General features: G+C 59.7%; 11 protein-coding genes and 1 long non-coding RNA gene across 30 annotated transcripts; 3 read left to right on the forward strand and 9 right to left on the reverse strand.

Moving 5' to 3' along the window:
- The first annotated feature begins 4,837 nt into the window (after positions 1-4,837).
- GALK1 (galactokinase 1) lies at positions 4,838-9,784 on the forward strand. Its single transcript, XM_090290547.1, has 8 exons — positions 4,838-5,042; positions 5,965-6,154; positions 6,591-6,710; positions 6,889-7,024; positions 7,144-7,325; positions 9,116-9,266; positions 9,359-9,521; positions 9,606-9,784. Exons 1-8 carry the CDS (start codon positions 4,878-4,880, stop codon positions 9,675-9,677), a joined length of 1,179 nt encoding a protein of 392 aa, XP_090146673.1. The 5' UTR covers positions 4,838-4,877; the 3' UTR covers positions 9,678-9,784.
- Positions 9,785-9,893: 109 nt separating this feature from the next.
- Positions 9,894-34,589, reverse strand: ITGB4 (integrin subunit beta 4). The gene is made up of 40 exons (XM_090290559.1): positions 34,433-34,589; positions 31,786-31,874; positions 30,820-30,902; positions 30,602-30,703; positions 30,248-30,452; positions 29,739-29,835; positions 29,391-29,562; positions 28,260-28,523; positions 27,846-27,935; positions 27,461-27,583; positions 26,852-27,016; positions 26,597-26,673; positions 25,864-26,066; positions 24,308-24,411; positions 24,090-24,188; positions 23,806-23,935; positions 23,193-23,315; positions 22,983-23,089; positions 22,235-22,268; positions 21,891-22,082; positions 21,515-21,618; positions 21,081-21,244; positions 20,383-20,531; positions 20,105-20,284; positions 19,280-19,428; positions 17,095-17,299; positions 16,380-16,537; positions 15,822-16,002; positions 15,555-15,692; positions 14,787-14,969; positions 14,564-14,695; positions 13,218-13,448; positions 12,564-12,794; positions 12,277-12,435; positions 11,723-11,872; positions 11,089-11,277; positions 10,860-11,015; positions 10,611-10,775; positions 10,415-10,522; positions 9,894-10,313 (listed from the first exon to the last, which is right to left on the reverse strand). The coding sequence occupies exons 2-40, from the start codon at positions 31,862-31,864 to the stop codon at positions 10,174-10,176; spliced, it is 5,721 nt and encodes a 1,906-aa protein (XP_090146685.1). The 5' UTR covers positions 31,865-31,874; positions 34,433-34,589; the 3' UTR covers positions 9,894-10,173.
- Positions 34,590-40,094: 5,505 nt separating this feature from the next.
- SAP30BP (SAP30 binding protein) lies at positions 40,095-71,066 on the reverse strand. Its single transcript, XM_090290549.1, has 11 exons — positions 70,928-71,066; positions 69,707-69,816; positions 67,543-67,590; positions 50,957-50,999; positions 46,134-46,222; positions 44,207-44,298; positions 43,387-43,447; positions 42,881-42,932; positions 41,940-41,998; positions 40,804-40,888; positions 40,095-40,551 (listed from the first exon to the last, which is right to left on the reverse strand). Exons 1-11 carry the CDS (start codon positions 71,031-71,033, stop codon positions 40,370-40,372), a joined length of 927 nt encoding a protein of 308 aa, XP_090146675.1. The 5' UTR covers positions 71,034-71,066; the 3' UTR covers positions 40,095-40,369.
- Positions 71,067-71,212: 146 nt separating this feature from the next.
- RECQL5 (RecQ like helicase 5) lies at positions 71,213-98,339 on the forward strand. The gene is made up of 19 exons (XM_090290560.1): positions 71,213-72,020; positions 72,815-72,936; positions 73,717-74,235; positions 74,704-74,809; positions 75,346-75,457; positions 76,836-76,998; positions 79,025-79,104; positions 94,625-94,843; positions 95,066-95,165; positions 95,290-95,326; positions 95,461-95,519; positions 95,594-95,667; positions 95,981-96,074; positions 96,345-96,464; positions 96,637-97,175; positions 97,320-97,410; positions 97,611-97,835; positions 98,037-98,106; positions 98,196-98,339. The coding sequence occupies exons 1-19, from the start codon at positions 71,894-71,896 to the stop codon at positions 98,294-98,296; spliced, it is 2,958 nt and encodes a 985-aa protein (XP_090146686.1). The 5' UTR covers positions 71,213-71,893; the 3' UTR covers positions 98,297-98,339.
- ERLN (endoregulin) lies at positions 81,340-83,611 on the reverse strand. Of its 2 annotated transcripts, none has more exons than XM_090290556.1 (3): positions 83,461-83,611; positions 82,235-82,365; positions 81,340-81,648 (listed from the first exon to the last, which is right to left on the reverse strand). In XM_090290556.1, the coding sequence occupies exon 3, from the start codon at positions 81,640-81,642 to the stop codon at positions 81,457-81,459; it is 186 nt and encodes a 61-aa protein (XP_090146682.1). In that variant the 5' UTR covers positions 81,643-81,648; positions 82,235-82,365; positions 83,461-83,611; the 3' UTR covers positions 81,340-81,456. The 2 variants fall into 2 exon arrangements, with proteins under 2 accessions (XP_090146682.1, XP_090146683.1); XM_090290557.1 differs by lacking the exon at positions 83,461-83,611 and adding an exon at positions 82,625-82,890.
- SMIM5 (small integral membrane protein 5) lies at positions 87,243-93,454 on the reverse strand. Of its 2 annotated transcripts, none has more exons than XM_090290554.1 (3): positions 92,914-93,454; positions 87,860-87,992; positions 87,243-87,443 (listed from the first exon to the last, which is right to left on the reverse strand). In XM_090290554.1, exons 2-3 carry the CDS (start codon positions 87,978-87,980, stop codon positions 87,337-87,339), a joined length of 228 nt encoding a protein of 75 aa, XP_090146680.1. In that variant the 5' UTR covers positions 87,981-87,992; positions 92,914-93,454; the 3' UTR covers positions 87,243-87,336. The 2 variants fall into 2 exon arrangements, with proteins under 2 accessions (XP_090146680.1, XP_090146681.1); XM_090290555.1 differs by lacking the exon at positions 92,914-93,454 and adding an exon at positions 88,623-88,732.
- A 746-nt stretch (positions 98,340-99,085) lies between the features above and the next one.
- Positions 99,086-131,137, reverse strand: MYO15B (myosin XVB). Its single transcript, XM_090257588.1, is given in 64 exon segments — positions 99,086-99,227; positions 99,386-99,526; positions 99,641-99,774; positions 99,945-100,081; positions 100,379-100,494; positions 100,645-100,790; positions 100,937-101,033; positions 101,137-101,214; positions 101,316-101,410; positions 101,504-101,619; positions 101,703-101,779; positions 103,203-103,279; positions 103,507-103,579; positions 103,670-103,733; positions 103,880-104,031; positions 104,331-104,485; positions 104,594-104,705; positions 104,962-105,103; positions 105,182-105,300; positions 105,484-105,602; positions 105,721-105,796; positions 106,259-106,318; positions 106,563-106,675; positions 107,154-107,373; positions 107,498-107,588; positions 107,665-107,911; positions 107,989-108,093; positions 108,263-108,369; positions 108,573-108,718; positions 108,813-108,934; positions 109,036-109,134; positions 109,326-109,410; positions 109,527-109,603; positions 109,703-109,803; positions 110,010-110,171; positions 110,573-110,645; positions 110,853-111,031; positions 111,117-111,352; positions 111,438-111,533; positions 112,201-112,331; positions 112,559-112,616; positions 112,843-112,899; positions 113,513-113,609; positions 117,949-118,118; positions 118,495-118,612; positions 120,011-120,135; positions 120,274-120,319; positions 120,405-120,520; positions 120,752-120,829; positions 121,823-121,948; positions 124,077-124,208; positions 124,456-124,551; positions 125,566-125,698; positions 125,774-125,832; positions 125,945-126,058; positions 126,585-126,746; positions 126,884-126,997; positions 127,175-127,238; positions 127,345-127,448; positions 127,695-127,817; positions 128,089-128,167; positions 128,329-128,438; positions 128,666-128,729; positions 129,120-131,137. Coding segments are annotated over 64 exon segments (9,099 nt in total). The 3' UTR covers positions 99,086-99,167.
- Positions 131,138-135,661: 4,524 nt separating this feature from the next.
- On the reverse strand, positions 135,662-165,068 carry LLGL2 (LLGL scribble cell polarity complex component 2). 10 transcript variants are annotated; one of them, XM_090257456.1, is made up of 26 exons: positions 164,933-165,067; positions 154,584-154,677; positions 147,862-147,959; positions 146,709-146,790; positions 146,331-146,446; positions 145,792-145,950; positions 143,392-143,554; positions 143,113-143,245; positions 142,745-142,799; positions 142,023-142,177; positions 141,022-141,239; positions 140,876-140,943; positions 140,598-140,751; positions 140,407-140,511; positions 139,937-140,229; positions 139,682-139,832; positions 139,281-139,431; positions 138,551-138,670; positions 138,269-138,435; positions 137,625-137,889; positions 137,232-137,385; positions 136,875-136,903; positions 136,627-136,674; positions 136,417-136,459; positions 136,247-136,308; positions 135,662-136,012 (listed from the first exon to the last, which is right to left on the reverse strand). In XM_090257456.1, the coding sequence occupies exons 2-26, from the start codon at positions 154,656-154,658 to the stop codon at positions 136,005-136,007; spliced, it is 3,072 nt and encodes a 1,023-aa protein (XP_090113582.1). In that variant the 5' UTR covers positions 154,659-154,677; positions 164,933-165,067; the 3' UTR covers positions 135,662-136,004. The 10 variants fall into 10 exon arrangements, with proteins under 10 accessions (XP_090113582.1, XP_090113576.1, XP_090113580.1 ...); XM_090257450.1 differs by having other exon boundaries at positions 135,662-136,097; XM_090257454.1 differs by having other exon boundaries at positions 135,662-136,097; positions 138,551-138,667; positions 164,933-165,066.
- Positions 165,069-166,154: 1,086 nt separating this feature from the next.
- On the reverse strand, positions 166,155-174,778 carry TSEN54 (tRNA splicing endonuclease subunit 54). 5 transcript variants are annotated; one of them, XM_090290671.1, is made up of 11 exons: positions 173,815-174,778; positions 173,532-173,696; positions 173,340-173,403; positions 173,175-173,258; positions 172,705-172,828; positions 171,675-171,727; positions 169,198-169,299; positions 168,339-168,982; positions 167,512-167,572; positions 167,066-167,182; positions 166,155-166,627 (listed from the first exon to the last, which is right to left on the reverse strand). In XM_090290671.1, exons 1-11 carry the CDS (start codon positions 173,903-173,905, stop codon positions 166,477-166,479), a joined length of 1,656 nt encoding a protein of 551 aa, XP_090146797.1. In that variant the 5' UTR covers positions 173,906-174,778; the 3' UTR covers positions 166,155-166,476. The 5 variants fall into 5 exon arrangements, with proteins under 5 accessions (XP_090146797.1, XP_090146796.1, XP_090146800.1 ...); XM_090290670.1 differs by having other exon boundaries at positions 172,705-172,884; positions 173,815-173,903; XM_090290674.1 differs by having other exon boundaries at positions 172,705-172,758; positions 173,815-173,902.
- A 183-nt stretch (positions 174,779-174,961) lies between these two features.
- Positions 174,962-187,576, forward strand: CASKIN2 (CASK interacting protein 2). Its single transcript, XM_090290679.1, has 20 exons — positions 174,962-175,079; positions 176,184-176,683; positions 180,428-180,479; positions 180,974-181,071; positions 181,456-181,601; positions 181,692-181,787; positions 181,874-182,004; positions 182,185-182,293; positions 182,617-182,725; positions 182,927-183,021; positions 183,455-183,716; positions 183,836-183,957; positions 184,058-184,118; positions 184,231-184,322; positions 184,486-184,596; positions 184,674-184,775; positions 184,855-184,993; positions 185,159-186,634; positions 186,722-186,944; positions 187,364-187,576. Exons 2-20 carry the CDS (start codon positions 176,590-176,592, stop codon positions 187,452-187,454), a joined length of 3,609 nt encoding a protein of 1,202 aa, XP_090146805.1. The 5' UTR covers positions 174,962-175,079; positions 176,184-176,589; the 3' UTR covers positions 187,455-187,576.
- A 461-nt stretch (positions 187,577-188,037) lies between these two features.
- On the reverse strand, positions 188,038-211,338 carry TMEM94 (transmembrane protein 94). 4 transcript variants are annotated; one of them, XM_090290675.1, is made up of 31 exons: positions 211,210-211,338; positions 203,044-203,163; positions 202,630-202,757; positions 202,231-202,367; positions 198,660-198,862; positions 198,168-198,319; positions 197,746-197,848; positions 197,457-197,543; positions 197,079-197,195; positions 196,678-196,734; positions 196,345-196,449; positions 196,061-196,225; positions 195,707-195,916; positions 194,921-195,236; positions 194,550-194,723; positions 194,091-194,193; positions 193,757-193,974; positions 192,894-193,075; positions 192,667-192,805; positions 192,301-192,413; positions 192,075-192,174; positions 191,677-191,785; positions 191,278-191,467; positions 190,978-191,055; positions 190,653-190,738; positions 190,346-190,427; positions 189,965-190,113; positions 189,783-189,877; positions 189,586-189,679; positions 189,251-189,421; positions 188,038-189,113 (listed from the first exon to the last, which is right to left on the reverse strand). In XM_090290675.1, the coding sequence occupies exons 1-31, from the start codon at positions 211,231-211,233 to the stop codon at positions 189,041-189,043; spliced, it is 4,080 nt and encodes a 1,359-aa protein (XP_090146801.1). In that variant the 5' UTR covers positions 211,234-211,338; the 3' UTR covers positions 188,038-189,040. The 4 variants fall into 4 exon arrangements, with proteins under 4 accessions (XP_090146801.1, XP_090146804.1, XP_090146803.1 ...); XM_090290678.1 differs by lacking the exon at positions 211,210-211,338 and adding an exon at positions 207,518-207,586 and having other exon boundaries at positions 195,755-195,916; XM_090290677.1 differs by lacking the exon at positions 211,210-211,338 and adding an exon at positions 207,518-207,586 and having other exon boundaries at positions 192,894-193,072.
- Positions 211,339-214,191: 2,853 nt separating this feature from the next.
- On the reverse strand, positions 214,192-215,572 carry LOC149998989 (uncharacterized). The gene is made up of 2 exons (XR_016514058.1): positions 214,952-215,572; positions 214,192-214,783 (listed from the first exon to the last, which is right to left on the reverse strand). It is a non-coding gene; the product is annotated as an uncharacterized LOC149998989 (long non-coding RNA).
- Between the last annotated feature and the right edge of the window lie 25,265 nt (positions 215,573-240,837).

A 240,837-nucleotide genomic window follows, 5' to 3' on the forward strand; every position in this document is an offset into this window, starting at 1 on the left:
GGGGTCCTGACGGGATTCATCTGACTCCCGGGAGATGGGGAGCGAAGCCATCAGTCCTGGGGCGAGGAAGCCCTGGTGCCCGCCGTCCGCGCACTCCCTTTTCCTCTGTCCGGCTGGAACAGTTAATAAGATTGTGAGCTCTCTGGGTCTCTCACCTCTCCCTGCTTCATCCCAGAACTAGAATGTAGACGAGATGATTCAATTCTTAAATTTTAAGGGACAAGTTACATCCCGTTTACAAAACTAAGGTGGTATAAAAAGTGTGGGGAAGCAAGCACTTCAAACCCAGCTTATTTCCTGAGATCTTCCTTAGACAAAAGATGCACGGGGTCCCATTCCACAATCAGCCAAAGGGAGGGACAAACCTGGGAGAGGCCGACAGCCTCCCAGCCACTGCTTTGCCACCAGCCGGGGACCTCTGCTGCCGCCTGAGCCGAGCCAGCTGACCGGGATGGAGACTCTCCCCCTCGTTTCGCAGGGGGCTCACTGGGGCACCCCAGCTGGCTCCTTAGGAGCCCTGCCACTTGCCTGGCACCAGTGCTGCAGCTGGAGAGCAGGCCCCTCTGGGTCACCCCTCAGGTGAAGCAGCAGAGGATGACACGGGCCAGTGGCCGCCTCGGGCTTGCCCTTCAGGTCTCGGCAGGATGGGGCCCGCCTGTGTGGGAGCAACAGCCGAGGGCTGGGGCCAGGGCCCACCCCGCCTGCCACACGGAGGGGGGTGCACGGTTTTCACCAGGGCCTCTGCGGCTGGCATCTCACAGGCAATGGCGTGGCCCCAATGGGCTCGGGACTCTTGAGCCGCCACCCTAGGCATCCGGTCCCCCCCTCATTGCTCATCCCTCGGGTTGGGTGTCCTTAACAGCCACCTCGCTGAGGCAGCCCCCCAGGCATTGGTCCTTATAAGGCCACTGCGGAACTCGCTGCTCCCTGCCTGGGCACCACAGCTGCTTCCCTCTCCCTCATGGCCTCCTGTGCCCCGCGGGCATTCCTCAGGATGTCACAGGCCTGGGCCACTCCAGCTAGCTGGACCTGGCTTCTGGCCAGCAGCACCAGCACGGAGGGCCTTCTGGCTGCCTTCCGGGGGGCATGGCAGGAGGGAGGCAGGAGGGAGGCCCAGGCCCCTGCCCAGGCACCAACCCAAATGCCCCAGCTGGAAATGTTCTCATGGGCCGGGCGGTTGGCCTTCTGGTTTCCTCACCCTTTTGTTGGCAGGTCTGGGAATGAGCTCGGCTGTGGGCCACGGCGGGTGCAGCTGGGGTGGCTGCAATTTATAAACAGAGGCGGTGCTGTGAGGAGGGGCCAGGGGACCCCTGTCTTCCCTCCGGGTGGGGGGGTGACTGCTCCCTGGGGTGTGGCTGACTGCCCGGCAGCCCCTGCAGGCCCTGCAGCGAGGGATTCCACCGGAACTCCTCTGTTGTTCCAAGCGGAGTAGTGGGACTGCTCCTACGTCCTGCGCCTGCGGCTGTCCTGGGGTCCTCATCCGAGCACCGTGCCCAGGGGCGGGCAGGAGCCGGGGCTGCTGGTCGTGCACAACCAGGGAAAGCACTTCTTCGTCTCGTGCCCCAAGCCGAGGACACCCCCACTGCCCTTCCCCGTGGAGGACGCAGAGGTTCTGCAGTCGCCCCCTTACCAGGGAAGCAAGGGGAGGGGGCTTCAGAGAGGCTGCGGCTCCTAGAGGGGCTATAAGGCCACACATGACGTGGAAAGAGACACAGGGGGGCAAAGTCAGTCAGACGCCAGGGTCTGGGGCCCTCTCGCCAGCACTTGTCAGTGCTTGTTCAGGAAGCTGATGTTTGCGAGAACCAGGCTGTGATTGCAACGAAGAAGCCAGAGCTGCATGGAGTGCCTAGACCTTCATCACATGAAGAAAGGCCAAGTCCAACAGGGAGGGCTTGAGGGCTAAGGACTGGGCACAGAGACAGACAGAGCCCCTGGGAGAGAAGAGGCACATCTGAAGTGCCTGTCCCCAGTGGTAGGCCAGGTGTCCCCATGACCTGGATAAAGGTGCCTTGGTGACCTCTAGGCCTGCCTAGACTACCAGGCAGCATGGGTAGTATTCCCACCACTGGTGAATATTACTGGGAATTCTATCATGATGCCTCCATCCTGTGTGACAGCTGGCTCTGGCAGTGCTGATGCAAGGGAATTTTCTTCCTTCTTTCCTTCTCTTTCTTTCCCTCCCTGCTCTCTCTTTCTCTCTCTCTTTTACTCCTTCCGTTCTCTCTCTCTCTCTCTTTCTTTCTTTTCTTAAGATTTTATTATTGAGCCCTGGCTGGTGTGGTTCAGTGAATTGAGCACTGGCCTGTGAACCAAAGGGTCACCAGTTCAATTTCCAGCCAGGGCACTGGCCTGGGTTGCAGGCCAGGTCCCCAGTTGGGAGCGCACAAGAGGCAACCACACATGGATGTTTCTCTCTCTCTCCTTCTCTCTCTCTAAAAATAAATATATAAAATATGTAACAAAACTTTAAAAAGATTTTATTTTTAGAGAGAGGGGAAGAGAGGGAGAGAGACATCCATGATCCATGTGGGAGAGATACATTGATTGGTTGCCTCTTGCACGCCCCCTACTGGGGAACCTGGTCCACAACCCAGGGCTGTGCCCTGACTGGGAATTGAACCAGCGACCTTTTGGTATGGAGGCCGGCATTCAATCCACTGCGCCACACCAGCCAGGGCAGTTTTCTTTTTTTTCTCTTGTACAAGTGAATTTTTTGACCAGTGAAGCAGAAAACAAATCTTGGAGTGCAGTGTCCCCATTAAAGCGCCACCTCCCCCTGCCCCAATCCTGTGACATCTGGCCAGGAAGTGGAAGGAAGGGTTAAAGGTTAAGGCAGACTTCTCAACAAATTTCATGTAACATGGTAGATGGGATTTAAAAACTGATCGTAGAGCCAGGTCTCTGAGCATTAACTCCCCTGTCTCTGAGCGTGGGCCACTTCCTGAAAATAAACCCTTAACTTTCTTTGCTATACAAACGAAACTAAACAAACAAAAAAAACTAAACTGAGTGTAAACACATCTCCCAAATAAAATCAATGTTTCAGAGTCCATCCTGAGCAAACCGAAGCGTTTCCCTCTGAGATCAAATCAGGCTCACCAAGAAAACTGAAACAATACAAAGGACGGTGATGTCCAAATGCCTGTGTTTTCAAGCAAAATGAAACAATAGAAATTAAAAAAAAACAAAACAGTGCGTGGCCTTCCCAGCAGTCAGGATTCCTCCCTTCTCTTCTTTCTCAGAGCGCTTCTCGCATCCGCGTGCCAGTGTCTGTCTCAGCGGCCAGACTGCGTCTGCCTCCCAAGCAGAACGTGAGCGCCTGAGGCTTTTATCTGTCTGGCCAGTTGCATGCAGGAGAGTCCACTGATGTCTGCTGAATTAATGGATGACTGATAATAATAGCAAACATTTACTCTGTGTTTACTAAGTGCTGGGTACTTTTTATAACAATCTGTTAGAGAGGAATCACTAGCCTCATTTTACAGGTGAGGAACTGAGGCTCAGAGAGGTCCACTCACCTGCCTGAGATCACACAGTACCAAGGGAAGAGACGTGGGCTCGGGACCGCTGGATGTCAATGCTGAGATGGGGCCCCAGTCGCTCAGTTGGTCAGAGCGTCATCCTGATACGTCAAGGTTGTGGGTTCAATCCCTGGCAGGGCACATACAGGAAGCAACCAATGAATGCATAACTAAGTGGAACAGCAAATCAGTGTTTCTCTCTAATCAATACAAATAAAAAAATAAAATAAAGCTGAGATGGGGTAAAGGATTCCTGGGGAAGGGGTTGCTTCGCTCATCACTGCCCCCCACTGCCCCCATAGAGTGGTGCCCTGTTGGAAGGCATGGCTTTTGAGTTAAAATCCATTTCTTTTCTTTTTAAAGAGTTTATTTTTTTAGAGAAAGGGGAAAGGAAGGAGAAAGGGAGAGAAACACCAATGGGTGAGAGAAACATCACTCAGTTGCCTCTTACACACCCCCAACTGGAAACCTGGCCCACAACCCAGATGAGTGCCCTGACTGGGAATCGAACCAGCGACCTTTCGGTTTGCAGGCCGGCGCTCAATCCTCTGAACCACACCAGAGTCTGAAATCCATTTCAACCAGTCCCGGCATATACTACACACACTATATAGCTCACCCATCTACAACATACAGTTCAATGGTCTTAGTATGTTCACAGATCGTGCGACCTCCACCACCGACGATCTTAGAGCGTCTTCCTCACCACGGAGGGAACTCAGCACCCCTGGCTATCACCCCGCCCGCCACCCCCACCCCCGCCATTCTCCTCAGACCTCAGCAAACCCTGCTCAGGCCAGCAGCCCCCCCAGGAGGGGCTGTGCCCACTGCTGTCCAGTGCCCCCCTCCTCCAGCCCTTCATGGCCAGGAGCAGCCGCAGGTGTCCACCCTGGAAAAGGAGCCTGTCGCAAACGACTCCCTGGCCACCACCAAACTTGGCTCTGTCGCTGTTTACACCTTGCGCCAGGCCACCCGCCTAGAGACCCACGACCGGGGCTGGTCAGCCCTCTCCGCTGCAGGACTCCGGGGCTTAGGCGATCCCTTTGGAACACCCGGGGTGGCCGGATGGCAGCTGGGTCGCCCTGGCTGTGGCCGGGTGGGTGTGGGCACGGCCAGGGAAGCGCAGCGCAGACCCCCGACCCGGCCCAGACCACGCGGCGCCCCGCGGACCTCCCCGAGGCCCGGAGCGCGCCGCCCCACCCCCGCAGGAGACCCGGGCCCGCTCGGGGGGCGGGGAGGGGCCTGCGCGGCCGGGGGGCGGGGCGGCGAGTGCAGGAATGCACGCCGCCCGCTGCGCCCCGCCCCGAGCATCCCGCGCCGACCGGGCTGCGCCGGCTGAGCTGCAGGGCGGGCGTCATGGCTGCTTCGAGACAACCCCCGGTCGGGGAGCTGCTGGCCGTGGCCCGGAGGGCCTTCCGGGAGGAGTTCGGGGCCGAGGCGGAGCTGGCGGTGTCGGCGCCGGGCCGCGTCAACCTCATCGGGGAGCACACGGACTACAACCAGGGCTTGGTGCTGCCCATGGTGAGGGTGGGAGGGGACCCGAGCCTGCCCTGGGGCCCCGGCCGCCCCGCCGGAAGGGCAGGCCGGAGGGGCGCGGGCGGGCGCCTTGTCCCCGCTTGAACTGTTGGGCGGGCCGCGCCGAACTTGAACTCCGGCCGAGTTTGGGGGACGAGCACGTGGGAGAGCCCCTGGGACGGGGCACGTCTCACGTAGGAAGGGAGGAAGCGGAGCGGGAACCGGCTGGGAGGAGTGTGCAGAAGCCTCCTGGCTCACGCCTGCCCTCTGTGGACTGCTGATCCTTGCCTGCCGGCGACCTGGGAGCCGCCTCAAAATGTGGGGCCCCCGTGTTGCCCATGGAAGGAGGTGCTTCGGACTCTGGCCTCCAGGAGGCCCTGCAGGTCCTGCGGGAACTGGCCCTAAGCCTCCTGGCCCAGGGCGTTCCGTTTATAGACGGGGAAACTGGCCCCGAGGGGGCTAGTGATCTGGGCAAGGTCACACAGCTGGTGCTCCGTGGGGCTCGGGCGGGACTCAGGCCTCCCAGCTCTGCGCCCGGGGTTCTTCCCACCCCGCCGTGCAGCTCGGGATGAGTGGAAGGGCACACCTGAGGCCGCTGCAAAATGGGAAGGCGTCGGGTGGAGCGCTCAGATTGTTTTCCTTTTGAGCTCCCTCTCCCCTGAGCCCCACAGCTGGGGGCCCACGCTCAGGGCAGAGTCCAGGTCTGCGCTCCCGCCCCCGAGGGCGCAGGGGGCAGGGCCTAAGCCCCCAAGGCCAGCTCAGCACTCAGGCTCTGCCTTGAGACACTCCCACTCCTTTCCGGTGGAGCCTAAAGGTCACTCTCCTGCCTGTCCCAGGCCCCACATTCCTGAGCACTTTAGTGCTGGCGGGGGGCTCATTCATCCGTTAGCTGGCAGAAGCTTTGCATCCGTTTCATTTCTCCCGTCAGGCTGTGGAGCTGGTGACGGTGATGGTGGGCAGCCCCCGGGTGGATGGCCTCGTCTCCCTCCTCACCACCTCGGAGGATGCTGATGAGCCCAGGCGGCTGCAGTTCCCCTTGCCCACAGCCCAGCGGGCACTGGAGCCTGGGACCCCTCGATGGGCCAACTACGTCAAGGGAGTGATTCAACACTACCCAGGTATGGGGCAGGTTCCGGCTGCTGCCAAGGGCACCTCTCAGCCCTGAAACCCATCAGCTCACCTAATCCGCCGCGGGGCGGGCTGACAGGGCGGAGCGTCCCATGGTACAGATGAAGAACCTGGTGCTCCGAGAAGGTCCGACCTTGCCCTGGGTCGCCCTTTACGTGATTGGAGGAGCCAGGATTCCAACCCTAACCTGTTGGCCTCCAGAGCCCTAAACCAGGAGAACTGGGAAGACAGTGGCCCAGGAACTTCAGGGTAGAAGGATGGGGGGCCGTGAGCCCCTGGGCCCAGCAGGTGGGCCGCCTTTGCCACATGAGACACATCCCTGGAAGCAGTCACCAGGCAGTTGCCTCCTTTCATACTAAAATCCGTGCCCTTCCTGTGCCCATCCTTCCAGACAGCCCGACTTACCGTCACCATTGTTCCCTGCAGCTGCCCCCCTCCCCGGCTTCAGTGCAGTGGTGGTCAGCTCTGTGCCCTTAGGGGGTGGGCTGTCCAGCTCAGCAGCCCTGGAAGTGGCCACGTACACCTTCCTGCAGCAGCTGTGTCCAGGTACCTCCTCGATCCCAGCTCCCGACCCCGCCTTGCTGAGGTCCGACTTCCTTCTCTTGCTGTGGCCTTCAGAGCGGGGTGGGGACTGTCCCTGGAGTACCTTTGGAACTGCTCCCACCCACCCACCCCTTGGGCCCCCTCCTGGGATTCAGCCCCCTCATCTCACCCTGTGTCACAGACTCGGGGGCCATCGTTGCCCGGGCCCAGGTGTGCCAGCGGGCCGAACACAGCTTTGCAGGGGTGCCCTGTGGCATCATGGACCAGCTCATCGCTCTGCTGGCGCAGAAGGACCACGCACTGCTCATTGACTGCAGGTTAGGGGCTCCCCTGGTGCCCTCTCACTTCTTGGACCTTGTGGGCAGAGCATGCCCCCTGTGGGCCCTGGCAAGCACACACTTGGCCTTGTCATCTCCCCACTCCAACTCTATCCCAGGTCCCTGGAGACAAGCCTGGTGCCACTGTCGGACCCCAAGCTGGCCGTGCTCATCACCAACTCCAACGTCCGCCACGCCCTGGCCTCCAGCGAGTACCCGCTGCGGCGGCGCCAGTGTGAAGAAGTGGCCCGCGCGCTGGGCAAGGAGAGCCTTCGGGACGTGCAGATGGAGGAGCTGGAGGGTGAGAGCTGGGCTGGGTGTGCTCTGTCCCTCCGGTGCCTGAGCGCCCTGCAGGGGCTGCCAGGGCCCCATCCCCAGGGCTTCGGCATGCTCTGCCCACGCCCCCGAACACTGCTAACCCAGCGCTCCGTCCTCAGCAGGGCTGCTTGGAACCTTAATGCCGTTTGTCCTCATGTGAGAAGTGGACAAGTACAAAGAATATAGTAAGCCGTAAGGCCGCTGCTCAGAGATGGCCTCCCTTAGCATTTCACTGGGTTTCCTCCAGTGTTTTCTGCACCTGTATTTTCAGAGTTGCGTACAACATTGTCACCTGCCCCTTTTTAAAAAATGTAACATTATTCTATATATGAAAGGCCCCTCAGTAGGGCTTTTTACTTTTTAAAAAGATTTTATTTATTCGTTTCTAGAGAGGGGGGCAGGGAGGGAGAGAGGGAGAGAAACATTGATATGCGAGAGATACATCGATTGGCTGTCTCTCGTACGCTGCCAACCAGGGACCTGGCCTGCAACCCAGGCATGTGCCCTGACTGGGAATTGAACCGGCGACCTTTTGGTTCGCAGGCCGGTGTCCAACCCAGAGCCACACTGGCCAGGGCAACATGGCGTTTTAGAGCTACATAATACTCCAACATTCAGGTACATGGTAGTTTATGTCACCACTTTGTGATGATCACACCTAACACTGAGATGAACGTTTTATCGGTGAGTCTGTCTCTGCAGTCTCTTGTTCTTAGGGATCAATTCCTAAGAGTAGGGTTCCAGAGTGAGATGATACATGTGTTTTTAAGGTTCCTGATACACATGGCCAGGAAGGTAGTCTGTTTAACAGTTTGAAGGTCATAGAAACATTAACTCCTTTATTTCTCTAACGATTCTGTAGAGCAGATGCTATTATTCTCTCTGTCTCTCCCTCTCTGTCTGTCTCTTGAGGAATCAGCACGTGGCAGTGCTAAGACTTGAACCCAGGCACATTGGCTCCCCATTCTTAACACTGGTGGTGTGCCCCCCTCTGCGGGGGCTGCCCCGGTCTTTGTCCTCAGCGCACAGCACCAGCCACCACTGCCCCACTAAGGACTCGGTCCTGAGCCCGCCACCCCCACCTTCTGCCGGCGCCCTGGAGCCTTTACTTGGCCCACAGTGGAACCCACCGTCTTCTCTCCCCCACAGGCTTCTCCTGACTCCTCTTGTCTGTTACCTCCTGGCCCTCGTCACCCCTGTTTGAGACCTCAGTCACCTCTGGGTCCTCATTATTCCCCCTCCCACCCTTGTGTCTCACCTCTGTCTCCCCCTTTCCGTGCCCCTCATCAGACCCCTCGGTGCTTTCTGTGCAACGGCTGTGGGCCGGGCTCCCGGCACCCACCTCTCCCAGCCTCGGCCCTCTGCCCAAGGTGCTCTCATCTCCGAGGGCTCAGCGCTGTCCCTCCCCTGCTCCCAGACCTCTGTGGCACACGCACGTGGAATTAAGTAGCCAGGCGCCCTGGTGCTCGGGCTGTGGGTTGCCCTCCCCCGTCGCGCTAGCCTGCTGGTTGCCGGTGTCCCCTCGGGCCCCTCTCCCTCCTGCTCTACTGTGGCCTCCTGAAGGCAGTACTGGGTCCCACTTGCCTTGTCACTGAGCACCCACTGCCAGGTGCCCCGAGTGGGGTAGGAGTCCCAGCGTCCGTTCGAGGGTGGGGGGTGCTGGCCCAGCGTGGTCAGAGCCCCGTCTCTGGTGGAGGCTCCCCCGCTGCCCGGAGCCGCCCGCGGGGGTCCAGAGGCAGCATGCGCAGGGCTGCTGACCCCTTTCCTCCCCAGCTGGCAGGCAGCTGGTGAGCAGGGACGGCTTCCGGCGGGCACGGCACGTCGTGGGCGAGATCAGGCGCACGGTGCAGGCAGCGGCTGCCCTCAGCCGGGGAGACTACAGAGCCTTCGGCCGCCTCATGGTGGAAAGTCACCAGTCCCTCAGGTGAGGCCTCCCGGGCCCCCGGCCCTGGGCACAGGCGGGCCCCAGGCCCGGTGGGGCTGGTCCCAGGCCCGCCCGTCCTGTCCGCTCTGCAGGGATGACTACGAGGTGAGCTGCCCGGAGCTGGACCAGCTGGTGGAGGCCGCGCTGTCCGCACCGGGGGTCTACGGCAGCCGCATGACAGGCGGCGGCTTTGGTGGCTGCACGGTGACTCTGCTGGAAGCGTCTGCCGCGTCCCGGGCCATGCAGCACATACAGGTGGGTGGTGCCATAGCCCGGGGGCCGGGGCCGGGGCGGTTGCTGGGGCCCCGCGCAGCTCAGACCCCGCCCGTCTCCCCACAGGCGCAGTACAGGGGTGCTGCCACCTTCTACCTCTCCCAGCCGGCTGACGGTGCCCAGGGCCTGCAGCTGTGAGGTGCCGCCCCCGCAGGGCCCGCGGCCGGCCGGCCGGGAGGCTCTGTGTGTCTGGAGCCCGCTCCCCGCATCTGGGTTGCAATAAACTTGTGCCTCAGACCGCAGGACCCTCCTGCCTCTAGCGCTGGGTGTGTGGTTGGCCATCAGAGAGGGTGGGTGCCAGGGCCACGCCCCTGCGCTGGGCAGGCCCTGGAAGGACGACAGGGCACAGCCAGGCAGTAGCAAAGTCGTGTATTAAGTGCAGAACAAAGCTGGGTCCTTCTCATGCTGGTCCCAGCTCTTTGGTTACAAATGTGCTTGGGTGGGGTGGGTGGATGAGCACAGCCAGAAAGTCCCCTTCACGCCTCCCAGAGGACACCTACCGCCAGAGGCACTGGCCCCGTGATGAGCATGCAGGTGGGTGGGGACCCTGGGGGTCCAAGAACTGTGTAGCTGAGGTGAGGGGGGAGGGCAGTGGGGGCCCAGGTTCGAGGACAGCCGAGCTGGGATGGGGAGCTCAGGTCTGGAAGAACTGTGCATCCATCTGGGCGCTGAGGGTCCCGCTGGTGGTCAGGGTCCGGCTCACAAACTCCTGGGTCACGTGCCGGGTGAGGGAGCCACCTGCTTCCAGGCACTGGGACCCCAGGGCTAGTCCATCTGCAGGGGAAGCGGTGTTCAAGGACTCCGTCTGGGTCCTTGGCCCCCTCCTGTTAGCTCTGCTCCCCCAGGACAGCCAGGAGCCCCACGCCGCAACTCACCCAGGAGGAAGGGCTCGGTGGTGCTGGCGTGGGTGGTGATGCTGCTGAGCTCGCCTGCCAGTGGGTGCTGGTAGAGCCCGGAGTGGCCACCCAGCTGTGGGAACGGGCCTAGAATGGGCAGACGGGCCTCTCAGGTGATGGTGCGAGGCGGTGTGGCCAGAGAGGGGGGGGGCAATGAAGGGACCAGGCGCCCTACCTCCATTCTGGGACTCAATGGTGATGATCCCCTCGCGCTCCGGCCCAAAGCCTTGGGTGGTCTTGGCCTGCACCTTGAACTTGTAGGGCACGTGCTCGCTGAGGCCTGGCACCGTCAGCCTGCTCTCTGGGCTGTCCCCCTCCACCTGGAACGTGGTGGCCGGCTCTGGGCGGGGAAGCTGCCTTTAGCCTCTGTGGCTCCCTCTCCACCCTTCCCCTGGCCGCCCCCTGGCCCTGGGGCGGGCGGCACCTCTTCCGTGGGCCATCTCACAGGTCACCAGGTAGCCCAGGATGTCCCCTTCAGGCCTGCGTGGCCGCTCCCAGCTCAGCTGCAGGGAGTCTGGGCTCAGGGCTGTGAACACCAGTGGGCCCGGGGCGCTGGGTGTGCTCAAGGTGAAGGCGGAGCCTGAGGGCAGCGGAGGGAGCGGGGTCAGTGTGGGTGGGTGGGGGCGGGCCGGGGGTGTGGGGAGGCGACTCACCTGGCAGGGGGCAGAGTGGGCTCTGAGGGTGCACCTGCGACTCAATGGTGATGACCCCCTCGCGCTCCGGGCCCCAGCCTTCCTGGCTCTGGGCCCTCACGCGGAACACGTAGGAGTGGTTGGGCAGCAGGTCTTCCACCACCACTGATGTCTGGCTGGGGCCGGGGATGTCGAGCCGATGCAGCTCACCTGGAGGGGCGGGGGGAGCACAGTGGCAGCTTTGTTCCTGCTCCCCGCCTGCTCCTTCCCGAGGCTTCCGCCAAAGGGCCGGTCATTGCCTGCCCAGGAGGCGCTGTGGTCGGGGGCGCGCTTAGTATGGTACAGGGCAGGCTCTACACTCCATGGATGGGCCAGGCCTGAAACCCCACCGATGTTCCGGCTGGTCATGGGCCGGGTCGTGCTGCCGTGAGCGTCTGCTCAGAGAAGTGCCACTTCCCAGGTCCCGCAAAGGCACCTCCTAGGCCAGCGGAGGCCCTGGGCCCAAGGCCGATGAGGCCTCCTTAGGCAAAACCTAGCCTGGGGAGTAACGTAGGGAGGCAGAGGAGGACCCAGAAGAGAAGGCAGTGTGAGGCATGGCAGTGAGGCCCCCTTAGGAGTGGGGCGCGGGGGGTGCCTGCCCGCAGCCATGCCTTACCGCCGCTCAGCAGCTGGTACTCCACGCTGTAGCCCTGCAGCGCCTGCTCGCACTGCGGCTCTTGCCAGCTCACTTTCAGAGACGTGGGCCCCAGGGCTGAGAACACGAGGCGGGTGGGCGTGTTGGGCACACCGGCAGCCAAGCGGGAGCCTGGAGACCAGAAGCCACGGTCAGCCTGGGCGGGGGAACCCGGGGCAGGAGTCCTGGTCCAACCCCTGACCTCCCTCCGCTGCAGCTCCTACACTGACTGCTGGCCACCCAGCTCAGTCGTCCTGCAACACCCTGTCCAGGCCCCCAGCACCTCCCACAAGTCCTCAGAGTGGGGTGGGCCCTGCCTGTGCCCAGAGAGGGCAAGCCCCATGACTCGGCCACCCCTCAGTGGGCTTGGCCCCTCCTGCCCCTGCCCCGCCCCCTGGGAAGGCAGAGGCTGCCAGGCATCAGCACTGATGTGGATGGAATGGAGGGGAAGGCAGTGCTCATGGGCAATGACTGCAATGGGCCATGGATGACAGATGGAGCAGGGCAGCTGAGACGGGATGGTCACCCTGTACTACCTGGGCCCCAAGAGGGCGCTGCTGGCCGTGCAGCCAGGATTATAGAGTCAGCTGAGTCCCTGGAGGAGGGCCACCCCTTCCTCTGAGCCCGACTCCAGGACCCCAAGGTCCAGGACAGCGGAAGCCTGCTCCTCCCGTCTTCGCAGATGGGAGGGAGGCCTGGGGTGGACAAAACAGGCGTGAGGGACTGGCAGTGTGTGTGCGTTTGAGGGGGATGTGGGGGGGCCCCAGGAGCTGGAAGAGAGGCAGGGTCAGCCGGAGGGGCAGGGCTGGCGGCGGGCACTCACTGTGCGAGGACATAGAGGTGAGTGTGGAGTAGTCCCTGGGCAGCGTGCTGCAGTGGTCCGTGCGGGTCAGCGAGTGGTAGTCCCGCGTGAGGGTGGAAGACGTGCTCAGCACCCGGTGAGGCAGGTGCGGGCTCAGGTGGGTGCCGTAGGCGGCGCTGGCCGTGGTCATCCTGTGCAGGGAGTTGGCACTGCCCAGGAAGGCAAAGTCCATCCGCCCGTTTACCACGTGATCTGCAGGGGAGAACAGGGTCAGATGGACAGGCCGGCACCAGACCTTGCAGCCCTGGGAATCCCAGGGTCACCTACCCTCCAGAGGCCTGGGCATAAATACAACCAGCCTCCCTTGGCCCATGAGGGACAGAGATCTAATGTCCCTGGAGTGCAAGGGGCCACAGAGGCTTGTGCAACCCACATCCTCTGACCAGGCGGACGCCACTATGCACAGTCAGCCTTGCTTTGGGGAGAGCCTGAACGCCTGCCCTGGGGGTCCTCTGGCTCTGGGGCTCTGCCTCCACGCCACTGCTCATCCCCTGGTAGGGCAGGAGGTCTGGCTGGTCAGCCTGGCCACAGCGAGCTCAGGCTGAGCCCTGGAGGCAGCAAACGAGTGAGCCTAGGTGGGTGTGGGGTCGGGGCGCGCCGGGCAGGGCCGGTCACCTCCGGGGGGCCCTGGTGTGGCGCCACGGGCATGGCCGCCGCCCTCCCCCACTGCTCCCCCCGCGCCCCCTTCGGCGCCGTCGTCCGGGGGCCCGTGGGGCGGCTCGGTGGCGACGGAGGAGCGCCCGCTGCTGGCCGACAGGCGCGGGATGAGCTCCGGGGGCAGCTGCCACGTGACGCGCCGCAGGTCCAGCTCCTCCCCGAGCAGGGGCTCGAACTTCCAGCAGGCGCCTTGGGAACAACGAAGGGCGCATTGGCACCGCCGGCGGGCGCGGGAGGCTGCGGGCAGGACCCCGGTAGCGCCGCGACGTGAGCGCTCCTCGGGCTCTTTGGGATCCAGGTGGGGGCGGACGGGCGCACTGCAGGGGCCCGGCACCGGGCGGCAGGGGAGACCGGTGGCCCGCGCGCGTGCGCCCGGAAGAGCCCACCAGGTGAGTCAGTGCAGCCTGGGCGGCAGCTGGTGTGGAAAGACCCCAGGCCAGCCCGGAGCCCAGGGTCGCCCTGGCTTTGTCACCAGCTGTGATGGCTCCCTGCTCTGGGCCTCCCTTTCCTGTCTGTATCCAGACAGTGATCTGCCCCTTGCCAGCCTTCCGGGGACAGTTCCGGAAGCCACAATTTTCACAGGTGGTGTCAGTAACAGCTGAGCTGGTCCCCCTGAGTCACACCAGCGCCTCTGTACCCCAGACCCTGAAACCTCTCAAGATCTGCAGGCTCAGGCTCCTCAAGCCCAAGCCCAGCCCGGTGAGGCCGGGTGTGTGTTCACTGGGGCCTGCGGCATAGGCCAGGGTGGGACCTCACTGCACAGAGCAGAACACTGAGGCACGGAGAGGCCAAGTGACTTATCCGAATTCCCACCGCGGAGTCGGAAGCTGAAACTGAGCCGCCGGGAGGCCCGGCCGAGGGCGCTGTGCTCCACGGTGGGCAAGGAGTCAGGGGGGAAGAGGAACAGGGCGAGGGGCTGCCCCGTGGCTCCTGAGTCCTGCCCCCCTCCTCCCGCCCAGCCCTGTGCTGAGTGGCCTGCCTCCATGACAGCTGGTGAGCCCTTCAGTGGCAAAGCTGTGTTTCCACGCAGCCCCATGGGCGTGAGCCCGTGCACGCTTGCACGAGTCTGTGAGTGCCTGCCCCCCGGCACACGTCCGTCTCCCTGTCCTCATGCACACGACTGCATGTGTGCCACGCCAGCCTCGTCCCCCTGTGCCTGCCAGACTGTCAGCTCTGCAAATATTCGTCTGGGCCTGAGAGAGGATTTTAACCTTTGACCCTCCTGCCCAGTAGGCACTGGACCCTTTGTCCTCTCTGGACACCAGTGACAGCCCCAGCCCCGACGCAGGAGCCAGCCTTCCCACCTGTGTCGTCGGAGACGCTGGGCCTCTGGCTGCCACCCGGGGAGCGCAGCACGTCGTCGCTGTACATGAGGAAGCTTTCGTAGTCCTCGCCGCCCTGGGCGTCCACGATGGGGATGTCGGGGATGATGGGGACTGCGGGGAAGCGGGCGGTGAGCCAGGCCCCACCCTGGCCTCCTGCCCCCGTCTGTCCCCTCTGCCCCCAGCCGCCCCGCCCACCACTCACTGGACATGGGCCGCTTGGGCTGAGTGGCCAGGTTGATGATGGCCTCCCGCTCGGGCCCCCAGCCCGCCCCGTTGCGCGCCTTCACTGTGTAGCGGTATGGCTGGTTCTCCTTCAGGTTCTCGATGAGCAGCATCCGCTTCTTGGGGCCGTCCACCAGCACCTTCTTCATGGGCCCAATAGGTCCTGGGGCAGGGACAGCGCTTCAGAGGGGCCCTCTGGCTCCAGCCTGGTCCCAGCCCCCCTCTGATGGGGCAGGACCCGCGTGGCCTCCAGGAACCACAGCAGTTGGGGAGCAACTGGTGGACTCCTACGGCTGGCCTGCCCAGCCCTGAGAGAGACCCTGCCTGTGACCGGTTTAGAGAAGCGTCACCAGCTCTCCAAAGGGCTCGTTACTAAGGGAAGTGGTAGAGTCAGGACTAGACTCAAGTTGGCCTCATTGTAGCCTGAAAATCTGAAATTCAGGGGGTCCTGTTTTTATTTCCTAAATCTGGCAGTGCTACTCTGGCCTTAAGAGAGCAGCGTAAAAATGAGCCACCCTGGTTACCTGTGCGGGAGGGCGCCCCTACCCGTGACCCCCCTGCACATGTCCAGTCTCAGGCCTTCTGTCCCCTCTGGCCCTGGAGGCTTCTGGGCCTGGCCTTGGAATGCAGCCTGACCACATGCCTGGTGATGCCTCAGACATGAGACCGGAGGGCTCCCTCCTGACCGTTGCCCCCTCCCCTTCCATGGCTGCCAGCCCGTGGGCAGACTGCGGGGTTCGGTCCTTACGGTTGTCCTCATTGACGGGGCCGTAGCAGACCTCGTAGGCCGTGATCTCTCCGTTCGTCTCGGCTGGCTCAGCCCAGCTCAGCTGGGTCACAGTGGAGGAGACCACATTGAAAGCCAGCCGCCCCGGCTCACTGGGAACTGGGTGTGGGGGCAGGAAGAGCGCAGTCAGTGGCAGAGAGAGGGCGGAGTCCTGGGAGGGAGGGGGCAGGCTGGGCACCCAGGCATCAGGGTATCAGGGGTGGCCGGGGGGCCGTGGCCGGGCCTCACCTTCCTGGTGCGTGCGGCAGGACACCGGGGAGCTGTAGGGGCCCTCGCCCTGCGTGCCATAGGCGCACACCTTCATGTCATAGTTGCAGTACGGGTACAGGTTGGTGAGCTCTACCGAGGGCACCTTACTGTCGAGCAGGTGTGCTTCAGACTCGGAGTCCCCCTGGATCCAGTACTTCACCTGCTCCCGGGGAGGCGCCGGTCAGTGGGGGACGGCAAGGGCCCAAGCCACTTTTCCCTCCATTGACCTTCTGCCCTCTCGTCCCCTTTGCACAGAGGAGACAGCAAGGCTCCGGAGGGGCTGAGGGACCTGCCAGGTCCACACAGCAGGGCTGGGCAGAGCGGGGCATGTCTCCCGGTTGGGGGCAGGGGCCACATTCCAGGAAGGAGGCAACCCTGGGCAAAGACGGCCACCCCTCTGTCCACTCATGCTTGACCACTGGGGCCAGGCGTGCCCTCTGCTCTCCCTCAGGGTCCGCTGGCCTTGGGACGCCCCCTCTGCAGTGGTTGGCAGGTCTCAGCACTCACCCCCCTCATATCCCCCACTCCCCACCTTACCCTGTACCCGGTAGGTTTGCCAGAGGGGGGCAGCCAGTTGAAGTGGATCTTCCGGGACCCAGCAGCTTTGGCATTGGGGTTCTGTGGGGCACCTAGGTCACTGTGGAGGTCTGGGAATCTCGACAGGGTCTGGCCCTTGAAGTCCTGGTCCAGGTCATCTGCAGTGGGTGAAGTCAGGGCGGGGCTCAGACGGCCCATCTTTGAGGGGGGGCAGGAACCCACTCTCACCACCAGGGGGTGCAGGAGGCCCAGCAAAACACCCAACTGCCCTCAGCTGAAACCTGCCCTGCCCAGTCTCCTCTTGGGGTGTGCTCACAGGCTGGGGGCTAAGGGCCCATCAGAACTAACCGTGTCACCCCTCTCCTACTGGAAACACCTGCATTTTAACTGAGACTAAGGTAGAAGTCAAAGAGCTCAGTTGGCCTATGGTGGGATTCATGGTGCCCACAGCAGGCCCGCGGCCACCTGACCCCAGCCTCTCTGGTTGAGAGTAGGGGTGCCAGATAAAATGCAGGACATCTAGATAGATTGGAATTTCAAACAAACATCCCAAATATTGCACAGACATACGTATACTGTAAAGGTGCTCGGTGCTTATCTGGGTGGGAATTTAACTGGGCGTCCTGTATTTTTAGTTGCTAAGGCTGGCAGACTTGGTTGAGAGGGGCCCAGCCTCCCCTCCCCTCCTGCTAAAGCTGACCCAGGCTCTGCCCACCTTGGTCTCCGATGGCGACAGTGGCCGAGTGGGGCTGGCCCAGGCGGGCCCCGAACTTGGGGTTGCTGAGTTGGACGTGGAAGCGGCGGGTCTGGCGGCCCCGCAGGAGGGAGTCCATCTCTTGCAGCTCTAGGAGCTTCACTTGCAGCTCCTTCCAGGTCTCCCCAGGCTGGAACAACAGCTCGCCCTCCGTGGGGATGTAGTCCTGGGAGATGGGAGGGGTCAGACCAGGCCAGGTGCTCCACCCCCGCCTCACTGGTAATGAAGACCATCACATGCATCACTTCACAAATATTAGCTCACAGTAGCGTGAGGTAGAGATATTATTGCCCCCATTTTGCAGAGGAGGAGCTGAGGCACCCAGAGGTGAAGAAACGTGCCCAAGTTCACGCAGGTGGTTGTGGTGGGGCCAGGATCTGACCAAGGCATTCAGAGGGACGGGTGGGTGGCACATAGGGAGGTACCCACACAGCCAGGCTCTCGTTCGGGAGGAGCTGGATTTTCAGGTCCTCAACACTGTGCCTCAGAAATCTAGGATCCTGCCAGCCCCCAAGTCCGGCCTTCTAAGCGGGGTGCTTCCGTCAGCTCCGGCTCTCTACCTTCAACACCCCAGAGCTTTCCTGGATGTTCCGCGGGAGCACAGTACATCGATTGAAATGGGGGTGCAAGCCTCACATGACACCACTAGGTGGCGCTCCAAACCAACATGTCAATTCCAAGCACAGCTAGGCAGGTCCGCCGCGCACCCCAGGCAAGTTCAAATGCTACAAAACCCAGAACTTGATACAGCGAGTATAAAAAAAGCGGGGTCACCTGCAAGACCATTGACGCGGGCTGGGGGAGGGGGCACTTCAGAAATGTCAAGGTCATGGAAGACAAAGCTGGGGAATTGCTCTAGATTGAAGAAGCCTAAAGACACCTGGCAGCAAACCGCAATGCCTCGTCAAGGACATGTTGGGACGTGTGAACACAGGGAGACCTGAAGACGGACTAATTATTGGGTATAAGGTGAGGTTTCTTAAGTTTGGACATTATGTGGCAGTTTTGCAGAATGACTTTGCTCTGAGCTGGTACCTGCAGAGTGTGTAAGGTCTACATGAAGCCTACAACTTGGAAGAATTCAGTAAATAGGACTGAATAAGGCAGCTTTCGCTCCCTGTCTCTCTGCAGTCACAGACACAGAGCTACAGAGCTATGGGTGTATGTGTATCCGTATGATGCACGTGACCCTAGAGCTACATAGAAAGAGAGAGAGAGCAAATGCGAACAACAGGCGGATCTCTGTAAAGGGTAAGTATGTGCTAATCCTATTGGTGTTTCCATTTCTTAGTTGGCTTGAAGTGTTTCAAGACAAAAGGCTGGGAAGTAATAAAAACGTTTTTTAAAAAATTGTTAAATACCAAAGCATTTTTTATAAAAGCCTAACAGGAGAGCCAGAATCTCTTGGATATGATGGCCTATTCAGTGAAATTTCTGGACACACAAATTCTTCTTTGGAATTTCTGTTGGGAGCATCGACTCAATAATGAAAACCATTCCGACCAACAGAAAGAAGACGGGGCTGTGGCGAGGCTGCCGGGCCTGCTGAGTGCGTCCTCCCCTGCCCTTGCGCAAGGGGCCTGTGGGCCCCGTAAGACTCGATTTTATTGCTTTTTGAGTTCAGTTTTGATTGGAATATTTTTGGTTTTTAAATGTTGGTCATTGACTCAGAAAAACAAACCAATCTCTAAGCCAAATCAAGCACGTCCACCACGTGGATTCGGCTGCTCCCTGACACGGGCCCAGTGATCAAGGGGACACAGGCCCCCACGTGCCACCCCCTGCCCTGGCCTGGCCACAGAAGGGCCTGCCGGGCAGTGACAGCCCTTGGGGAGTCTGCCCAGGGATGGCGGGCCATGATCTCACTTCAAGAAGCCCAGGACCCCTGCACTGGGGCAGACGGGGAGTCCATTTCTCTATGAAGGGTTTATTGGGAAGAGGACAGTGGTATGGACATATTCCTGGCCTCAGTCGCTGGCAGGGCATCACCGACACTTTTGGCGTGTAAGACCACCCTGCTGCATGGCGGCAGGAGCAGGTGGGCCAGCCAGGGCCAACCCCCAGCATCCAGGGACCCAGGCAGCTGCCGCATCCTGCTCCCACCGGGCCCTCGGAATGTGCCCTCAATGCTGTGGTACAGCCTTACCCGGTTGCCATGCGCTGTGTTGTCCTGTGTGCGGTAGGTGACCTGGGACTTGCCGTTTTCCAGGATGTGCCGGATGACAGGAATGCGGGCCACTTGCTCCCCGCCACTGACCAAGTACTCAGGCTGCTCAAAGGACACTATCCCGGTGGCTGCAAGGGGCCCGGGACAGTCAGAGGCTCCTAGCCTCAGTCGCCTCTCAACTCCTGCCCTTCCTCTGGCCCAACCAAGCCCAGACCCCCGAAACCTGTCTGTCTCCACTGACCCTACCATTCTCTGGGGAGGACAGAGGACGGGATGGAAATTTTTCCCAGAAAAAGTTGAGGTAGCTGGAACAGTATCCATCAGACACGCAGAAGGGTCCAGGCCGAGAAAGGCGGCCAGGTGGGGGCACAACCAGCGACGAGGCCCTGAGTCTGAGCAGCGGGGCGGGGGTAGGGGGGCAGGCGGCTTGGCTGTCAGCGATGCAAAGCTTTGCCCAGCCCCAGACTGACGTAGGCAGAATGAGGCCCCAGTCCCTCTCTGCTCTGGACCCCTGGCACCCTAGGGGGCCCATTCAATTCCCTCGGTCAAAGGCCACAGGGAGAGAGCAGGGGAGGGTGTGGGACGGCACGAGGAGGCCCCAGCAGCCTGCGATCGGGACAGAAGCTCCGTGCAGAGCTGTCCAGCCACACTGCCTAAGAGCCTGAAGCCCACTTCACAGATGGTGAAACCAAGGCTCATGGGGGTCAAGTGACGTGGTAGACCCCACAGCCAGGCCTCTCCTACACTCAAATACAGGGGGCCCTAAGCCCCCTTCTGGCTCCCTGCTCCCCCTCCCTGGCCGACCTTGCTCCTTGATGATGGTGATGTTCACCAGGCGGCGGCCGAGGGTGGCTGTGCCCACGGGCACATTGATGGCCTCCACCACCAGCTGCTTCTCGTCATCGTCCTCGGGCCGGATGAAGAGGGGCACCCGGACATCCACCAGCTCCACGCCCTCCTGGAACTCCACCATGCCCCGGGCATCTGGGAGGGGGGTGAGGAGGTCAGACGTGGACGGGGGCCACACCGGGCTGGGAGGTGACAGCGAGCTGTTGGGGGAGCCCGCCCGACAGCCTGCTTACCCTGGTCCGCAGTGAGGGTGTAGTAACCGGGGGCCACCTTGAGCTCATGGAAGGCCCCCTGGGCCACGTGCTTCTCAGTCAGCTTCAGCAGGGACTGCTTGGCCGAACGCGGCGCCATCAGCACCGTGTCCACAATGGTGTGGTCCTGCCTGGGGACGTGAGCAGGCGGGAAGGCGTCAGGCTGGCACCTGTCCCTGTCCTCTCCCCAGCAAGGGACAAGATATGAGGCAGCCAAAAAAGGGCAGGTTCTCAGGGCCCGACAGTCACAGGCATGTGCTGGCCCCACCACCTTGCTCTGCAGCCTCCCCGGCCTCAGTGAACTCATCTGTGAAATGGGGCCACCCCCGCCCCGGAGACGCAGAGCAGCGAAGAGGCTAAGGGTGTAGGCGCTAGAGGCTGGGCTCAAACCCTGGCCCTATTTCTTAATAGCCAGGAGCCCTTGGGCACGTTATGGAACCTCTCTCAGCTGTGGTTTGCACGGGGCCGCCCTGGGCCTGGCTCTCTGTGGTCCCTTTGGCTCCCTGGGTCCGCCTGTTTGTACAGGGTGGGCTCATCCCATCAGCATTTCTTGAATGAAAGTCCTAGCCCCTGACAGACACCTATGGCCTTCCCTTCCTATGGGATGGAAACGGGGCGGGGTGTGGGGCAGGGGGCAGATGGGGCAGGTGGCTGGCTGTCCCGCCACGTCTTCAACTCACTTCTTCCCGGCATTGGGCTGCTGCCTGTGGGGGACAAAGTGGGGACCGTGAGCCAAAAGGTCCCTGGGGCAGCTCCCCCACCCACCCCAGACGCGCAGGACCCACCGGAACTTGGTCTGCTGGAGCTTGTGCGAGCCCGGGATCTGTCTGTACACCTCGTTCAGCTGCCAGGCAAGGGACGGCCGTGAGGCTGGGGCCCTGGGTTGGTCTCCACCCAGAGCCATCCAGACCCGGGGGACCTCTCAGGGCTGGCTGGGGGCCTCATCCCCTTGAGGGAACACTCAGAGGGAACAGATCCCAGGGCGACCACACCACACACACATCCAAGGAAGCCCCTCTTTCCTGCCCAGGAGAGTCCATGCCCCCGGCCACTCCCCCCGTGACTCTCCTGCCCCCGGGGATCACGCCGCTGGCCAGGGAGGCCGCAGCCTTACGTTCTCTTCCACCTCCTGGCGCATCTGGTCGCACTCGCGAGTGTTGGGCTTCAGCAGGTTCTCAGTGCAGAGGCGGGCAAGGCGCAGTGACAGCCCGTAGGGCACTAGGGGCAGGCAGGGGTGGGGGCTGTTAGCTCCCTGCGTGGTGGGCACCGCAGGGGCCCCTCAGGAGGCACGCTGGGATGGGGGCACCTGGTTGGCTGGGGGCCTGAGGCCTGCAGCGCCATCATGAAGGGGAGCTGGTGACCAGGCCTGTGCCCCCACCCGCCACTGGAGAAAACAGCAGCAGTGTCATCCCAGACTGGGAACAGCAGCGGACACGCCGCAGGCCCCAAGGGCGCTGCCGAGAGCTGCAGCACCCAGCCCCGGCCCTCACCCAGCTCAGTGGGGTTGGTGCTGGCAGCGTGGGTGGCAAAGCCAGGCCGCTGCACATTGTTGGTGACCTTCCAGCGGACCCTGTCAACCCCCTTGAAGTTCCCGCTGCGCAGCATGGGTGTGTCCAGGTGGTCCGAGGCCATAAGGTTTTCCCGCAGCATGTAGTGGTCTTCCTTGAAGCCCACCATGTGACCTTTGGGACAGGGTTTTCGGCATGAGGCCCCTCCCTAGGTGGAACCCCAGGCCCTCCCTCCTCTGTTCTAGGCCTGGCCCCCACTTCCCCTCCACCCACACTGGGGCAGAGTTGCCAGAGCCCTGCCGCCCCTGCCGCTGCGGGGCACATACCTCGGCTGCAGCAAGGGAGAAGCGCCAGGCAGGCCTAGGGGACAAGGATGGCGATGAGGCCTGGGATAGCTGCCCAGCCGCCCGCCCCCACAGCAGGGGGCCAGAGGGGCCTCTGTGCCTCCCCCAGACACCAGGATACCCAGGCAATTGCAGGGATCTAGACGGGGGCATGTAGGGTGGTACAGAGGATTCCCAAAGTTCGAGCCGTGGAACCCCGGCCTTGCGAGGCCCTCTGTCAAGGTTCTGTGACCAAACCCACTTGGGCAGCACTGAAGCCATTCCCCACTGCCCGCTCAGAGTGTCACTACGCATACAAGTCGGTCAAAGGCTCTGAGAAGTCCTGCGGAAGTCCTGAGACATCACACCTATTTGACCACAGACTCTTTCTCTGTGAGACACACTAACAACCCGCCGTGCTGGAGGCTCCTCATGTCGCCTCCGTGCCCGCGACCCAGTGTCCCTGCTGAGCTGTCCTCCAGGCGTGGCTGTCTCCTGTCTGCTCTCTGCAGTGAGACTGTCAGCTCTGGTGGGCAGGGCCCTCCTTCCCTGTCGGCACCCAGGTCCTTCGCCTGTGGCAGACCCAGGGCTGGCACTGCCAGGTATCCGGCTGCTGAGGGTGGGCAGAGGCGAGGGACTGGGGTGGGGAGGGCGCTAGAGCTGGGTCGAGGGTGCGGTTCGCCTGGCCTCTGCCACCTATGAGGACCCTGAGGGTCTGGGGACCTCGGGGGGACCCCGGGGGAGCAGTCACCTTGCAGCAGGCACAGTACTTCCAGCAGAGCAGCAGCAGCAGCGCCAGGAGCAGCAGCAGGAAGATGAGCAGAGGGATGAGCCACCAGAAGGAGCCGGGAGGGCAGTCTGGGGGGCGGCAGGAAGAGGAGGAGGGGGAAGGCGGCGCTCGTTCCGGGTCCGGGGTCGGCCGGGCCACCCGCCTCCGGGCACCACGCAGCCACCGGCTCACCCTTCTTCCTGTGCACCAGGACCGTGCTGTTGGGCCCCGGGGAGCCGTCGCCCTCCACGGTGTAGCTGTAGCTGCAGTCGTCGTCCTCGTCGCGGAAGGAGCAGTGCTCCACCACCTCCGCCGCTGCGCCCGCCGCACACAGTCAGCAGGGCCCGCCCGGACCCGCCCCGCCCACCACGGCACGGTGATGGGGCCCGCCCTGACCAGGGACACATCTGCGAACCTGGGACCCCCACCTCCCCGTCCCAAGCATCACCGAGGAGCTCAGCTTCTAGAAAACGTATCTGACCTAGAGGAGAGGAGGCTCTGTACCCGCGTGTCCTGATAGGTTCCCTGCTGTGTTCATGCCCCTGCCCAGCTGTTTGCCCCGTGCCCTCCCTAGACTCTGGTCCCTAATCAGCTGTGCCTTCGACCCGGGTCTGGGGGCTTCTTGGCTGGATCTCATGACCCCTCCCAGGTCTGGAACGCTTGTCTGGACGGTTTAGCCTCAACTTAGATTACGAGTCCCCCGCCCAGCTCTGTGCTCCTGCCTAGGTAAGCGACACCCCCTGCCGCCCTGGACGCCCCTGTGCCCCGGCTCTCAGCGCCCCGGCCCTCGGCCCCTGCCCCATACCTGTCTTAAGCTCATCCACCATCTTGACCTTGAAGCTGCAGTCCTCACACCTGTGCCCCTTCTTCTCGCCGGTGCCCCAGGCCTGGCACTGCACACAGGAGCGCAGGTCCTCGCAGAGCCCCAGACGGACCTGGTGGGCGAGGCGGGACAGACGGACATGGTGCTGGGCGGGCCCCACCAGGCCCACTCCGCAGCCCTGCACCCTGGTCTGGCTCCTGTGACACCAGGTTCAGCCCGTCCCGGACCGGGGCCCCCTGCCCACGCCCCAGCAGCCCGGGCCTCACCGATGAGTAGTTGATCTCGCAGACAGTGTCTGTGTAGAGGGACTGCTGGTTGCAGTGGCAGCGGCCACACTCGCAGCGGCCACGCCCGTTACAGATGCCCTGACGTAAGAGGAGGCGCCAGTGAGCCAGCGGCACCCCCACCCCTGCCTGAGAGGGTGGGTGGTCCTGCCCAGGGCCCCCCTGCCACTCCACTCTGCCAGCTCCATGCCCATGCCTACCCCATTGCTGTCGATGCAGGTGGCATTGCTGAGAGGACAGTCACAGCTCAGGCCTGTCCAGCCAGGCTCACACACGCACTGGCCCATGGAGCAGCGCCCCCGATCTGCAGAGGGGAGGGAAGGGCGAGGTGAGCCCCTTCACACCCGCAGCCCAGGCTGCCCTCCTGCTGGGGAGGGCCTGTGGGAGCCGAGCCTTGAGAGCTGGGATGTCTCCAACCTCCATCTGTCTCCTTCACCCCACCTTCTACTTCCACTCTGCAGCTAGGATGACCGTCCCAAGACACAAATCCAGTCATGCGGCTCCCTTGTTTAAGAACCTCTAGTGAGCTGTGGCCAATGCAATAAGGTAAGAAAAAATATATATGTAGTATTGGAAAATAAGAAGTAAAACTATCATAACTTGCAGGTATCAGGAACATGTCATAAAATATCAAGAAGCATGTACAGATAAATGATTAGATTTCATAAGTGAGATTAGCAAGGTACCTGGATACAAGTTTAACGAACAAATAGCTAGAAAATGAAATAAAAACCTCAAGTGGCTCTCTTTGGCCCAAAGGATAAAGTCCAATATCCTTCGGCTAGACGAAGGGTTGACCGACTCTGGCCTGCAGGCCAATGTGCCTCAGTACCTGTTTCTGCAGAAGGGCTATTGGAACACAGCTATGCTCATTTGGTGCATTGCCCCCAGCTGCTTTCTGGTACAGTGGTGGAGCTGAGCAGTTGTGACAGAGACCACACGGCCCACAAAGCTGAAAAACATCTATTTTCTGGTCCTTTAGGGAGAAGTTTGGCCTAGACTAGGCCTGGACCTGCCTTGGACTGGAAGTCAGACTCTTTACGCTCTGGCCTTGCCCCCTTTCCCAGCGATGTCTCCGGCCCTCCTCTGCCCCAGCTCTGCCTTTCTCCAGGGGTGCTGGGTTCCCCTTTCCTATCCTGAGCACTCTCTGGGGTAGACGGAGCAGGAATGGACAGAGGGAAGAAAAGCAGGGGCCTGGCCCTCAGCGGCAAGTACACGGTTGGGGCTCAATAAGTATTTGATGAGTGGGTTTTCACTCCTCCTCCTTCATTCAGCCATTCAGTCATTCCATGCGGCACCTGTCTGGGTCCTGTGACCCCACCTGGGTCTGAAGCTTTGGCCAGACTGTGTGCCCATGGCCTTGGCCACACCACATTAGGCCTGTGGGGCTCTAGAGCATGCGTAACCCCAGGTCGTGCCTGCTAGAAACGCAGCATCTCCTGAGAGAGGCAAGACCACCAGGCCACGTACCAGCAGCCATTGAGGGTTGAGCTGTGTGGTACCCATCGTAAGGAGATGGGAGAGGGGAGAAGGGAGGTGGGCATGGACCGGAGGACCACAGGGGAGTTGGGTCTTAAACACATGGGGAGTGTCATTTGTAGACAGGGCAGGAGGTCCCGCCTGGGAGGCTCTCAGGGAGTCTGGGGGGCGGCGGGGTCAGAACTCGGCGATTCTGACTCCTGGCCTGGGTCCTGGTGGAAGGCCCGCCACCAGTAGGCAGGGCAGGGACTGGCGCCCGCCAGGGCTCTGAGCTCACCGTTGCAGAGGACCCCGGAGGTGCGTGGACACTGGAAGTTGTCATACTCGCAGAAGGGACCCTCATAGCGGCCATCCCCGTAGCACACACAGCGGCCGCACTGGCACTCGCCCCGCCCAGAGCACGGCTGGTCCTCTCCCTCCCGCAGACAGGGCTGGGTGTCGCTCAGGGAGCCTGTGGAGCAGCTGCAGGTCTTGCCACTCCTGGGGGGGGCGGGCAGTCAGTGCCCCACAGCCTGGGCCGGGCCGGGGCTTCTGCTGTCCTACTGTATAGGAGAGACAGCCGAGGCCCCGGGAGGCCGCGGGGCTCCCCATGACGCAGACAGCCACGGCGGAGCTGACACAAACCTCAGTCCCCTGAGACCACCCCCCACGTCCCTTCCTCATGAAAGACTTGCTCAGGGACCTGATGTTTTGAAAGGCCTACTGCCCTTGGTTTATGAGCTCATTTATGATTTGGGGGGGCATGCATGTGGCTGAGAACCCTGAAGGTACTGAAGGTACAGAAGGTATGGAGTGAAAAGTCAGGTTCCCTTCCACACCTGTCCCCCGGTGCCCAGACCCCATGCCCTGATGGCCACCACTGTCCCGATTCTTGCATGTTTTTCCATGTAAATCAAAGTTCTCCGACAAGGACCCGCCTAGCCGCTGGGGGGCACCCCACCCCCAGCCAGGCCAGGCACATGCGTGGGCCCAGGGTCAGGGCCCATGGGCACCCTGGGCTGCACACTCACCAGCCCTCGTAGCACACACAGTGTCCACACATGAAGTCTCCGTGGCCGCTGCAGTGAAGCGACCCCACTTCTTTTTGCTACAATGAGAACGTGCTGGGATGTGCGGGGGGAGGGGCCGGGGCCACCAGCCATGTCTGCTGCCCCTGCGCCTCAGGGTACCCGCAAGGCCGCTGTGGCCACGGGAGGCCCTCCTTCCTGACTCAGACTAGGGCGGTGGGCTCAGCTCCTGCCTTCCGCCCCGGGGCCACGTCGTACCAGCTCACAGGAGCACACATCACAGATGATTTCCGCGTCCATCCTGAGGCCATCGGAGAAGGAAGGCTTCAGATGGATGAGGCCCTTCTTGTCGTTTTCTGGCAGCTGGCACACAGGCGTCCCATCCACTTCCTCGACGGCGCGGAGCTGAACTTGGTAGGTGCCCTGCAGGGACCCTACTGTCAGCCAAGGCAAGGCAGGCCAGACATGGGGGTAGGGGCTGGGGCGAGCAGTTGTGTCTGAAGGCCTGCAGCCCTCAAGCTCCTGGAAGCCCCTGGGCCCTGACCCCCAGCTCCCTGCGCTGCTCCCTCAGGGCTGAAAGTGTGCTCACGTAACAACACAGGAGCAAGGCCAGCAGTGACAAGAGCGTCCCGTGGCCCGTTCGCCCACCTGAGCAACGCTCCGAGCTCCGAGCAGCTCAGCGTGCTGTGCAGACTGGGTCACGGACAAGTCTGGGAAGGTGCCCCGCTCACCGAAGGGGCTGACCCAGGCCCTTCAAGCCCAGGCCTCTCTGAGTCTGGAGACCACGCCCTTGACCTCAGCTCAGGCTGAGCCCCTCGCAGGCCTTGTGCCTGCTCGCCCTGCCCCGGGGTCCTCAGGGAAGCGTACCACTTCTCCTCGCCGGATGTGAAAGGACCCAGCCTCCGTCTTCGGGAACATCTTCGAGCTGACCTCTGTCCGCAGGCCGCGGGGGCTGTCCAGGGCCCGGATGTCCAGGTTGGAGCGAATGCGCTGAAGGAGGGCCAGCGCTCAGTGGTCTGGGGGAGCCTGGGCTCACCCACTCGGGTCTGGCTGTGCTCCATTCCCGCCTGCGCGGAGGACTGGGGTGGTGGGGGGTCGAGGTGGCAGAGCCCATGGGAGCCGGGGGCCAGGGACCCTTCCTCAGCGGCCTATCCTGTCTCTCCGCCCAGACTGGAGGCCTCCCTTGCCCATCGGCCATCCCCCCCACCCCCCGCCCCGGAGGACTCTGCTCCGAGCCCACGCGGTGCCTCACGTCGAAGGCCTCCTGCAGCAGCTCCACGATGTTGGACGAGTCCTCCTGCAGCACGCCCAGCGAGGACACGGGGAAGTACGTGTGCAGCTTCTGTGGGGACAGCCAGGCCCGGGCTCAGCCGCGGCAAGGGCCGCCTCACCGGGAACAGCTCGGGGGTGTCCCCACTTGCAGACGGGGTCCCTAAGGCCTGGAACTGCTGGCTAAGAGTCTGCCCTCTAAGCCCCCACCTGCCTGGGAGCGGGGTTGGGGGATGGGCACATGCCCTCCCTGTCCCGCCAGGGCACCTCCCGGAGGTGCTGACAGTCTGGGGAAGGGAGGGAGTAAGGCACGAAGGGAGGGAGGAGGGGAAGGGGGGGATGTCTGAGAAGTTTCCTGGCCCCTGCCCCGCCCCCTCCCCCCAGTGAGGCCCCGCACCTCGTAGTAGCTGTAGGAGTAGTTGGTGACAGCGAAGATGGGGATGATGTTGTGTTTGCCCAGCAGGCGCACCAGGGTGGGCACGGACGGGTAGTCCTGCGTCCCGTACTGGGTGTAGGTGCCGGTGGCATCCAGGTGGCACTGCTCGTCGTTCCGTCTCAAGATGCCAGCCAGCACGTTGGCGCCGTCGGCCTCGTAGTGGAAGGCGGACTCGGTGGAGAACACCAGCAGGTGGGTGCTGTCCGGGCGCCAGCCGATGTCCCTCTGGGGAGAGCAAGGAGGAGGTGCCCATCGAGCAGGCTGCCTGCTGAGGACAGTCATCGCAGTGCCATGTGCGACGGAGGCCACGGGGCGCACAGCACGCCACCATCATGCGTGATGCATGTGACCGGCAGCACATGAGTGGCTGTGCACACAGTGGGCGCCATGCAGGTTCATCCGACTGACCCCTAGGGTTAGCCGCCCTCGGGACTGTTTCAGCTGCATAGGAAAATGTCCCCATGCAACGTTAAGTGACAAAGGCCGGTGAACGTAGGCACAGCAGCACGGGGCACTCTGTTGCATTCTATGTGGGGCGATGTTGAAAACTGTATTTTACAAAAGAGAAAATGCATCGTAAAAAAAAAAGCAAGTTTCAGTTAAACGCACTGACTCCAGCCCTGTAAGACGCGGCAGAGGCAGCCAAAGGCGCTGGCGGGGTGTCATTGGTGACGTTGTGGGCGATTTCTGTTCTTTGTTTTCCAAACTGTCTATTATATGGGTATGGTGTTTTCAAAATGAAAAAAAACCTGATGTGCACAAAAACGAAGTGCCTTCTTCAGCTCCCCAGCCCAGTTGAAGACTGGCATGAGTGAGGAGATCGGTGGGAGGCTGCCCTCGGGTCACGGAAGATTCTAGAACTCCAGGACTCCTGTGTGCCTCGTGGGCAAATGCAAGAGCAGGCTGTGACCGCCCAGGCTGAAGGACCGTGGCTGCTGGCACTTCTGAACCCACATTGTAATTGGGGGCCACCCGGAGCATCTTAGGATGTGGGGTGTCGGCCTGGCACCGCTGCAGGCCCGTGGGCAGCTTGGGCCCTGGGAGGGGAGCACAGCCCCCGTGTGGGCCAGCAGGACCCTCCCGGGTACTCACTGTGCACACGGCCGTCTGCAGGATGGCATCGAAACCACCTTCGGGGGCATCCAGGTTGCCTGAGACCCGCTCCTGCTGCAGTTTCCTGCGAAACTCGACCACATCCTGGGTCAGGCTGATGACGTTCTTGAAGGAGAACGGGGGGTCGCTGTGGGGCCAGGGCTCCTTCAGCCTGGGCAGAGGCGGGAGCGGGGAGAGGGTCAGAGAAGGAAGACCCCACATTCTCCCGCGCCCACCGTCTTCCGGGGAGCCGCCCCCTTGGCTCAGTTCAGCCCAAAGACGTGGGAACCCCTGGGTGGCGGGGAGGCAGGATGCTTGGCCAGGACCCCTGCCCACGCGGCCACTCACTTCTCCGGCCTCATGTCCGTCTGAGGGACGCTGACTTTGTCCACAAACTTGCCGAAGCCGATAGTGTAGTCGCTGGTGAGCTGGCTCAGGACCCGGGCTGGGCGTCAACAGGAAAGAGAGGGCAGCTGAGCCCCAGTACCCCACCTCAGCACAGGGGCCGGGGCTGCTCAGGGAGAGGAGGGGGAGTGACCTCTGGGGACACTGCACGCAGACACAGTTTGTGCTCCCAGTGGCCCTTGTCCCTATTTACAGAGGAGGGAAATGGGACTCAGGGGACCAGAGTCCTGCATGGGGCACATTGGAGAAGGTGGCCTTCTCTGAAGTCCCAAACCCCGAGGACACCCCCCTGAGAACGTGGGGAGCTCTGGGGGCAGTCCCAAGGTCCTGTCCTTCCTTGTAGGGTGGGTGCAGCGGTCCTGAGCCCCAGCCTCCTGAGCAGGTGTGCAGCCAGCTGGGCGAGGCCACCTGTCCACGCCTGCGCCCCAGCCTCTGCGCCGGCCCAGCCGTACCCAGGTGGTCTCCCATCTGTTTGAGGTTGTCCAGATCGTCAGACATGGAGTTGGAGAAGTCCATGAGGATGTACAGGTCCACCGGGCTCTCCAGTGGCTCGAACACCTCTAGCTCGAAGTGCTGCTCCTCGCCGGGCCGCAGGCGGACCCGCAGCGCCTGGGGGGCCATCTGGCTGCGACGCAGGGTGGTGTCGATCTCTGTCTCCTGCGGCCAGGGAAGGGGACAAATGGCTGGAGGGTCCCTCCAGAGAGCTGGTGGGGAGCCTCTCTGCCCAGCCCGGGAGGAGCAGACGCCCCTACACAGCCAGCCTTGAGCATGGAGGGCCCAGCCCGCTGGCCCCCGGCCCCAGGCACCTCTGTGATCTCGAAGCTGCTCTCCATGACCACCACGCTCTCCAGCCGGCAGCCCGCGGCCAGCAGCTCTGCCTGGGTGTTGCAACGCCGCTCCTGGAACGTCTGGCCGGAAGGGAAGGAGATGGGGTCAGGGGGCACAGTGCCTGTCCCAGCCCTGGCTCTGCGGTTGCCCCTGAGTGCCCCGACCCTTGCCTGGACCCCCAGACCCGCCCACCCACCTGGTCGGTGCAGTAGGCGCAGTCCTTGTCCACGCGGATGCACTCCGTGCAGCTGCGCACCTGGGCCTTCTGGCAGCGGTTGGCTGGGTGCGGGAACGGGCGGGCCACTGAGCTGGGCCTCGCCAGCACCAGGCCCGTCCCCACCCACGGCCGCGAGGGAGAGGCGAGGCGTCTCTGTCTGGTTCACAGAGCGGGAAACCAGCCGGGGCTGGCCTGGGAACCGTGCTGCCCAGGAAGCACAGCTAGAAAGGGGCAGCTCCGGGGCTCGGGCCTGGAACTTCCCACACAACTCCGGAAGGAAGGGTGGTGGGGCGGGAACAGAGGTGCTGGTCCACCTGCTGGGGGGACACCCTCGCCATCCCCCTCACCCACTCCTCCAGGACAAAGGGGACTGTCCCCAGGGCCCGGCCCAAGGCCTGGCACACAGTAGGTCGTTGGTAATGAATGAGGTGGGACTCCTGGGATTCCCTTGGGTTCTGTGCAGTTAAAACCACAGTAAGGACCAACGGGGTGCACCCAGTGTGCACAGGGGGCGTCTCTTGGGTCCCAGGCAATGGCAGGCCTGGGGGGCAGGGGAGGCCTGGCCAGCAGCTGTTGTCAGGCCCTGTGCTGGGCCTGTGGCCCCCCGGCCCGCCTCCCCCATCCCCATGGCTTCCACCGGCAGGCCCAACTTCACACTTCATGGGTAGGAGCCGGCGCCGGCCACCAGCTTGGTGCTGGCCCTCAGAGAGTGGGTGATGAGCCCCTGGTTCCCCTCCTAAGAAGCCAAGGCCTCAGCCTCTGCGTGGGCGCCTTCCCCTCTTCCGACCAGGTGCCCCCCTCCTGTTCTCGAGCCACATGGCTCTCAGCCCCCACTGTGTGCAGGGCTCGGTTTGTTGAACAGCTGAGTGAATGTCTGGGGGGCCCTTTGAGAGGAAGGTGTGTCCGCACCAAGAGGGGGCTGCAGGAGCGTGTCGCCGGACTCACCCATGTCTCCGGGGAAGCCGACGCTCAGCAGGGCTGCCAGCAGCAGCCTGGACCACGGGCTGGGACGTGGCCCTGCCATCCTCTTCCTCCTGCACAAACAGCCGCAATTCACACACAGCGCCCCGGCCTCCTGCTCCCTGGGGCCCCATGAGCGCTCGGCAGGGGGCACTGCCGTTCCCCCTGCACGGGTGTGTTCACGGAGGCTCCCAGAGCTTCAGTGATGCTTCCAGGCCACCCAGCCAGGGCGTGGCAGGGCCCAGGGTCCCTGCTCCTCTTTTTCACTGCCCCCTTTCTTGCCATCCCTGCAGTGGCGAGCTGCCCTGCGGGCCTGCCCGCTGCCCAGGGAGGCCCCCACCCTCTGGCCTTTGAGGACTCTGGGCACTGAGTTGATCCTAGAGCCAGAGCTCTGCTGTGGGTCCTTGAGGGCAGGTCTGCTTCTGCCTTGGCTGTTCAGACCCTACAGGCCTGGGTCAGAGATGGGGCCTCCCAATTGGGGGCCACCTACAGAGGGCCTGTCTCTACCTTCCTGCCCGCTCTCTGTCCTTGCCCCCTCCATGCTGGGAAGGCTGGGGAGGGGGTGGGAAGGCATTGCCTTTCTCCCTCCAAGATGTGCAGCCCCCAGGAGACCACAAGCGGCTCCGACACCCCCACAGGCAGAGCCAGCTGGGTGAGGGAGCCCCTGCCTGCCGCAGTGGGGCTCCCCAGGGGAAATGACTTCCCTGCAGCCTCAGGGCGCAGGCACCACACCCACAGGCCACACAATACAGGCTGCAGACTCAGGCCTCCCCGGGGCACCATTATACATGCAGGTGCAGGCACCAGAGGGCCCGGCAGGCTCATAATCATCCTGCCGTGCCCATAGGCTGGGCACACAGCGGGCTCGGGGCCAGCACTTCATGTACCTGGCTGCTCTTTAATCTGTGCAGGAGCCCAGTGGGGGATGTTGCATTATCCCCATTTCCCAGGTGAGGCGACAAGGCACAGGTGGCCGGGCTTCCCCCGCCCCGCAGCGGGCAAGTGGTCAGGAGCCTGGACGGAACTCTTATTTAACCCCCGCGTTAGTGCAGAGGCTATAACATGGCTGGTAGGAGGCCAGTGTTTTCTTTGACTCAATTTATGTTCATAACGTTTTATTTCTAAAAAATTTTAAAAGACTTTCTTTAGTTAGTTTTAGAGAGGGGCGCGGGAGGGAGAGAGAAAGAGAGGGAGAAAAACACTGATGTGCAGCTGCCTCTCGCGCACCCCCAGATGGGGACCTGGCCCACAGCCCAGGTCTGTGTCTGACTAGGAATCGAACCAGCAACCTTTCAGTTCACGGACTGGCACTCAACCCACTGAGCCACACCAAAGTTTTAAAAGTAGTTCTCCATGGTAAAAACAATGAGGTTTCACATGAAAGTTAGCATGCGGGCTTATCGGAAGATGTGGCTACAGTGGGCTGCGTGGGGCGCTCCCCAGGACACCCTGGGCCCCACCAGGCTGCTGGGCCTTTTCATGTACCAGCCGGGTCCCAGGAGAACGTGACGGCCACCCTGAAGGGTGTCGCACTGCAGCACATCCAGACCGTCCACACACAGGGTCGTGGGCATGGACACCTGCTGGGTGCCACAGGGCAGAGGCTCAGAGCTCTCCCCACACACCCCCTCCCACCCCAGGGGACCAGCTGAGCACATGAACACCTGCCCACCACACCTCTGTCCCTCCCACTGTCGCACTTCCTGGTCCCTCCACGAAATCAGGGCCAGGGAGATAGGCACCCCTTCCCTGCTGTCCCTCAAGTGCACTCTTTCCCCCCTCCCCCCAGGATGGGGACCCGCAGCCCAAACGTCCAGCTCTGCTGAGGACAGCAACCACCATGCTGCCTGTATCCAGGCCTCAGGCTGAGGGTGTGGCAAAGCCAGGAGAGAAGGGGGAGCCTGGTCATTGCCTTAGGAAGCCACCTAGAGCCACAGCCAGAGGGCCAGCCCCTGGGCTGTTGGATGAGATCTGGAGAACTTCCTGGAGGAAGGGCGTCCAGAGCCGACTTTGTGGGGAGGGCAGGCATGTGCTTGGCCGAGAGTCAGGGACTCCCCAGACCTCAGCGGGACTGTGCACCACACAGCGGGAATGCTCAGTCCAACAGGAGGGCCTCTGCCTCTCCTAAGGGGCTGTTTCTTCCACCTTCTTTGCAAACCCCTGGAGAAGCCCAGCCCAGGAGGCCTGCTGGTTTCTGCTCACTTCTCCTGCACACCCACCCAACACCCAGGCCTCTCTCCCTGCCGCCCTCCTCTGGTCAGAGGTCCGAGGGCAGAGGCTTCTGCAGCTCCCCTGTCCCTCTGCCCACAGCTGCCCCCGTGAGCACACCCTGGTAGGCTTGGCACCTGCCCTGGGCAGCATGGGGGACTGGAGGCCAATGCCTGCCAGCCTCTAGGAAGGGGAAGAACTGGGAAACAAAAGCCAGCCAGCCGGCCCTCCTAACCCACTCCCCTGTACAGCGGCCCCGGCGGGGGTGGGCACTCCCTTCGCCCTCCCGGGTCCCAGAATGGGCACCAAGCCCTGTCGGCCCGGGGACCTGGAGGGGTGGGCGGGGTCCCGCCAGGCGACCCCCGACTGCCCTTCCGCCCGGCGCCCGTGCCCCCCGCGTCTGCGGGCCGGAGGCTGCACCTACCTCGGCGTGGACTCACGCCCTCACGCCCTCCCTGCACTGGGCTCCGCTAGGCAGCTGGGCGGCAGGCGCGCGGAGAGCCGGACTGTCCCGAGGGCGGGCGGAGGGGAGGGGAGGGACCGCTTTATGGGGCGGCGGCAGGTAGGAAGGAGGCGCTGGTGAGTCAGGCCCGCCGCATTCCTGCACGCGGTGCACACCTGTCGGGGCAGGATCCCGGGCCCGCCCCCGGAAAAGGCTGCGGCTCCCGCAGCGCCCAGCCCAGCCCAGCCCAGCGACCCGACCGTCGGCGGCAGGGGCAGGGGAGGAGCCACTCCTTCCCGCTCCAGTCCTGCCCTGTGCGCCGCGCCTCCCCACCTCTCGGGGCTCCAGACTCGGTCACCGGGCTACCCTGAGTTCGGGGTGGCCTCTTAGCCCCCGCCCCGGACCACTGTCTGCCGTTTTCCAGACCCTGGGCCGCGAGCCTCCGCACTGCCCGACGGCAAATGCTGCGCGCACCACCTCCCTCCCTCCCTCCCGTGCCAGCGCGAAGGATGGGCCCGGAAACTGCCATTCACGGGGTCCCCACTGGCTCCCCACCCACCCAACCCCGACGGGTGTCCAGAGCACGCTCAGAATAAGGACTGAGCCCCTGACAAGCTACTTAACCCTCCTTACCTTTCGAGGAATAACCACCAAGAGGCCAGCACCCACCCAGCGAGGAGCAGACACTTGAACTGTAGTTGTTCGTGACACGGTGGTTCACAAATCTGACCCCCACCCCACGCCCAGTCCTTCCCCTACAATCTCTCAAGTGCTGCTGATAAACGTGTGTTCCAGCGGGGGCCTCTCTAGTTGCTGCAGGACCCCAACTTGACCTATTTCTCTAGCCCCGCCTGCCAACCATGCCACTGAACACCCCATCCCTGGCAGCCCCCCTGCCCAAACACTGCAGCTTCAAGCCACCACATTGGTTTGAAATGATGTTTTGAGGTTTTTCTTCTGCATTGGACTGTGAACCCTGAGGATGGACGCTCTCTAGCACCTTTTTATCCCCAGCGCCTAGTGCAGTACCTGGCACATAGCAGGTGCTCAATAAAGGTGCGGTTGAACCAAATGGGATTGCCAAGTGGCCTCTCTGGCCTCAGGGCTCTCTCCTCTGTCACCGACTTGTGCACCTCCGACTCTCAGAGTGATCGTGGGAGCAGCTGGGACTGGACAGGGAGGAGCCACTGTGTGAGCCACCACTGCCACTCGGCCACCTTGTCCGGTCACCTTTGAGAGCGGCTCTGCATGGGTCAGGTGCTTCGAGAGGCTGGCTCCTGGGTTTGGGAGCACTGTGAAAGAAGCCCCGGTTTGGTTAAGGTATGCAGGTCTGGAAGTGACGGACCCTGGGGAGCCGAAGGAAACCAACCACAAGGCTCCCAGGGCTTCTGAGTCTGGAATCTCATTCCCTGGAGTCTGCATGTGGAGAGTGTGTGTGTGGGGTGGGGGGGTGGGGTGGCCAGTGAGCCACCTGAGATCATGTGCAAAACTCTCGGTGTATGTGATGTAGGAAGGTGGACTGCTGGGAAGGGGGTCCTTGGTTTACACTATATTCCCAGATAGGTTACTGGCCCCCAAAGGGTCAAGAATTATTGTACTCCATATTCATTTTATTAAAAAGTAAAATCTCACGGTCTCATTCTGCAGCCTTAGGGCGAGAGTGAGGCCAGCCTGTAGGGGGGCTTCCCTCTCTACGTTTTGTCAGAGGTGGGGCCCTCAAATGGGATGGAGCAGCCCATGAGCTTTGGACTGCGGCTTCCAATGCCCCAGCACACACCCCGTGGCTCTGGGCAGCCAGACTGGCGCGGTCCTCAGCCCAAGCACTTACACATCTTACAAGGATTTAATGAGCTCCTCCGCCAGGGGCTGGGGAAAGCCAGGGAAGGAAAAACACCACCTGCTTGCTTCAGGGAGCTCCAGAGTGGGCGGCATGTTCTCCAGGGTGTGCCAGATAATCCACTAGTTTTATTTTATTTTTAGAAGTCCTCACCTGAGGATATATTTATGGATTCCAGAGGGGGGTGGCGGGAAGAGAGAGAGAAACGATGTGAGAGAACACTGATCGGTTGCCTCCCCTATGCACCCCAACCAGGGATCAAACCTGCAACCCAGGCATGTACCCTGACTGGGAATCGAACCCACAACCTTTTGGTGTGCGGAATGACACTCCAACCTACTGAAGCACAACAGCCAAGGCGATATCCGCTATTTCTGTGCTTGGCAATGTGCGTTGCTTACTGGTAGAGTGGTACATGTTTAATGACAGGGGTATGTGATCAGAACAGTTTGGTGGCCAGTCCAGAGACCCAGTATCATTCACCCACGTCACTGAGGGCGAGGCTGCTCAGGTGTGCAGTCTCCAGGCCCGCTCTCTTCCCAGGGCCAGTCAGGTGGTTGCCAACAGACCCCCTTTGAAATTGTTTCCCCCCCAACTTCTCGAGTATTTTCAAACATGTAAAATAACTGAAAGAAGAGTGTAAAGATCACCTGTATTTTTACCACCTGGACCCGGCCAAGAGTTAACGTGTCATATTTATTTATGCATCTGTCACGTATTCATGTACCTTTTTACGTGCACGAAAGCTGAAGATAGGACATTCTCTCTCTCAACCCTCCAGGCTGCATCTGGGCCCCCCCACAACGGGGCTACCTGTATCACACCGAAGAAAACAAACAAGAATGTGCTAGCATCTGATTCAATCCAGTTTTCTTAGCTGCCCCCAAACTGTTTCCTTTAGACTTTGAGTGCAGTCCACGTCCCCATGGCATGTTCTCTTCCTTACTCTAAACTGCAACCCCCCCGACCTTTCTAAGGCCGGCTGACCTGCATGCAGAGCGCCCCACCATCTGTGTCTGATGCTTTGTCACGCTGTCCCGGGACTCGTGTTAGCCCCTGCAGACTGGGAGTTGGGTCTGGAAGTCTGACTAGGTCCAGGGGAAACGTTCTGGGCAAGGGCAGTCAGAGGCTGTGCTGTGGGTTTCCACGGGAGGCAGGGCAGCTCCTCATCAGCGTCAGTGATGACGAGGGACATGACCGCCGTCCGTCTCTTGGTGGGAAACACATTTTTCACTTTGTGAGGAAGAAGTAATCTAGAGCGAGGACGGTGCTTTGCCTCAGTGGCTGGTCCCCGACACCCTTTCACTGCAGGGTTTGAGCATCTACTGTTGGTCCTTGCCTGGAGCGATTCTGACATTGAAGAATTGTGATTTTGTTTCCCTACAATTGAATAGAAGGTTGCCTTCCAATTAACAAACAAAAGAAAAAGGTCCTCTTCATTAACAGGGGATGAACTATGTGCCTACAAAAATACAGGGGAGCCCTGGCTGGTGTGGCTCAGTGGATTATATGCCAGCCAGAGAACGAAAAGGTCGCTGGTACGATTCCCAGTCAGGGCACATGCCTGGGTTGTGGGCCAGGTCCCCAGTTGGAGGCGCGTGAGGCCAACTGATCAGTGCATCTCTTACACACTGATGTTTCTCTCCCTTCTCCTCTCTCTAAATATAAATAAATAAAACCTTTAAAAAAGAAAAAACAGGGACTTTGGGCGGCTGTGAGGCTGGGGAGGTGAGATCCTGGTCGGGCCGAGCATGTTGGATCTCGTCCTCCCAGCCCTTGGACCCTCAATAAAATGGTTTGACCCCCTCCCTCCAAATACAGGGGAAATGCTTCTTTTTTTGTTATAAACTTTTTAAAAAGTTACTATTATTGCAAAAGCAGCCGAAGACTTTAAAAAACATAAAAATTGTCTTCTTAATAATTTTAAAGTGTACTGTTCAATAGGGTGAAGTATATTCACATTTTTGGGCAACAGATCTCCAGAACTTTCTCCCCTTGCACGCTGAGATTTTACACTCATCCAACAGCTCCCGGTCCCCTCCCCTGACCCTGGCTACCTGATGTTCCAATCGTCCTCTTAGGAACTGTACCTCTTTGGTGAAGGTACCTCAGGGAAGTGGCGTCATGCAGCGTCTGTCCCTCTGTGACAGGCTCACTTCACATGGTGTGACATCCTCCTGGCGTGTCTAGGCTGTGGCCCGCGTCAGGACTCCCTCCCGCACGCCACATTCTGTTTATGCGTCATCTGTCCAGGGACCCCGGGCTCCTCTCACCTGTTGGACACTGTGACCATGAACAACGTCCCTTGGGACCCCGCCTTCCTTTTGGCTCTACACCCAGCGGTGGAACTGAGGGATCACATGGTGGCGCCATTTTAAATTTTTTGAGGCCTACCAGTGTTTCCCATAGCAGCTGCACCTGTGTACTGCTGTCCCCACTGTCCCCAGCCACCTCCATGTGCCCCTGTTGGAGGCCGCAGGGACCCTGGGACAGAGGGGGCAGCGGCTCCTCTCTCCAGGGTTGCAAAGTCCCATCAGAGGAAGACAGAGAGGGTCCCTGAGCGTGACTTGAGTTTTATTTGGGGGACGGCAGGGGCAGGTTCACCGTAACAACATCAGGTGCATTTTGGGAACACCTTGCTAAGCCTCACGCGCCCCCGGGAAGCAGCTCGGCTCTTCACAGCCCGGCTTCCTCCCCTGACACGCAGCCCTTCCGCTGGAGCAGAGCGGTGCCAAAGAGCAGGCGGGCAAGCATGTCCCCTCTGGGCCGCGGCGGCTGGGAAATCTGTTTTGGCCCTGAGAGGGGCCCAGTGGCCACTGGTGCTGCCCGGGGCTGCTGTGGGGCAGAGATAAGAGGCAGAGGAAGGGCGAGGCGGCAGGGCCCTCCTAGGAGCCCAGCTCTCACGTAAACAATGAACTGCCCCCTCCCAGGGCAGGAGGTGACTCACCACCCCCCCCCTCTGCTGGGCCTGCGGGCCATGCTGGCTGGCACCAAGGGGCCAGGCAGCCTTAGTCAGGCGTCGATGCCTCTCCCTTCCCTGTGTGGGTCGGGGATCAACCTCAGCCCTTCTGGTGACTGACCTACAAAGCCTGGGTGCGTCCAAGTGGTCGGGGAGGCTCAATCACGCCACGGCCGCAGCTCCTGTCTGAGAACTGGCTGGGTTTGGGATCAGGACCGCTGACAGAAGGGACAGGGGGTCTCACCCACTCATTGGACGCCCACTGCCCACGTCAAGTGGCACACACTGGGCATGGCCACCCCTCACCAACCCTGAGTAATGATCCCAACTGAGAAGACAGGACACCTGAGCTCCTGTACTTGCCGGGAAGGACTGTAGAGGCCAATGCATCCGAGATGCCGAGACATTCTGTACAGGCTTCAGCCATTCCTTGTAAGGAATCCCAGTCATGCCCTAAGGGCCCCACTGACTAAGGCCTGAAACAATTTGCACATGTCTGCTGCTAGCATTAAGTAATTGCCTCTCTGAGGCTTTTCTCTTGCAGAAAATCCGGCCTTTTTGCAGAGCTGTCCATCCTGCAGAGAATCTGGCTAAGCAGCTGATAACCCCATAAACCTTGTCCCTGTTGCTGCCAGATGTCACATACACACCTCCTTGCAGCTGCCCCACCCCTATTTCCTGCCAGGGTGGTTTTCGCCGAAGGAAAAGACCCTGTATAAGCCCTGCCCTAAACCCCATTCGGGGTCGGCGCCATTTCGGAGACTTGGTCTCTGCCCGGCCGCTGGTAATAAACCCTTTGCTTTCCTTATCCACTGTCTCCGAGGGGTTTATTCTCGCTGAATCTGCTGTAACAGTAAGAACACAGCACTTTTAATAGGGCACCCCGTGGTGTGAGGACTGTCCACAGCGCCCCTCCTCTGCGGCACTGTCCTTCTTGTGGCTGGAATGCCACACAGAGGCTCCTCTTGGTGCAGCACCTGGGCAGTGGGCCCCGGTACTGAAGTGTGTGACGCAGGACCTTCCTGCGCACCGGTTGCTGGGCTGCAGTCTTTCCAAGTCCTGGAGTGGCCCCTCCCCAGTGGGAAGGAGGATGTCCAAGCCCCCCCCAGGCTGGTCCCTCAGGTCACTGCTTGGCCTTCTTCACGATGGTGCCCACAGCAGAGATGACAGTGGTCTTGGAGCCACTGGCACTCGTGGTGACGGTGACGACAGCTGGCAGAGTCGCCGTGGTGGTGAGGATGGTGGGCTGGGCTATGGTTGTCACCGGGATGGCTGAGTCCCACTTGCTTTTCCTCTTTTGGGCATCTGGGAATATGGCAAGAGAGATGTCAGCACCAGGACATGCCAGCAGTAACTGCCCTCCAGAAGGCCCGAGGCCAGAGCCTGGGGAAGAGAAACTGAAGGCCAGGGGCAGCTGGTGGACCAGGGAGCCCACCCGCCTCTCAGGCTGGCTTGCACACCTGGGCTCAGAAGGCAGCACAGCTAGGTGGAGCTGAGGACCAGGTCTCCATGGGGGCTGCCCCCGCTCCCCACCCCGGGCACCAGACAAGCCTCTACCTGCAACCGCTGTGCTGGCCGTGGTGGTGGTGCTGGCGGTGGCGTTGGTGGTGGTGCCCTTCTTGGTACCTGTTACAAACTCAATCTGGGGGGAAGAGGGGAGAGTAAGGCCCAGGCAAAGCAGCTGGCCCCACCTTGCCAGCCACCTGCCCATGGGGGAAAGGAGTTTGGCGTCACACAAAGGAAGTGCTGAGCATCAGCTCTGCTGTGACTGTCTGTGGCGCCTGAAGGGATTTTTACTGCCCTGAAGAAAGCTTCCCCCAAACAGACATTGGCCCCCTCCCACCATCACCAGGCTTCTGCACGTGCCTGGGGAACCCTGCACGCCAGCACAGGAAGGACAGCTCCAGTCCTCAGATTAAGCCTGGGGTGGGAAGGGGAAGGGAAAGGAGAGACAGGAAACTCAGTCAGGGTTGAGAAGGAGCAACCTGATGGTCCCCAGCAGCAGTGTCCACAGGGCCACCTGCACACCAGATAGCAGCCCCTCTGCCTGGGGGTCAGGCAGTGTCCTGGAGGCCACAGCTGCTGCTGCAGGAGGGCCAGGTCAAGTCAAGGCTGGGAGGGACACCGGCCCCGAGCTTTCTCTCTCGGAGATTTCGGTCCTAAAGTGTCCAGAGGACACGTGGTCTCATAGCTAAATTTCTGTCCCCCAAAGGACCCACACTGCTTAGGAAGCGGTGTTTGGGGTCCTAAAGTGAGTGGTCACCCGGCTGTCAGACAAGGGACCTTGAGGGAGGTACTGAGGAAGCCACCAAGGTCAGCTCTGGAGACCTAGGCAGGCAGAGACCAGAGCGCTCAGAGGAAATGCGTGCCTCCATGCAGGCCAGGGAGGACAGCCATGACCCCAGAGAGAAAACCAGCAGGGCCTGCAGCTGTAAGGGGCGGGGAGGGAGGGAGTAATGCAGCCAAGTAGGAGACCCCAGGAAACCAAGCGGATGCCACAGAGAGGGATTTGAAGCTGAGACCGGCTGGAGGTCCAGCACAGGGCACACCGAAGGCTGCTGGGGACACCCTCAGCCGGGCCGGGTGGGGGCAGGGCTGGCGGGCGGTCTGTAACCCCTCTGGGCTCAGCCGGCAGGACCCACGTGCTCCCAACGCCTGCCCTTTTCAAGTGCTGAACACTGTCCACCACTTACTTTGGTTCGCTCCTTTTTGGCCTTTTCCAGTTTGTCCATTTCAATCTTCTGGGCTTTGGCTACAAAGACAAGAGAAGCTGCTTCAGAAGGAGCCCTGAACAGCTCCCACCGTTCAGGCCAGTGGACCCTAGTCTAGCGCTTGCCATGTCCCCTGCATCTTTCAATGCACTAAGGTGGCCTCCAGACCAGTAGGGCCTCAAACTTCAAGTCCCAGGGTCTGGCGGCTGTGTACCTCCTGTATGGGGGTCAGGGTGAGGGGTGAGGGGTGGGAGTCAGTGGCCCCTGAGCCCCAGACGACTGCTGCCATGTGGGAACTCGGAAGGCCCAGTGACGACAAGAAGTCGGAATTATAGATTTTTGGGTAGAATGTTGTTGGCAACTAGTTCAAATTAAGGCAAGACCGGACCTGTGTGGGCCAAACAAAACACATCCTCGGCCAGATCTGGTCCGTATGCTGCTGGCTTGAGACCTATCACCTGAGGGCTTGGACCCTTTGAAATTCCTCCCTGTTTTCCCCAGTGGGTCCCTTGAGAAAACACTGCAGCACTCCTGCTGACCTCAGGACATACATCCCCCTGCCTGGGACAATGTTTACATCTGCTGGCCTGGCCTCTACGCAACCCCAAACCTCTGCTCGAACAAGGCGTCCTCAGTGTCCACCCCTGGGCCTGGTTAGGGGGCCCTGCTTGTACCCCGCCTCGTCGTAACACAAATTGCTGGGATTCCTCCCTCACTCCTCTGTCTTCTTTGCTGTGTGAGAAGCCTCCTAAGTCGGGGACGGGGCCTATCCCGTTCAGGGCTGTATACCAGCTCCTTGGCATGGTCTAACAAAGAGGGGACCCTGAAACACATGCTGCTGACGACTGACGGACGGCATGGACAGATGGATGGGTAGACAGGGGCGGGTGGGTGCACAAACGGACACATGGATGGCTCTCTACCTAGTGCCTCATAATAGGAGTCCTCAGACCAGCCATGGGGGTCAAACATGTCCTGAAAAAGGAAAAGGGTGAAGCTGCAGTCATTTAGGACCACCACATGACAAATAAACACCCAAGGGCCCGCTCCCCGAGTCCTCCCATGAGCCTTCTGGGCCCGGAGTCTCCTGCCTCCACGGGTCAGGGGCTCAGCTGCTACCCCTGCGCTCCGGCCAGTCGCCCTTAGGAGGTGAGAGCCGTGATGTGCTTGTGCCCAGGCTGTTCTGCGGGTGCAAGCGAGTCCACACTCAGGCCCTGACGTCAGAGGTCTGGGGTTAGGGGTGCGGCCGCATGCTCGTTCCTGAACTATTTCATGCCAACAGGGGCTCAGACAACAGAGGGGGGACTGTGCTCATCGGCCAGCAGTGCCGCCACACGGGCCTTTCTGTGGCTGCAGGCTGAACCCAGTGCAGGGAGCACAGGGCCCTGGGTGCGCCCCCCAGCCCTTGGCCTCTGCGTGCGGGACGTACCTTTGGGTAGTTGGTGCCGAGCTCATCAATTGCACAGAACTGGATCAGCTTCTCATAAATGCTAAAGGAAGAAAACCACCAGGCCCTGAGCAGGCCCGAGGCCTCTGGCCCTGCGTGGCACCCGGTTTTATGTGATCACATCCATCCAGCTTCTGGGCTCAGAGGAAATCTTTAAACTCAGCGGAATTGTTCTAAGCAAGCTTCCTGATAGGAGGGGCATGTCCACTGGCCTGACATTTAAGTCATTTCTGCCCTCCTCTCATGCAGAGACGGACTATTCACCAGGGTAAGTAAGGTGCTGCAGTGGGTGCCGCCTTTTTGGATCTTACACGTGACCCTCAGTTTGTGGCTGGGTTGGCCACCGCACTCAGGCCCACACATGGGCCAGGGCAGGTCCCTGCTGCCATCACACCAGACTCTCCCAGGTGTGCCTCTCTTGCTCAGGCACAGTTCTGTTCCTAAAGCCCATCGCCCACATGAAAGACAAACCCACAATCATGGTCTAGTCCAACCCCCTCATTGCACAGATCAGGAAACTGAGGCCTTGTGAGATCATATGCTTTAGGAGCAGAGCAGGGAGGGAAACCCAGCAGGGCCACCGACTCTAGCACAGACTTCCTGGCTTCCACTCCACTTACAGGTCTATGCTCAGCCCGGATCTGAATTGGTAAGTTCTGGCTGGGAGAGCAGTCTGGGTGGTGCCCCTTTGGGCTCAGGTGGGATCCTGGTTGGGTCTCGCCTTGACACATCCATGGGAGCATATGGGTCCCCAGTCCAACATCAATGACTCCCCTGTCCCTGCAGGCCATGGGAAACTCACCTAGGGTTCCGGAACTCTTTCTTCCTTTGGATAATGTAGTTCATGTCCATTCCTTCCTTTATCTTCCGCTCATAGAGCTTCTGGATCTTGTCCTGTGAAGAGAACAGGACAGTTATGACCCCCACAATCCCAGTCCGTGGTCTGTGTGTGCCGTGTGGACACATGGACACAGGAGATCCAGAGCCATGCGAAGCCCTGCCCCAGCCATCAGCCTTGGGCCAGCGCAGAGCACAGTATGGGCAGCCACAATTGGCCTGCTCACAGGCTGCTCTCTCCTGACTCCCTCTGAGCGGTGGGTAGTGAGGAGTAAAACGCTCAAGGCAGAGGAGCCCCGGAGAAAACCAGAAGACCGGGATGGGTCCCCACCTGGCTCATCAGCTCCTGAATCATCCGAAGAGCTTTAGGCACTAGCGGTGGTGGGCAGGGGCTGAAGGCTGGTTCTACATTTTAATGCAGGTCAAGTCTTCAGGGGGAGCCCTGGAGGGCTGTGCCCTTTGGGAGGAAGGCAGCAGTGTTTTGGCTTTGGTCTCACAAACCTCCTGGAATGTCCTCTGTGGGGAGGCTCATGGAGGGCCATTTCCCACTACTTTAGTAAGAGGCACCGTCCAGGGGTCAAGAGCTCAGCTGTCACTTGAGAGAGGAAGTGGGTGGGGGTGGAAGTCCCGGAGATGCCCTTGGGGAACATCAGGAGAGCTGTCGACCACCTTTGTTAGAAATCCCGGTTTCTGCAGAGACTGGCTGGAGGAAGCACCGAGTCAGAGAGATGGGTCTGTAATGCATTTGCCAGGGAGGAGAGAGGCCAGGAGTGGCCGACCGCAACATGTGGCCAAGGTGCCAGAGCAAGCCCTGACCCAGAGGGTGGTATATGCAGGCAGACCCATCTCTTACAGATGACTCTTCTGTGGTCTCGGGCCATCAGACGGGCCCCCCATCTCAGGTGAATGAACTGGTATGCCAGGTCATGTTTTATACTGTTAGGGTTTAAAAAGGAGACACGTTCTGCACTTGGAGGCTGCCAGTGGGCTGCCTCTGCCTAGTGGAGGGCTGGACTGCCCTCACAGGCTGTGACTCGTGGCCTGGTGTGGGTTACACTAAGCTGTGGGGTGGCAGGCAGAGCCTGATGACTCAGCCAAGGGCGGAGACTTCCGGAAAAGGAAGAGAATCTTCACTGCGCCTGAAGCCCCAGTCCACTGCATTCCACAGCCCCAGGTCCCTCAGGCACCTGTGGTCAGGGTGGTGCCGTGGGCCTGGGTGTGGCCAGAGGCTCCAGGAGAATCTTCGGGATCAAAGGTAGAGCAGGGAGACTGGCTGCCTCTATTGGGCAGCCGCGGGTGTCTGCCCTCTTCTTTACCACAAGGTCCCACTCACAGGGGACCTGCAGAGGGACAAGCAACAATCTCAGCAGCTAAAAGGATACAAATGCCAGCTGTCCCCTGAAGGCTGGCTCCCAAGGAAGTGGCCACACTAAATGCTCCACCTCCTCGGGATTTCAAGACCCGAGGTCAGGTGTGTATGAAGCTGTATCACACAGTCTAGTGAGCTTGTATTTTGGAAATATAAGAATAGAAATTTTATGCATTAAAAAACGTTTGTGTTTTGCATTTCTAAAATTTATTTTACATTCTGAGGGTCCCTCAGTTTTCTTAGCCAAGTTCCTTCTGAGATGTCCCACTGGCTCAGCTGGGTCCCCAGGAAAGGTATATGTCATCTTTCCACCTAGGCCTAGGGCCACACAGGGGACAGGAGGGGTCCTGGCTAGAGTAGCACTGGGGGATGTGGTGGAGGGGGCAGGGGTCCAGAGCACGACCGCAGGCTCCTTCCCGCCTGCACTGCTTCTTTCACAGAAGCCTCTGAAAGTCAGAGCGAAGCAGACACCTGACCCAGGCCCCGCCGTCTGCACGGCCTCCGCAGTCAGGTCCGTGCTTACCTGTAAGTGATTCGAACACCTGCCAGGGGGCTCAGGAGGGATCTTGATTTCATCAGGTGACATGTTCCGGACTCTTTCCGAAAATGAGGCTGTTGAGAGAATAGAGAAAACTTCTGTAGGGAGGTGGGGTTAGGATGGAGGTACGTATGGACAGTAAAAAAAAGCACACGACGTGATTTCAGGGAGGGATTAACGCCACGTAAAGTGTTCCGAGTAGCCCCTCACCTGAGTAGAGGTCACATGACCAGAAGGAGACAGCATGTGCCACTGGGGAAAGTTCAGGCAGAGGGTCCAAGAGCAAAGAGTGCGTGGGAGGGGCCGGCGACTGGGAGGTGGGGGGGGGAACAGCCACGATCTGCAGCATCGGCCAGTGTCCACGCTGTCAATCCCCCCACGACCAATGTCAGGTGACTACGTGAGGTCGCGGAACCCAGGGCCGGGAAGCGGTGCACATGGGCCGATGGTGGAAGCCGGCTCTCCTGACCCCAGCCCTCTACTGGGTGTGTCCCTGACATACCCTCCTGGGGTTCTGTTAACTTAGAGCTGCTTGGGGCCACCCTTCTCATCCCAAGATGGAGGAGAAACGGGGTGCAGGGCTCCCGAGGCTTGGGGGTTCAAAGCATCCAAAGCTGCCTTGTGCATAAATGACATTAAAAAAATTTACCTGTTGGGATTAGTTTAGGGTCTTAAAAAATAAAAACGAAACAAATCAACCTCTTTTGGCTCGCCTCGTTCTTGGGAACAAAAGGCCCGATTCTGATGTGGAGAACCACAGCTCCCAAGGGACACTCCCTTGGAGACCTGCCACTGCCCCCCCACGGCGTCCCCCCCCCCCCCCGCCCACCCCTGCCCTGTGCTCTGGCCGCCCTGGCGACCGCACAGCTGTGCTCTGGATCCCTCAGACAATGCACTGGTTGTGGAAGGGCCTGCCTGTGCTCTTTAAAACATTCCCTCATGAAAAGCACCCCACAATGAGCAAAGAGCGGGCGGAACGGGGTGGGGCAGGAGGAAGGGCAGGAATGAACAAACCAGCACCAACAACACGCAGCAAGTGCTTACTGGGTCCTCCCTGTGCGCCAGGCCCGAGTGGCTGCGGGGACTGCCTGGGGGTGGCTGGGCCCAGCCTTCCCCTTCTCCTTTCCCACGGCTGGGTAATGTTTTCTTAGCAGAGAAGGTGCTTTCGTGCCCGGTATGACTGTAAAGAACTCAGTGCTGAGCAGGCTGAGGCTCCCTGGCTTCGCCCGTCTCCGCTGCGGCAGAACAAGCCCGCACACACTGCCAGCACCGAGGCCGGGCCCAGCCCAGACGACGTGCTGCGCCACGGCCCGTGCCGACTCTCAGTACGCCAGGGAGCCTGCACCAGGTGTGCCTGAGAACAGAGCGCTAGCGCTGCCCTTCCGGGTGAGGACAGGAGGACTGAGACTGGGTGACATATCCTGTGTGGGCCTGAGACACCAGGGCAGCCCTGGAGCGGTTTCCACCAGCAAACTACGTGCTTCTCTTTGCCCAGCACTCTCCTTCTGTCTCCTGATACCCAGATCTGGCTGAAGTTCAAATCTCACTCTGACGTCTTCCTTCCCCCCAGCCCTGGGAGAAAAAGGAGTTAGAAGCCCGAGACTCGAACGGGCTGCAGAGGCGAGCCGAGAGCGGAGCGGGCCGGGGTGAGCTGGGCCGCCGAGGCCATGAGCATCAGCGAGCAAAGCGAGCAGGACCCAGGTGGGGGCGGGGCGCACAGCGGGCAGGGTTACGCTGTGGGGACTGTGCGCGCACCAGGACACAAAGGATGCCCTTTGGCATTTGCCAGGAAAGCCTTTTGGAAAAACAGGGCATGACAGTGTTGCTATAGCAACCCAACCACACTGGGGCTCAAATGGTACACAGTGTGACGGGGCAGGGGAGAGCTCCTCTGGAGCTCCTGGGTTAGAACAAGAGAATCCCTAGGAAGCAGCTAGCAAATGAAGGGATGTACCCAGGAAACCAGATTAAAGTCTCTCCTGTGGATCTCAGGGTGAATGTGAAGTAGGGGACACCAGACCCACATATGTGGCAGTGTGAGCAGCCACGGAGCCTCCACGCACCTTCCCAGGACATACATTGTGAAATGTGCCCAGGCACTGGGGGCAGCTGCATCTGTGGTTCCTCGTGGGCCCCTGTGGGTAGTCTGGGGGGGCAGCCACACTCAGGGTCCGAGAAGCACACCTCCCCCCTGTGCACGGCCAGGTCGGGAGACAGTGATGGCACCCAGAGCTGCCAGGGGCAGCTAGCCCCCTGGGCCTAGGTGGTGACGGGAGTGAAGGGGTGCCCGGTGGTCCTGTGCACTGTGGGCAGGAAGCAGTGGGGTGTCTCTAGCTCACAACAGACACAGAGAACCCAACTGGGCTACTACCCAGGTGCCATGGTGCCAGGCTTGCCTGTGGGGCGCCTGGAAGGACGGACAGAGTGTGGTCTGGTGCTGGGAAAACCTGTCAGCCAGCGCCTCTGCCTTCACCGGGGGTGTCCACACAGAGGAGACGCTTCTCAGCCACCGGGGTGGAGAGTCCTCCAGCCAGTGGCTGATAATCACGGCTCCATGAGAGCAGGTTGCCCTGTTCAGCTGCCATCTCCTCAGTAAGACATGGGAACGGCCATCGAAACTACAAGGCTTAAAGACCTACCTGTGCCCTCTGCAGGTGAATGGGTTAAAGAAAAGGTGGTGTAAGCCTACAATGAAATAATATTTAGCGTTTATTTTATTTTTTTAAAGAGAGGAAACTTTTTAAAACTTATTTTTAGTGAGGGGAAGGGAGGGAGAAAGAGAGGGAGAGAAACATCCACATGTGGTTGATTCTCCTGTGCCCCCAACTGGGGACCTGGCCTGCAACCCAGGCCTGTGCCCTGACTGGGAATCCAACCAGCGACCCTTTGGTTCACAGGCCCGCACTCAATCCACACCAGTCAGGGCAATATCTAGCATTTAAAAGAAAGTTATGAATATGCTCAACAACATGGATGGATCTAAAAAACAAAAACAGAAAAGACAATGATTCCATTTGCATCAATGGCCCAGCTGGGGAGAATTGTGGCCGCCCAAGGGGACGCTTGGCAATGCTGAGACATGTTTTTCATTGTCACATGTGGGCGGAAGGAGGGAGGTGCTACCGACATCTAGCCTCTAGCCGGTAGAAACCAGTGTTGCTGCTAAAACCTGGCCAGTGCACAGGCCAGGCCCCCACAACAAAGAATGACCCAGCCCAGATATGTCAGCAGTGCCGAGGCTGAGAAACCCTGATTTATAGGACGTTCTAAAAAAGGCAAAACTACAGCAAGGAAGGGTCACTGCTTGCTTCAGGCAGAGGGAGGAACGCTCTGCAAGGGGAGGTGCCAGGGACACCGGGTCTGACTGAGACGCTCTCCAGGACGGTGGGCGCAGAATTAACACGCGCACCCCCTGGCAGGACCCCTCAGGGGGCACACTTTCAATGGGCCGGCCTTCCTCTGTGCAAGCCACACCTCAGTCAGGCTATTTTCACAGCGTGGCAAGGACAGAAAAAGGGCAAGCTGGTCGTGGAAGAGGTGGGGAGGGTGCGGCTGAGGCCCGCCCACCCGCACAGGGCGCTGGCAGATGGGAGGACAGCGTGGCCTCGGCCCCCGAGGGGCTGCTCTCTGACCCCCCACCCCCGTTTCTTGGTAGTAAACAGCAAAGAGAGGTGGGGTGGGGAGGCAACAGGAGTCCTGAGGCTCCGGGCCATCCCCACCCTGTGGGTCACCCACCCGGGGAGGCCACGGACATCCCGGCAAGGGGTGCTGCTTCCTTCCTTTGCCCACAAAGAGTGCCATTTTCTGAAGAGCAAACCCTGGTTTCAGGAAAATTCGGGTTTTTACAGGATTGGAAAGACTCACGTTCCACTAATTAAGAAAATTCAGGAGTAAGGCAGAATCCCACTGAGCGTCTGGGCTGCTCAGAGGGGTCCCGTTCCTACCCACTCATTCCTCAGCAGACAAACATAAGGAATGCTTTTCAGTTCTTTCAGTTAGGAAAGCCACAGTGGGTCCCCACCTCCCATCCCCAGTGAGAGGGTCCTGTCCAGAACAAGGACAGGCAGAGGGGCTAAGGAAGCTGCATTTCTAGGCCGAGTCCCGGGCTCCCAGGGCACGAGGGGCCCAGCACCTGGGGAGGAGGACCCTTGCTCTGTGAGGGTTAAGCAGGCAGGGAGAGACCACTGCAGCCCCTACAAAGAGGGAGGGTCGACCCCTCTGTGAGGCCTGGCCAGGCTGGGGGAGAGCAGTTTCAAAGTCCATGGCCACTTGGAAGGAGCTGAGGGGCTTGTGAAGGAATTAAGAGGCTGGGGTTTCACAGCACTGGGAGGCCACTTTCCAGAAATGTAGCTGCCCTGACCTCAAGTCACAAAGGATTCCAGGCTCCAGGACTGTGAGGCATGTCCTCCCCCAGGGACAGACGCAAGTGCCAGCAGGGCCGTCTGCTCCTGGAGCACGGGAATATGCCAGCGGGGGGGGAGGAGGGTTCAGGGACAAAGGACGAGCACAGGGCACAAGGGAACAAGCTCCCAGCTGATGGGGCCCTGAGTGCCTCCTGACGACCCTGGCAGCTGACCAGAATGGCCCAACGCAACACACCGTGACGATGATTTTCAAAGAAGGATTGTTCCCTGGGTGTCTTACGCAGATGTCAGACGTGGTAGGAAATGCCAAAGGCCCCGAGAGAGAGAGGGGGCGAGACAAGGGTCACAGCAAAGTGGCTGTGCTGGCCTCACCGAGAGAAGCCCACATGCCCCCAGGCCCTCAGGCCTGCAGGGCGGGAAGCCAGTTCGCTCCTGGGCACTTACCAACTAATTCCTGTGGATCCCGCTTTTCTACTTCTGGGTTATCCTACAAAAGACAAACAGAAACACAAGGGGGTAAGCCTGGCGCTCTGGACCCAAAGTTGCTTTCTGCAGAGGCCACTCAGGATACTCAAGGGAGGAAAAAAGGTGAAGGCACTACAAGGCACCCTAAGAGTGAGCCAATGCTTTGGGGGCCTTCTGGGATGCTCCAGTGGCCCGCTCCTCTCACCTCCATGCCTCCAGCAGGGACTGATGCCCGCCAAGGCCAAGGAGAGCAAACGCCAGCCACCTGTCCCTCACCTGCACATCAGCACCCAGCCCCATGCGGCCAGCCACCCACAACACCACTGCCCTGACCTGCCACCGAGGAAGCAAGGGGAGGCTGCTTCCTACCATGAAACGACAAAACTAAACACAAGACGGTCTACTCAAAAGAGATTTTTCTTACTTTTAGTTAAATCAAAAAAAGGGACACTTTATCAAGGGGTAGCCCGTGGGACCCTGGAGCAGGTGTGCAACCTGCCTTTGACATAACAGTGAGCACGCCAGGCCCCAGCGAGGCCCCAGGACGGAGGCGGCTCTCTGGCCCTCCTGGGCTCGCCTCTGCTCTGTTGGCTTTACAGTCTCTCCAAAGAAAAGCTCCCTCTGGCCCTAAATGCAAACCACCACCCCCAACAGCCACCTCCACGCGCCCTCCGTTCAGGCAGCACGCAGAAACCGAAGAGCAAAGGTTTCCTGTCAGGCATTTTTCTGGACTTGCTCTGCGTCTCACTGCAGAGCAAAGGCTTTATCTAACCTGGGTCTACGTGGAGGAGGACGCGCCCAGCCTCACCACTAGCCCAGCACGCGGGGAGGGGCCTTCCCCTGCTTCTGCTGTCCCAAATGGACACCGTCAAGAGTGTTGTGTGTCCTCAGCCCCTCGAACAGTCAGATCGGGGGCCTGAAGTGCCTCCACACGCTAATGATCAAAGTGGCGGAAGCTGAGCTCCCAGGGAGGCGCTGGATCTCACTCCTTTCGCCCTGGCCGGAGAGGGAGGAGATGACAGTCACAGCTCTGGGACAAGGCCGGACATGGAAACCGCCACACAGCTCTGCACCCCACTCGCGAGGAAACGTTACGGCAAGGCAAGGTGTCGGAAAGGGAGGTGCAGGAAGGCCACCTAACCCCCTCCCATGAGACGGCTCCATGCTAAGACCAGAGCCCCCTTTCCCCAGAAGTCCCTCCTGATCATGGGACAGGCGAAACCCCTTCATTCCTCTGAACACTGCGCTATTCACTTGACCCGGACCAGCATAATGACCAGGCCAGGCTGCTTAGCAACCCGGCCCCTCCACCACACGCCCCCTGCCAATCAGGTGCGCAGAGAGGAGGCGGGCCTGGAGGCCTGCCACGCCAAATTCAGGCTGGCCATCCACCAGCTGCTCCGCGGACAGCCCGGTCTCCAGGGGCCCTACAGCAGCCCCTTTGCAGCAGGCACTCTGGAGGAGCAAATGCCAAGGAGCATGACAGCACCAACCGGTGAGACCCTAAAAGGCCCTGAAATTTCCCGCCAGGGGACAGCTTTCTGGGTGCTCCTTGTGGGAAAACAGTGGGGCACATCCTACCTCCTCTCCGGGGCCAGTTGGCTGGACACAGGGAGTACTGACCCGTGAACTATGCAAAGGCCCCCGAGGGGCTCCTTCCCAAGGCCCGGAACAGTGCCGGCCCCTCTCCTGGCCCCAAATGCAGAGCTGAGGGAGGAGGCAAGGTATCTGGGTTGGAATTACTGGAATTCTACGTGTCTACTCCCGAGGCCAGGAAGCTATCAAGCCAGCAACTTCTCTGCAAAGGGGACTTGTTTACTGCGGGGCTCCCTGGGGAGGGTAAAAGGGCCTGAGCCTCACGGTGGCCTCCTGTAGCTATTATGTTCATGGCAATGGGAGGGGGGGGCGGGGCGGGCTCTCTGCTTTTCACAAGGTCCTTGCCTGGCTTAGCTGAAGTGACTCAGTCTCACCTTCTTTGGCTTGGTTACCCATTCCCCTCAAAGTAATCATTCTACACATACAAAAAAAAAAAAAAACTTAGTAGTTGGTTTCAGTCTGACCACTAGTCTTTGCTTTTCGTGCTCACAAACTGTGCATGTGTGAACACACACACACGTGCTGCGACCAGAATGCACCCTGAGCCCCATGACGTGACAGACTCTTCATCCCAAACCCAATGTCCCCAGGAACAAGTCCCGCCCCAACCTCTGCGCAATGGAGTCCAGCTCCACAGGCACTCTGAGCAAAGGGCCGACCAGAAGATGCAGACCCGCTCCACGCGTGGCAGGGGCTCCTGCCGTAAGAGAGCCGTGGGCCAAACGTACCCACGAGCCTCCACAGGTGAGCAGCCACACAATTCTGCACAAAGGTCTCCTGGAAAGACTTTGGAATCTGTGGCTGTTTGCATTGCCCGTTGGTGTCACGCACCAGTGGGGCTTCCGGGGATCAAGCAATGGGAACCGTGCCTCCCGGTGGCCACACCGTGTCATGTTTCAGAATGCAGTTCTGCCGTCTGATATGAGCAAGCCGGGTGGTGAGCTCCTGGGCGCGTGTCACTGCACCAAGATGCCCATAAAAAAGAACCACCAGCACCCCAGTTCTTCTGGACCCTAATGCAGCTAACCCCACCCCCTGCCCTGCACATGAAAAGGAAGACGCGAGCCCTGGCCAGCGGCTCAGTTAGTCGCAGCGTCGTCTCGAGCACCAGTCATGCGGGTTCGATCCCCAGTCACGGCACATTCTAGGCTGCGGGTTTGACCCCAGCTGGGGCATTATGGGAGGCAATTGATCGCTGCTTCTCTCACATCAATGTTTCTCTCTCAAAAAAAACCCAAAACCAATACCTATCCTTGGGTGAGGATAAAAAAAAAAAAAAAAAGGAAAAAGGCCAAAAACGAGGGGCCTGAACCCCCCCAGCAACGAGGCAGAAAGCTCAGCCAGGAGGAGAGTCGGGGGTCTGCTGAGGCCAGGGATGGCAGGCTTTGCAGTCCCCAGAGATGCTTTTTAGAACCACATACACGCGACTGTCCTTTGAGGTAAGTTTCATCCAGAGAAAGCAGCCTTGGGGGAGGCCAGGACTTGGGGAGGGGGTGGGTTGTCCACACTCAAGGTGAAGACACAGAGACACCTTCCTCCCAGTCAGTCCTGGTCATGTGCCAGGGGTTCAGAACAAAAAAAAAAAAAACAAACAAGCACCCATGAGAGCCACCTCGGATGCCAGCCATGGGGTCAGAACAAATGTCTGATGAAATGTTTGAAATGACCGCTAAGGAGACAGATGAAACGGTCACATTATCAACCTGCCAGTAGTTCAAGAAACCAGTGTGACCAACGCTGCAGTAGGAAGATTCTCACTGCGCCCTTAGGGAGGCAGGAGGGGCAGCCGGGAGACAGTAAAGAGCAACAGGAAACCGTTCCTCCTTTCTCCCCTCCCCCCCTCCCCAAGGCAGGGCTGCGAAATGCACACGGGCACACCTGTCCTGACGTGTATGCACAGGACACCCGTCCTGACCGGATGGAGCCATTCCCTGGCCTCCAGGTGGATATTCTCAGTTGGCCAAAGTATGGACTCAGCCTGAGGAGTCACTCACCACACAGATGTGTGAGTCAGCCCGGAGGCGGGGGATCCACAGCCCCAAGATCTGGGCAGACCTGGACACAGCACACGCCCTTCAGACCAGGCAGGCGGAGGCCAGGTGACAGCAGAGCATGTGCCCTAGGAGAGCGTCTCATCTAGCAGCTCTAGTTCAAGTCCAACTCAGACACGAGCGAAAACAAAACCAAAACCACAGCTTCCTAAGAAGCCAAGAGAGAAGATGGGGAAGGGAGGAGAGAGATCACTGAGCTGGTCAGAGAAACCAAACTCTGAGGCAAGCCCCCTCTTCCAGCTCTCACAGCCCCGCAGCCGCCCCGGCCTCCAAGATGGAAGCCCCGCCAACCAGGCCACGAGGCGGCTTCCGCAGGCTGGGGACGCCCCTGGAGGAGAGCGACGGGAACCGGCCGAATCCTGGTTCTCATCGGCTGTGCCTGAGGCCTGTAAGAACACGACAGCTAGGTCCAGGGCTTCGTATGCAGGAACCACGGATCTGGGATGCGGGTCGCCCTGCGGAGAATACAGAAGTCCAGCCACTAACGGAAGGGTGACTGAAGCCGCCCTAACCAGTGTGGCTCAGTGGGTTGGGCAAACCGAAAAGTCACTGGTTTGATTCTAGGCAGGGCACGCGCCTGGGTTGCCGGCCAGGTCCTCGTTTGGGGGCGTATGAGAGGCACCCGATTGATGTCTCTCTCCCTCCTTCGTCTCTCTCTAAAGGTAAATCAAGCCTTACAGTGGGAGCAATAAGGCTCCATGAAGCGGACGGACTGGGCTGCCGTCTGAGCTGTGAGGCGCAGCCCTCAGCAGGGAGGTGCCAGCAGAGGGCAGCGAGGTTTGTTTACAGCCAGGGCCTCGCCAGCCCTCCTGGCACCTGCCCCACAAAGCGCGCTCCGAGGTGCAGGGTCCAACTGGAGACGAAGCAGCCCCGCCCCCCGCAGCTCAATTCTGCCAAGTGCAGGCGTCACCCTTTCTCCCGGCTTGGGGAGCATGAGGCTCAGAGGGCAAAGGGCAGCCTCCTGCCCGCCCTCGCCAGGGGAAGGGTGCCTCGGACTGTTTTCCGAGCGACGTAACCCAGAGTCTTAAATGCAGGCGGCGGCGGGAGAGGAAGATGAGTGGAACAACACCTTTCAGGTCTTAGGTGCTCTCAGGCCTGGGCTGTTCAGGCAGATAGAAAGTTCTCGTAATGTCTCACGTGAGCAGAGCGCCTACTTAGAAAGGTCTCCTCGCTGTGGTCCCAGGCCCGGGGGAGACTCAGCCTGCCTCCCCGGCAGGGCGCCCTGACAAAGCCTGCTGCCTGGATCCTCTGCCCTCCCCGCTCCCCAGTAAGCCCCGTTCAGACTCCACACCTGGGCTCAGGGAAGCCTTCCTCACCCACCCGGCGCCCTCCGTCTCACTGGCCGCTGCGTCCCCAGCACCTGCAGCCAGTGCCCTGCCCACGACAGGTGCTCAGACGTGGCTCTCTCTCTCTCTCTCTCTCTCTCTCTCTCTCTCTCTCTCTCTCTCTCACACACACACACACACGCACACACACTCTCTCTCCCCTTTCTAACTGGCCAAGGATCAGTGTTTCCTCAGCTCAGTTTACGATTTCAGAGCCACCTCCAGCTGCTGTGCTTTGACCCCAGACTTTAAACCTGTTCAAGCCCCCAGTGCGTTTCACTGTGTGGACACAGGGTCGGAAAGGGAGGCTGCAGCAGAGGCACTAACGAAGGGGCAGGACTGGCAATACAGTGTCCCTTACCGCGGGCGCTCATGCTAGACCCCCCGTGGTAGGTGAGAGTCTGCAGGGTAGGACCCTTACGTTTATTTTAGTATTTATATGTATTTTAAGGCTTTATAAGCCCTTCCCACACTTATAAACTGTGCCCAGTCCCTTATTAACGCTTCCCACACTTTTATAAACACTACGTATGTTCTTGAACACATTCTACAGTCTTAAACCTACGTCACTTTAACAACACGCGTGTGCAGTACCGCAAAATCCCGTGATATAGCGAAAAACCTGCGATAAATAAATATAATATTTTCTAAAATCCCGCGATACAGTGAGGCCGCGGTAAGTGAACCGCGATACAGAGCGGGACCGCTGTACAGGCTGCCATGGGACCGGCAGAAGGAAGAGGGGCACCACACGGAGCTGAAGCCTTCCATCTAGCATGCTACTCCTAGTCCTAAGATAAAAAGACAGAATTATTATATAGTTAATTCACTTATTTACTCCACGAAGGATTTATTCAGTGTTTATTATGAACCAGGCTATGGCCGAACACTGGGGTGTATTATACACGAATCTCAGTCTAGGGGAATAACTGCAGGCACGATGCTACCACTGCAGCAGAAGACCTCACTAACCCTCACAATAGCCCATGAAGTCGTGGGCAAGACACTGCGGCTGCAGAAGCCACTGGGGATCCTGGGAAGCCCCCCTGAAGGTATCAAACCGACAACAATACCAGGCCTTCTGAGACGCCTGTGTGAGTCACTTCATGTTGCCAAGAAAGCAGCAATTCCGGAACTTCTGTCAAAACCCCTCCCAGCCCCAGAACGAGACTACTGTGGCCTGAGAGCCACGTTTGGGGGCCTGGACTGAGGACTGGCAGTAACCCCAAGGCACTGAGGAAGCCACCGAGCCCAGTGCCGTGGGGCGCAGATGCAGACGTGGGCCGTTCACCCACACCCCCGGGAGAGCTCTGGAGAAAGCCCGTCACCAGCACATTTCCTCCCGCCGTATCCTGTTGGCCAGGATGGGCCCCTGCCATGGCACGCTGCCCGCCTGGGGATGGAAACACTCAATTTAGCAGAAAAATGGGCGGAAGTTGGTGGAGCCACTTTGGATGCGGCGGACTTGCCTTCACTCCCAGCGTCCCGACGGGAAGGCTCAGCTTCCCGAGCTGCGACGGTCTCTACAGGAAAGGGTTAAAGAGGTGTCTGCCAAGACAAACCAAGCCAGCGCTGGAACTGGCCTTGCAGACCCGAGGAAAGGCAGGGAGACAGGAGGAAACAGCCTCTTGATCTGAAAAACCCGTCCACAACGACGCCGACACCGCTCTGCAGGGCGCGGACCACGGGGGACCCAGTGGACTTCGGTGGACACGCAGAGCTCTGGCCGGGGCGTTCCCAAAGGGGAGAGAGACTCTGCTGCCTGGCTGTTCCAAAGCGGATCCCAGATCTGAGTCAACACCCTTGAAGATTTTGAGTTTCTGTAAAGTTGTAGAAGTTGTTCTGAGAAGGCCATTACCTTTTTCTCCCTCTCCCTCTCCCAAGGGCGAGGGTGACAGGGTGGCTATGTCTGGGTATAAAGGTCACCGACACCAGGATGAGTCAAGCCCTCGGTGGTGGGGCCAGGGTGAGCCTTCTCCTTAAAGGTTTCCCACAAAAATGGTCTCTAGGCTTCAAGTTGTATTTGGGGCGGTGGGGGACTTAGAGCCAGAAGAGGACCAAGGAGGCAGCTTTGTAAGGCTGAGGACGGCAAAGTGAAGTCTGAGACACACTTGACATGGCCACCAGATTGCAGAAGCACTTCCTGCCTGAGAGGTCAGCCACCAAGCTGAGGTGTCAGATTAACATCAGGACAAATACGACCAAGATAACAGAAAGCCAGGAGTGTGGAAAAGCAAACTTGTCGTCACCTACACACTGACAGGAAGAGCAATTAAATTATCTATGGGGCCAGAAGGAATGCCAGTATCTCTAGGGCACAGCTTAGGAAAATCTTACCTAACTCCAGTTAGGGACACAAATGAGCAAAATCCCATCAAAGCTAGACATCACCGAGCAGCATTTCAAGGGCCATGGGTTGAAACAAAGAACGGGACTTCCGGTCAATATGGCAGAGCAGGCAGGCCCTGGCCGGCTGCAGGTGCGCAGGGGCCTCCACCTTCGGAGATGGGGTCTCTACAGAGACGTACTGTCGCCACGGAAGGAAGACCATCATCATGCAACTGTAAATTCGTATTCCGTTACAGACCAAGAGCCTACAAAGTACTATGAATACTCCCTAAATAAATCCCCTAATTATTTTGTGGTTTACATAATGTAATTAACTAAATTATGTTCCAAATTTTGTATTAAAAAGCATTAATGTTGTCCAAGATAAGCATTTAAAAATATCCCAAAACAAAAATGAAAAACAGAACAAAGAGGGTTCCCTAAGGACAGACAGTTTGCCTTCTGCATCATATAATTTTGAAAAGATAAATCCCAACTGGGGAAGGAGGAGCCAGCCACGCCTCGGCGAGTAATGTGCGGCATCTGGGCCCAAAGGGAAGCCAGCGAGCCTGGGCTTGCCGGGCGGGCAGGGCGCGCAGCGGCTCCTTCTCAGCGAGCAGGCGGGGCTCCTGGGAGTCTGCGCTCCAGCTGGCTGGGAGCAAGTGTGGTCAGGAAGGCCCTGCAGGCTGTGGGGGAGCCAAGAGGGGGGTGGGAGGGAGAATAATGGTCATTGTGCCCCTTTGCGTGGGATCACAACTTCCAGCCATTACGGAGTTTCTACCAGCAGTGCTCGGCTTAAGATGTAGCCAGGCCTGCCTTGCAAGATGGCAAGACCAAGGACCTTGCATGGATTTCTTTCAGTCTGAACAACAAAAGGACACCCCTGTAGCTGGCCCTATCTCTGTCCTTCCATCTGCTGTTCTGATCAGGCCACACCCAGACAGACGGTAGACCAGCCTGGGGTGGGTGGGCTCTCCCCAGCACGGGAATTCCACGTCTGCCATGTCTGCAGGGCAACCCTAGCCTTGTTAAAGGTGAGTCTAAAGAAGGCCCTTTGGCCACTTACTCTGGTGAGAGAAGGGAAATGCCAAATGTTAAGGAGGCTTGTGCATTCTCAGCAGTTCAAAGGCCACGTGACAGCTTCCAGGGAGAAGTTAGGAGTGATGGTTCCCAAACCAGCAGAGGCTAAGGCCATTTCCTTCTCCATTCCTAGGTGAGTCACACTGCAATTTTTTTTTTTTTATCACCAGCACTTAAATTCCACGAGGCAGCCATTATTATTTTCACTCTACAGATGAGTAATAAGCTGCAAGGAAGCAGCTTCTTGCCTAGTGAACGACCACGCTGCCCTTCACACCTGATGCCCAGTGGCACCACTTTCTGACCTCTCACGCCCTCCCTCTCGACTGGAGGCTGCGAATGGTAACGGTTTCTAGGAAGCCCTTGGTCCAACCACTGGGGAAGCCAACACCAAAGACCAAGGAGGAAAAAGGCATTGTCAGGAATAACTCCATAGCAAAGCAGGTGTCAGACCCTTGACTTACAGGCAAGACGGCCAAGTTCATTACCTTTTAACTGTCACAATCAGGGAAAACAGCTCAGGAGGCCTCAGTGAGTCACGTCTGAATTGACGTGAACGGAAGGGCTGGTCCTGAACACTTAGTCGCGTGAACAGTGGGTGCTGCCACCCCCGTCCTTAGCTCAGAGACTTCCTGGGGGCTGACAGAAAAGATGCTACCCAGTCCTGAGCCCACCTGAGCCCCGCTCCACCTCACTGGGAGAACAATCACATGGACTTCCAATGAACTCAGGCTTGAAAGAATGAGCTCCTCCTTCTGGCAGCGTACAGAGCACAGCACGTTCCCTGTCCGTCGGAGACCCTCGGTGGACAGACCCCGCCTGCACAGCATCCTGCTCTAGAACCACCACACAGCCCCATCAGCCGTGGTTCTGCGGAGGACCGGCTCTGGGGTGCATCCTAGCTGGATGAAAACACGCGGGAAGGACCTGAGGTGAAAAGGCGAGTCGCTAATGACTGCATCAGGACTGAACAAAATTGGGGGATCACAATCTTCTCTTTATCATTCTCTCTTTGGAAGCCTTTAGAAAATTAAGGTACTTCTCTCTTGGCAGTTTTTGTTGAGCTGTAACTCACATACTTAGGTGTCTAGTTTTGATTGGGTCCTCGTTCATCCCTGCCAGGTGTTACAATTACCCAACTGTAGCAACACTGAAGAGCTTTATAACACAAACAGAAACAAGACTGGGTATGAAATACACAGGCAGCTGTTTAGGCAAACACAAAAGGATGGAAGGAGAAAATGGCTGCACTATCAGGATTGCGGAATCGGGTGATTTTTTTCTTCCTTGGCAAAATATTCAATCTTGTTGTAATAATCATTTGACAATAAAATATACATAATATAAAAACAAACCGCACCCCGACAGGACAACCATGAGAAAAAGTGCCATGTGACCCTTTCCATGTGGAGGGCCCCTAAGGACAAGTCCAATTTCAGGCTCTAATGTAACCTCTGCTGCCCCTTCCTGTGGAGTAACCCAGGAAAGCGCTCCCGAGGGAGAGTCCTCCAACAGCCCACGCAGCACAGGCACACAGGGGCCACTTTCAAAGGCTGGAGAGGGACTCCCAGGCACCCTTCAGGGTGGCCGGAGCCCCAGCCGGCACACGTCCTGCTCGGCAGCCACCCTGCAGAGGAGGCCACCTGTCTGGAGCCTCTTTCCTGCTGGCAGGCTCCCGAAAGTTCCTCCTCAAATCAGGAGTCCACAGCCAATTCCTAGGAAACAAGCTCCTTGGGCAATTTTCAGGGTCCAGATCTTTGGTTCTGATACTCTTTGTAAGATCAACAATAATGCTGGGTCAGGAGAAAGGCGCTGGAGAGAGCAGGAAGTGAGGGAATTACTGAGTCAGCTCTGCCCCATACAAATCCTTCACTTAGACTCAGACCACGGCAACGGAGCCACGGGGCCTTCTGAGAGGAAATCCACTGACGGCAGGGACTCGTCCACTCGGCGGGCCAGGCCCCGGGCAGGGTAAGGGAGGACTTGACCAGGCTCCTCCACCATGGAGCGCTAAAGCCAACTGCCCACCGATGCGCCCCAGGATGCCGCAGCAAACTCACAGAGGCGCAGTGGGGACGTTTAAACATCTCGGGGGAAACACAGCATTACTCTCAGACGCTGCACACGTGTTACTTTTTCAAGCAGCTAAGCCGCAAGAACAGTAATGCTGACTGTTAGAGCCAAATACTTAGAGAACTGTTTGAGATTTCTTTTGGCCTAGGAGTTCTGTGGAAAATCCCCGAGGGTGCTGGGAACCGAGAAGTGTGGCAACGTCTGACCCCCAGGATGAGGACATATGATCAGCTTCACGTGGGCTGAAAAGGCTAAACAACACTAACAACTGCATTTTCTGACAGTTTCTCAAACCCGATAAAAACGACGCGTGGCCTGCAGTCTCAAACTGGCAGTAGATACTGAGATCAGACTGTCAACATCACGCTCACGTCCATCTCCGCGTTCCTGTCACGATCACCTGGCAAAGGGGGAGCCGCAGCCCTGACCTCACAGACAGCTAAGTGCGGTTTAAGTCGTGGGCCTGTGGTCCTCAGCGGCAGGGAGGCCGCGCCAGTGCCCCACCAGGCCTCCCGACTCCAGATCCACGGGCCTGGCTCCAAGCTCTAAACTCCACATATCTGGGTGACTTTGGGCCCAAAGAATTTTAAAAATGTTTTCTTTTAACTCAGGTTAAACACGCCTTTTAAAAAACACCGAAACTGCCCTGGCCGGGTGGTTCACTTGGTTGGAGCACCATCCCAGTCAGGTTTGATCCCCAGTCAGGACGTGTATCTAGGTTGTAGGTTCAATCCCTGGTCAGGGTGTGTGCAGGAGGCAGCCGCTTGGTGTTTCTCTCTCACATCGAGTTTCTTTCTCTTTCCTTTCCTCTCCTTCTAAAAATCAATAAAAATGTACCCTTAGGTGAGAATTTTAAAAACAAAAAATAAATTTAAAATGCCGAAACAATTTTTTCCCCACCCAAGGCCACCTCCTTGACCCAAAGACAAGGTTTTGTTTTGACAGATGTTTGCTCCTTGGGTCGGGAGGGTTCTTTCCGTGGGTCACAGCCTGCACACGGCACCTCGCGGAGGCCGGCCTCCCAAGTAGCTGGCGACAGGCCGCTCAGCGTCCTCGGGCCAGGCCATCAATGCCCCTGTTTGTTTCCAAAGGAAGGGTGTGTCAGGGACAGTGAGTGAGTGGAAATACCTCCATCCACTGGAACTATGCAACTGGGGGAAAATAAACAAGGGAAAACGTTCCAGGGCGACCAAGGGGACCCGTGGACAAAGGGGAGCGGCGACAGGGAAGCTGGAGTGCCAAGGGCAGGCAGATGGAGGAAACACTTAAGCCACAGGCACCCTGGCCCTCAGGTGAGGCGCGGGACCGGGGCCGCCCAGTCTCGTCTGACTTTCCCTGGGACAGCAGTGCCACCTTCTGTTGAGTAAGCAGAATATCTGAGCCAGCTGCCTACCAAAGCAGCGAAGACCAGAAAATTGAAGTGAGAGAAAGCGATCTGATGGCTGGAGCGCTGAAGCCTCCTGGTCCCCGGGGACCCCCCAGCCGCCCCCTCCAGCCTCCTTTTCTCCAGTTCAGGGCAAACTCAGCAACCCCAGAGCCACCCCCTCATCCCTATCACCCCAGGCCAGTGGATCAGGACCAAAGGCTCCCCAGAGGTGGGCCTGCAGTCACCACTGTCTCACTGAAACCCTCAAATAAGGAACTTCACACTCACTGGTAACCCCAACATCAGAGATGAAATGAGGGCCGTTCCCAGCCTTCGTACTCTGCGCTGGTGGGCTTTCTGAAGTCACCAGGTAATGAGGCGAGAGGAAGCTCAGCGTGGCTTGTCCACGGTGCCGGGTCTTTCCATGGAGGATTCGCCCACCCACAACTCCCAACTGCCTTTTAGGACTTGCCTGACAAATGGCATCTTAAAACCGGTGTGAAAGAGGCCCAGGAACAGGGAGCCCCCTGCCTCCCACAGCAGCGCAGCCCGTTTGGCCGGAGGGAACAGGAAGCTCATCGTTAGACGAGGATGAAGGCGTGCTCCCGCCAGGTAAGGCTTCGTGCTGCTCCGCGTGACGGTGCCTCCCTCCCCTGCCCAGACCTTGAACGGCAGCCCCAGCTCCGGGCTCTTCCCCAGCCTTCTCCCCCCCAGCCCCTGAACTGTCCTCACGTGACGCGGCTTCCGGTCCCTGGCCTGTCAGATCCCTCTCCGCTGAGTGCACCCCAGTTTAAACGCGGACTTCACTATTCCAGAACCGGCTCAACGCCGCCTGCCCGGGGTGGGCGCAGAGGAGCGCTGGTCGCTGCACCCAACCCCACCGAACAGATGTGCCAGGTGCTCTCAGCCGAGCATTTCCCCACAGTGCACTTAGTTAAGCCCCGCAAACAAGCGAGGCCGACTTTACCACGAGGCCTGCTTCCCAGGTGAAGGACTCCCCGAGGGCAGCTGGAATCCAAACCCAGGTCTCCAACTCCAGGGCTTTAACTTCTCCCCACCAGCTGGCCGTCTCCTCTTCCTCTGGGGGCTCCCTGCCCCCATGGAGCTCAAGGCCCCCCAAGGCTGACAGCTACAGTCTAACGGACACACACAGAGCAGGGGGAGTTATCACAGCTCCTCAATCTTACGCACCAGACTCTTGTTTTTGGAGAACAGTGGTTCTCAAAGTTGATCTGTGGACCCTTGGGGGTCTGCAAGGTCAAAGCTATCTCCATAACACTAAGACATTATTTACCTGTTTCATTGTATTCACATTTAGGTGAGGAATGGGGGGCCAACCTGTCGGCCCTTCAGAATAAGTCAAGGGAGCCGCACCAAATTCTAGCGGGATGTTGTTCTCTGTTTAAAAAAAAGCCAATTTTACTTCCGAGTGTCCTTGACCCTTGAGCACCTCTTAAAGCACTTCGTACGATGACATGGGAGGTGCGCACACTCGACCGTCCCCAGGAAAAGCACTATGTGACGGCTTCGGTCCTGAGCTGAACCAGCGGCTCTCTTCATGGAGCACCGGGAACAACCGACCAACAAATGAATTGCGGTTTTTCTGATTTGGGAGGTGGGCAGGTGTTTTCTCTTGAAGTGACAAAGCCTGTCACTTCAAGGAAATCTGAGAGTATTAATAGGCAATGATATTCAAAAATCAGCATCTGGGAAAACGTGCACCCCCCGCTGCGAGCAAGACAGCTTCCCAGACGTAATGGTTCATCGGGGGAGATCGGTAATGTCACTGACAAATATGATTCAGGGGCTGTAAGAGACCCAGAGGTGTCGCCACCGAGGAGAGCTGCGTAAGTCAGCGAGGCAACACTTTCCAGCTCACGAGGCCCGACGGCGGGGCAGCAGGTGTGGGTGAGGGCCGCTGGGAGCGCAGGAGACGGGGGTCCGTGCCGCCGAGCACGCAGTGCGCGCTAAGCTGTGACCGCCCGTGTGGCCACCACCTAACCTCAGAGAGCTAGCCCGTGTTGAACTTTGATGAAGTATCGAAGGAGAATGTCCAGAAGGCCCCGCAGAGCTATTTCCTCTTTCAAACGGCCTGTCTGTGAAGACAAGAGCTCCTTCAAACACTCCAACCGAAACAGCGCACGGCAACAGGCTGAGCGCGGCGGTTCGGAGCCGAGCCTTTTCCTGAGATGAGCACTAGACATCAAGGAGACTTGCAAAACGGTGACACAATGCCAGCCTGTACTGTTTTTGGAAAGAGTAATTTTGCATAAAAATGTTGTTAATATGTAATAAATTTGTTATTTTAAAATAGGTATTTAAAATTTTTCTCAGTTTTAACTTCTAAGAAAGTAAATGTCAACAGATAAAACCAAAATGAAGAAAAGCTCTTTGGGATCCTAAGTTTTAATTGTGTAAAGGAACCAAAATGTTCTGAGAACTGCCCTAGTAAAAAATTAACAGGAAAAACCAAAACGGGAGGGAGTGCCACCCAGTGGAAAGGACACGTATGCCAGCACTCCATTTGCTCACAAAAGGACACCCTGTTGTTAGCAGTTCGCATACTCCCAGCGGGAATATTCAACGTTAAAGGTTTAGAATACAAAAACAGAGTTAAATATCAACGGGAAAAAAACCTAAATGTGACAGCAAAGTTCCAGGACAGAGGGAGGATCACGAGCAGCTGAGATGGGGGACAGTCTGGGGCTACCTCGGGCTGGAGAGGAAGTCGGGGCCCTGACTAAGGAAAGGGGGGCACAGAAGACTCATTCTGGGGACCGTCTTTAGCCCCTGGAGATGCCATGAGGACTCACTGTCATTATGTCCCCCAGTGGGTCCCTCTAGCTACTAGAGATCGGAGACGAGCTGGTGAGCTCTGTGACCCCCCCAGGCTCACCCTCCAAAAGACCTATATCGAGTTCCTTTGAGGGCTCCCCAACAGGAACAGGAGTTGTTCCCTGAAAACTTTCCATTCCACAGACTTGAACTTCAAATGACTGAATGGCGGGGATGTGAAGTCCAGCACAGGAAATACAGTCAATAATAGTTAGTAACTGTGTGTGACGCACGCCAGGTGGGTGCTCTGTAAGGGACACGACTGCCTAACCCCTGTGCTGTACACCTGAAACCAATACCAGATAATACCGAGTGTAAGCTGTAATTGGAAAATAAAGTTAAAAAGGAATACAGCAAGTGACATCAGTCGAGGAGCAAGTATAAATGACGTGCTTCCAACCATCTTATGGACCAAGAAAAGGCGTGCTGAGCACAAAAGACACAAGAACAAACTCGCCATTTCTGCCCCGCACCCCCCAGGACGCTTCCTCTCTCGTAAAGGCATGTCCTTCCCACGGGATTTGCTGTTTGAATCACTGTATTCCTGAAGGGGTGACAGTTACGGGCACACACCCTACTCTTCAGCCGACCCCCCCCCCCCCCCGAGGCTCCAGCTTCGGGCAAAACCTGACGACTGCACACACGAAAGCTGCTGGCCCCACAAACCTGCCCTTCCTTCCGCCATGAAGCCCCAACACCGATGGCTCCCGAGGCTTATTTTACGCACAGGCTGCAAGGCCTAAGCCCCAAACCCTGAGGCAGAGGCCAGACACTAACACCGCTTCGAGTCCTGGCAGAGCCGTGGCCTCCCTCCCCGGTCACAGGCCTGCCCTCCAGCCAGTGATGCCCGGACGAGTGAGCCTGCGTCGGCTGTTCCTAGGACACGCTGTCTCTCGTGCAGGGTGCCGCTAAAACGTCTCGGTAAAGTGTTTTCTTCTCGGCATCACCCACAGCCTTTCACGGGTACATTTTAGTGCTTGTACACGGTTCTATCCAATCACAGAATGAGTTCCAATCTGAAACAGCTCATGCTGTGTTTTCAAATAAACTGCTACTTTAGATCCTGACTGGGTATCACTTTCCTAAATTCCACCAGTCACCTTGAAGGCCTCTGCTGGTTTTAAGGCAGTTTTCAATCACAACACTTGGTCCCTGTTCCCCAGGTCTAGAGGGATGGAATCAGCCTTTCTCTTGGGAAAAGAAAAGGAAGTCTGCTCCTAGACGACGCTCCCCTGATGGGCACACCCGCACTCACGCCCAGCGCGAGGAGCCTGCCCACCACACGCAGGGCGGCTCTTACCCCTCATCCCCATGGGGTCAGGGGTGTGACAGGAAGCACTGCTCACTCCTCTCGGATGCTACTGTGGGAAAATGTAAGAAACGGCTGTGCCATTCTGAAAAAGGCCATTCTGCACAGTTTCCCCAAGAGTGGAAGGACTCACGCCTGGGAAAGCAACGATTAGGCTCAGCATCCCCAACCGCAGGGGAGGCCTCCTCCTGCCTCACCCTCTCTGACCCTTCCTCACGTCTAGACAACAGGAGGGAACCCAGAGCAGCCCTTAATGCCTCCCGACTCTGTGTTTCAAGAGGGACACCCCCACAGCTAACCCACCTGCAGCAGCAGTGACCCCACAAAGCCCACCCAGATGCAGAGCACAGGCAGGCTGCTGCACGCAGCCAGGCCTCTAGCCTCTCTAGTCTGGAGACCCTGCACTGTCTGCAAAGTTGAAGGGCCAGGCTGCTCAGGACTGACTCACGGGCTTCTCCATGAAACTGACTTCGTCCTGGAGCATTTACACGTGGCTGCACACGGCGTCTGTGGGACAGACCTTGACCGGACACAGGAACTGAGCCCTGATGTCAAAGCGCCCTGTTAGCCCCCAGCCGCCCACCACAGCCAACACCAAATACCTTTGGGTCATCAGCCTCAGGTTTTTCAGTCTCTGAATCGTCATCTTCCTACAAGACAAAGAATTTAGAGGATTAAGCTTGAAGGAGCTGGCCGGGTGTTCCCACATGCATGACTCTGGGCGGGAGCAAACCCACCCAGCCTGCGTCACTCCCGCCCCGACCACGTGACCCAGACCTGGAGAGAGAAGGGGGAAGGGGCCGTCGTGGGGGGGAAAGAACATCAGTGGCTCCGAGGCGTTACTCCAGCAGTACCACCGTCTACACTAGTGAAAATGCCTGAGATTAACCACATGCAGAAAAATGGCCACGATGTGCTTCAGAAAAGAACACGGCCAGGCCCCACGGGACAGAACAAGCACACTGTTCCCAGCAGAACAGCAACGGCTTAAAACCAGACACACTGATCTTTTCCTCCTCTGCTTTTCCTAGATGCAAATACCCCTGACACAGACCTACAATGACACTGTTCACTGCCAGAGCGCCGTGACCCGCACCCAACAGGAACAGAAGGAAGGGAGGCGTCAAGTGACCAGGGCAAGTGACCTGGGAAAGGCCCGAATACGAGGCGAGGTGCGCCCCTCCTGGACCCCAGACGAGTGCGCCACGCCCCATCCAAGCTCTCGCCGTGCTGCCATTACCACTCCATCCAGCCCTGTTCCTTATCCAAATGGCCTGCCTGGCACAAGGCACCGCAGGACCAAGGCGTCCTCTGGAGCGTGCATGGCCCCGCAGGGGCTAGGCCACCCTTCTGCTGAGCGCTACCGGAGGTCAGAGCAGCTCCCCTACTAGGGAGCTGGAGTCACATGTGACCCGCTACCCAGAACACCCCAGTGCACGGGGACCTTTAAGTTTACACCAGGAGAAACTTCAGTTTCATTTGAAACTGTTTTTTTTTTTCTCCCGATCAAGCTACACTGTAAATTAAACAGCATTCCAGACGTTTATGTAAACATCTGAGACGTGAATGAGCTACACCGACGGGTTAGAGATTTAAGTGTCCGGTAAGGCGTGGTGAGCCAAAGGTTCTAAGTCAATCTCCATAATCGCCTTAAAATGAGCCCAATCAGACCAAAGAGCAGAGGTGGGGCTCAGCTGAATGCAATCACATTTTAGAAAGTCTATATTGGGGTTTGGTGAGAGGATTTTCCAAAAACATGAAGTAAAGCTTAAATATGGTGAAAATCCTAAGGAAAGCAAATGTGGAATAACTTCAAGACACACTGTGCAGATTTACTGAAGAAAATAATTATGGATGTTAAGCCAGAATGTGTGCACTTAAAAAAAAAGTCAGGGAAAGAACACGACTTGCAAAGGCTTTCTAACCAATTTCAGTCAATTCTGAATTATTAGCATTAATGGTGGGGCCAAGGGCATGAAAACATTTTCCCAAAGAGCATAAAAGACCAAGTTCGTTTTCTTTAATTTGGAAAGCAGTTTAATGGTAATATTTAAATATCAACGTGTAACAAAGCTTTCAGACAAGTACTAAAAGTACACTGGATGTTTCGATTAAAGCTGTTGCTAACTATCCAGGTTCAACTTTGTGTGTCTTTGTGCTAAGCACCAACTCGAATCCTTGGGTTTGTTTTTTCCCCCAGACTTTTATATTCTGGCTCATGATACTTGGTGACAGTGTATCGAAGGTCTTTCCGATTAAGGCACACGTTCTCTTTCGTTAGGCAGCACAAACGAAACGTCAGGCAAGATTTGCGATGGAGAGCCAAGGGCACCGTGGTGCAAGCGTGAAGGACAAGGTCAGGAGAGAAGCTCAGAGGGATTAAGTCACTCACGCGCAACAGCAGCTTTCCTCGCCAGCCTCTCAGGGACACTAAAGGTGCGAGTGAGCACCAGCCGAGGTTAAAGACAGCGCAGCGCTGCCTGCAGGTATCAGCGGTCCGCCCATTAGAGTGGACGCACTGTTACAGAGAATGCGCGTGATCCAGAGAGGTAGAGCCACCATAAAACACTCACTGACACCCGAGTTAAATAAAACAACCCCCTAGCTTTTCCCCAAAAGTTTAATTCGAAGGTTAACACAGAGTGGTCCGGTGAAACCAAATCTGATTTTCAGACAGAACGGCCAACGCCCAGCCCAGTTTCCGTCACTGACGCGCCCAGTGGGGGAGCGGGGACGGCCTTCGGTGTGGAAGGGGCGGCCGCTTACCGACTGCTTGCTGTTCTCGTCGTCCTCCTCCTCGTACCCGTCTTCGTCGACCCCGACGCGAGAAAAGTCGTCCTCGCCGTAGGCCTCGGACACCAGCCCGGCCTTCTCCTCTAGAACAGCAGCAGGAGGAAAACACATGAACGGAGGCGCGGGCGGGAAGGCCTCCCGCGCGCTGGAGCGGCTCGGACGCCATCTTAGGACACAAAGGGCACCTCAGTCTCACGTGACGCGGCCCTGGGCCCCAGGCCCCGCCGTGCCAGCACCTCCGCTGCCGTCTACCTCGTATGCCAGCCATCGGGGAACCCGCCTTCTGGGCCAGGACGACGCTCTGTCATCCTCGTTTCGGTGCGCGCTCCCCTGGGAGCGGGACCCTGACCACGAGGTACCCCGGGGGTTCCCGATCACGCCTGCCTGGGAAACGACCCTTTCCTGCATCCCACACAAAACCGACCACCCCCACCAAAACCACACACATTACGGGGGAACCGCCAGAGGACCTCCCCGCTGGCAGAACGGAGGGGCGCTCACCTAGTCCAGGCCTCCCCTCCTTTTCCGTGTGAGGAAACGAAGACCCAGCTATGTTAGGGGCCTTCCTGCCTCTCTGCGCCCCCAAATAAATCTGTCCCCACGTTCCCGACACCGCGACTCTCAAACTGAGTAGGCAACAACACCACGGAGGGGCTTCCAACAACTCACAAGGCAATGGCGTCACCGAGGAGCCTTGCAGGGCTCCCCCACGCCCAGGCCCTGCCCCCGATTTACAGAATCAGCCCCTCACAGCGAGGACCAGGCACGGACACCGAAAGCTCTGAGATGCGTCCGCGGCGCGTTACTAGTTAGAAGCCACGGATACAGCAAGGCCCCCCCTTGGTCGCCCGCCAGCGCATTTTACTCATTGCTCTCTTCCATCGAACGTGCTCGGAGCGAACGGGCAGCGTTTCGGTACAGGAGCCCCGGCCCTCCTGCATCCCCCTGCCCAGCCGGAGGCCCGGCACGGAGACTCAGTGAGTTTCGGCGCAATACTCGGGTCGACGGAACGAGACGATGCATTTTTACCACAGAGCGTCCTCCCAGGACCCTGACCGCGCTTCAGGGCTCCGGGGCTCCGGGGCCCGACACTGGGCGCGCAGCGACCATCGCTGGCCCTCCCGCCCTGCAAGGGGAGCAGCATTGCGCGCGAACACCTGCTATTCCCCTTCCACCTCCCGCCTCGGGCCTCACCAGCCGCGCTGCCCGCCGTTTCCACTCCAGCCTCGCCGTCAGACTCGGGCTCTGAATCTTCCGCGTACACTGCCAGAGAAGACAGCACGTTCTTCCTCCCCGCCATCTTCCTCCCTCAGCCTCCGCGGGCTTCACTCCGCCAACTTCCGTGCGGGAAGGCGACTTCTTCCGGATTCCAGGAGAGCCCGCGCTCGTTCCAGACCGGGAGCCAATCAGGACAGCGGTCTCCGAGCCTGGCCCCGCCCCTCGTGCAGCGCTGCGGACGTCATTACTGCGCGACGGCTACGAGGCTGTCTGGGCCGTACCTGGCGGTGAACGTCCGTCCAGCTGTTCGGCGTCTCGGAGTTGGCGGTGGCGACGGGGATCTTCGAGTAGTTCCCGAGCTAGCAGGCGTCCCCCCCAACGAGAGCCCTTCGCTCCGGGCGACCCACGGCCGGCTTTGATGTCTTGGGGTGAAGAGAGGGAGACTTCGACTAGGAAGGAAGAAGAGAGCGAGCTTGGGGCTCCGAGGAGGAAAGCGGGAAAGCTCTCCTCCGGGAGCTGGGAAGAAGGGATCGGGGCCGCGGGGGGAAGACTGCTCGTCGTGGCTATGCTTAGAGAAGGGGCAGAAGATGGGTCTTAGACGAGCAATTGCGCCTTCTCCAAACTCTCCCGAAGACCCTGTGCTTTTCCTCGTGGTCTGATTTCCAGCTCTGCGCTGTAGACCGTGGCCCGGCAGAGTTTCATGTTCTATTTGCACTGACGTAAAAATGGAGATGTTAATTACTCAGGAGCGTATTGCTTGAGGCTGTTCACCTGGAGCTGTATTACTTGAAAGTAATACAGTGCTTGAGTGTAATAAAGCCGATCTATACTCCTGGAGAAAAATAAGCAGTATTTCAATAAAAACGAACCGAGGGCTCTTGCCACAAGCACACGACCGTGAGTCACCTCTGTCTTAACCCCCGGCCACTGTCTGTCGCTAAGATGAGCACCCTCCACTCCTCTCGTTTTGACTCAGAGCACCGAGTGCGGCGCACGTTGAAGAAGGTCTTTGGGTTTGACTCTTTTAAGTCGCCTTTGCAGGAGAGTGCGACCATGGCTGTAGTGAAAGGTAACATTGCCAAACTCCTCGTGTTTCCATTTCTGCCGGCCATACCGAAGCCCTGCGGAGGACACCCTCCCACCGACGCTTCCTCCCTCCCCACCCTCGATCCATCCTTGGTTTTGGAGATCTTGCAGACTTGTCACCCAAAACTTGAAGTTTTGTTGGCAGAACTACCCAGCTTTTCTGTTTCGTACATTTCACAGCCAGAGCTACAGATTGTCTTTGAAAACACTTCGTAGAGTCCCACTAGTTTGTGTGGGGGTGGCAGAAATATCCTACTCCAGTCACTGGCCTAGGCAGTCCCGTTGTCAAAGGCTGAGTGGTCTGGATCCCAAATAGGGAAGGAAGGAGTAATAATACCAGAAGCCTGAGATCTGTTGCCAAATGGAGGTTGTCAAGAGAGGAGCAGCAGTGTGATAGTAATTACACTGTAACATTTATAAACAAAAGACATCTAAGTGGTGTTGCTTCCCTGTGTATGCAGATACGATGGAAGTATTCAGCTTTCATGGCTACTTAGTTCAATCATCTACATCCCAGCAGACGCGTACTTCTTAGCCTTGTAGTTGGGATGATTATCAGAGGTGGTTCATGTGCTTTTCCAAACGTCCCTGTATCCCCTTTCATCGAAAGGATAGGAAGGGGATAAAGATTATATTGAGATGTCCCCACCCCCGCCGCCATGTGCCAGACACTCTGCTAAGGCCTTTTTCTGCATTACCATTTCATTTTCTACAGCCTGGATGGAGGAAAGAGACCAAGGGCAGGAAGCAGTGAGATGTTGTCTTGTGTTTTTGCAGGTGACAAGGATGTCTTTGTATGCATGCCCACAGGGGCAGGAAAGTCCCTTTGCTATCAGCTCCCTGCTCTGTTGGCCAAAGGCATCACCATTGTCATCTCTCCTCTCATTGCTCTGATTCAGGTGAGGCATGGGGGGGATGAGAATGGCACCCCGAAAAGGTTAGGACACGGTTGTTTAGAACTGGAAATTTCGCTTCTGCTTTCTCTGGTCTTCTGCCTCTTACTTTCTTTGATTTGCTTATCTACCTCTCTCTGCTGGGCTTCTGAATTGTCCGTGTGTGGGCTTCTCCACTAGAGCATAGCACTCTGGTGGGCTCTTACGCTCCTTTGTTACTTTTCGTCCAGAGGGATGGGGAACTGTGTCTGTGTACACATGTGCACTCTTGATGGGATAGAAGACTCAGATGGAGAGAGGGCTAAACTGATAAGGGGGAGCCCCGGTGCCCTTCTGTATTCCAGCCAGAGCACAGCTCTGACAGGAAAAACAGATGAGAGGCTCGCTGGGGTGTTGTTAACATCTCTGCACCTCTGACTCTATTTAAGGCCTGCAGATGGGCCGCTAGGATAAAAAATGAGGAAGTGTAGCCATGTAGTTAAGAGCTACTGACCATAAAGACAGAGAGAGACAGGAAAGAACAGTAATGGTGCTCAGTGCTGGTGCGTTAATTTCACCTTTGAGATGTAAAACTTAATTCCTTCAACACCCTGTTAGGCTGTGACTATTCTCATACATCCAGGTCTGCCTGGCTGCAGCGGCGTCCTCTCAGTACGCAAAGAGAAGACGCGTCGGAGGGGCGGGGGAGGGTGTTTTATGGCTGAGAAATACCCCAGGGCGTCACAGACTTTCTGAAACCCTGAGGGCCAGTTATACTCCCTCTGTGCCTCCCCGCTGTGCCCCCAGGACCAAGTGGCCCACCTGCTGGCCCTGAAGGTCCGCGTGAGTTCCCTGAACTCGAAGCTCTCGGCGCAGGAGAAGAAGGAGCTGCTGTGTGACCTGGAGCGAGAAAAGCCCAGGACCAAACTTCTGTACCTCACGCCGGAGATGGCGGCGTCAGCCTCCTTCCAGCCCACACTGAGCTCCCTGGTGTCCCGCCAGCTGCTCTCCTACCTGGTGGTGGATGAAGCTCATTGTATTTCCCAGTGGGGACACGACTTCCGTCCCGACTACTTGCGTCTGGGGGCCCTGCGCGCCCGCCTGGCACGTGCCCCGTGCGTGGCTCTGACCGCCACAGCCACCCCGCAGGTCCAGGAAGATGTGTTTGCCGCTCTGCACCTGAAGCAACCGGTTGCTGCCTTCAAGACCCCCTGCTTCCGGGCCAACCTTTTCTATGACGTACAGTTCAAGGAGCTGCTTTCCGACCCCTATGGGGACCTGCGGGACTTCTGCCTTAAGGCTCTTGGACAGAAGACCGATCAAGGGGTGAGGGCACCGAGGTGGGGAGGCCAGGGTGCCTGTGCAGCCCTGGGGTGCTGTCTGCAGTGGAGAGATGGCTGTTGGTTTCTAGGACCTTTGCTTTAGCTTCCTTAGCCAGAGCTAGCTGTTGCTGCTTAAAGCACAGAGAGGTGACCCTTTGGCTTCCTGGCGTCGCTCCCCACCCTGCCCTCCTTGTCCTGGAAACCTTCAGTGGGAGGCAAGCAGCCAGCCTCTGCCAGGGGCCTCTGCAGACCTATTCAGGGTTTGAGGGGAGGAGGCAGAGGAGTTAGGTTGGTTGGTTCTTGAGCTGCTTTGCTCCTGCTTTGTTAGAAAGTGGCAGAGCCCTGCTGGGGGGCCTGCCCCAGAAGAGACCGTGAGGCTGATGAGGGTCAGGGCACAGAGCTGATTTTAAAGCAGGCTGATTGTTTTCCCCGATGTTTCTTTTCTTCCTGTTGTCCCTGTCTTCCCACTCAGGTGTTTTCCGGCTGCGGCATTGTCTACTGCAGGACCAGAGAGGCTTGTGAACAGCTGGCGATAGAGCTCAGCTCCAGGGGGTTGAATGCCAAGGCCTACCATGCAGGTGAGGGCCCCCAGGCCACGTGGTCCTCTTCACCCTCAGAGGCCTCTGAGCGAGTCTCTTGTTCCTGTGGACCCTGGGAAATCAGGTGGTCTGACATCTTTTCTAAGTACCCAGGAAGCACCAAAGAGATTCGCTTAAATCCACAAAAAGGAGTCTGGACATGAGTGAGGTCTAAAATGAGACTTGTGACTCCTGAATTCTTTTTCTTGCCCGGTGCCCACCCGGCAGCAGGTGATGAGCATTTGTACAAGCCCAGGTGTTAGTGTGGAAAGAGCACAGGCTTTGGAGTCCAACGGACTTGGGTTTGAATCTTGGCTCTAACATTCACTGAGTGCTGTATGCCACACACAGGCTAGGGTCTTTATATTTATTAGAGCAGGCTCAGAGAGGTGACGTGCCTGGCCCGAGGTCACACAGCTGGTAAGTGATGAATCCAGGTGTGTACAGTGCCCAACATCGTGGCAAACCCAAGACAGACCCCAAGGGAAACCCCAGGGAAAGGCGAGCTCCCTTCTGTACTTCTCCCTCCTTTATAGGGCTGAAGGCTTCTGAAAGAACGCTTGTGCAAAACGAGTGGATGGAGGAGAAGGTCCCCGTAATTGTGGCAACCATTAGTTTTGGGATGGGAGTGGACAAAGCCAATGTCAGGTGAGCTCTGGTTCTTGTCTTCCACCCTGATCAGGGCCTGGCTTGGGGTGGGCTGCCGAGTGCTCTGCCAGGAGTACCAGGTTCATGTGCTGCTTGTAGGGCCAGCAGGGAGTGAGACCCCAGGGGAGGGCCCCTGGGACACAGCGCACATGCCAACAGGTTCCGTGCAGCCTGCTTCCGGTGACTGTGCACAGTTCTGCTGTCCCCCAGGAGCTGCGGCAGGACGTGAGCCATCGGGCTCATTCCATGAACCCAGCCCCGTTCACTCACGTCCTAGCAGGTGGGCCCTGTGAGGGGTGGAGTGAACTCTCTTAACCTGCTCCCTGCCAGAAATTAAGGCAGAGAGCTTGTTCCCGGAGTCCCTTGTTACTGCTGATTGACAGGCTGTCGAGGCCCGTGTGCCCCGCCTCCCAGGCCCACCCCGCAGCTGTTGGAAGTGTTTCACCTCCAGCTACGCCTGGCCTTCTGGCGACACTTGGGGCTACAGTCCAAAGCCCTTTGTGCTGATTAACACCAGCAGTAATGCCTTGTGTGATTTCAGGAGCACTTTTGCATCCCTGGTCTGTGAAGACTCACAGTGACCCCGAGTGGTCAGGGTAGGAATTAGTCTGTGTGCTGTTTGAGAGAACACAGACTTTTTATTGAATTTACTGGGTGACATCGGTTAATAAAATGATATGGGTGTTAGGTGTACAATTCTATAAAACATCATCTGTATATTGTATGTCTGATCATCACCAAGGTCAAGGCTCCTTCTGAACATGGACTTTGGAATCAGAGTTTGGATGTTCGGTTGGCCGTGTCCTGTTCGGGGCCGGCTTTGAAGTCAGATGCCCCTGGGCCCAAATCCTAGCACTGCTGTCCCCTTGCCTTGTCACCTTATACAGTTTACCTCCCTAAATCTCCAGTTCATTGTCTCTGAACTGGGGCAGCTTCTCAGGATGGTGACTGTAACAATTAAATGAGACAACACACTGGCTCATAGTAGGGATTTGACAGGTGTGATCCTTTTCCCGCCCCGAAGAGATTACAAAGGACTTTTTCAAGGTTGCGCATCTCATAAGGGGCAGAATTTTGTTTAAGTCCGGTATTTTTTTTTCCACTGGACCTCTGACCGTGGGGGGTTTCCATTTCTCACATGTGTTGGAGTTTCACCCTTTTCTGCTGTGGGCTCCGAACTTGGCTGCTCCCCGGCAGGGAGGCCTGCTGCTGGGCTGCAGGTGTCCTAGCTGCCCTTCACCCCAGTCCTCCCCGGCCACCCACCTGCCCGCCCGCCCGCCCATTCCTGGTCACTGTGGAGAGCCTTCTCCCCACCTCAGCCTCCTCCCCCCAGGTCTCCTGCCACATCTCATGCTGCCTGTCCCTTTGAATCCTACAGGTTTGTCGCCCACTGGAATGTAGCCAAGTCTATGGCTGGGTACTACCAGGAGTCTGGCCGGGCAGGCAGGGACGGGAAGCCTTCCTGGTGCCGTCTGTACTACTCCAGGAACGACCGGGACCAAGTCGGCTTCCTGATCAGGAAGGAAGTAGCAAATCTCCAGGTGAGTCCCGGGCAGCGGGAGCCCTTCCTGTCCCAACCGACCACTCGCCAATTTCACGCAGCTAATTTCTGAACTCAGATGGAGATTCTGTACTCGGGAGGTGCTCCTGAGCTAGACGGTGTGGGGAGGGGGAGTTGTATGTCGGCGCGCGGGCGCTGCAGCAGGCTGGATGAGACATCTCCCTTCGTGTTTAGTTTACCGCAGTGGGCCTTTTGTGTGCATGTTATTTACATGGTCAAGCTCAGTCCCGCCTTGTTTTCATCAGCGTTGCCGCGTAACCAGCTTCCCGTATTGTTTCTGTTTTTAGCCTTTTGAGAGCCTGGAAACAGACCCACGTATGTAAGGGGAATCGGCGTATGACGGGTAGCTTTACAAATGAATAGGAAAGGACGGACTTTTGAGCAGTCAGAGCTGGAAAAAGATAAAATTAGATCCCTGCCTCCCATGCCATACATGTATGCATTACAGATTGATTAAAGACCTCAGAACACTTTAAAATTGGGGACAGAATACTTTATGGCCTTGAGGAAGGGATGAGTATGTTGATATTTTAAAAGAAACCATCAAGGAAATATTATCTATTTGACTAAATCCACACTAAAAATTTCTATATGATGAGAGACATTGTAAACACAGTGAGAAATGAGCCATTGTTGGGGAAAGTATTTGCAATATACACGAGGGGCTAACTGTGTAGAGAACTCTTACAGGTAAGTAAGGGAAAGGCAAACAGCTGCGTAGCCAAGAGCACGACTGTCCCAGAAAAGGGAACCAGGACATCTAATGAATGTACGAGGGGTGCTCACATCACTTAGGAATCAGAGAGACGCAAATTAGATGATGAGCTCTTGTTTTATGCCCACCCAGTTGGCAACAGTGTAAACATCTTTATGGTCACTTGGAGGATGAGGGAGAGGGTAGGTGACGCCGTTGTCAGGAATGTGAAGTCGCAGGAGCACTTAGAAGAGAGACTAGATGCTAACATTAAGTGGGGGGTGCTGGTGCTCGTGACTCAGTAATTCTCCCTCCAGACAGACATGTTGTCATGTGTACAAGGACATATGTGTATAAGGACGTACAGGGATATTTGCTGCAACACCGTAAGAGTGAAATTGGACTCCTCCTCCGTAGAGTGTGGGATGAGTGGATAGTCACTCAGTGGAATGGTCCAGAAATCTTTAAAATGACCCAGTAAATCTACACAAATCAACATGGATAAGTCCCCCAAAGCATAATGTGTGAAGTTGCAAAAGGATACATGTAGACTTTCCCTGCTACGAAAGATTAAATATAAGTACTTATTTCTGATTCCCACCAAAATGACAATATGAAGACACAAAATACACATATAAAGTCACAGGGACAGGGAGAGCAGAAGAGACCTCACCGGGAGGTGAAATGTCAATGAATGTCTGCCTAGAGAGCCCCAGGGTCTACTGGAGACCTACTAGAATTAAAAACAACAAACAAACAAAAAAACTGGTAAGGTGGCTGAATGTAAGAAAAATACTTACAACGTCAGTAGCTTTTTGCTGCATTATTGTAAATATTGTACCTAGGAATGGAAAGGAAAAGTATTTAATTTGCAAGAACAAAGCTTATTAAATACCTACAGTGTAAGTTACAGGCTACTAACAAGAGACTTTGTGTAAAGCTCCCCAGTTGATTTAATGTGCAGCCAGGGATGAGAAACGCTTAGGTGAAGAAAACAAAAATCCCAGAGAAAACAAACAGGCTCTGAGCAGGTACAAAAACTGAGCGGGAAGATTTAAAACTGTCATTTCTCCTCAAAGCTAATATAAATATTTTAGTGAAGTTCCAGCTTCCTCACTGCGACGAAGCGTCAGCAGGGGCTGCGTATAGAGAAGTGTGCGCTTCTGTGATGTTATCTGCAGTTGTACTGTGGTCACCGCCCCAAGTCAAGTCTCCTTCCGTCACCATTTAGCCCCCTTGACCCTCTTCTGCCCCCCCGCCCCCACATCTCCCTCTGGTCATCACCATATAAACCGTCATCTTTTGTCTCCAGGAAAAGAGAGGGAACAAAGCGTCTGATAAAGCTGCTGTCTTGGCCTTTGATGCCTTGGTGACCTTCTGTGAAGAACTGGGGTGAGTGACTTATTTGTGTTTCTGGAACAAAGTATTAGATCTTTTTCTGCTCTAGCCCCCGTGAGTTAGCCAGCCAGCGTGTGGTGACTCCTGGGCCACCAGGGGGCCCTGCCTGCCAAGGTCGTTGCCTGGGGCGCTTCCTGTCAGGCAGCCTCAAGGGCGGCCCCTGCTGCTCTTTCACGGGAGGCCCCGAAACTCGGGCGTGAATATTTTGGGTGGTCATCCACCCGCCCCACTCTTCCCGCTTCTGGAGTGGATGGAGTGAGTGACGCAGTCCTGGGTCCGTGGACCAGTTCTGAGCCATCGGCATGGTGGTCGTCACGGGCCACTGACTGGGCCACCGGCTTCACTCTCATCCTGGACCCGAACCGGGGCGGGTGACCCAGCTTACCTGTTGCCGGGGTACGTAATGTGCTTGCAGAGAAATCCGCTTTTCTCACGTAACGCCAGCCTGCCCACTTGGGACTCGCTTCTCTTTCGTCTGCACCTGCTGGGGCTGGGGCCGAGGAGGAGCCTGGTAGCGGCAGGACAGGCAGGTCGTGGCAGGGTGGCTTCTGGGCACAGCGGCTGTGATGCCCGGCGTGCGGGACGTCCAGGAAGGTTCTGGCTGAGGTGGCCGTCCTGGGTGGCCAGGCCTTTGGTCTGGGAGGCCCTTGGGTTCCTCTGCTCTGCTTGGTCAGGTCTCATCGGACAGCCCTGTGGGCTGAAGTGGTTGCTTCAGCCTGAGATGAAGAGACTGAGGTCTGGAGAGGCCACAGGGACGACGCTCACGGTGGGTGGGTGCCATTGACCCCAGATCTGCCGATTTCAGGACGCGTTTTCATGGACATGCACCGTCTTGGGTTTTGCACAATGAGATTCTTGAACCGTGAAGCTGATGACCGGCGTCTGGCATATGCTTGAGGCTCTCCTCTGGACATCAGGGAGACTCTTACTGGGGCCTTGTGTTTGATTCCCACCGCCCCTCGTCACCGGTGAGCAGGTGGCCCTGGACGGAAGCTCTTCCCTTCTGCAAGCGGCCATCTCTCCCTCGGCCCCTGTGGCAAGGCCCGGCTTTGGGTACATTCTTTTATGCCCAGCAGTTTGGCTACAGTGTCAGGACCACCCTTGCCCACAGCCATTGTGACCAGAGCCCCTTCCAGGCACTTGCCCAGGGAGGTGCGAAGTGAGGCTCCTTGATCAAAGTGCTCACAGTGAAAGGGCCGGGTGTGCCTGCTAATCATCAGGGTCCCCTCTGCCGGAAACCCTGCTGGGATCTTGTCCTGGATGAGCTGGGCTCCGTAGGGCTGTCCGGAGGGTGAGCTGCCGCATCCCAGGAGGCTAGGTCTTCCTCTGGGCCTCTCCCCTTCTCTCTCCTGTCTCATAAACGGGGCCAGGGCCTCTCAGTGTTGGGGTCCCATTGCCCGGCATGCAGCCTCATCTCGTATGTCACAAGGGAGGGTCACAGTTTCCAGGACTTCTAGGCCCTGGGACGGAATTGGCACTGCTGGCGTGGCTGGATTTGAAGCTGCTCTTTGAGTAAAAGGGAACATATCTTTGAAGCATAAATGGGGTATTGCAGGAAGAAAAAGCTCCTTCCTCTCCCGGTGTTTGCCCCTTTTCTGGGCATAGTCTGGGTTGGAGTTGAACCTGAAGCAGCCGTTCACTAAGGGAGAGCACCTGGCAGCGAGAGACAGGCCAGTGCGGTGGCCTTGGCAGAGGCGGGTACATTTCTAAAAAGGCAGCGTTGTAGGGTCTGGGGTGCACGGGGGCTGTGGGGCCCTGTGAGGGATACCTGGGAACCTCTGGGGACAACAGGAAAGACACTGGGACCAGATGAACGTAGCCAGGGTGGGGCCCCAGCCGGCTTCCTCCCTTCTTGCCTGCAGCTGCCTTCTCTGTGCTAAAGCCAGGAGGAACATTTGATTATTCATGGCCGGCTCTTGACCTTCTAGTGTCAAAGGGAACAGTATTCAGTTGGAAGCAACCCCCGCCTACAGGCGTGACAGCCTGTCTGGGATGGAAGACGGCCCTGGGTTTAGGCCGAGACTGAACTGGGCTCTTAGCACCTCTGCCGGGGGAGCCAGCAGCCCTGTGTCTCCCATTTGTTTTGCTCACTCGTCCATTCATTCATTCAACCCACCAACATTGGCTGATACTGTGTTGGGCCCACTGGTCATGGGGAGTGCAGTGGTGACCATAAAGGGACCCTTCCCCTGCTTTTATGTCCAGTGAGGAAGACAGGCACTTGTCAGATAACCACATAAAAAAATGTATAATTCCGGACTGTTGAAAGGGCTTTGAGGAAAAGGTACATGGTGTTTGGAGAGTGTATAACAGGTGGCCCCCCTTCAGGGCCCCCAGTAGGCCAGGTCACGACTCCTCAGGCTGGGCGACCTTCTCAAGCGGAGGGAGCGCACTGAACATTATAGCAAACGACAGGAGGAGCAGGGTCGTGATGACGAACACGCTGATCACAGCCAGGGCGCCCTGGTCCCAGGGGTTCTCCCAGAACTCATCCTTCCAGATGAACCTCTGATATCTTACCAGTGTGTCCATGTGAGCCTGGAAAAGGGGACAGAGGCTCTGGGTGCAGGACCCCTCCGAGGGCCTGTCCCGGGCACGGCTTCCACGCCCACCCCCGCCCCCAGCCCAGCCCCCCGCGGCCATCTCGGAGAACCGCTGGCCCACCCCTGTAGCAGCAGACGCGGAGGTCCTGGCGGTCCTTTGGGCTCGGCGCCTCCAGCCAGCAGTGAGTGGACTTTCCTCCTCTAGAAACCAGAGTAAGGACTGGCACCAACGGAGGGGCCTCCAGGGTCTTCCTGGGGGCTGCCTCTGGACTCCCCAGTCCTTGCCTAGACAGCCCTGACATGAGCAAGGACTTCCTCTCCCATCCCAGAGCCCTCCTCAGCCCAGGCCCACCCTAGATCCTTCCATTTTTCCTGCCTCGATGGCCAAATGTTTGGAAAGCATTTTGAGAGACCAGCGTAGCTGTGAAGGGGCGGGCCGACTCGAGCTGAGAGCCCTGTAGAGCTCCTGGGGGGCAGCTGAACGCGGAAGGGCTGGCTGCGCTTCTGGAAGCCGAGGTTGGCAGGCTGCAGGCCTGTGGGCAGCGGGAGGGGGTGCAGGCCGAGAAGGGAGGAGTCATTACCTGATCCTGCTGTTAACGCGCCTGTGTCCTCAGACAGGGTGGACTGGGTGATCGCTCAGGGCCCACGCTTTGGGGGCCGGGCTGGAGAGGGCGGCAGGTAACCAGAGCTGCGCTCTGGCTCAAAGAAGCGACTGTTGGGAGGAAAAGGTGTTCTCACTGCCCAGTGGCCCTGACCAGCCCTCCGTGCGGTCTCAGGAGCCGAGCTGGGCCTGGGCCTGTCGCCTGGCTCCCCTGGCCCCTTTCTGCCGTTCTCACTGACCCCTCAGCTGCATTCTGCCCTTCTGTGATGTCATTTGGGGGGCTGCTCGAGGCGTCCTCACTAAGAGATGTCAGGCTTGGGGTGGGTAGGGGAAGAGATGGGGACCAGGGCCTTGGCCCCGGGCCACCTACCTGCCGGGCTGGGTCCTGCCTCACCTCTGTCTGGATGGCATGTGGACTGACAGGACCTGCCCCAAGCTCAGGCTGCTCCCTCCTGGGGGGCGGGGCAGAGGGTTCATGGCAGCTCCCGCAGGCCCCCCTGCACCTCATTTCTGATGGAAGTGTTAGCACCACTGAGGCTCTGGGTCCTGCTGCATGTGGTTGGCTCCTACCCACTGGTGTGACAGGGCAGCGAGGAAGTAGGAATGGAGCCAGTGCCTTGGCACGTGAGACCTGCTGGCCACCACTCACTCCTCGACGTGACAGGATTCAGGTGCCAGGGGTGGGCAGAAGCCGCACCAGGCACAAACCACGAGGGGCAGGCCCTGCCCTCCCAGAGCTCCCGTGCTGGTGACTGGCCCTCCGCCCTGCTTGTGGATCATCCGGGAGCTGTTGTAAATGCCTGCGCCCGGCCCCGCCTTGTACCACTGACATGGCTGTCTGGGCACGTCCACGCCCCGCACGCCAGGTGATGCTGACGTGCAGCCAGGGGCGAAGAGGCACGCGGCAGGCAAGTCAGCAAAGCCTCCTTCACGGCCACGGCTGACCTGAGCTTGGCCTGCCCGGAGCTCTGCGTTCCCTTTTGCTGCACCCCCGACTGATGCCGTAGCCTGCTAGACGCTCCCAGCCTGGGGCTGGGCCCCTGGCGCTGCCGCTCTGTGGTCATGTCAGCTGCTTATCAAGAGTCAGCCGTTTGTCCCCAGACCTGCCTGTGGCAGGTGTCACTGTAATTAGATAATGGCACTTAAAGACTACCCCCCAAACTGAAGCAGCCCTGGCTGCTGTGGCTCAGTGGATTGAGTCTTCGCCTGCGTACTGAGAGGTCACTGGTTCAATTCGCAGTCAGGGCACATGCCTGGGTTGCGGGCCGGGTCCTGGTTGGGGGCGTGCGAGAGGCAACTGAGCCACATTTCTTTCACACAGCGACATTTCTCTCCCTCTCTCCTCCCTTCCTGTTTCTCTAAGTAAGTAAACAAAAATCTTAAAAAAACAATTAGGAGTCAGGGTTCCATGGAACGTGGCAGGTCCCAGGGAAAGTGAGGGTGCTGTTTCCAGGGACAGAATTCCTTTGCCCTCGGTTGCTTGTGCTCTGGAACTGGGATTTCCCCCAAGCAAACTTGTCGGTCACTGTGAAGGTTTTATTGTAGATCGCTCTCAGAAGTCAGTGTTTAAGAAAACAGATTTAGGAGAGAACCGGTCGGTGCGATCTCTGCTAAGTCTGCCAATGAGAGTCTTGCAGCAGCGACCTCACGATAGTGTCTGACAAGGCACATCGTACAGACAGCAGGATGCATAGATCTTACGTGCAGAGTGAAACCCTTCTGAGGAAGCGAGAGACCACAGAGGCCAAGGTGGGGGTGGGGGTGGGCATGAAGAGACTGGTGAGAGGATTGTGGAGCCTGGCTTGGACGCTGCTGCCGTGACGGCAGGCACCCGTCCCGCAGGCACCCACCCGCGGCAGCTTGGTCCAGGGGCCGCGGCAGCGGAAGTGGAGAGGTGCTGGGTCTGGGGTCAGCCAGGCACTCTCAGGCCCAAGACCACCTGAAGGCTGCCCCTTCGGTGGCCACCACCCACCCTTGCACCCCCCTGTTTATTCTGTCCCACAATGAGGGTACGGCTGCCTCCCCTCGTTCCCACCTGCCCCAGAGCACCCCATGCCCTGTGCCGGGACTGGGCCAGGCTGCTGTTGTGTGTGCTGGAGCAGATCTGGTTGGCTGAGCTGAGTGGGATTGGAACCTGCCCCAGACGTGGTCCGACTAGCCGTGGGGCTCCGGGTGGGCTCGTTCACCAAGGAACAGGGAGAAGCCAGCCCTCTGAGGGCTGGGGCCGTGTCTTATTTGGACTCAGCAGGTCTCACCTGGCTTGGAGGAGAAGAGGCGAACGAACCAGCCTGTTGGTACCTAGGGCTGCCCGTGCAGTCTCCACCTCTTGGCAGCTGGACCAGGAAGCCGGAATCTTTGCAGGCTCGGCCACCCTCGGGAAGGGACATCCTTGAGGCTGCTGAAAGCTTGCCGAAGGAAGTCGCAGGGGCTGGGCTGATGCACTGTGGGAGCAGCTCCTGAACCAGAGGCTCCCATCCGTCCCTCCCACCTTCCCTGTGATTTCCTTCCGGGAGGGAGACCCAGTTGGGCCCCACCTACTCACAGGGAGGTTATTTTGAGACAGTTCAGGGTGTGGGTGTCTGGGATGTAGGCTTGGTTGATGGAGGGTAATGGAATTGGATCCTGCTTCTCGAGCAGCTGGGAGGCCTCAGGCCTGGGCGTGGCAGGAGGGGGTCTGCAGCCAGGCCGGCTGGGCCCGGAGACTGGCTCTGCCGAGGCCAGCTGGTAGTGCGTGGGTTTTTGACCTGGTGCAGGAACGATTTCACAACACGAGTCCAGGTGACTGTGAGGGTACATTTATTAAAGCTGGGGGCAGTGAAACAGGAGAGGCTTAGCGTAGAGGAAGCAACAGGAGAGCTGGCCAGGCTGCCTGAGCTCCCTGGGAGGTCAGAGAAAGGGGGGCCCTGGGGACACATTCAGGGGGTGAACCTGGGACGAGCTGCGGAGCTGCTGCTGCCTATTTTCCCCTGGGTGCAAGTCTCGGGGTCCCTTCTAGTTTAGGGGTATGTGCCGGTGGGGGGAAAAGAGGGGGAAGAGGAGGCGGAAGGGAACAACTCAGGCTGCTCCCCACTGGGTCCTTTGTCTTGAGGCTTTTAGCTCTCTCTTGAAGGTGGGAAACTTAGGGGAGGTCTCAGCAGAGATCCATTCTCTCTCCAGGTGTGTCCTCTCAGGGTCACGGTCTCCACTGATGGGTCAGCACCAGGGCAGGGAGTCATTAGTCACTGCGCCTGATCCTGGCGTCACCCACCTGGTTTTGCTGCTTTTCTGGGCCTGGGGCTGAAATACAGCTGAGGCCTAGATGTCATCTCCAGGGAGGTGACCTGAATCCCAGCTAATTGCGGGCTGGTTTGTTCAGCCGTCTCTCTGTTGCCCCCATTCCACTTGCCAGGGAATTTTCCTCGATTCTTACTACCCTGCCTCAGTTGAACTTAGGTTGCCTAGTGTCACTAAGGCTCCGTTTCCTCTTCTGAAATGGGGATGTTACCTGCAGCATCAGGGTCGTTGTGATGACTGAGTTTGTCTGCATGAAAATTCTGAAGACCGTGCCTGCACGTGTGTAAGCCCACAGTGACTGTCAGCTGTCTTCATAGCATCGCCAGCCTCGTTGTCATTACTGTTCTGAACCCCGTGCTTTAGTGGTGCTGGTGGGGTAGAGGGTGCTTGAATTTCTTCTATTTTGTATGGAAGCACTTCCTCTGCATCTTCAGCTGAAACCAAACTGACAAGTCCCTGGACACCGGGAAGTGAAACCAGCCAGAGAAAGTTTCTTCCGCTTGCCTGCCAGCTGGAGGGGGGGTGGTGGTGGTGGGGTAGTGGCAGGGCTGGCATCCCCTCCCCACCCCCCATTTTCTGAGTCGCTGGGCTCTGTCCCCAGCAGCCAGAGCCAGATGACAGAGGCATGTGAAAAATGTGGGCCTCTTTATGACTAAGGCCCCAGTGGGCAGGAGGGGGAGGGACTGTGGGAGCCTGTCCCTCCCCTACTGTCATTCCTGAGTTTCTACCTCTACCTGGAATGCTCTCTGGAAGAGAAAGCAGGTTGAAGCGGGAGGCAGGGCCGCGTTGCTGTGGGTCAGCCCCACGTGCAGAGGGGCCACTCACACCAGCAGAGTTCTTAGGGCCTGCCCAGTACTGTGCCCAGGGCGCGGCGCAGGTCACCTCTGCCCCATGAGCTGGCCCCGGGAGGCAGCTACCAGGACTGGCCCTATTGCACAGGGAGAAAACGTGGTCCGGGAAGGTTGGGGCGCTCAGCGGTACTCCCGCAGCTGGCGAGGGGTGGAGGTGAGGATCTGAACCCAGACAGTCTGGCGCCCAAGTGGGGAACGGGTGACGGCACCGGGACGCAGGTGACCTGCCTTCTCTTACTATAGGAGTTTGGGAAAACCCGTGACCTGAGCAGCTGGTACTGTAGGAGTTTCACTGTGCCCCTCACTGGTCCCGTGGCACTCCCTCCTGGGCAGCACCCCGCCTGCCTTCATGGGCCCAGGGAGAGCGGAGGCCCCATAGGACGATCGCTGGTCCCGCCCCTGGAATTCCGGCCTGTGGCCCTGCCGATGCACAGGACACAGCCCAGGGGTCTGGCGCCATGAAACACATAACTGAGCAGCTTTTACTAGGGAAGAAACAGGCGCACACTGGACTAGAACATGGGCACGCCCCCACTCTGGTGGGAAGCGGGGGAACCAGCAGTTATTGCACGAAGCCCCTGGGGTTGGGCTGTTCCTCTTCAGCGTGGTTCAGCAGAACCCCAAGGCCAGCTCCCCACAGGCTGGCAACCCCGCTTCCGTGTTTTGTTAAAAAGTGCAGGTAGGCCAGGAAGCCTGGTGGTTTACTTTGTCCTTGAAATGGTCGGCTCCTCCTTGGCACCGTGTTCACTGGGGGTGGGGGGCGCGGGGAGGCCTTGCGGCCCTAACAGCCCTTGTTTCCTCGATGCGCTTCCACGTATCAGGGTTTGGTTCCCGGGCAGGGCCAGCGCTGTGACAGCAGGTCTTGGTCTCGAGGGGTCGGGGCTGCAGGCCCACGCGACCCCTGGGCCGCGGCCCCAGCAGGCTCCTCTCCAGCGTCTCCTCGGTCAGCCTCCATCCCTCAGGGTGGGGTCACGGGCCGCACCTGGGCCTTCCTGGCCCGCGGCTCAGGGCAGCAGTGGGTGCAGCAGCAGCTACAGGCTACGAGCAGCAGCAGCACCACGGTGGCTGGAGGAGAGGGGGGCAGAGCAGAGGGCACAGGGAGCCCCGAGGTGAGCGGAGGAAGGACGCCTGCCGCCCTCCGAAGAAGCCGCTCTGGAGGTGTGGAGGGCCTGTGCCCCCAGGCCTGGCGCGCGGGTCAGGAGGACCCGAGGGTCTGACAGGACCGGGCCGGCCACCAGAGCCCCGAGCCCTCCCTGCCGCACCTCGTCCGCCTCCCAGAGCCCTGCTCCCCGCCCCCCCCCCGGGCTGGAATGCTGGGCTGCCTCCGTGCCTGCACCCAGGTCACGCAGGCAGCGTGTCACGGGACTGGGGGGCCATCCCTTGTTTCCCCTCAAGGGACACCTGCTTCTCCTCTGGCGCGCACCGCGGGCCGTCCCCCGGATGCCAGGCGGGGCCCGGGAGGGCCGGGGAGCGCCACTGACCTGTGAAGAGGACGAGCACGGAGAAGGCGGCGATCTCCACGGGCTCCGCGTGCGGCAGCCTCTGCAGCTTGAGCAGCAGCCTCTGCCCCACGGCGCTCATCTCCCGCACGAAGTCTGCCATGCCTGCCGCTTCCTGCGCAGAGACAGGACCTGAGTCCCCACTGGGCTGGCTCCCGAGCACCCGCCCTCTCCTCCCCTGCGCCCGCAGAACGGGTTTGTCAGGTCTCAGCCATCACGGCCCTGGCGGCTCAGGTGGGGCCCCTCTGCCCAGGGGTGGCACTGCCCCCCACCTCTCCCAGTTTCTCCGCTCACATGGGGCTCTCCTGTGAGGAGGAAGAGGTGACACTGTCCCTACAGCTCTTCCCCAGGGGCCCTCCTCCTAGTGGGACCGGGCGTCCCAGGGCCGGTCCAGCCAGCCCTGCCTCCCCTGCTGGCTGCACCTGCTTCTCTGCGCGGACCAGGAGGGTCTCCCCCGCTCTCACGCCTGCCCCAGGTGTGGGGCAGCTGGACCCTCCCGGCCTTCCTGCCTGGGGGTGCCGGGCCCAGTGGAAGGTCCTGGGTGAGTGCAAGGCGGGCGTGATGGGGGGCAGAGCCCCCTGCCCTCCGCCTCACCTGTGGGCACAGGGAGCCAGGGCCTTTAGACAGAGGCCAGGGACAGCCGTGCGCCAACCCAGCCTGAGCCTTCCCCCAAGGCAGCTCTAGTCCAGGGCAGGCAACAGGTGGCCAGGGCCTCGTGCCAGCCTTAGGCTGTTGTTACTGTCACCTTGTCCCCGGTCTCAGCCTGGCGGCTCTCCCGCGATGGCTGCGGTCCGTGAGGCCGGTCACTGCCGGAGGCGCCACCGCCTGGCTCCCTGCCGTCCCGCTGGTGTGCGGCCTTTGTTTGAGCGCCTCTAGCTGAGGCGGGAAACCCGCCTGCCACCACAGGCCACCCCGTTCCTTCTCGGGGCAGCGCTGATCGGCGGAAGGTGGGTCTCGCACCAACCGGGGGAGGCCCTCCTTGGCTGCCTCGGACACTTCTGCCCCTCGCCGCCTCGGTCCTCAGGGCCTGGCAGGCCACTGCGCCGCCTTCCCCACAAAGCAGTTTCTCTGGTGGAGTCGTCCACGGCCCGCCGCAGAGCACTGATGCGTCGTCCGTGATTTGAATGTTGCCTCCTTTCCTGCTCTGGTGGCTGGACGGGCACCTTCGTCTCTGAGTCTGTCCCTTCCCTCAGTGCAGGTGGGACGCCCGACTGCATGGGGTCTGGCCGGTGCAGGAGGGTCGAGGCGGCCTCTGGGGGCAGTCACGCCTCCCTGAACACTGGCAGTGACCCTGCCCCAACACCCTGGGGGAGTTTCATCTGGGTCCTTCATTGCAGAATGTTCGTGGTTTGTGAAGTGAAGGATGGGGAGGCAGGCCGGAGATGGGGAGCTGTTTTCGCGGGTGATGGGGTTAGCAGGCGGTGATGGCTCCGTGGAAGTCAGACGGTTTCCTGTCAGAAACCCCCATCTGCTCTCACACCCCGTCCAGGGTCAGCGCGTGCCCACCGAGGAGCGGGAGTCTAGCGTGCAGATGGGCTAAGGCACAGCCTCCTAGAACACCACGGGCCCTGCGCCTGCCTCCGTTCTTTTACAAGCGCGGAGCCAGAGACCTGAGACAGGAAGAGACCGCTCAGAGGTCACACAGCAGGACGGGTCTGGCCAGCCCTCCCCCTGCGGCCCATGCTGTCTCTCAGGAGAGGCCTGTCTTGGGAAGCCGGCTCTTTGACCGGCCAGATAAGTAATCCCTGGACAGCTGGCGGAGGGCGCTGCCCGTGCGCTGGGCCAGCCCGGGAAGCCGGCGGGCTCTGGGAGCGCAGCCCTGCCCCACCCTCGTGCGCCTGGGACGTTGCTTTTGTCAGGCACGTCCCTTACCCGGCCAAGGCCACACCTGCTCTATGGAACCACCAGAGTGACAGATCTTGCATGTCTTCCTGTCTCAGGTTCACCAAATTCCTCCCCAAGCCTCGGGCATCTCTTCTTTGGTCCCACTAAACAGTCTCCCCCACCACTGAGTGGTGGAGCAGCCCCTCCCTTCTTCTGGGGCCTGTGGGCATCCCTGCTGCCCAGGCTCCCTGGTGGCCCACAGCCCCAGGGGAGAGCGCCCAGGGCTGAGGGGCAGAGCTGCTTCCCTCCCTCCCGTTTCATCTGCTTCGGTCTGGCTTCTTCATCCTGAGTGGCCCAGTGCCTGCACTTCCTAATGTAGTGATCGGAGACGCTCCTTAAAAGGCGGATGGAGGGCAGGAGGTGCTTTTCCACTTGTGCTCCCATGCCCAAAGACCCAGGAGGGCTCCCAGAGGGGCGAGATCTCCAGCGCAGGGAGGAGGAAGCTTGCCCAGCCAGGTTGGGCAGGGGCAGGATCGCTGCGCAGGAAAGACAGGGTTTGTTGATCAGAAGCTGCCGCTCTGAAGTTAGCATCCTCCAGGGGTTTGTGACGTCAGAAAGCTGCAGACTCCTGCCCAGAGGACCTGCGCCCCACTCTGGGAAGCCTTGGTCCATACCAGTGTCACGGCTTCGCACCCAGGCCCCTGCAGACCTGAGGTGGCTGCCTTGCCCAGGCCAGGGCGGCTCACTGCGTCCCATCTGCACCGGGAACAGGAGTGGGGCCGCTGGATGGGGCTCTTCTGCCCCAAAGACTGAGGAAGAGCCCCCTTGGCTTGTCAGTTGAGGTTTCGTCACTTGCAGCTTGGGCTGGAGCAGAAGGAGCCCGAGTGGGGACTGCAGAGGGGTGGAGGGGCCGCTCTTCCCTAAGAGGGAGAAGGCACACACCAGCAGGTCTCAGGCGGTCCTCCCAGCGGTCTATTTAAAGCAGGGCAAGAGGGTGTCTGCCGCCTGGCGCCCGATATAGCCAGCAGCCGTCAGGTGACCGTGCGGCTGGTGTCCCAGCTGCTACTCTGTGGGGAGCCCTCCATGTTCCCAGCTATGACCTGGGCAAAGTGGGTGCTCTAGGGCAGGGCTGGCTGCCTCTGCGCCCCATACCTGCCCGGGCTGGAGCAGGCAGGGCAGGGAAGTGCCGTGGGACTATTGAGAGTTCCCTACTTTTCCACTCTTTCTGCCTCAGGTCCACCAAACTCCTTCTCAAACTGTACCTCCTGCCTACGAACCAGGGAAACCAGAGTCCCTCCCAGTCCTGTGCTCGGTATTGCGTCTGCTGGAAACAGCCAGGGCAGGTGGTGGCTTTCCTGGCCCCCGGCGTGGGGAGCCTGCCAGGCCCTGCTTGGAGCCTTCCCAGGGTGCTCCCAGCTGGAGTGGCAGCCAGCGGAGGGGCAAGTGAGCAGGGCAGGGAGGAAGGTCTGCACTGGGCGGGGCTAGGAGACATTCCTGCGTGTGTCAGCTCCTGGAACAGGGAGCCTTGCAACAGAGCAGTGGGGCCTGTAGGCCAGACACCTGCCACTCACACTGCTTCCGGGTTTCCTCCTTGCAAAACTGATACTCCAGCTCCCCAGGGGCAGCAGGCAGGTGCTTTCAGGACTGACAGGTACAGGTGCTGACGGCCCGGGGCCCCCAGGGTTTCTTGCCCCGCCCTATTGCTTGTCAGGGTGGTTTTCAGCCACCCTCTCCCCGAGGGCATTGCCTCGTTAGAGGTACAGCTGGAATGAATAATAAGCTGGGTCTGTGGGAGATCTGTGGAGTCCAGAGGCCTGGCCAGCGAGGCAGAGATGCCCGCTGCATGCAGCCTTCCCAGCAACACCCCTTTCTGTCCCGGTGCTGACTTGCAGTGGGAGGTGGACACGGAGGCCCTGTGTCCCCAGCCCTGTAGCCTTTCAGGATGGGAGGAGGCGCATCTGCTGCTGGCGACTGTCACAAAAACCCAGAAGCTGGGCATCACCCTTCTGTCCCAGCTCAGGACTGTGCCCCTGTCCACCTGTGCACTGTGGGCACAGGGACTCCCATTCCCGCCTGCCTGCCTGGGTGTCTCGGGGGTGAGCACCAGCAGGGGTGGCCGTGGGCTCACCGCTGCCCCTCCCGCACCACCTTCCCCGCTGCCTCTAGCAGAGCGCAGCACCTGCCCCTCCTCTCCACGCTCGCGGCCCTCGCTGCAGGGCTGCCGTCTCCCAGCCACCGCCAGCCCAGGCCAGATCTGCCGTCTCTGCCGAGCCAGGAACTCTGGGACTGATCCCACTTTGACCTAGATCGTGTTTTTTCTCAGTAGCTTGTTTGCTTTGGGGAAGACACCTGGGAGTGGGGGGCGGAGGGCAGGGAGGGAGACTTTAACCCTGGCGGCACGAGGACAGGGAGGCAGGAGGCGGTGGCCGGCAGTGGCTTGCGGGGCCCTGCCCACGCTGCTTGGAGGCCTGTCCTGGGGTCAGGTCAGCCTTGCTGTGGCAGCAGAGGGCCAGAGACAGGATGGACCCTCCCCCAGCCTCAGCTACCCCATGCCCCCCACCCCGCCCCTAGGCTTGGGGTTTGGCCCTCTCATTTCTGGGGCAGCATTAGGGAGATTAGGAGCTCGTGGGCACCTCAGTGGGCCCGGAGGAGCACCTGAGCAGAGCCCTGAGCTGAGAACACCTGGCAGGGAGTGGCCAAGCCCCTCATAAGCGGCAGCAGCTGCTGCTCTCCTCTGGGACATGGATAGGCAGAGCTGCCATGGGTCCTGCTGCACCTGGGGGCCGAGCAGCGGCTGGGCAGACCTGGCTCTGAGCCTCCTGGGCTGGGGGGAGCGGCGCCGGGGAGCGCTGTGCCGTGATCCAGGGACCGGGAGGTTCAGTGGGCAGGTGGTGTTTCTCTCCCGAGCCCCGCAACCAAATCCCTGGTTTAAGCCTCCTGAACAGAAAAGGCTTAAAGTGACTTGCAGAGTAAGCAGGCACCCTGGGCCCCACTGCCTGCTCAGCAAGCAGGGAGGACACCACCCTCGAAGGGGCTGCAGCCGTGGCCTGTGTTCCCCGGTGCTGGGTCACAGCAAAAGCAGGGAGAGCCCAGGTTTGGACAGGAGGCCATCTGGAGACTGAGGAGTGTGTCCCCCATAGTCAGTCCCACCCATGGGGCAGGGGACCCTTGCTGCTCCGTTCCCTTCACCTCCTCTCAGGGCGGTCACTCACCTGGGAGCTCGGGTTGGAGCTGGGGGCGCAGCCACAGGTGCTGGGGGCCAGGCAGTGTCTGCGGGCTCTTCGCTCAGGCCGGCCCTCGGCCTGCTACCACCGTCCCCTCCTGCTCAGATGCCTCCTCTGTGACCCCGGGCTGCTCCCTGGGTGCCTCTGCTGCGATCAGCTGCTGTCTGGGCTTCAGCCTTTTTGTTGTTGGTCGTCAGGGGATCCAGGTGTCAAATTACGCGGGGCGGCCACTGAGGCGGGGAGCCAGTGCCACCGCTGCTGCTGGGGGACAGGCAGCGAGTCCTGCTGGGGACTTGTCCTGCCGCGGGAGGTCTGCACACTGGGCCCAGCTCCCTCTCTTCTGGTTCCTCCTCTTCCTCTCCCTGCTGCTGGGTGCTGCTGGGCCACGTGGGCTGGGCCTCGGCTGGGAGCTGATGAGAGCGGAGGTCGGCCCTGTGTTCCCTGGCAGAGGTGACCCCGGGGAGGTTGCAGCCGAGGTGTGGAGTGGGAAGCGGGTGAGCGGGGAGGCCCCGCAGCTGCCCAGCCCCCTGGCTCCTGCCCGGCCCTAAGGAGGCCTTTGGCTCAACCCCCACCACCCCAGCCTCCACCTCAGGCAGCTCCCTGACTGGTCCCTCCCTCTGGCTTCTCCAGGGAAAGAAAGTAAATAGTGGGGGAGGTGCAGACCACCCAAGAAGCCAGTCCCCTGGGAAGTGTTCTGGGGAAGAGCTTGGGAGTCCCTGAGTGACTGGGGAGTGGCCGTGCCTGGCCTGCGTGCTGGGGGTGTGTCTCAGGTTCCCTGGGCCTCGGGAGGAAGTGCGCCCTGCGGGTCTCCTTGCCAGGGCCAGTGCGCTAGGCCAGCGCTGCACTCTGCGCTCCGCGTCAGGGACGGGCTCTGGGGCCCTGTGGCGGGCGGGGAGTGCCGCCCCAGCCCACCAGCCTGTGCCTGGAGCAGGACAGGAGGCGACCCAGCCTGCACCTCCCAGCTGTCAATGGGGCCCTTTGAGTGTGAGCACAAAACCCCAGTGAGTCAGGGCTTGGGAGAGGGTGGGGGCAAGGAAGCCAGCCTTGTGGCCGCGCCACTTGGATGCCAGAGCCTCCCGAAGGCAGGACAGGCGGCCCCTGTGCCCAGGAACAGCCCTGGCGACAGGGCATTCATTGCGTTGGTTCGAGGAGCATGGGCGACAGTGCCCTCTGGTGGCCGCCTGGGCCGCCTTGCGCCTCGGGGCTGTTCCGAGAGCGTTCTCCACGCGCTGCACAGAGCAGCCCAGCTGGCCTCCCGGGCTGGGTAACAGTCAGCGCTCATTCCGGAGCCTGCTCCTCAGGGGCTCAGCTGCTTGAAGGGTGTCTTGCACCAGCTATTCTTGGCCCTGGATGTGGCACCTGGACAGTTCTGCTCCCCCCCCTCCCCCCCATCACCACCACATTCCTGAGTCTGGGCTGGCCGTTCGTAAGGGACCTGATGGAGCTGGGGCCAGAGGGCAGAGGGGGCAGGGCCAGGCCCCTGACGGGTGAGCGATCCACAGGGAGAGAAGCCAGACAGCAGCGGGGTCTCAGCCCGGCCCCTCTGGATGCCCCACGTGCTGCACGGCTGTGGGAAAGAGCCTTCACCTCACTGTCCTCATCAGTAAAACGGCAGCCACGCTGCCTGTGGGACTCCCGGGAGAGGGGGAGCATGCGCCAGGCCTCTCACCCCTTGCCTTTGCCACACTGCCCACTCCAGGTGCCGCCATGCTGCCATTGCCAAGTACTTCGGGGACGCGCCCCCTGCCTGCACCAAAGGCTGCGACCATTGCCAGAACCCTGCGGCCGTGCGGAAGCAGCTGGACACCTTGGAGCACGTGAGCAGCTGGAGCAAGACCTGTATCCGGCCGTCACAGGAGAATGGCTTTGACCCTGAGCTATATGAGGGAGGCCGCAGGGGCTACGGGGGCTTCAGCAGGTGAGGGGCCATGAGGCCAGGGGCCCCAACCCACTAGAAATAGCCTGGCGTTCTCTCCCTGGTGCCAAGGCCAGACCAGAGACGACACCAGGCCACAGTCCATCCCCCGGTGCCATGGGCCATGCCGGGGCTGCCAGGCATCAAAGACATTGCTGCCCTCCCCCAGAAGTGTGGAGGGGCAAAGCCCAGGCCAGGACTGCTCATGCGCAGCCTGTCCCGTAGCTATAACGAAGGCTCCGGAGGCAGCGGGGACGAGGGCCGAGATGAGGCCCACAAGCGGGAATGGAACCTCTTCTACCAGAAGCAGATGAGCCTGCGCAAGGTGAGGGGGCGGGCTCTGAGGGGTCTCAGGTGGCCTCACACCCTCTCGAGCCTTCCCTGGTGCTCAAGTGGGTGCTGTCCTGCCCCGGAAGGGTGCCTCACAAGCCCTTCATGTCCTCTTCCAGGGCAAAGACCCTAAGAGAGAAGAATTTGTACCTCCAGGTCAGTACAGAAATGTCCCCAGGGGCTTGTGGGCAGTTTCCAGGGCGTGGAGGGAGGATGCCTCCTGGCGGGGGGGGAGCGGAGACTCCAGAGCGCAGAAGGCAGCGTGGAAAAACCCGCCCCTTCTCCCCCAGATGAGCACTGTCCACTGAAAGAGGCGTCCAGCAGGAAGATCCCCAGGCTCACTGTGAAGGTAAGCGGTGGTGGCATCTCACACCCGCCCCCCAACCTAGAGGCCCGTGTGACCAACTTCTCTCCCCTGGGCAGGCCCGTGAGCACTGCCTGCGGCTTCTAGAGGAGGCCCTGAGCAGTAACCGCCAGGCCACAGGCACCGCTGGTGGGTGAGTGTCCTGGGTCGTGGGCGCTGGGGAGGGGTCTCCAAGTCCTGTTCCTCTGGAAACTGTAGGAACACCAGGCTTGTTTGGGAGCCCTCCCCCCTGCTTGTGGCTCAGCCTACTCCCAGGGGACGTGGGGCCCCACAGCCCCACCACGGGGCAGGCTTGGCCACCACTGAGGGGCTGGAGGTTGCCCAAAAGGTCCAGCTTGGAATCCCCGTACCCAAGGCCATTCCCACCAGGCCCTGAACCATGCCAGGGTCCCCAAAGAGAGCCCAACAGCTCAGGCCTGCCTGACACCTCACACTCGCTCCCTCAGACCTGACCTCCAGGCCCTGCCTGTGGAACTGGAGCACGAGATGTTCCGGAATGCCAAGGCAGCCAACCTGTACAAGGCCAGCGTGCTGAAGAAGGTGGGCTGGGCGGGGCAGGCGGTGTGTGCTCACGGTTCGGGTGGGAGAGTTTGCCCTCTGGCCCTGGGCAGCCCAGAGGCCACGTATTCGGGGGGCCTGACTTCCCTCCTTTGCCCGCTGGAGGTATTTCTAGCCCATCGGTGGGGATGCAACTTGTCCAGTGTGCAGGTGCCCATAGCCTTGGGCCGCAGAGCCCACTGTGGAAAGGCCGGGTTGGGGGCGGTCAGGAGCGTGTGGGTGCCACGACAGGCCTGCTCGTCCCTGCCCCAGGTGGCCGAGATCCACAGAGCCTCCAAGGACGGGCAGCTCTACCGCAGGGCAGGCAGCGCCCAGGCCGAGCCCCCGGAGCCCAGTGAGCACGACACCCTGCCGGCCTCTCAGGTGTACTCGGTGAGCGGCGCCCCAGGGCGGGCCCGTGAGCTGCTGTGCTCTGCCCACTGTGACCCAGCAGCCTGACCCCCAGGGCTGTTGTGCCGCTATTTTCGCTGCCCCGCTCCTGAGACCCCGGGACTGACCAGGGGGCCCTCTGTCTGGCAGTCAGAACCCTCTCTCCTCCTCACAGCTCAAACCCAAGCGTGTGGGAGCTGGTTTCCCCAAAAGTACCTGCCTATTCCAAACGGCCACAGAGCTGATGGAGAAGACGCGGACCGAGGCACAAGCCCCCCCACCTGCGCAGGGGCCCCCCAGCCAGTCCTGTGGCCTCTGGGATGAGGAAAGCAGTGAGGCCATCCCTGGGCTCAGAGGAGAGGCCCCCGGAAGCAGTGCTTGTTGTGGGGGGCCCTCCCCTGAGAAGAGGGCGAGAGGCCCCTGTCGGGGCAGCCCTGCTGCCAAGGCCCGCGCCGGCAGGAAGCAGCAGCTCCTGGCCGCTGCCGCGCTCAGGGATTCTCAGAACATCAGCCGCTTCTTATGCCGAAGGCCTGAGAGCCCCCCTCCACCTGCTTCCACCCCAGGGGCAGAAGGTGCCAGTCCCTCCCGTGATGGGGGGCAGGGGCTGGGACCCCTGCCTGCGGCCCCAGAGCAGTGCACAGAGGAGGAGGATGGAGCCCTGGGCTGTCTGGCTGCCCGCCCCCAGATGGAGGGGCACACCAGGACGCAGCCCAGGTAAGGGCACAGGTAGCCCTGGACTCCTCTGGAATCTCCTTTGCCGACTGGGCCTCTGTACTCGGGGCCCTTCCTACAGGGGCTGCCTGGGCCGAGGGCACAGCTGGTACCTGGAACTCTGACGCCTGCTCTGTCCTCGGCCAGCGCCTGCTCATGCAGAGACCTGGGGCCCCCCGAAGGCCAGCCCACCCCTGCAGAGGAGACCCAGAGGGGCAAGCGGCCCAGGCCCCAGCAGGTACTGACAGGGCCACAGCGGGAGGGAAGCGGCTCACAAACCAGGCCACATCCGCTGCGCTCTGGGTTGGGGGCTTGGGGAAAGGCATCTCTTCTCTCCCCATCCCGGGGCAGGTGGGATGGGCTGGGCTGGAAGGAGCCAACAGGTGCTGTGGCCAGTGACAGGGAACCCAAGGGACTCTTCACTGTGGCCCTGCCCAGGAGAACCCAGAGAGCCAGGCTGAGAAGAGACCCCGCCCTTTAGCCACTACCTCCGGCTTAACTGAGACCAAGGACAGCACCTGGACCAGTGACCAGGGCCCCGTGGACCCCGCAGCCCGAGACTCCTGCCAGCCCCCGGCTCCTGGCGTCCCCCTAAAGGTGGCTGCGAACATTGTGGTCAAGTGCCTGACCCCTTTCTACAAAGAGGGCAAGTTTGCATCCAAGGTAGGCAAGGGAGGGAGGGCCTGCCCTCCCCTGGGACTCGGGGGTGGAGGGGGCTGTGCAGGGAGCGCGAGCCACAGCGGAGCAGGCTGGCCCCCAGGCCACCTCCCGCCCTGTCCGCAGGGCCCTGTGGTCGCGGCTGCTGCTTGTTCGGGGGGCAGAGCAGGGCCTGTGCTCTGAGCCCCCTTCACCCTCTGCCTTCAGGAACTGTTCAAGGGCTTCGCCCGCCACCTCTCACACGTGCTAGCTCAGAAGTTCTCTCCCGGAAGGAGCGGTGAGTGGCGGCACCGCCGGGCCTGGGGCGCTTGGGGGCTCTGCCGGGAGGAGACTGGCCCTCACCTCCCCCCACCCCGCATCCTGTAGTGAAGGAAGAGGCCCAGGACCTCATCAAGCAGTTTTTCCATGGCCGGGCCCGGTGCGAGAGTGAAGCTGACTGGAACAGCCTGTGTGACCCTCCGAGGTGACCGGCTGCTGCCCAGCAGGACCCGTGTCCTCCCCGGAGCCGACCACGGGCCTGCCGGGGCCTGGCCCCGGGGTGGGGTGGGGGTGGGGGCAGGCCCACTGCTGCTGCATCTGCTTTCTCAGCCCCACCACCACACCCCCTGCTGTGGGGACCGGAGGCCAGAGGTCAGCCCCTCTCCTGCCCTAATGGCTGGGTTTTCTGAATCGGGTCCCCAGATTAGAAGGGCGTGGGTGTGGCTGCTGCCCTAGGGAACAGAGAAATGGTCCCTCCACCTCTTGTCCTTAAGTTGTAAGCCAGGGCGAGGCCACGTGTGCGAGGCATCAGGGCCTCCTCCGGAAGAGCCCAGCTGACCCCAGCGCGCGCAGAGCTCTGTGGGGAGGGGCAGTGGCCCGGCCTGCTCCCGTCGGCTCCTGGCCAGGGCGGCCAGGCTGGCCCAGGACGCTCGCGGGCGGAATAAAGGCCTGTTGGTTACGGCACATGCACGCTCACACAGCCCTTTTCTCTTCTCTCGGGAGTTTTATTTCCTCGGCGGCTGCTTCTCCCAGGTCTGGGCTCGTGCTGATGCCGAGCTGGGGTCAGATGGGCATCTCCCCCCGCCCGGGCAACATCAGGTGCCCAAACGGAGTTCCTACAGCCCCCCACGTGCCCCGAAGAAGGAACCTTGCGGCTTCTTTCCCAGCTGATGTCACTATAGCAGCCCTGCTGCGTGGCCTCCTTGTGGGCCACCTGGGCTGTGCTGGGTGGGTCCTAGAACGGCCAGACCATGAAGTCCAGATCAAAGTGATCAAGGGAGACCTTCCGGATGAGACTTGGTCCAGGGAGGGGCCCCTCCTCTCTGCCCCTCCACCCTTCCTCTTGGGTGTGGCTGGCCGCTAAAGGGACGAGGTGCCGCTGCCCAGCAGGAAGTCGATGGTGTCCTTCAGCTCCTGGGCCTGCAGGGCATAGGCGGGTGACGACAGGGCTCCCCGGCCAGCCCCTGCCTCCAACCCACTTGAGCAGCAGGTGTCGGCCTGCACCCAGGCTCCAGACATGCCCAGCGTGGGGGAGGCGCCCGCCAGCTTCCCGGGGTGGTGGGGCCCAGGCCACTCACCTGCGGCAGCTCAAACCAAATGCTCCGGGGGCTGTCAGCAGAGCCGTAGTGGAGTTCCAGGCCAGGGGGCGCCCCGTCACGCAGGGGGCTCAGCAGGTGGAACCCATGCAGGCCCCTCAGGGCGATGGAGCAGCGCAGCGTCTGGGGGCAGCAGAGACAGAGCTGGGCCCCTCTCAGGCAAGGGGTCAGTGTGGGTGGTGGGAGAGGAGTGGCCCAAGGGTGCCCGGCCCCCACTGGGGCAGGAGCCTGGCCCACCTGGGAGCTGGGGTCCATGAGGATTAGCTGCTGGCGGTTCAGCCCCAGGAGGCCGGGTCCTGGCAGGGTCAGCTCGCTCACTCGCAGCACCACGTAGACCGTGTAGCCGAAGAGGGGCAGCTGGCTTGCAGCCTCTGGGGTGGCGGGGGGAGACGTGAGGGGGGGTCTGGGCCCTGGGGCCCTGGGCCAGCTGAGAGGGAGGGACGGAAGGGGAGAAGCTTCCTCAGCCCCTCCACCCTCGCCCCTTCCCTCCTGGGCCTCGTGACCCCTGCCCCCTCCCGGCATCCCCGTCACCCCGACCCACCGATGAAGCTGACCCGTGCGTCCTGAGGGCTGCGCCCCTGCAGCTGCTCCAGAGCCTGAGCCGTCAGGCGCCTGACGGCGGCCACATCCACCCGGCACTGCAGCGGCGGCCTCGGCAGGTACGCCAGCAGCTCGTGCCTAGGACACAGCCGGGTCAGCCAGGCCGGCACACGGCCGGTGGGAAGTCAGTGGGCCAGGCGAGACTGAGGACGCAGACACACGACCCGGGCGTCCCTGCCCCCGAGCTCGGAGCGGAGGGACAGGCGTGTCCAGCCTCCACCGATCCGGGCCCCACTGGTCAGGGCCAGGAAGAGGCCTCGACTGACCTTGGAGTGTGGGCTGAAGGAGAGGCCCTCGGGGCGGGTGCTGAGGGACCTCAGCACCATGAGGGACGGGAGGAGGGACAGGAGGTGTGGGGGCCGTGCTGACGCTCACTCTGACGGGGGTGCCTTGTGGGCCCTGCTGAGGTGCTGCAGGGCAGCCAGCTCCGCGACTTGGGCCTCGGCCTGGGCGCTGACCAACAGCTTCCCCTGCAGGTAGTCCCGCTGCACCTGTGGGCAGGGCGGTGAGGGGCCGCTGGGGGCCTTGGGGCCACCATCCCCTCTCCTTGGGAGGGAGGCTTGAGGTCCCCCACCCAGGAAGGGGCTTGCTGGCACTTGAGTGCCAGGGGCCCAGCAGGCCAGGGCCAGTGTGAGGCTGACCTGGCTGTAGTGGGTGTTGATGTAGGTGGGGTCATCGAAGTGCAGTCGGGTCTCCCAGCTGAGCCGCCGGCTGTGCAGGTTCACGTCCTGGTCCCCAGTCACGCTGTTGAGGTACTCGTGAGGCCACAGGGGCCGCACCTGCTTGCCTGCAAGGGGGGCCCAGATTCACAGCCGGCCCAGCCCCCGGGGCCCGCCCACCTCAGCCCTGCCAGCCCCAGCGTGGGAACTGCCTCGCCCGTGGGCACAAAGGTGGGCTCGCCTGGCACCCTTCCGCCACGGCAAGGGGGCTCACCTTTCCCTTTGACGAGGAAGAGGGCAAATTCCTGAACTTCCTCGGGGTCAGTGATGCCCATCTGCCCGCATAGCTCCTCCAGCACCTCTGCTGCCACCTGGCCGTGTGGACAGAGCCATGAGGGGGGGCCAGAGTCCCAGAACTGATGCCCACGGCTTCCCTGCCGCTCCCCAGCCCGTCTCCAGCGGCCCCATGCTCACGGTGAAAGGCCTGATGTTGGTCTTGTAATCCACGCCTCCCGGCATGTGAATCAGAAGCAGGCGGACCATTTTCCCTTTCTGCCAAGGCATGTGGCAGGGTCAGTCCCCGACAGACAAAGGCTCCAGCTCCCCGCCTCCCAGGGAGACCCGGAATGCCCAGTGGTCTGCACCCCCAGTACCAGGATGGCCTGCATTTCCCCCGGGAACGGCAGCCGCGGGCGCCCCCCGTATTTGATTGTTTGCTGCAGGTGCTCCTGGCTGCTCCGGGCCAGCTCTGCAGGGAGGAGCCAGGCTGGGGGTCACAAGCATCTCCAAACCCCTCCCCAAGCAGCTGTACCCCCAACCGGGCAGCCCCTCCCATAAGCACCTTGAGTCCTGCCTGAATCCTGCAGAAACTTGGTCACGTAGGGCATCAGCGTGGTTGAGGGGGAGAAGAAGCCGGCGAGGAGGCTGAGGAAGCTCCAGCCTCGGGCACAGAGGTCTCTGCAGGGCAGAGGGCCGGGCTCAGGCTGCCAGACCGCGGCGGAGGCTGCCCGCTGCCCCTCCCCAGCGGCCCCCCGACTCACGGCTTAGGGTGTCCTGTGACCTGCTTAATGACCTGGCAGTAGATCTCATCCCTGAGGTTCTCCTTCTCCTGGCACAGCTGTGGGGACAGAAGGGGCAAGTGGTCAGGGGAGGCGCGGCAGGGACGGGCAGAGTGCGGTGGGGTGAGGCCCGGTGTGGGACCTGAAGTCGGGGAGAAAGAAATTCTGCTAATGGGTGTGGGCTTGGGGCCGCATCAAGGTGACAGCCCAGTGGCCTCCTCCCTGTCCCCGCCTCACTCCGCCTAACAGTGCCTGCACAGGCGGTCACGCTAAACCACTCCCACCCCACCGGCCGCTGCGGCTCAGTGGGTTGCGTGCCAGCCTGTGAACCAAAGGGTCACTGGCTGGATTCCTGGCCGGGGCACAGGCCGGGGTTGCAGGCCACCCAGTGATGTCTCTCCCTCTCTTTCTCCCTCCCCTCCCCTATCTCTGAAAATAAATAAATGAAATCTTTATAAAAAATAAGCAAACCACGGTCTTCACCTGCTTCCCTGACCCCTGAGGGCTGCGGGGCCCCTCTGCACTGCCCCCCGATGCCCTCAGCTGCTTCCCCCGGCGGATGACCCGGCGCCTGCCTCCAGCCCCGACTCCTCCCGTGAACCCCAGGCCATCCCCTTGGAAGCCTGGAGCCAGACTTCACATTTCTGAAATCCCTCCAGCAGCCCAGACGCGCACCTCACTCCGGCTTCCTTAGCAAAGACGGTTGTTGCTCCGGCCAAGCCCTCTTGGTATCCCGGCCCCGCTCTCACACCCCACGTGCAATTCTTCCAAAGCTGCGCTCGGAGTCCCCTGCCCTCTGTTGGCAGCTGCCGGCCGGCGCCAGCACCACCTGCCCTATGGCCGTGGCAATGGCCCCTGTTGCCCTCACACCCCCAGGAGAGCCAGCAGTGGCTAGGGCGGCCCCGGCCGACGGAAGCCACGTCTCTCCAGAACCCTCCAGTGGTTCTCTCTCTCTTGAAAAAAATCGGAGTCCTGACAATGATCCGCGAGGCCCACCGTGACCTGGGCCCGCTGTCCCTCCTGGGCCGCACCCTCCGCTCTGCCCCGGCCCGCTGGGCTCCAGCCATGCTGGCCTTGCCAGTGCTGGGCCTCTGCCCATCATCAGGACGCCACCCCTGCCCCTCTGTGTCCACATGTGCTGCCTCATGGCTCCCTTCAGCTCCCCGCTTCTGTATCGCCTTGTCCCCAAGCCTTCTGCACCGTAACAGCCCCTGCCCTGCCTTCCCCACGGCACTTCTCGCTCCCTGGTGCCTGCACCTGGCTTTACGGACGGCTCTCTCCCACCAGGTCGTAAGCTCTCCAGGGCCGTAGCCTGCCTGGCTCACTGCCACGCCCCCAGCATACAGTAGGTGCTCAATACATACTTGTGGATGAGTCTAATAGTGGCCAGGTAAAGGGGGGGTCCTGTTCAGGACAGGACCTCACACCCAGGGCTCCTGGTGTTTCCCCCCCCAGCTCCCAGCACACGCAGCTCCTGCTCACCTTCAGCAGCTCATAGAGGAGCTCCACCTCGTCCTTGCCCCGGGGCTTAGACTGGTCCCCCATAAATTGCATCAGAACTACAAGCAGGATGAGAAGCATGGAGAGCTGGACCCACCGCTGGCTTCCAGCCCAGACTCCACACAGCCCACCGCCCCTTGGGCCCTTGGGCAGGACTAGAAGCAAGTGAAGGCTGTGGGTAGAGGAACCCCCCGTGAGCCACCCTGAGCGGGCAAACTGAAGGAGAGAAGGTGACCAGATGGCTGGACCCGAGGCACCACAGACAGGACCCAGGACGGCCACTCACCCTGGAAGCTTTCCACAGCCTGTCTGTTCATGTCCTCGTCACAGAGGCTGGTGAGCGATTCCTGGATGGGAACCTGGAGCCAGAGAGGCTAGGCTGTGGGTCTGGGTCCGTGGGGGCCAGAGGGCAGATCCGCTGGCCCAGCCGCCCCTGCCTGTACCCCTACCTTGCTGTACTGCACCAAGGTGGCCATGGCTTTCCCCTTAGCACCTCGGTCTGTCTGGTCCAGCCTGGGGGGAAGGGCAGAGAAATGCACAGCCTTGCTCATTTGGCCCTTCCGCCCCGTCCCAGGCTGTGGCCTGGTGGCCCTGAACAGGGAAACCCGCTTCTGGGAAACTGAAGACAGACAGGCATGGGGTGGGCCCAGGGCACTCACAAGGCCTGGGGCTTCCGGAAGTATTTCAGGGCAAATTCCTCCATGCTGTAGTTGTGGGAGTCCGTGGACAGAGAGGCAGACAGCACAGAGGACCGCAGGCTGGTGGCCTCTGAGTGGTGGTTGTGTGCCTGGCTCCAGGGGTGACTGGGGCCCTGGGAGCACAAGAGACCTGGTGCCACCTGAGTGCCCACTGGCCTGTCCAGACACCCCGCCCCAGCCCAACCCTAGAGGAGAAGGCTGAGCAGCTGCAGTGAGCGCACCACCAGGAGTCAGGGAAGTCAAGAGCTTTTTATTGAGCACCATCTAGGGCACCACTGACCCAAGCACCACAAAGGACACGGAAGGGCAGGGAGCTCACAGTCCTGCTGGGGAGACAAAGCAAGAAACCGGGAGAGGGCAGCAGGGTGATCCTCATGGCTCGGGACTATGGCGCCTCTCCTGTCTTCCTCACCTCCGACGCCCTCCCCCGCTGGGCCAGGCCTGGCTCTCCGCGTTTGGGCCCCTCGGCCCTCTGCTCCCGCGAGGAGAGGCCTGGAGCAGGAGCGGGCTGCACGAGGTCGTCAGGAAAGAGTCCCGAGCGGCCCCCTGTGGAGCCGAACTGCCAGCCTGGAAGGCACAGGAGGATGGTGTCACCCCCTGGCCCTGCTGCCCCTCAGGGGCCCCCCTATGGGCTCCCCTTCCCGGGCCAGTGCCCTCCTTGGCCCCTAGTGATACCCGGCTCCAGATTGGCCACTGGCAACAGCTTGATGAGGTCCCCGCGGTGGAAGGCGAGGAGGCTGCGGTCGTCAGTGATGTAGCTTCGGATGGCGACGACATAGCCAGAGTCCTGCATGCGGGAGGGTGAGCGACGGAGGAGCAGCCGGCCCGCCTGTGGCCCCTGCCTTGCACCTCCTGACAGGCCTCAAGCTCACCGCAGCACCCCAGAAAGCCAGGGACCCAGCCAGCACTCCTAGTCCCACCCTGGCAGCTGGGAGGAGCTGGGCTGTCTGCCCCAAGGCCAGCCAGCCTAGACAGGGCACCATGAGCAAGAGGTGGAGCCCCCCACCCCAAGGCCGCCCCCGCCCCCCACAGCCCGCGCTTGCCTTCTTGAGCTCACTCAGGAAGAGCTCAACCATGGCCTTGATGGCCCCGGCCTGGGCCGAGCGGAGCACCAGCTGCTCACTCGTCAGCGCCAGCTCCAGGGTGGAGCTGCCCCGGCACTCCACGCCCAGCACCTCAGCAAAGCTGTGCACAGGGTAGGGGCATGAGCTGGGGCCACCGTGTCCCCCCCAGCACCGCCCCCGCCCCACAGCCCAGGCTCACCTGTACGAGCAGAGTGTCTTCAGTTGGTGGGAGTGGATGCTGGGGCCTGGGGTCACCTTGAGCAGCCTCAGCCCCCGATGGGACACGCCCAGCAGCTGGACGTTGCTGCCACTCTCGCCCTGCCCAGGAGGTGGGGTCACAGACAGGCTGCTGGGTTCCCCCCCCACCATCCAAGATGCCTTTATCTTTCCATTGGGGCCCACCCCACCCCCAACCCCCATCCCTGCTGCAGAAGGCCCAAGCCGAACGTGGGGCTCCAGCCTGGGGTGCTGCCATTCCCAGCCCTCCCCCACCTCACTGACCGAGACGGGGAAAATGCGGGAGAAGTAATTGGCCCAGTTGTCCCTAGCGGCCACCACAATGCGCTTCTTGACACTGTCCTCAGTAGTGACAAGTGAGTCCAGGCCCACCTCCAGCTCTCCTGCGGGCGGGAATGGCCCCAGACTGTCCTGAGACTCCTTCACAGGGGGGAACCCCACAGTTGGCTCCCTCCCTCCAGGCAGGCCCAGCTCCCTGACCCCAGGGTCCCTGGACCATACCCAGCAGGTCTTTCATTTTGCGCCGCTCATCCTGGGAGATCCGGGTGCAGGACTCGGAAAAGGTGTCCCTCAGGATCTGGGGTCAGAGCCAGGTGATCACCACCGGGTCCTGAGGCCACAGACCATCACAGAAGCGGCCACGCACAGAGGGAGAGCTGGAGAGCTGCGGGCCCAGGTGCGGCAGGGAGGGACGGGGTCCCAGCCCAGGGCCTCAGCGCCCAGCGCTCCCGCCTGCTCTCGCTTGGTCAGCGGGAATAAGCTTCCCTGAAGAAGCAGAACCTGGGGTGGGGGGGGCTAACAGAGATCTGGGGGCTGGCATGGGCCTGGGTCATCCAGAGGGGGCACAGGAGCAAGCGCCAGTAAGCGCCTACTGTGCCGGGTCTGCGTTCTCTATTTTTAATCTTCGTCGTGGGCCGATAATGGTCCTCACGCGCAGGGACGTTGTGAGGGTTCCGCAGAGGGGCAGGGCGTGAAACCCAGCAAGTGCCCAGGTGGGCGCGGTCGGTCTGCACAGGGTGCAGAGGGGCGGGGCTCTCACCTGCTCGCAGAGGAGCCTGAGGCTGTAGGGATGACTGAAGCTCTCCCGGGGGTAGAATACCTGCGGGCGGGGGGGGGGGGGGGCATGGGAGAGCCAGGGTGGGCATGCCGTCCCCGCCCCGTCCCTTCCCACCACACCTCTGCCTTCCAGGCCAGACAGGAAACCAGCCTGAGAAGGTGGGTCGTGGGGCGGCAGCTCCCTGTGTTTGGGGAGCAGGTGCTGGGGTCCCCGGCTGGGTCCCCCAGAGACCGCCACCCCTGCCCCCCAGCCCAAAGAGACTGGCTGCGGCGGCCCTCAAGCCCACCTCCTTGCGTAGGAACAGCCTCCAGGGCGCGCTGGTGTAGGAGAAGCACACACTGCCGGAGGGCACGAGCAGCTGGGTGCTGACGCCCTGGTCCCCCATGGGCTCCGTCAGGCCTGGCAGCGAGGGGAGCCGAGAGCAGTGGGTGAGGAGCAGCCGGAGGTGGAGTGACAGCGCTCAGGGAGAGAAGACCCTTGGCTCCCAGGGACCCTGCGAGGCCCCCGTGCTCACTGTGTACTGCCTTGTCCCCAGCCCCAGCCCCGCCTCCTGCCTGCACTTCCCGCCTCAGACTTTCCCTGCTGTCCCTGACGTTCGAGGACCCTCCCTGACCACGTCAGCAGGGCCAATAAATTTCTGACAGAGCTGTCACCTCTGTATTGAGGACAACACCCTGTATCTGTGACAGTCCCTCGGTGCCAGACAGGTGCCAGAGGTACCCGGGCTCTGCCCTGGGTGGGAATGCAGAAGCTGGGGCTCCTTGGCTCCAAAGTCCAGCAGCTGGAGCAGGTGACCTCAGCCATGAGTGCCGAGAGGCTCTTGGGAATGCTGGCCCCAGCGAGGGAGCCCCCAGCCCAGCGTCACAGGGCTCCTTACCTCGGGGCTTAGCGGAAGGGGCTCCTGAGCCCCCGGGTGGAGGCGGTGGGGACACCGGTGGAGGTGGTGATGCCTGGGCAGTGAGTGGGTTCTGGCCAAACAGCTCCTGAAGGGGCCCCTGCTTCTTCCTTATGGAGTCGGAGGTCCTGAACCGTGATGGGGTCTTGGGTCGAGGGGCCACAGCTGGTGGGGGGCCCTTCACTGGGGTGGGGGACAGCGTCTGTGGAGCCACAGAGAACACACACAACAGAAGCTATGTCGAGGGAGAAGGCCAAGTTGACCCCACGAGCCTCAGACTCCTGAGCAGAGCAGCTGTGCCCTGGATGGGACGGAACGGGCCTTACCGAGGAGGGTGAGTGATCCCCGGTGATCCCCAGCTTAGCCAGAGCTTCGTCCTTAGGGTTGTGCTTCTTCGGGAAAATTTGGGAGGGCTTCCTGAGAGAAGGAGAAGGTCAGGAGTTCACGGGTGACTTCCGGGGCGCGGGCAGGGCCTGCCGACCCCGGGGCCCACCTGGACGGCTGCACAGGCAGAGGCACGGGGCCTGGGCGGCTCTGGTACATGCGGATGATGTTAGCAATCTCCCTGCTGGGCCGGGGAGGATGGTCCGTGCTCCGCTCTGCAGCCGTGCCCCGTGTCGGCCCGGGCCCACCATCAGGCTCCGCCTCCTGGGCTGGCTCAGCCTCAGCCTTCAGTGTAGCTTTGGCCGCACCTCGTGTTGGCGGCTTCTTCACTACCAGGGGCGGAGGAGGAGATAGCACTGACCGAGGGGAATGGGACACACAGGAGACCCTGTGCACAACCTAAGGGGCAGGCCGTCCCCCGTCTCCCTACCACCTGCCCTGGGCTCCTCCTCTTCCTGCTGCTCCTCCTGCTCCTCCCGACGGGGGATCTGCACCTTGGCTGGAGGCTTCACCATCTTCACCTTGACCTGCTGCTGCCCTGTAAGTGACCAGATGACCCTGTCTGCCACCTTCCACCTGGCCTGCCCGTCCATGCTCCTGGTCAGGCCACATACACCCAGGGAAGTAGAGGGCGCCCCGGTGCCCCCTGGCCAGGCTGGGGCAGTGGCTGAGCTTCTGCATGAGTTTGTCCCCCTGAGTCTCCTCACCCATCTTCTGGAAATAGTTCCGTTTCTGCTGGAAGCTCTTGGGCCTCTCTTTATCCTTTGGGGTCTCCTCTGAGGTGTGCTGGCAAGAAGGGGAAGGGAGGGAACAGCTCTGTCAGCCACGTCATCATGCTTACAGTGGACCCCTCAAATCCCTGGCACTGGGGCCCGATGGCACCTCTTCTGCATCGTCCCGCCCTTGGCTCTGCAGCCCTGGAGCCCTTGCCTCATCCCGGCCCTGCCCTCTGCCTGGCCGCCACTCCTCCCCATCGGGCAGGCACCCACCAGCTCCTGCTCTGGCTCCGGCTCTGACTCTGGCTCTGGCTCCAGCTCCTCCTGGGGTGCTGGGGGCTTCTTGGGCTTGGGGGCAATGACTGGAGCTGCCCGGGCCTGGCGCTGGGGCTGCTGGGGCTGCCGCTCTAGGGACAGGGCCATGGCCTGGGCAGTCATCTGCTGGGCCTGAGGGGAGGAGCGAGAGGCAGGTGAGAGCCGGCCTGGCCCTGGCCCGCAGACCTGCCCCGCCAGGCTCTCCGTGGGCCCTGCCCACCCTCACCAGGATCAGCGCCTGCTGGTTGATGAAATTCTGCTGCTGAGTCACCAGCTGCCTGACGTCCACGCCGGGAAGCAGTGGCTGCGGCTGCGGCAGGGGCTGCGGCTGTGGTGGCACCACCATGGCTGCGTGCGGCAGGTGGGCGGGGCAGGTGAGCTCAAAGCCCTCTGCCCACTGTACGCCTGGGCCCCCAGCAGGACCCTCCCTCCTGCAGTCCCCGCCTTACCTGGCATGGCAGGGACTGCACCCATGGGAGGCATCATGGGCATGGGGGCAGGCATCAGAGCTGGCTGGTATCCGGGCATCTGCACCATCCCTGGGTATGCTGACGGAAGAGGGCCCTCCCACGTTGGTCCTTACCTGGGCCCATGGACCACCTCCCTCCACCCGCAGGCAAAGAATACAGGCCCGGGGTGCTGGCTGGAGCTTGGACCCCCGACCTGGGGGTGCCAGGCAATGCCTGCTTGTGCTGCTGGGCCAGGGAGACCCTGGGTGGGTGTTGGGGCCCACACTCACTCATAGGGTAGCTTCCGGGCTGCATGGGCCCCATGGCGCCCCCTCCCTTCATGCGACTGCTCAGAGCCCTGCCTTGCTCCAGATCCTGAAGGGACAAAGGTCACAAGGTCAGAGCGAGAGCCCTGAGGGCGATGGCAGGGGCAGCGGAGGCCCCAGCATGGCGGGGGCAGGGGTGGGGTGGGGGGTCTGCAGGATGCTCACGCTGGGGCCTGGGGAGAGGACTGGCTCGAAGATGTGGTCCAGGTAGCTGTCCAGGGTCCCGGAGACTCGGGACTCACCTGTGGAGCCAGAGGAGGGTCAGTATCACTAGCCTGGGGCATGGCCTTCCTACAGCCCTGTTCCCGGCGCCCCGATTCCCAGCGCTCTCCCAGCCTCACCTGTGTGGCCCCTGCTGGGGAGCGTTGGGGCTGGACCGGAAGGGGCACTTGGGAACAGTGAGGGGGCCTGGACGGCAGGGGGCGGAGGGATGTCCTTGGCTCTGCAGGGGAGAGAGGGCCCAGCTGGGTGAGCGCCTCGGCTGGGGGCAGGGCCCGGGCTGAGGCGATGTGTAGAGCGGGAGGGGGCTTCAGTGGGGGGCCGGGTCTGTGGCAGCACTGGTGAGCCCCAGGGTGTGATATGGTGGCTGTGGGGGTCAGGAGAGGGACAGGAGCAGGACAGGGGTAGGGGTGCTGGGGTGGCACCTACAAGCTTTGGGGGGCAATGGGGTAGCTGCAGGGACTAGTAGGGTCCCCCACATCCTCGGTCTGGCCGATCAGGTCCAGCACGAAGTCACAGCCAGCCAAGTCCTGCCAGGAGTCCCCGGAATGCAGTGACACGGACCAGCCTCGGGGGCTGCCCTCCAGGCCTCTGAATGGGACAGGGGCATGCATTAGGGGTGTGGTCAGCCTGGCAGAGGAGCGTCTGAGAGGGCCAGGGCCTGAGGGCAGGCCAAGGGGAGGGCCAGGGGACAGGGGCCTGGGTGAGGAGTCCTGTTTGCTCAGACAAGTTTCCTTGTTTGCACCTCACAGCCCGCACACGCACCCATCAGCTCTGATTCACACGCGTATTTGTCTGCCTGTTTCACTGGAACCTGGACCGTCCTGAATCTACTGTGTGGGCCCTGCCCACTCAGCCCCCACACCCCGCGGGGCGCCCGCTTGGGCCCCAGGCCTGCAGGAGCAGCCGCAGCGGGTGCTTGGGGAGAGTGCGCTGGGAGGAGGACGGGACGGGGGGCAGTGCTGGCTGCACTCCCCACCCCAGGCCCCTACCTGCTCTGCAGAATCCACCCGGCAAACTGCTCCCCGGTCGTCCAGGATTCCACCTCTGCTGAGCAGCGCTCCTCTGTGGGGGTGAGGGGCGCGGACCAAGAGTGAGGGACAGTGGGGCTCACCCTGCCGGGAAGGGGCTGCTGTCTCCAAGGGGCTTCCAAAAGCAGCACCGAAGGGAGACCAGAGTCTTGGGGTGACCAGGGAGGGGTCCGCAAGGGGTGGGGGGCAGGGCTGGCTGCACTGTGGGCCTGGGGAGGTGGGAGCTGGGGGCGGGAGTCACCGGTGAAAGTGAGGACATCCAGCACCATGCGGCCCCGCCGCCATCCGGCCGTCCACTCGAGCTGGGTGGGTGGGTGGGCACGTGTGGTCCCAGGGGCCAGCCGCGTCTGCTCCAGGGCCCCCAGCAGCTTGTGCTGGCATAGTGCTGCCATGCCGCTGGGGGCCTGGTCAGACACAAATCTGTGGGGACAGCACAGGGCTGCTGTGGGGGCGGGGCGGCCCGCCGAGCCCCCCCGCCGGGGCCTCCGCCCTCCGGGCCCCTTACTTGAGCAGAGGCTTCTGCAGGGTGGGCGTCGGGGGGAAGGCGCTGAGCAGGACGGCCATGAGGGCCCAGCCGCGCTGGTTCTGCTGCTCGCTGGGGTTCTGCCAAAGCTGGGCCACCAGCTGGCTGAAGAGCTCGTCCCGCAGCCCCGGCCGCCGCTGGCCCTGCCTCACCAGGTACGTGCCCATGGTCTGCTCCTGCCAGGGCAGCAGGGCCTCGTCCCCCAGGAGCCGCAGCATCTGCCGGCACAAAGCATGTGGGCTCCGTGGTCCCAGCCAGCACCGGAGCCAGGCCCACCCTGTCCCCTCCTGAGGCGTCACTCACCACCTTGTTGATGTCCAGGGCATGCTGAGGGGTCTCACCGTGCAGCCGGGTCAGGGGCTTGGCCAGCAGCTGCCCAGGGGTGGGCAGACATGGCTCCTGCAAGGAAGGGGGGTGACACAGTGCCTGAGCAGGGGTGTCACGAGCCTGTGCGGACCTGCCCGAGGCAGCCCCGGGGAGCCCGCGGGAGCATCACCTCGGGAGAGGGAGAAGGAAGGACTGGCGTTAAAAACTGTCCTGAAAATGCAGCCTCTTGTTTGTTCTGATTAGAACGTGGATGGCCGCGCATGAGGAGAACCCAGAAATCATGGGAAAGGGTGGAGGAGAAAAGCCCCCACTAACACCGCACCCACATGGCCAGCTGGTGCTGCGGCCTCTCTCCTCCTGCCCGCTGCACAGACACGGCCGTCACCACCCTGCTGCTGGTTCTAACAAAACCGGGGTCATAGTCTGCAGGCAGTTTTGAATCGCGCGCTGCAGCCCAGACAGTGTCCCTCGCCATCACACGGGCTTCAGCAGCACGACTCTGCCGGCAGGGCGTGGCCACGGGTGAACACAGGTGTGGCCCCACAGAGCTAAATGACACTAGAGGGTGAGTCATTTAGGTCCTGACTACTTTCCCAGTGACGCGGCTGTGTCCGCAGCTCCCGTGACAGGGGAGGGAGGAGGCTGACGCAGAAGGGGAACGGACAGGCTCTGCCCGGCGGGGGCTGACATTGGGGACCTGGGGAGGTCAGCCAGGAGGAGCCGAAGCCCAGCAGCCCACCTGGAAGTCGGTGGAGACGTAGCTGGAGAAGGGGAAGTGGTCGATGTCTGGCGGGAGGGCCAGGCTGGGCCGAGCAGGAACTTCTGGGGGCTTGGCCTCGGTGATGCTCTGCGCCAGAGTGTGCTGGCAGCCTGGGATAGTGGCAGAGGCAGCCCGGAGATGCCCGGGTTAAGCACCTGGCTCTGGTACCACCTCCAGCCCTCACCATCAGCCCCCAGCCCGGGGCCGAGGGAGCGGGGCAGTGCGCTCAGGGTGGCCCGGAGCGTCAGAGGGAGGGACCACAGGGACACACACTCTCTGTATACTTAGAGGGACTTGGGGAGGGGTCATGGGAAGAGCGACACCAGTCTAGACTCACCTTCCGCTGTCCTCAGCATGACAGCCAGCTCAGCTGGGATCTCCAGGCGCCCCAGCTCCTATCAGGAAGTGGGGATTGAGCAGACACCAAGGGACAGCCATAGGCATCCTGTGTCCCTCCCTACCCCAAGACTGTAAACTTCCCCTTCAAAGACCCTGGGCACTCCCCCAAACAGGGCCGCAGGGGAACATGTCCCTTGAGGATGGTACCCATGACGCCCTGGAGCTGCGCCAGGCTCACTGCGTTCATCACCCAGGAACACCCCGTAGCTTCCAGGCCCCTACCATGCTCGGCTCGTTCTTGGAGGACCCGCTGCCGTGCCAGCCGCACCAAAGCCCAAGCTGTAGGGGAGATGCAGGAAGGGCTAATGTCCCCGAGAGGAGCCACCCTGAGCCTCTGAGAGGCTCCTCCTCAGCTCAGCAGTTCAGCAGCCCCTCTGGACCTCCGGAGGCTCCGGCGCAGGCAGAGGAACAAGCGCAGACCCAGCTGCCAGTGCCCGGCCCCCACAGCCCTCGCCAGCCTTTGGACAGTGGGCGTCACTGCCTGTGTGTCAGGGCACTAGGAGGAAGGCAGGAGAGAAGGAATGGACCCAGGGGACAAAGTCCGTCCAGGGAGGGGCCAAGGAAGGGGACAGTATGTGGGCACTGACCTTTGAGCTGCTTTATGGCCCTCAAATTGGAGTCATCAGGTAAAAGAGGGGGGCAGGTCTGGAGGGGTCGGGAAGACCCTTCTGGCAGGGAGGGGACAGTGTGGGCCTGAGGGGTGGACAATCACTTCCTGGAGGCCCCAGCCTACCCTAGCCAGGCAGACAGAATTGGGAGGAGTCCACCAGGAACGGCCTCTGAGGCCTTGACCTCGCTGGGCTAGGAGGGTGGACGCTATCAGGACACAGCCGGCTGGGCCAGCGAGGTGCCTGGCTTCCACCCGGAGCTGCTGGCGCAGCCAGCGTCTCACCTGCAGCCTGTGCCGCCGCCTCCAGAGCAAGAGCCGGGCGGCCAGCAGGATGGTGCTCAGCTGTCCCAGGGCCGCCCGCCGCTGGAGGTACCGCTTCCTGGAGGCCGAGAAGAGGGTGAGGAGGAGTCTGAAATTACACAGGCCCGGTGCCTGAATCCTCCAAGCCCAGACATTGATGTGAAAACTGAGCCCAGACCAGTGAAGCCCCTGCTGCTGAACTGAAACGGCAGGAAAAGGGCGGGGCACTCTGAGAGAAGGGGTCAGCGGAGAGGCTGCCTAGCTGAGGGGATTCTGACCTTGGGCCCTGGAGCTCACCTCCTGGGATCATGGCCCTCCCATTTAGTCACTGTGGGCTTGGATAAGTTACTTTACCTCCTGGGTTTTAGTTTCATCATCTGTAAAAAGGAGAATTTCTATAGACGTAAGTGTTTAGAATAAGAGTCTGGAATAATATTATATATTATTTTAATGGCGAAGAAGTTTATTATAAAAATTCCTTTACAGAACGCTGCATTTTTGCAACCCAAGATAATATTTGGGATTTCTACATTGTGAGGCAAATGATTCTTATGGTAGAAATATCTGACAACCCTCTCATTCTGAAATTAAATAGACTGACAGTATTCGTGTTAACTCATTTGCATGGAGTCTGTAATATTATTATTTAAGAAGCAGAACTTCTAAAAATGACATCATTGAAAATCTAATAGGAGATCCTGGAAGAGACAATGTTCAAATAAAACGTCTGAGAATTTTCCAGATATAAGAAAGACCAGACTCCTCAATGAAGGGGCCCTGAGAAAGACAAACACTTAAAAATAAGCCTGCAGAAGGAAGGACTTCTGGCCAAGATGGAGGCCTAGACAGACACGCTGCGTCTCCCTCCACAACTAAGAAGGAATACAACTACCGCAAAACCAGAAATAACCAGAAGTTCCTGAAAATAAAGCTACATGGAAGTCCAGCAAACAAAGATATAAAGAAGAAATATTCATCCAGACAGGTAGGAGGGTGGAGCCGGGGCAGAGAGGACGCAGTGTGGTGGTGGTGGTGGTGGTGGTGGCAGCAGCAGCAGCAGCAGCAGCAGCGCTAGCGGCAGGCCAGTGGAAAGCGCAGTCGCACATTTTAAAGTCAGGAGGGACACCTGGGGAGCGTTCCCAGCTCCTCACCAGACCACGCAGCTCACGGTCCCAGCACCGGGGAAAATCAGGCCTCATTGCTTCTGACTGTGCAGACCAGTGGGGTTGGGGCGGAGGCAGAAACTGCCGGTCTCTCAGCAGAGTCCGCTTGTTTAAAGGGCCCCCACGGTCCTAGAACATCCGCAGACCCTCCCATTCTGGGAACGATGGCCAGGGCAACAGCTAGAGGGGCGCCAGTCCAGTACGGAAGTGGGAGAGGTGCCTGGAAAAGGGGCAACTGCTGGGCAGGCGGCATTGTTCCCTCTCGGACCCCTCCCCCACATACAGCGCCACAACGTGGTGAAACAGCTCACCCTGTACTGACGAATCCCGAAGGCTCCACCCCTTACAACATAATAGGAGTGACAACTCTACCTAAGACACAGAGGCAAACAAACACAGGAGCCTGTCAGAATGAGGAGACAGAGAAGTATGGCCCAAAAAGGGGAACAGATCAAGGTTCTAGTGGGAGAACTAAATGACGAGGAGATAGCCAGCCTAACAGACACAGAGCTCAAAACACTGGTAATAAAGATGCTCACAGACTTGACAGATATGCCTAATTACAGCAAACGCATAAAAGAAGAAGTGAAGGCTATGCTAAGTGAAACGAAGGAAAACCCACACAAAACCAATGGTGAGGGAAGGAAGCCGGGGTTCAAATCAATGATTTGGAACATAAGGAAGAAAAAAACAGTCAACCAGTGCAGAATGAGGAAGCAAGAATTGAAAAAAATGTGAAAAAATTCCCAAATTTTGCGAAGGAGATGGACATACAGGTCCAGGAAGCACGGAGGGTCCCAGGCGAGCTGGATCCAGAGGGGACCACACCAGGACACATCATGACTGGCATACCAAAGGTGAAAGATAAAGACAGAGTCCTGGGGGCAGCAAGAGAGAGGCGGAGAGTTGCCTGCCGGGGGTGCCTATAGGACTATCAGCTGACTTCTCGGAGGACAATTTGCAGGCAAGAAGGGACAGGCAAGCAGTATTCACTGTGATGAAAAGCAACCTGCAGCCAAGATTACTCTATACAGCAAGGCTATCATTTGGAATGGAAGGGCAGATGAAGTGCTTCCCACAAGATGAAGCTAGAGGAGTTCATCATCGCCAAGCCATTATTATATGAAATGTCAAAGGGACTTACTTAAGAAAAAGAAGATCAAAACTACGAACACTAAAATGACAACAAACTCACAACTATCAACAATTGAATCTAAAAAATAAAAACAGAATCCAACTAAGCAAACCAGAATAGAAACAGAATCATAGGTATGGGGATCATTTGGAGGGTTATCAGCTGGGAGGCGGGAGGGGGAGAAATGGGGAAATGGTGCAGGGACTAAGAAGCATAATCACTTGGTACAAAATAGACAGGGGGAAGTTAAGAATAATATAGGAAAGGGAGAACTTACATGCACGACCCACGGACATGAACTAAGGGGGTTGGGATTGCTGGGGGAAGGGGGGTACTGGGCAGAGGGGAGCAAAGGGAAATAAAATTGGAACTACTGTAACAACGTAATCAATAAAATATACTTAAAAAATAAAAGCCTGCAGGTGTTGGGCATCAAAGGACACTATCGTTTACGAACAGACAACCCACAGAATAGGGGGCAGTTTGCAAGGCACGTATTTGATAAGGGTTTAATATCCAGAATATATAAAGAACTCCCATGGCTCAACAACAAAAAGACAAGTACCCACTTAAAAAGCAGGTAGAGAAGCTATTAAATAGACATTTCTCAAAAAAAGATATACAAATGGTCAAGAAGCACATGAAAAGATGTTCCACATCATTAGCCATCAGGGAAATGCAAATCAAAACCACAATGAGATACCACTGCACACCCACTAGGAGGGCTGTAATTATTTTTAAAAATAAGGAAAGGAAAATAAGCATTGAATAAGAGGGACATTGGAACCCTCATACACTGCTGGTGGGGACAGAAAATGATGTGGCCACTCTGCAGAAACACTTTGGCGGCTCCTCCAGAAGCTAAACCTAGGATGCTGTGGCCCAGCAATTCCACTCCTCACGCAGACTCAAGGGAATTGAAAGCAGAGACGTGAACATGCACCGTACACGCATGTTCACCGCAGCATTATTCACAATAGCCGGAAGGTGGTAACAACCCAGATGTCCCCTGTAGGCTGACTGGATAAACTAGAGGTGGTCTAACCATACAATGGAACATCATTCAGCCTTAAAAAAAAAATGAAGTTCTGATACGTGCAACACCGTGGGCAAACCGTGAAAACGTACTTAGTGCAATAAGCCAGACATAAAAGAAAATACGGTATGAGCTGACTTACACGAAGTATCTAGAACAAATTCATACACAGAAAGTAGACGGAGGGCAGGGAGAGTGGGGATGTTACCTAATGGGTACAGTTTCTGTCAGCGATGAAACATTCTAGAAATAGGTAGTGGTGACGGGTGCCCCCTCCCCAGAGACTGCCCTGGAGTCCCTGTCCTCACATGTTCTCAGCTTTAGCAGTCACCTTGGGGGTGCCTGGCAGCTGGTTTACTATCTGCGTCTGGCTGCCCAGCTAGCCCGGGGGGCACCTTCTCTGCCTTCATCGCTGTGCCACCAGCATCTGGCCCGGGACGGACGGAGACAGTCTCCCAAGAGCTGCGGGATGAGGCGCCGTCCCTCTTGGAAGCGCCCCCACTTTTCCGCCCCGTCTTCTTCCCCCAGGCCCGTGACCTTCGCCTTGCTCCCTGCTAAGCTCCAAGGGCCCTTCTTTGTAACTTGCTTCCTGCGTTCACTTGTTCTATGGCTCACTTACACTACCGCTGGAACCTTCTAAATAAACTTTCTCTTACAATGTGAAAAAAGAGGAAGACCCGTTGGCTGCAGGAACGAGGACAGGCTGTGAAGGGTGACGGTTGAGGAGGCGAGAAGCGGCAGGGGAAGCCCCCGAGGACCAGGAAGTCCCAGGAGCCTGGAATGGTCAAGTCGGGTCTAAATCCGACTTAGGCTTTTCCGAGATCATGCTGGCCGCAGAGTGGGGAACAGATCGGGGGAGAGAACACCCAGGGAGTCGAGGCTGCGGGTCTGGGTGGCCCCCACAGACGACAGCGTCCTGTGGCGGGGGGTCTCCCGGCGGAGACTGCAGGCGTGTGGCCGGGAACGCGGCCAAGGAGAGCCCGGTGCCGGAGGAGGGCGCTGGGGCGGGCGGACCTGCCGTGAGTCTCCCCGCCCCTGCCCCGCCACCTGGAGGAGGCCCGGGGCGCACGCCACCCCCGCGGACCTGGCCTGGAGCCCCCGCACGCGAGCCTGAATCCGGGGCAGGAGGCGGAGGCGGAGGCGCCGGCGGGAGAGGCAGGCGCGGAGGCCGCGGCGCAGAGTGAGCAGCACCTGGGAACGACGCTGGGCCCTGACCTGCTCCAGCTGCCGCCACCCCGGCTCCTGCAGCAGGACCTGGGGACAGAGGCGTGGCTGGAGGCAGGGCCAGGGGTGGTAGGGGCGTGGCCAGGGGGCGGGGCGGGCCGGGGCCCAGGGTGGTCCGGAAGGGGGCGGGGCCAGGGCCAGGAGTGGTCGGGCCGGGGGCGGGGCCCAGGGTGGTCCGGAAGGGGGCGGGGCCAGGGCCAGGAGTGGTCGGGCCGGGGGCGGGGCCAGGAGCGCGGCCCGGGGCGGGGCCAGGAGCACAGCCCTCCGTCTCCTCCCTTCCAGCCGGATACTTTACCCCAGGGGGGCCCTCCGGCCCACTCCATTTCCCCACCGCCAAATTCTGGGTTTGTCCCAGAATACTCCCCTCCCTTTCCAACCATGCCTGCCCCTGCGCGCACAGACCCACCTGGGTGCCTCCAAGGTGACAGAGTGGCGACGCGGCCCCCAACACCTGGCTCAGGATGGCGCCGCACCTCTCCCGGTCAGAAGGCTCTCCCTGCCCCTCGGTCCCCAGGATCCGGAACCTGCCCCAGGACAGAGTGAAGGCTGGAGCAGGCACAGCATAAACATCCCCCACAGCCGTTGACACCCTGAGCCCCTGTGTCGGTTCAGTCTCTAAGCCATTAGACAGTGACTTTTTTCTGTCTTTTTTTACTTTATTTTTATTGTCAACGTTATTATAGATGTCCCCATTCCCCACCCCACCTTGCCCACCTCCACCCAGGTTGCCCCCCTCCCTCTGGCCATCACTGTTACAGAAACAGGGGAGTCCAAAAATCCCCGGAGTTTGCGGCTGGGGGATGGGGAGGAAGAAGCAGCTTTCAGAATGCCTCCACATGCCTGAGGCTGGTGGCTAGTGTCTTATTTTATGCAAAATTGCTTGGATGCTTCCAAGGCCTCAGGTGGATGGGAGGAGTCTTGAACCAGGGGACGGTATGGAAAGCACACAGAGCCTGCGTGGGGTTCTGTGAATGGTCAGAACTGTTGGCAACACCTCCTGCGTCAGAGGACGCAGTCAGGGATATATAGGCAGCTGCGGACATTTTAGGGGGGCGGCGCGCTCTGGGGCTGTCTCCCTCGCTGGTGGGCGTTGGCAGGGGTGCTCTGGAGAAGGAGAGGAGATCCACACGGTTTACAGAAAGAAGGCAGTTTGTGAGGAGGCTGAGAATCCCAGCGGTTTTGCATTGAGAGCTGGAGGGCACCACAGCACAGAAAGGACCTCCCCAATCAGACTGAATGATTGGCAGCCGCTGGTAAAGCTGGACTGTGTTTGGGAAGTAGGGAAATGGTGTTTCTGACCTTCCTAAAACTGGCTAGGTTTGGTAGAGGGGAGGCAAGGATATGTGTAACTGTTAAATAAACAATTTTCTTTTCACTCAACTGAAGTATTAAGAGTTGTAATTCTGGCGGCGGGCAATCGGACCCCTAACTAAAGAGCCCGTGGGTTTGTTTTCAATTGGAGCAGCCCAGGGGTACTGTAACAATTTGGCGACTCTGGTGGGATTCTGTAACATCACCACACTTGTCTGTGTCTGTGGCTTACCCATATACATTCTTTGGGTAATCCCTTCACCTTTTTTTCATCCAGTCCCCCATTCCACAATGATTTGTAAAGCACCTACTCTGTGCTAGGCACCCAGGTGCATTTTGCTGAATGGAGGAGGGGCAGATGGTCTCATGCAGGCATGGAGGGCAGATAGACAGTGAATAGTGAAAGGGGAGAGATGGAGGGAGAGAAGGAGAGAGAGAAGAATGAAAAGAGGCAGGGCTGGATGCCAGGCCCCGGGTCCCTGGGAAAGTGGGTCCACCCTCACCCAGAAGGAACCCCAGGCCCATCGGTCACTCCAGGGGGCCTTTCCTTTCTCATGAATCACATCCCTGAGGTCCATGGGCCCTTGGCCACCCCCATCATGGAGCCTTACCTGGCCAGGAAGGCGTGGAAAGGCACACGCACAGGGAAGTTGGCACTGCGGGTACAGATGGCCTCCAGGATGCCGGCCTGGCGCAGCTGCTCTGTCACGTGTTCCACATCAAAGATGCCGGGAAGCTGTGGCCATGGTACAGAGCCAATGAGAGTGGATTCAAGGGCCTTAAGCTACGGGAAATGCAGGGCGGGGCGTGAGGAGGGGGAGGGGCTGAGAAGGGCAGGGCAGGGGTGGAAGGGCCAGGTGCTGGGCAGGCTCACCTTTCCGGGGTTGGGGCTGAGGCACCAGATGAAGTACACATGGCTCCTGATGGGTGGGAGGGGGTCACTTTGGTACAGGTCAGTCTCCTGTCCAACTCCCTGCCATTGGGTGTGGGGGGCATTGTTCTCACCTGCCCAGCCTGGCCATGAGGTCCCCCAGGCACTGCTGGAATTGAGAGGACAGTGTGGGTGTGCCTTGCCCTCCCCCGACCTGGGGCTCTGCTTCCTGGAATAGGCTGCTCACCAACTGTGGGAGAGAGGACCCCGAGCTGGCTTGCCCCCAGGGCTTGTCCACAGCCCAGCCTGCCCCCACCCCTGGGGAGTCAGGGCGGACCAGCCCATAGCGTCCAGACCCTGGCGATCTCAGGCCATGGTCCGGGGTGACAGGGGATTGAGGGCAACCCCCTGAGCAAGAGTGTGCAGGCAGAACGGGGAGACAGAGCACGGAGGGGCGGGGGCCGGAGGGCTGCCCGGGCACCTGGAGCTGGCTCTGGGCCAGCATGTCTACCACAGCGGGGTCGAGCCGATCCCGGTTTCTGTTTAAAAACTTGTGAACCTGCAAAAGACAAGGTAGGGAAGGGGACAGAAAGCCACGGACAGGAGGCTGGGTATGGAGGCCATCCAGCCCCACTCTTGTGCGCTAGGCCACCTTTGTCGCCTTCACTAACTGTTCTGGAGAAACTGGGAATCCACCTGCCAAAGAGTAAAACTGGGCTCTTACCTCACACCCTGTACAAAAATTAACTCAAAATGAATAGATCAAAGGTCTAAATGTACGTCCTGAAACTATAAAACACTAAGAAGAAAACAGGGAAAAAGCTCATGACATTGAACTTGGCAACACCAGAAGCATAGGTAACAAAAGAAGAGTAGTTCAATTAGATTTCATCCAAATCAAAAACTTTTGTGCACCCACGGCCACTGTTAAGAGAGCAAAAAGACAACCCACAGAATGGGAGAAAATATTACACACCAGGTAAGGGATTGCCATTCAGATTATATAAAGAACCCCTACAACTCAACAGGAATGAAACAACTCAATTCAAAAGGGGGCAAAGGACTTGAATAGACATTTCTCCAAAGCGATACAAATGGCCCAGATGCACATGAGAAGATTCTCAACATCATTAGTCATTCAGGAATTGCAAAAAGCACAATGAGACACCCCTTAACACCCACTGGGATGGTTATAATTTAAAAAACAAACAAACAAACAGAAAACTGCAAGTATTGGCAAGGAGGTAGGGAAATTGGAACCCTCACACACATGGTGGGAGTGTAAAACGGTGCAGCTGCTACGGAAAACAATTTGGCGGCTCCTCAAAAATCTAAACATAGAATGACCATAGGACCCAGCCAGTCTGCTTCTAGGTAGAGACCCAAAAGAACTGAAAGCAGAGACCCGAACAGACACCTGCACACCCATGTTCACAGCAACATTATTAATAGCCAAAAAGGTGGAAACAACCCATGTCCATCCATAGATGAATGCTAAACACAGTGTTGTCACCGAGTCACCCTGGAGTCTGTCCCAGGTTCACCCCGATACCTGGTAGGTGACGGACCCTGCGTAATGTCGCACGGTGAAGATCGGAAGGGGCTGCTGGGGCTTGGCATAGCATGGGTGATCGCCATGGTGGTAGTGGCACTTCTGGAGGAAGGTGTGGTCTGTCGCCTGCTGAGAGAGATGGCTCCTCTCAGGCGCGTGCTGCCCTCCCCCTGCGCCCGGGCACCAGACGTGAACAGCAGGCGGGCTCTGCTTGTGTCCCCAGCTTCCTCAGGCAGGAAGGGGCACACCGCATGTGAGGCCTTAGCCGGGCACCTCGCTCTTCCCTGTGGCTGTTTGAACGCCAAAGTACTGTCTGAGAAAGACAGCACTTCCCACACGGAAATCACCTCCGTCAATCAACTCCTGATTAAATCATTTAAAAGGAACCGGGACTTGAGGACGGGTCCAGCCATCACTCCTGGGAGTCTCACAAATACGCATGTTTCTACACATATGTTTTATTCTTTTTATTTTATGTATTTTTAGGAAGAGGGGAAGGGACGGTGAAAGAGAGGGAGAGAAACATCACTGTGTGGTTGCCTCTCGCAGACCCCTGACTGCGGGCCTGGCCCGCAACCCAGGCATGTGCCCTGACTGGGAATCGAACCAGCGACCTTTGGTTGGCAGGCCAGAGCTCAATCCCCTGAGCCACACCAGCCAGGGCTCTACACACGTCTTTTAAAAACTACTTGTAATAAGCAACCCAGAGGAGGTTATTCTGTGGAGCTGAGGAACAGATAACAGAAAGTCATGGGAACACCTGCCTCAGGGTTATAGGGATGGGACGTGCGGCTTGGGGTAGCCACTCCCGGGTCAACAGCACCCCATGTGGACTCGAAAAGAGCAGCTTCAAAGAATGGGGACCTAAGAAAACCATGCTGGTGATTCCCAAAGTGCCCTGAGGTGTCAGAGATGCTGGCGACTAGTTTCATAAAACTGTACGGAATGTGAACCAGGAAACGCAATCATTTACGAATGAACACAATGGGTTTATCTGATAAGGGATTTCAAATACTGTGTTAATAAATGAATGTTATGTACTAATATAACATAATATGGTGTTATAATAGACCAGTGATTTTCGAACGGTGAGCTGCAAGAACTTTTAAACATGCAAAACCTGACTGTTTGGTCAGGGGCACTGAATTCTTTTCCCTTAGATTGTCAAATTTAAAAAATGACAACGGTCAACACAATAATAGCTGTCTGGTGTGAATGAGCCAAAATTATACCTATTTTTTTTTTTTGTCAGATTGGCAAAAAATGTGTTTTTGCTGTGCCACAGAATTTCAGTAGTTTATGTGCGCCGTGGGATAAAGAAGGTTGAAAATTGCTGTGATAGATAATGAACCCATATGTATTACATATTCATACTTTAATATTAATGTCAATCAATGAAATATTATCAACGTTTTACTTTTTAACTATTTTTATCTTTCATTTTTAACCACTAAATGAGAAAATGGGGGGTCACCTTATATTCAGGGTCATGGTGTATTTAGCTTAAACGGCCTTGGCGCCTGGAGGAGGCCTAAGTCGCGCTCGCGCTCCTGTGGCCCGCACCGCCATCCATGGGGCCATGCAGGTGTGACATGACCTGTGTGTGTGTGTGTGTGTGCTCTGCGTGTGTGCAGTTAGTGCCTTTCTCCTGCTGCACTGCAGGCTCTGAGGCAGGGACGGGGTCTATTTTTGCTCGCTTTTTATTCCCGGCACGATTCCTGGCACACCCCTTCATTCATCCGTTCGATAGTCAGTGAACCCGTAACCACAAGCCATGCACGCTGATAGGGTTTTGAAACCCTTCAGAACAGGGTCCAGTCTATCTCAGCGGAGTCAATAAATAAATATATTGTATTTGCTAACTACAATACAATGTGATTAACTGCCCATGGACACCAGTGGCATAAAATTTAATAAGCAAAGGCAGCGGCTGGGGAGCAACTGGGAGCTACCAGGTAGGGCAGGTGGAAGGCGGGCAGTCAGTGAGGATTTGAGGAAGGGACGCACAGTGGTCCAGAGGTTCGCCCCCCACTGGCCATCACATGCCTCCCATGAGCCCTGCCTAGCCCCCACCTCCCTCAGGCACTGCCATCTCCCTTCTGCATCGAGGACTCCGGCAACCTCAGAGAGGCCAGACAGATTGCTCAAGATCACCCACTGACTTCCCAAGCTGCACTGAAGGTTTGTGGGCAGGGTCCCTGGACCCTGTCGCCTTATTGCTCCCCCACTCCCTGTCCCAGCACTGGGTGCTCACCTGGGACAGCCATGTCTGGGCATCCAGGATACTCAGGAGGCTGTGGGGCTGGTCCACCAGGAGGTCCAGGCAGGACTCCCTCGGAGGCTGGGGGAGGGGCACCCAGGCCAGCGACTCCCGTCGACACTCCTCCTGGGAACAGCGAGCGTTTGGCTGCCTACAGAGCCCACCATGTTTGTGGGGCCTCATCGGGGCCAGAGCGGGGGCGGCCCTCCCATTTCACAGACGAGAAGACTGAGGGTCAGGAGGACGGAGACAGCCCACAGCGAGCGGGCTTGGGGGTACAGCTCTCAGTGCAGCGCCCGCTCTGTACCAGAGATGGCCTCTGTGTGGGGAACAGCTGGGTGTCCCCCACCACGTCAACGCCCGGGGCCCTTACCTCCTCCTGGGCCAGCAGCACGCGGCTGCAGAAGAGCTGCAGGCGCTCGCTGGCCAGGTTGTTGCACAGCTGCTCCAGGCCATTCACCCGCAGCGCCTGGGGATGGCGGGCAGTGAGGCGGGCACCCGGCCGAGGCTGGGGCGCCGGCAGGTGTGGGGGCTGGCGCACAGGCCTGGTGCCCTTCCTCCCCTGTCCCCAGGGCTGCCTGCCTTCTCCCCAGCACGCAGGGAACAGGGTGCCCAGGGCTGATGCTGTCGCCCGCAGGGGCAGCTGCAAAGGCCTGATATAGCGTGCAGGCTGCTGCAGCCCTGCCCAGCCACAGCCCTGCCCATGGCCTCAGCAGGACTGTGAGCGTTCAGGCCTCTGGTCACAGACAGCCTGTGGTCTGGAAGACTCCTTTGCCTGCGACCTAGCTCACTGGCTATCAGAATCCCACATCTTCATACGCAGGGCTCCAGGCTGCCGCCTCCGAGAAGCCTTCCGACATTCCCCCTGTAGGGATTATAGACTCCTTCCTCTATGCCAGCCAGCATTTTACTAGTAAGCCCAGCAGAGCCCCCACTTTTTGTAGCTTTGTACAGGGAGTTTGGACACACTCTAACACACACAAGAGCATGCATGCACACACACACATGCGCTTGTCCTGGTCACCAAGGACACCCTGGAGAGCAGGAGAGCGGGGGCAGTGAACAGGGCCCATCTGGGGACTCAGAGTGGGGCTACCTCATGGTCTGGCCCCTCCTCCCTGCCCTCAGGAGACAGAACCTTCTGGAAAGGGGTGAAGAGCTCATGAAAATTCAGAGGGCTCTTGATGGTCAGGAGGTGAGGCTGAGGCCTGCCCCATCCTGGGCCTTCTTCTTCTGCTGCCTTGGAGGTTGCCGTGCGACCCTGCAGGCCACACAGGACAGAGCTCCCCAGAGGCCATGTCAGGACCAGACAGAGCAGCGCAGAAACCCTACGGGAGTGACCAGCTGTCCCCTGGGCCGTCTCAGAGCCCGGCAGGCAAGTGGCTCATGAGTGCCCCCTACAGGAGAGCTGGAGCTGCTGAGGTCCCCAGAAATAATCAGGATAAGGGGGGCACCGTGTCCTGGGCCCCACCGCAGGGGTGACCTCAAAGCCATAGACGTCCACGACAGTGACAGCATCCATGCTGCCGCCCTCCCTGGGCGGGGCCAGCCACGCATTGGTCCTCCTCAGGAGCCAGCTGAAGAGCCGCGAGTACAAGGCCTTGGCCAGGGCATCCCTGTGGGCATGGTGCGTGAGCCACGTGCCGCACAGTGCCGGGCAAGGCTGTGGCTCTCTCCGCCCCCAGGGCCACCTGGCATCGATGGCACTCTCCACGGGCAGGGATCTGGAGGCCGGGCCATAGGGAGTGTTCTGGAGGCACAGGACAAGCACATGGTACGTCAGGCCCAAGGCCCGCATGGGCGCTCGGCAAGCCATTGGGTTGTCTGGGCGGGCCCATGCCTCCCAGGACCCTCGAGCTCACCATGACCCTCCTGGTGACAGCCCCCTCCAGGCGCTCAGGTGGCACCCGCAGCAGCCTGGCTGCTGTGTGGATCTCGGCCCAGCTGGACACGGCGGCCACCTCCTGAGACTCCCTCTGGCCAAGGGATGGGGGGAGCGGGGAGTGCTCTGTGTGCACAGCGGCCACATCCCACAGCGCAGGGGCCGGGCCTCGCTCTGCATGGCAGCGGCCCTGTTATCCTAAGGTGGCTAGCTCGGGGGTGGGGGGGCAGGGGCCGGCTCTAGGGTCCGAGCGCCCTGAGTGTGAGTCCTGCCTCGACCTCGTCACTAGCTGGCCCTCCTGACAAGTGTCTTTCCTCTCTGGGCCTCCACTGTCTTCTTGCAAAAGGGGAAATGGTGCTGTCCTGAGAACCGAAGGAGGACACGTATGTACAGTGATGCACACGGTGCCAGGTACTGAACAGCTGCTCAGTTAGCGCCAGGCACGCCAGTCAGGGGGCGCAGCTCAGTGGGACAGGCAGCATCTAACGACTCTCTGCCTGCTCTCGGGGCGGCTGTGCGGCCTGAGGGAGGCCCGGGCTCGGATACAAGCATTTGGCATCGTTCTTGCTGCCCTGATGAGCAGACAAGCCGCGTGGGTCCGGCGCCGCAGGGGAGCCCACCTCCGACGAGGAGAAGCAGATGTTGCCCAGGTGCAGGACGGTGGCCAGCACAGCCCAGACCGCGGTCAGCTCCTCGGCACACAAGCCCAGCGCCTGCAGGGCCCTCACCAGGCCCGCGAAGTCCCGGGCATCCTCCTTGCCCTCGAGCCTGCAGGCCCGGCCCTGCGGAGCACAGCAGGGGTGGGGGGCAGGGCCCGGCCTCCTTCAGCCTCGCTCCCCTCCCGCTCCTCCTCACACCCCAGCACTGAGACCCCCCTGGGCCGGCGCTGCTGCCCGCATCGTGTGGGCCTTGCCCCCACCTGGTTGAGGTAGTAGTAGCTCTCCGACTCCTGCAGGGACAGCTGCTCCCGTTCCGCGGGGTCCAGCCCCAGCAGCAGCTCGTAGAAAACATGGAAGTTCCGCTCAGCCTGTGCCTTGGGAGTGAGGCCTGGCTTAGGGGGAGCAGCGGCCAGGCCCTGTGCCCCAGGGCAGCAAGGAGAAGTGCTGGGGAACGCAGGCCTGGGGGCTTAGGGACCACAGCCCGAGCAGTGGCCCCTCCGTCCTTCCCACTCTGGGAGCTGGGAAGTGGGGAGCTGCAGGGTGGGCCTTACCTGAAACACCACCCTCGAGGTCTCAAGCAGATAATGGGACACAGAAACGCCCACGATGACTCCGCTGTGGGAACGGGACACTGGGTGGTGGTGCCCAGGGTGCATGCAACCCAGGGGCTGGGAACTGAGCACGGGTGCCCCCCTTGCCAACCTGGACCCCCATCACTCACTGCTGCAGGCAGAGGTGCAACACCTGGCCGAAGCGGCTGGCATTGGCGTTGAGGACTGTCTGGGCGTGGCCAAAGCTGCCGAGCAAGGACAGCACGCTGTCCAGCTGGATGGGGAAGGGCGTTCATGTGACCCCAGAAGCAGCAGCGGGGCCCACTGGTCAGGCACCCCAGCTGAGGGCATTCTGTGCCCGGGGACTGTGCTAGTCCCTGGAGGGTCAGCCCAGCCCTCCCCACCTTGTCCCCACAGTAGGCAACACCTGGGGCTGGCCACAAGGAGAAGCCAGAGCCATGACGATCACCCTCCTGAGCCAAAGGAGGATGGGCTTGGGAGATGGTCAGGCGCCCCTCACCTGCCAGCCTCTGTCCGCCGTCCGCTCCTGCTCCAGGCTACTCAGGAACCGCACGATCTGCTTGGCAGCTTCTGTCTTCCCTGTGCCGCTGGGCCCGCTGCAGGAGGGAGGGGCTGGTAGGGTCTCCGGGAAGGGCCCAGAGGATAACCCCACCAAGGAGAGAAAGCCGGGACCTGCCCCGCTGGAAGTGCTCCTCACTCTAGAGGACACCCCAGGAAATGCAGGAAGACAGACCCCAGCCATGGAGACCAAACAGGAAAGAGTCCCGGAGGTGCCTCACTGAAGGGACACATGTGTTGGCTTCAGCCAGGAGCACAGCCCTTCGGAAGTCCCCAGCCACCACCAGCCTTCCCGGACCCCTTCCTAGCCCTCAGTGGCATGTGGGTGCAGCCACTCACCTGAGCAGAATGCACGTGCCCTGCCCGGTGCTCTGAGCCCGGCTATAGGCCGATGCCACGATGGCAAAGATGTGCCTTGGGAAGAGGGCGGGCAGATGAGAAGGCTGCCAGGGCCATCTGGGACCCTCCTCAGTGGAGGCAGAATGTGTCCCCCGCCCCTACGGCCTCAGTTAGTGGGACAAGCTAGAGCTTAGCCGCCTCAAGGGTGAACAAAAGGTTGGTGGGGAGTCACTTACGGGGTGGTATTGGGGGCCTTCCCGGGGCGGTAGCTGGCCAGGACCTCAGGTGCAAAGAGAGGCAGGGGCCAGTGGGGGTTCAGAGCAAGCAGGAGGGGCCCCCCAAAGGTCTGGGGGGAGAGCAGAAGCTCTTGATAGAACATGGAGGGAGCAGAGCCACAGAATGGAACGGGGCTCTGACGTTCCCCGGCCCAGACCACGGCCCCTTCTCTGCAGGTCCCCAGAGAGGGTTCAGCACCCAGCCCAGGGAGGAGAAGCTCCAGGGGTGCTGGAGGGCCCTCGGATCCCAGGGGAAAGGGAGTCCCAGCCCACCACCCCTCCCTGGGTTCCCCCATACATAGATGCGGCCCAAGTGAAATCTCTTCTTGAGGCACAGCAGAACAGAGCTGTCACACAGCGGTCTGTGGGGACAGCAGAGGGGAGGAGCAGGGAGTTTGGGGGAGGGAGGAAGGCCGAGGTTATTGCCGCCACTGGCTGCAGAGACACTTCGCACAAGTCGCGCACCCTGTCTGAGCCCCATCCAGCACACAGGGGTGGGGCTGCTACCTAAGTGACCCGCTCCAAGGGGCTGACAAGCAGGGCCAGGCTGCCGACTCAGAGGGAAGCTTGGCGCCAGTTAGAGAAGGAAGCTTCAGGCCCAGGTGTCTGCCTTTCCTCCCGCCCCTGCCCCTTCCAGTCGGAGGAGCTTTAGGGACACAAAATGCCTTCTACATTTTATAAAAACGGGCGTAGGGGGCTCTGTGAGGGGCCACGGGCTCCAGGCACGCAGATTTGGAACCTCCATCACTCACTGCAGCCAGGCCAGGTCCTCGGTGTCTTCCAGGACGGCCCCCCGGCTCCTGCCCTCGGCACCCAGAAAGGACGGAAAGGAGGGCGCCTCCAGGCCTGACCCAAGGCTCAGCAGCTCCAGGTCCCTCTCCAGCGCCTCCTCGACCTCATCCTCCGGCTCCCACCGCTCGTGCTGGGACCAGTAGGGGCCTGGGACCCTCTCCAAAGTGAGTCGGGGCAACAGTGCGTCTGTGCCGAGCCCAGGGTCCTCGCGGGTGCCGGGGTCCCGAGCCCAGTGTCCCGGAGCCTCGGCCTCCAAGGTCTCAGGCTCTGCTTCGCTGCTAGAGCCGCTCTCGTGCTGGGCGGGCTCGTCCCGGGAAGTCCGGCCGAGAACAGAGCCGCGGCGGGGCCCGGTCACCCCTTCTCCAATCCCGCGGCGCCCCGCACCAGGCGAAACGCACCCCTCCCCGGCCGGGGCGTCCGCGGACGCTTCCTCTGAGCTCCGGCTGCGCGCCGCCCTCGCCGCCCTGTGGATCCTCGGGAACACGACGGCGAACTTGGGGTCCGGAGTGGGGTCCTCGTCCTCAGAAGGCTGGGCGCAGGCTGGGCTCTTGGAGGCCTGCGGGGAGCTCGGGCCGCTGCCAGGGGGAGCCCGCGGCCGCCCCTGCAGCCCCACTACGCCCGCCAGGCGCAGCCCTAGACGGCGCCTGAGCGCCGGCCCGCGCCCCCGGCCCTCGTCCCCCGGCGGCCCCGTCCCCGGGCCCGCCTGCCGCCCCTCTCGCGCGCGCAGCCGGAGCCCACGCCACAGCCGCTGCAGGAAGCCCAGGGCCCGCGCCACGCGCAGGAGCCGCTCCTTGAGGCCAGCAGGGCGGGGACCCGCGGCCTGGGGAGCGGGGCCTGGTGGGGGCCTCGCGCGGAGCCTGTGGAGCGTCACGAGGGCGGCCAGCGGCGCCGGGTCCCCGGGCCCGGCTCCCCGCGCACCGTCTGCTGCGCTCTCGCTGGCCGGCGCCTGCACCTTCCCCACCACCTTTCCGACCTGGCGGCGCGCAGCTCTGGCTGTCGGGGCCTCGGCTCCTCCGGGTTCGCCACCCCGCGGCCCCGCCTCCGGCTGCGCCCCATCGTCGCTTGTGTCCCGGGTCGGCCCTGGGTCCAGAGAAGCCCAGGGGTTCTGGGGGACGCCCTCGGGGCTGCCCTCGAGGGGGCCGGAAGATGGGCCTTTACTGCCCGGCTCAGCCTCCGCGGCCTCCGTGGCCCGGCTCGCTGATACGGGGGCCGCCCGTGGGCGCCGTCCGGGCCCGGCCTCCTCCGGACTCCAGTCCGTGTCTGTCCCGGAACCCTCCTTCTGGGGCCCCGTCCCCGACGACCCTTCCTGGCTCGGGGGCTCGTCGCTGTTCGGATGCTCGCCCTGCTCCGGGGCCGACTGCGGCCCGACCGGGCTGCCTTCCGAGCCCGTGTCTGTTTGCTCTGACTTGGGCCGCGGCTCCGGGGCCCCGCCGGTCTGGCCGCGGCTTTCCTGGGCCTCGCGGGCTTCGCTGTCCGGGCAGGAGCTGTCCCCGTCGACGCCGGACGTGCGCCCATCGAAGCTCTGCGGCCCCCGGCGGACCCGCCGAGCGGAAGGTCCCCGCCCGTCTCCTTTCCTCCTGCGGTGCCCGTGCCCGCCCGTTCTCCCGTCTCCTCGGGGGAGACTGCCCTCCTCCAGGCACCCCCCACTGTCCCCGGACTCGCGGCTCTCCTTCCGCCCGCGGCCCCGACGCCTCGTGCTGCCTTGTCTCCCCTGTGCGGTTGGTGGAGGCCCAGCCCCAGGCCGTCTGGAGCCGCCGTTCTCCTCCGAGATGGGCTTCCTGCGGCCACCAGGGGACCCCTGGCCTCCCGCGGGGGCGGGCTCTAAGCCCGGTCTGGATGCTCGGGCCTTACCGCGGCCCCGGCGGCGTTCCCCGCTGGGCGCGCCGTCCGCGCTGGCCGACCCCGACTCCTGCTGCCCCGAGGCCGCCCCCTCGGGCCTCTCCTGGCGCCGGGGCGCTTTGCCCTTTCTCCCGCCCATGGCGGGCCCCGTGAAGAGGGGCTTCCCGGCGTCTTCGTCCTCTCCTCTTCCTGACGATCTGGCCTCCCGCCGGCGCACTCAGCCCTCCGCAGCGAGCCTCCCCGGTTCTGCTCTGGTGGGGTCTGCAGGCTCACCCCTCCCTCCGCCCCTCGCGAATCTCCTGCCTTACGAATGAGCATCAATAATGCAAGTGGCCGCGGGTCCTGACCCCTCGGGTAACAATGAAGCAGAGGCCGCCCAGGAAAGAGGAGACGCTGCAGCTGCGGACCAAAGCCGGGCACAGGGCAACCTTTCTGCCACGGAGACGCTGCCAGCTGGGGCCACGGTCAGCTGCCTCCTCCCCTCCTGCCCAGCAGGGGATGAGGAGTGAGGAAGGAACCTGAGTGGTCCTCCTAGTCCTGGGGGCTCCAGGGGGTGCCCACCCTCCTCCTTTCGCCCCCTGGATTGCTCCAGTAGGTGGGGACCAGGCTGACGGGTTGGCCCGCCGTGAGTTTTGTTAGGGTTTTGTTGTTGTTCTTTCAGATTGTGACATGTAAATGTAATTTAAAGGAAACGGCATAAAACATAAATGTACACCTTGAACTGGTCAACCTGACACCCAGGGAGGGGTGGGGAGTGGGGCTCCACCCCCCTAGACCAGTTCTCTCCTTTCTTCCTTCTACTTTTCTCCGTCATTCCTTCACCGGCTTGATTTACAAGTCAACGCCTCCAGTCTATGTGCAGCCCCTTCTGACCCCACGCGCTCCCACTTTCCGGGAGCCACCTCCTCCTCTCCTGGCCCCACCCTCCCCACCATCCACAGCTTTCACGTCCTTTGCTTGGGTGTTTGGCAAGGCCAGGTGTCTGCGATTTTACACTCTCATTTAACCCTCCCCACCCAAGGAGGTAGGCCCTGTTATTATGCCGTTTTACAGGTGAGCCACTTACCCAGGTCCCGCTGCCTGTCGCAGGTGAGGGAGATGGTGCAGGAATTAAGAAGCACAGTAGGAGGGAATGGAGTAGACAGGAAGATGCTGAGGAGAACTATATGCACAACCAGTGGGCATGGACTAAGGGGGGGGGGACAACAGGAGGGAGAGGAGGGAGGGGGTCACTGGGTGGAGGGAAACAAAGGGAAAAAAATGGGACAACTGTAACAGCATAATCAATAAAGCATATTTAAAAAAATCGTTGATCTCACACTCCCGATGTGTTTTCTTAGTACTAAAATATGCAAACCACCAATATTAGCCATTATTTCAAAGCACAGTGTACTTAAGGCAAAGTTCTTCCTTAATGAGTACAGATGTAAATCCATTTTTTCTTTTATTTTTTTAAAAAGGCTTTATTTATTTTTAGAGGGGAATGGAGTGAAAGAGAGGGAAACATCAATGTGTGGTTGCCTCTCACGCGCCCCCAACCGGGGACCCGGCTCACAGTCCAGACACCTGCCCTGACTGGGAATCAAACCAGTTACCCTTTGATTCACAGGCCAGCACTCAATCCACTGAGCCACACCAGCCAGGTCTGTAAATCAATTTTATTTTTTCTTTTTGTAAGTATATTTTATTGATTATGGTGTTACAGTCGTTCCAACTTTTTCCCCCTTTGCTCCCCTCTGCCCAGTACCCCCCCCTTAGCTCATGTCCATGGGTCGTGCATATTAAGTTCTTCGGCTTCACCCTTTCTATATTATTCTTAACATCCCCCTGTCTATTTTGTACCAACCAATTACGCTTCTTAATCCCTGCACCATATCCCCATTTCTCCCCCTCCCCCGTCCCAGCTGATAACCCTCCAAATGATCCCCACACCTATGATTCTGTTCCTATTCTGGTTTGCTTAGTTGGATTTTGTTTTTATTTTTTAGGTTCAGTTGTTTTTTTTTTTAGGTTCAGTTGTTGATAGTTGTGAGGTTGTTGTCATTTTAGTGTTCATAGTTTTGATCTTCTTAAGTCCCTTTGACATTTCATATAATAATGGTTTGGTGATGATGAGCTCCTTCAGCTTCATCTTGTCAGGGAACCACTTCATCTGCCCTTCCATTCTAAATGATAGCTTTGCTGGACAGAGGAATCTTGGCTGCAGGTTGCCTTTCATCACATTGAATACTGCTTGCCAGTCCCTTCCTGCCTGCAAAGTGTCCTCTGAGAAATCAGCTGATAGTCCTATAGGCACCCCCTGCAGGCAACTCTCCGCCTCTCTCTGCTGCCCCCAGGACTCTGTCTTTATCTTTCACCTTTGGCATCTCAGTCATGATGCGTCCTGGTGTGGTTCCTTCTGGGTCGAGCCCTCCCAGGACCCTCCATGCTTCCTGGACCTGTATGTCCATCTCCTTCGCCAAATTTGGGAGGTTTTCCTCATGTTTTTCATTTCTTGCTTCCTCATTCTGTACTGGTTGTTTTTTTCTTCCTTATGTTCCAAATCATTGATTTGAACCCTGGTGTCCTTCCCTTCATGATTAATTTTGTGTGGATTTTCCTTCGTTTCACTTAGCACAGCCTTCACTTCTTCCCTCATGCGTTTGCCGTACTCAAGCATATCTGTCAAGTCTGTGAGCATCTTTATCAGCAGTGTCTTGAATTCTGCGTCTGTTAGGTTGGCTATCTCCTCGGCGCTTAGTTCTCCCACTTGAACCTTGATCTGTTCCCCCTTTTGGGCCATACTTCTCTTTTCTCCTCATTCTGACAGGCTCCTGTGTTTGTTTGCCTCCGAGTCCCAGGCAGAGCTGTTACTCCTGTTACGTTGTAAGGGGCGGAGCCTAATGGATTCATCAGTGCAGGGTGACCCATTTCACCACATTGTGGCGCTGTTTGCCCAGCACTCGCCCCTTTTCCAGGCACCTCTCCCACTTCCGATGGGACTGGCGCCCCTCTAGCTGCTGCCTTGGCTGTCGTTCCCAGAGTGGGTGGGTCTGTGGACGTTCTAGGACTGTGGGGGCCCCTTAAACAAGTGGACTCCGCTGAGACCGGCAGTTTCTGCCTCCGCCCCAACCCCCACTGGTCTGCACAGTCAGAAGCAATGAGGCTTGATTTTCCCCAGCACGGGGACCATGGGCTGCGAGGTCCGGTGAGGAGCTGGGAACGCTCCCCAGGTGTCCCTCCTGACTTTAAAACGTGCAACTGCGCTTTCCGCTGGCCTGCCGCTGCTGCTGCCACCACACCACATCCTCTCCACCCTCCTACCTGCCTAGATGAGTATTTCTTCTTTATATCTTTGTTTGCTGGACTTCTATGTAGCTTTATATTTTGGAACTTCTGGTTATTTATGGCCTTGCGGTAGTTGTATTCCTTCTTAGTTGTGGAGGAAGATGCAGCGTGTCTGTCTACGCCTTCATCTTGGCCGTTGTAAATCAATTTTCAATGAGACATTGTGATTATTTCAGGCGTGTGTGTGTGTGATGTTGACTTCTTGTCCAGTCTGAGTAGCCAGGTTGTCCCTGCAGCCAGGAGGAAGCGCTGGCTACTCCACTTCTTCTAATTCACTGGTGCTTGCATTTTTACCATTATTTTCAATTCTTGGTTTCTTGGCAAGAAACTTCATGCCACTTGTTCATTTGTGTGAGCTAATTTTAGCTAACTGGATTTTTAAAAAAGCTGTAAGTTCCCTAAAACTGGCCGTTAAAAGCCATATGGACCTTTAGAGGCTGGCAGAGCGTGCTCTCCGGGTGCACTTCCCGCTCTCTCCGTGGCAGTCACCTGTGGGGCATGAGCCTGTAACCAACAGACTGTGGACCTCGGGCAAACCCAGGGATAAACAGTAAAGCTTAATTTCTTCTATGTTCTTCTTGACCCTGTCACCCCGTTTCCCAGAAAAAACGGAGGCAGAGCAGGTACGTGGTCACACCAGCCTCCCTCAGCTCTTCGCCTGCCCCCACAGCAAGCAGACCCGCTCCATGTGCGCTGCTGCCCCCTCTTGTCCTCTGTGCAGAAGAGTCTGCCTAGCTCACCTGCCCTCTGCCCAGCCTCCTCCTGGTCTTCTCTTCCGTCACAGCCCCAGCACTTCCTGCACTTGTAAGGGTCAGTGCCCCACACGGGCAGGACCACATTGTCTTGGCCTCCTCGGAACCCCAAGCACCTGGCATATAGTAGGTGCTCAAGAAAGACAGGAGAGCAAAGATGTAGCGCAAGGCGAATCGCACCCCTGGGGTAGAAAGGCTTTAACACCTGTCTGATCCAGCCCCTCTTCTGGGAGCAAGGCCTTTGATGTCCATGCTCTGCCCCCCACTTCAGCAGCACCCCACAGTCCTTCCCTGAAGGCTGGAGGAAGCCACCAGGTCTGAGACACTGTGGGTGTCTTCCCCTTCTGGCAGCAGACACTCAGGATGGTTAGCTCCTGCCATTTATCCCCAGAGGGAAGGCACAGCAGCGCCCCAACATGAGCAGGCAGTCTGCTCTGATTCAAGCGGCTTCAGAAGCAGGCTTTCCTGAGCACCGGCCTGGTCCAGGGGACGAACCCCACGGGCAAAGGCAAGGAATCAGCTAATGACTGTCCATTTACGTGGAAAATGTCTGCACAATTAAGAAATTAAAGCCATTGGACCAGTGAAGAGGTAATAAGGTGTTTATTAAAAACACTTTCACCCAGAGGCAGTTAAAATTTATAATTTAAAACCCAGCCCACTACAAAAAGCGGGGGTCGGGTAGGGAGGGGAATGATAAAAACTGTGCAACATGGACAAAATGACAGAGGCAGACAAGGCCTGGGGTGGGGCAGCCCCAGGCCAGGTCCCTCCGCTCCCAAGGCCAGGAGCAGCAGCAGAGTGGACGCTGAGGGAGCCCCCAGCCCCCAGCCTGGCCCAGTGCACGGGCCTCTCCAGGTGGCCCAGGGCCCCAAGGAAGAGCCTCAGTAGTGTGTGTTCACCGCGCGGCCTGGACACGTGGCCCGCTCACTCCGCTGCGGAGGGAGGTAGAGTGACAGCAACTCAGGTGCATCCTGGGCAGGATGGGGGCCTCAGTCACGCACCCTGAGCCCAGACGCGCTGTTTTCCAGGACAACGGGGGCACGTGTCAGGGCTGGGATGAAGCCTTGGCTCGTAGGGGCTTGGGGGAGGGGTTCTCGCTCCTACCCCTCCCCGGGAGCATGCCCTCCCAGCCGCCTCTGGCCCCACAGCAGTGCTCAGGCCCCTACCTCCCTCATTGCTGAGGCTGCACCTCATGGCCACCTGCTGAGAACGCCAGTCACCATAGCTCCTGCATGGGCAAGGACAGGGCAGTCACCCTCCAAGGGGACTCAGAGCAGCACGGCAAGGGGCCTCCTTCCCAGAGCTCACCCGGCACCCTGGGCAGTAAGGAACTCACCGCCGGTCTCCCTCCAGCGTGCTCTGGATCTCCTTCAGGACCCCTGGGGGGCAGAGGCCCGGTGAGGCCTGCAGGGGCTGGGCCCGACACAAGCCTTCCCCCACTTTAGCGGTGGGGCGCCACACGGGTCTGCCCCGCTCCGGGAAAGGACCCTCAGGCCCACCCTGGCCTTCCCAGCAGCCGCCAGCCCCCACCCCCGCCCTGACTCACTCTCGTCATTGAGCAGAGCGTGCTCCATCACGGGGGCCGGCCTCCTCTCTGGAAGGCAGAGGCCAGGTCAGCAGAGCTCTGGGCCCTCCCCTGCTCAGCTCCTCCTCAGTGGGGCCGGGGCACCGTTTCTATCCCCACGTGGAACACCACCGGCCACCCGCTCACCTGGGTCCCCTTTCCTCCTTCCATCCCCAAGTCTGGGCCCGGCTGTGCCCCCTGCCCCCTGGCCCCAGACAGGCCTGACTTACCCGCTCCTTCATGCTGGCTCCCTGAGTTCCTGCGGCAGGGGGAGGGGAAGCGGGGAGAGTAAGGGTTGAGAGCCACTGGGCTCTTGGCTTTGTCTTGAAAGCCCTGGGCCCATGAAGAGTGAGGTCAGCTGGCCTGGCCTGGCCTGCGTTGAGCAGGGGCCCTGGGAGGTAAGCCAAGCCCTTTCCTGGGGGCAGCTCACATGGGGGGGAAGGGGCATGCGAAGCGGGGCAAAGGGCCAGAGCCAGGAGGGTGGGCTGAGCTCACAGGGGAGGGGGGATGTGGCCAGCTCCCAGTGGGCGCCTTAGAGAGGGTGTGGGTGAGGCGCTGGGGCAAGGGCCACCTGCCCTTTTACCCACCTGGCCCGACCCAAGGCCTTCTCAGGGCCTGATCCATTGTGGGGACGGTTGTGGTTTTTGGCTTCTGCTGAATCCACCAGACACCGGGGCTCCACCAGCCACTTGGTGGACAGGGAGAAGCGCTCAAACTCCGAGGGTGAGATCAGGTAGAAACCTGGGGGGCGGAGAAGCCTGGTAGGTGAGGCCAGCCTGGTCTCTCGGGGCCTGCAGCAGCCAACAATGGGCCGCCCACCCAGGGAAACTGGGGCCAGGGCCTCCCTCAAGAGTTCTCGGCCCAAGAGCCTGGCCTCGGCCCAGCAGCCCTGGTGGCCCCTCTCAGTGGCCCCTGCAGCACAGCAGGAGCCCCACACCCAGCCCCGCCCGCAGAGGCGGGACATGCCACCCCCTGCGCACCTTGGCCGTGTTTGGTGAAGACGCAGGAGGCGATGCCGCTGACGTCCTCCCGGCGGATGCAGCTGTAACGCACCTGCGGCTTGAGCAGGGGCAGCGACACAACCTGGATGTCGCCCAGGTTGGTGAGGACGGCCAGGTGATGCTCCCCGTAGTCCTCGGTGCGGCAGCTGCCGAAGTGGGCCACGCTGACGCGCCGCACCCTCGAGCCCTCCAGGGCGGTCAGCTTCAGCTTCAGCTTGGCACTCACCTTGGGCAGCGTGAAGACCTGGGGGCACAGGGCAGCGGTCACTCCAAGGCCAGACCCCAGTGTGCAAGCAAGGACTTGTCACCCTTCTGTGTCCACCGGGCATCACCCAACTGCCCGGCAAAGCCTGCTGTCTCAGCGCTCCCTCGGCACTAGGACACGGAGTTACTGCACTTGGACCACAGGGATGCCGGGGCCACTAATTTCCACGTCTGCGTTTTCCGTCCCTGCCGCAGACAGGCCCTGCTTCAGCGGTCCCAGGGGCACCACACCAAGACCCCTCTCCTTTCCTGTGCCTCTGTAGACCCTCATATGCCAACTACATATGCAGCTTTAAGTGAGTCTCAGTCATTGTGCTTTGTACCCAAGGTACGAGGCCCCCCCTCCCGCCGTGTGGCACCTTGAACTGCTCCTCTGACACGACAAGCAGCTGGTGGCTCCCCTGCATGTCTGGGCTTTTTGACAGATCATGTGCGACTTCCAGGGGCTCAGGAAGGGGCACGCTGTGTCCGTCCAGCACCAGGATGCCCACCACGGGCGCTCGGTGCATCAGCTGGATCTCCTTGGCTACCGGGAAGGAAGCAGGCGATCATGTTGGTCATGGGCAAAGAGGCCCGAGATGCGACTTGTCCCCAGCTGAGGCAGACAAGCACCCTCTGCTCTCCCCCAGCTCAGCACTCACCCTGCTCTGCCCGCACGGGTTCATCCGCTCTCCGCTCGGCTGGGGGCACATGCAGGGCGAAGGCATAGACGGTACCCCCGTTGGTGCCAGCCCACAGCGAGGGGCAGTGGCGGGAGCCTGCCGGGATGCACAGATTTACATCTAACCCTGGGGCTGGCGGTCAGGGGGAGCCAGGTGACCTAGGCTTCTCTCCTGGCCTTGCCACTAACCACCTGTGTGACTCCAAGGTCAAGTGAGCAAACCTCGTAAGCCCCCATTTCCTCCTCTGTAAAACGGAGCTGCTGTGGGCTCTACCTGCCCCCAGAGTGCAGGTAAAGAGAAGGCTTGGAAGGCTCCCTGACACCCAAAGGAAGGTGGTCCTGAACTCTTGCAGCCTGACCATTGCAGTACAGCAGCGGACAGCCCACAGCCCACCCTGCGCTGGCAGGAGGGCGGCAGGGGGGAACAGGCCCATGTGCCTCAGAGGCACGTGGCAAGTCCCAACCCTCATGCCATTCTAGGAGGAAGAGATCCCCCCAGTTTACAGGGGGAGAAGCTGAGACCCAGAAAGGTTAAGGGCTAGGTCCAAGGTCCACCTTCTAGAGAGTGGGGAGCCTGGATCTGGGGCCAGGACAAACTGATCTGGATGCCCGGGGAGGGAAAGAGGCAGGTCCTGACCCCTCCACTAACAAGGGGAGACCCCTCAGTGTCCCCTCGCCCGGGCCCCTCCCACCTCGGGCTGGCCACTCACTGTCCCGCAGGTAGGTGTCAGCAAAGTAGAGCGTCCGGACGAAGCCTGTGAAGGAGTCCTCCGCCGTGCGGGCCTCAATCTTGCGCTGCACGGGCGCCAGCTCCATGTTCTGCAGGCCTGCCCGCTCCGCCCGGGAGCTCCCTCCCTGCATCTGCAGGGGGTGGGGTGGGCCTGAAGGCGGGCTCCGGCCTCCCCTCCCTGGGGGCATCTATAGCTCAACAGCAGCCCTCCCAGGGGAGACTGGTCACAGCCCACACCACGCCCTGCCTGCAACGCTGACTAAGCGCTGGACCCTAAGGTGCTGCAATTATTGCCTCTTACAGCTGCAGAAGCTCAGGCCACGGGGCAGGGGGACACCTGGCTCAGAGTGGCTGCGCTTAGCTCTGCCTGGGCGGCCTTACCTCCCCCAGGGGCCCCGCTGGCCGCCGCTTCTGGCTGGACACCCGGCTGCGACGTATCCGGCGGAAGGACTGGCGCAGGGACTTCTTCAGGGACTTCACACGGGACAGTGGCCCCTCTAAGGCGAGCTGGTCGTTGGGGTGCAGCGTGCACCTGGAGGGGAAGCATCGGGCCGTCGGTGCCGCCAGGGCCCGAGGGTGCTCCCCGGGCACCGATCGCAAACCCAGCCCCAGCCACCACCCTGGCCGGCTGCTCACTTGACAAAGACCTGCCGCCGCTGCTGGTGGTCGAAGAGGCCAAAGCCGTGGCTGGTGCCGAAGGCTACGAGCCGCCACTCGGAGTGCAGGGCCAAGGACGTGACCACGGCCGGAGGCTGGCACTGCACCAGCACGAAGGGCTGGAAGCCGGGCTCGAAGCGCACGGGCCCGGGGCGGGCACGCAGGCGCTCGTGCCCCTTCCAGCGGTAGCCCTCCTGCTCCTGCAGCAGGTCCACCTCCACCTGCTCCACGGCCTGCTCCGCCTCCTCGTCGTTCAGCTCCAGCACCAGCACCTGCGCGGGCGGCGGACGGCTGAGCAAGCCCAGCCCCACGGGCAGCAGGGCCTCGGGGGCGCCGGGGCCTGCTTCCTGTCCCCGCTGACCCCTGATCCCGAGAAGGAAGCTCCCAGGCCTGGACACTAGACAGTCACCTGACCACTGCTCTCCCTGCTCCCCCGCCCAGCCTGCTACCTGCCCTGCTGTGCCGGCCACAGCCAGGTAGCCACTGTATTTGCAGAGGAAAATCTTCTGGATGCCCAGCCGGGGGTCGTCACTGTAGGGGTCGAAGGAGCCCACCTGGCGAGAGAGAGGGGCCCGTGAGTGGCCGTGCGCACGGGACCCAGCCCGTCCCCACCCTCTTGGCTGCAGGCGCCCGGCCTCGCCTTGCGGAGTGGGGGCCACTCGTCCTCGCCCTGGGCACCGAGGCTCTCGCTGGGGTCCGTGTCGGTGAAGAACACGTGGACGGTGCGGAGCTTGTAGAGCGGCCGCAGGCAGACACCCGAGGCGTCCCAGAACCGCACGGTGCCGTCCTCGTGCCTGTGGCAGAGCCCGTCTGCAGCTGTGAGGGCGCCGGCCAGGGGGGGCCTGGCCCACGCCCTCTGGGTCTGCGCCCACCCTGCATCTCCTGCCGCACAGGAGGGGGGTTCCATCGGTCACCTACCCCGTGAGCAGCAGGTCTCTCTGGGGCGGGGGCGGGGCCAGGCTGGTGCCCCCATTGATAGGCCAGTCCTAGAGAACGAGACCCAGGTGTCTGTGGGAGAGCTGGGCTCCCGGGGCGGCCAGGGCTGGTGCTGGGGCCGGACCTACCATGGGGGAGGAGTGCGTGTTCTGATAGTTGCCGGCAGTGATGATCCGGCCCCACAGCTTCAGGGGGATGCTAGAGACATGGTGGGAGCAGGTGATGGCGGAGCAGTGCAGGGAGGCCAGGTAGGGGGGCTGCACCTGCGGCCACCCGGCCGTCTGCAGGTCGATCACCACCAGCTCCTCCTCAGCCAGCACCACCAGCGCGTAGGGGTCATCGAAGGCTGCGGGGACAGTCCGAGCGTCGGCGGCTGCAGGGGCCAGTGGGAAGCAGTTTGCCTAGCCCAGCCCTGCAGAACCCGGCACTCTGGGGTTGGAGCCAGGAAGTCTGCATTTTAAAAACAAGCTCCAAATCCAACCACGTATAAAAAGAAATACATGCCGTGACCAAGTAGGATTTATCCCAGGAGTGCAAGACGGCTTCGGCGTTTGAAAACCAATGAATGTAATCCATGAAGATACGCAGAAGTGCCCGATAAAACCCCAAACCCATTTATGATGAAAACTCTAAGGAAACCAGAAACAGAGGGGGACTTCCTCAACTTGCTCAAGCACATCTACGAAAAAGCTGCAGCTGACTCCCGCCCTTTCTGGTGGGGCTGACTAGGGCTTTGCTGTGCTGCCTGAGCTCCAGGACACGGGCCATACCACACCCCCTGCCCCAGCCCATGTGGTCTTCACCGTGTCTACACCGGGACCCCCTTTTCTCAGCTGGGTGGCCATTCAACCCAGCAGTACAGATCTGCCCTCTTTGGACCCAACCCCATTTGAGCCAGGGAAGGGCAGAGTGTGGAGCAGGCAGGAGGTGTGGCCAGCAAGGATGGAGCCCCAGGCCGGACAAGAGGAGGAGAAAGGGACTGATTGGGGATGCTTGCCTCAGCAGCAGTAAGAAGGGAAATGGGGGGCACTCAGGGAGTGGCAGGCCCCTCCTGTTTATTTACAGACAGGCCGGTGTCCCTACGCCTCCCAGCGGCCAGCCCTCCACGCTGGTCCCAAAGCTCGCCTACCCGCCGCAGGGTCTGCCTCAGAGAGGACAGTGAAGTCGATGACCCGGGAAGTGAAGTCGAAGGCGGTCTGCTGGCTGTTGTGGGCCACCGAGATGCAGTGGCGGTCCCCATAGCTGGCCCGAGGCATGCCACCCTGGAAGATGGTGAAGGGCAACCTGCAGGCACAGAAGAGTGGAGCTCGGCTGGGGCTCCGGACACAGCCCCGGCAAGTCACAGGCTGCGCTGGCAGCGTGGACTTCCCGGTGACGGGCCTCTGTGCAGCTGTGGCCGCAGGGTCCCCAGCAGTGGGTGGAGCAGACCCCCATCTCCTCCTGACTGCCACAGCCCAGGCAGACTTGGGGACTAGTGGTGGCATGCGGGCAGGGGGTTCTGAGTCCCAGCCGCTCTGCGGCAGCCAGAGCTGCCCCCCCCGCTTATCCATCAGGCTTTCCCGCACGGTTCTGCTGGAGAAGCCGGTCTGCTGCCGAGACAGTCTGACAGCTGCTGATCTGAACCATCTCTCCGGGAGGGTGGAAGGGAGGGAATGGGATGTTTTTTTCAGGAATTGGCCGTGAGAGGTAAGAATGGCCGTCTCTCCCTTCCCTGGAGTCCGAGACCCCAACGTGGGACCCTAAGGCACAGTTGCGCACACCCCTCCCGTACCCTCCCGCAGAGACCTAAGAAGCCACCCAGCCCTCCAAGAAGACTCTGGAAAGGGCAAAGGACAGAGCACCGGTACCTACCCCTGCTTGGTGGTCAGCCAGAAGATTTTGGTAATAGCTTTGCAAGGAAAGGGACCTACAAGAAAAGGAATTAGCTGGAATGGGCCCTCCTACCCGAGAGGCACGTGCGTCTGTGTGAGCAGATGCCTCACCCACACCCACTCAGCAGACCTGTGCTTGGGAGTCTTGCCCTGAGAAAACCACAGTGGGCGTCACAAAACCCACCGTGTGGCTTTGGACAAAGCTGTCACCTCTCTAGGTCCCTGGTTTTACTTCTATGAGTTGGGCACCTACACCTGAATGCAGAAAAGACTGACTGGAAACCAAAAGGACGTTGCTTCCCACCGAGAAAGGCAGTCCCAGGTGACAGGGCCGGGCCAGGACCTCACCGTAAGGCACGCAGCTACGCACAGGCTCCAGCTGCTGGGTGTCGGCTGACACAGCCCACTGGCAATAGCTGCCATCGGAGTGGCAGCTGACAATGAGGCGGCCGTCCCGCTGCCAGCAGACACTGTCCAGTTGCTTCAGGAGAGGAGAGGGAGAGAGGTCAGGCTGGGGTCAGGGCGACGGTCCCATGCCTGCACCCCCACACTTTGGCACAGGGGTGTACGTGACAGCGGGCCTGGTAGAGTCCTCTGGCGTCTGCCACCGTCCTGGGCACCACCCACCTGGCTGCTGAGGAAATGGCAGAGCACGCGGCTGCCCCGCAGATCCCAGACGGCGGCAAGGCCCCGGCTGTAGCCAATGAGGAGTTGGTTGGGGTCTCGAGGGTGTTCCTGCAGCGCCTCCACCACCTCAAACACCCGCCGCTGGCGGGCCTCCTCGGGCAACCTGGGCGAGGGGAGCACCGTGAGCCTACCCGCGGCGCTCCACGTGGCAGCGGGCACTGCGTGTGCCCGCACGGGACACCGCCGGAACTCACTGCCAGGGCGCTGCCCGGAGCAGGGCCGCGGGACTGGGAAACCCACCAGGCTGCATGTCAGCCAAGGGAGGGAGGACTTCCAGACAGGTCAGTGCGGCAGGAGTGGGGAGAGAGGGGTCATTACTGGGAAGGGCACGTGGGGGCTCCTGAGGGGCTGGCAAGTTCCATTTCTTTGCCCGGGGTGGCCGTAGGGACACTCGCTTTACAATCCGTTAACCTGTCACATTTTGTCGCGGACCTCTGACCAGCAGGGTCCCTGGCATTGTGGACGAGGGAACAAATGCACAGCGGCTGCAGGAATCCTGTGCAGAAGAGGGGACAGAACCGGCCACTTTCTAGAGGGGAGAGCGCAGTTTGATCCTGCCTGGACAGGCTTTTATTGATTTCTTAGGTGGATTACATCCAAGAAAATTGTGAATCATAGTACCAATCATTGCCTTATATGATTATTACTTTTTCATATCAGAGAAAAGAATGTTACACGTGCATGGATGATCAGGATAACTCGTCTAGCCACATCCTGTCCTTAGAGATTGGCCCAGAACAGGCCCTAAGAGACTGGTTCAAGGTTCCACGCTGAACACCTGTTGTTCTCAGCCCGGGATGAGGGGGTCCTTTAGCAGAAAGCAAGCTTTTAACTATTATATAAATGCAGGCCTGGTCCCCCGCGGGAAAACCGGTGTGTGGAGTGGGTCCTGCGTGCCGCCAAACTCCCAGTGGTTTTCCACTCTGGCGCTGAGCTACATCTGCCACCACCAAGCACCCCGGCTTCCCATAGCATTTAGTGCGTATTTGTAAGGAGGTGGTTTTTCATAAAACGAGTTTTTAAGACCCACAAAACAAAGGTCTGTATTGGTTGGCCTGGCCTTGAGCCTCGGCCTTCTTCCTCCCCGCCCTCTCTGGGCCCGGAACGCTGAGTGAAGCCTGGAGGTGCTGCAGCCAGCAGAAGACCATGAGCAGGCAGGCATGGGGCCAAGAGCCGGCACTGAAGGTGGGGCAGGGGATGAAAGCAGCCTGGACCCTCAGGATTTTATTTGTTTTCAGAGAGAGGGGACGGGAGGGAGAAAGAGAGGGAGAGAAACACCCATCGGTTGCCTCTTGCACCCAGCCTGGGACCTGGCCCGCAACCCAGGCCTGTGCCCCAGCCAGGAATCTAATCGGTGATGAACGCCCAATCTACTGAGCCACACTGGCCAGGGCAGACCCCTGTATATTCATGGGTGTCCCCATGTAACAATACTGTACACCATACACTGCTGGCACCGGCCCCTAGAATTGGGAGTGAGAGGTCAAATGGGCCTTCAACCTTATCTGTGATGTTTCGAGGATTCTATAATGATATATTACTTATATAATTTTTAAAAGAAAATTTTCTTAAATTAGAAGTACATGATGCAAGAATTACACCATCTTGGAATATACAGAGAAGCATCAGGAAGAACGACGTCAGAAGGAAGCCGCTCGGCGGGCAGGACGGACACCCGCGCCGGCAGGAGTCCGCCCCTCAAGCTGCTGCTTTGCAAGACGGCCGGCACCCTGGCTCCCTCCCTGCCCCTCGGACTGGGAGCACCCTACCGCTACCAGCCCTCCGTCTCTCTCCCTTCCGACCCAGACCCGATCGGGCTCCCTCTCTACTGAACACACCCCTGCCGAGGGGCAACGCTTCCCAGACCGCCTGCAGGGGCCTGCGGGGCTGTGGCTGCCAGGGCTTTGGGCCACGGACCGTGTGTGCATGTGGAAACCTAGCACGGACTCCAAAGCGTGGGCACCAGCAGAGCTGCCCCCGCTCACACAGGCACGTCTGTGCCCCGTCTGGTCCCCTGCAGAGCCCCCAGGGTTTTAAAATACACGGTCTCAATGCAAAGGACGCTGAGTGGGTGACACTTCACAACCATTTTTGAGCCTCAACTTCCATATCTTTAAATGAGGTGACGAGTTATCTGCAAGACCCCTTTTAGTGCTATGATGCTAACATACTATGGGGTGAGAGTCTCAACTTGGGGGACAGGTGGGGAGCTGAACCTCCCCTCCTGCCCCCACAGATGTCCCAGGAGAGAAACGAAAAGCTCCTGAGACATTACTGCGACCGGAGGGGGAGGGCCGCGCTCGACCCACGGTGGCGGGCGGCACAGGGTCCCGGGCTCACCGCTGCAGCACGGCCTCCCAGCTGATGGTCCGGTCCTCCAGCACGCGGAAGCCTGGCACCTGCACCACAAACACGTTGCCGCTCTCGGTGCCCAGGTAGAGCACCTTGCAGGAGGAATGTGGCAGGACCACAGTGATCTGCGTGGCACTGGGGGCAGCCCTGGGGGTGGAATGGCAACTGTGAGCAGGCTGCTGCCCTGGCAGGGGAGGCCCCACGGACAGGCTGCCCTCGCCAGCCCCCGGGAAGGCCGTGACTAGGAAAGCAGGCCTGTGCAGTCCTTTACTGGGTCCACGTGGTCTTGGGAGGACACAGACGTGGGCTACACTTTGCCGAGACAGGAGGCCGACGGCAGGGCTTGGCCCAGGAGGCAGAAGCAGCCCCGCCCACTCCACCCAGAGCACCTGTGGGCGGGCACGTGTTGGCTCAAACACCTGCTAAGTCTGCCCAAGGCTCCACAGCAACTTCGAAGGGTGACCCCACCCTGGGGTTGGGTGCATGGATCAGACTGGCTGGGAAAGCATGGGGGGCTGAGTCCTTACCCAGGCGGGCCCCGCAGCGTGAAACTCTCGTCTTCGTGCAGCTCTGACACCCCACCGGTGCCCTTCAGGCTCCACAGGTGCAGGCTGTTGTCGTCCAGCAGGGTGACCAGCTGGCTCTAGGGAGGGAATGGGGGCAGGAGTGAGCTGCCTTGTTGGCCAGGGAGGGCCAGCACTCACTGTGGCCTTTACACACCAGGGAGGTCTCAGAGAGCCCCCAAACCAAAAGGCCCCCGGCTACTCTTAGGCTGGCCCGTGAACCACAGTTGGGAAAGGGTGCTGGTCCCAGGTCCTGCCACCAGCACCCAGCCCACGGTCCCAAATGTTGCCTCTCCACATGCCCTCCAAAGGCGTGCGTGAGAAGGCACACAGGGGCCTCACCTGGCCGGGCAGGAAGCAGACCTGCACCACTGTGTTGTTCTCCCGGTGCAGGCCCATGAACTCCACTCCGGGGGCACCGTAGCTGGGAGCAGGAGGCTCAGGAAAAGCTCTCAAAGGCAGGGCCCCGCCTCACCCCTCCCCTGTTGGAGTGCCAGGCAAGGGGTTGCAGCAAAGTGTGAACGCCGGGCGGCTCACCGTCTCCCCAGACAGCAGGACCCGGGCTGGGGGTAGGGAGGAGAGAGAGCATCCCTGCTCGGAGGGCCTTGGCCAGTGACCTGCCCCTGAGTGTGGAAACAGCCAACCAGGTAGAACTTCCCAGCCAGGCAGGTGAGGATGACTCTGTGCAAGGGTGAGACCTTGGCAACTGTTAGCTGCTCACCGCCACCCCCACCGCGCAACCTGAGCTGCAACAACCCATCAGCTACCACCTGGTGGCACCTGTGAGAAGACGCGGCACCCCTGTGGGCCCGCCCCCCACAGCTATGGCCACGAGTCTCAGCTAGGGGATTGGTAACCAGGATATGGCCATGGCCTGGCAATGATTAACCAGCTGGGGGAGGGCTGAGCCCACAACGGGCCCGGGCCTCTGTCCGCCTGTGTTTACACCCCCTCCGGGGCCCCCAGCCTCGCCACCTACGCTTTGGCAGAGAGGAACACTGGAGGCGCCGGAGGCTGGTTCTCCGCCTCCCAGTTCCCGCAGGTCCCGCCCCAGCTCACTCTGGGAGCTCAGGTCAGATCAGGGGAACTGCGCCGAGACCGGGAGCCCAGGGCAGCCGGGCCAAGGACGTGCGGGCTTGCGCTGCAACGGCCCGGAGCCCCTGTCAGCCCGGAACCAGTGGTTTAAATAAAAGATGACCCAGCTGGACAGCACCCAGCCTCAGCCATGGAAGGGCTGTCCCTGCGGACCAGGAGCGCGTGGGCGGGGCTCTGCGCTCACCGGAGGCCACCCTGGCGCTCCCGCAGGAAGGGCACTGGGGCCAGGCTACCGACTCCTACAGGGAAAAGGTTTGAAAGAAGCTTTCTGGCCCATCCCTGCCTCCCCTACTGCGTTCAAGGATGACTTCCGTGGGGATGTTTGGGGGTCCTCGCTGCAGCTCCCCAATGCCAAGGTCCCGCCCCTCCCGGGTGGGAGCTGGGAGCACAGAAAGGATACAGCTTGATGGCTCCGGAGCGGGTGCCGATGGCCAGGATGCGCAGAGAGGGGCTGTAGCCCAGGGCGCTGGGCTGGTGCGGGAAGCCATGCTCCACTGTCTGCAAGGAGAACAGCGCCGTCTGCACACGTGGCCCCTCTGCCCCTCCCGCTGAGGGGCCGGTGCGGGACGGAGAAGCCGGAGTGCAGAGCCGTCCCCAGCAGGAGGAGGCACTGAGCCCGAGTCAGGCTCCTACCCAGACACCCACGCGCAGAGGCAATTCCAGACCCATCTGGGCCCCACCCTGAGCCCAATTCTGACCCTGTCCTCGGCCATCACATTGGCCACTCGCTCTCCAGGAACTCTGGTTCAGCTCCCCCACCATGGATACAGTGTGGGTAACTGACCCAGCCCTCCTCTGGGGATGGAGGACGCTTTGGGAGGCTGGCACAGTGAAGGCATCCCATCGCTTAGGAGGCCTGGTTGCTCCACAGCCCCGGGCTGGCCCCAGGGCTCTGAAGGAACCCCGGTGGCCCTTCCAAGCTGCCCAGGCTCCTCCAGCCCCGAGTGTCTGCTCTCCTCAGGGCTCTCCTATGACTGTGAGTTCTTCTGGAGTATCGCTGCAGACACATGCTTTTGCTCATTTCTTACGATGGAAGCAATATACACTATAGGAAATGTGGAGCATATGAAGGAGTTTGAGAAAGAAAACAAAAATCACCTGTATTCCTACAACCAGAAGCGACCCTCGCTACCAGCTCAGCACGTGTGTCTACCCTTAAAACACAGGCACGTCATTGGGACCACAGCCCACGAACCCACGTGCACACCTATAGCCCTGTGGCCTGTTTCCCACCTACAACTAGCCAGGTGGGTAAAAGCACTGAAATGACTCTCCAATGGCTGACAGATATCTAGCCTGTGTAGAGGTGCCCTGACTCACCAGGCCTCTGTTGCTAAAATTTTCTTGGTTTCTAGAAACTTGCCACTTGAATTGATGACCACTCTTGGGTTCCTGTGTTTGCCTGCAGCTCTGAGTATTTATTTCCTCAGGCAGATGTCCCAGGGATGCAATGACAGGCTTGAAAGGCAGGGAGGGACATAAACACTTCCATTCACCCTGACAAACCATCTTGGGGAAGGGTTCTGGCTGTTTCCTCATTAGCTAATCCCACCCCTCAGCTCCCAGCCCAGGGGCCACCAAACCTGCAGAACGGACCACAGTGGGCAAAGGAGGCGGCCAGCTGCTTGAAGGACTGCCTTCCTTTCTTTTTTCCGAGGCTGCCCCACAGAAAAGACTGCCCCAGTGAGCCAGCTCCCGGGGGCTGCACTCGGCTGCCCCGTCAGGCCTGGAGGAGTCCCGGCGACAGCGGCAACGGCAGCTTAGCAAGCCCCGCTGCTGCTGCCCGCTGTCCTGTCCGGTCTAGTGGTTCATGCATGGAGGCCCCTTGCTAGGGTCAGCCCAGGGAGAGGGCTCCAAAAGGGGACATCTGGGGACATCTAGGTGTGGCAGGCCACCTCAGGCCTGGCTCTTTGCCAGGAACACGGTCTGCCTTGAAAATGGCCGCACCTGGAAAGGAGAGCTGGAAGGGCAGAGCGACCCAGCAGGAACCCCTGGCAGCCCAGGTCCCTGTTCAGCTATGCAAAAAACGCAGAGCCTGGAAGAGCCTGGGGGAGATAGCAGAGTGTCTGGAATGTAAACATTCCCCAGGAGGAGGGCAGGACACAAGATGGGGTGGGTGGGACAGGCTTCCCCAGGGGCCCCCACTGGGCCTCAGCCAGCCCCAGGAAGCCAGCAGCCAGCGCTGGGAAAAGGCTCCTGGATGGCAGCGTTTTCCCAGAACCAGCACCAGCAGCAGCTCAGGGCCAACGCCTCTGGAATTTGGAGGACTCCGGGGGGAGGGGCGGGGGGGAGGGTCCTGCAGGAGCCTGGTGGCCGGCAGGGGGCCTGCACCCGAGTCACTCAGTGCAACGGCCACAGCCGATGCCCAGTGCTCACTGTGTGGCCAGTGCCGCCCAGGGACAGAACTTCCTATTTTATTCCATTTTTATTAACATCAATTTAAGAAAGGACGCCCACTTCACTTACTGGGAAACTTTTTAGGTATGTTCTTGGGTTCCAAAGGAGGAGGCAGGGGCTGGAGTTGGGCAGACGAGGCCTTGAAACTCCTGTCTCCTCTGTAAGTCTTCGGAACCCTAAACACAGATCACTTATCTCCAGAGAAAACTCAAGGTCCAAACTGAGATGTGCTGTGAGGGTGAATACCCCTGGGATTTCAAGGGCTGCATATATACACAAAAAAACCTAAAAAGTCTCATGAACTGACTACATGTTGAAACAGTATTCTGGATACATTGGGTTAAACAGAGTTTATTATCAAAATTAATTTCAGCTCTGGCTGGTGTGGCTCAGTAGATTGAGTGCTGGCCCGTATGAACTGGAAGATCACAGGTTCGATTCCCGGTCAGGGTACAGGCCTGGGTCGCGGGGCCAGGTCCCCAGCTAGGGGTGTGTGACAGGCAACTGACTGATGTTTCTTTCGTATGTGATTCCCTCTTTTTCTCCTTCTCTTCCACTCTCTCTAGAGATAAATAAAAATCTTCAAAATTAATTGCACTTGTTTAAAAGTTTTTTGTAATGCGACTTCTAGAATATTTTAAATTACATGTGTGGCTTATATTGATTTCCTATCAGGACAAGTCTGCCTCAGGCCAAAGAGAAAACAGCCTGAAGCTCATGGTCAGACTCTCAGGCCACACACCATTCTATCAACTCCCTGGCAGGAAGTCCTCCTAACATCTCACCTGAGTCATTCCTACTGCGGGTCAGCCTCTTTTCCCTAACCCAGAGGAACACAAATGTCTGGCCCATCATTCACTCCTGCTCATTCCTCATTTCCTCCAGGGTCCTGGGGGTCACTGTGCTCCCCCTCCCTGCCTTCTTTTTCATAACTGGTTTAGGAAGACAGGGACTAAGGCCCTGACTGGTGTGGCTCAACTGGTTGGGCATCATCCCACAAAGCAAAAGGCTGCCGGCTGGATTCCTGGGCAGGGCACGTGCCTGGGTTGCAGGTTCGGTCCCCGCTCCAGGTGTGTACGAGAGGCAACCAAGTGGTATTTGTCTCCCTCTCTTTCTACCTCCCTTCCCCTCTCTCCGAAAGCAAATAAATAAAATTTAAAAAGTTTAGCCCTCTAGGCTTTGAATCCCGCTCTGTCACTTAGAAGGGGTCTGGACTGGGGCGAGTGAGCCACTGCCTCCTGGAGCCTCACTCCAGTCCCAGAGGGAGAGGAACCACCAGCACTGGACTGAGCAGGGCTGTCCTTGGCCCCAACGCAATGAACCTTGAGAAGACCACCTGACAGTGGCTGGAAGGCTCAGCTCACCCCCACCCCCACCCCCACCACACAGGCCTGGCCCCCCGAGGCCCAGCTTCCTTGAAGGCTCTCATCATTCCCTGCACCTCTTGGGAGTCTCCCCCAAGCTGACAGCTCTGGAGGGACTGAGGCTCCCTTAAGAACAAATAAAGGGAGAGAATTTCACAATAAGCCTACTTGGCCAAGAGAGTAGGTTCACATGTGAAGAGTGTGGTGACAGGGGACTCCCCAGGTCCCAGGGAGGGAAGCCCCCGCACAGGAGCACAAGTTCCACATGGGGAGCTTTCCCCTTCCAGGCTGGGTTCCCCGCTCCAGCCACCCCAAATCGTGCCTCTGCCCAGGACAGCAGGCACGCATACCAGGGTGGCCCTCCCAGCCTGATCCCCCAGATTCTCTAGATCAGGCTCAAGCTGGGGGTGGGGGGATCAATGCCTGGCAGCCCCTGGGGCCAATCCCCACCCCCCACCCCCAAGCTCAACCTCCAGCCTACCTGGCCCTGCCCCCACCTGCTACTGGCTCAGGTGACCTCTGCCAACAGGAGAGAACAATGAGCTCTTTGGACAGGGAGCTGGGAAAGGAGAGATTTGCAGGAGCCGCCAAACTGCAACACTAGCCCGGAGTGGGAGAGAAAGCCCCGTCTGTCTCCTGCTGGCTCCAGCGCCCCACTTCAGGTTCCCGGAAGGGAGACGGCGAAGCCTGTTTGTCGGAGCACGTGGGGGTCCTTCATCCTGCCCTCGGCAGGCCCACCCAAGATTGAGGGTGGAGGAGCCCCCAGCACTTGGGGGGATGGGGTGGAGGGCTGCCCAGGGCCATGGGGGGCACAGCAGGCGGGCCGGGTGGCACTGCCCCATACTGGGTGTGGTCAGCTCAGATTCCCAGCAGTGGCAGCAACCTGTCCTGTCCTGTGTGGCTGTCACCTGACACCAGGGGCCCAGCCACGAAAATGCGAAGACAAAACAGCCTGGCCCTGGACAGGGGCGGCTGGGCAGGAGCGCACAGCTTGTTCAGGTCCTGGGGGTGGGGGAGGGTGGGCCTGGCTGAGAAGGGCCCAGGCAGCCTTATCAACTGGCTGTGGTCAGTGTCACCAGGGGAGGGGGAGCCCAGGGGGGATTTTCCAGGAAGTCACTTCCTCTCTCCCGAGGTGCCCAGTGGGTCCCTCGGTCCCCTCACAGGTCCTGACAGCTGACTCCTGTCTTCCTAGCAGCCTGCAGACCCGCCACACACCACAGGCACCCGCTTCACGGGCAGATGCTAAGGCTCAGCGGAGGGAGTCCCCACCCTAAGACCACACAGCGGGCAGGCGGGTGTAGCCAGGGCTCCTCGTTCCCAGCCGGCACCCTGCACAGTGTGCAGGCCCAAAGGCCTCCGTGTCCTCACCTGCAGACGGCAGTGCCACCCATCTGGGAGTCGTCACGAGGACGAGCCAGCCCTGGTGTGGCACCGGCCATGCGCCACGGACCCCACACCCAGGGCTCTGCAGGGTCAGGCCCAGAGTCCCAGGCGCCAGCCCTCCTGGCCCACAACCTGGGGGACACCTGGGCAGGAGCTACTGCAGGTGGGACTTCTAGGGTCCCAGATCCGCCAGGATTTGGCCTCACCCTCCAACCCCACCCCAGATGAAACCAGTCCCCATCCCCACCAGACTCTCCCCTTCCTCCTCTCCACTCCCAGCAAGGGGAACTGCAGACTGCCAGCCCCTCCTCCCAGGAGGCCAAGGCCTTATCATCTGAAACGCCCCCAGCCCCAGCCCTGGGCTATATTAATATAAATGGTAAGTGTTCAATCCTTGCAAATAAAGGAAGGAGGAAGGCACTCGGGAGCCTCCCCTCCCCCTTCCGCACCAGGCCTGGGGGTCGGGTGACCCAGTGTGGGGACCACCAGCTGTGGGGCATGAGGGACAACTCCTCCACCCCAGCCACACCCCAGCCGCACCCACTGAGCAGTGGAACTTGGGGCGGGGGTTCGTCCCTCCTTGCTGAGCCTGTTATTCTGGTTTCCCTGAAATTGGCCACCTTTTCAGGGTGTGAGATCCTGGCGTCACCAGAGGCAATGGAGGCACACGGGGGTCACCCAGGATTCTCTGGCCAGTGTGGGGGTTCTGAGAGCGGCACCCAGTAACCATACGAGGACAGTGGCAGGCCCGCAAGAGTCCCAAGACCCTCCATTCCCAACACCTATACCCCATTTCCCCAAGACCCAAAGCCCGGCCCCAGCTTCCTTCTGCCAGTGGGAGGCGGCGCTCTCCAGGACAGCGCTGGCCCAAGGCCTCCCTCGCTCAGAGCAGGACCTCTGCAGGCCCAGAAAGGCGGAGGGGGATGGCAGGACAAGGGGGCCCACCCACCTGCAGCCCGGGGAGCTCTCTTGCCCTGGAAGGCTGCCTCGGAAAACAGGAGCCAAAATTCCCAGATCACTGCGTCTAGCACTTTAAATGATCCACTTCCATGTGAGGGACAAGCCCAGGGCCACCCAATTTTAAATGGGGAAGCCACCTCCTGGAGGGGTCCCCAGTGCCCCTCTTCCTGCAGTCTACCCTCTGGGGCAGAGGGGAGCTTGGGCAGGGAGGCCAAGGGCCTAGATCAAAGCAGAGGTGCGAGAGGCTAATTACCTCCAAACGGCTGCAGATTGCTAGGTGGCTGAGCAGCTAATAAGCCTCACCTCTGCTCTGCTCCTGTTCACAGCTGTGGCCTTCTCAAGCGCCAGTCCCCCTGGGGAAGCCCTGGGGAGCGCCTGGGACCCTCGCTGGGCTCTCAGGTGACAGGTCACTCTGGCTGTGGGGGCCCTGGGCAGGTGTGTTGTTGGGGTAGTCAAATGCCCACCCTGGCACGTTCGCCCAGGGCCCTCACCCCCCTCGACCAGGCCTGGAGCCTGCCCGAAGGAATCACGTGTTCTGTCTACAGGGAAAGTCGCGTTTTGCCTCCAGGGGCAATGTGAGGAGGGCAGAAGCAGCCAAGGCCTATGGCTACTACCCCAAGGGACCTGGCATCACAGACCATTGTTACCCTGCAGTGTTCAAAGTCCCTTCATCTTTCTGGTCCCTAAGCCTCCTCAACAATGCTGTGAGGAGGTAGACAGGGCAGATTATTTTACCCATTTCACAGGTGGGGAAACTGAGTCTGGAAGGGGTGGGCTGACTTGCAGAGGTCACACAGACAGTGACAAGACTTGGGACAAGGAGTCCTCCGGGGTATCCATCCCACTGCCCTTCCCCGGGAAAGCCCACTAATCAAACCCCATTTCCCAAGTCAGAGTCACATGAGGCATTTCAGGCAGTGCCAGGCGTGTCCCTGCACCCAGGTGAGGGCGACCCGAACGCCCCAGCCCCGTGCTCCCCGCAGACACGGGACTGGGCCCCTTGTCCGTGCGCCCTTACCTTGTTGAACTGGAAGAGGTCCCGCTTGAGCCTCTCCCGCGCCGGGTCATGTCCTGACCTCAGGAACCGCCTCATCTCGCTCGTGTGCAGCCCCCTGGGGAGAGAGAAGTGCTGAGCACCAGGGCAAGGCAGGCACACAGCCCAGTCCCCAAAGGCGGGCCTGGCACCCCGGCCAAGCCCAGGCCACCAAGCCCAGCAGGGAGGTGGCCGCCCCTGGGCCCGATCGGCTCGGCCATCCTCGGCTTCCCCAAGCCCCGCCTGCGCAGCGTGGTCCCTCCGTACCTGGAGGCCCAGGACTGGTGAACGCTCTAACGCTTGCTCTGGCCACCTGTGGCCTCGTAAAACCAGCGGGAGAAGCTGGGGGAGGAAGCCATGTCTCCAGGCTTTACAGCAAACAGGAGGCCCAGAGGCCCGGAGGTTAATTAGCTTAATTGTTAACCTGTTTTCTGAAAAACCATAAAACTCCAGCTAAACAGAAAGGGAAACTTCACAAGCCTCTCTCCAGAGCGGCCGGGAGGTGGGAATGCAGAGGCTGAGTGCTGGGCTCCCAGGCCGGAGCCCAGGTGGGGGCAGGGCCGGGGCCCGGCCAGGCCCAGCTGCAGCCTGTCAGGCGGTGGGCGCCCGAGCAGCCCTGGGCCATCTGCCTTCCCACTTCAGGGAAGGCGCGTCAGCCACTCTCCGCCTAGGCTGCTCCCGCCGGCCACTGCCCCCAGGAACCTGGGTGGGAGAGCATGCAGAGCACGCAGTCCGGGGTGCGGGCCCCTCCCACGCCACGCTTGGGACCCACGGTGGAGCGGGCCCCCTCCCCCCCACGAGGCTGCGGGGACCTCTGCAGCCACAGCCCTGGCTCCAGGCTTCCCGACGGGATGGGGGCGCACGGCAAGGCTCCCTTTCCCACGGGCCCACGTGCGGGCTAGTCAGGGAAGAAACCTACTCCCAATAAGGAACCAGCTCCCAAACCGTCCGCCTACTGTAGAGTGCCTTCCCCGGCCGCGGGGAAACTATTTCTGGATCATCCTGGGGGGAAGGGGGGAGGACCGACTGTGCTCTAGCTTCCGGCTTCCAGCGGTGTGGCCACCCACTGACCACACGACACCAAGGTCTGCCCCGGGAAACACAGGAGCCCGGGCCCACCCCAGGGCACTGGAAAGAGAAGGCAGCAGGAGCTCACCCTGGGCTGGGGCAGCTGGGGAGAGGGCCCTGCAGAGGGCCAGTGCTCTGCGGGGGTCACAGGGGACCGCCGGCCGGGGTGCGGGTGGGTATCCTATGGGAAAAGAAGTGTCTAAGCCGAGACCTGAAGGATGTCCTGAAGCTTCTGGCGTCTTGGGAAGTGACAGAAAAGTCAACCAACTTTGTAGATGAAAGGACCCTGTGTGGTCAGAGACGGAGGGCCTCCCTCTGAGGCCACGTGCATGGCAGAATTGGGGACGCTTTCTGGCAGAGCAAGTGAGGGCTAAGCATGCTGGGACAGGTCACCCCACTTGGCAGAGACACACATTCGGGGCATTCCAAATGCCACCCCAACTGGGAAGAGGCAGAGGCCAGCCCTCAGCACCATCACCTTCTGGGGATGCCGAAAGGGCCACCACCTGCGGGAGGAGGAGGGCTGGGCCTTCACATTTCGGGGGAGCCACAGCAGAGTGGGGAGCCGCACGTCCCCTCAGAGCAGCAGGTGGTTAGGGGCTCCCAGGGGCCCACCTGACCTGAGGCCCTGAAGGGGGTTCAGGGAACAATCGCGGGAAAGTCCCCGCGGCTCCTGGATAGAACTGGGAGTGAAAAGAGACTCCAGGACGCGCAGTGACATCAGCCTCCCGGACAAACAGCGGAGCCTCGGCCTGCATTCCAGTCGTGGGGGAGGGTGCGCAAGCTCATAAACGGGCCACTCCAGGGCCTGGGCTGCTCCCTCTCCCTGCCCAGGCCTGGGTCAGTGGGTCGGAAGTCAGAGGAAGCTGGAAGAGGGGCCCAGGGGACGAGGGGGGTCTGCAGACTCCAGGAAGAAGCCGACCTGGGCTCTGCTGGGCAGAACCCATGCAGGACAAGAGGGCATAGCACCATCTGTGTCAAGGACCCGCAGGGTCAAGGGTGATGTGGCCCAGTCCCAGGTGGGGGAGGTGCAGGTAGCAAGGAGACAGGATGTGGAGATGCGGGAGGGGGGGTGGGAGGTGCCGGGGGGAGTGGGCGGCCCCACACAGGAGTGCAAGGGGGGGCTCTGCATCCACCCCAGTGCCCCTCGGAGCACCTGCTGCCTACCAGGCACTTGCATGTTAGTTTTATTATTTTTTAAACATTTTGCTCAAGTAATCTGGGCTCACTGTCAATAAAGCAAAGACTCTGGAGGAAGGAAGTCCTCCCTAAACCCCGTCACCCAGGCCAGGGCAGCGAGGCGGCGTGGCGGCGTGGGTCGGCGCTCCTGCCAACGAGGAGCTCCTCCGCCTCCCCCGGCCTCCCTGGAAGGTGCGTGGAATGTCCCCACTTGGCAGACAAAGGAAAGAGGAACACAGAGGCCAGGCTGCTCGTCCAGGGTCGCTGGAGAAACCAGCAGAACTCGGGTTTGACCTCAGGTCTGGTGAACTCCCGTCTCTGGGTGGCAGCGAAGGATGGATGTGACAGGACCAGATGCCTCATCACACCCCTGCAGTCACAGGGCAGGACACGTGGGCACAGTCACACCCACGTGCCTTCAGCTCAGAGCCATCAAGCAATTCTGGGGCTGGGGCCTGGCTGCTGCTTGTGGGATGCTGGCAGGGTCCGGCGGGGGCCTTGTGTGGACCTTGCGTGGACCCGCCATTCATCACACAGGGAGCGGGCGCCCCGCGGGCACGCGGGATGGAGCCGCGGCCGGTGGGGCAGCTACAGGTTCCGCTCCTCACTCTGGCCAACTCGCACTGCAGCTCCCGGTGCAGAAACAACTGCCAAGTCAAGGCATGAAAAAGGGCCACCGCTTCTTAAAGTGGGACAGGTCTGGGACTGGCTGGGCTCCCCTCCAGGCAGACCCTCAGCCTCACTCACTGCAGACAGCAGGTCCCCTGCAGGGGAGCTTCCGGAATCTGGGCCTGGAGGCTCCTGGTGCCCTGTGGATCCCATCTACCCAGTCTACTCCGGGGGAGGGGGGGGGGGCATGGGAGCAAGCGCCCAGGGCTGGGGACCAACAGCCAGGACTCAGCACCACAGCTCCACGCCGCCAAGCTGGGGGGCATCCCCAGGCCGCTCCTAAGGCCCAGCAAGCTTGTCTGCAAAGGGGTGCACTCCCCCCACAGGCCTGTTGGGAGAAGCGGAGCAGACAAACGCCAGGTGCCTGGCACCGCCTCTGGCACGGGGCAGGCACTGTCCTAGGACTGGAGACCCAACAGCGACAGACAAGACGCCTGTGTCACCACGTTTGCAGGCTCACAGGGGGAAGCGCTGACTAACATGCACACAGATTAGTCAGCAGAGAATAAAAAGGAAGATGCTAAGGGTTCTGTGGTAGGAAGGACTCAGTGGCCGCTCTGCACCTGGGCCCGGCACGCGCCGGCCTCTGCCTGGGATGTCGCCCCCCGTCTCTACTCAAATGGCCCTCCCCTGACGTTCTCTCCCTGCTTCCCAGCTTTGCTCTTCTCCTCAGCACGGCCGATGGCCTAGTCTGCTCACTGTTCTTGTCTGTGACCTGTATAACCCCCTCGGGATGCGCTTTCTTATCAGCCCCTCCTTCCCTGCAGCACCCCGTGTGCGCCCTGAATGAATGAACGGAGGAGGCAGAGTCTCCACCCAGCCCTGAGTAATAGGAAGTGGTCAGGGGCAGGGCGTGTCAGGCAGACGGAAGGAGCTGGCGCGGTCCTGGAGGACGAGGACAGGGAGCGGGGGCTGAGGGCAGGTGGCAAGGAGAGAGACGAGGTGGGCTGAGAAGAGGGGCCTCGTGGGCCACAGCCAAGAGCTTCGGTGCGGCTCCCCGGGAGCCCCCGGGGCGGGGGCCTGATGTCCTGATGTGGTGTGCCCTCCCCTCTCACATTGTCCCCTGGGCCTGGCCTGTGGGCCAGTCCGTCTGCCCAGCCCCCGCCCCAGGCCCCGTTCACGGCGGTCTCCATGCTTCGGTCTGAAACACCTCCTTGTCCTTCAAGCAGCGTCAGGAATCGCCTTCCCAGCGTCCTCGCCACCTGATCCCATCCTGACCGCTCACCCCCAGCACGAGGCCATACGTTCTGCTCAAACCGCCGTGGATGGGGGCACCTGTTCAGCTCTGAGAATGTGACCCCTGGTCCGGGTGGGCTGAGCATTAAGCTGCTGGGAAAAATCAGAAGCAACCTAAGTGGCCAGCAACAGGGGACAGGGGAGGGTGCTCCGCCACGCAGCCTGACAGTGGCCAGGAGGGCCGAGGCCTGAGGGCATGGATGCCATGTGCAACGTATCCATGGCAGGGGGACGGGACTCTACCTAAAATGTTCACATAGGTAGACGGCCCACTGGAAGGGTCACGGGCTCAGTGCTGAGATCTTTCTCCCTTTGGTTCAGCTGCCCCCCAGGCAGGACAGATAAGAGGATCAAAGAGGAAGAAGGGGACGCCCAGGCAGTGGCCAGGCATGCCGGTGGCCCTAAGCTCACAGCAGGAGCTCAGCCCGTGGGTGGGACCGCTCCTGCTCTCTCAGGGGCTGGGCTCCTCTCCAGCCGTGTTACCCCGGATATGGACACCGAATGGCGCAGAGGCAGGGAGGACACAGGCCGGCAGAATCATCTGTGTGACCTGGGGCTCCTGGGCCCTGGGGTAAAAGGACCTTATATTTTGTAGGCTCTGACCAGTGGGGCTGCCGTGAACTTCTACGGGGGGGTCTGGCTACCCACTTTCATTCTGCTTCTGCTGCAAGTGGGGTAGGAGAAGACACAAGTTCAGGGGCCCCCCAAGTCTGATGCCAAAAGGTTTGAGGCAAAGTCACTGGGCACGTAAGGAGCTCCAAGGGTCCTGGCTTCCTGCACCAGGGAACCCACCTGGCTAGAGCAGGAGCCCTGAGAAGGGGACTCCTCAAAGACTGCCCCACCAGGTCTCTGTCCCACCCACCTTGCCCTCTGTCCCTGACCGGGCCAGACCCCGAGCTGCCTTGCCTGCTCTGTTCCTTTGGGGGCGGGCGCTCAGGGTTCAGGGCCGGGCTCACTGACTTGTGGCCGATTCTTACTCACTTTCCACATGGTCTGCTCCGGGAGCAGCTGACCCCGCGACTGCCCCCACTTCTCACTGCCCCGGTTGTCTGGTATTGCTGCTGGCCAGTGGGACGCGGCCTCCCCCTAGCCTGAGGCCCACCACGGAAAAAAACAGGAGCTCTGTCCTTGGCAACGCCCTGTCTTCCCTTCCCCCATTCTGTGCCCAGACCCTGTGGCCAGGACACACTTGGGCCCTGTCCCTTACCCCGCCACAACTCAGGAGCTCAGAAGAGACCAGTGGAGGCAAAGTGGGGATAATTGCATGGGGGTGGGCTTGTCTTGGGCCCCCTCCTAGAAGCAGCGGTCTCATTGTGCTCCAGGAAGAAAGAAGGGGCTTCCCAGACCAGACTGCTTGTCCCTCACTGGACAGTTTGGGGTGCCTGGTCCCCATGAGACCAAGGCTTGGCCAAGATGAGCCATCCCGTCTGTCCTGGCCGTGTGTGATGGGCCAGATCCCGAGAAGGTCCGGCAGTACCTTGGGACGTTCCACTGATCTGCTGGGAGAGCTGACACCCAGCAGCGGGACTCCCGACATCTCAGACTTCGCTCCCTTGGGCACGAGGGGTCCAGGATCCCCGGAAGCACACAGGTTGAGTCCCCAGCTCTCCTCTCCCCTTCGCCTGTGCTCCCCACAGCCCGCTGCTGCTGAGAAGCTGCCCTTCCTTCCCCGACATCCTGTGTGAGACCCGTGTGTGGCTTCGGCCTCCAGTGTGCGCCACACCCCTGCACCTCCTCCTCCGAGGGGAGGCGGGGCGGGGCTCCACTGACTGGGGCAGCTGCTGACCCCTCCGGCCTCTGTCTGTGCCAACTCAGACGCCCACGGCTGCTGTGCAAGTGGCCACGCTGCCCCAGGAAACCCGATCTCCCAGAGGCACCACGCAGCTTAGCAACCAAACCAAACCTCAGCTGAAAGGGCGCCTCGTGGAGGTGGGACACAGAGAAGGGCCGGGAACCGGAGAATCATCACTGCTACTGTTAGGTAATACACGGGACTGAGAGAAAACTAGGCCCGTGTGCTACTTTCAGGACTTTACATGCATCATCTCATGTAATTCTGACAATTACTTATGAAAGGACCAATTCCAAGAGCGATCAAGCCCACGCACTTAGTAAGAGTCCAAGCCCATGAACTCCGACAAGACTGCAAAGCCCTCTGCCCAGGACAAAGGGACTGGCCAGCAGCCCTGACCCCTCCTGACTGGGTCCAGGCCAGTGGCCACCTGTCCACCCCACTATTCATCCTAAGGAGCCACAAGCCAGTCTCACAAGCTAGGCACGATCCTCCCACTGCATCTGAGGCGCCTCCTACAGGGTTTCCTCCCCAGCCCAGCAGTGAGCATGGGGTGGGAAGTGGGAGTGCATACGCCACCACCTGCCATCACTATTCTGGGGGCCTCAGTCCCCTTCTGCACCCCGACATCAGACTCTCTCCAGGGACGTGATGGATTGGATACGGCAAAGCACCAGGAACAGCAAGGCCGTTCTGGGAGGAGGTGGACAATGTGCCCGGCGGGGAGCTGGGTAGGCTGCTGGTTCACCTTATCAGGCCCCATTCCACGGTCTCCTGCCTGTCACAAAATGTGAATTTGAACTGTTGTCCTAAGGAGCTTCTAGAAGGTGTCAGCTCCAGGAGGAATAGACGGTCCCTGTTCTGTCCATGGTTGTGTCACCACTGCTTAGTACCCTGACTTATGAAAGACACTTAAGTTTTATTTAAAGAACTCCCTCACCCCTGCAAGTCTGTGCCCAAACGTGACCTTGTCAAGGCCCACCCTGACCACCTTTTTAAAAAATTTTTGATTGATTTTCAGAGAGAGAGAGACAGAAACATCAATTGGTTGTTCCACTTACTGATGCATCATTGGTTGATTCTTGTATGTGCCCTGACTGGGGATTGAACCTGCCATCTTGGTGTATCAGGATGATGCTGTAACCAGATGAGCTACCCAGCCAGGGCCCTGACCACATTTTAGGTTGCAACCTGCCCCCACCACAGGGGTCCTATCCTTTGCTTTAGTCGCTATTCGGTAGCTCATGTCACCTTTTAACACACTATGTATTACTTCACGCTACTTTCTGTCACTCAAGCTCCCCACCCTTTAGCATGTGAATCCTGTGATGGCAGAAATCTTTACTTTGTAAGGATCATGCCAGGTGTTTAAATAACCCTGTACACACAGAGGCACCCATAAATACTTGTTGAATGAATGAATGAATGAATGAATAGCTAGGGCTGAATGGGGACCAACTAGACAAAGGTCTTCTCCAGGTGGGAGCCACTAACCCCAAAAATTACTGTGTTGGGGCACCACAGGGTCCCTCAGGGGACTTTCCCACCTTGTTCTCAAGTCTCTGGCCCAGGGCCATGTGGACCTCATGCCTGGCACCCTGCTGGGGATACTTTTGTGGGCCCTGCCTCAGTCCGAGGCTCCAGGATCCCCAGCTCCTTGGCAAGGACGATCTAGCGATATCGTAATTCACAAGTGTCAATCAGTCCTGTACCCAAAGGTCCCTTTCATCAAACAGGTGTTTCAAGAGAAGGCTCCGGTCACTGCTGAATTCCTGAAGGGTGGAGTCAGGTCCCTAGCAGCTTCCCTGTCCCCACACCCAGAGGAGCCTCTCCCAGCTCAAGAATTCACTGTGGCTCCTGGGAAGGGGAAGGAGTGGGGCGACTTTTCAAAAGACCAGTTTCCTCTGAGAGGCCAGGCAGAGAGGGAAGGTCGCCTCAGAAGGAGCCAGGCAAAGCCAGCTCTGTAGTAGGGACCACTGGCCTCTCCACCCCAACTCAGGGGCCTCAGCAGCTGTTTCCGACACCCCTGGACGGACCAGGTGGGCTGAGTCACCCTTCAGGACACCCCATATTGCTCCTGGAAACTCTTGCCCAGGATGCTTAAAGCCTCTAATGGGGAAGACGGGGGTCACAGACCCACAGCAGGGTTTTCAAACCTTCTAGCTCCATGCACCACTTTCTCTTAGGGAGAGGGACCTGGGGCCAGGAATCATTCCCTAAATCAGGCTGAAAGAAAGCACCGTGAAGTTCCCAGAAAACCTCCTTAAAGACAACAGAGCGGAACAGGAACATGCCCCCGGCCCCCAACAGGGTGCTGAGTATCTACAGGGAAGCCCTTCCCTGAGCGGAAGGCAACGCAGATTCAATTCTATACCGGGCACACCACTCCTCCAGGGCAGGCCCCCAGCTGGGATCTGGTCCTCAGCCCTCACTCCTGGCTCCCCCAAGAGCAGGGGAACTACCAAGGGCCACTGGAATACAAGATGGAGTTAGAAGAGGCCACTGCCCTCTACCTCTGCCCCCCAACTCCCATCCTCAAGTTAGAAGTTCTAACTTCCAGAGACTCTCAAAATTATGACCCTTGGCTGATGTTTGGACAGAGAAGCCAGATTCTCTTACAATCCATCAGGCAAACGCAGAAGGCCCAGGCGTCTGCCTAAAGGCCGGCTGGGGAATGCTCAGCTCACCCAACCCTCCCGGCTCTGGCTCAGGGCCAGGCCACTCATGTTGGTGACATTTTTCATCCTTTCATCAACATCTGTAAAACAAGGCTCAGCTGAGGTTTGGCAGTTAATTTACCAAGCCAAGGTCATGCAGCAAGACATTGACCAGGCACAATTCAAAATCACACCTGAGCCTAGAATGGCACAAAGACACTTAACAAGCATTATCTCTGTGGAAAGACTGTGGCCAGAGGGGCGAGTTTTCTAAAACATTTCATCTCCCCCACTGTGCGTTCCTATTAGCCTTCTCATTTTTTAAACCAACTGGGGTCATCTGGAATCACGGGCTTTTTTTCCTTTTAATGCTATGTATTAAGAAGCCACTAAGTAATACATTACTAAGTTATTAAAATTGTATTAATCTGCCACCAAAGGGGACACGCCATCGCCTCAATAAGTAGGGAAGCAGAATGACCACAGACCCTGGGAACACTGTGCAGCGGCCTCCAGAGACTGGCCCAATCCAACTGCTAAGAAGAGGAGCCAGCCCTGGTCAGCGCCCCCAGAGCCTGGCTGGGGTCCTGACTGGCGGAAGGGAGCACTGTGGACAGATCACTTAAGGAAACAAAACCTGGGTTGCCTGTTCGAAAAATTAAGACCATCGCCTAGGACCCTTCCCGTACCTCAGGTCACTCGGACCTCGACTGTTTTCCTGAGAAGCCACTTCTGACCTTGGCTTCCCCAGAGCTGGGCCACAGTTCTTCTGTCCTGCTGCTCTGTCCTTCCCACCCGGGGCTTCAGGCCCCCCGCACCCCCATTCCCTCCCCGCTCTCCCCCCACTTCGGAATCCCCTCTGCAGCCTTGCGTTGTAAACTCTGCGGGGGGTCCCTAGAGCCGAGGTCAGGACGCTCTACATCTGGCGCAGGAATCCCCGTGGGAAAGGGCTTGCGTCTAAGCCCCGCCTGCCCCAAAGCTCACCTGAGTCAGGTGAAAGCCTCCGTGGGCCACACCACGCCTCTCCTGGTTAGTCAGTTCTCTCCACAACCAAAGCTCAGCGTGTCTACCAGCCTTCCAGCGGAGGCAAACAGGGACCAGACTCTGCACACTGTCTTTGGCAAGGCAGAACTTTCCCCGTCGTCGTGGAAAGCAGACTAGGTCTCCGTACTGCCCTCGAAGCCACCAGGTGGAGAAAGGCCCTGAGCCCCGAGTCCCTCCCGCGGGTTTCCTGCGTCCAGGGATTAGGAGGCACAAAGGGCTGGTAGGGAGGGAGCCCAGATGGCAGGGACAGGGGCTAAGCCGCCCACGTCGCTCGCGGAGAGAAGGCCACCGGAGACGCAGGTCGCGGGCCCCCCGGCTCAGGAGCCTTGCTCTTGGGGACCGAGGCCCAGGGACTAAGCCTCCACGCGCGGTGACCCTCGCACTCAAGCAGGCGGGGCACCTGTTTCCCAGCTGCCCGAAGCCAACGCTATTGTGCAAACCCGAAACCCACACTCTGTGATCGCGGGCGGCCCAGGCGGAGAAAAGTTCCCAGGGGCACTATCTACAGGTGTCTTTCTCCCAGCCGAGCTGAGCGGCGGGATCCAGGGCGAGGCGGGCGGACCTGGGCGCAGCCCTCCCCGCCCTGCCCGGGAAGCCCGGGTTCCCGGCCCTCCCCAGCCTCCCTGCCCCGAGCGGCGGGCGCCCCGTGGGGGCGGGTCCGGCTGGGAGGGCCCCGGCCCGCGCCTCACCTGGAACCCCCGGCCGGCCCCCGCCCGAGGCCTCGGCGTCCCTCGGCGCCCGCAGCCGGCTCCGCTCCCTCCGCCGCCGGCCCACGGGTTGCTGGGCTGCAGTCTCCTTCCTGCTCACCTCCGGCGCGGCGAGCAAGGGGCGGAGCCGCCGCTATTTACATAAAGGGCGAGCCAGCCGGGCCCGCGGAACTCGGATCGCCGGGCCCCGCCCCCGGGGACCTGCGCAGGCCGGGCGGGGGCGGGCCGAGGGCGCCCTCCGGGGGCGGGGTCCGCGCTGAGGCCAATCCGCGGCCCCGGGTAGGACGGGGGCGGGACCTCAGCCAGCGTGAATATGCACGAGGCGCTGCAGCCCCGCCCCCGGCCTCACCTGCTCGCACCTGGCCGCAAGACTGGCCGCCGCGCCCAGTGTCCCGCCGCCTCCCCGAGGAAGAAGTAGTTCCCGAAACGCGCAGCCGCCCACGGCCACCTCCCAGGCCCGACTGCGGAGAGGAGCGGTGCCTCCCATAACCCGGCCCCGAGCGCGGAGGGAGGGGCATGGCCGGCCCGCTCTGCCTGGGAGCGCCCGGCCCAATCAGAGACGGTGGCCAGCGGACACAGGGCCACGTTTCTGGACCCAAGGGTGAGGTGGCGTGAGGACGGGGGCGTCGCCGCGAGGCACCGCCCATCGGGGCCGGCTCCAAGCCGGGACCCCCTCCTCCGAGTCCCTGCTTTGGCTGGCAGGCGCCCGGGGCCCCAGGGACGGCCACAGCAACCGGAGTTTTCAGCACAACGAAGGAGGGGCTGGAGCGACGGGCGGGGCGCTGAGGCCAGGCCCCAGGCCGGGAGTATCCGGCGCGCTCCCCTCCATCGCAAAGCTCGGAGAGCGTGGAGAGCGCGGGGTTCAAGCCACACGCCCATGGCGCCTCTCTGCCCGGACCCGGTGCGCTCGGGGAAGGGCCGATGAAGCGCCGGCCGCCCTCCCTGGACTGCCCTTCATAAAGCCAGGCTGACCGCAGGTGACTTCTCGGCCCCTCCGGCCCCTCTCCTGAGAAAGGCGCGGGGTCGCGCTCCCGCCCTCCCGCGGGCTCCTCTTGGCTGTCACACCAGAGAATGGAGGGATCTCTGCAGGAGGGCAAAACAGACGAGGGTCTGGGGGCGAGTCCCACACACAACGGGACGGGATGGAGGTGTGCGCCCCAACAGCGGGGCGGGGGGTACTTGTCCAGTATATCCAGCCACGGAAGAAAAGCGATCTAGTTTTTAATAGCTATGGCTTTGGCGCTATCGCGTGAGCAGGCACCCTCTTGTTGAAAGGCACAGAGTCCTCTTCCGCCCCACCCAGCTGGGCCTCAAGAACCCAGCGCTGAGGTCCACAGGGATCACCGCCAGGGCAGCCGTCTCAGCCCCGGGGCTTGGGGGGGCTTGGAAGTGCTGCCGAACCAGACGGTGGGGCTCCAGGCTCAGGCCAGCCCCTGCAGCTCCTGGGGGTGGCAGGCTGTGAGAGTGTCCCTGAGAGTAGGCAGTTCTAGTCCCCCCAGGCAGGCCCCGGGCCCTGCCAGAGCTGGTCAGTGTCCTAGGTCCCTGGGCAGCGTGAAGTCCCTGAAGCTGTAGAAGGAGATGTCTCCGTGATCCACCAGGGCAAAGATCAGAGGAACGTCCCCGCTCTGGTAGGACAGCCGCTTGAGGGTGCTGAGGGCTGGAACTGGCTCATCAAATCTGCAGGGATAAAGGCTAGACTGAGACCTGGGTCGCTCACCCACAGGCTCTGAGACCCAGCCCTCTGTGGTTCCCAGAGAAGGGAGACCAGGACAGCAGTGGGGAGAGAGGCCTGGAGCCCTCCTGTCTGCAAACTGCATGGCTCAGGTAAGTTCGAGAGAGACCCAGCGTCCTGGTCGGGCAGGGCGCCAGGAAGAGTGAGGTCCTCACTGAGCTCAGGACCACGTGGACAGGAGAGAATACCCCAAAATGCCAGGACAGGGCTGAGGACTGGTGAGCTTGGCCTCCTATGGCACCAACTGGCTGTGCAGTGTCACTTTGGCCACATAATCTCTGGACCCGTCAGGGACTGGCAGATGGTCCGGGTGTGGAGAAGAGGTCCACCTGGTTTGCACGAGAATTGGCAGCAGCCTGGGGCCGTGCTCGCTGGTCTCATACCCACTGATGCACATCCGGGCGTAGGGCCTGCCAGGGTTCTTCTTTCGGAAGGCGGCCACGGCGTCGGCCTGGTAAACGTCAAAGCTGATTTCCAAGCCCCCTGGCTTCTCCAGCAGCCTGAGAAAAGCGTGAGAACTTTAGGGACTCTCCTGCTCCACCCTTTCGCTCCCCCAGTTCCAGGAAGCAGCCCATGCAGGGGAACTGAGGTCCTGCTGTGAAGTGCCACTGGAGGGGTCAGGAGAGGCTCAGCTGCCACCTCCCAGCCCTGGGGGTACATCCATCCTGTCTCACTCCTCCCTTTCCCCTAGACACACAGAGTATTAGCCAGGTAGGGAGTCCCTGGAACGATCCCCCAGCTCATACCCAACTTGAAGAGTCAGATCCCAGCGGCCAGCTCCTGCTGGCAGCCAGAGCACTGTGGAGATGGGCACTGCCTGGGAACTCACCGGGCACCTCCGTCGGCAAGGTGTGTCGTCTGCAGCACAGAGATTTGCTGGAGGACTGTGGCTACGGGACAGTAAAAACAGGGCAGTTGGGAGGGGAGTCAGTCATCTACAGACTCCCCTGGCAGTTCTCCATCTGCCATCTAGAGGAGGGTCTCCAGATTTAGCAGGTTTGTAAAAGTGAGGTATGTCCCACGTTGTTTATTGAAATAGAACTGACTGGGCTCCCCTAGTTACTCCAGTAAGGGTTGTAAGTGGCTCTGACTCCATTAATACCATTCTTGCCCTGTTAAAACAGCGATTTTCAACCTGCTCTCTCAGCACACTAATTAGGTATAATTTCGATGCATTCACACGGATGGCTATTGTGTTGGCTGTTGTCATTTTTAACTTTGACCATCTAGGGGAAGCGGTCTTGCAGCACACCAGCTGAAAGCGCAGTTCCGGTAGTCCCCCGTCCTTAACGCTGCAGGGCGCACAGGAACCCTCCCTCTCATTGGCCACCGCACCGCGTTCCCTCCAACGGCTGGGAGAACGGGGGTCGCGAGTGGGTGGCAGCGCCATCCACACACACCTAGTGAGTGACGTTACGGATGTGCTCGTAGTTTTCGCTCCTCCTCCCCTCTGGCACTGACTTGCCCTCTAAACCTTCCCTCACGGGTCCTTCTGCTGCCTCCCAGGAGGAAGGACTGTCTTTGAGGGCTCCACCCCTCGGACTGCTCTCCCCCCTCCTCTTTCTTAAGCCTCAGTCAGTCGTGGTCAATCCATGCCCCGTTCAAAGTCTTGTGATTCCTTAGCTGCCAGTGGCCTGTGGGGCTCAGGCAGGGTACCTGGGGAATCTGCCTGGCCAGGACGCAGCAGGGGGGTGACAGGCTGGTCCCACAGGTGTGGCGGGTGGCTCTGGGTCTGCTGCAGGTGCCGTCTCCGTAGCAGCTGCTTGTACTCCCGCCAGCTGGAGCAGCGCTGCACCTCGGGATCCGCGTTCACGTCCTCCTGGAAGTGCTGGGCCTCTGCCTGTTGCTCCCGCTCCCGTCTGGAGAGCTTCTCCTTCCGCTGGTTCAGCCTCCGGCACCAGGACTCGGCATCTGTCTCCCGCCCCGCAACATTGGCCGGGAGCAGCTCCGGGGCTGGGGCCGGCAGGAGGGTGTGGCGGCTATCTGAAGCCACGTTGGGGAAGGAGATCTGCTCAAAGTTCCAGCGCGGCTTAGAAGCCCCCTGCAGCCCGTTCTCTACTTTGCCACTTTCCTGGCTGCACCCCACCACCTCCCTGGCCAGGCCAGGGTAGGGCGCCAGGGACCCTACAAGCTGAAAGGAGCCCGCTGGGCCCTTTACGGGGCTCGACTCCTGGGGCTCCTCCTCTGGGCATCGGCTGCTCTGGTTGCGGGGAGGAGGGATGGAGGTTGTCAGGCTCTCGGGTGTCCCATCTACCCAGTGCAGGGGGTTCTCCAGGGCCTTGGGCTTCTTATTAACGGACCTGAGGGGCATGTGGAAGAAACACAGCACATCTGCCCCTGATGGCTGAGGCGCACACATCCTGCGTGTTCTGCTGCCCCCAAGAGCCTGCACAGCGCCGCCCAAGCCCAGCTCTTCCATGCCACCCCGCATTCTGCACGGCCCCGAACACCGGCACTTCCTCAACCGCTCTGCCCCCCAGACCTCCCCGGGTGGTGGCCACGTGGGCAGCCTTACCGAGAGCTGGAGCTCCTCCTCTTCCTCTTGCCATTTTGACTCTCCAAGCACTGGGCACTGCTGTCCAAGTTCAGCTGCCTCTCGTAAGGGGACAGGATGGAGCTGTGGGGTGAGAGTGAGGTGGGTGACAATCTCCCTTCTCCACCTGGTGCTCCAGGCGGAGTTTGGGAGGGACTGGCCCAGCACACAGTCAGTGGGCCGGGGTCACAGCCATACTCAAGGGCTAAGGCCCCGCGCAGACCTGCCCACGGGGCACATGGGGGCGGCCACAGGGGCCTGCCCGTGCGCCTCTGCTCAGGCCTCCAGGTCTCACCCACGGCACCTTCGACCGAGTCTTCCTGGAACCAGGGCTCCTGCAGAGCCAGCAACAAATGATTAATCACTGACTAGAAAACTTGGAAAATACAAGAAGTAAAAATGAAAATAAAACCCATGGACACCACTGAAGCACTTATTTTTCTTTAAAGGGGGGTTGCACTGCGCTAGGCGCTATGCTAAACGCTGGGCCCCAGCCACGTCACCTTGGGCAGCTCACTTGACCCTTGGAATGTCAGTTTCTCTGCTGGCAGAACTGCAGGGTTCGACATGGCCATTAAGACCCCTTCCAGCTTCGAATCTGAGTCAATGGGTGTGCCCTCTGCTGATGAATGAGCCCCCTACTCTCTTTGGTGGGCAGGGAGACGGGCCCGATAAGCCCTTGGCTTTGGTCACTCCTAGGCAGGCAAGAGACCTGTTTCTCACACTAAACTGGAAAAACAGAACTGTCTGGGGCACGGCGGTCTCAGTCATTTCCATCACCACAGGCTGGTTTTCCAAAACGCGACCACAAGCCTAGGTGAGACAGCTCCCTTCAGAGGCGCTGCCTTCCCCATCTCCCCACCCTCGGTGTCAGAACAGGCCTCGTTCTGCAGCCAGGCGCCACCGTGAGGCCCCTTTAGGGCCTGTCCTCACCCAGCGATTCTTCCTGTGTCCTGGGGTCCCATTCTCCACCTGGTGCTCGGAGGAGAAATCTGTTCCAGCCCCACCTTGGTGGCCTTGCCTGCCCATGCAGCCTGCGCCGGCTGGCACTGCAGGCCAAACCCTGTGGTACCCCTCACCCCACCAGCATTGGCTTTCCTATCCCAGTTTCCATCAGACAGTGATGGGCACCTCCTACGGATTTCCAGGTGCCATCTTCTAGCCCCCACTGAAAGCAGAGTGAAAGGACGAGGGAGGGGCTGCCTGGGGGAGCTGTGGGGTGGGGGTGGCACCATACGCGCACCCCCCCCCATTGGCTAGGGCAAGCCTGTCCCCTTGTGCCAGGGCAGCCACACCCCTGCACCATTTGTGTTTCTTAAAAACACCGTACTGACTGCCTCTCCATGTCTCTTTCCTAACCGGAGTGTCACGCCGCTTGCGATCCTTTTGTTTCCATCAGTAACGTATTAGGGACGTCACTGCCCGTCCCTATGGCATTCTTCCTGCCGTGATTTTTTTTTTTTTTTTTTTTTATGGCTGTAAGGCTGCACTGTTCAGTATGGTAACCACTAGGCATGAACTATTTAAGTTAAATTTGAACCCATTAAAATTATATTAAAAATTCAGTTGCACGAGCCACATAATTAGACAGTATAAACGCAGGACATTTTCTTTACCACAGAAAGTTCTACTGGGCAGTGCTGTTCTAGGGGACAGACTCCTCGCGTGGCCGTGCCCTCTGTGTTGAACTCATACAATGTTTCCAAGTTCACTGAGTTCACTGGCGTTTTGTGTAAGATCCCCACTAAGTCCAAGTTGTCTGGGGCAGCGGTTTTGCTCCCTGCTATTCTTCGTCAGCGAGCACAGGGCCTGGCACCGAGTAGGTAGTCAGTAAACACCGCTGAGAGAACGGACGAATGAGCACTCTCACAGGTGAACTGACACACACACGTGACTGACTGTTCCCTTAGCACATGTTCCAACTGCAGAAACTAAAGCCTGTCCTATACTGGGAAACCCCAGAGGCTGTACCAGTGTCTCCTCCGACTATGACGGCCTCTGTGGATCTCAGCACTGCCGGGTTACTAAGGCATGACCTTCAGAGGCCCAGCAGGGCAGAACATCTAACCCAGAAGAGGAACGTTAAATTCTACTCAACTGCTAGCTCCTCACCTGGCCCTTCATGCCTGCACTCAGCAAACCTGCTCGCACACCCGCTAAGTGCCAGGCCCTGTCCCAGTACTACATCTCCATGCTCACAGTGAGCTGCAGATGCTCAATCCCTTTCCGTGCAGCCAGGAGATGGGGCTCCATTTGGTAACCCAGGATAAGCTGAAATGACCCAGACTGTCCCAACGTGCCTCTCCAGAGAGCCTTTCCAGCAGAGGCCCCCAGCCCAGCCCAGGGGGCTGCAGCTCCGGGCAAGGGCTCTAGGGAAGCAGAGGCCACCTTCTGCTTCGGGCCAAGTCCCCCAGGCCCCAGGACCAGACAGACAGGAGGGGAATGGGATAGGGATTTACCTTGGTTGGAATCGTCGAACCACATAGCCCAGTCTCTTCAGGTGGCTGAAGACCTCAAAAGAAAAAACAAAAACGAACTAAATGTTATACACCCACTTGTGACAATATCCCATTTTCTCCAAACAGAGGCCATTCCCCCACCCACCCCCAGATTCCGAAGCCTGGGATTGGCAGGACCACACTCCATCGTAAGCACTCTCCCCAAACTAAGGTCTCAGTATGAACTCCTTTCTCTTGCTCACCTTACTTGGCACAAATGACATATAGCAACTCCTTGATATAAATGCAAATCCCAAAAAGCTGAGAGCCGATGGGTCAGGCCTAAAACTACATCTTAAAAATATATTTTGTTAACTAAAGCTCATCAAGAGTGAAGCTCCTGACTACAGTGTGGACAAGAGGGTGGCAGAAGGGGCTGGACACCTCACTGCCTGCTCCACAGAGAGGGGTGGGGTGGGAGCGGTCTCTGGTAAAGAGCCCCAGGTCCGCCCTCCTGTCCCCATGTCCCCGTCACAGAGATGTCTGCAGGCATACCCCCCATCTTGCTTGATCCCTTGGCAGCCTTCAACATGGCTGACCATCTCCTCCGTGACAGGCCTTCTCTTAGTTTCTGTGATGCCACCTCTCCGGGTTTTCCTCCTATGTTGCCAGACACTCTCCAGTCTGTGTTTCTGGTCTCTCAGCTCCCCCTGACCTCCTCACGTGGGAGCGACCTAGGTCTCAGGTGCGGCCCTCCACTCTGGCCACACAGCCAGACAGTCCCCGGTTTCAAATACCACCCACGTGCGCGTAATGTTCCCACTTCTGTCTCTAGCCCTGGGCCTCCCCCCCACCGCTTTGTCTTCTTCCTCCTTCTGCTTGCTGGCTGATCATCCACTGCCGCCACTGGGACATGAGCCCCACGACCGCAGGGCCCTGCCTGGCTCGTAGCCCTAGCACACGGCTCTGTGCCTAGCACCCGCGGGTCCTTGTGAGTCCTAACAGTCTCAGAGGATGGGCGGCCCCCCTCCTGAGAGAGGGTGACGGATACCTGGTACTGCAGGAAAGTCACGGTGTCCTCAGTCAGCAGCAGCTGGTAGGCCTCCTGGAGGGACAGCGGCAGCTCTTGGTGGAAGAGCTGGATGGAGCCCTGGCAGTGGGGCCAACAGTTCAACCTGCAAATCCCGCCTGCAGTGGCGCTGCCAGTGGGGTAACCTCCTGGCTCTGGTATCTGTGCCCCTCCATCCCGCCCCGCAAGTATCACAGCAGGAACGCTGCCCACCGGGAAGCGCGGTGCAGCGCCAACACTAACAGACTGCACTGCCTGCTTTCCGTCTGCCATTCCGGTCTTTTGCTCTGCAAGCTGAGGTTACAAGCTCCCTCCGTGTTTTTACCCAAGAACAAAAAGCAATCCCTGAATACTCAGTTGGCGATGCTTTTTATAAAAAACAAAAAAACTCAACACCCCTCTTCCGGATCCTGGGGCCCAGCCCGTGCCCACCGTCCCGGGGCCCCACTCACACACTCCAGCAAGTACAGCGCCTCCTCGGGGTGAAGCCGCTGCCGGCCCTGCTCGGAAAAGCCCATGGTCTGCCAGAACTTACCCTGCGCGGGAGCCAAAGCGCGACTCACACCGGGGCCGGGGAGGCAGAGAGGGCGTTCCCCGGCCCGAGCCCCGCCGCTCACCGCAGGGGACGACAGCTCCACGATCCCCGCTTCCGGTCTCCATTCGGCGGCGACCAAGCTGCCCCTGGCGAAGAGGGGATTGGGGTCCGCCTCAGTCTACCTGGAAGTCTACGGGGTGCGTCCGCCCCGCCGCCCAGGATCCCGCCCCCGGCCCCGGCCCCGGCCCGGCCCAGCCCAGCCCGCCCGGCTCACAGGCGCTCCACGCGCTCCTCCGCCAGCAGCCGCCAGAGTTCCTCCCGGCACAGGCGCAGCCGCTCGGCCTGGGCCGCCGAGCCGTCGGGGAGGAGGTCCTTGGGCCCATACGAGCGCTGGGGCAGCTTCTGGGACCGCGAGCGGGCGGCGAGGAGTTCCCGGGAACTGGGGAAGCGGGAGACGCGGGGTCACAGCCGCGCACCCAGGGCCGTCTGGGCCCCCGGCCCCGCCCCCGCGCCCACCGCACGGCCCCGCCGCTCCCCCAGGCCGCGCCGCGCCGCACCTGAGCACGCGCCCGGCAGGAACCTCCACGCTCGCGAGGTCCGGCTCGGACGCCATGGGGCCGCCGCCGCGCCTGCGCGCGCACCGCCCATGCCCCGCCCGCCGCCGGAACTCCGCGCGGCCCTAAAGCGGGCCGATCCCTCCGCGCCTCTGGGCTCCGGGTCCGCCCGCCGGCTCCCGCCTTCCTCCTGTCCCGGCCCCCAGCGCGGGCTTGTGCCTCGACTCCGGGGGCAGAGGGGTTGCGGGTCTCCGGACTCGCAGCGGCTTCCCTGTACTGTCCCTAACCCTCCTCCGGGCTGCTCACTAGTAAGACCCGAGGACACTGGCGTCTGAAAGCACAGCAGGAACAGCCCGACGCTGTGCCTCCTCCGCAGTCCTGGGCCGCTTGAGTCGCGGCCGTCTGGCTGGGCAAGGACGCAGGCCGAGGGGCTTTAGGAAAGGGAACGCGGGGGGTGCCCGAATTCCAGCTTCGCAAACCGAAGGCCCCCGGGAGATGTCAGGTCCGGTCTGGGGAAGTTCGGGTTCCCTTCAGGGTCTTCCGTTAGGCCCCGTCCGAGGGGTCTGGAAGGCAGGTTTCGAGCACCCGGGGGCAGGCGGCGCTGTCCGGCCTCCGGTGGTGCTGAAGCGCCACCCCAGGCCGTCATTAGCACCTCCTCGAGGCTGGGGTCCAAGCTGCCGCCACCGTGGGCCGCTCCGATACCGTCCACTAGGTGGCACCCTTGCTCCAGTCTGTGTTCTGCGCGTCGACGCTGGCGGAGGTCACTGCGGGAGCCCCACGGGGGACAGGGGGCAAAGAAGGGGTGCTTCCCGAGTCTCGGTTTTCAGACCCCTTCACATCGAGTCTTCTCTCCCACCCAGTCACAAACCCTTCGGCTCAAACTCTAGAGCCCCAGGTAGTCTCGGGTCCGCAACTGGAACTCAGAGGGCACAGGCTCTTGACCCCCACACCCCGCGCTTCACCTGGGCGCATGCGCAGACCGGCCAGCTTCTCCGGTCCGCCGGGGGCGATGGGGGTGGGGCCTGGCGCGGATGGGGGCGGGGCCGCCGGCGCTGACTGACAGCCCGACTGCGCGGCCGGGACGGTTCCTCCGCTCCCGATCCGGCGGGAGGGAGGGGGGAGGGGCGGGATTTCCTGCGGGAGGCGCCGAGCCGGCCTTGGAAAAGGAGGAGGAGAAAGGGGGTAAGGGGGGGCAGCGGGAGCCACGGTCCTGAGTGCCAGGGACCGCGCAGGGCCGACCGGACCCCCTGGCGGGGCGGCTGGGAAAGGTGAGCCTGCGGGGCCTGAGCTGGGGGTCAGCACCCTCGAGGGCGGGCGCAAACTAACTTTTCCTGCGGGGTCTGCGGACGCCTCCGTCTCTTTGCTCCTTCCGTCCTCTTTCGCGCCCCCTTATTTCCGAGCTCCCGCATCAGCCCCTCCGGCGCTTGGCCCACTCGGTCCCTCCCGCCGCTTTGTTCCCCTGGTCGGCCTGGCCGGGGTTGGGGTTGCGGGTTTGCGCGGCCCTGGGCGAGCATTCCGGGGGGCGGGGGACGCCTGCCCGACCCCAGGCACTGCCAGGGGCGCCCTCCCCCAATGTCGGCCGCGGGCCATGAGAGAGGGAGTACCGTCTGGGCTGGGCTTGGGACGTTTTGGGAGTGAGGGTCCCCAGCCAGAGCCCCAGGCCTGCCGGGTCTCATGCCGCAGGGCTCAGGCAATAAATCCGTGTCACTGAGGAACTGAGGCAGGCTTTTCTGCCTTGAAGTTGGGGCTCTGGGCCTCAGGTTCGGGCTTGAGGGGCTCAACAGCCCCCTTTGCCAGCGGTGCCCCAGCTCCTGCCTCTGATCTCTGCCCAGCTGCTTCTCCATCCCGCACAAGGGGTGAGGATAGGTCAGCAACAGGTGCTGCAAAGCCTCGCTGTCCAGCAGGCAGACCCCTGCCAGAAATGGGGGGCCAGAAGCTCCCCACTCCACTCTAAATTCATAAGGAGCCCTGCGGCGTCCGGGGCAGCCACCTTCAGCAGGGAGCGACCCTCCCGTCTGCCTGTGCATAACCGTCGCAGGCCCCGCCTCCTGGCCCGCCAGTTGTCCGTGGGTGTCAGCCCCTTGGGCTGTGGAGAATAGGCTGCTGCCCAGCCTGCCCCAGGTTGAGGTGCTGCCAGGTGCCCTGGGGCCTCCGTGACTCAGCCTCCCCCACCCAAGGTGCCACCCCTCCCCGCTCCAGATATTCCTCCTGCAGGGTGGCTCTGTTCCCGCTTTGAGTGGCTCAGCTCCTCCCCTGATCCGAAGCCCAGCCAGGGTGGCTGGGGGGCTTCCTGGAGGCCCTGCCCTGCTCTGCGTCTGGGACCTCTGCAGGCGCTGGCCTAGCTCTCAGCTGAAGCCCTGCGCCTTTTCCAGACCCCCGAGACCTGCCCGCCGCTGCTGTTCCAGGCCCGAGGGAATGCTGGCTGCTGTCCGCGTGGGCACCCGTGCTCCTGAGCCACGCCGGGAAGGTTGGCGTGCCCAGTCCCAGCCCAGCCCAGGGCTGTCAGAGGCTGCATGCTGCTGTCTGTCCAGATTTCCAAGCAGCCTCCACCCACCCTCCGAGATCTGCTTTCCTGCGTGTGGCTGCAGCTCATGAATTGCCTTGTTGGGGTGCCTGTCAGCGCCTGACGGGAACCCACTGTCTGAGACACCGGACGCACTCCCCCAGGACGCCTGGCCCGCCACGGGCGGAGGCATGGCACCCTGACGCCTGGGCTTAGACCTGTGTTTGTGCCTCTCTCCTGGGCTCCGCAACCCAGAGCCCAGCCCAGGGACCAGGATGGGTCGTGAACAGGACCTGATCCTTGCCGTCAAAAATGGAGATGTGACTGGAGTGCAGAAACTGGTGGCTAAAGTCAAGGCTGCAAAGACGAGTGAGTACTTGATGGGGTGACTGTCCTGCTGAGACCCTCTCCTGAGTGCTCAGGTTGCAGAGAGAAGACTGGGGGGTCACTGTCATTGGGGGACTTGGGGTGGTAGAACTGTCTTGTTCTGTACAAGGAGTGCCTCTGTGTGGGAGAGCAGAGGACGTTGGGTCCCCCGTGCTGTGTGTCTTAGGCAAATCCCTTTACCTCTCTGGGGCTCAGTGTCCTCACCTGTAAAAGGGTTGACGTGCATTCATTCAAATCTGTTCGAGTGCACGTATGTGCCAGGCTGTGTTTGTCCTAAAGCACTGGGTCTCCCAGTGAATGAAACAAACCGGAATTCCTGCCCTGCTGGCGTTTTCCTCTAGCAGGTGGTTTTCAGATTGTTCCCTGGGGCTGCGGAGTTTCTGACAATGGGTTGGGAAAGACGAAACAGATAGAGGCACCCCCGCACGCCCCCACCCCGCGCACACTCCTCTTGCGCCTGTTGCTATGTGGAACTCAAGGGGACAGGTCAGTGTCCATCCTGGGATACCCGGAGAGAGTGCCACACCCTATAGCCCAGAGGTCCTCTCTCCGTTGGGGTCTCACAAAGAGGTTCCCAGGAAGTGGGGCTCACATATAGGCCACCCATGCAAGGAGGCCCCTTAAACCCTGTCCAGTAGCTACTGCTGACAGGGTTATAGGGGCTCTGTGCATGGGTGGCCATATGTGAGCCCCACTTCCTGGGAACCTCTTTGTGAGACCCCAAGGAGAGAGGACCTCTGGGCTTTAGGGTGTGGCTCTCCGGGTCATCCCAGGAGGACACTGGACCTGTCCCCTTGAGTTCCTATAGCAACAGGAGCAAGAGGAGTGTGCGCTCACCACACGGGTGGGGGGTGCTGGGGTCTAGCCCCAAGACACCCCTTGGCTACTTGCAAGCATCTAATTATCCCCACCCACACCTGCTCATGTGGGTGCCAGAAGGAAGAACTTTAAGGGCCTAGGAACCAGAGGCTCCCTTGCACAGCAGGGCGGGAGCCCCAGGGCAGAGGGAGATGGAAGTGTGGGTGCTTCAGAGGTCCCTGGAGGCGCAGGAGCGGGAGCCGCTCACCCTTCTCCCCTCACCTCTGTGTTGTTTTTGGCTACCTGCCCGGTGGGGCCTTGGTTGAGCTGCCATTGGCCTCACAGCCCCGAGGCCTCAAAGTGAGGTCCTAGGGAGGACAGGCGGGTGGGGTCTGGTGGGTGCTGGTGGGAGCCTCACAGCTGGGCTTGTGAGCTCCCGGGGAAATGTCCGTGGGGGAGGCAGTCCCTTCCCTGAGCCCCCGAAGGGCCTTGCACAGAGTGGGCACAGGCGCAGAGGGACAGGTTCCTGGGACTCCTCGGCAGGCCCTGGCACGGTGCCTCCCTTCCCGGTCCTCTGAGAAGCTGGGGAAGCTAGTGACCGAAAGGAAACCACAAGGTGACATTTGCAGGCCCTACCGCTCACGACCTGTGGTGCTCCCCTTCGTTCCCTGTCGCCATGTTCACTTTGCACGTGGGGTCGCTGACAGGGAGCCCAAGGTCCCCCAGCCGTTGTGTGGCAGGTCAGGGATAAGCCTGCGCCCTCCCGCCTGAGCTGCCACACTTGGCTGCCCGTGGGAATTGCCTGGGACTGTTCTGAACGTGCCGCCTCCCTCGTCTCCTCGCCCTGGGATTAAATCAGCACAGAGAGCCTGGGACCCCGCAAGTTAGTCCCCCAGGCGGCTGGAAAGCAGCTCTCAGGAGGGAGGCTGGGAGCTCCTGCCACGCACCACGAGGGGGGTGGGGGGCAAGGAAACTGCCAGAGGGCGGTGTCCGGGCTCCCTCCCCTTGTTTTCTGGGGGGTGCTTTCTAGCTGGCCAAGGAGAGGTACTCCCTCAGCTGCCCCATTCGATGTCTGGTCCCTGGGCCCGGCGAGCCCTGCCCACCCAGGTCCTCTTCAGGGAGCAGGTGGCTGGGAGGAGGGGGTGCAGCCCTGGCTTTGCCCCTGGCCCTCCCCCTTCCTTCCCCCATTCCCCTTTCTGAGCTGTCTCCTTCTCTGACCAGAGGAAATGGAGGGGGTTGGGGGTGGCCCGCTGAGTTCACATCCTCTGCCCGAGCCTAAGTCAGGAGGCGCCCTCCCACCCCCAGGGCCAGGCCGGGAAAGAAGGTTGAGCTGCAGGGGCAGCGCCTGGGGCCGTGCCAGAGCCGGGACCCTCCGCCCTCCCACCAGGTCCCGGTGCAGTCACTGGTCACTGCGCGCCTCTCCCCAGCCGCCTTTCCGGCCATTGTTCTGGGAAGAACAGAGCCACCCAGCCTGGCCCGGCCCCTGTTCCTGTCTCTTCTGTCACATTGTCCTGTCGCTGCATGGAGCGGGTGCGCCTCACCACCCCGCTGCCCCATCCCAGGCTGTCCAGGTGGGCAGCAGGTGGAGGGACTTCCTGTCCCCCTCCTGGTGACCTCGTCGTCCTCACGGAGGCTCAGAGAGGCTCCCAGCCAGGGAGGCGCATCTGAGGCAGGTGCTGCCAGCTTCCCCTGCCCTGAGTGGCTCTGTGTGACCAGGGGGCTCGCGGAGGCCTGGGCTACCTGGGCCGCTTCCCGGCACCCCCCCCCCGCCCCGTCCTCACCTCTGAGTCACGCCTTGGTTCTGTATTTACAGCTTCAGCAGTGGCATCGTTTGGCTCGGCCCTAAAAGTAGCTGTCCCCGCCCTCCCCGTCCCACGCTCATCCCTGCGGGGTTGGTCCCTCCCTGTTGGAATGAGGCCCTGTCTGGCTGGGGTATTCGGGGGCCCACCAGGGCCTGGGGGCAGGCCTGAACCAGCATGCTTGGCACCCCGCCTGCTTGGGTTGAGCTGGGCCTCCTGCTTCCCTGCAGGGGTGGGTTCCAGCAGGAGGCCAGAGCCACCTGTGACAGGGAACCCCCGCCCAAGAACACTCATCGGGGCACTTCCGGTGCCCTGGCGCACGTGCGGAACACACCTGCGTGACTCCTGCTCCTGAGGGATGAACCGGCGTCTTGCACATGCCTCTCGAGTCCCCCGCCTGGGGCCTGGGGATGCAGACAGAGGCCAGTGGGGGACTGTTCCAGCTTTTGCTGGGGGACAGCCCCTTGGTGCTGTGGGGCGCGGAGCAGGGCTCGTGCCCGCCTTTTGCGTGCTGGCAGAGGTGCTTAGCCTGGTGAGCGGGTTCTGTGACCGGCCCGTCGTACAGAAGAGGACGCTGAGCCTGAGAGGTTCAGTGACTTGCCCAAGACCCCACAGCTAGTACATGGCAGCACTGGGGCGTAATGGGAGCTCTCTGACACCACCTTCTCCACCCTGCTCCGTTCAGGGATGGCGCCGGGCCGGGCACAGTGGCCCTTGAGGCCAGCCCTGGCATCTGCCGCTGTGTCCCTCTCCTCCCTCCCCAGCCCCCTCGGCCCCGCGGGACAATGAGACTCGTTCCCTGGCCCGCTCAGGCAGGAATGCTAACCATGCGCTCGTGGGCCTGCCTATCGAGGGCACGGCATGCCAGTCCCCCTCCCCGCCCCCTTGGCTCTATAAACGGGCTGGGCTGGGGGCCCGGGAACGCTAGGCCACGGCTGCAGCAGCTCCCCGTGCCCGGTGCCCCCGAGCCGCTGGGCCAGCGGGCCAGGACGCGGGAGGGCCATGGGGCAGGTGCTTTCCTGCACACCAGGAGGTCAGCTGCGTTTGGGGCGTGGGGGAGCACTGGGTTAGGGCGCAGCGGAGGGCGGGTCTCGCGAGGGTGCCCTGATGCCTCCTGCTCTGTCCCCAGAGCTCCTCGGCTCCACGAAGCGACTCAACGTCAACTACCAGGATGCTGACGGGTGAGCGTGAGCCCCGTCCCCCCGGGAGCTGTGCGAGGGGACGGCCTGCAGCCTAGAGCCCCTTCCGCTCTCAAACATGGCCTCCGAGTGTGTGGAGAGCTCTGGGCCCTGCCCGTCTGGGACGGGAGGGAGGAGTCCTGCCCCTGAGGGAGGGGAGGGGCCCTGTTGCCTCTCTGAGGGGCCTCCTTGGGTCAGATTCCTGCTGGGCCCCCTTTTCTCCCCAGAGGACAGGAGCCCTCGGGCTCCTGCTCCCACGGCCCCCTCCCCTGGGCCGGCCAGACAAACAGGCCTCTCAGCCCAGACACTGAGCCCTTTCATGCTGTAGCCCGGCCGCTCTGCGCTCCCACGGCAGGGCTGGCGGTCGGGGGCTGGGGGGGCGCAGTGGGCAAGTAACCCAGCCCTGCCAGCCCCCAGGACGGGTCTGGTGTGCAAGGCAAGGACTTGGGGGGCAGGGAGCTGCTCACTGTCATCCCACTGTGTCCTGTCCACGCCAGATTCTCCGCTCTCCACCATGCCGCCTTGGGGGGCAGCCTGGAGCTCATAGCCCTGCTGCTGGAGGCTCAGGCCACCGTGGACATCAAGGACAGCAATGGTGAGACCCCAGCGTGCCCCCCACCCAGACCCGTGGCCGGAGCTTGCTTCTGCTCCAGCGTAGCCATGCCGATAGGGGTCGGCGCAGCTTCTCTGGGCTCGCAGACGCTTCCCCTCTTCAGTCTTCGTGGCCTTGTGGGCTAGTGGGTGGCACTGACATCCAGTTTCCAGAGTTGCCGTCGTTGTCATGGTGTCCCCAGGTCACGCATGGTGGGCAGGGTGGCATTCGGGCTTCAGTTCCGTGGAGCCAGTCCTTTTCTTGACCAAGCCCACGCGAAGCTGGCATTGCTCCCGTGGGGCCTGCCTCCCGCCCAGTGGGGGCGGCCCCTGACCCCGGTCCCACACCGTCCCAGGACCTCCCTCAGCGCCCCCGCCCCCTCTGCAGGCATGCGCCCACTGCACTACGCGGCCTGGCAGGGCCGGCTGGAGCCCGTGCGGCTGCTGCTGCGGGCCTCCGCGGCTGTCAACGTCGCCTCTCTGGACGGGCAGATCCCGCTGCACCTGGCTGCCCAGTATGGCCACTACGAAGTGGTACGTGAGCCCGCCTGCCCGCAGGGCTGCTGGGCCGGGGCTGGGGCTGGCCAGGCCAGACGCCTCACTCAGCTCCCCACTCACCCCCAGTCAGAAATGCTCCTCCAGCATCAGTCCAACCCCTGCCTGGTCAACAAGGCCAAGAAGACCCCCCTGGACCTGGCCTGCGAGTTTGGGCGGCTCAAGGTGAGGCCGGAAGCCCTCAGTGGGGCTGGGCTCTGGGCATCTGGGGGTTCTCGAGCGGAGGCTCCACCGGGCGCCCGTTGCTGCAGGTGGCCCAGCTGCTGCTGAACAGTCACTTGTGTGTGGCCCTGCTGGAGGGGGAGGCCAAGGACCCGTGTGATCCCAACTACACCACGCCTTTGCACTTGGCTGCCAAGAATGGCCACAGAGAGGTCATCAGGTACCCAACCGCTCCCCCCACCCTCACTTCCTCGTCCCCTTCCTGTGGGACCGGCACTGTCCCCCCGGTGCCCTGCCCTGCTGCCCTCTTCACCTTTACCCTGGATCGCTCTCCCTCGCCTCCAGCAACGGGCTTCCTCTCCCGCCCCCGCCGCCCTGGTGACTCCCCTCCCCGCCACAGGCAGCTCCTGAGAGCGGGAATTGAGATCAACCGCCAGACCAAGACGGGCACGGCGCTGCACGAGGCCGCGCTGTACGGCAAGACCGAGGTGGTGCGGCTGCTTCTGGAGGTGTGTGTGGGCGCCCGGTCACCCCGCAGGTGCACGCCAACCCTGCTGGTGCCGGGTCCGAGACCCGCCGCGAAGGGGCCTCCCCTGCGAACACGGTGTTTTGCAAGTACGGTGGCTGCGTGGCTGGAGAGCAGATGGACCTGGTTCGAGCCCCAGTTCTGCCTCTTACTAGCCGGGTGACCTTGAGCTCGTCCTTGACCTTGTCTGCCATTTTCTCATCTGTAAAGTTTGAAGATAGTACCTACCTCCTGGGTAGTTGTGAGGGTTGGGGGAAATGACAGGCCACGTGCTCAGTGCACGCTCACTCTGCACGGTGTCCCCAGGGCGGGGTGGACGTGAACATTCGGAACACGTACAACCAGACGGCACTGGACATTGTCAATCAGTTCACCACCTCCCAGGCCAGCCGGGAGATCAAGCAGCTGCTGCGGGGTGAGTGTATGTGGGAGACCCAGCCCGGGGTCCCCACTCCAGGGGTGCCTGGAAGTGGAGCAGGAGCAGGCGTCACACTCCTGGGTCTGGGGCTCGCCGGGGTCAGTGCTTGGGACTGATGAGGCAGGGACGTTGGGGAGGGCCATGGAGGGGACCGTCCTAAGGACCCGGAGGTGACACTGGTCCTCCCCCTTCCCTTAGAGGCCTCAGGGATCCTGAAGGTTCGCGCACTCAAGGATTTCTGGAACCTCCACGACCCCACTGCCCTCAATGTCCGGGCGGGGGACGTCATCACGGTGAGGCCCAGTGCGGATGTCCCTTTGTGAACACTTCCCCGGGTGCCCGCTGTGGGTTAGGCCCCGTGCCGCGGTCTTTGTGTGTGCTGTGGCATTGGCTCCTTCCGCTGCAGGGAAGGGTGCCTCACCTTTCCCTTCTCAGGGATGACAAAACCGAGGCCTAGCGAAATTACTGTGACTTCTCAAGGCCACAGAGCTCACAAGCAATGGAGCTGGGATTTGAAGCTGGGCCGACTCCAGGACTGCTGGAGGCACACAGAGGACTGGGCTGCGTGCCGGCGGCAGGGGCAGAACTGTGGGCTGACTCAGGCGTCAGAGACCAGCTTCGCGGGGCGGGGCGGGGGTGAGGAGCTGGGCCGCCGCTGTGAGGCTGGCTGCCGCCCTTGCTCGGTACAGGAAGCCAGCCTTGCCTCCCGCCGCCCGTCTGCTGCAGGTGCTCGAGCAGCACCCCGATGGCCGCTGGAAGGGGCACATCCATGAGAGCCAGCGGGGCACGGACCGTGTGGGCTACTTTCCTCCCGGCATTGTCGAGGTGGTCAGCAAGCGGGCGGGCACCCTCACATCCCGCCTCCCCGCTGTGCCCACCCCCCTGCGCCCCAGCTTCTCCCGGACACCGCAGCCCCCCGCTGACGAGCACCTGCACCCTCTGACCTGCGGCCAGCTTCCGCGCGCGGGCCTGAGCCCGGACAGCCCAGGTACGTCCTCCTGAAGGGCAGCACTGGGCACCAGGGCGGGCATCGGGCTTTGGCAGGCTGCCAGTCGGCTGTTGGCAAGGCCAGCTGGGGCTCTGACCCCTTTGCTTCTGCCCCCGCAGCAGGTGACAGGAACAGCGTGGGCAGCGAGGGCAGCGTGGGCAGCATCCGCAGTGCTGGCAGCGGGCAGAGTTCCGAGGGCACCAACGGCCACGGCACTGGGCTCCTTATTGAGAATGCCCAGGTAGGAGGGGGAGGGGTTGGCATGGGGGAGGGGGAGGGCGAGGGCCTACCCTCCTGCTGCCACTTCTCCGAACACTGAGTCGGCCCTTTCCTGTCCCCAGCCGCTTCCGTCTGCTGGAGAGGACCAGGTGCTGCCAGGCCTGCACCCCCCGTCCCTGGCAGGTAGGAAGGGTAAATGGGGCCTGGATGGGCTAGGAGAGGCTCGGGTGGGGAGGCCCAGGGCTTGGCACCCCTTCGTCCTGCCACCCGATTCCATCCCTCTCCCTCCTTGAAGACAACCTGAGCCACCGCCCTCTGGCCAACTGTCGCTCTGGGGAGCAGCTCTTCACCCAGGACGTGAGGCCGGAGCAGCTGCTGGAAGGGAAGGTGTGGCTCCCACTGGGGACTGGGCTGCGGGCCCCGGGTGGGGGTCAGATGGGCTTCAGGATGGACTTAAGTCCCTGCGCAAGCCAGGACCCCGGGCGCCGCTCTGGGCCCCTCCTCACGAACGGGCCTCTGGTAACTTTGGCCCTGCCCTGCCCTGCCTCAGGACGCGCAGGCCATTTATAACTGGCTGAGTGAGTTCCAGCTGGAGGGCTACACCGCCCACTTTCTGCAAGCTGGCTACGACGTACCCACCATCAGCCGCATGACGCCTGAGGTAGGTGCCCCTGCGGAAGGGCAGTGGAGGGTCCGGCGGGCAGAGGAGGGGCCTGATGGCACCTCTCTGGGTGGCAGGACCTGACAGCCATCGGGGTGACCAAGCCTGGGCACCGGAAGAAGATTGCCTCAGAGGTCGCCCAGCTCAACATCACGGAGTGGCTGCCCACCTACGTGCCGGTGAGTGGGCGCCGGCGCGGGCTCCCGGCCACGGCCGTGGCGTCGGGGCCGGCTCTGACCGCCAGCGGTGCTCCCGCAGGCCGACCTGCTGGAGTGGCTGTGCGCGCTGGGGCTGCCGCAGTACCACAAGCAGCTGCTGAGCAGCGGCTACGACTCCATGGGGCTGGTGGCCGACCTCACCTGGGAGGAGCTGCAGGAGATCGGTGTCAACAAGCTGGGTGAGCGCCGACCGCCCTGGGGCCTCTCGCTGGGGGCCCACATGCCTCCGAGGGTCTTCAGGACCTTTTCAGAGTCCAGGCCCGGAAGAGAGAACGGGGTTCCAGAGAGACTAGGGTGACCTTTCCAGCCCCAGCTAACCTGCCACCCGTATCCCCCCCTCTTAGGTCATCAGAAGAAGCTCATGCTGGGGGTGAAGCGTCTGGCTGAGCTCCGGCGGGGCCTGCTGCAGGGGGAGGCCCCAGGCGAGGGCAGCCGCAGACCGGCCAGGGGCCCGGAGCTCATGGCCATCGAGGGGCTGGAGAACGGGGACAGCCCCGCTGCGGCGGGCCCACGCCTCCTCACGTTTCAGGGCAGTGAGCTGAGCCCCGAGCTCCAGGCAGCCATGGCAGGGGGTGGCTCTGAGCCGCTGCCCCTGCCCCCGGTCCGCTCCCCAAGCCAGGAGAGCATCGGAGCGCGCTCACGCGGGTCTGGTCACTCACAGGAACAGCCTGCCCCCCAGCCCAGCAGTGGGGACACCAGCACCCCACAGGAGAGGAACCTCCCAGAGGGCACAGACAGACCTTCTAAGCTTTGTTCCCCACTTCCTGGCCAAGGGCCTCCCCCTTATGTTTTCATGTACCCCCAGGGCTCACCCTCCAGCCCAGCCCCTGGGCCACCTGCGGGGGCCCCCCGGGCCTTTTCGTACCTGGCTGGCTCCCCTGCCACTCCTCCGGACCCGCCTCGGCCCAAGCGCCGGTCCCACAGCCTGAGCCGCCCCGGCCCGACGGAGGGGGACGTAGAGGCAGAGGCCGAAGGGCCAGCGGGCAGTGCGTTGGGCAGCTATGCCACCCTCACTCGGCGACCAGGACGCAGCGCCCTAGCCCGGACCGGCCCCAGCCAGACACCAGGTCGAGGGGCTTCCCGCAGCCAGTCCTTTGCCCTCCGGGCCAGACGCAAAGGCCCCCCACCACCTCCCCCAAAGCGCCTCAGCTCTGTCTCTGGCCCCACCCCGGATCCACCTCCACTAGATGGAAGCCCAGGACCCAAAGAGGGGGCCACAGGTCCCCGAAGGCGAACGCTGAGTGAACCAACTGGCCCATCGGAGCCCCCTGGCCCGCATGCCCCAGCTGGCCCCACATCAGACACAGAGGAGGAGGAGGGTCCAGGGCCTGAGGGGACACCCCCATCTCGGGGCAGCTCAGGGGAAGGGCTCCCGTTTGCGGAGGAGGGGAACTTGACTATCAAGCAACGGCCGAAGCCAGCTGGCCCCCCATCTCGGGAGACACCTGTGCCCGCCGGCCTGGAGTTCAACCTCACGGAGTCAGACACTGTCAAGCGGAGGCCCAAGTGCCGGGAGAGAGAGCCGCTGCAGACGGCGCTTCTGGCCTTTGGAGTGGCCAGTGCCATGCCCATCCCCTCTGTGCCCCTGCCCTCCCAGACCCCCAGTGAGTCCCCCCTGGCTTCTCCCAGTCCTCCTCAGCCTGACCCTAACAGCCTTCCAACTCCAGGAGCGCCAGTCCCCCTTTTTCCCAGCCCCCCATCCCAGCCTCCCGTGCCCCCTTGCCCTGGGCCAGCTGCGGAAAACCCAGCAGGCGGTCGGCGGCATGGGGAGCCGGGACCCCCAGCTCCACCCGCTGCCCTCATCAAGGTGCCCGGAGCAGGTATGGGGCAGGGCCTGCGGGGCCGGGCGCTGTTTGCAGGGCTTGTCCTGCGCCGTCGAGTCACAAGCCAACCCTCCTGTCATGCAGGAACGGCCCCCAAGCCAGTGTCCGTGGCCTGCACCCAGCTGGCATTTTCTGGCCCTAAGCTCGCTCCCCGACTAGGCCCCCGCCCTGTACCGCCCCCAAGGCCGGAGAGCATGGGAGCTGCAGGCTCGGGCCGGGCCCAGCAGAGGCTGGAGCAGACCAGCTCGTCCCTGGCAGCTGCACTGCGGGCGGCGGAGAAGAGCATCGGCGCTGAGGAGCAGGAGGGGTGAGGGGTGCTGGGCGCAGAGGGGCGGGAGGTGGCGGCATGGGGACAGCCCCTCCCACTGCCTCTTTCTGGGGGTCCTGGGACCGTTGGGAGACAGGTGTCACAGGTAGATCCTCAAGCTGGGGGGCCCCTGTTGGGATGGCAGGAGCCCAGGTTTTGGAGTCGCCTAGAGCTGACCTGCAGGGAATATAGTGGCTGCCACTGAAGAGGCGCCTGAGTCTGGGCGGATCATTTCCCCTTGGAGCCCCAGAGCACTAACGTGAGAGGCAGGGGCAGGGACACCTACTGACCCAGGAGGCTGTGAGGCCCAGTTCTCAGGAAGTTTGGGCTCCAACCAGGTGCTCGGTAACCGCGCCTGTGCCCAGGGCCAGCGGGGTGAACCGAGTTTTGCTGACCTGAGCCTGTCCTTCCCCCTGCAGCGCCCCCAGCACCTCCACCAAGCACATCCTGGATGACATCAGCACCATGTTTGACGCCCTGGCTGACCAGCTGGATGCCATGCTGGACTGAGCCAGCCTTCGGCAGTGCCCACTGCCTCTGCCCCAGTGTGGAAGCAGCTCCTGCCATCCGATCGGGGTCCCTCCTGCTGCTCCAACCAGTGGCTGTCAGCACTGCAGTTCTTGGGGGGGGGCGGGGGGAGGCACTTCCATGGGGGCCCAAGGGAACTTGTCAGAACCTGGCATCTCAGTGAAAACCCCCTCCCTATGTATAACCTGAGCAGAGAGCCCCTTCCCCCCCCCCACCCCGCTTGGACAGAGACCCTGGGGAGGAAGATGGTGCAGAGCTCCTAGGGTGTGGTCTCTGGCCCCCCCTCCCCCAGTGTCTCAAGTTCCTGTGCCAAGGTCCCCTTGCCACCGGCTGTGCTGTTCTGGGGCTGAGTCTGGCTGGATCCCCACCGGTGTACATAGGACACGTAAATGACACCAGGGGCCGCTCGGTGGCAGTGGCGGCAGCACTCTGGCCAGGTGCTGGCCCCTCCCCTGCCTGCCCTCAGCAAAGCAAAGCTCATGAGGCTGGGGCAGTGTGGTTAACAGACCCCCAGAGTCCAAACTTTTTCAATTGTAAATGTATTTTTTAAGCAGAGAGAAATGCATATATTTTAAATGGGATTTATTCTATAACTGCCTGAGCAGACGCAGTCGGGGAGGGGCTCCAGACCGCAGCAAGAGTGCCCACTGCCCACCTTGGGGCTGGAAGCCTGACCTGGTTGGCCAGGGCCCGGTTCTGTAACCGTTAACCTCTTACCCCAACTAACACCAATGAAAGTGTCATTCCACGCAGCCAGCGTGTGTGTGTGTGTCTGTGCCAGGGACTTAGCAGCGGGGCCCCTGGGCTCCCGCTGATGTGGGCGGCGGAGGCCTGGAGGCGCCCCCTCCCCTCAGTGGCTGCCTCACGGACTAGCCACAGGCTTTTCTTAGACAATTTATAAGTTTTAATACAAACCAGTCTGCATTCTGAAAAGGCTCATTTCCAGTAAAAAATATACACCAGTAAAAACGTTTCACAGGAGAACTCCGCAGGGGGTTCTGTGGCCTGCTCAAGAGCGGGCACAGGAGGGGGTCCCAGGGCAGGGTGGGCCCTTCCCATCAGGTCTCTGTGAGGCTCCCCCACGAAGGGAGGGAGGGGAAGACGCGGCTGCCCCCAGGCCCCTGCCCCAGGACGACAGGATGAGGGGACGCAGCATCTCCCCGGCCGGCCATCAGCAGTGGCCCTGCAAGCTGACTGGACCTCCCACGGCTGCGGCTACTGCTCTGCAAAGGCCAAGGCCCTGTCCCCACAGACCACAGCCCTGAGCAGAGGTCGCTGGTCAGGAGACGCTGAGGGGCAGCAGCCCGCAGCTGGAGGGGCTGAGTCCTCCAAGCGCACGAGGTCACAGTCAAGGATGGCCCTGGTGGGGCCCCGGGAAGAGCCAGGGCAGTCTGACGAGGCCTCGGCTTGTGAGCTCCTCCACGGTAGCCCTGGGGGTCAGGGCGTCCACTGCCATAGGGCACGAGAGCAAACCCTGAAACATTCATGATACCAGCTCCCCAGACTCAGAAACGGGTCTGGTATTAGCCCCAGGGACCAGGGCCACTGTGGCCACCGTGGTCAGGGGCTCAGAAGGGAGAGTTCATGCCCAGCTTGGTTTCAAACTGCAGCTTCTGTCGCTTCTGGTAGCGGACCCGGACCCTGGTGGGGCAGGAGAGTAAGGTCCAGGTTAGCACAGACCCCCCGTCAGGGTCGGGACAGGACAAGGAAGAGGCAGAGGTGGGTGGCAAGAAGGCAAGGGACCGGTGGCCAGGTGGTGTGCCCTGCTGGCGGCTCACCGAATCTCGTGCAGCTTCACAATCTCGTTGGTGACTACCACGAGGACCAGGGACAGGCAGCCCAGGAGCCACGTCAACAGAGGAACGTCCTCCAGGCCGAAGTGGACGCGGCTGTCCCTGTGCGTCCACAGCTTCAGGTCGACTGTGGTCTGGACCACCTGCCCCAGCAGCCTGCGGAGGGGCGGCCCCGCATCAGCCTGGGCCTCCTGGCTCCCCTCCCCCCTCTTCAGCGCACCAGCAGCTCAGAGAGGGTGCCCCGCGACCTCGGGCTCAAACCTGCCCTCAAACCAGAGCCCTGCCCTAGCCCCTGCCCCGTCCCCAGCTCAGCCACTCACACCACAGGCACAGCCAGGGACCACCAGAGGTTGGTCAGGGGGCTCTTCCTCCACAGCGGCTTGGTGCGATGCACGTGGGTGACAGAAATGAAGACTGGAAAGCGTGGGGCCTGGGGGTCAGACTTGCCATGGCTGGGGGCCTGGTCCCCAGCGCACCCCCACCAGCCGCCACGGGCCGCCTTCCAGGAGCCCCTCACCAGTGTGCAGGACGATCAGGGCGGCGGCGAGCTTCTGAGCCGCTAGCAGGCCGTTGGCAAAGTCGTCGAACCAGGCTGGAGCCGTGTCGGCGTGGCTGCCAAAGCAAGGCGTGGGCTCAGCCCCCTCTGGGCCCCAGGGGAGCGAACACGGCTGAGGTGTGGGGGCTGCGGGCGGGACCCACCTGGGCAGCATGATGGAGGAGCAGTTGGTGAGGTTGCGGGCCCGGGAGCTGTCACAGAAGCTCTGCAGTGTGAAGCCAAAGCAGACGAGGCACGAGCTGATGGTGAGGCTGAACTTGAGCAAGAAGCAGAGCAGGAAGTAGTGCTGGGTCTGTGGGAGGAAGGAGGCCTGTCACTCCAGGTGCGGTGCGGTCCCTGCAGCCCCAGGACTCAATGGGCGCTTCGGTCAACGGGAGGCGGGGCTGGGGGACAGGAGCAGGGACTGCCCACCTGCGGAGGGGCTCTTGCCCAGCGTCCTGAACACTCCCTTCCCCAAGGACCGGCCCCTTCCACACTCATGTTCCTTGGGAAAAACCTAGGCCCGCAGGCTGTACCTCGCTTACCTTCTTAGGAATGGACTGAAGGTTTTTCCCCGTTGCCATAGACATGATGGAGCTATGGGGGGGCTTCCCCAGCAGAGAGATGCTGAAAAGCAGAGACCGGGTAAAGGGCAGTGACTGTGACCCTGTCTCCCAATTCCCACATGGGAATCTTGGGATTTGGGGAGCCGGGAGTGAGGGCAGGGGTGGTAGGCAGGAGGGCTAAGACAAAGGGGCGTCTTCCTGGGGCTCTGTGACCCTGGGCTCCTGCGGGTACTCGCTAACACCCCGCCCTGCCCGCCTGGGCACCGAGGAGCAGCCAGCTTCTCACCTGAGCAGAGGGTAGCAAAAGCAGGACAGCCACAGGATGTCGGTGGTGCTGAGCAGCGGTGGCAGCTGGACTAGGCAGGAGAGGAACTGGGCCAGGAGAGCCCCGGGAGTGCGATTAGACTGACAGACGGCAGGACGCTGGGAGCCCTGGGCCACCTCGCCCTGCGCCCGGGCCGACGCTCACGTCCCAGCCCAGAGGAGCTGGGCTGCAGGGCTCGCTGCCGTGCTCACGGGCTGTCTCCCAAAGCCCAGCGGTCTCAGAGAGGCTGTGTGCACCCTCCCCGCCTCCCAGCGGGCCCGTAAGCCACGCAGCAGGCCGGGCTCACCTGGATGACCACGAGAGACAGCTGGCACTGCAGCAGGAAGAGGAAGCACTTGCGAATGCCGTAGGTGGCGTGCCGAGCCTAGGGGCCGGGAGGGACAGGTTGTGGCCTCTCAGGCACCACAGCTGACGAACCTCAGCCGAGAGCCGGGTGCCCCGCTGCTCCTGCAAACCACGCTGCCCCTGCAAACCACGCTGCCCGGGAGAGCTTCGCCTGGAGGGGCACTGGCCCTTGGCAGCCCAGATGGATCCTGCGTCGCAACACCCCCTCCCCAGGCCCCCGTCCACCAGCCCAAGCCCCCACCTGCTCGATGAGGCGGATGATGCTGATGGTCTCCTCTTGGCGGAAGGTCAGGGAGCAAGGCAGGCTGTTGAGGTGCCCTGAGAGCCGCAGGGGAGAGAGGCCATCCGAGGCCCGGGCCATGGCGGTGCTGGCGGCGTAGCCAAAGGCCTCCCAGGAGCAGCGGGACGGGTACAGCGGGTCCAGGGCAACGCTGCGCGGCGCAGGGGAGGCACGCCCGTCAGCCGCACTTCGCAAAGGCCCCGTCTCCCGCAGAACTGCGCGAGCGCCACCCTCTCTTCGCCCCACCATGCCCAGGCCCCTCGGGCCCCTCAAACAGGGCGAGGTCAGCCATAAGATATGCCCCAGCCCCGCGGAAGCCCAAGTCTGGGGTCTCCGGGAGGTAGAGGCGGTGTCCCCGACCTGATGTCGCTCTGGAGGAAGAGGCAGCTGTTCCGCAGGTTGGCAGAGCTGCCCAGGCAGCAGGTCACCTCCCCATACTCCTGCATGATCTTGATCATCTCGCACATGGCTGAGGGGCAGGGGCAGGGACACCGAGTCAGGCAGGCCAAGCCCCGTGTGAGGCACTGGGCAGAGCCCCGCAGGACGGGAGAACAGGAGATGACGGACGGCGGGCTCCCCTGTGTGACCATCCTCCCCAGACGTATGACACCTCTGACTCCCTGGAATGGCCACGCCCACAGCTCCAGCCCACCAGGCTCCCCAATCCCTCCAGCCCAGGTTCCTTTGCTCCCCGAATGGGAGACGAACGTCCCCTGGAGAGCGCACAGGATGCCCGTCCCCGCGGCCCCAGCGCTCACTCTCGGGGGTGCAGTCGGTGAAGAGGGGCACCAGCAGGGGCACGTTGTCGATGTTCTGCAGGTGGGGCCGCACCTGGTGGATGCCGCGGGGCAGCTTGGCCTGGAGCGGGTGGAGATGCCGCGGCCTTGGGGTCAGGCGGCAAGGGTCCCGTGGCCCTCCCTTCTCTACCCCAGGCCAGCCAGGCGCCCCTTCGAGGCGTGTGGGGTGCCGGCCCTGCCGCCCTACCCTGTTGCAGTCCTCCAGGAAGCTGGGGAGGTCACTATCCGTGGGCTGGAAGCTAACAAGGTCCGAGTGACCCTCCTCCTCCAACAGGAGCCCTTCTGCATCGTCTCGGGACACTGTGGGGACAAAAGCCTGTCCCTCACCCCAGGGCCGGCCTGCAGGGGCCTTTTCGGGCCCTGCGATGGCACAGAGCTTCCTGCCTATGGGTCTCCTTTCCTCCCTGTCAGCTGCCAGTACCGCAGGGAGATCGGAACCATTTTCCAAGGGAATGTACGAATCAAGAGGGATCCACGGGGCTCTTTCTAGTGCGGCTCAAAGCGGGGGACTGCCCACACCCACCTCGGCCCCACCACAAAGCTCTGCCCTCACCCTGGTTCAGGTCATCATGCAGAGAGCCAGCGTGGCTGGGGCTGGAGGGCGGGATCTCAGAGCCAGGCATGTCCCCATTGGGCGTGAGGGAGATGTGGCAGTTCCAGCCTGTCTCCAGGCCCATCTTTTCTGCAAACACCTGCAAAAAGCAGATGGCAATGAACAGGTGGGCCCTGCAGACCACGGGAATGAGGATCAGTGGCGGCAGAGGGGGCAGCTCTCCCCACCTTGCTTTTGAGCTCGTCCTCCAGAGAGAAGTAGACGAAGCGGATGCAGGCATTGACCAGCCCGTCGATGAGGCGCACGATGTCCAGCCGGGCCTGGTACTGGGAGGACACCATGCCCATGAAGATCTGGCCGCTCAGGGCCTGCATGCAGTCTTCCTTCTCCAGCACCTCCCCGATCCCTTCTTCAGGTCGGCACAAGGCACCAAGACCAGCCAAGACACGGCCCAGCCAGGACACCCAGGAACCGGCAAATTCCAGAAGGCAGCCCAGGGCCACACACACAGAGGCCACACCCAGATCAAGGAGCACGCACACATGTAGCCGGGACACAGGAAGGAGCGAGCAGACACAGGAGAAAAGACAACGAAAGGCACTCATCAGTCCGGTGACAGCCCTACGGAGTAACAACTGCCCGGCCCTGGTCTGGGCAAGGGGCCGGCCCCGCCCTCGGCAACCGCTTCAGTGCAGAGCCTCTCGGGTTACAAGACCCCCTGTCTGGCAGAGGGGCGTTGGGGTGGGGGGTCAGTAGGGCAGAGTCCTCCTGTTCCCGCAGGGTTTGCGGCCCAGCCTTCCGTCTGCTTGAACAGGCGGTGTTCCGGACCTGCTGCTGGGGGTAACTTTCAAAGGCAGCGCCTTCCTACCTACCATCCCACGGAAGCATCACGGGAAACCGGGAGGAGGGCAGCGGAAGCACTAGCTGATAGGTGACACGACGAAGGGACTTGCCCACGTCACCAGACAATGAGTGCCACCGCGGCGTTCCTGGTCCAGGGCTATGCGCACTGTCCCCCCTGCTACGATCAGTTCCACAGCCCTCGGGAAGCCCCCCTCTCGGCCTCCGGCGGGACGACTGCGCGCGGTACCGTCAGAGCTCCAGCTGTTGCGGCGGGTGCTCAGCTTGACGGGGACGGTGCCGGGCAGCTCGCACGCGGTGAAGATGCTGCTCTGGCCGGGCGCCTGCACCAGCTCGATGCACTTGCCGTTGAGCTGAGAGGACAGGGTGCAGCTCATGGGCTTGTAGGCGAAGGCGGAGCAGTAGCCAGACAGGCAGGCTCGCTGGTAGAAATCCAGCACTTTCTTCCTGCCGGGGAGCAGCACAGGAGTGAGGGGGCGGCCCTGCGACTCCCATGCCTGTGCGCCAGGAAGGCCGGCCGCCTGGGCCGAGGGCGCTGCACTGGCGTGGGCTTCCTCACCCACCTGTCGGAGCCCGAGAGAGGGTAGATGTCAGCTCCGTCCCAGAAGTCCGTGCAGGCCTCCAAGACCACATCCGCTGTGCCGTGAGACAGCATCTGCTCTGTGCCTGAGGGGAGTGAATCAAAAGGCCAGACCGTGATGCCCCGGGCCACAGCTCCCCCGCCCCCTTGCCCTCATGGGCAGCACGGTGCCAACCCTGGGCGCAGAGGGAACCATCCAGGCCTCACACTAGTGAGCCCGTGCAGAACGCCGCTGGGCCGCCCATCCTTCAGACAGTCCCTCCTCTGTGACTGCCACCATCCCAGCCCCGGTCCCCCAGCCCAATCCTGCCATATCTGAGGTCTTAGGAAGCTGTCCAGTGCTCCCCGGCCCAGCACTCCCCAAAAGGGACGAGGAGGGCAGAGCCCTGCCCCAAGCTCCTGGAAGCTGTGGCCTGATGTGGGCCAAGCATGGGAGGCTCACTGGTGGTGGCGTCCTTGATGAAGAGGCTGATCATGTGGCTGAGCGGGGGCCGCCGCTTGGTGACACAGGATAGCCTCCCCAGGGAGCTCTCCTTCACCATCTCGGCACTGGGGAGACGGTAAAGCGCCAGGTGGTTCTCCTGCTTGAAGAGCTCCTTGGCCCCGGGTGTGAAGCCTGCAGGAGGAGGGCAGCACTCAGGGCCCGGAGGCACACAGCCCCCGGCACAGCCCCCTCCCCGGCATGGCTCCTTCCACCTCTCCATCCCACGGCGACTTCCCGGATAAGGAAGTGCTGCCAGACAGCCGTGCCCGGCTGGAGGGGGCGGCCGGAAGCTGCAAGGGCTCCCGGGGGTCCCGCCCGGGGCCACGCACCGATGAGGCGGGCGAGCTCACAGAGGCCCCAGGGCACGTGGACGGGCAGCACAGCGCTGTGGCTCTCCTGCAGCGCGACGTTGCACAGGTGGTCCGAGAAGCGGCACAGCCGCTCGGTGACGCTGGCGTTGCACAGGTTCAGGAGCACGTTGAGGCCCAGGGGCTTGAGCGAGGGCAGGTGCAGCTGCCAGTTGGAGTCATCGAACTGGATGCAGGGCGGGTTCTGCTGGTCCTGGGACAGGCTCAGCATCTCCAGGTGGCAGTCACACACGAGGTCCTCCGCCTCGCAGGGCTCCGCCTCCAGCCCAGGCTGGGTCTGGGGGAACGGGGGGGGGGGGGCAGGCGAATGGGCGGGGCGCGGGGGTGCCCCTGGGAGAAGAAGGCACAGCAAACTCACGCCCCCCCCACCCCACCCCCGGAGATCCCCTCCCTGTCCTCGGGCTCCTGGCTGCTCCAGAGCCTGGGCCCAATGACGCGGGCCGTGCCTAAGGAAGGGCCGAGTAGGCCACCGGGGAAACGATGACGGACCTGTCCTAGAAGGAGCCGCTGGCTCTCTGTCTTCAGGAGGCTGTTACTAGGAGGAAGGGCCTCCTCCCGACCAGTGACCATCAGTGAGACCCCAAAGGGGGCGAGGGCCCCATCGCTCAGAGGAGCCAGGGCGAAGCCCCAGGCCAAGCCCGGGGACCCGAGACTCTGGGCTTTGGGCTGTGCCCCCGGGGCCCCGCGGCAGGGAGGCCAGGACGCCCTGGGCCCGACCGAGGCGCCGCTCCCGCCCTCTCCCCTCACCTCGCCAGGCTCTTCTTGCCCGCCCTCCGCGGCCCTGCTGAAGCTCACGTTAGAGCCGGACGGGGGCGCGCCACGGCCGCGCGCTCTGTGCTGAGAACAGGCGTCCGGGGGCCTGGGGCCACCGCCGGGCCAGTCGTCACACGCCTGCTCGTTGGACAGGTGCACGGTGGCGCTCAGGGCGCCGGCCAGGAGGGCGTCTCGTTCGTGCGGCTGACGGGAGCAAGGAGCACAGGCCTGGGACCCGGGCGGCAGGGCGGGGACGTCCCTCGCTGCCTCCTCTGCGGGTCCGCCGCAGCTGCTCAGAAGCGGGCGCTCCTTCTCCCTCTCGCCCCCCCTCCGAGGCCCCGGCCGTACCTCCTCCTCTCCCTCGGGGTGGCAGAAGGAGCGGGTGGACAGGTCATCCGTGAGGTCCTCGTGGCTGCTGTGCGGGGGCTCCACCTTCCCGCTGAAGAACAGCACGGTCTCGGGGCTGGGGTTTGGCCAGGACAGGATCCCCTGCTTGTCCACACAGCACAGGACCTGCAGGGAGAGGCGAGGCTTGGCAAGGGGCCTGGGCTCCCCCCTCCGCCAGGGGCCCCTGGAGCAGCCGGCAGGCACCCAGACCTGCTGGGCAGGGCCCCCGCAGGGCCCGCACGCACCGTGACGGAGCCCAGGCTGTGCAGCAGGCTCGAGCTGTGGCTCAGTGTGGGCGATGTCCCCTGGATCACCCGCAGAAAGTGGCCCCAAATGCAGCGCAGCATTTCCTGGTGGGAGGAGGTCCATGAGGGCGTTTGGGGCGCAGCACATTTCCCAGGAGACAGGCTGTGGGGCCACCAGAGGCCACAGCCCAGGGGGGCACCAGGCGGGTGGGGTGAGGGGGTGTTTCCCCAGGCAGAGCAGCGATACGCTGCCACGAGATAGAGACTGGGGACCCCCAGGGCCCACTGGAGGCTAGAAGGTCATAAAGGAAGGCGAGGCCGCCCCGCGGGTACCTGAGTGGAGATGGCCTCTGTGTAGCTGCTGAGTGTGTCCTCCGAGAACTTGGCCAGCTGCACGGAGAAGAGGGGGTGAGCCTCAAGGAGGGGCTGCCCTCCTCACACAGGCCTCCAGATTGGCAGGTGGGGACCCCATACCCACAAGGCTCCTAATGCCTTTGGCCAAGGACACCGGGCAGCCCCCGATCCCGGTCTGCTGAGAACCAGGACGGATGCTCACCCACCCCCGGGGCTTGGCCTGGAGGCCCTTCCGGATGGAGAGGGCAATGCCCTGGGAGGCTGCCTGGGGCCGGGGCCCATGGCAGAGATGAACTCCCCCTGCTGCTCCCTGGGGACTCCCTCACTTGTTCCCGTTCCTGTTCTCTTTGCACGTCCCCCAGGAGCCTCGGGAAACCTACCAGGGAGCTGGGGGAGCCCTTGCTCATCTGGGCCAGGACGCGGGCTTCTCCGCAAGCGGTGGCCAGAACCCAGAGGACTGGAAAGATGAGGGGGAGGATGGGCAGAACGCCATTCACCTGGGAGAGAGGGGGCCCCACTGTCAGCTCCGAAGAGCTGTGGCCCCAGGGAGGGCGGGCACAGCGTCCCCTGCCCCACATCATTCCCTGAGTGCAAAGGGACAGCTGTCGGGGACAGGAAGGGAAGAGGGGAAGCAGGTGTTCTGAAGCTAAAGCCTGAGGGACGCCTGGGCTGCACAGAAGTAGGGACAGTCAGGGACGAGAGGACCCGGCCTCCAGGGAAAGAGAAAAGCGCGGCAGAGAGGAAAGGAGCGTCGGTACCTGTAGCTGGAGGAGCGTGTACTGCCAGGACGTGACGCCGGGCGCACTCAGCATGAAGCGCAGGGCGTTGGTGAGCAGGAAGCTAGCCTGTTGGGGGAGCAGGAGTACAGCCTGAACCCCTCCCCCCAGAGACGGGCCCAGGCTCTGAGGCTCCTGAGCCTTTGCCCACTCACCGCCCACACCGGCGGGCTCCGTCTGGGGCCCCTGTCTCCACTCACACGCTCACCCGGGCTGGCCCTGAGGCTCCCCCACGTCCCGCTCCCCTGCCCCACGTGGCCCACTCACGCACCAGGACCACGGGCATGGCGTAGTGGAGCATCACCGACTGCACCGTGAACCGCTCATTGTCCAGGGCCGTGACGGGGCGGGCCAGGGCCCTGTCCAGGCACCATCTGCAGGAAGAGGGGACCCTCCGCTCAGGGGAAAGCCCAGAAACCGTACCTCCACTGAGCGTCACTGGGGCCTGCAGTTCCCTCCTGGTCCTCAGCCCCAGCCAAGGGGCCCCTGGACGTGGCCTGGGCTGCCCCCAGAGTCACCCCTCAGAATGGGGACTGGGAGGGAGCAATCACCCATCTAAGAGTGCTCCCAGGACACTGAAGAACCTGCAGAGAGGCCTGCCCTGGAGGGCATCTGTATGGACAGGCTCTTGCCTTGTCACGCCTGCTCCGAGGGCACCGGGGAGGAGAAGTTGGGGTCGGGCAGCACCCCCACCTGATGTTGTCAATCACGGGGGTCTCAAGGACGCGGAAGAGCCGGTGCTGCTGGGGGTTCTGTGGCCCTTTCCTCACTTCTCCCCGGGGGGACGGGGGTGGAGAGAAAGGGGGAAACAGGTCTCCGGGCTCCAAGACGATGTGTTCGTCATCCTGCCGGGGACGGAGGGGAGGGGCTGAGGGCCGTCGGAGGCCACTCTTCCTCCCGAGGTCCAGCCCAATGGAGACATAACATGGGGTTAGGGACCATTGGCTAGCAGAGAGTCACTGGGGGTGGGGCCCGTGGGGCTAGGTCCCTAGCAGCTGGAGGGTCAGAGAAGAACGAACAGGACAAGGCAGGGAAAGGTGCCCCAGCCCTTTCCGCTCCCCGAGAGCCTGTGCCAAGAAGTCTATGAGGAGGCCAGGAAGCCTCAGGATTAAGCCTGGGACCCTCACGCCATTGCCTGTGGTCTCTCCCGCAGCGCCTGCAGGGAAGGAGAAAAGCCCGAGCTACCTTGATTCCCCTCAGAGAGGCGAACGATTCCTGGCCAGGCCTCAGAGCTATGATGTCTCCTTCCACCAACAGGCTAACTGGCAGGTTGACCAGACGTCCATCTCTGTAGGCCCAGTGCAGGGACCAGGATGGTGCAAAGGGCATGTGGAGGTCAGGGTACATGACATCTGGCCACTTGATCTCCTTGCCGTCCCTGAGGGTATCTAGTGAGAACAGAGAGAGGGAGACCACCTCACCAGGGCTGCACACACCACGGAGCTTTGCGCTCCTGTGAAGCCCGCCTCTGAAATCCAGCAGCAGCCCATACCATTCTTCCCAACACTTCCCCTCTTTCAGGGTCGACTCCCCCACAAAGCCTTTCCCAAGCACCCGGCCCAGGCACTTCCGCCTCCTCTGAACACCTGAAGCTCTTACTGTCTGAACCCCTGTTCCTGTCAAATGCATTTCACAAACATTGCTGAGGGCTTTGATGGGTGTGATAAGCCCTGTGAAGATACAAACGTAAAATATGAAGAGCCACAGCCTGGGAGGGGAGATGAAACGCATGGGCAGATAACTCCAACAAGGCAAACACACATGCTAAGAGTGTCAGGAAAGATCCAGGAGCTGCAGGAGCACAGAAGAGCTGGGGCAATCAGAGAAGGCTGCATGGAAGAGGGAGCACTGGAGATGGGTCACGAGGAATGGGCAAGATTTCTGTCAGCTGGAGACAGCGAGGGAGAAGCATGCCAGGCAGAAAGGCAGCAGGACAAGGGCACAAGGACAGGGAAGTCCTCAGTGGGTCTGGAAGTGCCAGTAGTTTTAACGTGAGGATGAAGAGCAAAAGGAAGAGTCTGGAGAGGAAGGCTGGAGCCTGTGCCAGAGGTTCTGGGAAGCCACGGAGAATGGCTCTGATGAGCAAGCGGGAGCTGTTGACCGTCCCTGAGCAAAGACTAAGCTCCCGGAAAGCCGGGCCCGCCCTTCCTGGTCACCTCTGTCCTCCCAGCGCCTGGCACATGGATGCAATGAGTGGATCCTATCAGAGTCTCACTTAACACTTCAACTGCACTGCCCGGCACTGTCAAGAGGATGGTCTCAGGAGAGTAGGGGCTGCTCTCTTAGACCACACACTCGTGTAAAGCAGGAACGGCCATCTCTCAAAAGAGCCTAATGTGGACTTCCGGCCAAGATGGAGGCCCAAACAGACATGCTGCATCTCCCTCCACAACTAAGAAGGAACACAACTACCGCAGAACTAGAGACAACCAGAAGTTCCAGAAAATCGAGCTGCATGGAAGTCCAGCAAACAAAGATATAAAGAAGAAACACTCATCCAGACAAGTAGGAGGGGCGGATCCGGGGCAGAGAGGATGCGGTGTGGTGGCAGCAGTGGTGGCGGCAGTGGCAGGCCGGCAGAAAGCGCAGTCACATGTTTTAAAAAGTCAGGAGGGACACCTGGGAAGCGTTCCCAGCTCCTCACTGGACATCACAGCTCACGGTCCCAGCACTGGGGAAAGTCAAGCCTCATTGCTTCTGACTGTGCAGACCAGTGGGGATTAGGGCGGAGGCAGAAACTGCTGGTCTCTCAGCAGAGTCCGCTTGTTTAAAGAGCCCCCATGGTCCTAGAACATCCGCAGACTCTCCCATTCTGGGAACGATGGCCAGGGCAACAGCTAGAGGGGCGCCAGTCCCATACGGAAGTGGGAGAGGTGCCTGGAAAAGGGGCGAGTGCTGGGCAGACAGCATTGTTCCCTCTCGGACCCCTCCCCCGCATACAGCGCCACAATGTGGTGAAACGGGTCACCCTGTACTAACGAATCCCGAAGGCTCCATCCCTTACAACATAACAGGTGCGACAGCTCTACCCGGGACGCAGAGGCAGACAAACACAGAAGCCTGTCAGAATGAGGAGACAGAGAGGTATGGCCCAAAAAGGGGAACAGATCAAGGTTCCAGCGGGAGAACTAAACGACAAGGAAATAGACAACCTAACAGACACAGAATTCAAGACACTGCTGATAAAGATGCTCACAGACTTGACAGGTGTGCTTAAGTACGACAAACGCATAAGGGAAGAAGTGAACGCTATGCTAAATGAAACGAAAGAAAATCCACACAAAACCAATGGTGAAGGGAAGAAAACTGGGGTTCTAATCAATGATTTGGAACATAAGGAAGAAAAAAACAGTCAACCAGTGCAGAATGAGGAAGCAAGAATTGAAAAAAATGAGGAAAAATTCCCAAACTTTGCAAAGGAGATGGACATACAGGTCCAGGAAGCACGGAGGGTCTCGGGCAAGCTGGACCCAGAGGGGACCACACCAGGATGCATCATGACTGAGGTGCCAAATGTGAAAGATAAAGACAGAGTCCTGGGGGAAGCAGAGAGAGGCGGAGAGTGGGAGAGGTGCCTATAGGACTATCAGCTGATTTCTCAGAGGACACTTTGCAGGCAGAAAGGGACTGGCAAGCAGTATTCACTGTGATGAAAGGCAACCTGCAACCAGGACTACTCTATCCAGCAAAGCTATCATTTAGAATGGAAGGGCAGATGAAGTGCTACCCAGACAAGGTGAAGCTAATGGAAGTTCATCATCACCAAGCCATTATTATATGAAATGTCAAAAGGACTTACTTAAGAAATAGAAGATCAAAACTATGAACACTAAAATGACAACAAACTCACAACTATCAACAACTGAATCTAAAAAATAAAAACAAAATCCAACTAAGCAAACCAGAATAGAAACAGAATCATAGGTATGGGGATCATTTGGAGAGTTATCAGCTGGGAGGGGGGCGGGGGGAAAATGGGGAAATGGTGCAGGGACTAAGAAGCATAATCGGTTAGCACAAAACAGACAGGGGGAAGTTAAGAATCACATAGGAAAGGGTGAAGCCAAAGAACTTACATATATGACCCATGGTCATGAACTAAGGGGGATGGGACTGCTGGAAGGAAGGGGGGTACCTGATGGAGGGGAGCAAAGGGGGAAAAAATTGGAACTACTGTAACAACATAATCAATAAACTATACTTAAAAAAAAAAAAAAAAAAAAAAAAAGAGCCTAACGTGGTCCTCAACCCGTCGCCAGAGCTTCAGAAGCGCTGGCTGAGTGGCTGGGTGAGCAGAAACCTGCCTGCCTGAGCGAGTCCCTACCCTGTCAGGAACAGGGCTGCTCTACCTTTGGCTCCTGGCTGCCTGCCCCCAGCCCCAGTTCCTGCAGGTGTCACGGACCTCTCCAGCCCAGTACCGTTGGACGAGGCAGCCTTGGAAGAGAAAGTCTCTTCTGGCCTCCTGCCAAGAGAGAGGGTCTGCCCTGTTAGTCTCCCAACTGACAGAGCGAGTCTGCAAGCCAGCGGGGGTGCTGTTAGTCACCCCGCCTGCCGGAGTGGCCCACGGCTCTCCCTGGCCTGCTCAAAAGAGGGCAGGGTAACCCTGATAAGGTGCTTGGTGCCAAGAGCCCCCAGAAGGCTGACCCGAGGCCACGCCTCGTGCTGGGGCTCTGGGGGTGGGGGTGGGGCTGGGGTTCTTCAAGCACTGACCCATCACAGGTCATCTCCCGCCCTACGCGCCTGACCCTGGCCCCACCTTGGATTTGGTCGATGATCCCGCGAAGCCTCCGCTCTACCTCCCGACGCTTCAGTCGCCCCTGCCGCCCGATGAGGATGAGGTTGAGCAGCAGCAAGAGGAGCAGCGTGGAGGCACTCAGCAGCTCCGCCCCGTGGCTGGCAGGAGGGTGAGGGCTACTGGCGCCGGCCCAGCCGACCAGGGCCCCAGACCCCACACTCACCCCCCACGCCAGCCCCGACCCTCTGGGAAAGCGGGTGTGGGCCCAGTGCTGCCAGCAGGCCCCCAAGGGGCAGAGGATCCCTCCTGGGGCAGCAGCCCGTCTCCCCCAGGATGTCCCAGGCGGGACAGCAGCCTCTGCTGAGGCAGGAGAGCGGCCAGCGCAGACCCGGGAGGGGGAGGCCGGGCCTTGGTGCGTACCTGCCCGCCGGCTGGCCCCCACAGCAGCCCAGCAGCAGCAGGGCGGCCAGCAGCATGAGCGAGGCGCCCGGCCAGTGGAAGCAGGAGCAGCGGTTACCGTGGTGCAGGAAGCTGCTTCTCCACGCCTCCTGGGGAGCAGCAGAGGCAGGGACAGGGACGTGACAGGGGCCGCCTTCCCTGACACCCGCCCTACCCAGCCCCTGTGGCGGGCTCTGTCTTCTCCTTTTAGTCTCAGCTGGGGGCCAGCCTGTTGGACTCACTGTGAAAGGAACCCCAGCTTCTTTCTGATTTTCAATGATGCTGGGGGCGGGGGGAGCAGTGGGGACGTCACACCCTCCAGGGCAGCAGGGTGCATCAGGGGCCCTGCGAATGTGCCCTAAGCTTCTCTGCCGTCCCCACCAGGCCCTGGCCTACCTTCCAGGTGAGACACTTCTTCCGCTCCTTCAGGTGTCCTTCCAACACAGTCTCCAGCTGCTCCTTCAGGATGCTGAGCGCCTTCCAGGTGGACAGGCCCAAGGCAGAGGGCACCACGTCCTGCAGGGAAGCAAGAAGCGCTCAGCGTGTGCCCTGAGGCTCCAGGTCCCCAGTCAAGATAGGGCTCTTCCCTCCCCAGGCCCTGCCCCCCCCATCCCTCAGGGTGTAAGCATGTGGAAATCTCCACCAAACCAAGACGTTCAAGTATCTAGTCTCTCCTGCTCTTCAAAGCCAAGTTTAAAACAAAAGCAGAAACAAAACTTTCTATACTCAGTGTTTTCTGACTCACCTTTCACTCCACTTTCAACCCACCGCCAGCAGCGTCTCCCACCCCCCACCCCGAGGCTGCTGTCACCGCTGACCTCCAGCTGCCTCACCGCTGCCACCTTTTAGATTCCACTGGGGCAGAGGGGGTTAACATGGAGATGCTACCAGCTCATTGTGCCTAGAGAAAAAATTAGGGAAAACCCATCTTCCGTAACTGCCGTTTCATAGAAAGGAGGGACTGCGACATACAACACAGGAAGATCAGAGTCTCCCAGGACAGGGCCGTGCACCTAAGTGACCCCCAGCCTGGCCTTCCTGCTCGCTGACCCCCCCTTCCTGTGTCCTCCTCCTCCGACTCTGTTCTCTCCCCTCCGTCAACCCCACAGTGCACCCCATCACAGCCTCACGACAGGATGTACATTTCCAGGGCGATGCCAGCCAGTGACGGTGGCAGCCCCCAATGAGCTTACACCTCCGGGAGTCCCCTCCGGCCTGTCCCCGGCCCACGGCCCCGAATTCTGACCTGTGTACTGACGTGGCTCACAGCCATTTCAGAGGCACCTGAGTCCATAAGGCCAGACCCAGAAATGGTCGCCCGCCCCCCACCCCACCAGAGTCCACACTCCCCCCGCAGTTACCACCTCACTAGGTACCCAGGCCGGAGCGGGAATCCCCTCACGGACCCCGCCCTTCTCCCCCCCCAGCTCCCCCTTCAGTCTCTACCTTGTCTGAACCAACGGCGACACCCGCCAGCGTAAGCGCATGTCTGATCACCTGACCCCCTTTAACTTTAAAATCGGGCCCCGAGTCCCGCTCGCCCTGCCACCTGCCGGCTTCTCCGGCCTCCCTCCCTGCTCGTGTGCAAACACCTGTTTGTGTTTTCCCAGCCAAGGACACACTCCCGCCCCCGACAACTCTTACCGCCCCTTGGAGACTCAGCTCAAACATCACCTGCTCTAGGAAATGTTCCCAAAACCCAGGGGGCGGTTCGTATTCCCATGGCCCCCTGGGCAACGTGGCTCACAGGCTGCCTCGTTCAGCGCTGTCACGATGGGCCCACCCCCTCTGCTCCCCCACTAGACGGCCCATCCCCGGAAGACAGGTACTGAGTTCTCCCATCCCCGCCCCTCCCACCAACTGCTAGGGCAGCGCCCGGCACTCAGCAGCAGCTCAGTGACCACTCACCGAGTGACGGAGCGAACGCACGCGCCCGCAGCCAATGGCGGAGCGAACGCACACACCCGCAGCCAATGACAGAGCGAACGCACGCGTCCGCAGCCAATGGCGGAGCGAACGCACGCGCCTGCAGCCAATCACTGAGCGAACGCGCACGCCCGCAGCCAATCACTGAGCGAACGCGCACGCCCGCAGCCAATCACTGAGCGAACGCGCACGCCCGCAGCCAATGGCGGAGCGAACGCACACGCCCGCAGCCAATCACTGAGCGAACGCGCACGCCCGCAGCCAATGGCGGAGCGAACGCACACGCCCGCAGCCAATCACTGAGCGAACGCGCACGCCCGCAGCCAATCACTGAGCGAACGCGCACGCCCGCAGCCAATCACTGAGCGAACGCGCACGCCCGCAGCCAATGGCGGAGCGAACGCACGGGCCCGCAGCCAGTGGCGGAGCGAACGCACAGGAAGAGCGCGCTCTCCGGGCAGGAGCCCAGGTAAGCCCTGTGCTCCTGAGGTCCCACAGCCCGGCAGGGCCGTGGGGCGCCCCCGAGGCCTGGCCCAGATGAGCGGCAGGTAAGGCCGAGCTCTGCCCCCGTCTCCTTGCCTCGGGAAGAGCCGGGAAGGGTTGAGAGAAGGAAAAGGGGGCCGCAGCCGGCTCACGTCCGAGCGGCTGGCCCGGAGCCGGGACGCCCGTCGTCCCAGCCCAGGCAGGGACGGGGTGACTGTGGAGGCACCGCTGCCGGGTGCGGCTCTCCTGGGCCTGCCCTCCCTGGGCCCTGTCCCCCGCAGGCTCGGGCACGGGAGCGCCCAGGGTGTTACTGCCTCGGCCAGGCCTCCAGCAACGGTGACGGGAGAGAGCCCAGGGAGGCGGCAGGGGCCGGCCTACGCAGGGAACAGGCTCCGCGCCAGAAAGACAGGGACTGGGCGGGAGAAGGGCAGGGCTGCCGGTCCCTAGGAAGCTGCTGCTCTGCAGCGGGGCGGGGGCGGGGGCGGGCTCCAAGGCGCCCCCCGCAAGCCAGGCCTGGGCACCGGGCCGCTCCGCACTTGCCCTCCGCCTGCCCCGTGGCCGCGCGGACACCTGCTGCCCTGCCCAGCCCTGCGCTTGCCCTTCCTCTCAGCCCCCGGGTTCCCGGACGGACGCTGCCGGGGCACGGCGCGCGGAGGCGGGAGGGCGGCTGCCCGCACACGCTGTGGCGGCCGGGAGCGCCGACCGCAGACTGACGATTAAAGACCGCGCGGCAGAGAATCAGTCGTTCCCGGACGGGGCCTGCCCGCACAGGCTGGCCGCGGGGCGGGGCCCTGGCCTTGCTGCCCCAGCCGCCGGGGCGGCTCACCGGCCTCACGGCCACGCGTCACCCGTGGCCGCCGGGCCCCTGTCTCCTCTGTGCCGTGGGTTCTCTCCCTCGTGGGGAGGCAGCCACGGCTGGGGAGGGCCTTCACCCTGTCCCAGGGAAGCCAGAGGGCGCTGGGCACGCGGGCTCTGCCGGCCCTTCCCGAAGCATGGGTTGGGCCGGGCGCCCCCGCGCCCCTGGGCACCGTCGGGGCGACCGTGTGAGGACAGACGTGGTCTGCTCGAGGAATGAAGACCCGCGTTGAACACGTGCGGTCTGAGGTCCGCTTCTATTGCCGCCCAGGGCCAGGAAGGGACAGGGACATCTGCCGCCGCCTTAAGGACCCAAAGGCACTTCCCTCTTCCCAGAAGCTCAGAAACCCCAATGTCCGTCCCCAGACCCCGCTGGAGACGCGCCCAGGGCGAGGAGCCATGGCTAACGCAGGCCTCTGCACCAGCGGGGCGGCGAAGTCCTGCTTCTCCGCTTACACTCGTGCTTTGCAGGTAGAACCAACGCAGTCCGTCTGGTTTAACTGCCCGGGTTCGGGAGAGGCTTACAGCAAACCCCCACTGCGTGCTGGCCTGCTTCTCTCTGTTCCATCACCCAGGGGAGGGCTGGCAGGACAGGGGTGCTTGGGGACCTCTGTCAGATCAGAACCGCAAGGAATCTGCCACTAAACAGGACCGGCCCCCGGGCCCAGAGCTGAGCATCCGGGTCAGCCTACTGAGCCAGCACGCCGGTGCTCTCCTGCGCCACCCCACTCAGCCTTCTCCGCAGCCCAGAGCCCGCAGCCCCAGGCCCCAGCCCTTCCGGGCCCCTCCACGGTGCTCTCGGTACGGCCGCTGCTTCCCTTCCTGCCCCATCTGCTTTGGGAACAAGCAAAATCAGGGTCCCCTGGGCTCAGGTAGACAGGTTATGAATTTAGACCTTGACCCCTGGCGTTGACAACAGTAGAAAACCACTGATTAGAACCGGCTGGCCCCTTTGCCAGGTCCCCACCATCACAGCCTTCTTGGCCAATGCAGGCGGGGAGGGGCCCAAAGCTGGATGTCACATAACGCCTGAACCACTGAAGCAGAGATTCGGCCACGAGAGCCAGGGTGTTTTTTGGGAGTCATGATAAACCTCTCCTGAGCTTGGCCAGACACAAATTGGCTGTCTGTAGCCAGGGCATCCGAAGCCTCAAGCTTCCTCCCCTTCCTCACCCTCCAGGCTCAGGCTCACCTTAGCGCCTTCACCCATTTTCTTCCGCCTGCAGCCACCGAAACCTAAGATTAAACCACCACAGCTCTGGTTGCTCCCGTGAGAAAAGCCCCTTACTGGCCCAGAGGAGGGCCGCCATCCAGACCCAGGGTTTTCTGTCCCTTCTGCACGGAGTCCCGGGTCCCAGCATCCAGGAGACCGACGCCCCCCTGGGAAGCTCGGCTCTACTACTGCTCTGGGAGACATGGGAGCCTGGCTGGCAGGTCCTGAAACACAGCGGCTTGCTGGCTTCCATGCCCAGCCTCCTTCCGCAGTCCTAGCTACCTGGCAACCCAAGTGGCCTCCGGTGGACACCGCCTCCCCAAAGCCTCCCGCGCAGAGCAGGCACCAGGCACTGGGACAGAGGCGCGGACCCACGCTGGCCGGCGTACTCACTTTGTTGCGTTTGCCCTGGAGGGGCATCCATAGCTCTGCCTGCTTAAAGAGCATGAGCCACACGGAGTCAGCTACAGAACTTCCAACGCCGCCCAGGGGGAGAGCGAGAGAGCCTGTGAGCAGGCAGCCGGTGCGGCAGCGACCGAGCGCAGCCCAGCGGAGCTCCAATCTGCTGATTAATTCAGCCTATTTCCAGTCCCGCTGCGCTGCAGACTGAGGGAGGAAGGAGGAGGAGGCAGGCCGCATGGCACCCAAAGGGAGGGGAAAGGGGGGAGGGGAGCCAGGGCTGCGAGAAGAAGTTTGTAGATGCTCTCCCTGATGTCTGGGGGTTGGCCTGCTAGTCAGAGGGGGCCCCTGCGCATACGCAGGGGGCAGCCCAGGGGGTGGGCGGTGGGAGGCGGCTGCTGTCATCAGGGCAACTGCAGCCATCGAGGGGCACCTGGGCTCCTTCCCGGACTGCCCTTCCTTGGCCCCAGTCCCTGGACGAGGTTAGGGGCCCCACTGCGGAGAGCCTGCCATGGGAGGGCTCCCCCAAGTCGCTGAGACTCCCAGCGTGGAGCCCAGCCAACAGCAGCTCTCTCCACAGCCAGGGCTGCAGGAAGCAGGGGAGGGGGACTTGCGAGTTATTAATAGCAGCACATCCTGCGAGGAGGGGGACGAAATGGCAACTGAGAAGCCTGAAGCGGTGACTCTTACAGGGCAGGGCAGGGGCCAGGAAGCGCGTGGAGGGGTCCAGCGCAGAGCGCAGGGCCAGCCCCAGCCCCGAAGGAAGGGCCTCTGAGGATTTCAACATCTGGGACCCGACACCTGCCAACCAGCTGGCACTGGGACCCCAACAGCTGCTGCTCCATGAGGCTGCAGAGCTGGGGCAGCAGCGACGGACGCAGGTGCCGTTAGACACCCCTGCCTGAGTGCCCCAGGGACCAGGCAACTGCGGACACTGGGCCGAAGGAGGGGCCTGTGACCTGGGCTCCCGCCTCTGCGCCTCCCTGGGTATCAGCAGATCCTGGGCATCGCCCTGGGCCCCGGTTTGACAGACAGGAAGCTGTCAGCACTTCCCCTGGGTGAAAGGGCTCGAAAGGTCCTGGGACCGTATGGGAACTTCTCGGCCTGTGTCCACACCGCCCTCAGGATGGGGCTGCACAAACCCGAGGCGGGGGAACAGCCTAACGGGCCAATAGCCACGGAGCGCGGCTGCAGCCTGAGCCCGCTTCTCCAGGGCCCCGGGTTTCCTAGACGACACCATCGGGAGCTGCAGGGAGGGAGGACTTCCAGCCAGCCTCTCCCCTCCCCCTCCTCCAGCACAGCTCCCTGTGGGGCCCCGGCCAAACCCAGGGCTGAGCCAGAATGAAAAGGAGGGGCCCGGCAGCCCGGAGGTTAAGGGTGGGAAGTCTCCCTGGGGCCCAGGCCTGGGGGAGGCAGGGTCCCCTTCTGAGCAGCCACCATGAGGATGTCTGCTGCCTGAGCACACTGCAAGGAGGAGGACCTCTGTCCCCTTTCCCCCCGTCCCCTGCTCCCAGGTCACGCTGCCCCTTTAGCCTTCTGCTAAAAGGCACTGCTCCATGGGAACCACAGCGAAACAAATGCGCTCCCTCTGGGGCAAGAGGCCCTGGAAACAACAGCTCATGGGGTCCGACCCAGCTGTTCTGCAGAAACCCCTTCCTACACCGCCCAGTTTGTGATGGAGAGGGCAGCCCTACACCCAGGCTGTGGCTGCCACAGCGCGTCCCCTGTGGGCTGGAGGGCTGGAGGCGGGAGGAGGGAGGCTCTGAAGGGGACACACTGAGGACAGGTGGGTCCTGAGGAGAAAGGGGACGGTGCAGAACATCAACCAGCAACAGTCAAACGAATTGTGGGCTACAGCAGGAGACGACAGGCCCCCTCACCATCGACTGCCAGCACCTGGCTCTCCGCGTCCCACGCCCCCAAGAAGCCGTGACTGTCAGAGGCCCCTGGGTCTATCTGGAGAAGCCAAGTCACACAACCAGCAAGGCACCTCGGGCAGGAAGCCCATCAGGTCCCATGACTTAGCTGCTTGTACCACTGATTCCTCAACCGGACTGGATGCTTCTCCAAGCCAGGGGCCACCTCCCAGCGCCAGGAGTTCTACCAACCGAAAGGGAGTGAGCATTCCGCAGCCGCTGCTGCCGGTGACCACGCGTTCCAGGTCAGGACTCAGCCACCCAGGGGAGAAAGAAGAGGAGAAAGGAAAACCCTCCAGGAGAAATGGCCCCTGAGAACCGGCCAGCCCCCTGGATCACAGGACTTTGCTTCCCCAGCTCACTAGGAACTCATGCTCAGCAACACGCTGGACCCAGAGGACGATGCTGTCCTCTGTTCTACGGACAGTCGGCCTCACCCAGGCAAGTCTCCGCCTCAGACACCCTCATAGCCTGGAGGAGGGGGAGGTGCTCCCTGGAATTGCAGCCCTTGCAACCGTATGCAGTGGTGCCCACGCCAGGGGAGAGGGAACTGGGGCTTTCCCGTGTGCCTGTCCCTGCCGGGATGGCCACCTGCCGAGCAGCCAGCAGCTCCGTGAACAGGAGGTGGCACAGCCCTGCTTCAAGCTCAGGTCCGCGAGCCAGTCCCACAGCTGGCCCGGGGGCACGTGAAGCCCGGCGCTGAACAAGTCAGCACGCAGCCGGGCACCGCCAGAGGCCTAGTTCCCTCTCCAAACTCCCCAAGACCTCCTTGGCAGGAAGATCACTATCCATAAATTCAAGTTAATAAATAACTTGCTCCATGCCAGGGTCTGTGCCAAGAGCCAGGGCGCAGACAGACTGTTCGATACAGGGTACCAAGGGCGAGGGAGGAGGCCTGTGACACTGAAGGAGGGACCCCTGGAGAGGGGCAGGAGGGTTTATCAGGAGGGGGTGATGCCTACACTTAGTCTTGGAGAACAGTAGGGGTGTGCCCGGAAAAGGGGTGGGGGGCGTTTTAGGGTAACTGCCTAAATGTGAAGCGTGTGCCCAAGGCAGGGGAGGCTGGGGAGGCGGGGCCGATGGCCAGCGGCAGGACTGTGGCGGGCTCTGCACTCCGCACCGAAGGGTGCAGCAGGTGGCACCAAGCCTTTGACAGCTTTTAAGCAGGGGTGATGAGGGGTCAGCCCTGCGTTTTGGATCGCCTTCTCTGACAGCCGAGCAGAAGGAGTCAGACACAGAGGGACGGGTTAGAAGGCCAGGCACAAGTCCAGGCGAGAGGGGAAAGGACCCCCCCGAGGGCGGCGGCGGCTCAGGAGAGGGATACTCTGATGCGAAGTCCACCTGCACGGGAGTGGGTGCGCCTGGGGGCAGGCGGGGAGGCGGAGGCCTGGACCTCCTGGCCGCGCAGCTGCGTCTGCAGCCTGACCGGCAGCTCTCCCCTAACCACAGACAGGGCGCCGGCAGGCTGGGGCAGAGCCCTAGCGAAGAGCAAACACACGAAATTACACGCCCCTGGGCAAGAAGGGAAAGGCCGGCTCGGAGCCAACCCAAGTCAGAAACCCGCTGCCTCGCAGTTGTGCTAACTGGCTGGTCCGCCTCCGTCCTGCACCCCTGAGTCCCAGCCGAGCACAGCACCCTCGTGGAGGGGAACACGTTCACGCACCCCAAGCCCCAGAGCCCTGCCCTTCTCTCACTTCTGATTTAAAGACCCCAAACGAGCACCTCCCAGGGAGAGGCCAACAGACTTACAGGCGAGCCAAGCACACCTACCGCACGCTTCTCCTTCAGATCCATGGGCCCCGAATACGGCAGGCATGCCCCGGTGTGTGCGGTCGGCCCCGACAGGAAGGCTCCTCCCCAACATGGACAGACCCCAGTGACTCTGTCACAGTCACAGCATCTGGGGAGGAAAATGAGGAAGAAACCGCATCAGTCCAGGCTGCTGGAACAGGTGGCTACTGTGAAGCACCATGGTGCCATCTAAACAGCAGAATGGTGGGCAGGGACATGGTGCCGCTGGCCACAGGGGCCCGGCCGGCCGGTCCTGGAGCACAGCTGCCCCCGGCGGTCAGCGGTGGGCCGACGCCACTCTCTGAGCCCAGGAGGGGGAGGGTGGCGGAGGGGATGCCTGGGGGCAGGGGAGGGAGGGAGGGAGAAAAGAGGGAGACAAACATCGATAGATCCGATGCCCCCAACCAGGGACCTTGTCTGCAACCCAGGCAAGTGCCCTGACCGGGAATCGAACTGGTGGCCTTTCGGTTCACAGGCCAACACTCAGTCCACTGAGCCACACTGGCCAGGGCAGCTTTCCATCTTGTATCCCTCATTTTCAGTGTACGCTTTCACTCGCTGACTCCCAGCAGGCAGGAAACGCCTGGGCTCATCAGCTCTTTAGAAAGTGCAGGGAAGCTTTAAGGTAAACTGGAGTCATCAGGCGAGTGGCAGGGAGGGCACTGGAGATGGCAGAAAGCAGAGATGTGCTTAGGCCATGGCTGCCACCAGGAGCCCGGCATCCATCTATTTCCACGCGCCGGGAACACACACTGCCCGGGCCGACACACATGCCCGCGGACAGCCGGGCCCCGCATGTGGTTTCCTAACAGGGCAGTGCTCACCAGGCACCAGGACAGGTATCCACAAGGCCACGTAATCCGGCCTGACTGCAGTCCGGAAGGTGACGATCAGCCCTACCTCCCCGTCCCCGAACCCCTCCCCCACGACCCCGGACCTTCCCCCACCCTCCTGATAACCAACACCCTTCCATGGTCTCAGACCCGGGCGAGTTTGGGTAAAGAGTGCCATTGAGTCATCTGGTTTGGTGCCAGGTGACTCCTCGTGGAGAAAGTGCTAAGCTGCTGCTGACGAGGGCCGTTCTTTTGGGGGCCCGCAGCAAAGCCTGGGTAGGAGGAGCTGGTAGGAAGCCCGGAGAACTGAGCCACAAAAGCACTGTCTAGAAACAGAAAAAGCTGTATCCAGAGGACCACAGCCAGGAGGCCCAGGCTCCGCTGCCACCAACCCCTCTCTGCACTCCCACCCAGCTCCTCCCAAGGCGGCATCAGGGCCGACGTCACGGCCTGCGTGGCCAGGTCTCTACCTGCCGCTGCCTTTGCAGCCGCCCGGGGGCAGCTGGAGCACGCCCCAAAGGGTCAGAGACAGGCAGGGGCACTGGAAACAGCCTCGCTGGGCAGTGACGTTTGGACCTTGGCAGGCAACTGGAATGGGATCCTGAGGGGGCAAGTCCCCGTCTCCCCAAGGCCACTCTGATCCAGGCTGCCCAGGCCCTGTTTACAAGTCCAGCTGGGGGTCCCCATGGCATCCCGTCCCGGCAGGGGCCGGATGAGGGGGTCGCCACACAGGAAGGGCACCAGGAGCCGATGGGAACTGCGCTTAGCTCCTGCCAGCAGTGTGGCCGTGGAATGACTGCAGCCAGTGGGAAGCACAGCGCTTCTGAGGGGGCAGCCGGGAGCAGGACGTGTTCCTCAGAGCCTCTGTTCCCCAGCACGCCACACGCGGGGTTCCAGGAGAGAGCTGTCCTCCACCGTCTGACCCAAAACCAGCAGCTGCACCCGTGAAGGGCCGGTTCACTTCCTGGCCACCATGAAAGCAGAAGAACACAGGCTTCACGGCGAACTCCCCGGGGCCCAAACCTGACTCCAGCACGTATCAAACGCTAACGGACCTGACCTTGGCAGGTTACCTGTCTCTCTGAGCTTCAGTGACCCTGTTCATAGAATGGACATGATAATACCTCTTTCACAGAGGTGCAACAGGAATTATGTAAACTATAGACAGAGGGTCTAGTACAGTAGTTGACACATAGTAGGTCTTAATACATAGCTGTCACTACTGCCATCAGCAAACAAGAACTAGGATCAAAGTACTGCTGAGGTAGAAAAATGGGAACTCAAAGGTAAGGAGGGGGAAAAAAAGGCATAAAGACTGTAAAGAAATAAGTAAACGTGTCTTTATTTGCAGAAGACTAGATGGTATGTGTAAAAAATCCTAAGGAATATACAAATAAAGTATCAGAACAAATAAGGTGCAAGTCTCAGGACACAGGGTCCACATACAAAATACAAACCTAAATTAAATGTCAATAGGCTATTATAAAATATAGGAAAATAACACATTTAAGACATCACTTCTAACAGTACTAAAAAACTGAACTCCTTAGAGATAGCTTTAACCAGAATGTACATACGACCTGTTTACTGCTGAGAGAGGTTAAAGAAGACCTAAGGAAACGGAGAGACAGACCACGTTCGTGGTTTGGAAGACTCAGTATTAAGATGTCAATTATCCCCCAAATTATCTATAGATTCAATACAATCTCAATCAAAGTCCCAGCTGACATTTTTATAGAAATTGACAAGCTGCTTCTAAAATGTGTATGTAAATGTAAAGAGTCTGGACTAGGCAAAACAGCTTGAAAAAGAAAAATAGTTAGCGGGCTTATACTGCCTGATTTCAAGACTAACTTAAAACTACAGAAATCAAGACACGCAGTACTGGTATAAGGAGAGACCCACAGGTCAACGGCACAGAAAAGAAAGCCCAGAAATAGACGCATGAGTATGAAAAACAGGCCTGGACCCTCACCTCGTAGCATACATGAAAATGACCTCAAAATGGATCACACATCCAAACGTAAAAATTTAAAAACTCCTAGAAGAAAATATGGGGGTGGGGGTGGATCTTTGTACCTTGGGATAAGCAAGTATTTCTTAGAACACAACAAACATGAGCCATAAAACAACTTCATATATTTGATAAGTGTCAGGAATGATCCTGTTTTCAAAGAATACAAAACGTGGTCCCTTCCCAAGGGATTTATAATATAGCTTAGTTCTGGGCGGTTGTGAAGGAGACAACAAAAATTCAAGTTGGCGCTGAGATACTAAATGAGAGCTGCAAGTAGGTGCTGCCGGATCCCGAGCAGAAAGCGAGCCCAGCTGGGAGGGGCGCCCGGGTCGCTCCTGGAAAGCAGGAAGGCCTGAGTTACGCCCGTAAGAAAGCGCAGGAGCGAGAAGAGGGAGGGCAGGAACTGGAGCTCCCAACAAAGGCGCCCAGGGAGAGCCGTGGGCCCCTTTCTGAAAGAGGGCCATCTGACTTGCAGAGAGCCTGGGTACGCAGAGTGAAGCAGTGAAGGACCACGTGGGGCAGGGAACCGGGCGCCCCCGAAGGCCAAAGCAAGGAGGCCCTGAGGGGTCACTGAGGGTTTCTGAGGGCTCCCAGCAGTTTACGAGGGGGGCGCATAAATCAGATGAGAAGGGGAAAGCAATCACAGGCAGAAGAGTTGGAAGAAAATTACGACAGGATGCGGGTGCTTCGTCATGACCAGTATCTAGACAAAGGCAAACAGAGAAGCTACAAAAACGAGCAGCCGGGCGCCTCCTGCGGCCCAGCTCAGAAACCAGCCGCACGGAGAACTAACTGGGTGTCCAAGGTTCGGGCTGAGGGGCAGGTAAGGGCCGGGCGCTCCTCCTTACCCCTCTAACACAGCCTTCTTCACCTGAGCTCGCACTCCGGCCGCACCCAACACACCACAAACGCGGTTTGGTGGGCTTGTATTCAGCCGGAAAGCTGTGCCCAAAGAGCACCAGCGGGTGGACGGGTGTTCTGCTGCAGGAAGGTGTTCAACAGCATCGCTGACGTCCTAGCCAATAATTTCATCAACGAGTTCAGTGAGGAAACAGATGGTATGCTAATCAAATTCTTGGATGGCACAAACCTGCAAAGTAGACCAAAGTCAGAATCCAAAAAGATCTCAACAGGCTGACATGATGGGCCAAATCGAAGATTCAATTTAGCTGTAATAGTTTTCATACGAAGTCCTGCACTTCGGTTCAAAAACCAGTGCACAAAACTACTATAAATGCCCTTTCGATACAGGTAACATGGCTGCCCCAAGTTCATGCATATTTAGGCTGCATTCACAGGCCTGCCACGTCCCCGGAAAGAGAGGGCCAAGTCCGACTTCTGCACCTAGCCGAGCACACCTGGAATATCTTGCCCATCCGGGCACCACACACCTTAGGAAGGACACTGACGGAACCGGAGCAATTCAGAGTGGCGATCAGACTGGAGACGTGACGACATGAGGAACAGGGGGAAGAACCGAGACACTGGGACAGGACCCCAGACACACCTCAGCTGAGCACAGAACCAGAGGGGCACGCCAGCTCCAGCAAAGGCCAGGCTTCCTCGGCGGGGGCAGGTACCAGGAGGCAGACCGGGACTCGATACGAGCTGTAGCTTTCACATCATTAGAACCGTATTTTTAAACAATGGAAATAGGATGCCCTGAGAGGCAATGGGCTCCCCCTCAGTACGGAGACCCAAGCAGAGGCTGGGAAATCACGAAGATAAGAAACACATCAGGTTGCAAAGAAAGAGATGACTTTTTATGGTCTCTTCTAACCCTGAGAGACTATGAAACCAAGAAATCCAGGGACCTCAACACACGAAAAGATGCCCTATGTCAACTTGGAGGTGTGTCATGCTCTTTTTAAAAACGCCTCTGAGCCTCTCTCCAGTATATATCTTTTCCAAGGGTTTCCCAATATTTTTCTGTTCTACTAAGGAAGACGTCTACCATGAATCTTTTTTCTTTTTTCAAGAGGATCCTGAAATTAAGAAAATTGGACTCCTATAATTACACTAAGAGTTCTAGTTTCCCAAAGGCCCTGAAAGGGTCCCCTTGCCTTGGGAACCCCTCCTGTCGGTCACTTTTGGCCTTCAGAGCTAGCAAAAGCCCAAGCAATCAGTGTGACACGTGCCCAGCTTGACACTATCTAAATGTGGCCCTTCCCCTACCCACCACGCCATGTGACTGACTGTTTACTACCGTCCCGGCAGCCACAGGCAAGCTTATTATTACACAAACCCCTGCTCAGGACCAAACCACACGTTCTGGCTGGCAGGTCCATTCGGAAGAAAAGCATTCCTGCTGCCGCCGGGGCCTGGCTCTGGAGCCCTTCAGTTCACCTGTGCGGGTGTCAACAAACCCGGGCCTCCCAGGAAGCCAGGATTCAAATGATATTTTTAAAGGAGCCTATCTTTCAGGTAAAGAAATACACTGTTATGGAAACACGGACACAATGACAAGATAAAAAAATATTGACACGCATCTACCAGCAGAGAAGTGCCATCTGTGACGGGGAACCTTGTCATCTGAACACCAGGAATGGATTTGGAGGCTTTGTCTTCCCGACTCCGACCACCATTGTCAGAGCTCATACCTGACTCACCGCATAAGCTCCAATCAAGTCCTGGGCGTCGGTAACAGATACCTTAGAACCTTCCCTCTCCCTATAGACATTGCTCCCCAGGCCCAGCACTAGGGAAAGAGTAGCGAGGGGGTGGGGGTGGGGGGGGTCAGGAAACCCAGGGACTGTGACCTTCAGTTCTCATCTGTCCTGCAGGAGTTAAGCTTTGCAAAAGGCTGATTCTCAACCCTTGGAGCTGGCACTCCCTAGCAACTTCTCAAAATAGAAATGTGAAGGGCTTTCTGTTTTCTTCCATCTCAAGGCCCCGCCTGGCTCGCCCAGTCTAATCTTCTGAGGTCGGGTCACCTCACAAGGAGCAGGGTGGGGGTAGGGGTTCAAGGACAGTTAACTCTCAATTATTTGGCAGCTGACTTTCAAGGGGATTGGTTGTACCCTGCTCCCCTGGTCAAGCGAAGCACTACTCCATGGTATCCAGCTACAAATAGTTTTCCTTTCAGTGGTTCTGAGAAAAAGAACCAGTGAGCAAGGAAGTTAAGCTAATATGGCAGCTAAAATAAGACTTGCAGAGGATCTGTGGAGTTTCCCTGAACGCGCTACCCCCAGTTCCAGGCTAGGACAGTCTATGTTCTGATGTGTTCTGATTTTTACAGTGATTTTCAAAATGTTTTAATTGACTCTTTAGATAATAATCCTTACTTGTGCCATTGTTTTACTTTTTTTTTTAAGTTAAACTAGTTCGTTGGAATACTAAGATCAGCTCTTCTGTTTGCCGAGATTACTATAAAGACAGACCACAGTGTATTTCTTCTTTCCTTGGTGGTTCTCGACCTTTCTCTGCCTCTGCTCTGTTCTTAGAAAACACTTTCCCCTTAATAACAACTCCCATGACACTACAGTTGTTTCCAAAAATGGGGGAAGAGGCTACTTTGCCCTGACTCCACCCCTCCCTGCCTTCCCTGAGAATCATGGTAATCATTTATGTCCCTAAATATACAGAGATCACAATAAATATTAATACAAGAAATCAGCCCCGGCTGGTGCGGCTCAGTGGACTGAGCGCCAGCCTGTGAAATAAAGGGTCACTGGTTTGATTCCCAGTCGGGGCACAGGCCTGGGTTGTGGGCCAGGTTCCCAGTTGGGGCTGCGTGAGAGGCAACCACACAGTGATGTTTCTCTCCCTCTCTTTCTCCGTCCCTTCCCCTCTCTTTAAAAATAAAATAAATATTTTTTAAAAAAGAAAGAAATCAGTCAGTGAACTACCTGCTGGTTACTTAAAATTAGTGAATGCAAACATAATTCTTAACCTAGTAAGTGCTAGACCCTACGCTAGAGATCCCTTACGTACCTTCTCATTTAATGCCCCCAACTACCCTGCAAGAAGCCCAGAGAAGTTAGGAAACTTGAGTTTCTCAGATCACACAGAGGAAACAAGCAGCCCTCGTGGATAAAGCACTCAAGGATCTGGACTTACAGAGCTCCAGCCCTGGCTCTCGGGCCCCTGGCCCTGCCTTTCTGCCTCTCCCAACAGTTAGTCTCCACATCTGTAAAATAACGTTAGAACTCCCATCTCCTGAGAATTAGGAACTCACAGATAAGATGCTTAATACACGTGTTTAAAAAAACCCCAAAACAAAACCAAAACCTCCCCTCTCCTCACTTCCATCTTCGAAGAGTACCAGACACGACTAACTGAATTGTGTCACTAAAGCTGAGTGTCTTCAATAAAACATAAGAAAACTATCACTTCTTCCAACGCGCAAAAGCCCGCACTAGAAGCAAACAGACTCGATACATATCTCCCTCCTTTTTCCCCCCAAGAGCCACACAGAACACGGAGGAGAGGGTGGGATGTAGCAGCACGTGACCGAACCAATGAGCACACCCAAGTGCAGCCCATGGTGACACCCCAGGGGGAAGAGGGCACGGTTTCCCTCCGACTTGGCACGGGCTCCGGACACGGGGCTCCAGGCAGGGGCTCACACCGTGGCACACGAGGGGCTGTAAGGACAGAAATCAGTGTATAGGATGCCAAGTATCGTGTTCCTCTGGTTGCTTAATGAGTCTTTAAATGAGTCTGGTAAGACGGAAGGAGAGGGAGAAGGAAGAAAAGAAAAAGTACTGCGCGCTCCAGACTGCAACGTCGCTGCGCAAGGTGGAGAAGCGCCTGGGCTGGCGCCATCCGTCGGGGCACAGGGGACGCGGGCAGCACGAGGGCCAGGGCAGCGGCTGCGGGAGCGCGCAGGGGAGACCACTGTCCGTGTGGGGGTCGTGGTGGGGCCCGGGATGGGGACTCCCAGATGCCAATAAATACGCTAGACGTCAGCGGGGGAGCCCCCTGGCCCCGGGCCCTGTTGCGACAAACCCGGGGCAGGTCCCTTTGTTGGCGGAGAGTCAGATTTTGGCCACAGGAGCCCCCACAATGGGCCTGGCCAGGGCAGAGGGCAAGTATGAGCACCTGGGGTAGGAAATGACCAGGAGGGGAAGCCGGAGCCAGTCCCTTGCCACGCCCTCCGAAGGGATCCCGGGAGGCCCTTCCTGGGGTGCAGACCCCAGCCTCCCCTCGCCCTGGCCAAGAACCAGAGGACGCGGACAGCGGAGCCCCACGCCCCCTTGCTCCCTGGCGCCCCTTGCTTCGGGCCACAGGCTTCCTCGTACTTACCCGGGCCCGGGGGCCCTGTCTTCCCGCCGGCGTCCTCTCCCTCCCTGCCCCGCTCCTCACTTCGTGTCCCCTCCTCCAGGGGCCACAGCCATGTCTGCTACTGGCAGTTCTAAGGGGGCTTGCCTCCCTTCTCAGAAACGGAGACGCCATCAGCAAGCTAAAGTTCTGGGCGCCTATTGGTCTAAATCCGAGATGGGCGGGAACTCCTGGCTCCTTATTGGTCGTGTGCCGCGCCGCGCTGTAGCTGCCGCCGCCCCTTTGGGAGCCTGGCGGAATTAAGGCCCGAGTGATGGCCGCGGGGGAGCGCGCAGCCGCCGGGCATCCTTGCGCGTAACGCCTGGGCGCTCTCTGGTCCCGAGGCCCTGACCAGCGGCGAGGGCACGGCTGCCGCCTCGGCTAGTTTCCTTACGAAGTTATCCTGAAAAGATGGAAGGAGACACCGACCTCCACGCCTTTTCTTTATTTTTATGTTTTTAATAAGCCCTTTGGGGAGCGCGTGCTTCTCCCTTCCTTCCTTGTTGCCTGGGACAAACGCCTGGAGACACCTCGCTGCGGAGTCCCGCGGGGACCCAGACTGCGTCCAGACCAAAGCCGCGAGTCTGAGGCCATACTGCCGTTTTCCCTTCAGCGCGGCTGAGCTCTCGAGGGGAAAGAACAAGTTAAACATTTTTTTCTAACGAATCAGAGAAATCGCAGGGGAGACCTCCCTGGGGAAAACAAAGCCAGCCTGTGTCAGTACTTCCTTCTGTTTTCCCAGGGATCCAAGTCCGGAGACTCGGTTTTTGGCTTTTGGTTTTGTTTTAATCTGTTTCTAAGATTGGAAGAGGGCTCATGTGGCCCTGGGAAATGAGAACCCCCTTCCCCCTGTTAAATGAATTTAATTATGTAGTTAAAAGTCTGTCTTCTCAGCTGGACAAGAAGGTGCCACTTCGGTCCCTGATCTATGTTTGAGCCGTTTTAGCTGTGGCCTAAAACACTGGTAGAATCATGTCACTTTCCTGCATGCGAAAGTGTTCTGCACTGTTTCTGCAAATAGGCAAAGCCCATGCCTCTCGGCCTGGCGTTCAAAGCCCTCGTAAATCAGCTCAGCCCTGTCTCCAGGCTTAGCTCCCCCCAGGCCACACCGCCCTGCAGCCGCCGCCACCCCCGAAATCAGCGGTGGTCAGCCTTTCTCATCTCATGGCACAGGAACACTAATTACTAAAATTCTGCGGCACACTAAAAATATATATATATATATATATTTTTTTGCCAATCTGACCAAAAAATTTTTTAAAAAAAGGATAATTTTGATTCCTTCACACTGAAGAGCTATTGCGTGGGTTGTCGTTTGTTTTATTTGACCATCTACAGTCAGGTATCGCGTGCTTTCAGACTTCTGGCAGCAGGCCTGTGGGAAATCGCTGCCCAAATGCATCGGGGACCCCACACCCCTGCTCCTTTGCCCAGGAGGCTCCCCGCGCTTTGAAGGTTCTTTCCTACTGTTAACTGATGATGACGGTCCTACCCACCAATTCAATGCCAACAAGAATCCCTCATTTGGGGTGTGACGGAGAAGGAAACTATTCAGGGCATAACGGCCCAATTGTGATACAGCAGGGCCATGAGGCAGCTCCGGGCCAGGCCCCTGTCCGGCTAGACGGCTCTGCTCTGCTCTGCTCTGCGCTGCTCCTCGTGGGTCTGCTCCGAGCCACGCTGCTCTGTGCTGTCTGCCCTGCCCTGCTCTGCTCTGCAGAGACACCTTTGGTATTTCAGCTCAGGCAGAAAACGCGATCTTTAGTCTTCAGTGTAAAGGGCAAGTGCGCTCCCAGAGCCAGAGGGGAACTGACTTATAAGGACAGAAATCCCTGCCTGGCCTCCGCAGCTCAGATTGAATGGGGAAAGCCTCAGTCCTATTGGTTGAAACAAGATTCCAGGAACTCCTTTATAAGGGCGGGTTCAGAGGGCAGGGGCACCTTGAAGGCCAGCAGCTTAGTGCAGAGGAAGGCGGTTCCCTGCAGGTTTCTTCGTGAAGGGCAGTTTGCAACATAGGCTCCTGTGTAGGCCCTGTTTTTTAAAATTTGCGGCCAGTTAGCTACCAGGAGTCCTTCTGAGTAGGTATCTTCTTTCTCAGGACCCGCACTACCAATAAAGCCAAGATTCAGTGCACGCCCATCCTACGGATCCGCCTCAAATTCTACCCACCCCAAAGCCTTCCTGGACTTTCAGTCTTTGGAACTCTCTTTAGAACTGTACCTCTTTTATTTATTTATTTATTTATTTTTGTCTCTGCTGTGTCCTTTACAACACTTTGCTTTGTACAGCATTGTTTTTGCAAGGCCACAGGCTCCCTGAGGGCAGCTGGCTTATCCTGACAGTCCCCACATCACCTTACTCAGAGCCTAGCACCCAGGAAATGCTTGCTGAATTGCACCGGTCAGTTGCCTGTATCTTAATGTCTTTCCACTTCATCCCAGAAGGTTTGCACGGCTACCGCTGGAAGGCTAACAAACGTAACATGATAATCCTGCCCTGCTCCACCCTGTACCCCCTCTACACACCACCCCCACTCTGGCCACACTTGTCTTTCTGCTTCATTGGGTTTTATGAATATCAGGCAGCAAACCTGAGCTGAGTGCGTGCCCACCGGTTTCGGGGGCTGTGCCACAGTCCGTCACCCCTTGACCATCCCCTCTGTGAGTATCCCAGCCCTGAAACGTGGCTGAAGAAGTCAATCAAGTCGCTCAGGCCAAAACGTGCCAATGCAGCCACTCTGACCTCACCCTGGCTAGATTTCGGTGGCTCTGAGGTCCCTATGGCCGTGTCTAGCTGGTTGTACAGAAACCCCAGGGAGCTACACCAATCCTTCTTCATTCTCCTGGAGCCTGCCTTGTCTCTTCCTACCAAAATGACCTTGATGAGAAGACTAGGACCTTCCCGTGGGGATTTCTCCCCCACTTCACCTACTGGGCTGGCACGCGAGGCGTGTGATGATAAACAAAACTGGGAGGATCCCTGCCTTCAGGTCAACGTTGTAGTGGAAGAGACAAGACCTGAAACAAGTAAGCGATGACATCACCCCAAGCATGATGCCGCAAATGAGCGTCTCTCATGGCATCCTAGCGACTGCGTCCTGAGCGGCTGGGACAGGCTTTCCTGAAGCAGTGATGTTTCAGCTGACACCTGAAGAATGGCTGCAGGTGAGCCAACCAAAGGCAATGAGGACAAACATTGCAGGTAGTGGGGGCGGCATGTGCAAAGGCCCTGGGGAACTAAAGGGGACTCCTACATAACCGGAACAGGAAAGGGGAAGAGTGGAGTGGTGTGAGAAGCAAAGCTGGGGAAGTCAGGGGACAGCTCATGCGGGGTCTTCTGCACCATGATAAGAATTTTGAGCTTGCCCTGGCTCATGCGACTCCATGGATTGAGCACCGGCCTGCAAACCAAAGGGCTACCAGCTGGATTCCCAGTCAGGGCACATGCCTGGGCTGCGGGCCAGGTCCCCAGCTGGGGGCATGCGAGAGGCAACCACACATTGATGTTTCTCTCCTCCCTTTCTCCCTTCCTTCCCCCTCTCTCTAAAAATAAATTTAAAAAGAAAAGGAAAGAGAGAAAGAAGGAAAGAAAGAAAGAAAGAAAGAAAGAAAGAAAGAAAGAAAGAAAGAAAAAAGTTTTGAGCTTTATTCTGAGGGCGTTGAAAAACAATTGATGGATGTTACCCTTAAGAGTGCCATGATCTGATTGGCACTTATAAAAGTCCTCGGTTTGGCTGCTGAGTAGAGAATGGATTGGAGAGAAGCAAAAATAGTTTTGAGAAGCCCAGAGAGGAAGCTTGACAGTATTCTGAGCCACAGAGCGCCTGTGCTCAGGTGGTAGCAGCCCAGGTGGCAAGACACAGATGTGTTTGAGAGATTCTGAGCGGATAGACCAGGCCAAACGTAGTGACTGATTGGACTTCAGTTCCGGGAGAAAGGGGGTGGAAGGCACACTAGGTTTCTACAGCCTGGATATCATATGATGTCAGTTATAAAAATAAAGTACCTCTGTTCAGCCCCAGGTGCCTCAAAAAGGCTAGTTTAGAGCAAACAAAGCATCACCCAGAAAACATCCTTGTTTATTTATAAGGCTTCGCTTTGTCGGGATGGAGATATGAGCGGTGAGTCAGAAAACGGGAGTAGCTCAGCAGGGCTGCTTCACATTTCTGCGCGAGGAGTGACAGGCTGAGTCACAGCCAAGCAGGGACAAGCTCGTCCCCCTCCCACGGCAGCCTCCCCCTCGCATCGCACTGCGGCGTCCTTTCAGCCTAATCATTTGTTTAAAGGTGGCAGGACGGAATGGTGATGGCTTAAGGTCCCTGGGCTGACATTCTTTTAACTTGACTGAGATCTGCGCAGCCATCAGAATCCGAGTCCCTTGCCAGAAACCAGTGTCGGGATCCGCGTTCCGTGCAAGGCTGGCGAGCATCGATTGTGGTTACGACCAAAGTCTCAGACCTGCCGAGGGCCACTCACAGGCTCTTTGAAAGGAGGGACCAAGTGACCAAAGGACGTGAGCAGACACTTTACACCAGAAGAAACCAAATACTAGGAATTGGTCTTTTGGAGGGGTGGGGGGCAGTTTGATCACACTAGAAAGCAAAGAACAATTCAATTAAAACAATCACAGAGGTGCCATGTCCCACCTATTCAATTTCATAAATCAGTAAAATTAAATACTACTGAAGCTGTGGTTTGTATAAACTCATACGTTTATGCATTATTTTTGTATTACAATGGACATTGTTCCAATATCTTTGCTGGGCAATCTGACAGCAGGTAACGAAGACCCTGAAATGATCGATTCCACCTTGATTATCTCTTTTGACGCTAATACATCTTCAGGAAACAACTCCAAAGCTGTGGGCAGACGGGCGCACCTTAAACTTACTGACTTACACAATGTTACATGCCAATTAGACCCCAGTTTTTTAAAAGGGGGGCGAGAAAGGATAAGGTAAGTTATTATAAGGGTTCTCCATGAGGATCGTGGTACAACTTGGAGCAGAGTGTGGACGGGGGCACCCCAGATTATTGCCAGAGGGCAGGTGCCTCAGAAGGGGGAGTTTTCGTGAGGAAGGAAGCAGGATGGTCTGGAAACAGGCACAAAAGCAAGGAGCGGCGGGATGCGGCTTCCCGATCCCGAGAGCCTGGGGTTGCTCCCTCCGTGCAAGAGCGGCAGGGCACGTGGCCTCTTCCTGCAGAAGCCACTCCTCGGGAGAAGGTGGGTGTCCTCTGAGGGTGCTTCAAGACAGCCCAGGAGGAAGACGGAGGTGAAGGACACATCCCAGAGGCTGTGACAGGGGTCAAGGCCTGGCCTGGCATTTTGGGGGGGGGGGCGGGCCGAGGGTCGGGGAGTGTGAGGCCTGGTGAAAGGAGCTGTTGCTTGAGTCTCCTGGGCTGGAGCCGCCCCTCCCCGCCGCTGCGAGGGGTGCCTGCCACAAGTCCCAGCGAGCTCTCGCTGCTGCGGGCCTCTTCTTGACCCCTTTGATTCTGATTCAAGGGGTCCTGGGGAGGGGTCATGACTTCGCTGTAAATCCTGAGAACAAGGCGACTGACGCTCATTTGCGCTCCTGAAGAGCGATGCTGGGACAGAGCACACAACTTTCCAACGCAGTCGGAGCATCTGGCTGCCTCCCCTTGGTGAAATTTCAGTCTCTGGGTGACAATGACTGTCCATACAAAGGCTTTGTTCACGATAGCCCCGAATGGGAAACAGCTCAAGTGTCCACAGGAGAACGGGTAAACAGATGATGGTATATCCATCAAGGGAACACCACGCAGCAGTAAAAATAACTGAACCACAGTGTAAATGAATCCCACCCACGCGATGCTGGAGGGAAGCAGCCAGATAGAACTGGTCACAGCACGTAATTCCATTTTCGTGAATTGCTAGGACGGCGATGGGCAACGGTGAGGACTGACTTCAAAGGAGCATGAGGGAAATTTACAGGAGATGAAGAAATTGTTCTAGATCTTGTTTAGCATGTGAGTTACATAGGTTTATATATTGATCAAAACTCATCAAAGTATACACTTAAAATTTGTATGTGGTAGTGTATTTAAATCACACCTCAATAAGGTATTTTTATCTCCTCTTGCAACTGGGAGTGATGTAGCCCCAGCGTTATTTAGCCATGGCTGGAGACGTCTTTAGTGCCACAGCTGGGGGGCTGTTAGTCAGTCGGGGCCAGAGTGCTGCTCACACCCTACAATGCCCAGGACAGACTGCCACACGGTGAGGTCCCAGGTGTCAGGGATTCCAAGGCTGAGAAGCCCTGCGGGCCCACAGGTGAAACACCATCATCCGGTTGTTGGGATTCCATGGAGAGGCCTCTGGGTTTTTTTTTTTTGTTGTTTTTTTTTGTTTTGTTTCTTTTTTGTTTCTTGCTTTCCAGAAAGAACTAAACAGCCACTCACTGGCATCCAGCTCTTCTGCTCACCCGAGAAGAGCCATGTTGACCTCCCAGCATGGCAGCCGTAGCTCACCGTGCATTGGCAGGAATTGAGGCTCATCTGCTTTGCCCGCTGTGGTCAGGGAGTTCGGCGCGTTTCATGAACCAGGTACAGCAGAAAGTCCTGCTAGAGGAGGTCGGGGTGTTTTCGGAGGCGCCAGCTTCCTCCCAGGACAGGGACCCACGACTGACGCAGGGTGGAGAGCCCTGAAGAGACAGTAAGACGTCCTGCAGAGGGACGCTCCGGGTCAGTGAACAGTCAGGACGTGTCGGATAACGGACACACTTCCTCAAACATGCCCAGCTCCTCTCGGCCCGCTCCTCTGCCTCTCAGAAACTCTTCCTTCTGCTGGCTTCCGGGTCGCCCCCCTGTGCTGGTGCCCTCCCACCCCGCCGGTTACTCCTGCTCAATTCCTTGGGCTCCCTCCGTCTCTGATCAGTCGCTGGGCGTGGGTGTGGGGAGGGCCTGCTCTCTTCTCAGCCACAGTCCGTCTCTCTCTAGGTGGCCAAATCCGGTCCCGCGGTCCCCAAACACCATGCACATGCTGACGGCTCCCACACCTCCATCAGTCTGACCTCTCCGCTAAACCCCAGCTTCTCTGGCCCAACGGCTTACCTGGCGCCTCTACTTGGAGGACTCATAAGGAGCTCAAATACAAAACAGCCAAAACCGAGCTCAGGGCCTCTTCCCCGTGACAGCTTCCTTCTGGAGATCGTCCCCTTTGCAGCCCAAACCTGCCCTGTTTGATTCCTTCCCTTTGTCACCTCCCACATTCAGTTATTATCAAGTTCTATGGGCCCTGACTCCGAACGCTACTCCTAATCTGACCGCTTCTCCCACTCCCAACGGGGCCGCCTCAGTCCCGGCCATTGTCGACACCTGCCGGGCGGCTCCAAGAGCCCCTGAGCAGGCTCCCGCTCCTTCCCCAGCTGCCCCCCATCTGGTCTCTGCACTGCAGAGGCATCGGTTTTCACAACGTAAGCAGACTGGGCCGTGCCACTGCCGGAACTCCTCGGGTGGCTTCTCACGAGACTTCCACTAAAGCCTCAAGTCCCGACCCTGCTCTGTTAGGTTCCTGTTGCTACCCAACAGATCGCCCCCCAATTCGGTGTTTACAAAGCCGTAACCGCGTACCGTCTCAGACAGTTTCTGTGCGTCAGGAATCTGGGAGCAGCTGGCTGGCTGGCTCTGGCTCTGGGGTCCCTCGTGAGGCTGCCGTCAAGATGTGGGCCAGTCACCTGACGGCTTGAGAATGGTGGCGGCCAGACCAAGGTGCCCGGCTCGCACGCCCGGTGAGGTAACGCTGGTTGTTGGCAGGAGGCCCCAGTGCCTCGTCATGTGGGCTCTCCGTGGGGCTGTTAGAGTGACCTCAGGACATGGCTGTTGTTTTTCCCCCAAGCAAACAATCCAGGGGGGTCAAGGAGGAAGCCCAATGTCTTTTGTGACCTATCTTTGGAAGCCACACTCCATCATTTCTATACTCTCCTACTGGTTACACAAGACAGATTTATTCTGAGCGGGAGGGGACCACACAGGAATTTAATGACGAGAGGCAGGGATCACTGGGAGCCACCTTGCTGGCTGGCGGTCACACGACCCTGCCTGATCTGATTTCTGCGTATATTTCCAACCTTGCTTCCTACCACTGCGCCCCTTGCTGCTCATTGTGTTCCAGCCTCACTGGCCTTCTTTCGTCTTCTCCAATACACTCTGTGTGTTCCTGCCTCAGGACCTTTGCACTAGCTATTCCCGCAGCCAGAGGGCCCCTCCCCAAGGGGTCTGCAGAATCAGCGCATCCCCTTCTCTAGGAGGCCTCCCCCTGAGCCCCAATCCAGTACATCCCCAGTCGCCATCACGTCAGCTTTTTCCTTCTTCTGAGTGCTGATCGCTATCTGCTGTACTTTCTGGTGTATTTGTTCATTGCCCATCTCCTCTGCTAGGATATAAGCCGCATCGGAACAGGAAATAATATCTATTTTGGTCACTGCTCTCTTCCCGGAACTGAGGACAGTTCCTGGCATGTATTCAGGTGACTCTGACAATTGAGTAAGTGGAAGGCTTTCCAAGGTCTGGTGAGGGGCCCACAAGAGTACCCACCCACCTCTGAACTCCTGCTTTCTGAGCACCCTTTGGACTCAGCTCCTTGAGGTCCTCACACCCAGCCAGGGGACGTCCTGGGAGACATGTGGCTAATGGTCATATCAGTAACAGTTAATCCTCATGCAGGGTTTACTTTATACAGTCATACCTCGGGACGCGTCGGCTTCAGACCTTGTCAGAACTGGTGCTCCTCACATTTTTAAAAAAGATTTTACTTATTTATTTTTAGAGAGAGGGGAAGGGAGGGAGAAAGAGAGGGAGAGGAGCATCAATGTGCAAGAAATGCATTGATTGCTTGCCTCTCACATGCCCTCAACCTGGGTCCTGGCCCGCAACCCAGGCCTGTGCCCGACTGGGAATCGAACCGGCGACCTTTCGGTTCACAGGCTGACCCTCAATCCACCGAGCCCCATCTGCCAGGGCTACTCATCACATTTTGATGAGAACAAATGTTTCAGCACTGGGTGCTTGCTTGGGACCCGCGCACTTGCTAGAACTTGTACGAGTCATGCCTCCACCCCCAAGAGAAAATGCTCTGTCACGCATTGCTTGCTTGGCGCGCATCGGCTCGGCACTCCTCAGCAAGTTCCGGGACAGATCCACAACGAGGACCGAGGCACCACTGTACTAAGGGCTTTACATAAAAACTCATAATAACCCACCCTGCCTGGCATGGCTCAGTGGACTGAGTGCCGGCCTGTGAACCAAAGGGTTGCCAGTTCGATTCCTGGGCTGCAGGCCAGGTCCCAGGTTGAGGGGCCACAGGAGAGGGAACCACACATTAATGATTCTCTCCCTCTCTTTCTCCCTCCCTTCCCCTCTCTCTAAAAATAAGTAAATAAAATCTTAAAAAAAAACTCATAATAGCCCCATAAGGACATTCCCATTTCAGAGATGAGAGAAAATTAAGCCCAGAGGGTCCAAGTAACTTCACACCAGGTCGCACAGCTGAAATGTGGCCGAGCAGGATTCAAGCCAGGAAGTCTGGCTCCAGAAACCAGGCGTTTTTTGTTTGTTGGTTTGTTTGTTTTTTTTTATTGTTATATTGAGATATTATTCACATGCCATACAATTCATCTATATAAAGTATGTTATTCAATGGCTCGTTGTATATTCACAGTTGTGCGATCATCACCACAAGCAATTATAGAAGATTTTAGCACCCCAAAGAGAAACTCTGCACCCCTAGCAATCATGTCCATCTGTCTCCAGCCTCCTTCCCCGGCCTCAGCCAGCCACTAGTCTACTTTCTGTCTTTATGGATTGGTCTATCCTGGACATTTCATGTAAATGGAATCAGACAACACGTGACCTTTTGCAACTTGGTTATTTCACTTAACACAATGTTTTCAGGGTTCCCCTATGTGTCCTTTTAATTACTCAGTCATATTCTATGATATGGGTAGATGACATTTTGTTTACCCATTCAGCAGTTGGTGGGCGTTTGGGTATTTCCACTCTTTAGCTAGTATGAATGATGCGCATCAGTTTTTGTAAGAACATGCGTTTTCCTTTCTCCTAGGTGGATACGCAGGAGTAACACTGCCTGGCCACGAGGGTACAGACACCAGATTCTTACAGGCACAACTCTACAGCCTCCTGTAGGGAAAGGCCTCTGTGAACCAAGTGATCAGTCTGGTTTACAAATCAGTCTTGAGATTCTTCGCACAGTTGGCACCTGCCCGAGGGCCTGATCATGTGACCTGAAACCAAAGATCTGAAGTGTTGCCCCTGAGGAGAAATGATGGGAAATGCCCCCAGAGGAAAAACTGTTGCCAGATGCAGATACCTTAGGTGAGGTCCACGAGGCTGGTGCCTGTCCCTTTCCTAAGGGACAGAATGGGCTTGTATCAGTTCACCTGCACCTTTTCATGCATTCCCCTTTCTGATTAAGGGCAGAAATTTGTGAGGTGACTGGTTAGAGCCTGGAGGTGCTGTCAATACCTGGGAATGGGCTATTCCTGTTCAAAAAATGGGTCATTTTAGGGTGCAAGTGCCACTGAGGTCTCCTGAGTGCCTTTCCCAGACCTGTCGCTCACGCACACAGCACCTGCGGATGCAGGCCGCTTCCACTCACGGAGACGGGTCTTCTCCCCAGGGAGCTTGTCACAGCTTCCAGGAGGTCAGCTATGGGACCCATAAGATGGACAGGCCCCCCAGAAGGGGCAGGAGAGTTTGAAGGGGGGCTTGCTTTGGGGCTTGTCGGAGAGCAGCACCTGAGATGTCCCCTGTTGGCACCGTAATGACAGCACGACCAATGTCAGCTAATAAACACGAGCCCTTCCCAGAAAGGCACACCGTGGGTGCTGCGGCTGAGCCGCTCACCTTGGCTGTAAAGGCCGACGTACACAGTTTGTTGCCTTGGTTTTGTTTTGATTTTATCGCGGGTGTGGTTAGCCCGTTGCTCAGAACCAAATGAACTTCAGTGCACCTTGGATGTCTTCACTGGGCTGAGCTGTTGGCAGATCTCGTCATAAACCCTTGTGTTCAGGCGCCCCCTTTCCTTTGGGTCCTCGCAGACCTTTTCACCCATGATGTCCCGCCTGCCTAGGGCCCTCCTGGGCCACGGCTGCAGGGCCAGCCCTGTCGGAGCCACGCTCTAGCAGGCAAACGTGAGGGATGGCCAGGCTACATGGTTTTGCTCAGGGTCACGCACACTAAGTGGGCTGTGGGTTGAAGCTGAAAATAAGCCCTAAGCTTGTCATTCATCACGTCCTCCCCACAGCAGACGCGCTTAAGCTGCCTGTCCCTGCGGGCGGAGAGAGGGGGCCCCGGTGCAGGGAGCGGCCGCCTGCTGCACACGCCCGGGACCCCAGCCGACACGAACGTGCCCTTCCAGCTTCTAGACTAGAGGGGAACATCCGAGCTTAACTTGAAGGTACAGTATGCAGCTTTGTTTTCTTTATCCTTGGCCAGGCTCTACCAGGCTCTCCCAGGCTCTCCCAGGCTATTTTGGGCTATTCCAGGCTCTTCCAGGGTTGCAGAGGAGCGACTTGGCCAAAGCTGACAGCCTGTAGGTCGCAAACTTAAAAACTGAAAAAGTGATTAAGACCCAATTTACTGCATGAGAAAAAAAGGAGAAAAGTTGAAGCCAGAGAACATACCCAACAAACTTTATTTTTCTCTTCACCATTGTTGCTGGATATAGTTCATAATTTTCAAGTTAAGGACGATGAGCAAGGGGCCATCTAGGAAGGAAAATGGTTTTCCTAAAAGGTAGACACCTAAATTTCCTCTATGAAAGGCATTCTCAGTGGGGACGATATTCCCAGTTCTTGGAAGATGAAGCAATCGCAGAGATTCTAAGAGTGGGTGGGCCTCCAAAGCTCGACTCTAACAAAATCTTATGTCGTGGTCCTTACTTTTCCTCATTAAGGAGACTTTAAATTCAGTTGGCTTTTTCACTTTCGGAGGAGCCAATGAAATAATTTTCAAGGTTTACACCGTTGTTCTTTGAAAAGGTTTGCTTTCTCCTAGAAAGTCTCCCTCAGCACGTTTTCCACTCTGTTCTTTTCTAGAACCTTAACTGCTAATTTGGACTCAGGCTCCCAGGGTCGGGTTATGGGAATTCCAGCAGTCCTGCATAATGGGGGGGGGGGGGCGGTGGCATCCTGCTGGGATTTCTTGGGCAGAGGTGGGTGAGCCTGCAGAAAGGACAATGTCTCGTGGCTCAGGCTGTCCCTGTCCCTGGGCTTCTCAGGCACGTGGCTCCCTTATGGTTGCTTATGTTTGCATGGGGTTCATTTCAAGAGTGTGACAAATGCAAACTTTGCGAAAGAAGGGGGAAGAAATCGCTCTTAAATTTTGTTCAAGTGCTAACCCTGAACATGAACATGACGCTCGTGACTTAAAATCAAGTACGTACCCAAAAAAACTCAACCCCGGACAGAAACTGAGGATCTAGACCCTCAGAGCCTGCTGCTCAAAGGCAGCCCACCTAATCTGGTTGCTTGTTGGAGGGGTGGAGTACGGAGAGAGAGGTTGTTGGAAACCAGAACTGGAAAAGGACAAGGACCCTCGAGTGATAAACGAGATTGTGTAAGTGAAGATACTTAATCGGATGAGATGATGCGTGTGAAGATGCTTTTGAAGTGTAAAACATATGACAAATATATTCCCCTAACTGTGCAAATTAGCTACAGGAAGAAAGGCGATTTTACATAACGACAATGACTATATCCTCGCCTTGATTTTCACCCCCAAAAGCTGGAATCATTGATGGCTATTTATGAAACCCTGCTTCTATCTTTGGGTGGCAAGGCCCCGTCAGAGCGTGTAATGTATTATCAGCTGTTTTCCCACCTGGCCTGCTGCAGCCTTGCCTGGGATTGCTGGCTGCTTGGATATTTTCCACTGCAACCCTTCCTTTCTTCTTGTGTCCATAGAAACTACCAGTCATGCAGGGGCTGGGCCCTTCGTGGGGCCTCTGAGGTCCTCCCAGCTCTGCTCCCAGCCCGAGAGCTTACCCCTGAAGCCAGAAATAGGGCTGGCGTGTGTACAGCCGGTATGCTCTCACTCAGACCCAACATGTCCCCTTTTCCATCTGAATGCTGCTGAAGGCAGGTCCCCCGGAGAGGGTCCTTGCTCGGGACTTGGTGGTGGGGGACCAGAGGCCAGCCGGTCCGCCATTCTGCAGAGTGACCTGGGCCCGCCACAGGAAAAGGCAGAGGTGCTGGAAAGTCAGCTCTGCTACGAGGTGAAGACCGTGCCTCAGCCGCGTTTCGTCACTTTTGTGCCCTTTGAGGGTCTGGCTGACAAAGGAATTCGTGAGAAACTTCCTAAGGTGTCGGCTGCAGTTAAAATGTCTGTTTTCCCAGCAACCGAGGCCGCAGCCTGTGAGGGCGACAGCGGGGCCTGGTGAGATCAGCCCACATTTGAGTCCCATCTCTGATGCTTACTGGCTAGGGGACCTGTCTATAAGGCTCAGTGTCCTCATCTGTAGGATCCGGATGACAGAGGAAACTTCTCATTGGCTGGTGAACTGAGAGAATGAACAGCAGACACAGAGCACAGTGCCTGGTACATAGTAAGTGGTCAGTAAAAGGTTGGCATGGTCATCGTGATTATCAGTGAAGTGCGGAGCTGAATAAGAAAGGGGGGAAAAACAGTTTGGAAGAAAAGGGACTAAGTTAAATTCCACTCAGAGTTGTATAAGCCTTATGCTTAAAAAATTATCAGATTTATTTTGGAATAGGTAATACATGTGCATAAATAATGTAAAAGAAACAGAGAGCTCCGGCTGGTGTGGCTCCGTGGATTGAGCGCCGGCCTGGGAACTGAAAGGTTGCTGGTTCGATTCCCAGTCAGGGCACAGGCCTGGGTTGCGGGCCAGGTCCCCAGTTGGGGGCGTGTGAGAGGCAACCCATCTGTGTATCTCTCATGCACTGATGTTTCTCTTTCTCTCTCCCCTTCTTCCCCTCTCTCTAAAAGTAAATAAATACATAAATCCTTAAAAGGAACAGGTATACAATGGAAATGGTTTCCTTCCCACATTTGTCCCCTATCTCCTTGTTCCTCTTTCCAGAAGCAACTAATATATGAGTTTCCTGAGCATCCTTCCAGGAGTTGTCATTATTGAAAAAACTACTTTGAGGGAAACCAGCTTTGAAGAACATTGCGGTGGGATGATTTGCTAAACATCAGGCAGAACGCTTTGATAGTAAAGACCATGGCCCATGTGGTCTTGTTGGACCCCAAGTTTAGGGAGTGTTTTCATAGCACTTTAGTTCCCTGCAGCCTGAGCCAGACTGGATGGAGTCTTTCTAGCCACAACAGGACTCACGGGCTCAGAAAAGCAATAGGATTCAGAAGCAGATCCACAGCTCCTGACGCAGAGCCCCTCATCTCCGATGCAGGATGGCAGGGCAGGGCGAAGCCAGACGGTGAGTCTGAACTCTGGACTGAGGGCTCATTCCCGACATTCCCCGTTTGCCAAGCCCACATTGCCGGCATTCCCCTGGGACATAGGTCACATTGCTTCGCCCTCAGCTGCTAGAGGGTCCCAAGGAGAGGCTGGAGGGACAGTGCCAGGCGCTCTGTGAGATGAGCCAGGACCCCTTTCTGCATTCTCCCCCTGGCCCGCTGGAGTCCAGTTTCTATTCCGCAAAACGCACACATCTTATATTTATCCAGGATCAACTTGGTGCATTTGAACCTGCTCCAGTCCTAAGACGCACCTGTTTATTGGATAAACAGGGTATTTGTTGCCATACTGTTAATAGGGTAACCGTGTGTATATATAGAGCTAGGACAGCTCACTGGCCTCCGGCCTCCTGCCAGACAAACGAGTATTTCATCACCCCAACCGAGAGGGATTCTCAGACGCTGGAAACACATTCCAGTACTTAACTCCACGTCAGAAAGTTTCCACTTGAATCAGACCTGAACTCCCTCAGCTGCAGCTCGTCTGGTATCCCGTCATTGAGGGCCGTGGCAGCGATCCCCTTCCATGGGCCTGGAGACGTGCGTTAGCCTTTGTCCCTTTAACACTAAATGAAAGCCCATGGAGCTCTTTCATCTTCCATTTGCAGCCCATTTCCGACCCCTCAGTTGCTCCAGGGATTCAGGTCTGCATGCTACCTGGTCACGGGCTCCACACGGGGCCAGGCTGGAGAAGAGCTTCCCCGTGCAGGGCATCAGGGAGGGGCCCGGACAGTGAGCATCCTTCTCCCGGTTGCTCATGCCCTCCGCACCCCACGGCCTCTGGAGCTGCTTGCCTGATTCATTCATCTGCAGCCGTGTGGACAGGCACAGCTCTGCAGAGCAAAAGCTAGTCCCACCTGGCAGTCCTAAGTATCAGCGGGAGTGAATAATGACGCTCCCGCCGGTCCCTCGAAGTTCTGTTATTGACATTGCTCTTAGCTCAGGGCCGTGCCTGTGAGGGTCTGCTTTTCCTGCAGCCCAAATGTTCTTGGTGGCTTGGGAGAGGGTGGAGGCTTGGTTTCCTGAGCAGAGCCAAAGACTCCGGAACAAAGGTGATTCCTAGCCCCAGCAAGGCTGCCGGCAAGACTTGGAAGCAACTGGCTTCATTTCTTTGGAGCTCAGAGCAGAACAGAGATGGCTTTAGTAAACTTCCCACAGTTTTGTGACGAGGTGACATCTCATAAAACAGTTAGATAAAAAAATAAAATAAAATAAAATGAAAGGAATTGGAACAGCAGAAAGCATTCGACTTGATTTATAAGCAATCCTGTCCTATTCTTAAAGGAGCCAAAAGAAAGCAGAAAAGGCACATTATTAACTATTTCTCCCAACTCCCTTCATTGTTAGGGCCGAGGACCCTGAAGCTTAGTTAGAAGACAAGAATCCTGCCAAACGTCCGGCACTGGGTCTAGAACATGGTCGGTGCTCAGGACGAGTTAGTTCTTCCGAATTGTGTCGCTGGTGACAAGAAGAGTTAAAGGAGTAACCCAGTTAACATCATTCTAGTTGCCAGTTGGGGTCCTCAGCTATATCGTCATGTAAAGCACAGCCAGTAAGTGGCGTCTGCTAACACCCAAATGATTGGGTTTTGTGATGCCACGCTGCCTCGCCTTCTCCTGCAGCCACGCCGCGCTGGGAGAGGTGGTGTCCGGTGACAGTCTGGTTCAGGGTGTCCAGTCACCTGGGAGGGCCCTTGGGGAGGCATCGCATCCCTGCAACCAGTCCTGTTCCTCTTGGTCCTGACTGACAATGACCTTAGTGTCCTGGTCCAGACGCCGTGATAATAGTAATAATAATAACAGGGAACGTTTTTAAGAGCTGAGGGCCGGGCTCTGACTTAAACACAGTGCAGGCATTATCTCCCTCAGGCTCCTCGGACAAACTTTTCAGACACCGAGGAGCTTTGCCAGACGCAAAGACACCAGAAACCTTGCAACCGAACCATCTAAATCTGCCAACGTTTGAGAAGCGGAGAGAGAATAAACTCCGTAGCTCTCTGTCCTCGGACCGTAAAACCGCAGAGGCGGAAGGCGCGTTTCAGGCAAGAAGGCAAGGAAAATGCAGCGTTTGGAGTTTATTAAATAAATCGGAAAATATTACTCCTGTTCTTTTGTAACCACAAAGAATTGAAACCTGTGGTTAAAGATGCAGGGGTCAGGGAGGGGGAGAGGGGAGGCTGGCGTGTTTGTTCCCGGTTTCTGTTTGGCTTCCAGGGAAGTGGGGTTTCCATTGCATGGGGTGCAACTGGATATTTCCTCCACGCTCCAGCGCTGGGAACTGGCAACCAACGTTTCCTGGCACTCGGGAGCGGCAAGTCCAGGCAGCCAGGTCGGTTTCAGTTTTGGAGCCAAAAGCCAGCATTCCTTTCCAGTTAGTTCCCCAACCTCCGGGGAAGCTCTTGCCTGTCTACACTGACCTCTGCTGGCAACCACGGGGAACTGCGCAGTTTTCCAGCCTGCGCAGGGATCACCCCAGAAACGGACTCCTTGTCACAACAAAAGCCTCTTAAAAAAAAAAAAAAAAAAAGATTTTATTTGTTTATTTATAGAGAGAAGGGAAAGGAGGGAGAAAGAGAGGGAGAGAAACAGCAACCGGTTGCCTCGCGCACGCCCCCAGCCGGGGACCTGGCCTGCAGCCCAGGCGTGTGCCCTGCCTGGGAACCGAACCAGCGACCTTTCGGTCTGCAGACCAGCGATCAATCCACTGAGCCTCGCCGAGCAGGGCCGCAAGAAGAGCTTCTTGATTCTTTCCCTCACTGCCTGCCCTGTGGCTGCTGATGACGGTTTAGGGTTGGCAATACGAGCGAGCTGAAGTCACTCCGCTGGCTCGTGAAAACCGCGGTGTCTGAAAAGCGTGAAAACTCTGAATGGGCTTGGATGGGCCCGACCTCCTGGCCTCGGCAGTGACTGTTGCGAGTCGGAATGAGACGCGTGGCTGCCAGGGGTCCACCCTGCCTGGTGTGGGATGCTCCCTCGCTAGAGGGACCTTAAGGCTTGATATGAGAGAGAGGGGTGGCAATCAACAAACGGCTTTGAGATCGCCGGGTGGTTGGGAGCAGAGGTTATGCCCAAGAGGCGACAGCTGAAAGGTATGGCCTGATTAGTTTTTAAACTATGGCAACGGGTCCCCCGGGGACTGTAGAGACGCGGAAAGAGAACTGAGATGTGAACGTCTAAAAGGTTAGGTTAAAGGGACACTTTGCAGCGTCGTCACTATCCGTCAGCTTGTCTTACGTTGACAGTTCCGTGTTTGAGATCTATCGTTATCCCTATTTCTCCAGATGAGGAAATTAAGTCACACATGATCAATGTCAGAGGTTACACAGTCGCTCAGCGGAGAGGCCGCACGGGAACCGCCTCTCCTGTGTCCCTGGGGCTGGTGCACACCCCCCCCCCACCCCCCCCACCCCGGTCCTCAGGCAGGAAGCTTGGCCTCGGTCCTCTGTCACTCCCGCTCATCTGTCTCTTCCAACCGCTCGCCGTCGCCACGCCCCACGCCGCGGCCCGGGGTTTCCCCTGCAGTCTCGCTCTCAGGTCTGTCCGTGCCCACAGCCCCCGCGCGTCTCCCGCACACCGTCGTCGGCAGAGCGCACCGAGACGGTGGGAACCGGCTTTGGAAGCTGTAGTCAAATACGTATTGTTTATAGGCTTGTCGTCCGCCTCCCCCCAGGACTGTAAACTCCCCGAGAGCAGGGACGTTGACCTTTGACGTCACCAGTGCACCCCTAGTGCCTACCTCGTACTGCACGTTCTATGTGTGTTTGTTGAATGAGTGAGGGAAAGCAAACGTGCTAATTCAGCAATCACACGGTCTATGAAACTAGTCATGCCTCAGCTCCAACCCCAGAGGGTCTAATGCAGCTGAGATGAGGTCAGGTATCAAAAATTTTGAATAGTTACTATTTTTTAAAAAATGTATTGTGGTGACAGATACATATTTACCACTGTAGCCATTTAAAGGGTACAATTCAGTGGCATTCAGTCCGTTCACATTGTTTTGCTGTTATTGCCACCAGCTGTCGCCAGAACTTCTCATCATCCCCAGTTGAAACTCCGTCCCCATGAGACACCCCCACCTGTCCTTCTTCCCTTCTTGTCTGGCTGAGGTTCAGGGGCCCATCCCTGCATCTAGTGCCGTTCACACACCCTCAGCGCCCTGGCTCCTCCCTCCTTTGGTGGGATTGGCCTGGTAAAACCTCACCCCGGCGAACCCAGGCTCTTGGCCTGTTCTGTGTCTGCAACCAGGCAGCTGACTCCGCCTGGTTAAAAACGCGCGACCAGGCTGAGTGGCTTCTCTTCCACTTACAATCACCAGTCTCAGGGGGACTTCAGCGCCGCCTGCAGTGTCTCCTGGACCAAGGTGATCCCCCACCCCCAGTCCGAAAGTTCCGTGTCATGCCTTCTAATCGGAGCAGACCTCCTGCCCCCCTCCCCACCTCGTGTGCCGACCCAGAGAATAGAAGCCAGTGACATAGAAAGACTGCCTCTCCCCGCCGCCGCCACCTCCTGACCCACATCTGTTCTCTCGTGTCCCTGCTCACCATGGAAACAGCTGAACAGCAAGGACTCGGCTCCTCAGTTCCCTCCTCTCTCCTGTACCCTGAAGTTCCCTCTCTGCCAGGGAACGCCCTTCAGCACACACAGCATGCCCTAATGGGGCCCACGCTGAAGACCCCTTCCCCGGCCCTCAAATGTCGCTCTTTGCGCTGCTTTCTGGCAAGACCCTTACAGAGAGCTGCCTGCATCTGCTGCCCGCCCTTCCTTCCTCCACGTTCTCTCTGTTTCCCGTCCGTTCTTTGAGCTCCGCCAACCTGACGCTCGCCCCACCGCGCTATTCCTTCTCATTTTTCAGCTCCCCCTCTCTCCAGACCCAGTGGTTGATTCTGTCCTCACTTTGTCCATCTTCTTTAGTGACATTGGGCCCAGCTGACGATCCCCTCCTTACGGAAACAACTGCCCCTCCATAAAACAGCCTGAGTCATAGTAACTACAGCATATGGTTATTGTGGGCACTAAAGGAGGTCACGTGCCCTTAGACTTCTCTTGGCCCAAACGAGTGCTCAGTACCTGCCGGCTAGTCTTAAATACAGTATTTTCTCCTTTCGTGGGAGAATGGGTTCACATCATTTGTAAAAAAAATTAAAAAGCAAAAGGTCATCAAAGGTTCAAGCGAATTTTAAAAAATGGGAAATGTTAAAGGAGGAAAAAGGGAGAGTCTCATATGCAGAAATGTTATCTTTTAAAAATATAATAGAAACAATATTGGAGAAGCTTCTTAGTATTAAAATTGCTGATGCTTCTTTCGCATGGGCATAGGAAGAGTGGGGCCATTTCCACCCGTTGGCTGTATCCCCTGCATTTTAGCTCAGAGCCAAAATGGAATTGACTGCATCTCCTTAATGCACGGGATGTGTTCTAATGAGAGATTTGGAAAATGAAACAGAGGAAATAAAGAAGGGCCTGCCTCCTCTGAACTTGACTTTGGCATTGCTGCACAGAGCTGCCAGGACCAGAGTCCATTTGCTTATCTGGACTTTTATTTTCATTTTTTATTTACATTGTGGTGCCGAGAAGTTCCACACACCCAGACCCTGACCACACCAATGGGTTTTATTTGCTGTCATTTCTCAGCTGCAGGAGGCTTAAGATCCCAGGAGAGTCCACTGGGGACTGAGTTTTCACCTTCTCTCCTGCCCATAGGTCTGATTCTTTTTTTTTCTTCTTCTTCTTATTTTTGTTTAGATTTTATTTATTTACTTTTAGAGAGAGGAGAAGGGAGGGAGAAAGATAAGGAGAGAAACATTAGTGTGTGGTTGCCTCTCACTCACCCCCAACTGGGGACCTGGCCCACAACCCAGGCCTGTGCCCTGACTGGGAATAAAACCAGCGACCCTTTGGTTTGCAGGCCGATGCTCAATCCACTGAGCCACACCAGTCAGGGCCCTGGTCTGATTCTTGTAACCTAGGATACATCAGGAAGATCTCAGAATAATCCATTCCTCTCAAATATTTAATAAGCATAGTTACTCAAAATCTGGTCCAACAATGACCAGCCTAAGAATTACCAACAGCAGCTTATTTTAAATGCATATTTCTGGGCCCTTTCCAGTCCTAATGGGTGGAATATCTCTGGAATACTGGAGCTGGCATTTTAAACAGGTCTCCAAGTGACTCTCTTGGGTATGAAAATGTAAGAACTGCTACATTAGAGAAGAACTGTTGGCCCTTTTCTCCATTTTAAAAACTTACTACTTGGTCTAAAGGGGACTCCATTTGGTTCTACCTATTAGAATGCTAGCTATTCTTCAAGACAGCTCAGATACCGCCTCTTGCATGAAGCCTTCTTGGACTGCCTATCCCCAGGTTAGCTCTCTCTCCTGAAGGCCCTCAACACTGACTGCCAGTGTTCCTGGAGCACTTGTCATGCTGTAATCAGGTTATTTGGAATCAGGCTTTATCATCACCATTAGTTTATCAAGTTCTTAGGGACAATGACTTGCTAAAAATTAATTTTTCTATTTACCCACCATGGTCCCTAGTTCTATGCCTTGCACACAGTGTTACAGAAAAACTAGTTGAATAAATGAATAATATTTGATAAAACTGATTTTGGGAAGGAGTGAGGGGAGGAGAGTGAAGAAAGGAGGCAGACAAGAAAGAAATTAGAGAATTAGATCTGCAAAATGGAGACCAATTGATATTTTGGAAGACAGAACACCCTGGCATTACCGTCTCTTAGTGATACCTACATCAGATGTACCTCTTCCTTTCCTCTTTCCTCCTTTCTCTTCCCCTTTTCTCTTCCCAGGGTTCTTCCTCTGTTCTTTGTCTCCCTTACTTTTCCATTTGCTTTTCTTTAATGCTCCTCCTAGCCTCCTACCATGCCTTAAGCCAACCTACCATTTGGTTGCCAAACATTTATTGAAGTGTAATCTTGCCAGGCACTAGGCTAGGTGTGGGGAACCAAGAAAACAGGACAGGCTCCCTGTCCTTGAGGAACTTACAGTCTAAGGGGAGAA

Source organism: Furipterus horrens, unplaced genomic scaffold (genome assembly GCF_987537825.1).
Source record: "Furipterus horrens unplaced genomic scaffold, mFurHor1.1.pri manual_scaffold_11, whole genome shotgun sequence".
NCBI lineage: Eukaryota > Metazoa > Chordata > Mammalia > Chiroptera > Furipteridae > Furipterus > Furipterus horrens.

Coding starts and splice junctions, on each gene's coding strand:
- TSEN54 (XM_090290670.1), bottom strand. CDS start 173,870: ATGGCGTCCGAGCCGGACCTCGCGAGCGTGGAGGTTCCTGCCGGGCGC. Junction 167,573..168,338: donor TGGCCAGGCAGATTCCCCAG/GTACCCTGCCTG, acceptor ACTGTCCCGTAG/CCACAGTCCTCCAGCAAATC. Junction 167,183..167,511: donor CTTGCCGACGGAGGTGCCCG/GTGAGTTCCCAG, acceptor CGCTTTTCTCAG/GCTGCTGGAGAAGCCAGGGG.
- CASKIN2 (XM_090290679.1), top strand. CDS start 176,590: ATGGGTCGTGAACAGGACCTGATCCTTGCCGTCAAAAATGGAGATGTG. Junction 184,597..184,673: donor TCAGCCGCATGACGCCTGAG/GTAGGTGCCCCT, acceptor TCTGGGTGGCAG/GACCTGACAGCCATCGGGGT. Junction 184,776..184,854: donor GGCTGCCCACCTACGTGCCG/GTGAGTGGGCGC, acceptor GTGCTCCCGCAG/GCCGACCTGCTGGAGTGGCT.
- LLGL2 (XM_090257450.1), bottom strand. CDS start 154,658: ATGAGGCGGTTCCTGAGGTCAGGACATGACCCGGCGCGGGAGAGGCTC. Junction 147,960..154,583: donor ACCTCTTCCAGTTCAACAAG/GTAAGGGCGCAC, acceptor TTCTCCTTGCAG/ACAGTGGAGCATGGCTTCCC. Junction 137,890..138,268: donor TGTCAGAGGAGCAGTTCAAG/GTGCCACACGGC, acceptor CTGTGCCCCCAG/GTCTTCACGCTGCCCAAGGT.
- SAP30BP (XM_090290549.1), bottom strand. CDS start 71,033: ATGGCGGGGAGGAAGAACGTGCTGTCTTCTCTGGCAGTGTACGCGGAA. Junction 51,000..67,542: donor CTGAGGCTGATGACCCAAAG/GTATTTGGTGTT, acceptor TGTCTTTTGTAG/GATAACCCAGAAGTAGAAAA. Junction 41,999..42,880: donor CTCCTATTATGAGGCACTAG/GTAGAGAGCCAT, acceptor TTGTCTTTGTAG/CCAAAGCCCAGAAGATTGAA.
- TMEM94 (XM_090290676.1), bottom strand. CDS start 207,571: ATGCTCTTTAAGCAGGCAGAGCTATGGATGCCCCTCCAGGGCAAACGC. Junction 202,368..202,629: donor GGGGGCCAGCCGGCGGGCAG/GTACGCACCAAG, acceptor CCCTCCTGCCAG/CCACGGGGCGGAGCTGCTGA. Junction 198,863..202,230: donor GATCATCGACCAAATCCAAG/GTGGGGCCAGGG, acceptor TGTTCTCACTAG/ATACCCTCAGGGACGGCAAG.
- GALK1 (XM_090290547.1), top strand. CDS start 4,878: ATGGCTGCTTCGAGACAACCCCCGGTCGGGGAGCTGCTGGCCGTGGCC. Junction 5,043..5,964: donor AGGGCTTGGTGCTGCCCATG/GTGAGGGTGGGA, acceptor TTCTCCCGTCAG/GCTGTGGAGCTGGTGACGGT. Junction 7,326..9,115: donor GCAGATGGAGGAGCTGGAGG/GTGAGAGCTGGG, acceptor TTTCCTCCCCAG/CTGGCAGGCAGCTGGTGAGC.
- RECQL5 (XM_090290560.1), top strand. CDS start 71,894: ATGAGCACCCTCCACTCCTCTCGTTTTGACTCAGAGCACCGAGTGCGG. Junction 94,844..95,065: donor GGCTACGGGGGCTTCAGCAG/GTGAGGGGCCAT, acceptor CCTGTCCCGTAG/CTATAACGAAGGCTCCGGAG. Junction 96,465..96,636: donor CGGCCTCTCAGGTGTACTCG/GTGAGCGGCGCC, acceptor TCCTCCTCACAG/CTCAAACCCAAGCGTGTGGG.
- ERLN (XM_090290556.1), bottom strand. CDS start 81,642: ATGGACACACTGGTAAGATATCAGAGGTTCATCTGGAAGGATGAGTTC.
- ITGB4 (XM_090290559.1), bottom strand. CDS start 31,864: ATGGCAGGGCCACGTCCCAGCCCGTGGTCCAGGCTGCTGCTGGCAGCC. Junction 30,704..30,819: donor GCGCCTACTGCACCGACCAG/GTGGGTGGGCGG, acceptor CCTTCCGGCCAG/ACGTTCCAGGAGCGGCGTTG. Junction 11,278..11,722: donor GTACCAGCTGCTGAGCGGCG/GTAAGGCATGGC, acceptor CCGCCCCTCCAG/GTGAGCTGCATCGGCTCGAC.
- SMIM5 (XM_090290554.1), bottom strand. CDS start 87,980: ATGGCAGACTTCGTGCGGGAGATGAGCGCCGTGGGGCAGAGGCTGCTG. Junction 87,444..87,859: donor CGTGCTCGTCCTCTTCACAG/GTCAGTGGCGCT, acceptor CCTCTCCTCCAG/CCACCGTGGTGCTGCTGCTG.